We start from the raw sequence: 275,949 nt of genomic DNA on the forward strand, positions 1-275,949 counted from the left end.
AAAGGACACTCTTGGTTTGCAAAAACATTTGAAAGTAGACGGGCAAAATAAGGCGTATCGATTTATTTACAAGAAAGTGTTAAAATACCCTAGTGCCACCTACCCTGGCCTCGGACGGGCCCAAAGTTACTAGTTGCATTGGTAACTTTCACAAAATCCATTTTGTAGAGTTGTCATCGTTGTTTTTGTGCTGTCTAGTTGCAGACGAAGCAACTGTTGATCAGTATTTTGGTTTTACGTTTTGGAGATGGAATTTCCAGAGAACATTCCGGGATGCATATTAGACGAAATTGCTCTAGAAGGACTCGAAGGGCTGACTATTTCCAGTTTGTATTAATTCAAGATAGCCTATTTCGGAAATGACAATTTCTTTTAACAATTTCTTGCAGCACTTTGGGTCCGATTAATTAAGCGGAAGAACTTTCCCATTGCCTTAGATGATCAATCTAAACGCTTCATCTGGAAAATCATTTGTAAAAATGATGCTGTTGAAATGTTCAAATTGGTAGTGCCCAGGCCTTTATTGATAGACTACAATCGATATGACAATCTAGATCCAGAACTTGAAATCATTTGTGAACCTGTAAGAAAATTGGCTTAAAGTATGTAAAATTTTCCCTCATGTCTTATTTAATGATTGTAGGAAAGTCTTCCTGAAGACATTTATCCTGTTGCTGCTGTTGAGGATAAAATAAATGGAATACGAGGATCGTGTGCCACCTACAACACACGGGAAAATATCACTTCAGAAGCAAAAGCCCTTACTTTGGAAGAATCCATTTCAAGGTACAGTCAGCATTGAGTTCATGATTGACTCATTTTCACAATTTTTTCCTTTATAGATATGGTGAACAGCTTGTTTTAGTGGCTTGCCAAGCAGCCAGAAATGTTGCATTGGCTGGAGTTCAAACTGGTGTTTTGGAAACTCTTGCAATTAACTCCTACATCATGTTAGAAAGAATTGGTAGGTCAAGGGAACATGGGGATGTAACTCAGGGGAGATATGGTCTCAGCAGATTGAATATTCCACCAAAATCTGCCTTTTACTTCAGAAAAAGATTGTTAGCAGCTGGCTTACTTGTGAAACAGGTAGGTCAAAATGTTGTTTACCATTAAATTTTGTAATTTAAAATATCTTTCCTAGCCTATTTCAATGAGAGTTAGCAATCGAAATGTACTTGGAACACTTCTCCATTTATCACGATTCTACAGCCTAAGGCTGCCCAAATTACTTTATTTGATCAAGCGCCTTATACAGATTCTAAAGGTAATCGTTAAAAAAGTGCAATATGCGATTACAAAAGCTGATGACATGTGTATTGTATAGGATTCCCCCCACTATATGCTTGATTATCCAACGATAAGAGCCAAGCTGAATACTTCTCTTCAGCTTAAAAAAATTCTTGCGGCGAATGAAATGCGACAATATGCAGTAGTGGAATCGGTAAATTATCTTCTCTAGTTAGCGATGAATTCATTAACATCTTTATCGTTCATGTATTTCCAAGGTACGTTATCGAGATTATTTCCCAGACGCTACGATAAAGGGTATTAATTGTAATAGAATCAATAGCACACTGTAACACCAATATAATCACTCTTCAAAGATTGGAAAATGCGGAATTGTGACAATGAAAAACAAGTAAAAGTTGTACGGCTAAACGATCCAAACGTCGATCCTGAGGCTCTGTTTCAAGGTGATGAAGCTCCTCCAGATGACGGGTCTCTTTACAGCGAAGGTGAAGAAGAAAGTTCGTCTTCTGGGATTTTGTCGAATGCCGTCATCCAACGGCACCACCATTCGATTGTACAACAAGCCTATGGATTCGTTGAAGCAACCGGATCTGAAGGCTTGACACAAGGAGCTTTAGCTGAACAGCTAGGCCTAAGTCAACTTGATGCACGTTCAACTATCCGTGTACTCTCTCGTCTTTTGATGGTGCACTGTGTTGTAAAGGAAGTGAAGAAAAATCGTGTTTTTTTGTAAGATGTAGAAACCACCTGCCTTTTGTGGAGTTTCGTTTAATTTCTGTTTAATTTATAGGTATGTTTCGAAAAATCATTTTGGTGCCAATGCTATCAGAGCCCAGTTCGAACAAGAGCAGCAAAAAATTAAAGGATTAATGCAAGTCGGCAATGAATCAGTTACCGATTCCAATCAAACGACAACTTCCAACCTATCCTTAGCATTGTCTACAAATGTACAATTGGAGGTAAGACAAAATATTTTAAAAAGTAGAAGAATTCGAATGATTGCCGTAAATTTGTCATACGTAAGTCCTACTATATTTCGAAAATTTTTCTACTTTTTTATGCAGAAAGATGTGACTTTGCGGGAAGAAGAGGTCACGGAGGACGATGGATTATTTCGACCTAATGTCCCACGAGGAATTTTAGCTGAAGGCGAAACAATTTCCGATTTAACACATCGTAGCCTGAGAAGAGTTAATATTATTCTGGAAGCCATTCGCCAACATTTGGTGATTGAGGAGATTGGCGTTCTACTTAGAGTATGCAGTATTTTCAAAACTTTTTCATTGTTTTTAATAGAAATCTATATATTCGCTTACAGCTAGTTACAGCTGAAGAGGCTAAGGAAGGTGTTGATGCTCGAATGGATAGACGATCTCTAAAACGATTGTTAGCCCGCTTATCAAATGAAGGACAGCTAAAGAATATGCGAATAGTGCTTCGGTATAATCAGTTTTTTCCTTAGTTGTTATTCCATCATTTTTAAATTTTTTTTACATGAAGGTGTGGTGATCGTGAGCGCGCTCTCAATTTCATCTGTCAACCTGGTGTTGATCAGAACAACAGCGTTATTCGTTCAGCAATTGACCAAGCCAAGTTGAAACTTTTTTGTTTATCCAAACATAAATATAGTCGTTCGGCATCTGCGAAACCTGAAAAATCCCAACCGAAGGCTGAAAAGCTGGAATTTAACGATACGTCAGTTCAGTTGGATCCATCTCTGTGTGACAGTGTCAAACAGGTCAAAGAACAATTGCTTAAAGGCCAAGGCCAAGGAGCAAAAAGGTAGTAGATTGCAATGATCTCCCATATTCTTTTTATTTTTAATATGTTTTATTTTAGTTTTCCTTTCAAAGTCATTCATAGCACCAACAGTGGACGAGTATACGGAACTGAACCTAAGTGCATACGTCTGAAAGAAATACACACCCTGTTATATTACCTCGTCTATGGATATGATGGTGAATTGTTCACTGATCAAGCTCAGGCGAGGGAAGCACTCAGAAACGAAAACCCCACTCTTGAGGGCGTAGACGATGAAGCGTTTGAAAATCTTCCAGATATTTACAAGGTATCATGAAGCGGCATATACGTTATGTATTCCGGTGTTGCATCGTAACACAATTTTTTCGTTATCGTCTTTAAAGACTAAATTAGGTTGGCAGACGTTCATCGAACCACTGCCAGTGCACAGTGGATGGCCTTCCGGGTGGTCCTTTCTTTGCGACATACTTTTACGATTACCTCTTTCAATTTTCCTAAAAGTGGTTAACATCACGTATCAAATTGATGGGCTCGAAACCTATCTCAAACATCCGATTAAACAATACGTGCTACTTAAACACCTACCAATGGATATACGACAAGGTCTTATTTATGCACGGAAGTATATTTTTAGTGTTCACGAAATCATCACAAACATGGTTTATCTCGGACTTGCGCAGTTTGGTCCACATAGCCTTAAGGTAACGTATAAAGCGATCTATTTATTTAATTTATTCTAGATATCTTAGCGCTGATAGCATTTTTTTGTATTGGATAAAAAGGAAAAAGATCAAGTCTTCATTTACTTGAACCGGAAAACAACTTTAATGGATACAACTACCTCTAATCCTGGATATCATCACATATCACGTGACATGGAATATGAGAAAAAAACCTTTCTTTTTGAATCGATGGAAGACGTGGAAAAATACTGGTAATGCACTAAATTTAACTGCTAAAACTAAAAAATATAACTCTGTCGTAGCTCGTATTTCACTACCTAACCATCGTCCCTATTTTAATCTTCTAATGATCGGTACCACTTTGCCTCTATCGCACGACAGGTACGAAGTTTGGACCATTTGTTCTAACACTTTATTAGGCAGTGTTAGTACGGTAGCCGGACAAAGCATAACGCTGGAAATGTTGCGGAAGAAACCTGCTATGATTGAAGCAATGCGAATGCGTGAACCACACGAAGCGCCGCTTTTAGATACAGGAGAAGTCCCCGGCGATCATCTGGGTGCTGCAGGGTTTGATTCCGCCTTTTTCGCACACTTGAAAGTACAACAAATATTCTCATTCCTAAATAAAAAAGACTTCTCTTTGGTAAAACAATTTGTATTGCGTTCTTTTAGAGAAACTGGACATACAACAAGGCGACGACAATGATCAGCAGGTTAGAATTGCAAGTCAAGAAAACAGGAAATGGATGTAAATCAGATAAAGCACCGCAAACCAAAACTTCCAACCCAGCTACCGTCCCGGGGCGCCTTGCTAGTTTAAGGGACAACGCTATTCGATTTACTCAATGCGTCACACAAGATGGAACAAATTTAACGATTCCCGTAACAATGGTAGACAACGCAAATCCTACCAGAGGTCAAAAAAGAAAGCGACATGATAGTAAAAAATCTTCTCCGACTGTCGGCTGGTCAAAAGTCGGTCCCAAGAAGACAAGAGGTATTCGTTCCTTACTTGTGACATTCAGGAATTGTTCTTTATCCGTTAATTTCAATTTTCAGTATCCACCAAACCTGCGTCCAAAACAAGAGTAGTTAAACCTCGTAAGCAAAAGGGTCCACGACGGCCATATTACGACGAAAAAGACAGGCAAGCTTTGCTTCTGATGCGTCGATTACGAGTAACGTGGTCAGCCATGGAGGACAGCTTCCTTCTCATGTGTAAAGTATGTAAATAAAGACATATTAGCTGTTTTCACTGCTTTTAACAACGAACTCTCTGAGGGGCAGGCAATCAAACCGAAACAGATTGAATTGATTCTTTAAAACCTCCTTGTAGGTCGCTGGTACATACATCCACGGAAGTTTACGCCATAGTGTACCCTTCATTGTTGTGCGTGATTGTCTCCATGAAACCTACCCCGAATCTCGCAATAAAACCTCACGGGCTTGCCAACGTCGAGTAGCTTACATGATGCGAAACCCCACCACAGAGTACCAAGTCGTAAACGCCTATCAAGAACTTGAGCAGGATCCTGAAATTGAGGCGGTGTCGGGTGGAGGGCCAATAACAAAGGAAGATCGGAAACATGGGATTGAAAAGACGGAGGAACTGATTGTTACCAGGTACATAGTTACGTAGCGCACGAGTTTTAGATAACCATTTACATGTTCTATATTCAATTGTGATATAGATTTCGAAACCTGCTAGAATACTTGAAACCCCGCTATTCACAAGGAGGGAATTCTAGTGCTACACCTGGCCTACAAGTGCCTGATACTATTGAAGAATTCCACCAGCAGTATGAATTGACTTACTCTCTAGCAAATTTACGTCACCGTCGACCTATTTTGGAAGTAAACAACGTGGTGGACGTAAACTGCAATGTGGTCTACAATGTTATTCACAGTTCGATGTGCACTACGGAAGATAAAACGGCTTGGGGCTTTCACCTTTTCAACATTTATCAACAGTATCCTGACAATCTGGTCCGCTCAACTCTTGCCAAAATGAAAAACGATATGATGATCGCACAGCGAAAACGCTCTCTAGTCAGGTGAGAAAAAAAGAATCTCAATGTTACTAAGATTACAGGATAATAAACTCCGTAATTCTTAGGAATAAGAAGTTTTCTGAGATGCCGTTGAGTGCAGTTCCATACAAGTTATCAATTACATACATCCATCTTTTCCTCTCGCGATACCAGTACCCAGTGTTTCATCGTTCCTACCAGCGTCTACGTTCCGTTATAGCTGAAAAGGAAAAAATTCCTTCTGACAACCAAAGTAACGCTTTAAAAAAGAAATACGACATTCAATTATTAAATAATATTATGTAATGTTCGGCTTTGCTAGAAGACTGGGCCGGAGTTGAAGTCAGCCGCATTCATGAGGGAGGAAATGCAGCCATGGTAGTCTCACTTTTTTCAATTGGTATGGCTCGATTTCGCTTTATCATTCCAGAGCAAATCATTATTTTTGATCCCAAGCTAAAGGTAACTGATTTTCTCTTAATAACTCGAAATAAATCTAGTCAAAAAAATAAATTTTACCATAGGATCATCCTGAAGAATTCGATAATCTGATTAAACGTTACAACAACTGGGTCAAAGATGTCGATGCAGCGGCGCAAAACGCAAGTAAAGAAGATCGAGCACAAATACAACGACGTCGGTTAGGCATGACATCGGCCGCCGCAACCAATGCGGTTGCCGCAATTCCAAAACTAATGAGTACAACTTCTATTATGGACAATGAAGAGTCTGCTCAAGCTCCAGCTGGCACTAAAGGAAGCAACGAAAGCGTTTCTACCTTAAGTATGGACAGGACCCAAAACCAGCTAATAATGCGGACCGCGTCGCGAATTGGTCTTCACATGCTACGCGAAGATATGACGCAGGATTCTCAGTTGCCTGATAAATCAGCGCCGCACATTCAGCAAGAACATTTCGTCATTAACTCTTGCAAAGTATTCGTCGACGTGATTTTACCGGAATCTGCGTCTGAGGGTTGGCTGTTTTTAAGTCCTAAGAAGAAGCAAGAGATTATTGATTCCATTCCCACCACCGTTCCATTCGCCGATAGTGTTTCGGAGCAATCTTTCTTGGATCTGTATGATCAACAGAAACTCAGCCAATCCGCAAAAGAAGATGGTAGTAGAATATTGCAGTTGATTACGATTAAGAAAGAAATGGGCATCGTGGTTTCAGAACTGCCACATGTGGTAGGCAGCCTTAGCGATCCATCCTGCACGTTGGAGCAGCATGTCTCTTTTATGGTGGAAAGTCGGGTTATACAAAAAGTCGGCGTGGTAGCCCAGCGGTTTGTTGCTATTCAGCATATCGATCCATGGGTTATTAAATCATTTCGGTTGCTGAGAAGTGGAAAAGAAAAACTGGAGCCATTTAACAGCTCCCACATGGTAGCCAAGGAAAATGAAGATAAATCTGAACCAAATACTCAAACAGCAGAAACCAAAATGTCAGTGTCGGAAGAAATCAGTGTACAAGAAACGAGCTTGATGCCAGCTGAAACTAAAGAAAAAGTAGGAGAATCGCAACAGCAAAGCCAAATGGAAGAGGAAATGGAAACTTGCCAACCAGGAGAAAGTCGAAATGAAGAAACAGCATCGGTTATTCCTGCTGGCACCGTTTCAGAACCCGTGAACGAGGTTGTCCCTGGCCGTCGAAAGCGAACGCTTCCGACTCATCACCATTCTTCAAAAAAAACACGCACGGTTGACAGCTTAGGATCAAAGTAAGTCGCGGGTATTTTAGTTTTAATACTGGACCTGTTTTACAAGTTTATTGTTTTTTGTAAATACTTAAACGGATGTCCACTTTAACAGTGATCGCGTCGACCTTTTAGTAATGGTCAAACCGTGGGTCAAAATTGATGGAGGCCTCAATCGACGTGTTCTAGATCGCTTGCTTGGAGGTTTATTATTTTGTTCTATTTTTTTTGTACAGTTTCTGTTTATATCTAAATTGTCTGTTGTCCGTTTTTTAGGTCTACTTTCTCATGTGCTTTTAAAACCCGGATCCAACATGGGGCAGTTAGCGGAGCGTTTTCATCCAGCACTTCAACCGTTTCAGACTAGAGAACTGTTGGAGGTACATTACCACGTACAGCATTTGAAATGTTTTCATATTATTCAGAAATTCATTTTGCATTACTAGCTGTTGGAAAAAATTGGATGCGTGGAGTTCTATGGCATCAAGAAGACGGGCAAAGCTGGACTGTTCGCTCCACGTACCACACTCGAAATCGGTAAGTTATTGTTCGATTACATTTGTATGAGGCGTTTATCTCAAACATTATGAATTGCAACTTGGTGATTTCCGTTTCCAGTTCCTCTCGACACGTTTGCACGGGATCAAGACATCTATGTTGACCCGAAGAGTGAAGCCATTCTTCGACTGGGGGAGTTCATCGGCGACAAGAAATATGAGAAAGATTACATCCCAAAATGCAGCTGTCACAACAACGTGGACACCTAAAAGACATTCTAGTTTATCGAATCAACATTTGTTCAAATGGTTAGTTTGAGAGGCAAAAGAATCTCCGGATGCAAGAAGAATCCCATATAGGTATTCCATTCATTTGATTTATTTCCTCATCTGGAATTTCTTGTTGAAATAAACGCCAGTCATTCGTCCCCTCATCACCAAACAAAAATCCTTTTGTTACCCGTGTATTTTTTCGTCCTTGTTTTTGTCATTAAAAGAACAGATTAAGTAAATTGAAAGAAGAAGAAAGTGATTGAAGATGAAAAGTGAAAACCTCGTTGGTCATCCTGTACGTAATTACGTTCCATTCATTACGAAAATGTACATTGTACGCGAGATTGTCCTTGATCCCGCTACGCCGGGAAGATGAAATGGTTCGTGAAACTTTCTCGCAAACATCGTGCGTAGCTAATAACTTTGGGCCATCAGGTAAGCAAACGTTCTTCGCCTGACCGTGATCTTTTCGTCATGGTCAGCTTTGATCAGGTTACAGCCGTCAGCAAGACGCACGTAAAGGCTGACATTTAGTTATTCATGTCATCATCCTGTAAGAATTCCGGATAGAGATTGCAGCATCGGTTCGAGCCTGAAGATCCGTTTCTACTTTGGGTTTGGCAGTCCCTGCATCGATGTATGGCTACATTCTGATGGGCAAGCTATCTAGGACTAGAGCTTATGTTTGGCCCACGGAACAACCAGATAAACATAGTAACTGTAGCCTTCAGTAAAATGAGGAAAAAGAATCATGTAGTAGGCGGAGAACCGGATGGAAAGTTGAAACGTGGCGCCAGAAACCTCAGCTTCTTCGCACATTAGAGAATATGTGGGTCAATTCCATTAACCCGAATCGCGGAAAAGTAACACGTAAAAACGGCCGCTATCGTGACGTTCGTTCTGCGCCGTTGGAAACCAAAGGGAGAAAGTTTGTCCTTCAACTTTCACTTTGACCTATTCTGGCTAATTTATTGCAGGTTTACGTTTCGACGCAGTGCACTGTGAAGTGCCTTCGGCTCAATATTCCGCTACGGCGTTAAATTTTGAGACGAAGGGTTTGTAAGAGCCGAGCATAATTATTGTAAATAAAAACAAGAGGAATTTGAATTCCCCACATGCTACTGGCTCACCGCAAAACTAACGTTATATAAAATACTACTAAATGAACGGAAAACAAATGTTTTATTGGAAATCAGCGTTAATTTTGGTTCCAGATTGGCCAGATTTAATCCTGATTTCATGTACAAAAAAGTCGGGCTTATATATCGGACCATTCGATTTTCGCCAAAACCTAAATATAGCAAACTATGCATCAGTTTGTTCTAAATTCAACAGTGACCACGAAAATCAATTTCATTTTTACACTAACGTTGTGTTAAATATTCGCTCTGTTTCAAAAACGATTGGTTTGACGAAAAAACAAACCCCTTCATCGAAATCAGCGTTTAATTGGGCTTGTTCTGTGTGATTTTTGTCGCATTCTAAGAGTTTTGATTATTTGCGGATTTTGACAAAAGTGGGAAGGCTATAGCCTTCTCACTTTTTCAATTTCGGCTAAATTTTAGATTTCGCTTTAAATATATTGTTTCGATGCAGAATTGAACGGGCATCACGTATATGAGGGTTGCTTTCCCGTGGGTTTCATAGTTTTTGAATAAAACGTAAAAAACGATGAAGTTTGGTTAAAAAAATAAGCCCGACTTTATCTTTTGGGCTTAAAAATCTTTCCTATAAAAAAATAATATCATTAAATCTAGATAACTATATGTGTTTGTGATTCAAAATTAACCAAGAAAAACGAAAATGGAATTTGTTTTTACGTAGAGTTTATAGTTTGGAGTAATCTAAAATATAAAATTAGTGTGTGTGCGAATCGAAACCGATCTAGCGCGCCAGTACGCTATAGCGTTAGCCTGGCACAGTAATCTTCTTTGATTTTTCAAGAACCATAAACTCTACGTAAAAACAAATTTCATTTTCGTGTTCCTTGCTAAATTTTGAATTAGAATCGTGTACAGTTATCTAGATTTAATGATATTATTTTTTAATAGGAAAAAATTTTAAGCCCGACAAAATAAGCCCGACGAAATAAGCCCGACTTTTTGTTTTTTATGGTTAATTCAAAAAGTAGAAGCCTAATAGGAAAATATACCCCATTTTCGTGATCAGTGATCAATTTCGAATCGGAATTATGTATTTTTAATGAAATCTAGGATTTGAAGAAAATTGAAAAAGTAAGAAGGCTATAGCCTTCTCACTTTTTCAATTTTGACAAAATTTTAGATTTCGCTTTAAATACATGGTTTCGATGCACAATTGAACGGGCATCACGAATATGAGGGTTGTTTCCTCGTGCAACTCATAGTTTTTGAATAAAACGTAAAAAACGGTGAAGTTGGGTTTAAAAAATAAGCCCGAATATTTTGTCTTATGTTGGGCTTACGGTTCTTATGTTGTCTTGTGTACGGGCTTATGTTGACCGTTTTTTACGTTTTTTTTAAAGCTATGAGTGCCCGTGAAAATATTTTCTTTCTATAAATCTATTTTATAAACTTAAAGATAACTAAACTTGCTATGTGGCACAACATTTGCTGACTGCTGTTTTTCTCAGCCTTCCCCGCTTAATAAAGTCTTGTTGATTTTTTCATTTCAAGGTTTGTCTAACCCCAATTTACACCAATTCTGCTATTGACATGTTCGTCATCTGTACACTTTTATACACATCCCGCGTGTTAAACTAACGGTAGAAGAGGTTCGGGTTGTAAATGGGAAGACAGTCGCATTAATATGCACTAGCGAGGGTCGCAATCGTCAACATTCGGGTATATTCATTTGAACTCGATTGCGGCCATATTAATCATCTCCTTTTCCTTTTACATTGTCTAGCCATTTTCGTCCACAGGCCAAACGTGCTGATCCATAATTGATGATGTCTTTGCCCTTTAGGGCATTGGATGAGATCCCGTGACTTGTTTCTCTTCTGCGTGCAGAGCGAACGATTCAAAACAAGCTATTTTACTGAGTTACCATATCGACAAGTGACCGCGTAAGAGACGTGAGGAGTAAATATTGGGAAATGGTCAACTGATATGTCAAAATCTTTGACAGAAAACAATTCTAGAAAGCTATCCAAAAAATAGTTTTTTAACTAAAAAAAAAACGATTTCTTTAAAGAAGAAATACGTAGACCAACTGGTCTGGTACATAAGGTTGTTATAACAGTCCATATTCAAATTTTGTTCTTTGAAGTTAGACTACTATTCTGAGTTAAAGAGCCGCTAGGGCTGTCGTCATTTGAGGAATGTAACGGTACTCGTGTGTGGGACTTTTCTCTTCAAGAAAACGGAGGTCAGTGGGTCGTGTGGCATTCGAGACGTCCGGACAAACACACTCGAAATGGGAAAGGTGTGATGAACCAAGCTCCTTCACCAATAAGACTCTTCTGTTTTCTATTTAGGTTTTTATAGTGAACCTTTTTTTGTTTGTGTGCCAACTCGCTAGCCACCTGAATACCAACTTCAATTCTGGCACCAAACCAATGCGAAAGGGCTCTCTCTTTCTGTCGATTCGGTTGAGCCCAACACATTAGTAATTCGCTTCACGAACTATGCCAAAAGCAGCAAGAAGGTCTGCGTTTTGAAAACGGCTAGGAGAAAGTGATCGCAAAACGTTGATACTCGCCGTATTCTATTGTTGTTGTCCTTCGTTCTCGAAACTGTTGGACGTCCAAAGGAAAAGTGAACTCAAAATTTCGAGACGGACGCGATCCGACGAAGAGAGGTCTGACTCGCCAGACTTTGATGTACCCTACGGCGAGGACACATAGCGCATGTTAAACTGAAATGCATTATTCACAGTCTTTTGCGTCTACAGTCAACAACATGTCGGTCTTATTAGTGCCAATTATATATTAACTAAAGAACAGGTGCTGTATTGTAGTTTTTAAAAAATTATTGTATTGTAGGATGTTTTCTTACAGAAAAAAAAGAGAGAGAAAATCGAAACAGTCAGCGAGTCTACATGGATAGTAAAGATTATTGAATAATAATACAGCGAGTTGTCATATCAGCTATAGCAAAGGATATCTTTTAAAAAATAGTCCTTTTTTATGACCACGTCTCGATGAATTTGGTTTTGCACAAAGAGTCACACAGTCTTTGAAGAGAGATTGTGCAGATGGTTCCGGCTACACGAATGGTTTGTGAAAGTAAAAAATTAGAATCTGCTCAGCGTCCAGTTCTCTGGGTCCGTATTCAGTTTGCTAGACCTGCCGTTGCGGCAGTCTCCAAGATATAAAGTTATGTAACAATGGTATACTCTTTTGTCGAGATTTCTTTTGATGGGAAACACGTCAAATAGTATGAAAATCAAGTCTCAAAATGTTTCCCAAACAAAAACAGAAAAAAAAAACAAAAAGTACAAAAAAGAGGAAAAACATACGTGAAGAAAACAAAGAGGATGGCCACTAGGACTTGATGCCGCTCGTTAGATAAGGATTGATGCCTTGATTGCTTGTTTCCTTCTCCACTTCGCTTTGCAGATGGAGAAAAGTGATGTTATCGCTGGCCATATATCCGCCAGGAGTGTTGCTTCTCCAAGAAGACACTTGCTGCCACAGGTACGACAAGACTAAAAGGAAGACGGCCAGCAGTATCAGACGTAGCAGCATCTTTGCTGCGTAAAGCCTATTGCAATAAGAAAACGGTAAAATGAATGAATGAAATGGTTGAATGACGGACGAAACCCGTTTGGCTACTAGAACTGTTATTGATTTTTTTTCTTTCTAACGGATATGAAACAAACTTGAACTTGAAAAGCAACGTTACTTTTTGAGGTTTCTCCTTGCAGCTGGTAGTGTGCTAGGGTCGTCTTTCAAAATGTAACGGCGGGCACCGGCCACGTACGTTCCTATGTACGTATTCCAGTCGATTTGGCGGACGTCAAAATAAAAGGTGCGTCTATCAGCTTCGGATAGGAAGTCAAGGAGACGAATAGGATTTTCGCTGACAAACCGCCATTGGTGAGTCATAAAGAAATCCAAGCAGGAGATGGCGTGATGTGCACGATCGTATAAACGCACCTAAACCGTTAAAAGGTTCCAAGTAACAACAAATAAAAACGTCAGAGTCCCGCAAGGGCAATTTGGAACCCGCACACTGAAAGACTCTACGTAATGCAAATAAATTTAAGCAGGTCACGTACCCATTTGACACGTTTGCCGGTTAGACGGGCAACTAAATCTAAGGCGTAGGCGGGCAGGTAATGGGAAATGGCTTGGTCGATCTTGTGCACCGTTCGGCTCTTGGTGAAACTGCAGTTGGGATACCACATCATTTCCACAGTTGGATACTTGAGCCAATACTTGAAACCGATCTCTCGAAACTTCGCCCACGTAAGAGGATTCTTCTGTCCGGTTGAGCAATTGTACACCTCGATCTTCTTGGGAATTCCGCTGGTATTATTTAAACGCTTGCTACGTATGCGCAAAAGAAAAAAGAAAACAAGAAATAAGGTTTCAGACAGGAACTGAATTAGCAAAACAAAACATGTTGTATTCCAACTGGTTCTCACTTTTGAATGGCCGTGTGCCAACCAACAGCAATCATCAGATTGATGGGGTAGTCGACAGGAACGATATCCCCAACCAGTTGGGAGTTTATTTTGAAAGTGCGAATGAAACCTTTGCCGACTCCGGAGACGAATCCTGACGGAGAAATAGAAACGTTGGCTCATGAGAATTGCAAAATATGGATCGATAAAAGGGCTATAAAGAACTCCAAGCGAAAGTTATTTAAAATATTTGACGTAGAACTTGAAGGAAGAAAACAAAATTTAGAAGGAGAAAGTCAAAAATATACGCGGAACGAGTAAAATGTGCGTGTTCGGATTCAATTCCAATGAATGCTACTTCAAACAGTTAGCAAAAAGAAAAGGAAACATCTTCTGCAGTCTACGCAAAAGACGAGCAGCAGTTGAATGGAGAGTGTTTTGTTTCCTATGTAATTTCGACGGGCATTCAAGCGATGAGTACCAATTTACAGCGACGAGTGAAAGTTTGGCAACTTAAGACTTTATCCTTAATTTTTTTTCTCAACTCTCGGTTTCGAAATTCTTTTCCCAGTCGTTTGTCTCTCTTTATGTCGGTAACGGCTATCATCAATGTGTTGCTAGGGCCATAGCCGTCTCATCATGTAAATCATTTTTGAATAACTCGGGTTCAACACACGAAAACGGACAGCCGTACATGTGGCAAATTTCTCTTCTGTATCTGTACTTTATGCCTCCTCTTATTTTTAAAAAAAATGAAGCAAAAATTCATGCAAGGACGCACGCATGTAGTCCCTAAAAACAAATACGCACAACACGAGAACCCGCGCTACTCGTTAACTATTACTTAATTTAGCCATGCAGACTAGAAAGTTTCGGCAGCGAATCCCCCCCCCCTCCAAAAAAAAATGCGCACATTTATGCGTAAAAGTAAAAGAAGTTGGTTTGAAATTATGAACTAGCATAACATGGTAAAATAAAATTAAGGGAAAAAGGAGGACCCTTTAGGGTAAACGCGGCCTCTTTGCCTGATGGATGGAAAGCGAGATGGACGGCTTTCATACCGTTACCGATTTCAGCTCTCCGGCGGTCCGCTTCCGTGACGTTTACTGGTTGCGATGGGGCTCACGGCGAATTATTTTTTTTACATTTTATTTTCTTTTACAAGAAGCTAAATGGATCAAAAAGGAATCCAGCAATCCGTTAGCTGACGGACAGAACACTAAGAAAGGAAAAGCTGGCCTGTTGGTTGCCATAACCGCCCTTCGGAATTGATTGGCATCCCGGACCTGGGGCTTTTTTTGTGAGATTGTCTTCACCGATAAACCCTCCACTACCGGGTTTCCCTAACCTCTCGTGTAGTGAAACGGTGGTGTGGGAAAGAATGAAAACGAGGAGACAAAAGCATAGAAAAAAAAAAAGAAAAGCGGAAGGTATTTCGAAAAGAGAGATGGGATAAAGCTGCACAACATCAACAACGAAGGACTGGGGGGGATCAAGGGACAGTGAACTCCAACACTGGAAGAAAAACAAAACGAACCTTACCTGTTGGCCCGTTCAGATTGTCGACCCATCCCGGAAGAGGCTCCTGCTCGGCTGCTGTGACGATCGATGGGCGGACGATGGCTAGCGGAATGTCACCGCATTCTCTCTCAAGAAGCTGTTCGGCTAACGCTTTAGTGTACGTATATGTGTTGGGACACTGGCCGACCAACCTAAAACAGCAACGAATCAAACCGGTTATTTTTCTATTTTCTTATTTATTTATAACACCATCGCTTTCAAAAGCGACGCGTGCAATCGGTTTAATACGCTCTTTCGACCTCTATACGGTTTGTTGAGGCTTATATAAACATCTTGTGATTTTATGTAACGCAACATACTCTTTGGTTATGGCACGGACAAGTCCATCGTCAAGGCAGTCAATCAATTCAATCAATTTTATGGGGTCGATGGTGGCAGGATAAATCACTTCGTCCAGCTCTTCACGGTCCAAATTGTTGAACGCCGTTGAAACATGAACGACCGCCTGCGGATAGAGCCGAAAAAAAAATAACAGTTAGGCATGAATCATTGTTGCTCAAGAAGTGTCCAAAAGCTGATGCATCCAATAAAACAGTCAGAAGATGTTCATACCTGTAGTTTTTCCATTTTGCGGCAAATTGCCAATAATTCTCTTGGACCTTTGACGTTGAGCTGAACAGCCGTTTTGAGTTCTTCATCGAATTTAACAGTGGCGGCGGAATTAAAAACGATCGACACATTGTCGGTAATGAGCTGCATATCTTCAGGCGAGAGGCCGAATCCAGGAAATGTTACATCACCCGCCACGGCAGCAATTTTCTTTAATTGTTCCGGATGTTCGTTGCGCAGGTTTTCAAACACCTATACAATAGGGGAAAGGACAATGGAGTAGAGGAAAAGAAAAAGATTTAAGATCACACGAAGTGTAACAAAAGGTGTAGTGGATAAATACGAAATTCACGCACCAGCAGAGAGAGTAAAAAGTGAAAATTGCTTTCTACTATCTGTGTTAGTTAAACGTACCTGATTGTCAATGAATTCGCGCAGGCGAGTACTGACGTCCTTGCCCTTGGAAGGTCTCATCAACAAGTAGAGTTGCTCGACTCCGGGACACGAGCGGAGCAGCTTTTCTACCAACACCTTGCCCATGAAACCTGTCGCACCGGTGATAAACACCGTTCGACCTTTGTAAAACTCGGCGATACTTGATCCTTCCATGTTATATCGTTTTTTTTTTTTTTGCAGACCGCTGCCCGCGTTTCAAAATGAAGACGTAAAAAAAACGAGTGGTGAGATAAAGGAAGGTGAGTAACTTTACGTAACGAATAAACACTTGGACGCACAACGCTTGGCAGCCTTGAATTTCGCAATTGCACAGGTTTCTGTAGATATATCGGTTAGTTTACGAAAATCAAGCAAAACACTTCACATCACGACCAATATGCAATGATAGTGCCATCAGCTCACGGTGTAAAAACATAAAATCACAACTTTTCCACCGAAGAAACCAATGCCGAATGAATTGAATTGATACTAAATGTAGACCAATACGCAGAAGGTTAGGTTGTCTTCCTTCGGGAGAGTCTAAGGAGCGTGCATGCGACCTACAGAGAGTACCCGTCTTGTCTGGGATAGTAACCAGCGTGTCCCCACTTACTTATAACGTTGCCCTGGTACATCGCCTCTCTTTCGCCCATTCAAGACACACACACACACGCCCCAACCGAGTAGGCTGATCCTCTGGTGAGCACCACAAAACCGTAAAGGAACGAAAGAGAGAGAAAGAGAGAGAGAAAGAGAATTGCTACGAGGCAGCTCAGCAGCAGGGGGAGTGAAAAATGGAAAACCTGGGGGTCACTCGAAAACCCGAAAGAAAAAAAAAAAGATAACTTGGTATCTACGTATACATACATATGGTAGTATACAATGCACATATACACCTATGCGAGAAAATCGAAACAAGGGAAAGATCCCTTCGAAAGGCCGGAGCCGCCCCTCGGAATTGTTCAATCTCTTCTTCTTCCTCCTCTTCTCTTATGTATTCTTCTTTTTTTTTTGTTTCTTGTTCTTCTGGAATTTCACCGCAACGGGCCCTAAGGGAGGAAAGTATTAGTTTTCCCGTATAGCTTTTTCTTGTTGAGTCCTATCTCTTCTTTGAAAACAAGGGGAGCTTACCTTAGACGGCAGTAAGAAGGAAAGAGAAGGAAAGAAAAGGACAGTGAACAAAAAATTAGAAATAAAATTAAAAATTTAACCGAAAAACAACATAAAAGTTAAGGCATACACCTGGAGAAATTGGTGATTCTTTTGGGCCGCCCACCACCACCAAACCCTCATCAATACACCGCAGACGTTGGTTTTCTCGCGCATGCGTGTCTTTCTGGATAAGTTGAGCGAGCAAAGAGGAGGGATCACGACCAGGCTGGGTGAGGCGGGCTGTTTCCCGTTTACCAGCGCCCGCTATTGCCTCTGTGCAAGCCATAACACCAGCCGGATACGTCATTAATGCTCACTACACTAGAACATCCTCTCATTTCTCTATTTCCATTTGAATGACCATTGCGTTTGATGATGGAGTTCGTGCAAGATGGGAAAACTCATATAATAATATACAGGACAAATATAAACAAGCTGAACGCTATAGCACATCTGCCTTTCCGTAAAATGACATAACACGGATTTGGAACGCGGAGAAGTAATAAAAAAAAATGACATGAAACTTGAAAAAAAAAACAAGCTACAAAAAGACTGACGGAGATCGTAAATCAGGAAATCGTGCGGTACGGAACTACTCACTGTGGATGGATATTCGGAACAAGACGCGGAGAAACTAATCCGCTCCAGCTTTCACTTCATTTTCAGTGACCACATCAAGAAAGCTTTGGCTTACCGTCTGTTGTTGTTCTTACACGAGACGGATGTTGTTCAACATTGTGATGGACTATTTCAAATTCTACGCCATATCTCCCACGAAAAATTGTTTATGACTGCGAGTAAAAATGATTTTCTTTAAAATTCCAGAATCATTTTTTTGTTGTTCACGAACAATGGCGACGAGATGATGGATCAACTACCGGAATTTTATCCACTGACGATTGCAAATAAAGTGTTTTGGCAATACAAAACACTTTTAGGGCGTCTGGCCGTTCGGTGGGAGCGCGTTGCAAACAGGATCCTACCAAATGGCGCATCTGAAATGGCGAGAAATGATTTCGACATATCAGGATAGATAAGAAAAACAAAAGTGACGAGTGTGGTTACGTCATCGCTGTAGCGATCAGACGGCAATGGCGGGTATTCACAGCGTTCGATGTTTTGGCGAAGTGCGTTCCAGTTGGACTTGAAACAATTGAAAGGCGGCTGGAGCGCTGCCATCTAAGGGAATTGGAATGCTCAGTAATGACATTGACATACACAGTTTTTTATAGTTAAAGATGACGGTGCGCAACATTTTTTAAAAAATACAGTGAAAGCCTTGTACGAGCACGAGGACAGATAGCTGCAATAACCTCGGATGTTTTCAGTTTCAATGACTAGTAAGAACTAAACAATGGCAGAATTGATGCAACAGTATCCGTCTACAACTATTAATCTAGCACGCCATTTTCAATCAGCCCAATGCTATTTCTTTACTAGTAAGCATAGAAAATAAAACGCGTATTTTAATCACTTGAATATGCGGCAATTTTATCATAAAATTATACACAACCTCATAAAGGAGACAGCCAAGTGACCAAATATCCGATGAAAAATCATAGCCGCATTGATTGAGTCGCTCAGGGCTGATTCATGTGTAAAGCAAGCAAAGGAAAAAGAAAAAGATGTAGCCAAAAGAAAACCAAGAATGCTGCGTGTTAATAAAGAATGTTAAGCTTACCTCATGTAATATGGAGTCCCGACAAGCGAATGCGCTGCAAATGTTTTGCTGGGGAACGCAATGAATGTTGTTGTGGTACGGGGGAAAAGGGGAATACCAAAAAGAAAAAGAAAAATCATCTAATTGCCATTCTGCAGCATGGGCGGTGATGTTATTCTTATAGTAAAAAAGGGAAAAACCCACCGAATCTCCATATTTACACGATATGATCGTACCTGCTGAAGAAGCGCCCAAGACCCAAGTCTCCCAGTTTCACGGTCAAGTCCGAAGTTAAGAAGACATTGGCCGGCTTGATGTCTACAAGCCATCGTAACACAAAAGTTAAAACGTGCGCAGTGCGAAAATAAAAATGTGAGGCATTTCCCATAGAAGTGTAAATCATAAAAACGCGCGTATAGCGAACATTGCCCCTCTTTGCACAGGTAAACGTGTTAAGAACCACAACCGGTATGCACACGTTGTAACGGATGCATGTTCAATGCCCTGGCGTTGCGTGACGCTTAAAACAACGTGCATCATTTTAAAGCATAAAATGTAATGTACCGCTAAATAAATATCGTCATTTTTTACCTCTATGAACGATTCGTTTTTCGTGGATGTGTGAGAGGGCCGAAGCGATTTGAACAAAAAATCGCCAAATGGCTTGTTCTGTCATAAGTCTGGAATGACGTTGACAGCTGCTGATTACAAATTGCGATGGACGGGCAAGGAAACGCCAAAAGCGACATGTACGTAAAGAAAAAGAAGAAAAAACAAAACAAAACATGACGAAGCGAAAACAGCAACAACAAAAAAGGCATCGCGCAGCTATCGATGCCCTTGTTCCAATTTGAAACTCCCTTCACGCAAGAATCAGATCCCATAAAGAGAGATAAAAGATTAACATCGTTTAATAATAATAGGTATATCGTATCTCTAAACAAAACAAAAAAATAAGGTACATAGAAAGACGTCACGGACGAACCTGAAGAGAAATTTGGCCAAATCTCCCGCACCTGCTAGCTCAAGCACGATCAGCAGCTGGCCGGATTGCTTTTCTTCGAACGAACCCAAATAGCGCACCACATTCGGATGTTTCAGTTGCTATAACACACAAACCGAAAGTTGTTTTTTTTTTTCTTTTGGAATTTTGAAGTAGAGAAAGGTAGACTGGGAAGAGGAAAACATGAAGAAACAAAGTCTGGTTGTCATCCGAATCAGGGCGTGAAATGCAAAACACGCGGTACCACCCACATTTTCTACTAGAATTATCGGTCGTGCTTCTCCAACAATTGTCTCTTTCCCATTGGCTATTATTCTGCTTAATTACGTAAAACAAAAACATTTAAGTTGCGTCATCAACCACATTTTTTCACTGGGGCCTGTTGCTATGTCTTGTTGTCTGTTGGCGTTTTCGAACCGGATGCAGAATAAATTAGCAAAATACCAAGCGCGAATAAAAAAAAAATAATTTCAACTGTTTTGAAAAGCCATGAAAAGGTCACATGAGCCAAGAAAAAAAAAACCAGTCGGACCTTACGCAACATCCTTCCACAAAAAAAAAATATAAACATTATCTCAGCTAAGATCTTGGCCGCCGCTTAAGTCTTCAGACTTGCGACTGTGTGTCAATATCCCGTTAGGCCAAACATTGTAGCCAATTTGGGATGATACAAGGGTGTTCTCTGATTCCACGCAGGCATATACGACAAGAAGAAGCTTCAAAACTAAAAGTTTTTTCTTAACTTAAGCAGTTGAACTTCTTTGAGGCAGTCGGCCCGTGCTTTGGAGTCGACCATTTCGAGCAGCTCGACACGTTTGATTGCAACTTGGCGTTGAGGGCAGGGTCGGAATGTGGCTGAATACACCTTTTGAATAACATTCAAATTACGAATGCAACCAAGAACAATGTGAAACCAGAAAAGACTTAGTGATCAAGAAGTGATTAGAGTTCATCTCTTAATTTTAGCATTGCATTGTCATTCCATACACCATTTTTTTAATGCCTTGACGGACAAGTGGTGAATTGAATTACCTGACTAAATTGCCCTTTGCCGATTTCACGACTCACAGCAAATTGTGACAGAGACAGTGTCTCCTCGTCTGCCAGTAGACCGTCGTCATTGGCCAAAGTGACGTCACGTACCACATCGTTTGAACGTAACGGAAACTTAGCGTTCTTCTCCATGGCTCGGAACAAACGTAGAAACTTCCTTATACGTAATTTCACGATAACACAAAGTCTATTGGCTGACGATGACGTGGCAGAAAAAGCACACGTTTAGTGACCGATGTCACCCTCGTTAGGAATTTGACTGGCCAACATTTTCAGTTCATTAACCCTGATGACACCTTTTGCAGTTGTTTTTGTGACGTCACAAGCTGCCAACTCGACAGTGAAATTACGAACGCAATTGGTTCTATGGAAAGCCAATGAGTTTCATCGTGGACAACCCAACGACGTCACAGGTATTTCGTCACTACCATCGCATTGCCCATTTTATGTTGTTTTTTTATCTGTCGCCAGTGAGATTTCAGACTTTTTATTTTGTTAGTTGGTCGAGTGAACTCGAGTACGAAAGCGACTCACGCAATAAAAATCGAAACAACCGTTGATATGATGCAATAATCCAATGGTTCGTGACATTGGACCTACAGAGAAACATTACAACACAAAGATAACCGTAGATGTGCTGTGACAACTACATATCGATATAAATAGTTGCACGCAAACGTGAACTAAAGTATCACCTCTTTACTGCAGGTGTCTTTTCTATTCGTTTCCTGTCGCTCCAGTTTCAGCAAGCCAGTTACGTTTCTATATTTGTTTTCCTTTCTTTTGCGGAACGAGACGTGAAACGCTAGAGGAATGTCTCGGTTTCGCCTTTCCTCTGCTAACTCATCAGACCAGAATAAACGCCTTGTCTATACTGTTAAATTTATGGTAATTTTCGTATGCATGCTGCACCAGCGATGATGGGAAGGTGTGTCTTTGCCACCGGAGGTGAATCCGCACCATATTGCAAGTGGGTTAGCACGATAGTACGCCATGACCTCAATTCCACCGCTTCGCTTTTCCCTTTTCACCAATTCACTTTCCTTTGCTGCTGCTTCGCAATAAGAGAGTGATTAGAAAGAGAAAGGAATGGGCCTATTAGTTTTGGCGTTCAAGTCCAAAATAGGCTCACCTCCGTATGGGTAGATGTGTGTACTATAGCTATGCGGTTAGCTGGTACACATCGGAAAAATACACGTAAAGAGTAGAACATGCGAACTAACCAAAGCGAAAGTAAACCGTTTAAAAGGAAAAAAAAAAGAAAATGAAAAATGGAAACTCTTGTGATTATTCCCTCAGACTTTCGCCATATATTTATGAATATTGGAGTGTCTTAGTATTTTTTTAGCGTTTTCGTTAACATTAGTCTTTTGTTTCTTTCACCATTTTCAGCTTAAAGTTAAGGGAGAAGATATACGAAGTGCAATAATATAGCCAGCTGGTTGCGGTTTATCTCCGACACTACTTGCCCAGCGGAAAAATGTGGTGTACAACCAGCTACTACGAGTTACTAGTGAAAATTTCTTTCCTATTTCGTTAATTAGTATGCACACATTTCACCATTCATGACGTTCTTGCACATTTTTTTCTCTCCTTTGGCTCCTTTCCCTTTGCTCATGTCTCTAAGGATGACAGCCGAATTGTTGATGGGAAAATGGAATCATTGATCGCTCGTGATCGATGCGGCTTGAGCCAGTTATCGATCAGCGTGATCGTGTGGTTGAGTTTCAACAGGTGATCGCTTCACGCCACCCTAGGTACCGATTTTCCGCGGTCAAATCTCAGAAAAAATTTCGTGAATCATAGCTTACTTGGTAAGCCTTTTCTTCGGACTTCCCCGCATTATTTGAAGGCTCTTTTGAATTGTGCAAATTCAGGACGACCTTCTAAAATTTGCGTATTTTCCCAACTAAAAATGATTGCAACAGCCTCAAGAGAGACTCTGTTGCCGCCTTCATTCGTTACGTCTTCCTGTCGTGAAAGGAAAAAATGTTCGTTTCACGCGTACAAATTTCCACGACTTCTCTTTAGCGGTTTCTTGACTTGACCGTATACGATTTGGCGTTGGCGAGGTCGAAAAAAAGTTTCGAAGAAAAGATGAAGAAATGTTTGACGGTCACCTTCTTCAAGCAAGAAACCTTGGTAATGATGACTCTGGTTATTACTAGTATTTTTGCATCCATAATGGCTGTGAGTCCAAGGCTATTTTGCCACGTTTCGCCATGTCATCGCTTGTTATTAATAGATGGATGTGAGTTTATCACAGTGGGTAGCGCACCTGTTCCAAAAATCCTGAATAGCAGGACCATACTTAACGTTGGGGCCAAGGTCTTGCAATTAATAAAAAAATGAAGGTCTTCAATTGCCCTTTTTAGAGAACGTGTTATCAGCTTATCGGTTGCTCTCAATCTAATACTATGGCAAGCCTCAAAGTAAAAATCATCATCTTGGCTGATATCAAATTATTTGGCTGGCACCATCGCCATCTGTTGGATAGTCCAGCGTGAAAAATGTTGGCTTCCGCTTTGCTCTTATGCATGCCCTAAACGTAATAAAAAAACCGAAATGAAAATGCAACTAGGACAAGAGATTTGAGTACAGTACTAGACAACAATGTTGTCGTTTTATTGTGGAATGAGCAGATGTGATGTATATTTCTAAATAATATGGATATTGTAATGGTTTTTTTTTTTGCATGCAGCCACCAGCTTAAGAACACGGGCAACTGCAGGAGGAATAAACGTGGAGTGTGTAATCAAGGGGAAGTTGCGCATGGGTAACATGGGAGAATTAACCGCTTAGCAGTCAGACGACCATTGACATAAAAGAACCGCCCGAAATTCAAAAGAAAACAAAATCAAACAAAATATAGAACTCGTTCGGCTTTGACAATGTTTGTTTTTTTTTGTGTGTTGTTTATCTTGTTTTTCCCGTCCATATAAGGCAAAACTGAGGGAATTAAAAACAAAATCATTCATGAAAAAAAAGAAGCACATACATACAATGTCATCACATATCCATGCACGTATTGGTTTCCATTGCTCTGTAATTAAACTATTATTTGCATATAATGCAACTACTCATTCCTTTTAACACTATTTTTTTGTTGAGAATTTTCTGAAATTTTTTGTCTTCATCTTTCTGTACTTCATGGGTGTTGGAAGAGATACTACTTTTCTATACTGTGTGTAAAGAAGGTTATAATGACAAGAGAAAAAAAAAAACGTTGATATAAATGATAATTGGATGGTTATCCATCACGATTGTGGTGTCTGCAAAAACAAAACAAAAAAGCGATTAATGATATCAATGAGCGGCTACGTGGCCTGCAGTGCGCCGCCAAATATCCAAGTGAACAAGCGCAAGCCGACAAAGAACGCGACGAGCAAAAGGATCGCTTGAGTAGCCTTTTGTAGCCAATAAAACCTTTTTAATCGAATGTATAAATAAGAATCAATAAATAAACTGTGTAACCAAATGAACGCACAATGATTAAAAAAAAAAAAAACCTTTTGATGATGATTTTGGCTTCTTCTACCGGTGTGTTATCCTTCAAAATGTATTTTTTCGTACCCGCCACGTAGTTGGTAATGTACTGCCGCCAATTGATTTGACGCACGTCAAAGTAGAAAATCTCACGATCCTGAGCCGACATTTTGTCCAGCAGGCGGATAGCATTATCGCTGATGAATCGCCACTGTCGAATCGTGTAAAAATTAAGGCACGCCATAGCCCTATCGGCTTTGCTGTAGAATCGAACCTAAAGAACAAGGTGAAATCGAAATTTGTCACGAGCTTTTTCCCACAAATTTTAATTGCATTGTTTGTACCAATTTAGGCTGTTTGCCTAGCAATCGAGCGAGGAAATCGATTATGTAAGCCGGAATGTAGTGAAAGATGTAAGCGGCGATTGTGTAGTTCCACTCGCTGCTGATGAAACTGATGCTGGGGTACCACATGATATCTCCGCCAGGTTTTTCCATCCACGCATCGAACGCGATGGTGCGGAATTCACCCCAGCTAAGCGGATTTTGATCGCCAGTTGAGCAATTGTACACTTTTACTTCGTTAGATCTATAAAAAAACAATCACAATTATAAAATCCAAGCTGAATTTGGGACATAGGGACGTGTTCAACTCACTTGTGAGTAGCCGTATACCAAGCAACGGCTAGCATCAAATGGATGGGGAATTCCACCGGAATCATGTCGCCAACCAAGTCCGGTCGGGATCGTACCACTCGAAGGAAACCTTTGCCTACGCCCGCGATTATACCTAAGAACGTTTCCACTCAATTAAAGTGAAAATACAAATTGTAAGGAAAAAAAAAATATATCGAACCAGTTGGCCCGTTGATGTTATCAATCCAACCGGGCATGGGTTCCTTCAGGGCGGCCGTCACGGTTGACGGTCTAACGATGGCCAGCGGAATGTCACCGTGCTCCTCGCGCAGCAACTGTTCGGCGATGGCTTTGGTGTAGGCGTACGTATTGGGACATTTGCCTACAAGTCTACGCAGCAAATACAGACAAGAAACAACAAACTGTTAAGACTCCATAAGTATCATTTTAACTGTCAGCCATATGCGTGAATAAGCGACTTCCACGATCACAAGTGGATTTCACCAGCTGACGCTGGAGCATATGCGTGTCTTTGGCAGAGAGAAGAAAAGAAATTTAACAGACAAAACCACGTTTTGCTCTTTCTTTTGTGTCTTTCTCGGTCTCAAAACGCAACAATTAGGTCGCAACTGCTAGTACTTCTTTTCTACTAGTTAACTGTCTACTTAGTTAAATGGCGAAAGCACCAAACAGCTGCTGTACGTTTGTCCGCAAAAAAAGGAAAACCGAAACATTTGAGCAATTTGAGATTCGTTTGTCGTTGACGAAGATGTGATGGTATAAGCAACAATGGCGATCACAACCACCAAGAGAGCCTCGAGCCATTTCTCATGCGCATTATAACTGAGGCGTCTGTGAGTAGTCATAAATTTTTTTCTTACTTGCTGGTGATGCTCGTCAGCATGTCCTCGTCCAGACAATCGACGATTTCAAGCAGTTTTCGAGGCGTAATAGGCGTCGGGTAGATAACTTCCTCAATACTTTCCTTGTCCAGGTTATTATAAGCCGTTGAGACGTGAACGAGAGCCTGTTACATGATAATGAAGAGACAAACGTTGGTTTAAACGAGATTAACGATGAACAACCGTTTGTATATAGACATGTACCTCTAAGCGTTTCATTTGATGGCAAACATTCATGAGCCGCTGCGGTCCTTTGACATTGAGCTCGACGGCCGTCCGCAAATCTTCGTCAAAACGAACTGTTGCCGCCGAGTTGAAAACGACCGAGACATCGTCGCATAGAAGTTTCAAGTCTTCAGGCGAGATGCCTAAGCTGGGCATGGTCACGTCTCCGGCCACGGGGATTACTTTGTTCATGACTTGGGGCCGGTCACGCCGTAAATTCTCGAAAACCTGTCAATTCATTCAATTCATTTGATTTTTTTTCAAATTCGCTTTCTACTTCGTTTGTTAGTAGGCAACTACAAATCAAAGTTACAAATTTTACAAAATGTCATAACAATTTCTTAATGAACTTCTTTCCTGTCCCCCAAGTCCGTGAATTTTAACATGCACGTGATTTAGTAAGCATAATTTTCGACGAGTCATCGTGACTTTTAATTCTCAATGTTCTGGCCTTTTCTCCACCGCCCACCGATAACCTTCCTCTCACGGCTATAAGCTTCCTCTTGCATTCTCGCTGGTGCAGTGGGTCACTTCTATCTCTCCCTCTCTCGAGCGTAAGCTCGAGGCACGCAACGTATATAGCCACCGGGATCGACAACACCATAATTCCATCTTTGCGCTCGGCCATGACCGGACGCATTCGCAGCGCAACCCGGCATGAATGACGCCATTCGTTCGGAATGGGGGCTCCACGGTTGAGCAGTTGAAACTTGAGGCAATCTCGAATAAGCTCATGTCTTGCGCACGCATGTGTGTCTCCCCCCCCCCCCCCCCCTCCTCATATGTTTCGTCCAACGTTTCAAGCTCTCGCCATCGGGCAACGCGTCTCGACCGCTAAACTTCGATCCAAAGCAGCAACTGGCCAACATGGCGACGCTGCTGCTGGGCAAACGAATGTGTTGCACCCATGCGAGTACGGTTTCATCATCAGACAGAAAGAAAAGAAAAGCGTTTGTTGGGTGGGACGCAAACTCGATGGAACGGAACCAAATAGCAAATGGATGAGATCCATTGCTGCAACGTGACTGACTTGCTCAACACAAGCCAGTAGCGAGCAAAGAAAACGGGTACACGAGCACCTGAAACCCAGACAACCAGTTAATGTTGTGTGTTGCACCATCCCACGTCCGTCCTTTACTTTTTTTTTTTTAAACATACCCTTCAAACAAACTTTCTCTTTGAGCTTCCCATAGACGTTCTCGCCACCTTTATCGAAATTGCGTTGGCCCATAATTACTCGGCACCCACAGCAAAGCGGATATTGCATGATTAGATCCGTCTGTCTGCAAACAGAGTCTTGTTCCAATAGTTCCATCGGGATGTAGCAAACATCCGACGTAATCGTTTCCTTTTGACCAAAGGTTTCTCTTAAACAAAAAAAAATTAATTAATGAAATTATCTTACGATGTGTTGGTTGAATTCCTCAATCCGGGTGCGGACATCTTGGCCTCTTTTGGGTCGGATGAGCAAATAGACGGCCTTGAGGTCTGGGCAGGATCGCAGCAATTTCTCCACTAGCACTTTGCCGAGAAACCCCGTCCCACCTGTGACGAACACGCTCCGGCCGCGGTAAAACTCGACCATATTGGATAATTCCTTCGTCTCCATGATGGCGGCTGATGAAACTTCGAAATCGGAGGCTGACTGGATCGCTCGACACAGCCGACCTTTCTGTTTAGACCTTGACACAAACGATGTTCAACAACAAATAGAAAAAAAAAAAGAAAAAAACAAATTATTTGAAAACAAACAAAAAATTCAACAAGGGCAAGGTAAATAGATTGAACATGATCGTGTTGAATAAGCAATTTCCACTAATGCATCAAAGCCTTCCTGTGGAATTGACGGCTGTAAAAATAGGGAAATCACGATTCAAGTTCTTTACCATACAAGCCGTGTGTCTGGACGAGAAACTGAAAAATTATTCTATCTCCTGTCACGGACCAAGTGCAAAAAGAAGAAAAGGTCGGGAAAATCAGACAAGGACGACTGGGAGGGAAATGGCAGGGGGGGGGGGGGGAGACAAGCAAAAGAGAAAGACGAATCGGTGGGGAAAGGATAGAAACGAACCGAACAAACGCGGAATGCCAATGCGAAAAGGTAGGGTGCAGCATGTGATTTCAAATCCACACAGCTAAAGAGGAGGAAAGGAATGAATCTTAAAAGATGCAAATTGGGGGCAACCCGTAGAGGGTGTATTCTTTCAGATCGAAAATTGTCCCCCCTCCCCCCAAACTATTTCCGTCCCGCCACCAACCTTAACTTTTTTTTTTTTATGACTTATTTCTATAGTCAAAAAAAAAGAAAAAAAGAAAGAAGATACAAAAATATACACACAAGGACAGGAAGGATAGAACACACAAAAAAAGGTCCCTTTATGGGCGTTTTTCTTTTGTTCTACGCACTCGTCGGTGAATTCCAAGTTATTTTTTGCAAATGCAAATTGACTAAACATACCTTATAAAGGTTGAGGTTGTGTTTTTGGCGGCCAATCAAATGCTATCTCGTTTCTGTAAACCGCCGACCACCTACACGACGACCGTGAGCGATCGTGAGATCGTTTAACTATAGAAGAAAAAATGCGGTGTCTGGCACGGGGATTCACCAACCAGTTGAGGCACTCACGAAACTGTCACTGCACTTAATGTACACGCGGGAACGGACCACGGCGGACAGGAAAAGGCCAAAAAAAAAAAAATAATAATAAATAATAAAGAGAGGCACACCAACAACGACGTATTAGGAAATCGGCTGGACGACACTAAACGATGTTGCAGGCCCTTCTATTCTATCTTCTTTAACTGGTTGCGACCGGTCCTTCGTCGTAAAAAAACTCTGTTGTACTGGAATGTCGCGAAGGCGTGTTGAGTCTGTGAGTGCGTCTGGTCCACCACTGAGAGCTGCGTTTGCACCGCGAGTCTTTTCTGCAGAGAGAAATAAGCTTAGCTTTGGAAAGACGATTAATACCATCTGTGACGTCGAAGAAAGAAAGAGAAAGAATGAAAGAGAGAAAAGGAGACGCAGTTCACAGATAGGAGAGATGGGGAGGGATAGTAGTGGATACTGGGTACCTGGGCAGGTTATTTAGAAGCTTCGTTTTCTTTCATTTTTTTTTTATCCTTAGAGGAAGGCTGAAAAAAGGGAGAAAGAAGGAGAAACTATAAAGAATGATAGAACGAAAGAAAAAAACTACAAAATTGGTAGGTAGGTAGGTAGGTAAGTATAGGGGGGAGGTGCGATTCCAACCAGACCAAAACCCCAAAGTTTCCTCTGTTTCTTCTTCTTTCTTTCTTCGCTTTTTCAAACGGTTCCACAATTTTCGGTAGATACCTTTTTTTTTCTTTGAAATGGCAGTCTGTTTTCACTCGGATTCCTACGCCTTGTCTCGATTTTTCAATGTAGGAGAAAAGAGGGAAAGTTTCATCCTACGCCGCCGAGAGATCCATGGATTCAAGTGTAGTAGACGAATGGTGAATGAATGAATGCGGTAGCAGCGGGCGTGACTGTGGTAAGCTGTGCGCTCTAGTCGGTCAGCGGCGCTCGGTCGTCTGAACGCACGGCGCACGGGCTCTTGTCCCAGTTCCCTCTCTTTCCAATAGGGAGGAGTGGGCCGAAAGGTAGGAGGAAGAAAGCAGGGAGGGGCAGGCCTGTGTGGGTGGGTGGGTAGTTTCTTTTCAATTTTTTATTTTGTGTGTGTTTTTTTTTTTTTTAGGTTTTAGTTGTCTCGGTCAAAAGATGGAGAAGGTCTATTGGACGAAAGAGAATCGATCACGGTTCCTCGGCCTGAATGTTTTCGCTGACACTTTGGCCACATTAGGAACGGACGGCTTGTTTCATTTGTTTTCCAGTATCACCCGTGGTTTTGTTTTTGTTTTTCTTTCTGTTTTTCTTTTTTTTTCACACCTCCCGTTTAGCGTGCTGCCAATCGGCAATCGGTCCAACATGCAAATGAATGCAGACAATCAAGAAAAACCTGTTCTCTTGTGAAACACTCAATTTGCGTCCGCTCTTTTTACGTAATTGTCTGTTAAGACAAGGGATGATAAGAATCTTGATTGATGAACGAATTCACTTTGATTCTCGGTGGCATAACCTCAAACTTTTTTTTTTTCGCGCTCTTAATTTCGTTTTGTCCAATCGAGTTTTTCGTACAGCACAACAATCGACAATGAACCGTGACCGTCGACGGCCCGGGCTGGCTCTTAACTGCCTTAGTCTAGTGTTCAGACGACTCACGCCAACCCGTTGCTACGAAAAAAAGAAAGAAAAAGAATCGACTTAAAATTATATAAGAGAAGAACGAAAAAGAAAAAAAAAAAAGCTGGAAGAAGTAAGAAAGAGAAATAAGAAAACACAGTGAAGAAGAATTCAAAAAAAAAAAAAAAAAAAGGAGGACGTTGGATGGCCAATTTTAGCCAGAGGTAAAGAAGGGAGAACAAAAAAAAAAAGAAGAATTAAGAACTATAGTAAAGATAGCGAGTAGACAAGAAAACAAATGAAAGAAAGAAAGTTGGCACAGTCGTATCGTTCAAAGAACCCCAAACTATAAGCGCGCGCGCTTAATGCGCTCTTCGGATACCATGAAAGGAGGCCTGGTGCGGTCCCATCACCCCACACGCCCAATGTACCGTACGTTTCGCTGCAGGTCGTCGTGGCGCCTTGTGTGAGCGCTACACGTAGAACGAAATAAAAAAAGAGAGAAAAGCAAATACCTGTGACCGAAACAGACGGGAAGAGAGAGAGAGAAAGAAAAAAAAAGGGGGGCATATGAATTCTTTCCCTTCTTCCTATTTTTTTTTTTTTTTTCTTCTTCTTTTCCTTTTCGGCTTTTCTCTTCTTTTTCTTCATCAAAACATATTTTCTCTTCAGGTTGAATATCGGTTCGGTCTTCTCGTTTCTCTTTTTTTTTTTTTTTTTTTTTTTTACCTCCGCCTCTGGAGTAGGCAGATCGCCCTGAGGCTTCTCACCTTTCTCTCTTCTTGCTTCGTTCGACTTCCTTCTTTATTTTTCGACAGGTGTTTTTTTTTTATATTACCATTTTCTTATTCGCATTTGGCCGACCGACAAACGTAGACACAGACCACAAAGAAAAACGTATGCTAAGAGAAAAGAAGCAAAAAGGATCTCATCCGAAAAAAGAATTGACAATTCCACGATGACAGTCGGAATAAATCAGGCAGTGAAAATTATCGCCTGCCGATAGCTTTCTTGGCACCGCATCGCAAACTGGATGCCATCAACCAACATTTCTCCTTCTACTTTCTTTCTCTCCATGTTGCCCTCATTTGACGAACCACACATCGATAGCAAAGAACGAATTAGCGTTCATGTTTTGCTTCTTTTTTTTTCTAACAACGTTGTGGACAGCGATAAATGACGTCCTACATGATCAAGCACCAGGTGGAGTGAATGCATTTGACATAGGCAAATATTAAAAATGTCATTATACTGTTAGCTGGAGAAACATCTCGATTACAGACGTGAGTTGCATTTCTTTTCAAACAAACCGACAAGTACTTAGGCCGACTATTTATACAAAGCAAAACGAGTTTGAAGAGACTGAATTCTATGCAACAGCTTAAATGATGCAGGATCTTGATCCATCTCTTCTTTTATCATCTCAATGCTTCTTTTAGGCATTGAGTGAGGCCAAGCAATAGCTGCTGAAATCGGCAAGTGGCAGAGAGAAAGGACGAGCCAATATAAATACACTGTCTTGTTACACAACGTCTCGAAACTGCATCGTGCAGGAAGGCAATAAAAGAAAAAAGAGAGCTCGGACCTGTAGAGTTATATAGGTCCAATAAAACGACTAATAAATAAGTGAATTAATTCAATGACACCAGCTACTTAGGAACAACCACGCATGAGGAGAAAATATATATATAGTTATATCGTGCATCTATTCTAAACGCGCAACAGCCGGGCGGGAAACAACTGCTCACGATACAGTGTGTAGGAGTAACAGTTAGTTTCTGACTCGTTCATTCAAATTTAGTTTCCAAGCTTTTTCTGTTTCTTTCTTCATGATTGCTCAAGACGTCCACTCTTTCTTATTCCTTTTGATAAGTGAACGATGTTGGCCTTTTAGTTCATCAGCATTCAGCTGAACAACTACGAACACACGGTGGGTGGTGGCTTCAAGCCAGTGGGTTTCCACACTGGACAAACTTTGGGACACGCAAACGATTAGAATGAATGAGGTGCGTCTTACTTATCCGACAATGCCAAGTGAGATGAAGGGGAATCCCCTGCGGAAATTTCATACATAATTCAACAGCACTTGCCTGGAACTTTTAGCAATATCGCGAAGCATTACCTAATCGCAGATGGTGGGGTGAAATCAGGAACACATCAATAATGGATTTCAAGCGAATTTTAATATTGAAAAAAAAAAAAGAAAAGAAATGGATACTAGATTGTTAAATGTAATTTTATTTTAAAGAGCATTCTCTTCGCTATTGTTTAATGGTGAAAACACTGGCCCATTTCCTGCTCGATTGGATCCGATGATTGGCCATTTAACAACTTGCTAATGAATAAGGAAAGGACTGATCGAGCGTTATCAGGTACGCGCCACTTCCACATTACTATTAACTATTAGTTCATCCTTGGGTGGTTATTACGGCTCCGTAATCCGATTACGTCCATGGAGAAAAGAACCATCGTACCACGAACTGGGAGGTCTTGCAAGGCGATTGCTGTTTAGTATGAATAAGGCGACTGTAAAGTGCACCTGTTAATTACAGGATTAAACGTGGATCTCATCATCGTTTGCGAGGGTTACACAAAGCTTCCCATGGGACATGCGCCAACGAACTGCTTTGACCCGGAGTTGGAAGGTCTTCTCGTTCAAAACGTTTTTTCCATTGGCCTTGCTTAATTGATGAGGGATAGGTAGGTCTAGGATGCTTTTTGTATTTAAGACACAGCACCTGATCATGTGATGAATCATTCCAACTGACGATCTCTCACAGGCTCTATCAACATGTCACCACTCGGCAGTTCCCGTCTGGTAAGTTTTATTACTATTATTATTTTAACTTTTTAATTGTGGTCCGTCGTCCGACGTATGTTGATGATTTGTGTATTCCTTACCACGTTATGTACGCGCTTCTCGTCCCTATGGAAAGTGTGGTGACGTGAATGCCCTGTTTACGTTCTTTCTTTCGTGCCAGATGGTCAAATGTTGGCTAACATTAGCCGTGTGCGTCGCTGCATTCTGGTGCCATCCGGTGCCTGACAGTAGCAACACAGGTGCCTCGCATCCGTCCTTGAAAGTGGAACAACTGGGACAATCGAACGAGTTTGCCGACAGCGACTATCCCGATATGATGACCGATTTCCTCCGCTTGAGCACAGCAATGCCGACCGTGGCGGCATCTACCAAGAGTTTCTTAGTCAACACACCATCGACTTCGACTCTACCGCCATCGACGACAACCAAGACTACTACGAGGCCTTCCACCGCCAACCATGAACCCGCAACTGCTGGTGTGGCTACAGCCAAGTACATCCCGACCGTGACAACGACAACTACTGGCAAACCTACCACAGCTATTAACACGACTCCCGCAATAATCGTAGAGACAACAACGATCCTTCCTCGAGTCCAAAAAGAGCAAACGTCGGTTACTCCGCTGGTTTCTGCTGAAAAATTGCAAGCCGTAAAGAAACCGGCCGGGTTAAACGAGATTGAACCATTGCAAAAGACGGACACGCAAACAAAGCCTACGGCTGTTGTCGCTCAAACGACGGCCAATCCCAGCTCGTCTGCGGTGCAACAAAAACAGATTCCTAGCCCGGCCGCTACTCAAGCGCAACAGACCGCCACCACTCAATCCGCCATCACTACAGCCCCTTTTAATGAGCAGTGGCAGCCGAGCTTTACAGGATTAGGCCAGCAGCAAGCACCATCAGCTATCCCACCGGCCGCGGTATTTAATCAGCCACAACAGCAGCAGATGGCGGTTGGCGGTGCCACTGCAATCCAGCAACCAACTAATCAGGTGCAAACAGCCGCTAGCTATGGGCCACGCCAGCAAATCCAGGTACCGAATTTCACCCCAATGGCAGTGGCCAATATGCAACAACATCAACCCGTGATGCAAAATCCAATCATGGTCCAGCAAATGATGCGCAATCCTGCCTTCCAACAGCAACAGTTCCAGATGATGTATCAAAATCGGGTTCCGGTTACAACTCAGACTTCGACAAATGCCAAACAAAAAATTAAACCGGCGTCCACCATCTTAACTCCTCTTGCTAATCCGTTGATTGGCAACAATAGGCGGCCCGTGTATTTCGTTGGAGGTAATGGCGCTCCCGCTAATTTGCTCCCGCTTTCTGCTTGGCCACAGTTGGTGTCCAACGGCGTTCAAACATCTCCGTCAGTAGCGACCGCATCGGTCTAGTTCCAATACCGTCCTGCGTCGTGTAAAAAAAAAAAAAACTAAAAACGAACAAACTTTTTAAATCTCCAAATCTCATCTGTTTCATCTCCTCTATTTTTTATTTTCCCGTCGTGATTATGACAAAATACACCAAATAATGGCTGGCCTTTATTTATAAAAAAAAACAAAAACTTTTTTTTTTTATTCAATTGTATAAAAATTGTTTAGACCTTGGAACAATTGTGCGATTTCTACGTTTTTTTTGCTCAATTTGCCTCGCGGTTATCACAAGCGGCAATTGAATAAAAGCAAAAACAAAAAATTGTAGTAAAAAAAAACAAAAAAGAGAAATATGATTGCATGCTGATCAATCAAACTGAATAGCTGAATAGGAATGCTGGCAAACACGAATCAAATGAATTGTTCTGCAGCAAAACTGTGAAGGTCGATCCAATCCTTACGCAACCAGTCTCAAAGAAAGGCCCAGTAAACCGGTCAAGCGCTGTGGTTGCACGAAATAACGTGCCGCCTGTCTGATTCATAACGATATGCTAAACGATAGTACCTATCACAAGCAAACCGGGCACCTGCTGACGTACCACTAGTCGCATTTTGACTGGGTGGGGCTGTCTTTTTTTTTTTTTTTTTTTTTTTTTTTTGTTTGTGTGCCTTTTTCCCCTTTAAACTGTAGCGTAATTGTGTGACCTGTTTTCCCACGAAGCCCGTCATTCTAGTTGTTTTTCGAATAATCATCTCTTTCTCTCTTGTGTTTCTCTTGTACAAAACATTGAACTAGTAACTCTTCTTTCACCAATTATTCTACTTATTGCCGGTTTTTTTTTTGGGGTGTGTGTGGCTCTTCTTTCCGTTTCTCTTTGCTGGTCTAGACACACGCTCTTCTTCTGTACGTGTCTTCTGCCGAAACTAGTGTTCTGTTATAATGAGTAAATACGTGCGTGAGCAAGTCACGTAATAGAACTCGATTTCGGAGAGATTCCGTCTTCTCCTCCTACTTCTCCGCTATGTTTTCCTTTTCTTTTCTTTTTTTTTGTTTCACTTCGTTTTCTTCTTCTTGTTCTTCTTTTTTCTTTCTTACTTCTCTGTCCTTTTCCCCCGAGTTTCCCCCCTTCTTCGTCGAAGGTGGCCATGCCGGAGTTGCCTTTCACTTTGGCACCGTTCGGTTATTGGTTGGTTGGGATCTCTGCGGCGTTCGGATTCCCTCCCCTTCTCCATCCATCCACACCACCTTTTCTTCTTCTTCTTCTTCTTTGTCCTCTTCTTTAATACACCAAAGAAAGAGAGAAGGAAAAAAAAATAACAAACCTAGTAGCTTCAAACAGCACCGTCCGCCGGCCGTACTAGGGCCGCTCTCCATTCACCTCTCGCTACTTTAGAAGGAAAAGAAAACCTTAAAAAAAAACAAAAAACAAACAGGGACTCCCTTCTATTTTGTTTTGTTGTTGCTACTCGCCGGTGGTGTGGCGGTGACTGTCTTGTCCTATTGCATTATCTGACCTGCTGGCTGCTTGTTCTTGTCTGTCTGACAACAGTTGGGATAGCTGCAAGTCAGAGAGAAAGGGAATCAAGTAATTCTAGGATTTTTTGGGTTTTTTTTTTTTTTTTTCTATTCTGAATTTTTACTCACCTGATGCCCCAGTCACCAGTTGGCCACTTGATCCCGCGTTACTGACTGGACAGGCTCACAAGTCATCGGTCAGCCGTAGCGGCCGGCAGTCCAAAACAATACTACCCTCTACATTGTTTTATTTCTCCACCGGTTGGTTTTTGTTTTTGAAATGTTTTCTTTTAATGGCGACATCGAACTCATTTGTTTTCGTTGGTTGTTTTTTTTTTTTTTTCAATCAGATTGATTACTACACTCAGTTGGATTTGCTTCCGTCTTGTTGACTACATATACGATCGCTGTTGCAAGGTAAGTCTCTTTTTATTTTGTTCATTTGCAAGATAGTTTAGTTATGTTCCGATTTTGGAAGTGATTGCCATTGTTTGAATGAACAAATTCGTACGCACTTTCAACTATTACGTTCGAAATATTTGCAAGGATTTATTTGGCTAGCTACGGTAATGTGCGTCATTGTTTGGTTGTGTGGCCTTGTGACGCCTTCGCGAAAGTCAAATGCTGTCCATCAATGTCCAGATAACGTAGCGACTCTACAACCTTTCTATTCTCGTGACGCACGCTTTCGGGATAATGTTCCACTCTTTAAACGGGAAAACACTCGAGGTCATCTTCACTCCACCCGACCCCGCCCAATCCACCAGTCCACAGAGAATTGTGGTAAACTGCCGGAATTTCGTGCATTCAGACGCGCCTTATTAGACAAAAAAACCGTCCTTGTAAACTGCGTTACCTCCAACTCTTTCTTCCTCCTTTTAGTATATTCAACCCAATCAGATCTTTTGAAAAAAAAAAAATCAAGGTATTTCCTGCTTTTTTTTTTTCTCATTGAAAATTGGAAATCTAAATATCAAAAGATGAAACAGCATTTTCTTTTTTGTTTGTCCGGGGAAGACTCTCGAAGAAAGAGAGAGAGTGCGTGTATATATCTATTTTGCGTACCTACCGACAGTAGTATGGTTAGGGGAAGAGTAACACGGTTAGAACAGAAGTTGTATACCGACAGGATGATTGGATAGGATTTCTCTTCCATTTCACCGTTTGTTGTACCCACTCGTGAAGTTCTTATAACCATCACGGACGGTGCTGCACGCACGCGTGTACAGTCTGAGGCCGACCGGCGATGAATATCTTGGGTGTAACGCTTTCTTCAACTAAAAATACGTAAAATCTTGCAGACACACACACACACACACACGAGGAATGAATGAATGAATAAGATGATCGACCGTTTTAAAGATGAGGGTAGTCTGTCGGCGGGCCAGATGGGTATAGTCGATCATCAGACAGCAGAACCTAGTTTTTCGTCGACTTCTTTTGTATTTAGCCGAACCGACTTTGTGATGACCATCTTTCTAGAAAGAGAGAGACGTGGGAAAAGTATACAGCAATCATAAAAAGTGTGTCGATGCATTTCATTCCTGCTAGCTGTAGGCCAACGCAGCAGGGCGCGCACACAACCAAGTTCCAGCAGCCGTTGAGGGCTCTCCAACAGCTGAAAGGAAAATCGTTCAACATCTCATTTTTTCAATTTCTTCATACAAAAGGGCACGATGAGAAGCTGGGAATAAAAAAAAAAGGATACAAAAATCAATTTGTCTAACGGGGTACAAACGAATTAAAACAGTAATTTATGTATCTTTTTTTTTTTTGTAAGGAAAACAAAGAAATTCGAAGAAATCGATCGATCAAAGGCAAAGGTAAAAAAAAAAAAAAAAAGAAATTGTGAAAGAGAGAGAGAGAAACAACAGAGTATAGAGGACGAAAAAGGAAAATCAAAATGGGTAACCTTGTCGTTCGTTTCGCCCATAGCGAAGGTGTAGCCTTTTGTATTCCCCCCTTCTCAAGTGGGGCTCCAGTTTTTTTTTTCGAGGCCGGAATCTGTGAGAAGACGAACATAATGGTAGGAAAGATAAAAGAGATAGAAACGCAAACACACTCGCAGTCAGACCCGAAAAGAGCGACGAGAGAGAACCCGTTTCACTTTCTCTCGGACAATTTATGAGTGGAGGGCGAACGACTAGTCTAGTAAGTCCATCCGCGCCAACGAGTCCGCTTCTCTCGTCATTCCGTTGTGCCTTTTTCCATTTCTTTTTTTTTTTCTTAAGGATTGTTTACCTAGTTCTGTTGTGGCTCTCTAGTACCTTTGATTCATCCGTAAAAATTTGTCCGTTTAAAACCGTCAACGGGTTGCGTGTGTCCAACGTGTTTTCGTTCTCAAACCTCAAATAGTCCCGCTGACCCATCCGGGTTGGGGGTTTTTCTTTGGGCAATTTGCCAAAAGATAGACGACCATCCCAATTACGAAGGGCTGTCGATCGTACGCGTCGCCATCGTCGTGAAAAGTGGGTCATACCCAAACTCGTGAGACACAATCAAATCAATAGAAAGGTGCGAGGGTTGGCACTGGAGTTGTTTTAACTTTCAATCCATCTCTTTCTCTCTCTCTCTCTCTTTTTTCTTCGCCCTTCCGCAATCCCTCTACCAATACAGTAGTTGATTTAAGGCATTGCTGAGGTTTCTCATCGGCTTATTTGGTCCTAGCATTGTCCGTTGTCTGGTTCCAGTGGCTTGCCGTTTTTTTTTCTCGAGTTGCAGTGCATTCGTTTGAGTGAGGCGTACCTTACCGGGCAACCACTTTCCCCATTGTGTGTTTTTTGCTATTTATGATACCCAAGTGTTATATGTTTCTCTTTATTTCTTTTTTTTCTCCTCTCCTAACTGTGTGCGTGTGTGTCTACCATCTCTCTAACCAACAGGTCCTTGTTGGTGGTGCCCCGTATTTGTTGGATTGCTGCAGCCGTGCAGACGTGATCAACCCGATCCAATTGGGTCTCAGCCTGATCTTTTGCAGAGAAAGAACAATTGTGTGGCTGGTCATTGGCTGTCGCTAAATAGAAACAACAGGTGTGTCGTGGAGTCCGAGAACATATAAGGAAAAAAAAAATGGCGTTCACCTTCTCTTTCACGACGGCCATTATGATGGGTGAGTGCATTTAAAAATCATTAGCACTTTCTTTCACTTTTTATCTGTCGGGCTTTCCCTCGAAAATGAACAACACAAACAAACCACGACTTGAACATTACGGCCTTTTCCACCGATGAAGCGCAAATCCTCCCCCCCCCCCTAACTCTTCTATGAAATTAAAAGAAAATGAGACGACTTTCTCTCTCGAAAGCAGATTCCGTTCGAGCAGAAAGAAGAGAAAGAATTTTATTGGATTAATATTATGAATTCACCCGCTTCACGGTAAACACACACGCAGCTTTATTCCGTCTTTTTGGATACCCGAGCTGCATCCATAAAACCAGCCCTCTCTCTTCTTTAAAACTCAAACATTTTTTAAAAACTAAAACATTTTTTTGTTATGTTTGTTAAAGAAAGAAATCCCTTCTCTCGCTGTGTCTACCTGTGTGTTGGCTAAGAACGACGAGAGAAGCACAAACGTGAAATCGCTCGCGAGACCCGAAAAGACTCGTTTTTTTTTCTTCAGTCCCAGTCCACTAGTGAAAGTCACTGACATAGAAGCACGTAGTTTTATTTTTCTCAACAGACTTCGTTTGCTGTTGAAATTGGAAATCCCACTTACAGCCATGAAAAAGAATGACCTCGATTAGCTCGCCCTCTGCAATTCTTGTCACAATCGCCAAAAGTGTTGTCTTCTTTGTCTTTAGATCACAGTCCGGGGTAACTAAAAGTTAATTGTATCATCAAATATAGCTGTTTTGTTGGAGCTGAGCCATCACCGTAGTCTTCCTCGATCCGTTTTTGTTTTTTCCCGGCTGTTTTGTTTCTAATACATACCATTTTAGCACGAACCCATTGGCGCAGCTATTTGATCCAGGTATCGGCCTCGTGAGTCAGCAGTAGACCAACAGGTCAGAGAAGTAGAGGAAATATTTAAACGACTCTATATGCTGGTGGATGACTATACAGCTTTGTTCTCGGTCGCGAAACCATAGCAGGTTGTACACAAGAACCTAAGCAAAAGAACCCGAAAAACAACAACAACAAACATTCGTGATCCAAGAAGCGAGAAAGGGGATGAACGCAATGCGGGAGGGAAAGAAAAAGGCCACAAACACGGATTAGAAATGGCAATCACACTGACCTATATTTAGGTCTTACATGTTTTCGGGACTTGTTGCAAAAATAAAAATTCACCAGCACATGAAATTGACGTCAGGGATAGAAAATAGAAATGAAACGAAAAAGATCGGCTTTCCATCAGACACACATACATGGCGGGACGAGTATTATTATATAGCTGATGGGCCTGATTACGCCGGCTTTTAGTGGAACACTTTCGCAAAAGGCGAAACGAACCCAAACTGCGGCCAATCTCTGCCCACAGTCGCCGTCAAACAACAGCAAAAACAGAAACGTGTAACCTCATTTTTTCTTTTTCTTCCCCTCTCTGTTTTCCTTTAAAAAAAAAGTTTTAGGTCTGGCGTTGATGGTCTCGTGCCAAGAGGTGAAACTCGAAGAGGTGAAATCTGATGGAGCCGAAGATGTTCCGGCCAACGCAGTAGAAGGATCCACTCGGCCACCCTTAACAGGCATCCCGCAAATCGATTACATTTGGGATCCGAATCTTCCGCCTGCCCTAAACGGCTACAATCTCAGCAATTATCCGTTTTACTATAAAATGCCCGGTCGTGACGAGATGAATTTCGAATGCGACAATCGCCTCGATGGGTTCTACGCTAGTGTCCTCCACAAATGTCAAGTAATTCAAAAACAAACGGCCTTTTCATTTAAACAAAATTTAATTCTTTTTCATCGCATTATAAACCCACAGGTTTACCATCAATGTCTGTTTGGCCAACGCTACGACTTCATGTGCGCTAACTTCACGGCTTTTGATCAAAAGATTTTTAATTGCCAGTTCGCCAATGAAGTGGATTGCGACAATTCGCCTTTGTTCTACGACAGGTCTGTTATTTATTTGACACTTGCTCATATTTTATTCGGAACCTCAATTTCTCTTTTCGTTTTTTTGGTGTGACCTCCATCGTGAAGGAACGAAGCGCTTTACAAAGAAGCGTCTACAACTCCCGCACCGACGCCGGCGCCTCAGGTTGTCGTGGTACGAACGCGTTTCGTCGACGAGACAGGCCGTGAAGTACCGCCACCAGGCCGTCCTCAAGGTGGACGTTTCCGACGTCCACAAGGCAAACGCCGTCCTGTTTATTACGATGATTATTACGATTACGATTATCAAGAGTACTACGACGCCCCTGCCAATGAGGAAGAAGATCCGGCAGGAAACGGAACGGCGAAAGCCAAACCATCAAAAGCCCCAATTGAGGTGAGGAAAAAAGCAGATGGAATCGAACAAAGCAATTTGATACGGACAAGAAACATTCGTGAACGAAATCTAGCTTCTATTGTCATTGAATGGTTGACAGTTGAATAAGCAGGAGAAATAGGGTAACAGGAGATTCTATGATTGGTAAGTAGGTAGGCATAATTCGGTCAGTGTAACACTTGGTTTTTTTTCCCTACAGGATACGTGAAGAACTGGCTAAAGTCAAACCAGAAAAGGAAATTTCTTTTTATTTTATCTATTTATTGCAAAGTTTTATTTCAACGGGAAACTCATCATTCCGGTTTGAGAGATTTGAAAGCCTTATAGGACATAAAGAAAGAGACTCATCTTTAGCGGAAAAACTCTCAAAATGTAACGAATTCAATTGTTTTCTATACGTGAATTTTGTTTCCTGTTTTTAGGAAGAGGTCGCCGCACCAGTTAAACCGGCCAAAGCGGTTGGTGGAAGGCAACAGCAGCAACAACATAACAAGCCGAATTCAGGGCAAGGTAACAAGCTCAACATCTTCAACAACAACCGACCCCCACCGAGGATCCGTCCACCCGTTCCGAACAGCGAAGGCAAGAAACAACAACCGGTGAAAACGACAACTCCATCAACGACGACCGCCTTGCCTGCCGAAGATGAATACGAATACGTTGACTACGTCGATGGTGAAGTGGAAGTGGTCACCACAACAACAACAACGACTCAAAAACCGACGACCAAGAGACGTGTCAGACGTCCCAAGATGTCAACAACATCTACGACGACGACATCTGCGCCTTTGGTCGATGAGTTTGTCGATGACGAAGTATTCTTTGACGAGGAAGTCGTCGAACCGGTTACCACTCCTGCCCCACGTCCCCGAAGACCGGTTGGATCATTGAGAGGCAGTGGAACAAGACTGGCGCAATCCAGCACAACATCGACGACCGTAGCACCGACATCAACGACTCCACTAGCGCCAGCCGTCGAAGAAGAACCAATCCAACTGCCTTCGAAACCCAATCCTTCTTTATTCAATCGCAGGACGGCCGTTGTCAATATTTTGAAGCGGAGGAGTTCAACAACGGCCGCACCACCTCAGGAAATTTTTAACGAATACGATGAAATAGTGGACGAATTCGTTGATGAAGCGCCAGCAGTTACTCAAGTAAGTCAAACAAAACATCGATGACCGTCCACATGTTTTTAATGGCTTCTCTTTGTTCGATAGGCAACAACAGTGAAGACTACAACAACGACCACAACAACACCAGCACCAACTAGACGGACAACCAGAGCCAGGCCTTCGAGACCTTTGAACACGGCCCGTGCTCGTCTCACCACAGAAGCGCCTGTCGTTGTTGTTGAAGAAGAGGCTGTTGCGACTGAAGCGCCAGTCGTAGTCGAAGTTGCTTCTCCTGCACCCGAAGAAGCCTCTACGACACGGGCGGCAGTTCGGTCGAGGCTGCGTTCCAGACCGCAAGCCTCTCCGGTAGTGGAAGAGGAGGCAGTCGTTACAGCTGCACCAGCAGTACGGAGAGGCGCCCAAAGACGAGTATGAAATTTGAAAAAGAACCATTTGATGGTTGTATGCAGAATCATTTTACATTAGATTCTTTCTGTACAAAAGGGTCCGCAACCAGTGTCTGAAGTCGAATTGGATGCGCAGACAGATGTTATTGGGACGGAAGAGAATTCGCGGCAAGGAAGAGATTTGATTGCGCCTGAAACATCCCGCACCATGCTGGAAGAGTCAACAAACTTTGATGAAGACCACGGCGAGAGCCAGTGGTCTCTAATTCACTTATTTTCTCGTGTCTTCCCACAACGCGCTTGATTTTCACGAAATATTTGGCCCGTTCCCTTTAAAATTTGAGCCCAACATTCGCCACAAACGGAAAAAATTAACGTAAAGTAAAAATAAATAAATAAAAAAAAAAAAATGAGGATAATTTGGTTCAAAAATCGGGGAATCACGTGCCTCATTGCCCCTCACGTGAACGCCACATTGAAAAACACGCATAAAGACAAAAGCGCAAATGTTTAAATAAATGCACGAATACAATTAAATATAATTATAAATCATCCATTTCTTATATTATTACATCCTGCCATGTCGATAAAACCACAGGTTACGGGAACAGTGTCAACAAACGAACGACCTTCTATTGAACGTGTGATTCCTCAATCATCCAAAAGGAACGATGCCCTGATACTTATAATTCATGAATTGCGATATGTACAATGACAAACCCCTTGGTTAACTAATGTGTCCCCTCTTTTTCCAATTTCCATTTCTTTGTTAAAGTGTCTGCAATTTTAGGAAAATAAACTAGGAATAAAAAAGGACGTGATTGCATTCAAAACCCATTTCCATGTACCGTTGAGAAAAGCGAATTCCTCGAATTTCGGACGAATACTTTCATCGTTCGCCATTCGTAGATAAAATCTATTTTTATATTGCTATTGTGTGTGTTGAATAAATAGCCCAAGGATTGTTGATCTGCGCTGTAAACGACAAAGCTCGACTTCCTCAATCCCCGTAGCCCAATGACCGCTAAAATGTAGACTGTTGTCGAGTCAGCGTGAGTGAGATCATTTCGATAAAAGAAAAGGCCGAGAAAGCTTTAGCTTACAAGCAACCAACGATGATACGACACTCTTCAATTTTCAATCTACTTTATTATTTCCTTCGGCCAGAATATAACCAATCAACAAAACGAAAATGCACGCAACCTCCATCTCCCGACATGGTCGGTAAGTTTCTTACAACTCCACTTCACTCGACATCTTTCTGGAAGCTCCTCCCTGTTTTAATGAATTCACGCACACACACACACACACGGTAGTACCTCCACAGCAAACTTTCACCCTCCTTTTCTTTGTGTTTCTCCACCTCATCCGATTGGAGATTAGCCAATAGAGGCAAACAGTTCCCATCGTTAAAGGGATATTATGTGTTTTCACGATTTGCGCAGAAATGGTGACGATCGTCTCTTACTAATTGTAGCAATTGAAGTATTAAACAACCATTGGAGAGAGCTCTTTTCGTTTTTACCCGTACTTCCCCGACTGAAAGTTGAGCCGACAAAATGAGAGATCGCGGACCACCAAAAATATTCTTTCTTTTTTCAATTATTAATTTCATCGCTTATTCTGGTGACAGGCAGCAGCCACGTAAAAGTTGGAAGATCAATGGTTGTTAATTAGAGGTTGCCTTCGAGGGATAAAAAAAAAACGTAACTGGATCCCAGCCAAAAAAACATGCCAGTCTACCGAACAAGAAGAAAAGTTTATGCATTTTTCCAATCACGGATTCCATCGTAATTTTTTTGTTTGTGTGTCAATGATATGAAAGAAATAAAAACACGGATACATACATCGCGATAATATCAAGATTCAACGGATGTTTTGGTGTTTGTCACCGTTTTGCTTTAATGTAAAAAAAAAAAAAAAAATGTTTGTTTTTCCTTTGAACTTCCTTCTTCCTTCTGGTTTTCGATTTTTTTTCCTTTTGTTTTCAAAGGTAGAAGTAAAAGTGAAAACGGAGGGCGACGTGATGGCGTTGTGTAGTTCGAGAAAGTTTGTTGGGCACCACCTCCCCGTTGTACGCCCTTGTCCGTTGCTGGACGATGAGGCGCCATACTGGATTGATCCGGACGTTCGTATAATGTACGTGAGTGCCAAATTGATCGTCACGATTCTTTCCCCTCAATTGTCTCATTATTATCTTTCGTCTCTTTCTTCTTTTCAAGGCAGACGTTCGTTATTTTTTTTTTTTTATATATTCACGCCGTCGTTAGCATCCGACTTGTTTCTCTTGCCTCACGAGTTTCATTGCCATTTTTGTTTCTTCGTTTTTGTTCCGCTGATATAAACGTTTCAACATTTTCAATTTCTACATCAATTGATTAACCGTTATCGAAAAAAAATCATTGGCACTGCATTTTTATATTTAATTATCCGTATTTCATTGGTCATGTGTTAATCCACGGAATTTAGTTCATCCGGAATGGAATTTTAAGCAAAAACCGAGTCGCAAACAGACGGAACCGTTTATCAGAGTCAAAAGCATCCAGACGTCTATATGCGCACAGCAGTGGGCCCGTCATTATCGGAGAAAGTTTATACCTTTTTTTTTTCTATCTTTTTCAATATTGAACCAAACACGACATGTACATGCGTTTCGTTATGCGATACGTGCAGGATTTAATTATTCAGATACTAAATCAAGCGTGAATGAAACATTTTTGTTCCGCGTTTTTGTGCCGCTTGTGTTTTTCCCGACGAACCAGGTGATGATATTTCGAATATGCAAAGAACAACTTAACATGTTTGTCTTCAACATCGATTCATCATTCACGCCTACTTTGATTCCAGTTTCCGGGATCAAACAGAAAATAAATTATTGATAACTTTTATTCTTTGTTTCTTCCAGCACATGTCATCGATGACTCTATGTATGCAAAATAATTATTCTGATTTCTGTTATCTCTTGTTTTTTTGTGTGTGTGTGTGGAACATTTCGTATTCTATTGTAAAACCTCGGTCTGGATCTTAACACGAACGACACGAGATTATTCCTTTTTTTTTAAATAAATAAAATAAGGGATTGCGAGTGGCAGTATCAGTATCATGATGTATAAACATGAGTAACAGCACCGAATCGAAGATAAAGAGAGAGAGAGAGAGACAAAGAAATTCCACGACATCACGGACACCTGACTGGAAGACATCTCTTGTTGGGTTACATAAATGATATTTTATTTATGCAGTCCCGCGGCACTGACACACAACACGCACCTATTTGGATATGCATTTCAAGGAAATGTAATAATCGAATAGGAAAAGGGCAAAGTGTTACGCCAAAGAAACAGCGAAAGAGATCGGGCTGGGAATATAATGCAAAAAAAAAAAAAAAAAATAACATTATTATTATTATAATTAATACTACGAAGTAAAGGGGAAAGAAAAGATTCCAATCATCAAGAGATTAACTGATGAAACTGTCACTTTCTCTCCTATCTCTCGCTCGTGCGTAGCCAAACCGGCGTCGCTAGCTGCTGGGAACAATGGCGTATAACGCTCACAAAACGGGCCAAATCAAGGGGAGAATTCAGTTTCGCCCTCCTCTTTTCACTGAAATTTTGGCTTCTTTTTTTTTCTTCTTATAATCGAGACACGCACGTTGATCTGCTTCTTGGACATGGTGTCGAAAATCGGATCTACATGATGAGCCGCGAGCAATGGAAAACTAATCACAGTGTCTGTGAATCGAAAAGGGGGGAAAAAAAATGAATATTAGCCATCCATAATTTAAGACAGAAAATTGAGAAAAACAACAATCGCTTAACACTTCACGCAATTGTGTGATTCAGGTAAAAATGAACTGGAGAAATGCATCCCTATTATTATAGATTTCGCCGAAGCCCGGCGGGGACATTTGCAGTTGCACGGTCGGTATTTTTACACGTTGCTAAAACATTTAAAGAATTTTAGAGACTACGGGACGCCGAAAACTTGTTTCTCCATCACCGCAACAGCTTAGCTCTTTGCGCAAATATTTAACTTTTTCCAACATCAATCGCTCCCTTTTTAGAAAGAGAGAGAAGAACACGTGACGAATTTTCACTCTTTCTGAAAAGAAAAGTCAACCTCTCTGTTTGTTTCATCATATTGTTGTTTGTTTTTATTATTTTTTGTTGTCTTGTGAAAGGTTACCCAAACAGACAGATCTCTCTCTCTCTAGGCTAAAATCTGACGTTCCTGAGTCCTCATCTTGTAACTCGACTGCGGACTCTATCGGTTGCTGCTGCTTTCCATTTACATCAACGCTAAAGCCATCAGTTGAGATCTCACGTGTTGAGCGAAATCCTTTTCGTTGGATGACGTCCAGTCAAGTTCTTTTTCTTTTTTGTCCTATTCTTCGTTTTTTTTTTTTTTTTTTTTTTTTTACTTTTAATATACAACATCAATACGTTTCAGGCTATATATCAAAGACGTTAGAGAGCGAAAGTAAAAGTTAGTCTTTTGAACTGGGGGGAGTAGAGAGAGAGAGAGAAAGAGAGAGAGAGAAAAATGAAGAAGGAAAGATTTCTTTTCCTCTTATATATTTTTTTCCTGTTGTGTGCGTATCGCTCTTTTTTGGCTTTTCATGTCCCTCTCTCTTCGTTGGGTGGACACACACACCAATGAAAATAGAAGAATTTGAATCTGAAAGCCCCGAAACCAGTCACAAACGAGGCCGGAGGTGGTAAATTGTCGTTTGGTTGCGTGAGCTCGAGTTAGTGGAAATCCCCCTTTAAAAAAAAAATTCCTCTACTACATTTTTGAAATGCATTATTTATTGCCGTGCGATGTCGGCACGATTCGTTAATGGCCGACTCTAAACAGCCAAATGCATAGAAAGACGGCCTTGTTCATCGTCCCGCACGAAATGGCTTCTTCTTTCTTCTATTGTACCAATGTATGGCATTTGGTCTGGTCATTGCTGTGTATACCTCAACACAAAACTTACCCCCCCCCCCTCCAAAAACGTCAAAAGGACCTTAACAAAAAACACGACTTTTCTTTGATTTTTGTCAACACCTGATCGTCACGTCAAAGAAAAGTTTCTTTTTGTTTGAATGCCACGTATCGGCAAAGTGTGCACGAAAGCCAAGAGAGAAAGACGAAAGAGTTAGCGATGCTTGTGTGTGTGTGTTGCCACCTGCTATATATCTGATGATGAGGAAACACTATGAGCTTTATAATCTGTACAAGTTAACAGCAGCGACGACTCCATCACGAGGATCTTGTGAAAAAACTTTCACTTCACGGCCGTCGTCGCGTCTACCCCCTAGCCGTGTCTTCTTTTTTCTTTCTTTCCCCTATATCTACACTTCTCCTCTTAATACTTTTATTGCAGAGACTCCGAACGGACGGCGCCCGTCTTTTCTGGCTGATGACTCCCAACGTCAAATAGCCTAAACGAAGCCTTGGGCGCAAAAGCCGCGTCATATAAAACGCCCTACGTACAACACGACCCGAGAGATCCATCCAACTCAATGTTGCACACTTTTTTTTTTTTTTTATGTCATTTCTTTTTATTTCTTTGTTTTCCGTCCCACGCATTGTGTCTCTGTCCCTGCGACATGTTTTTAACCGTCTCTGTTTGGAGGTCCTGCCACTACAAGATGCGCGTGCGCAATTCGCTCTTTATGGACGATGACAATTCGGAATGACGAACACAAAACGAGAGAAACTCACGAGATGCCATCATCGGTCAGGTGATAATAAAATCCTAAAAAAAAAAAAGAAACCAGAAGAAGAAGTGCATAACGACACACTTTTGCATTGATTTCGGATACAGGCAAATAAGGCAAGGGCTTCATTTCGAACCCAGAGCCGCCACCGTTGTACAACAATTGTGTACCATTGGTAAATACGGTCTCTCTCTTTTTGCATGTCACCGTATAACTTGTTGGCTATGTATTACCTGTCGCTCGTGAGGGTCACGTGGAAAACTTTCCGACCTTATGCCATTTCTTTCGGCCACCATCAACCGACCTTGACTTCCAACAGCCAATGATGCTGCTATTTCTGATATAAGGTTGAAAAACAATATCCGTTCACCAGGATTTGAAAGTGAATCTAAGTTGGGGTGCTGTCAAAAGAAACGAAAGATTCGAAAAAAAAAAAAAAACGAAGAGATAAAATTAAGACAAATTATTAATCAAGACAACCAAAATGTATCGCTATAAAAGAAGAAAAGCGTCAAACAATGCAATGAGCAAATGGCAAAAATGAAAAAAGTGTTTCTCTTTTTTTTTGCTGCTTTTGCTACATGTTCTCATCGCGTTATCACATTGTCAAACGTAGTTGGCCCGATGTGGTGGAGCGTGAGGGATTTTTAGCATAGTAAAAAAAAAAAACGGAGTATGCCGTCAGTGCTTTGGGCCGATCCGTTGGTTCCACGAAAATGGCGGTCTGCCGAACATACCCTCTCGTTTCGTCACAGCTCTCTCTCCTTCTCTCTCCATGCCAGATTTTCTCCGAATATTTTGCACGCACGAGCGGGACATTTGAGAGCGAGGACATAGCGAGCGATTCTTTTCAATAAGCAACATCTTATATGCAAATAAACTATGTATTTATGTTTCTTAAATGGCGAACAATAACCAACAGTCTGATAAAATATAGACGCCATAATTGACGTTTTTGTTTCGTTTGTCAAATATATTAAAGTCCCGTTTTTATTCGTTTTTCGCTTTGTTCTTAACATCACGCCGGGCTTGACATCATCACGCAGTCAAAACTGGCAAATGCGTACGCACTTAATCGTATTTTATATACACACTCCACCCAAAGAGAGAAGAAAGTGTCTTTCCATTTTCTTTTTACTATTATGCACATATAACGAAACGATCCGATAGAAATCACGATGGGCCATCACGATAGAGTCATCATCATCATCAACGGTTGGGACCCATAGTATGGCGTTCATTGGCGGCATCGGTGGTCGTAGTTCTTTTGTTTTTATTCTATTTGGTATTGCAACGATGAACGTCAGTCGTGTACGTCACGAGCTCAGCATGCGGTGTATTTGTATTCAATATATTTTGCCGCTCTGCGTTGTATATACCATGCCCTGTGCAGGGTACGATCCCCATTTAAAACCATCACCAAAATTCACGTGCGGTGGGGCGAGTTGTAAAACGGAAACGTACCAAAATCGATGAAATTGTTTTCCATTTTTTCCTGTGGCAATGATGGCGGTTGGATTTGCAAGTCAGCTCTTTTTTGTTTATCGACATGTACGAAATCTGATTGATTGATGAACCAGCTTCTTATTTTTTTTTTTTTTTTTGTTCCTTCTAACTTTTGCACAACTTTCCCGCAACGGCTTGTTGTTGGGGCAACTTCGGACATGCGTCAACATGTCCTACGTATAAGGGACCCGTTCTTTTATTCTGATGTCATACCAGTCGGTCCAGTTGCGGTTGAATACAAAACAGGAAGGACAAGACGAAAGTAAAAAGGGTAGAAAATAACCCACAAACGAGACGTGAGAATATAAAAGGGAATGTCTAAAGGAAAAGAAATTAAAATTTAAAAAAAAAAAAAAAAAAAAGAAGGTGAAAAGAAGGAGAAACTGACGAGAGAAAGAGACACCAGGGCAAGAGTAGGAGAGAGGTGGTGACCGGGACGAGTTGATATAGCGTGGCCTCATGTGATTGAAGTGAAAGTGAAATTCCATGTCAGCAATTTCATTTAAAGTATTTATTTTTTTTTGTTATACTATTTCCCTTGGGGTTAGGACATTCGATAACGTCGACCGTGGTAGTAACAACGTCCAACAAATGTTATTCAAATTGACCATTCCGAATGTTCTGGTGGGAATTTTATTAAAAACCTTAATTTCAAACATTCGATGTTTTGTTTTTTTAGAGAAAACTTTGAGCTATTCTTACTCGCGCCGACAGTAATAATAAAATACATCTACGCAGAGAAGCATCAGATTGTAAAAATAGCTTGAGGAATCTATCAAAGAAGGTGAGGAATGGCTGTTTGCGGATAGTGGGTGGAAAGGTAAAATGGCAAGTCGTTTCCTTTTCGGGACAATGTCGTGCAAAGTTTGAAAGCTGCTTATATTGCGCAAGGGTTTTCTAATCGTTTTTGTCGTCACTGGTGAAAATCGCGCTGGATTGATTTCCGAGACTTTATCATTGTGTCGCCGTCAAAAATTTTCTCTTATTTCTTCACCTGTCTACTTTCATAAGATCAAAAAAAAAAAAAAAAATAAAACACACACACAAAAAAAATACATAAATGATCTCTCATCCTTATAGGCCAATCGTTTTTCGGGATGTCGGTAGCCGAGCACATATCTGGGCGCCCTGTTTCTTTCGGGAATGAACAAGCATATCACGAGCATTATTCACGCGCAGCAGCACGTAGCTAAAAAAAAAAAAAAATGAACAAGAAATTATACAATAAAAAAAAAAACTGCACCCCCTGGTTTTTCTTCTTTTCTCTATAGCCCAGCAACAACAAGGTCCTTATCACGTTCATATCACCCGTCAGATCTCATCATTGTTTTCACTTGTAGCTGTTTTTTTTTTCGTTTGCACACACACAAACACACGAATTCAAAATTAACAGGCAAAAAAAAAAAATAAAAATAAAAAATAAAATGTCGGACTCATTTTTCATCGTATGCAGCAAAAGGATAACATCATCAGCAATGGAAGCGGCTGAACCGTTACAAGTTGGCCCGTTTTGGTCCTTAGAACAATCACACATTTTCACAGTGCTGTGGAGTTCAGTAGATATCTAGGCTGATTTTCCGACAACCAACTGGCCTCTAGGCACAATATAATCAAGCCAACGAGCAATGCTCTATAAGGGTAATGAGCTAATGGGGAAGACGATGAACAAGAGAGAAAAATTGGGAGCAAAACCTCCCAGGTGAACCTGTTAAAAAAAAAAAAAAAATCTTTAAGAAAAACGGCTGCTGTTAAGACGAAGCAAAACTGTGCGTGCGCCACTTGCGTTCTCGTACACATCACCTGAATTTTGCTGCTAGATCATAAACGAAAGTGAGACTTTCAAAAAATGGCGTTCTACATTCATTTTTTTTTTTCCTTCTTCTTTGGCTTCTTCTTTATCTTCTTTTCTTTTTTTGGCTGGCAAACAAAGCTGTTGGAGAGTGGGGCTGCTTTCAGTTGGCTGTGATTGTTCGTTTCTTTGCTGTTCTTACTAGCAGAGTCTGAGTGGAAAAGTAGGAAGAAGACGGCCGGGCTCGGAAGAGGACTAAACGAGAGAAAAGATGAAGCGAGAGAGAAACGAGAGAAAGAGAAAATAGGACAGGTCCTTGTCCAAGGCCGTCCCAGCTTCAGCCTGCTCACGATATTCACTAAATTTCCAGCACAAACGTTTCGAGTCTCGTATAGACGCGCTGCCAGTTGTATTTATTAGATATGCATACACAACCAGGACAAGCGGATGTGCGCTGACTTTTGCTGTTTATGTCGCAGCCACAGCGTGAACCCACAAACAAGAACTGCCACCCAACAGCAACAACGTTCAGCTATTCGACCGCGTGCGAATCGATGGTGAGACGTGCGCCAGCAGCTTCTGCAACTCGTTGCCCTTTTGATTTATCAAAGCTGAACTAAAACAACTGCTGTTTTTGCCCATGTTTTGTTGTCTGTGCGTAACCATAAACTTTGTGCTGGCTCATCGTTGCAACATTTATCTATTTTTTTGTTTCTCTTCTTCTTGGCTATCCCAAGGAGGAAAAATTCATCGACAAGTACCGATCACCGTTTAAATGCATTTCTTCACCGTCTATAAAAGAAACTAGATCACACAGGTGAAACGGTGAACATAGCCAACGTTACCACTCCCTGTTTTGTTTTGTTTTTTCGCTTCAATTCCTTTACTTTTACCGTTTCTTTTTACGCATTTTATCTATAGACGTCCTCGCATCAAACTTGATTTGGATTTCTTCCGTAAGTTGTGGTTTAAACAATTTCCTCTGTCTATGTAGCAGCTCCACTGACACACAAAAACGAAAGGCTGCGCTGTTCTGCCCATCCAAAAGATATCAAGTATTTTCTTTCACAGGACAAAAAAACTGCGTGTAAAAAATGTATTCAAAGTATGCCATATCTATTGTCGCGTGGACATGTATGGCGTCTACATACATGTGAGCACTAAAGCGTAAATCATGTACTCGATCTAACCCGCCCGGTAGCTCGCTTGACGTTATGCGCACAGTTATATGATACATTATGTATAATGCATAGGACTATGCGCAACATTATTATCGTGCAATCCTTCATTGTCATCCGTTAAGGTGACTTACGTCACGACATGGAATGCCAACGAAGGGAACGTGGCTAATATTGTGAAAACTGGCCGGAAATTCTTCTAAATAGTTTGAAATTAAATACCTCTATTAACAAACAAGTATTTTTTTTTTTCTTTTCTTTTCTTTTTTTTTTTTTTAACGAAGCGTTACAATCTCGTGTGATTTATAACATACGTACAGACTGTATCAAACGGTTGGATCTGCTGCGCAACAGCAAAAAAAAAAAAAAAAAAGAAAAATCACTTTCACTCGCCAACTTTTCCCAAACGAGTTGTTTTTATTTTGTGTATAGCCGAAAGCTGTGGAATCGTGTTAGTGATAACGACAAATCGGAAATAAGCCCAATTTCGATGGCCCTTTTTTTTTTTTTTTTTTTTTTTTTTTTACTTTTCTTTAAATACGAAAGCCGGCAAAAATGTTGATCGATATCGCCGATAGAGAGAACTTGGTGCCTTTGACGGCATCAACTCCCTATAACACGTCGTCGTCGGCATTCTTTCCTTCCTCTATCAACAGCGCAGCAGTTTTGTAACACACGAAGTAGGAAAAAAAAAAAAAAAAAATATTGTATTATAATAGCCGAAGTATACATATAGGATAGGCCAATCGATTATCGCGCCGAGTGAGGACAACATAACACATTCACGCGCGCCAGCAACAAAACGGAAAATCCCAACTTCTTTTTTTTTTTTTTTTTTTTTTTTTTCTTTTTTGTTCGTTTGTGCAACTGGCTGGGGCGACGGAATGCGCCTCGGAGAAGAAACTTTCACATCTCTATAGCTATAGAGAAAAAAAAAGACTGCGGGGAAAAACAAAAAAAAAAACGGAAAACAATCACAATAAACAGATAATCTAACCACTTCCACTGTGTGGTGCTTGCGCATCGTCTAATAACGTGAGTAATGCAATTAATGCTCTTTTTTTTTTTTTCTCCTTCTTCTAGGGAATCGACAGCAGCGGGGAAAACAACAGCCCTCGTGATCTTTTTTGCTGACCTGTCAAATAGAAATCGCGTCGTTCACGGTCGCGGCTCGGAATCAGCTATTACGGCTGTATAAACAAACATCTCCCCGCCAACAAGAGGAGAAGAAAAACAACAAAAAAAAAAGGTGGGTTATTATTACCAGCGTAGACGTTTACATCAGAGGAAAAGGAGAGGGGCGTGTCGGGCTTGTCAAGTCGACATGTCGGTCCGATAAAGATGAATCGGCCAAACAATAGGCAACGGTTCATTTCTATTTTGGCATCAGTTCCAAAACGAAATGTTGTTCTTTTTTTTTTCTTCGACTGCTTAAGCAATAAGAATAGAGCCGTGAGGAAAGAGAAAGAAAGATATGAAGGAAGAAGAGACGAAAGAGACTTTTTCTTTCCGATGAGAAGGGTATCGCTAATGGAGAGGAATGCTGCCGACCTCATCCGACCTGCCACCGACGACCTCTCTCTCTCTCTCTCTCTCTCTGCTTCAACTCGGGGTTCTTATCTTTTCTATTCCCCTCCAATAAGTCTTACCCGCGTTCGCATCGGTTTCCTACATGTTGGAGAAAGTTTCCTTCTTTTTTTTTTCCGGTTAGGTTCCCTGCTGTACGGCGTTCGCCTGCAGCGCCACCTCCACCTCTTGTCATGTCTGCAGCAGCCTTTCCTTTTATTCATCATTTTGATGTATTCCCGCGCCCTAAGAGAATTCCATCCTCACAGTCATTTCGTGAGTCTTCCCTTTAAATATATTTTTTTTTTAACCCTAACCTCTCTCTCTCTCAATTTCTTTGGTGTCACCATCTTCCATGTGTGCCCAAAATGTCCACGTCTCTCTCTCTCTCTCTCTCCTATTATTCTATATTTCTATTCGTCGTTTTGTTATGGTTATTACTCTTTTGGGAGGATTGCTGAAGTTTCCTCGACTGCTGTCGTCCTGCCAACAGAAACAAAACTGGTGGTGTGTTGACTGTCGTGTCGGGATCGCCGCTTTTCATTTGTGTAAACAAGAAGAAACAAAACAACCAAATTTCATGGATATCTTCGTTGATAAATGGCGAAATCGAGATGACAGTTCACGAATCACCTGGGCTCACGTCGGTAGCTGCATACCCTGCATCTCATTATATTCACCTGTTGCATATACGATCTGATTCGCCGTTACATTACCATATTTTTTAAGCACCGATTTGATCCCCCCCCCCTTAATCTTTAGCCAATGTCTGCTTTGCTGGATCGACTCTCAGTTGGCTCCATCGTCCCGCTAGTGCGCACACGCAAATATGCGATTATTAGCTTTGATTAGGAGCTACAGCGAGATCATCAATAGTGAAACTTCATCGTCCAAGTATGGCTGACGATGCAGTGGATAAAACATGTGCGTCTACTACCCCCCCCCCCCAAAAAAAAAATAAATAAAATAAAATAAAATAAAATTCAAACGAGATACGTTCTCGCCTTTTCTTTTTTTTATCTTTTTTATTTCCCTCTTTCATTTTGTTTTGGGTCGGAGGGGGATGTTTGTATTGCCCGTTTACTTTGTAACTCTCCGAAAATCATCGGCTATCGATTCGCAATAGAGGCGCGTGTACAATGTAGAGAAACTACGCATTGATACGCTGTGTATAAACGTATCCCAAGCAGCACTCATTTGAATACGATTGCGGATGTGCTTTGAAAAGGAAGGGGGACCCCTCCTATATATATACATATCCCGCTGCCGACCGATAAATATCAGATTATTTAAATGAAGAAGTGGGAAGCGCACTACGTGCAGAGCGACGAGGAGAAAGCCTCGTCATCGTACAACAGCGACGACCAGCAGCAGCACCATCATCATCAGCAGCTGAATGTGAAGCCCATGTTGCAGTCATAGAGAAAGAAAAAAAAATGTACCTTTTTTTTTCTTCTTCTCTCCCACACCCACAATACCCCGTTCGAGACGCAGGTATACGATTGTGTAATCATTTGAATTTGGGTCCAATGGAGACCGTTTTTTTTTTTTTCGATTCCGGTGCCAACAAACAAACATTCCTGCCCATCATTCCCGCAAGGTGTTTTCGTCTTATTCTGTGGTTGGAAATGCTTGTTTCTCCTCATCAGGAAAAGGGACTTTTGCCTCTCGACGTACACATAAAAAAAAAACAGGTCCAGCATCACATGTGCGGTAGATACGAAATAATAACTTGAGGAATCCCGGCTGTTTTTCGGAGCTAAATGGTGCCATATCCTGGTGAGTATTAAGTCAGTCATGCGAGTGTGGATAAAATGGTAGATAGATTATTAGGGCATCGTGACTAATATGTTATCAGGAAAAAAAAAACAGGTAAATTGGTCGTTCGTTTTACGCTAATTATTCTATGAATTTCTTATGATTGGCTTCAATTCGCACACTGGAGAGAAAAAGACGCGCGTGCGTAGTACCTACAAAGACACGCACGCAATATGCACCCCTGTCTTGACACACTGACTGCTGTAAGCAGCAGCCAGGGCCAGGAACCCAGGAGAAAGCTGCATCATATCAGAACCTGCTGGTATATTATATACATTTTTTTTTCTCTCCCCGTTTTTTTTTTTTTTCGTATCTTTCTTTCTCGTTTTTTTTTTTCTTGGCCGCAGCTATTCCTTTTTGTGAGCAACTTCATTTTCGAAAGGTTTTGACCCCTCCCTGACTTTTTTTTTTTATTTTACGTCTCTCCTCCTCTCTTCGATATACGAGTCTGTCGTTCCTTATACGTGTGTCTCTCTCTCTGTAGCATCTACCATTTCCTGCCCAATCAAAAAAGAAAAAAAAAAAAAAAATCTCTTCTTTTAATTCCTCGAGGGCCTCGATGTCTGGTCGTCAGGAGCCCCTCCGCTCTGCTGGGTTCTTCTGTTCTGATGATTATTTATATTTATGATTTCTTTACGATGGTGAAATCAACAACATTTTCCCTTTTGCTTTCATTCATCTGGTTCTACAGGTACCGAGTGCCCACTCCTCTAGCAACTAGAGAACTTGGTCATGGTCCTTCCTCCTATCTCTGCCCCCTTCCCTTTTTCAACCCTTTCGGGGGAAATTTTTCATTTGATTTCCACCTTTTTCACGACAAAATCCCGAAGGCAAGGTTGTAATTTAATTGTGTACCACTCTGTTGTTTGTTCTTCGTTTTCCTTTCTCTTGTCGCCCCACTCTGTGAGCAAACGCAGCAAAAGAAAAATACCTAACAAATGTGTTTGTAACGAGTATAGCTTTTTCACGTATCGTGTCGATTAAACGCATGGTTGATTAGCACCTCCATCTTTGCTCGCCTGTTTAAAGAACAGGCGGAACTCGACGGGAGGCTACGGAAAATTATGTGGATCTACATTTGTTGGACGAACATTTCTAATGAACACGCGATTATCTTTGATTAGGCGTAACGACCCAGAACAAGAAAGTGCGTGGAGACAAAAGAAGAACAGGATTAACAAAAAAAAAAAAAAAAAATCCCGCCTTCGCTTAGCACGATTTAAAAAAGGGCGACGAAGCAAGAGATGTGCAGAACGTTATTAGAGAGTTAGCGTATGATGAGTCAGGTAAGAAGGATGTGCATAATTGTACACCAACACGCATCTTTTCTCGATTCACTTGTCTACGAAAAGGTTGCGGGACGGTCGTCTGTCAACAACGTTTCACATTGTTGTCTTCCTGACTGAAAATTAGAGAGAGAAACAACAGAAACAACTGGGCGAAAATCAAGGCAAAAAAAAACAAAACAAAGGGGGGATCCGCACATCCGGGAAACCGTTTACTCCTTTTGTTCTTAACCGTAACGAGATGATGAGCTTTCTAATCTCGTTTTTGTTGTTCTTCCTCTCTGCTCGCAACACGTTTCACAACTATATTTGCAGTGTACATATAAAAAGAAGTTAAAAGAACCAATCACCATACCCGTGTGTGTTCTGTATGTACTGAACTCATTTAAATGGGCAAGAGAGAGGAAGGAGAGAGAGAGAGAGAGAGAAAAAAAAATACAGTGGGGGCACCATTTGATATATGCCGGCCATATCACGTTTAACGACAATGCCCACCGTTGCTCAATGTTCGTCAACAAGAACACGGAAAACCGGTGGCAATGACAATACAGGTTTCTCTCTCTTTCTCCATCCTCCCCGTCTCCTGGTGGATGGCGAGAGTAAAAACAAAAGAAAACGAAAAACGTTCCGATCTGCGTTTGAATCGAAATCAGTGCTATAATAAAATAAAAACGAAATAAAAATGGAAAATTTCTCCTGAATTTCGAATAAGCTGCCCGTGCGATTGCCGTTATGAAAACGACCGGGTTGACCAGTTTTGCATAGCAAGGAATTTCAGATTCTCGGTGAACTAAAGTGAGAGCCAAAATATCAAAGTAGGTTCAGCCATTGTTAGTTTGCCACACACACACACACACATACACATAAGTGAAGCGAAACATAAACTCCTTTCGTCCTTCAACAGCATCGAATCAAAACCATCCGCCCAGACCGTTGTGGTACCAAGAAAGCCATCAGCCCCAGCAACTATATATGCGATGCGTTAAATAGCCTTAAACTTTCTCGTCGTTATTTAATCTTTTTTTTTTTCTTCTTCTTCTTCTTCCTTTCTTTCTTTCCTTTTTTTTTTTCTTACCTGGCCAACTCGTGGCAAAAAGTCAGAGAAAACATCGTCGAATGTCACTTGGCAAAAGCCGAAATCTTTTTATTATAAAATAATCTTTTGAAACGAAACTTGGCAACTCTTTTTTTTTTTCTGGCTATTTGATTTGAAGACGAAAAGAAATGAAAAGAAAAAAAAAAAAAAGAAACGCATATACGCAATAATATATATGTGTGAATCGTGTGACGCTAGAATCGAGTCCCATTCCGAAACCGCTTTCGCGGAATTGACAACCGAATTGACAACCATAGTCACCTTCCTGTCCTTTATGCATCCACGAATCTGACGAATGGACGATCGGCGCTTTTTCTCTTGACGGCCATCTTCTGAAATAAAGAAGGGATTGCAAAAAAAAAAAAAAAGGTGAATCATTGACAGCGGGAATCGAACGCAATAGGTCACCGAAAAAAAGGGCGAGCAGGTCGACCGGGATGAGGGACTCACGGAGATAGGTGGAATGCTCTAAAAGAAATGCCAGAGGAAAAAATAAATAGGAATTGAAAAATTCAATGATTGACAATATGCGCTAGAAGTGGGACACTACAAGAAGACGGAGGAGATGTATACAAACACACACACACACACACACAAAAAAGGGCGAATGGGTTTTGTAAAAATTCGAAAAGAATTTAGAATTGGAAATCCGTGATGGATGCGAGGAATTCGGATGATGCATTCGCGGTTTTTGTTGCGACCTCCTGCATCAAACACCTGTGAATGACGAGCAATAAGATCGGTATCGATGACGCCCGGGTAGAGATCAGCATAAGAAAAAAGAGATGGATCGATCTGACAGATCAAACGTACAGTCGGGACGGTTTCAGTCACACACGGGGAGGAAAATAACGGAGATGAACGCTGGAGCGCGTGAGCTAAATATCAACACCTAAATGGGAAGACTCTGGAATTCTGCAGATCGCAATTGCCAACAATGTCAGCAGAGGACAAGGGGGTAGGTGGAGGGAAAATATGGTTGGCATGGGTTAGGAATTTTTCCGTTTTTTTTTTCTTTTTCCTTCATACGATCGATGAGCCCATGTGTCGTGATTTAGAGTTGAAGATGCGGTTTCGGATAAGTGATCACGTGACCCCCGTCACGGCACCAAATATTGTAGTAGCGTCTGCAGCAGCTAGATCTACTGGGCCAAAGAATATATATATATATATATATATATATATATATAAAAAGGAGTGAAGCAAGTCGAAGTTGCTGGCTTGTTTCCATTCCGGGTGGGAGGTGACCGGTAGAAAATAAAATAACCCTCCTCGTGAAATTCAAAAATCAAAGAGAAACAAAAAATTTAAGGTGATGAGGTGGAAAAAGAGAGAGGAGGGTAAGAGGCAGGCAAAGAACATACATGCAGAGGAAGGAGCAACAAAACAACCGAACACTGGAGCGCAACCCAGATGAGCTATTGTGCCTCCTTCTACTGACTCAACTGTGGCCTGGGAATAGGAGAAGAAGAAGAAGAAGAAAAAAAAGCCCGGCGCGAGCGTTCGCGCATGCGGCCAAAAATCTCACCTCCTTCCTTCTTCTTCTCCTCTTTTCCAAACTCCACCTCTTTCTTCCTCTTTTGCAGCAGCACCCTCTCTTTCTTACTCTCTCCTGCGCCCTCTCTCTCCCGCTCCATGGCTATCCATTGGCTTCTGCTGCGGCTGCCTTGCGTGAAGGGATCCTATAAAAGCCGCTGACTCTGGCGTTCAACTTGAACTTTCACATCGCATCTTTCACGCCGACAACACCCTCCCGAAAATACTGAGCTCCAGCTTCACATCGTCTTCATCAAGACTTACCTATTCGCTCATTCAAGTCCTTTGCTGCGTTGGATACCCGACTCTACCGTCTACCCTCCCCCGTCCGTCCATCCGTTGCCCTTTAGCCGCACTCACGAATCTCCCTGAACAAGCAAAATCTTTGTCACGTTCATTTTGACATCTGTCATTGAAGTAAGTCGTCTTTTTCTTAAACTCGTCGTTGTTTTACGATTTCATTTCTATTTAATCACACCGCTTGATTACCCAGTCCATTACGATTAAGACGGTCCGCAAGGTAACCTGTATAATGCCGAACTTTTTTTACATTTTTTTTTTTTTTTAATCATCACGACGATTCGATTTGGGAACACACACAAAAAGAATCGAATGGCTATTGGACTAGATTTCTCTAAAACAACTTCCGCAATCTCAAAGCGCGAATCGTGTTTGTCATTGACCCTACGAAAACAAACACCACTCCTTGTAGGAACGAAAAAAGAAAATCAAAAGGAAACCCCATTTTGCCATTTTCGAATCAAACTCTTAGCGCGACAAAATAGAGAACAATTGCTAGGTAAGAATAAATCAAAAAGGGAAGACCCGCTAGCGGCTCTGTCTGTCCTGTCTGTCTGCGTTTGCAAGTTTTTCGTATTTTTAACAACTAGCGCGCCACCGTGGAACAAAAGAAATTGATGAAGAAAAAAAAGAGTTTTGCTTAGCATTTTAAAAAAAAGAGGAGAACAAAAAATCTATCCTATTGCAGATAGAGAAGGAGGGAGGAGAGTTTGCAAAGGAAAGAGAGAGAGAGAGAGAGAGAGAGAGAGAGAGGAGAGAGTGAGCTGGGCCCCTTCTCGCTCCCGGGTGAGAGCGGTTGACCCGTTTGGCAAGGAGCACCGAAAGTGAGAGAGCGTGCACGGAAGAGAAAGAGAAAGAGATTCACCTATTCATATGCTTCCTCCTTTTCTTCTTTTTTTTTTTTTATCTATGTATTTATTTATTTATTTTTTAAGGACGGGGGGGGGGGGGGCTGTTGTTATTGGCTTCCAGGTGTGTTATGCTCTTGTATTTCGATTCGGCTGTTTATCCTGTGTGTTTTAGCATGTAACATTCAGCAAACAGTTACCTCAGACGCATTACTAGGGCAAGGAGATTTCAATTCAGTTGTGGTGTCACAGGGAAAAAAAAAGATTTCACGTTTGCTGATTGGGCCGGATAGGATCGAGGCACAGATTGTTCAGAGATTTTTTGGGTTTTGCAACATTGGGCGACGATGCAACCCACTTTCATCGCACCTCCGGGGTCCGCGCATTAACAAGGTTCACAAAAGGCATCAGCTCTCTACCGAAATTGAAGTAGCGCACGGAAGAGAGAAACGGATACAACGAGATGTGTATAGCCTCTCCTCCGTTCTATGCAACTGAATTTGTTTTACTCTTAGAACGCTAGCTCAGGAATAGCTGATCTAAATATTTCTGACAACTACAACACGCGCACGTTTTGTTTTTTTTTAATACTGGAAAACGTCCCGCAGTGTGATGTAAAAAAAAAAAAAAAAAATACTAACGGTGAAATTCCTTTGAACCTTTGCCAATTATTTCAACAGTTTGGAGCAAAAAATTCAAAAGTCAACATCCATTAGAAAATGATGCGTCAAGTAGCAATCCTTCTCTGCGTCGTATTCGGTAAGTTATTCCGACCGATCTAGAAATCAATCAGTCCTTACGTCTAGATCAATAACCGATTGTGTTTTTCGTTTTTTCGTTTTTTCGTTCGCAACTTGTTCAATGGCCTAACTGTAAATCGCCCTGTGCCATTCCACAGCCATTACTTTGGTTTACTCGCTGCCGGCCTTGCACCGAGTAAGTGCTTAGTTCTTTCATTATTTTCTTGACTCTTCACACCTTAATTTGTTAATGTTCTAAACGGAGAACAAAGCAAATCGTGAAATGAAACCGGTAGTGATCATCGTGTAACTTGTTTAACAGGCTAAACGCTGGGAGGAGTTCCCTAATGTGACTCTTACCTTCGACTGCACTGACCGTCCACTTGGATTTTATGCCGACCAAGAATTTGAGTGCATGTTGTTCCATATGTGCGACGAGGACGGTCGACGTATTCCTTACATGTGCGGATCCGGAACTGCTTTCAACCAGCAATACCGCATCTGCGATTGGATTCACAACTTTGACTGCAAAGAAGCCAACAAGTGGTAAGTGTTACGCAATGCCGTGGTCGCACCTGCTGTTATTTATCGCCATGTTATTCAATATTCGTCGTGCTATTAAATTTTAGGTTCTACTTGAACGAGCTGACCTACGTCACGGATCCACCCAAAAGCGTCTCAGCTTAGAAAACTGTTTGCCGATTGGATGAAAAGAAACTGGGCTAATCTTTTTGATTTCCTTCCATGTTTCGCCATTTTTTTTTTACATACTTTTCTACGTCTTTTCACTTCTGAGTTTCCTTTTCATGTCCTTTTTTTTTCTCTCCCTTTTTTTGCGTTGCGTGTGAGCCAGTCCCTCCCCCTTATTATTCATCATTTAAAAAAGAATGCGCTTTTGTACATATCCGTCACACAGAGGGAGAGGGAATTGCAATCTGCTGATGGCGACTGTAATGGCACATGTGTCTCTCTTTTGTCCCACTTCTTCTTCTTGGAGCTGTTGTTCGATAGGAGGGAGAAACAGAAGACAATCGACATGTTTGTGTCATCCGGCGTCTTTGATAAGGCAGCCGATGCATAGCCCCTCCAATCAAAGCAGAAGAAGAGAATAATCTGAACATTCAACCATGGGGTCTGTGGATGCCATATTCCTCTAATCCGCAATCCGCAGTATCCTGCAACTACTATCATCTTACACGTCTCTCCAATCCTTCACTTTTTTTTCATTCCTCCTCGTCTTCCTTCATATCAAATTCGTGTATTGTTGCCTTGCGCAGGCGCAACTAACCTCTAGCAAGTCTTAAACGACAATACAAAAACAATAAAACAAAATATGAAACCATTTAAGAAAATACCGAGGCAGCCAATAAAAACAAGAATTTAAATGTAGCCACCTCATTACCCAATTTTTTCAAATACATACAAACATTTAAAATTGAAAATCTGGCTTCTTATTTTTTCTGTTTTCTTTTCGCAAAAAAAGAACAAAGAATAAACATCACAAAAAATCTACCAAAATAAATTCAAGATGCACATTCCTGCGTTCAAGATCTTCGTTCTCCCGGCTTCTTGTTTGATCGATGGTGTACTGTCACGACCGGTCAAAGTAATACAAGCATTTATACACACGCAGAATATTATTGTACATAGCTAGCAATGCGCAAGCTGTGTTGGAAGTACGTAGGAGTGGGTGTGTGTATAATGCCGAGTAGAGCTGACGGGACGACACAAAATGCGGTGAATGATGTACAGAATTTAAGGGAGAAAGAGAGAGAAACTCTCGACACAGGAGATATCATCATCTCACCTCGGGGAATAAATAAATAAAAATACATTAAAGTGGGTCACGATATAGATTTGAATGCGGTCCGTTTATTATTATTACGCGACATCCATTGAGAAAACACTGTGCAACGTCAAGCACGCAAAGAATATTAAGATAAGAAAAAAAAAATGTTCGCATTTCTTATTGTGGTTTTTCTTTAGTTCCTTCCTTCTTGTGGCTTAATTTTTTACCATTTCCATAACATTAGTTGGTAAAAAGGGAAAAGAAGTTGAGTCAACACGACTGATGTAACGGATGCGTTTTGTCAGAGACGTTAAGAATGCAGGAAAAAGGAGAAGAGATAACATCTCTAAACCTACACCCACCCATACACAGACATATGCGTACACATTGAACATCCAGACGATAATAAAAAACCCTTTCGCTACGTTTCGATGGGAAATCGGATGCACGACGAAACGGACGTATGCTATACATCAAAGGCTGCCTCTAAATTGTTTTTTTTTTTTTTTTTCTTTTTTTGTTCTTTTGTAATTGATAGGAAACACCATGGAATACACGAAAATGCTTTAAAGATGCCAATAAGAAAACGAACAACGCTCTAAAACTTCAATAGCCAAAGAGCAGTTGCAATCAAATAGAACAGTTCAACGTTAACGGAATGTGGCGATCATCTTTGATTTGCTTTTAGACAAAAGCGAAGAAGACCGCTTGTTCCGCAAGTTCGGAATGTTATTGTATGGAACAAACATTGCTCAGGTAATTTCGCCTTTTAAACAAGAACTAAACGCGGTAATGTCGAGTGCGCAAAAAAAAAAAATAATTAACAAGAATCCCATTCCAATTAAGAAGGACCACATTTTTACAGGACTCGAGGACTACGACATTCAGAATAGGGAAAGAGCTTTCGTTGTGTACAAAAGAAACACATTTGAAAACTTTTGAATACAAGAGTTACTAAATAACACGCTCTCTAACGACAAATTGATTAACTACGTAATGCAAGTGTTGATCTCGCAGCGAAACAAGATAAACGCGACCGGTTTAGCATTTCCCGTATAATCAAATGCGAATAAAATACTGATTGGATTCTTGATTCTGGCATGATAATTGATCGAATATTCTTGATTTCTTTCGGGTATACCGCCAAGGTCCGTTTCCCTTTGGAACCCTGTGCGTCCTATTCATAGCTTTGAGATTCCTCACGAACAAATTTCAATTTCTTCGAGTTCACTACGGTCTTTGGTCCGGGTGGAGGCGGACGAGGAGCTGGACCGGTCATGCCCATGTGCTTTTTTATGTAACGCGCAACGATCGCCTGCGGTCGATTTTGCCATTCGTTTAGAACTTCTTTGCTTGAGGCCACCTGATCCAATAAATAATTATAAGGACTCTTCAGAAAAGAGCGTCGTTAACGCGTCATCTTACCTGGTCACCATTAAGGCGGTTGAGCAGTGTGACACAGATGACTGCAGCACGGATGCCAGCATGGTGGGTGAGGGCAGCAAAGGCCAAGGACTCCATTTCCATATTAAGGACATTATTGCCATGGACCTTGTGCAAAAATTCCAATTTCTCCTTTTCTGTGTAATCACAAAATGCTCCGTCTAAACGTCCCTGTCCTGCAAAGTAGATTTGATGTTTAATGACCGCTCGATTTAACGTTGCGATTTCAACTGTTAATTTGAACGGAGAGCCGTTTACAAAGTTTGTGTCACTGTTACCTTCGTAGAAATCGTAAGTGCACATAGTTCGGCCGACGTGCGTCTCAAACGGATCATCTTGAGTCGACAGAGATTGCAATTCTTCGGCCAGCTCCACGTCAAGCTTGGATGGTCTTTGAACCAATTTGCCCAAAACTGGCTGCAGTTAGGCATAGATAAATGAGTTTTCAGCTCCAGTTTGAGTAAACAGTGACTGTAATTTACCAATTCAAGGTAGGGTCTCATCATGCCGTCGACGGCTTCATCCGTGATGACCAAATGCCCACCATCTAAGCCAATGCCACCACATGTTCCCAAACGGAAAAAGACGGGGTCCCTGACACGAGCGTGATACATCAGCTTAATTACTTCATGAAGCAGAATTCCCACTGATGGAATACCCATTCCATGCTATTGGATGTAAAGAGGAACAAAGAATAATTAATCTAGGAAAACGAATTGCCCGAAATTGATTAGATTGTCTTACGCTAATTGAAAGGACAGGCCCGACTTTGTACATCGAATATCGATATGAATACTGTGAGATGTCCAACAAAGTCGTTCCAGCTGGTAGTTTGTAGCCAATCTCTTCCATAATAAAGTTGGCAAACTGTTCCATCCGCTTCGGAGTGCCTCCCATGCAAACAAACTGCAAACAAACGTTGAAAAAAAACACGCAAAAAATGAGAAAAAGATTAAAACCTCGGTAGGGATTCTTCCCCGGAATTCTCGAACTTTCTAGGGCATCTTTGCCCTGATAACAACATTGCTACAGGATTAAAGTGTATAAGATAAAGAAGACTTGAAAAAAGAGGACTTACCTTAACGTCGCCAAACATTTGGTGAAGGTCATGCTGCAATGGTCAACAATAAGAATTAAGTATGGAATGTCTTCGCTTTAATCTGTTACTAAATACTTACACTTCCGCTTCCCAGCGCCAAGTGGTAAAGAATATCCTGGTCCATCAGTTCAATGTTGGGATTGCGAAGGCGAACCGCCCCATCCGGGTACCTTAATGAAAATCATACAAATAAAGTTTAACTCGATGTTTGCTAAATCAGAAAATCCAATTTCAATTGGAACAAAATAGAACTAAACTTGGACATGAAATTAAAAATTAACCTAACGTAGCAGCAACTTTTCACTTCGATCGCGACCTTTTCGTTGTCCAGCACTTCGCCTCCTGGTCTTTCGTCTTGACAACGATCGCACGGTACAGGAAAATCTTCCGAATTGCACGGCATTTCGATTGCCAAATAATTACTTTTTGATTGCAGATCGATCGGTGACTGCTGTCTCGAACAGACTGAGAGGTGGAGCGCGAGCTGTATTCAATTAAAAAGAGTTCGCTGTCTGAAACGCTACCACGCGATAGAATTCTAGAATTCGATCGCGGAATGCGAAATGATCTGTCCGTCCGGTGCAGGGGCGAGGCGTAAAGTGACGACCCGGTTGGTTACCAATTGTCGACTATGGCTCGGTTCTCAAGGCGAATTAAAAGAAATTTCAAGGAGAATCAAGGTCCTTCGATTGTCATTCGAAAAATGTACCGCTAACGTAGAGCATTCTGCGTTGTGTGTTTTGTTTATTTTTTTGCGGTTTTCAACTGGTTCTGTTATCGCGGCCATTCACGAATGACGTCAGCCGGAGGTAGGGCCAATTCTCATTGGCGCAGAAAGGGGGCTCGATTGTCTATGAAGTTTCCTTTTATTCCGACCTCAACAGCGAAGGGGCTGGTCATTTTTAACGCCGCAATCGTTGCCTAATCTGTCATCATCCATTATTTTGGCGAAAACGGGCCAGCGCTTTCGATGCTTGGCAAAAAGAAAAAAAAAAGAAATGCCGCAATTATGGTTTCACTGCTTCGTTTATTAATTATTCAAAGAATCTAATTCTTATCTTAGCCTGTGGAAGTTGTAAGACGAGTACAACGCCTTTCCCTCAGGAGGTTGACACGTGTTCCGTTTTCGGTCCCGAGTTCTATTGAATGCCAAAACCCCGTGATCAAGGAAAACAAAAAGATAAACACGAGTTTTTTGTCGAAGGTCTTTCTGATTAAAAAAAAGAAAATTGGGCTACCTTGCGGAAAAAATGTGATTTTTCATTACTACACTAAACAGAAAATGTATAATAAAATTTTTCCAACGTTTTTGCATTTCACTGCGAAGGTGAAATAGAATTGTTTGTTTTTTAACGGAAAAAGTCAGAGCCCGTCGAAAGGGTTTTCCCTGCGTGATTGCACGAGTGGCTTTACTTTGAACGCAACCCAAGATGTGGTGTAGACAAAAGAGTATTTACCCGTTACGAAACTCAGGATTTGTAATGTTTTTACTACCATGATTATAACTCCGAACTTTCTAAGAGTTAAAAAAAAGGTAATATAATTGCCAAACCAAATGGTATTGAGGCAATGCGTACGATGTGTAAACTTCACAGGTGCCATAAACGGATTGTGACCACAGGGACGGGACAATCTACGACACCCGAAATTTCGCACTAAAAACACGGAAGGATTTCCGCATTCAACTAGTTCAAATCTCAAATAAGCCGACAAAAAAGTGTGATTACAATCATGAACCTGCCTCGCGTCTTTGTCTGTATAAGACAATGTGTCCAAGCTGTGGAAATTCGCAAGAAAAAACCTTGGTTGTTTTTGGATGACCCACTCAAAGTACAAGGACCTACTTTAGGCAGATGAGAAGTAATTGATAAGTGTAGCGGAAATTCTTTCTTCTCTTTCTTGCAAAGACTGGAGAAGTATATCGATCGCCCTTTCCATTGGTATCTGTTACGAAAAATACTATAATTCTTTTTATCGCACCAGGATATCCAGTCACGCATAAGAAACAGTTTTCCTCTTTTAAACATTGGCAATCTTTGCGGGATGCTTATCGTCCCAATTGAAACTTAACGGACTGTAATACATCGGCAGTTGTAATTATCATTTTGCGCAATAGCAGCAAGAATGTATCCCACACTAAGATAAAACTATTTTTTATCTTGACTAGTCCTCGAACTGGACTATCGACGGTGTACTGACAGTCGCGTACTATAAACTGTCGGATTTGAGAACTTTGCTATTCGAGAACTCATCCCCATTTCAGAGAGATAAAAGGTATCTTTTGAAAAAATGGCAAAAGTTGGTCTATTCGTCAATGTACGTTGAAACAAGAGTAAATGAGATATGCCTTCTTGTGAAGCTTATAAATGGCTTTTCAGTTCTGTTTACTTCTTTCTTTTAAGTTTTTATCGAACACCATTATCAAGTTTCCATAACGTTCGTTGCGTCGGATTGCTCCAATGCCATCTCCCGGGAAGAACCATTAACCGGAACGTCCTATTGATCGTTGGAATAAGAACTACAACGAGAATAAATGAAAAAGTGAAAACGGAACACTCTCGACATGACGGGTGGGCAGATTAGCCATCACCGTCAGACCGCGTCGACTTTCCCGTGACACAGTTCCTCAGTTTGATGATGCATAGATGCGGATAAAAGCATGCCTGAATGGTGCTCTGTTTAAAGACCTAATAGTCCATGGTTGACGAAGACCACCACCGAAAAACCTTCATTTGGTTTCTTGCGCCACGAATAAGGAAAAAGCGATCGGGATGCCGTATAACATACAAGACGTAAGTTTGATAAACTGTAAAGCGAATTTTCATCTCGTATGGATCTGAAGAACTCATCGAAAAGTGACAAGTGCGGAAAGAACACGGATAAAAACGGCTATCCTGCACCATATGTACAGTGTACGGCAACGCCGGATTCCTATTGGAAATCAATATTGCTCTAAGTCCTCACAGGCAAGCCAGCAGCACGTGAACCCGAAACCCCAACTGAAATTGAAACATGCAACTACTGAGGCAATGATGAAAAAACGACAAAAAATCTAAAAGAAAAATGCCAAAACAAAGGAAAAACCCTATTTCTTCTGGCACAGTTCCAGTATCGAACATTGTTTCGTACAGAAACCCGAGCGAACTTTCCCATCGCTTCGACGGACGAAGAACTTGAGCTAACGGTAAAGGGTATTGTTCAAACCTAAATTGATTTTAAAAAATAAAGATTGGTAACAACTTACTCGTCCGATTCATCGTGATAAGACATGGTGCGGAAACGATGATCACTTGAGAAAAATGGTGAAGGAATACGTTCTCCGAAGTTGTAAACGTGCGGCTGACGGCGGCTCCTTTCCAGACTAAACTCAAAAGAAAAAGTTTATCCTCGTCTTCTAGATATGCCGGTGGAGAACGGCTGAGCAGCGCAAGCGTGAACGTGATCTAGCTACAATAATACCTGAAAATCGAGATTAAGATAGCATTAGAAAAAGGAACGATTTCGTAAGAAGTGGAAGTACGTTACACGAATAAAATAAGGTCGTCGTTTACACATCAGACATCATCAATTGCATAACCAGATCGAAACTCCGATTGATAAAAAATATGCAAAGCGAACGAAATGCTTACAGAGGCAGTTACCTAATCCATTTAAAAACATTTTGGGACAGGGTCTAGATTCTGGCGATAGTAGGGCTGACTGTGTCTGATCCAAAGTACGACATGAGGCGATCAGACTTGCGTTCTATATCAGCTTATTCTTCTACCTGTTTGCACTGGCAATTTGCTCTACATTGTAACAGTGACTGTCTACTTTCTTACTCGTAATGAAAGAGAAATCGCCAGACAATGCGGCTTTCTTCAGAAAGAAACTATTGCTTTTTTGCTTGCATTGAATTCTTGATTTTCAAAAACTGAAACGGAAACGAAGGTTTTATTGTTGCCCGCTATGAAAAAAGCACGTATACATGTTGAAAATGAATACGGAAACAGTTGTGCAACAACGGCATTGACTGGCAATTTGAATAAAAAGATCGAAAGTGAAGAATCAGCGTATGGGGAGCATTACATCATATAAATAGCGGACTGATAAGCCTATAACTTGAGAGTCACTAGGTATCCCAACGGGCACGAAGATGCACCAAAGGAGAGCGTTTACTTGCTTCGTTTACGTTATTGGTAGCTGAGTAACTTTTGAACGCAATAAAACATTTTAAATTGCTAACAGATTACTGTTTTTCCGCTAAACAGTTCTTTCCTGCTTAGCCTTGATAGTTTGCGATGCTGAGGACGATTCGCAACAGGATTTCTCAAGACCACGTCATCGACCTCCACAGATGACTACGACACAAGCGCCTATTCCATCTCAGGGGTCTTTACAAGTTCTTGGAATCCCGATTGGGCCAGCCCTGCACCTAGCTGGCGGAATCGTTGCGAACGTTTTGGCTCCCTACAACCAACCAGAGGAGCCACTATGGAAGCCTCCATTCTCCTGCGTCGGTAGAGTGCCCGGATACTACGCCGACGTCTTCACCAATTGCCGGGTAAATTTAAAAACAAAAAACGGCTAAACGTCAAAAGTTTTGGCAAAGAAAATTGCAATAATATCTAACACATGTAATTTTTTCTTTCTCCAGAACTACTATACTTGGTAGAGTATTTTCAATTTACAGTCTAGTGTTCGTTTGGATGTAACAAAAATATATACATACATAATCTAACAATTAAAGCACACCACGCGGACGCCAATACTACTACCACTGCGGGGAACATACGATCTTTAACCAGTTGCATTTGACGTGCGATCATAGGTATACACAGTTGGTCTCGTTTTTGCTATTTACAGCCACAATTGCTTTTAATGACAACAGGAGTTAAAAACTAATGTATATATTTTTCAATAAGGCGCAATTACGATTGTCGACGGGCTCCACAGGACTACAGCGTGAATGAACAATATCGCCCCTTTCGTCAACGCAATTAAAGTATGCATACTAATATGACGAATAGAGATTCGATCGGGTAACCAGACTGTAACTTATTGATTCTTTACTCTTGTACATAAATTTAAACAGATTAATATAATAGGGACAACTTTTCACCTTTTTTGCTGTTGAGATTTAAGTAATGCTTCTACCGGGTGCTTAAACCGTGCAATTCCTTGAAATCCTTTTTGACCAATTTTGCTACCGGCAACCTGGCAAGCGAACTCGAGCCCCCTCTTCCAATCCCACAGGTTGACTTGGCTATAGATGAAAGCCGCGTTAAATGTGTCGCCAGCTCCGAGTGTGTCAACAATCTCAACCGGTGGACACGCACTTTGGCATACCACCGAACCATTCTGTCCAGCAGCCGCTCCCTTTGATCCCCAAGCACAAACGACAATCGTTCTACAAAATTAAATGAATTTACGCAGCTGAGAATTCAGATTCTACGAAATGATTTAGGGCGGGTGAGGTGCAAAACAAAATTTACCCTGGTTTGGTTACATCCAGAAATCCTTTGACTGCTTCTTCCATTGTCCGGAAGCCAGAAAAGTAGGCATATTCCTTAGATACGAAAACCACGTCTGCCAATGGGAGGAGCTCATCAAGGGCAGGGCGTGCTTTTTCAATTTCGACAGATACTTTTATACATTCTAAACGTTCTCGCACGGTTCTTATCATTTGTTTGATGTTGGCAATATTGGCACTCCTTCCCTGTTAGAATAGAAAAAAAAAAGACAAAATAAGTAATTTTAATAATAAATAAATATATTTTTAGGCAATGAAACTCAGTAATGATTTGCTTCACCTCAAAGTGAACCCATGAATAGTTAGTAAGATCAAGATTGCTGAAATGTTGGATATCCAATTCTGGTAAATTCTTTGGATGATGTAAAATGGTCCGTGTACCATTAATGGTATTAATAATTACAACAGATGTTGGGAATTCACAATCAGGAAAAATAGGGCAATGTTCAATTGTAACAGAGTGCTTAGAAAAATCTTCACGGATGAAACCAAGTTGCATTGAATTGGTAAGTGTCCCCAAAAACTCTGATTGCATCCCCAACTGAGCCAAAACAGTACTTGAGTTGGAGGCATTTCCACCTCTTCTGTATGAGAGGTCTGGAATCCTTTTAAAAATAAGCTGAAGTAATTGGTCAACAGGTTAGGTCAAACTTATGGATTATTTTTTATCTACCTTTGATCACTGTCTTCAACTGGAAACCCTTCAGTTTCAGCAACAACGTCAACACAGACTAGCCCCACACAGAGGATTAGTTTTTTCATTATTTTTGACTTCTTTGCCTTATGGTGTGAAAAAATATGTGCAGGGAAGAATTAAGGTAACACAGCTGTTTCAAGTGAATGGTAATTTCAAGATTTTCAAGTGTCAAATCGAACCAAATTTTGAAAATATCGTCTGTTTCAACGTGCCGTAAGAACCTATGATGCCCACAAGATGGCAGCTAAGGAAATCGGTCCGTGGATAGTATTGTACCACCATAGTGTGTCTTACGTCTTTCAAAATTATTTGTGGTTGATGTGTCTGTTGAACGGCAGCTGTGAACAAACAAACGTTTAACAGGTAAAGAAACGCTTCTTTATTTATTTGGTAATGATGCTTTATAATGAGCAAATTTAGTGTGATGAGCTTACCATTTACCTTTTAAAACTGATCTTGGATTGATCAGCCACTCCCTGTTCTCATGCCTATATTGAGATTCTATAAATAAACTACTACCTCACCTTACAAAAGGCGCCTAAGATGTACAATTAAACGTTGTTTTCTTTTCTGCATTGTTAGATATGGCCATTCTGAGAAGGTGCTGTTGCTGTTTCACTCTACGAAGGGGGACAGTTACACTTGGTGTCATGGGATTTGTTAGTTCATATACTTTTTTAAATGAATGATTCATCCAATGTAACACACCTTCTTTTGATGTTTTCCAGACTGGGGCCATCACAGCCATCATTTTTCTGATTTTAGCATTGATCTTTGTTGATGAAATAGCAACTTTTGTCATAAAGTTTATGGAAAAGATCATTGATTTTCCCAGGGCTACCGGAACCAGACATCTCCCTAAAGAAGATCAAGATAAAAAAAAAGAAGAACTTCATGAATTCTTAGTCCATGGTATGATTCACCATTATTATATTAAATTAAATGATTGTATAAAATTTCATTAATGAGGTTTCATTAAAAGCATATAGCACCTATGTGTTTGTACTTGCCATCCTGGGAGAAATTCTTGGTGGAATATTGGCCGGACTGTTAGTTTGGGGAGCCGTGAAAAAACGCCGCAACTTTCTCCTACCGTGGCTTATTTTTGCTGTAATGGTCATGGTAGGCACTGTCGTCTGTATTATCACCTGTGTCGTCATTCTTCCAGTGTCCTATGGCATTACCTTTTTAATCATCGGCGTGCTTGAACTACGTGAGTTTTCTTTGCATTACAATTTCATTTTTGCCAAAACTTGGATAAAGAAATAATAATGCAAGTTAATTTTTCTCCGTCGCTTTCAGTGGTTATGATCTACTTCTGGTTAGTTGTGTTCAGCTTTTTCCAAGAATTGCGAGAAAGAGATCAGATGAACATTAATTCTCCCGCTGAAATGAAACGTCTCACTTCGCATATGTAATCCGCCCTCATACGCAAATCGCCTTCCAAACGCCTGAATCATGATTTTTCCCACTTAAGTGGCAATCCTAATTTAATAATAATGCCAAGTAAAGCATAAAATGTTATACAAACCCGGTTATGTATAGCAATACGCCATATAGCTCTCCTTGTTAAACAGTGCCTTAATCTGCGTAGTCTAGTCTTGAATCTCCGTAACTCTTGGTGGAGGTAAATATTTTATAGGATATTTAATATTGCAAATCAAATAACGTTTCTTAAATTAAGTATTCTCTATTAAATCTCAATTGTGCAGCTTAACACTGATGGCGCTTTTTGAATTTCATAATGATCTGGATAATACATTTTTCACATACTACATCTGGAGTGACCGTTTGTCTTTATTCATTTTCCGGGTAAATAGAAATACCTTTTTTAAATAAACCTGCTATATTAAGTTTTTAGATGTTAATTAGGATATCAAATCACTGTTCTGTTCAGCATTTGTAGAAAATTGTGCTGTTCGGTGAGCTTTTGCTCGTCCCCCTTGACGTGAAGTTTCCAAAGGGCCAGTCCGAAATCTTCCATTTGAATGTCGGAACTCTTGAAGCTCTGCTTGCTCACGTCTTTCTGGAATCAGCCAAACCAAAGTTACTGAACGTTATTAAGGTTTGCAAATTTATTACTTTCGCACTTTATTTACTTCACTAAGTTTTTCTGGCCTCTCTCGGAGTGAAGTCCATAATTTTTCGATTTTTTTTACTCGCGCATCAACAGCCAAACACTGTGATTGCAAACGACAGAAAGTCTTCGATAGTTCCTTAAAATTTTAAACAAATATTGAAAATCGCTACTGTAATGAACAATTATAAATTTTCCTACCGCTGAAAATTCATCTAAGATTCGCTGCTTTTCTTGAATTTTCTTCTGGAAAACCCGCAGTTCCTTCCTATCGCTGTTTAGCTTCTTCTTTTGCCGCTCGAGCCACTTACACTCTGCTTTCAGCAGATGAAGCGTTTCTTCCTGTTGATGTCCCGTAGCGATGGAACTCTTGACTAGTTTGCTTTCAAAATTCAACAGTTTCTCCTGCATTTGTTGCAATAGTTCTCGGCTGCTACTTTCCTCCCCTGCATAATGCTTGCACTGAGACGAATGGGTCGAGATTCTTTTATCGAGATTATCTACTGTCTCTCTCATCCACTTGAGATGACTTTCAACAACAGTCTCTGTATCAAGCTTTATTCTCGAGGATTCATTGCGATTTTCACGCAGCTGGTTTTCAACAAAGTCAAGTCGCACAAGAAGATTTTTATTTTCTTGGCTGGTCAGTTCGATTCTATTCTCTAACGTCAACATTCTTCTTTCAAGTTCCTCGAATGCCCGGTCAGGAGCCTTACTTGCATAACTCGACCAGTTATGTGTTGCTGTATTAATGGATTTGTGCAGTTCAACAAGACAATTCGTAATATCGCTAAAGTTATCATTTTTCCCGATGAAAGTTTCTAATCTTTTACAGAAGTTGTTAGAGAAGTTGTCGAGTACATCTTTAATTATTGCTAAATTTTTGTCATCTAATATTTCTTTTGAAACTGGTTTGTTCTTCGGTAATGGGAAAGTAAAGGGAATGGCATCAGTTATTACTTGATGCTGCTCATTTGGGATCTGCTGAGCCATGTTTGTTCCTTTGGAAATTGGTTTAGGAAATAATGTTGGTGGGATAGTTGGATTCGGAAGCTCACTGTGGGATTTTGAACTGCTTTCTGCACCATTTTTTGATTCTGGAACTAGCACAGGAAATTTTAACTGTAATGTGGAGGTGACTGGTTCTTTTTCCAGGGGAGGAATGCTTAAGGATTCTTTCAGCAATCCACCAGCAGGCACAAATTGATCTACGGTTACAGACTTTTGTGGTAGGCTAAAATTTGATGGTTGGAAGAAATCTGTTTGTTTTTGCTTAGAAGGGGAATCAGAAGTGGTTGGTCTGCTCGTGGATCCAGTAAGCTTTGCCACACCACTTGGAACATAGCTGCCAAAGCTGAATTCTTCATTTTGCTTTCCTTGAACTGTTGAATTTGCCAGGAAACTGTTGACTGGCGTGGATTTCTCTGCGTCTTTTTCATGATCCTCCAAACTAGATTCTATTGCACCAAAACTGGTAGAACTTGGACCGAAAAGTTCAGCTAATAACGCAGATTTTTTTTCCTTCCTCGATGACTGGATATTCGGAGTGGAAAACAATTCATCAGCGACGACATTGACGACAGGCTTCTTAAATTTATTAGCTGACGAGTCTCGTAACAGATCGTCTAACGAGTCATCATCAAAGTCCATGTTTATACCCTTTTTTCAGTTTGTATTTAGTTTTTGTTGTTTTTAGACTTGACGCATCTGCCGCTTGGCAACCGGCAAAGTTGAGTCTTGTATTGAAAATTTGCTCGCAAGATGACTCTGATGTTTCCCCCTTATAAAAAAAAAGACTAGTCTCAGCCGTCGCGACGGTGCCTGACGTACGTCTTTTTTGGCTTTTTCTCAACGTAAAAGCATAGGGTTGAATAGGGGTAATATTGCAAATAATTTTATTGAAATCAACCTTTAATTTTGAGTATAACGTGTAATTTATTACAAAATTCCAAGTGGTATATTTTTTTGTAAAATTGTTGGGCTCGAAATAAGCCCGACAAAATAAGCCCGATTTTTTCTCCAATTTTGCACTTTCCCATAATCCTCCATTTAGCAGTGATCAAATGTGCTGTAAATTTGAAAACAATGAGAATTACGATAATATTCTTCTTATTTTTCATGAGATTAAATATTTATGAAATATATAGGAAAACGGTAGCAAAAGGCTGGCCCGCTAGTACGGTATAGCGCAGTCGTATTGCAGCGGAATATTCGATATCTTTAAGAAATTATTGCTTTGACAAGAAAAAGAATAAATTAACTTAAATTAGAGTTTAATTTTATGCATAAAGGTGTAATTTATCATATACTTCCAAGTGCTACATTTTTTTCGTTAAATTGTAAGTATTAAAAATAAGCCCGACAAAAAAATAAGCCCGACTTTTCCATAAATTTTGCATTTTTCCAAAGTCTTCAATATAGCAATGAATAGATGTGCTTTACATTATAAATCAACGAAAATCACGACATTTGACTTCATATATTACACGAGATTAGATATTTTCTGAAATTAAGGGGAGACGGTATCAAAGGCTGGCGCGCTAGTACGGTACACCGCAATCGTGTTACAACACAATATTCAATATCTTTAAGAAATCGTTAATTTGACGAGAAAAAGAATATTTCTACTCAAATCAGCGTTTAATTTTGAGCATAAAGGTGTAATTTATCATAGAATTCCAAGTGGTACATTTTTTCGTCAAATTGTTGGTCTTAAAAATAAGCCCGACTTTTCCACGAATTTTGTATTTTTCCAAAGTCTTCAATTTAGCACCAAAAAGGTGTGCTTTACATTCGAAATTAACGAAAATCACGGAAATAGACCTCATATATTTCATGAGGTAAACGCTTTACTAAAATATTGTACCACTGATCAGTTTTTTTGAATCATCTCACTAGACAATATCCCTTGCGGAAAATAACAAAGGAGAGGACACGACAACCCATTCTGTTTGTTTTCGTTGTTTCAAAAAGAAATAAAAAGTAAATAAATAGTCCGGCTCACGAAGCAAGAGTTAAAGGGGACATTACATGAGTTGATCGAGAACTTCACACATAGCACCTTATAAGTTGGTACAAAAAATTAAAGTAAATATATATATACTAATATACATGTTTGCAAAGCACGGTAATGTATGGCTGTTGTGCTTATATTATGAACATACTATACCAAGATATGACATAGCCATATCTATGTATATTTTTTCTCCCTTTTTTTTTTTTTTTGTTAGTTAATAGGAAAAAAGGGCGACGAGGGTCCGGATAAAAAAACAAATATTTGCTTAAGGTTTTCTCGAGTAGATGTTGAACCGCTGGAACGAGAGATGTGAGCAGTGAACATATACCAGTCAGACGGGCTGAGAAAAACACATTTTCATTTTGGAGATTGTTTGGGGTCATCGGATCCGCTGATGGGGAACATCACAACAGAAACAGAGTCGTCTCATTCCTGTTGGCCGTGCCAGTGCTGGCACACGTGTCAACACACACAAGAAATAACATAGTTGAACACAGGGTCCCCCGTGATCGCTATTGTGTACTATACAAGTCTATTGCCTTGCATAATGATGTCTTTAGATTCCTCGAACATTCATTTCGATTTTGATGGGAGACCAGCCTAGCAATAGTTATTCAAATCCTCCATCCTCAGCTTTACATACACCTAACACAGCGAAAGAAAAATATCAAACCCGCTCATCACGAAGTAGCTGTCAATCATTACCTCAGCTATTTGATAGTCAAACAGCCCAACCAAGAGAAAAAAAAAAAGAGAAAATCTTCAAAGGAATCTTGCTAGGGGTAATATAGTGATGGTAAAAGGAAAAAAAAAAGAGATTTCATTATCTTCTCATGAATCGTCGATCGCGTGATTGAAGCACGAGCAGCTCTAAGAGGGGAAAACGTATAGGGGCCAGGCCAACTTTTCTGGCGGCTCCGGCTCTCTTGTTGTTGGTTACCGGCCTCGGAGGTTACAGTGTATGTACATATACCCATATTTTTTATTTTTTTTTTTGTTCCCTATTTTTCTTCTTCTCCTTTTTTAAATTGTTGACACTGGATCTGTACGCTGGAACTCCTACTACTACCGTCGAAGAAAAAAAAATGGTGATTTTCTTTCTTATTCTCAAGCTATGTAGTCCCTGCTGGCCTTCGCATAGGCTATATAACCTTCCCCTCGTACACTTGACTGACTTCGCTTACCATGTTTGAAATCTGACAAGCCCTTTCCAGATTTTTTTGAGAGAGGGGGGTTATTTTTTTTTTTAAGGTTTTTTTAGCTGAAGGGGGGGGGGGAGACTCGATCTCTCATCTATATCCCTCAACGTCTGGAACAGCAGCAGCAGCAGCCAAAAGGTTCCCTCATCTTTTTACACATATATATTTTTTTCTTCTTCAACACAAGAACGAGAGAAAAAAAAAATAAAAAAGAAGAGACAAACGTGGCGGTGTTCCATAACACAACGACGCCAGACGACAAGCGCTTCGAGGACTCTATCTCTCGGCGATGCACAGGACAATGGGAAGACATCCATCGCGCGCGTTCAGTCTGTTGATGGATTTTTATTAGCCCGGTTTGAATTTTGATAAGACGGTTGGTTTTTTTTTTTTTAGAGCATCGTCTCTAATAAGATAACCAGGTTTTTCTTCGAGATGAGAATTATAAAATGACATTTTCTTGGACGAAACACTCTCTTCCATGGTCCGACAAAGGGTGGGTAAATCTATTTATCATAACCAGACATCTGAATTTTATATCGCCCCAATATAGGACTGATTAGAATAAATTATTCTTTATTTTTATATGGACATTTCACATTGACCTGTTTTTTTTTCCATTTCTTTTTTTTTCAATTGTAAACAAAATAAGGTCAGCCTTTCGCCACGCATCAGCGCTTACCTTCCATTTTGCACGAATCATTCGCACTATTTCCATTATCGCAGTCGATTTGGTCGACATAATAAAAAGAAAACGCCAGCGCATTATAATGTGCATTGAGGCTCTTTAAAAAAAAAAAGCAGTCCACAATCGTGGACAAGGAAGAATGAGGGTGTGCTGTGAACAACTCTCAGCATATTTCCTACATTATAGTGGTGGTGTTGTGTTGAATATTTCAAGGGGGGACTTTGGCATTTGTGTTATCTTTTGAAGCATTTTTATCAAGACAAGGGACGAGAGAGACAGCAGCAACAGAAAGTCAAGTTGTATAGCGCTGGAGCGTGTCGATAGCTTTCACACTCTGTCTTCACTGGGTCTACAATATTCACAGTCGTCCTCCCAAGTTCGACACACCTTATCAGCAGCCAAGTGTCCGCACACACAGACAAAACACATGGACCATGACTCTTCGCCCTGTCTGTCGAAATCACAATCTGTTTTCAATCCCGCGTCCACTTGAAGCGAACAAGTCACAAACAAAACTGTTTCTTTTCTTTTATGGATCGCCCTTTTCAAAAAAGAAATTATAAGCACACAAATCAAACAAGATTTGTTTTGGAAAGGATAAAAAAAAAAAACAGAACGAGGGCGACCGGGAAGAAAAAAAAACACATCCAAAATACGAGGCAAAATTAGAGGCAACAGTCGTCAATCAATATGAACTTTCGAAAGGAATTCGAAAACATGAGAAAAATAGAATGGGGCGGGTCAGAAACCAACGAGCTATCTAACAATTTCAAATATTACTCACGTCCGTTGAAGCCAAAAGAATTCAAAGAATGAACTGGAAAACGATGATGATGACTAGAACACGGATGGCCGTAAGCTGTGATGTTTTTGCCTCGATCGTGAATAACATAGCGATAAAAAAAATAGAAAGAGATCAGCAAGTGATCGTGTGGGTTTTTATATCTGTGGTTATTTTCTCGTGCTGGCCCCATCGTCCAGTCCCGACTGATTTGCCGCAATTGGATTTAAATTGCTACCGTGTGCGTAGGTTGGAACGCCGAGGATGAGATGATGACCGCTCCCGTCATCATTTTTCCTGCCTCTTTTGCCTTCTCGGGCTCGCCTTTTATTGCCTACGTTTGTAGATATTCCAGCTACAACTGCAATACTATTCTTTAACAGAGAGGTGAATTGTTCAGGAGTTGCCTATGTTACAAGAAATGCTGTTTATAAATCGAAACCCGCCAGCAGAAAATCAGAGCAAGTGCACAATTCTTCATAGAAAGGTGCTCTTCTTCCTATTATACGCCATCATGTGGGTTGTAAGCGAAAAAAGAACACAACGAAAGGCAATTATATTTCGAAATACAAGATGTACGAAAGAAAGAGAAAACTTGGAACTATTTTTTTTTTCTTATCGTTCCTACCGTCAAGGTATTGTGTGTCTATAAGCTTGGAGGGCACGAGCAAAGCTCCAATTACTCGGCCCCAACTATAGTGCGTGTGTGTGTTAGTCTTTTGTTATGATATGATGGCGGAGCCTAGTAAAAAAAAAAAAAAAAAAAAAAAGTAAAAGCAAAAAGAAATGTGAAGGCTTATTAGAATACGTGTACACCCGCATGGTAATTGGACTCTGCCCTCAGTTGCATAAGCACAAGGCCTATAGCTATACAGCTTGCATACAATAATTAGACCAACAAATATCTAGAGTTAACCTGCTCCCGCCGTAGTAGGAACTAGTAACATTCTTTCGTCTCTTTTGATAAAAAACAAAAAAAAATTCTTGAAATAGGAAAAGTAGATAGAACAAAAAAAGAAGAAAATGTGCATCTATTTCAGAAATCTAGCCTTGCGTTCATTGCCACTTTTTTGTTTCTGCAATCTGTAGCACTGACGCCATTTCCGCCGATTCGCGTTGCGGAAATGAACTTTGCTGCCGCATCCTACACGAATCAGCGGACTTTGCGCCGACGATGCCCAAAGGATCGGATGCAATTCGCAGGTCAATCGAGGGGGAGGAATAACGCGGATCTTATTACACACACACACACACACACACACACACACACACACACACACACACACACTCAAAAATATCTTTTGTAATAGCGTTGCGCTGCACGACTCGGTAATATTTTTTGCTTACCGTTCACGGATTTTTTTTTTTTTTTTCTTCACGTATTTGATCTGGGCACGCAGTGTGTGGGTAGTACGATGATCGTTCCTGCTGCTTTGTTATAAAAGCCTCGTTCGTGTCTCCCTCTCTTCTGTGTGTAATGATGAGAGAGGAAGAAGGAGGAGGCGTTTGCCCGCAAGGTCAAACACACACATGCATATTAAACGCGGCCGCGACTTGCAGCAGCGGAATATTTAAAATATCAGGTGCGCCCTCGCGCATAATCAGAGAGGCACACGGCGCAAAAGACTCTTCTGGTCTGTGTGTATGTGTGTGTGTGTGTGTAGCACGCGTCTAACCTATCTTTTATTTACCTCGTCTTCGTAAGAAGCTCCTCGTCTTTTTTTCTTTCTTTTGACGTTTCTTGCGTTAGCGCATAGTCTCCCGCTCGTATATATTTGAATAATAATTCAAAGGAAAACTTGTATCATACGCTATATTGCTAAGACAACTACCGAAAGAACGGGGAACACAAAAAAAAAAAAAAAAAAAAAAGAAAAGCCTACGCAGCCAGGTAAGAAAACAAACAACTGACGAAAAATAAATAGGAGGTCACACACGATAACGATTCAAAAAGAAACAACACAACAACAAAAAAAATCTTTTCTTGAAAACTGATGATGATAGCAAAGGCTCCACTGACGTCGAAAAGAAAAGAAAAACCAAAAACTCGTAGAGGTAGGAAAAAAAAAAATAAATAAATAAAGAACCGGATGGCTTTTGCTGTTAAGAGCTCCGTTCGAAGCTTTCCCTTCATAACTTTTCGAAATGAAAAAAATGATTTCAATCAAAGATGGCTCGTGCACGGACCCTGGAGGCCAATCTGATGGCGGCGGCAAAATGTTGTCTGCCGGGGTCTGCGCGGTAACAACACAGTGCCCTTTTGTGTATCTATTCCCTTTTATGTCGTTCTTTTTTAAACTAAGGGGGAGGAAAAAAAAAATAAAGGAAAAAGAGAATGAAGAAAATAGAAATTAAAAACAAAAATTGGCCGCAGGTGACGACACACGTGTGCCAACAATATCCAGCGGAGAAGAAAAACGAAAGGTCAAAATCTCGACGGCTAAATATATATACTTTTCATTTTCTTACCTTTTTTTTTTTTGCCCCTGCGGATGAAAGCATAAAACACCACAGGCAAAACAGCAAAAAAAGGTATGGCGACTTTGAAACTCAATCGAAAATCTTTGCGTTCAAAGGAATAATAGAAGAGTTTTTTTTTTTTTTGTAATAAAATGAGTGTCTCCCACGCACGGACAATAAGACGAGAAAAAGAAATAGACAAACGAGCAACTGTTTTCTGCGTCGGTTGTATAAAAATCAAAGTGGCCAACGTTTTTGATTTCATGGGAAAGAGAAACAGACGTGGAAGACACGGCAGTCGGACATCCCATCGGTCGCGGATATGCTTGTTGACGAAGACGACGTGATCTAGTCAATGTGTGTGTCCCCAACATCACAAGCAAAGAAAAACGAATTGAAGAAGCCGTTTCGAATCCAGTTCAATAAATACGAGACGGACCCGAGCCCGTTGTCTAAAATTTCACAGGGTTGTTCGCATAGCCCTGGACTACTCTTATATTATAGCGTGTAGTGTATTTCTTCTTCTTCTTTTTCTTTTTTACAACTTAATTGGACCCTCTCGTTTTCCCCTCTCGCCGATCCCCTTGGCGACTCTTCACAGTCTAACAGGGCCGTGTTATGATAGGAGGGAAAAAAAAAAGAACTTTGTGGACGCAGTTGTACACACAATATGCGTGTAGACATTCAAGTGTGTCCGAGTGGAAAAAAAAGGCCCCCGCGACGGCTGTATAAAAAGGGATCTATTTGTGTGTACATGTGTGTGTGTGTGTATCGAATGGTTTGCAAGAAATATCCAGTGGGCAACAACATCACACCCGAAATGCCGCCACCGAAAAAAATCGCGGCTTCTTTTAATTGTCCTAAACCCATCCCTTGAAACGCGTTTCTTATATACCAAAGTTCGGTGACGGTGGATTTCAGAAACAAAAAAAAAGATGTTTGTCGGCTTTTTCGGTTGTTATTTTCCCCTGTGTCCCGAGTTACCTTTTCTTTTTTTTTGCATGGCTTTCGGCAATTTACAATGCAGACACGGTTTATGCAAAATCGGATTCATAATCAAATCTGCTACTGTCTTTTTTTGGCAATTCATTTTTTATGTATAATATTGAAATGGGAATTACCTTTCTATCAACGTCCAATGTGTCTCGAAGTTTGCTAATGTGAATCAAAGCTTAGTCCAAAGGGAAACGTAATTTACAAATCAAATCCAAAAACTTGATCAAAGTGTTTGATATTTTCGTATCGCATTCTCGTTTTTTTTTTTTCACATTTTTTACACCACTGATTTTTATGAGACTGCGTTCACACAAGGGTCTTTGATAACAATCGTTTTCGACTACTGTCCAACGTTGTCGACTTTCATTTATGACGTTTCCCTTCTAAAACGATTATCGTCCTCAAGCAAAGAAATGTATTATTTTCTTTGAATTCAATCGTGTGTAACAAAATGGTATATATTTTTGAATATCCGGTATCGATTAAGAAGAGGTAACAAAACAAAATAGTTTCATACAAAATTTTGTTTTCATGTATTTCTTTGATGCACGTAGTAACTCGTATCACAGTTGACTGCCAAAAACACAGACGAAAAAAAAAAAAAGGTAAAACTGTGCTTGCATGGAAAACACACAGCACAGGCACAAACGTTAAGGTCAACGCGCAAAACGGTCTGTACAAATTGATATCGACAGGTGTGCGTCAAGGCTTCATCATACACACAATCAGAGAAAGGCACATAATCAGTAAATTTTTTGTTGTTCCGTGTTACAAAATTTCCTCTTTTTTTTTTTAATTCCGAATTGGCGTCCGCCTTTCGCAGACTCGATATTTGAAAACAAAAAAACTGAGACGCTCTGTTTTATAAAAAATGTACACATAATCTGTTTTCTTCATTTACATATGATAAAATTGACGTAGAATCGAGGGGGGTCTGCACGCCGACCTGCCAATCAAAGCGGTTTGATTGGCAGGCGACGGTTCGACAAATAAAAGGCACACGATGATAAAATTCAAATGAAGAAATGGCACATCACGTCAGACGGGTGAAATCAAATGTCACAGCGGAAAAAGGGGGGAAATGAGATAACCATTTTCACGCCTCCAAGCGGCACTGGGCAGATCCGTCCGTCTGAGCCTGATGGACCCACTGTTGCCATTCTTCCAGTCGTGGGGCGCACCAAAGAACCGCGTCACCCAATCGTTTGCGGCCCATAAAAATGAACTCACCGCTGCCGTGTTTCACCTGACACGTCAACGGCACGTGCAGCGTTCCGGTGTGCTCATCGTCCAGCAAACTGTTGTCGATGTCACCGTCCGTTAAATCCTCTTCGACGCCGTCCATTCCCTTCCATTTGGATGGAATTGGAATGAGGCGTTTAGGCGTCAACGGACTCCGCCTTCTCCGCTTTGGCAATGACGCAGATTTACGATTAACGGGTTGAAAGACGGACGAGGCCTGCCGGATGACCCGCGTAGCCCGCACCTTGAGCAGCGTCCTCTCTAATTGGGCGTCGTTGTAAACGGACGAGATGAAGCCTCTAGCAACAAAATCGCTGCTGCAAAACATTTCCAACGACTCTTTGATGCTGCAAGGTCGACATTCTGCAAATGAAACAAGACGAAAAAATGCATTTGTTAATTAAGGTGAATACGATAACGTGTGAGATTAAAAAATGGGGACAATCACGTGACCATGTCGTGACAACCGAAATGCGTTTCAAAGTCATTGATCGTCACTGTCGTTGGTACTGAATTATGATTAAAAAAAAAAAAAAAAAAGAAGACTACTGTACCTTGCCAAGGATCGTGTGACTGGTCGTTTTCCTCTTCGACCAGTTGGAGATCGTAATCGAACGCGGCCGTTTCCCGTCGCAGAGGATCAGACCCACCGACTGGTGACTCGGATTCGAGAAACAGGGCCACCTGACCCGAGTGACTGTCGAAACAGTGGCGTTTGCCATCCGGCCGCAGCATGGCCGACGACGATCCGCTGTGCAGCAGTTTCAGCGTCCGGTGCTGTTCGACGTAAATGTTGGCGCCGGCAAAGTCTGCGGATAATTTCAGACACGCCTGAATTCAAGAGAAAAAGAAAAAATTTATCAATAAAAATTAAATAAAATATTTAAAATAAACAAAACGTGTACACAAGAACTCGAGTGAGGAAGAAATCGTATGCCCTTTTAAAGGTAAGAAGGACACATCTTATCTTAGCTCTCGACGAGTCTAACTGTTAGATCGAAATCAAGATTGATTGAAAAACGGCGCCATTACAAGAACTAAAAAGAAAGAAAGAAAAAAAAAAACAAAAACAAGACACATATGTAGGGTAGAAGAAGAAATTAGAAAAATGTCTTGTCTGCCATGTAGTTTGGCATGTTCCCGACGACGACAGAAGAAAAAAGTTTAAAGTTGTTTTTGCCTTTCTTTAGTTTAAAACCAAAACATGTTGTTTTCTTTTTGGGGGGGATTGGTGACTAGAAAACAGCAAGGAATTTAATTTTTTTCTTTTTTTTTTTTCTTCTGAAATATATTCAAAATTCCTGTAATGAGAACGTAAAGGAAGAAACAAAAAAAAAGGGTCTATCGCTTTGCCCGCTGGTCGTTTCTTTTTCTTGTGTGGCGAGAACCAACTGGCGTGTATGTGTGTGTGTGTGTGTATAAAAACTATAAGATGCTACGTGTGCGTAAAAGAGGAGAGAGATTTTTCTTATGTACCTGGAATTCCTTGCCAGCTGTTCCGTAGCGGAGCACCACCCGCAAGGCACCGCGGGGATAGAGCCAGGAGACGGAGCCTTGGCTGCATCGCAGGTACACTGGTTTGACTCCACGATGTGATTGAGGCTGTTGTTGTGTCTGATCTTCGCTCGATGGACTCTCCAAACCGCTGTAACAAAAATAAAAAGAGATTTTTTTTTTAGATCTAAAGAAATCATTGCAGCAATACATTTTTCACATTGCATTTTTTTTTCGTATAGTACGCAATCGTTCACATGTCAATTATGCAATCATTTCTCTCCCCCATTCTCCCCACACACGCCCTTTTTTAGGGGGTTTGGTATGCTATCGGAAAAAAAAAAAATGAAAACCGGACGTGACTAGACGAGAAAAATATGCTCTTATCGAGAAAGAAAAAAGATGAGTTTGTGTGAAAAAATATGATTTCAAAAATTGGAAAAATAGGGGGGAAACACGTGCCTTCCTCCAAGTCTACGAATTCTCAACTTAAGCCCACACTAACATTTACACAAAGCGAAAAAAGGTGAAGACATCATCTTTTTTTTTTGTTTGTGAACAATCTAGGTACAAAAAATGCTAACCCTCGCATGTTGCCCTCTTCTTTTGGGGGAGAGGAAAAAAAGGGAGGATGACCCGTGCACACTCGAACAAACATAAACGATGAGCGTGAGGTGAAAGAATAGAAGAAGAAAATAAGTCACAAAATCCTTTGGGGTTAAAAGATGACAAACAAGGCAACTCCCTTCACCAACACGTGTGTGTCTGCCTTAAAATCATCTTCCATAAGAGTTTTTCTGTGTGTGTGTGTGTGTGTTGAGACCTGATTCGTCATCATCATAAGAATTTTTTTTAAAACTGATATTGTGCCCACCCTTAATGTATCCGTACGAGCCGGAAACGATCGGACGTTCCGTCTTCAAAAAAGTAGGAGACAAAAGAGCTAATCAACATTCTGTTTAAAGCCGGAAGAAGATGACGGACACGACGGATCGAATTATTCTGTTAATAAATCACTATCCGGTTAGAAGAAGCCCTTGCTTCAATTTTAAAGAGAAAAATAACAAAAATCTAGGGGGGGGGAAGGTTGAAACTCTTAAAAACAGGTGAGTTAGTTATTGCTTCTATGCATTTTCAATGAAGGGGGCAGAAGAGGGGGAAAGTTGAAGAGGGGAGGCAACCCAAGAAGAAGAAAAAAAAACGAGCTGGAAATTCCACCTACCCAGTGAAATATGATCGAGTTATTCATCAACCCAAAAGAGCCCCCAACCCTCTACTTTATTTTTTTTTTTCAAAAATTGTTATAAGGAGAGGTGAAAAGGGGGGCCGTTAAAAAAACCGAGGCGGAGTCTAATCCGCACGGAAGAGAAAAAACACGAAAAGAATATCATCCACCCCTCGACCATCAGACAATAGAAAAAGGCGAGGTGTATGTTATTATTTCAAAAAAAAAAAAAAATTTCTTTTGGCGCCCGTGTATCAATTTGGAAATCAGGTGCCATTGTAATTGGCGTGTGTGTATGTGTGTATTGCGGATAAAAAAAAAATCGAAATGGCCGCTATAGATGTCTACTACTCCACCCACTGGCCATTGTGCGCAATCAAGTTTTGAAATACGAGGGGATCAAAACAGATCCATCGATCAAGTTACTCTTCTATCTCGCAACTGGGAATCAAACAAAAAAGATTGTCTGTTTTTGTTTGCGTTTTTTTTTGGGGGGACACGTCTTTAAAAAAAATGGAAGACATTTTCAACCTACTTTTTTGGGGGATAAAATGAAAGGGGCTCTAGGTTTTTTTAAAAGAAAAGAAGAAATTTGACTCTCAGGCTTAGATGTGACCTCTGCGAACACGCCCAAAAACAGAAAAAAATGCCATTAAAAGAAACGAAGAAAGCAAAAAAAAAAAGGTCCTTTTTTAAGAGGAGGATTAATGACTGGAGAACAGAGTTGGACACGTGTTTGAGACATTTACATATTGTCGAAGCTTGCAACATTTCTAATTACATGCGCACAAAAAGGGAGAGGAACGAAAAAAGAAAAACCGGTTGACAACAACAAAGGAAAAGTGAAATATTTTAATCGAGGGACGATTGCGAAAGAACGCAAATTAAATGAGATAAACACAACCAACCTGCCAGTCCAGTCACATCCATCGGCTGCAGCTTGCGAGGGGCACATAAATAAGGGAAGGATGAAACAGGCAATCAGGGGCACCCAAAAAACGCGTAAACTTTTGACGCTAATCCGTCGCGAGAAACGAGGTGATGACCTTTTCTCACGCTGCTCATCGTCGGCATTTGTTTGCCGCCTGTCCAACAATGTCACAGGGTTCGACATTTCTCCTTGTGTGTGTTTTTTTTTTTGCTTTTCAACGTCGTAAGGATTATTGTTTTCCTTTGTTTGTTTGTTTTTTTCTTCACTTTAATTTTCCCAGAAGAAAATCACAGACACACGGCCTTCAAATAGCCGGAAGGATCCGATCTCACAGTCACTAGTGCGCGCATAGTTGTGTAATAATCCAATGTGGCGGTTCCTTTTTTGTGTGTTTGTTTCAGCAGGAGGGGGGGGGGGGAAGGTCTAGCAGATGATGATGAGATGCACCACGTCCACAAAAAAAGATGTTGAACAAACACCGGAGCGTTGTGAACCATCCGGCAGGGAGAGAGTCAACTGCCCAACTGACCGCTGCACCGAGTCCTTCTCTTGCCCAGGCAGGCTTGAGCATGTGAAGATGGCGCCAGCATCAAAAAAAAAAAAAAAGATGGCTGGTCATGGCCAGAGGGCGTTTGGAAGGGAGGCGGGTCCCCAATCAGAGATAGGGCGCGCGAGGTTTGTATGTTGAAAGCCTGGAGCTTTTCTAAAGCTTTTGGTGCTGGTGCAAGCAGAGCTCGAAAGATAAGAAGAAGAAACATTTCCATGTAGAGGATGCAGAGAAGAGGCAAACGGTCAAAAAAAAAAGGGGGAGGGGATAGAGAGAGAAAGAGAGAGAAAATAACACGGGCCACGTTTTTAAAGACAAGAACTGAAAAAAAAAAAAATATACATATATAAAAAAGGAAAAATATATGTTTAAAAAAAAGGAGATACACACACAAGGATGTAGAGGAGACATGATGAATGCAAGTAGCCATAGGGAAGGAAGGGAATAATATATTCCTCGACTTCTTTTTTTTTTTTTTTTTTCTTAACTATATAACGTCCTTCCCTTTTCTTTTTTACGATGATCAAAAATGTTATTTTTTCTCTTCTTTTCTACCCTCCAATCTCCATACGAAGAAGAAGAAAAAAAAAAAGTCGATGTCATGATGGCGCCTGATGTTGAAGAAACAACAACACATCCCTTTTGGCTTTGGTCGTCGCTGACGGGCGAATTGGAAAGAATTACTTTCTGATTGGAATTTTATTTTATTTTTTTCTTCGTTGTTGGATTTCTTCAAAAAGGGCATCCAGCGCTATAAAAAAAAAAAAAGTAGATGTGGTGATTAAGGTTTCTCTCCTCGTCCAACACATTTTCAGATATCGAATCACGGATCTTATTCATCTGCTTCAACTTTTTGCGCTACAGGGCGATTAGAATCCAGGTAAAAAAAAAAAAAAAAAAGAAGAGATGCCATCGCACATCAAAGAAAAAGGGGCAGCAACGATTGTCAGATTCCGTCGACTTGTTGACGATGAGCGCGCGTGTGCTGTTGCACCAGTTTTTTTTTTTATTATAAGAAAAAAATAAAAATGAAGGGAATTCCTTATTATTATAAAACATGATGATGGTATGGTATGTAAATCACTCTCCCATTCCCCCCCCCCCTTTTTTTTATTCGATCAGAAGCCAAAAAAGAAAAAAAAAACATTCTTGGAACATTCCAAGGTCCTCATCTTCGACAGATTTTGATTATTTAAAAAAATATATATATTTTTGGGGTATTCGGGGCATGTAAAATGTTACCACCTTATTCTTACATGAACACTCGAAAAAAAAAAAATGAAACGTTGTTGAACGCACCTAAAGAAAATAGGAAACACCAAAGGGATATCGAGTGGAGTTTCAGGTTCAAAAGGAATTCGTTGTTGGGAAAAGAAGAATTTTCCTCAAATTAATTTCATTATTTAACAGTTGTAAAACGTCGGGTAAAATTGTTTAAAAAGAATAAAAGAGACTCGGTTGTACACACAAATTTATTCGACAGATAAGAGGAACACGTTGCGCATTTTGCGACACGCACTGCTGAACGTCTTCGTTGATAAAAAAAAAACAGAAAAATATTCCGGATTTCTTGTTTCATTTTTATTTAAATTCTATTCCGTATGTACGTTTTTTTTTCCCTATTTCGCTAAAGGGCATTTTTATAAGCATGGACTGTCACAATATTAACTAGCGCAAGAGCTATGCACGTACAGCGCGATGCAGCAACTCGTCTATAAGACAACAATTTTTAAAAATTTGAAGTCGCTCGGTTTTGACTCGTCTATCTGCAGCGATAACATCTTGTCATATGTCATGAAATGCCGAAAGCTTTTATTCCTTTTTTACTTGTAAATTTATTTGCTTTTTACTTTTATTGAAAGAGACAGGGGAAAAAAAAAGAGCGGTTCGTTAATTTTCTTTGAATTCCAAGAAAAGCTCTTTTTTTTTTTTTTAATTCCCATAACATTCTAATTAGAGTGTTCTTATTAGCCGGATTACGTCACGGTTCTTCCGTCCATACCAACCTCGTTTCTAACGACGACCATATAGGCCGCTACCGCTTGATTCCGGTTCCTTAAGTTACACTTTTCTAGTCAAGGTAGAAAACGATGTTCTCTACGTCGTATTAGCCCTATACTAAAGGAACTATTTAAACCGGATTTGATGCATACAGCAAAGGGACTTACAACGGACGGAATCATTCGTCATGTCAATCAGGAAAAACATCTGCTACTACGGGATGTACACGCCATATCCACTCAAGGCAGTTTCATTACTGAAACGAGTTCCCTAAAAACAAAACAAAAATCTCTTCTGCCCAATTTCCAGAAATCAAAAAAAAAAAAAATGAGGATGATCAAGAATTTTTAAAAAAATGTCTAGGCTCCTGCAGATTTATTGGCTAATTCATTTTTCTTCGAAATTTGAGCTGATCATTCTGTTGGCATGGATTATCAAAAGCCTTTTCTGGACGTCAAATCCCTTGGAAAAAAGGTTCTGAGGAGGATTGATGTACATGGCATTTAACTTGCTAAATATTTTGTGTATACTGGGTTTGTGTGTGTGTGTGTGTGTATGCAGGAGGCTATACGGATGTGCCATGATGATGTGCATACACAGGTGGCTGCTGATTCCATCATCATGATGGATCCAACCTTGAATTGCTAATGGTTTTTCTTTTCTTACTTGTCCACATATCCCCTTCAGCAGCCATCACCTTTTTTTTTTTTTTAGCTTTTATTCTTCGACTGTATCGCAGGTGCGATGGTCAAACGTGTCCCGTAAAATAAAGAAGAAGAAAAAAAAAAAACCATCCTACAAGGGCGGGGTTATGATCCGGGATTTCTTAATGGCCTCATGGATTTGAAAAAGAGAAAACCCAGGGGAGAAGACAAAGTCCTCAGCTGTTTACCCTGCAGGTGTGCTCATTGAGTTTAAACTCTTGATTTTTTTTTTTTTTCTTTTCCCCAACGAAATTTTTCTCCGCCATTGTGTCACAGTGTCTATTACGTAAAAATTACGTCTTGCCCAAAATTTTGGAACTGCTTTTGTGTTTTACCATACCATTTCAACGTTTCATTTCCAAATTTCTAAAGATGGAGCGGCATCGATCACTTTGGCCTTTTGCTTCGCTTGCGGTCAAATACATTAATACATTAGTCGGGACAGACTAAAGTCGTGTCGATCGATCGCTTCGAAAAAGGGAATAACAAAAGAAAATACACAAGTATTGGGGCCACAAGAAGAAGAAGAAGAAAAAAAAAGCTCAAACAAGACTCGAACAAATTCTAAAAGCAAGAAGCAACCCGATTTCCCCTTGAGCTTTTCGAAAATTTGGAGAGGATTGCATTTGACTTGCAAATGAGTTTCGGGAACCTTTCCCTCTCCCTTCGTTCGTTTTCTGGGTATGAAGCAAGGCAAGACACTCACACACACACAAAAAAAAATGCGTGAATAATATCGAAAGATTTGTCAGTGTTACCATGGCAACGTCCTTCCATATAAGGACCGCCCGCTGCTTTTGCCTCTTTTTTTTTATTTATTTTATTTTTTTTTTTTTACCTTGTTGTGGGGCACGTTCCCTAACGGAGAAATAAAAGGAGAGGGGATGATAATTCTAGACGCTAGAAAGAAGGCGGAGGCAAGAAACAAAAGGTGAAGAATGAGAAAAAAAATGAATAAAGAAAGAGAGAATGAGAGAAAATAAAAAGAAAAAGGTTTTTCTTTTTAAGAAATATATATATAAAGAAAAGAGACACGAGAAAACGCCTCTTGCCAACAGGTGGGCTGCCAGGTAAGGGGGAAAAGGGACAGAAAAGAAAAATAAAAGGTCATCTCAGCTTGATCTTTTTATATATATTTTTATAAACTGTGTGTACTGTATATAACCTCTATGTACTATATTGTTTCTCCCTTTTTTTTTTTCCAAATGATTTGGTGGAGGGGGGGGGGGTTGCCTTTTTGGTGTGGTGGAAATTGAATGATGGTCCAAAACCACCTTTGTGGTTTACTTGTTTCTATTTGACCCGTCTCATCTCTGACTAGGATCTTGACAGGTTGAAGGGCGTCGTCTTTCCTCCTGACAAACGTCCATCAGGATTTTTCAATTTGGTTTTCATTATCTTTGTTTTTTTTTAAAGGGAATATTTTTCGCGCAGTAAATTGGCAATTTTCGCAAAACGTTAATGTCACACAACGTCTACAGCAAACTCGTTTAGTTTTCCAACTCGATTTTCTAAATGCGTATCGCACGGTGTAATAAAAATACACGCCAAATTTTACACAAAAGAAAAAAAAAAAAAGGTTTTTGTTCTTTGCTGTTCATTGTCTTTTATCTTCCATTTTGGATCTTTCCAATTTCACGGAGAGTTAACACACACACACACACACACAAAGCGGAATGGATAGAAGAAGAAAAAAGAAGTTGGCCAGCAATATCTTTGAGTCACGAAATGAAATGGGTTGTGTTCCATGCTAGAGCCATAAGGGACCGAGATTATTACACGGCCGATGAAGAGAAACGAGAAACAACTGCTTAGAACGAAAGGGGTGCTGGTCTTATATATCTCTCGCTGCAATCCGAGACTTGTATCAACAATTTACGATGGCCCCTTTTTTTTCTTGTCTTAACGGCGAAGGGGCTTTGAAATTATTTCTCTTCGCACAAGAATTTATACAGAGTTTTGTTCTACAGGTAGACTGTCGACAGCCATGCCATCTACATTTACAAGTCGATCTGTTTGGGGAACTTTGAAAAACTAAAATAAAAAGGGAAGATAAGCAAAACCCAAAGAGTCTCGTACTCTTGTACTGTGAACTTGGGGTTTGACACCTGGGGTCGGGCCACCCATCAACAACTACGTTTCGTTTTCTCTCTCTGTGTACGAGGACTTGTGAGAGCCTCTCTTCTTAACACGAGCCGACGGTTGTAAACAGCGCGGTCTCTTTTCATGCAAAGCCCTCCCCCACATCCTTACACACACACACACACTTGTGTTGCATTCTTTCTTAGCTGTACGTTTTGATTTGATTCATCTCACCGATTAACTTACCTTCCTATACCATCGCCCCCCCTTATGAATTAATAAAACATATCTTTTTTTTTTCCTCCGCTTTTTGCAGCGTTTCCATGTGCCGCCCCATGTCGTTGATGTTCTTTCAATTTAGCCGTCAGTCTTCCACCTGGATGAATTTTGATGTAATGCTTGGTATCCCTCCCCTCTTAGTGTGTCCTTGTCGTGCTGTCATCCCGCCTCTCCTCTTCTTGTATCATAAACACACAAGACTCCCCCGCACTATAGTCGAAATAGACGGTCGAGAGAATTCAAACAAGCTCATGGAAAATGGGAGCTTTGTGTAACCGTACTTATATCTCAATAGAAACCGAACCGGAAGCTCTCCCAAAACGAGATGTTATCAAGTCGGGATAAGCGATGATACGTTTAAAAAAAAAAAAAAAGAAGCCGACAAAATAAACCAGATGCGAATTAGCCGTTGCGGCGGAAAAATAACGTCAAAGATTTCACGAAATTTCAAGACGTTCAACCTTTTTTTTTTTTTCTACGATGTTCTTTGTTATTTTCAAAATGGGCGCCGCTTTTTTTTTTTTTTTTTTTGGTAGGGAAAGCGCATGCCATGGAATATGTATACACGTTAGAGATATAAAGCCAATGAAAAAAAAAAAAAAAAAAAAAAATTTCGAGACAGACGTCGTATATCCTTGGTGGAAAAGAAAGGGGAGAGGGGAAGAAAAAACATGGAAACCATTTGGTTTCTGCCTTGCGTTGGTGAATAAATTCCGCCCCTATCTCACATCCCCCTTTTTTTATTTTTTTTATTTTAACTAGTTAACTTTTATGTAATATTCTCAGATAACCGGCCACTTTGTGGGCTGCATGTTTGTCTTTGTTTTCCTACACGCGCTCGTATCACGATAGCCGTAGTATTCTTTTAATGTCGCTATATAGCACATATCAAGAGGGACCTTCAGCTAATTCAAGCCTATATTCTAATGCAAATGCGATTTTTATTGCGTTGAACAATTAAAAAGGACTTGTCTGAAAGGATATCGAGTGATAGCGCCTTGAATTTCCATTATCATCGCAAAAGGTTGATCGTTTTCTGAACTAAAGTTTAATTTGATTTTCAATTTTTTCTCATTTCTTAATGTAAAAATGTTTCATTTTTATGGCTATTGTAAAACTACTCACTAGTCGAAACAAAACAAAAAGATGGAGGGGGGGGGGGGGCCCTGGCATATTTCTGTTGTGAAAAAATTATCATCATCTCTCCAAAAATATATATACACAGCAAAAGAAAATAGGGAACAAGCAGAGCATTTTCTTTTTTCATTTCCCCTTTCTCCTGTTTCTTAAAAATATATTCGGCTTCTCTTTAAAAAGAAAAAAGGGAAAAAGAAAAAATCCTACCTCGCGAGCTGCTCTGCGGGAGACCGATAGAGATAATTACAAGGCCGGAGACCACAGGTACTATAGAGTACGTGCGTTCAAGTATATACACACACACACACACACACACAGAGCCACCACAATCCAACAGGTACAAGCCGTTGGTGCACAGAGAGCCGACGGACGTTTGGTTAGTTAGTAAATTTAAGAAGAAAAAAAAAAAAAGGTAAAATTCTATATAACGCATTTGAGGGGTGGAGTTTCTCCCCCTTACCCTCCTATGAAACATTTTCAAACGAAAATAATAATAAAAAAAAAAGATCAGCGATATGCTCATTTCACGTTAGCTGTGTGTATATTTATTGTAAATATACCTGTGCCCGCCAAAAGGTGGGGTGTCGGGGAACAGAGGGTGAAAACAAAAGAATTTTTACGAGTGCCTGATTGTCGGCTTTATTCTTCGTCTTTGTTCCAGTGAAAAAAAAAAAGGAATACGTTTTCCACGCGGCTATGTACTGCAAAGTTGATTCCTATCCGTTAGGGTTTTTTTTTAGCCCCGTAATGAAAGGTTCTTCCACATCGTCAATGCCTTAGAACCAATCAGGAGTACCTTGATTTCTCTACAGACTGACCGCCGCCACAACTGATAAGGTATAAAGGAAAAGAAAAATGATATAAACCAATCAATCAATAACAAGTTGTTTTTTTTTGTTTATAAAATTTTCTAGGAACAAGTGTGTGCTCTGCGTGAACCTAGAACTCCTCAAAATGATTACGCATTTATGAGTCATCGCATTTAGATTTGCTTATTTTTTTTTTTTGTTTGAAATGCACAAGCTACGGTTGTTTTAATGCTGTATCGATTATTCGCCATGACAAAGCCCTTTCTTCTTTATTAGAAATTTCCCTTGATTGTGCGCGTAGCCGATTGAATGCTCTATTATTTTTGTGTGTTGTAAATGCAGATTTTTCTGCCCTCACGGCAAAGAGAAAAGAACAGAATCACGACCGTCATCTCTTTCGATTCCCTTACGCCTTTTTTTTTTAAGTTGAGTTTTGGGTTTCCCCCTTTATTGTTGTTAGCTATCGTTAGATCTTTTAAAGTTAAAAAAAGAAAAGAAAAAGAAGTTCTTTTTATGGTTAATACGTAACAGTTTGCTGAGTTGCAGTTGTAATAAAACAAAAAGTTCTAGGACCCCAACTGGCAATCCTAAATTGGATCTCTTTTATTATTACGATCTCCTCTTTTTTTTTTTTTTTTTCGCTTGGGCCAACATTTTTGTTTTAAACATACCATTAAAAATTTGTTAAATTTTTTCATTCGTATTGTTATTACAATTCCTGGAAAGACATAAAAACGAAAACAGTTATCTTTGACGATCTTTCGCTGCCATTTCTGTTGTGTGGCCTAATTTTGGACCACAAATCGTAACGACCCTCAGCGCTAACCCTAACAGAAGAACCCTAGTCCCTACTTTTTTTTTTTTTTTAACACTCTATAGCAATCAGAATGGACCATCGACACCAAATGCTACGGGTCCACCACATTTTTTTTTTCTTCCATTTTAATTCACGACAATAAGAACTGAGAATTGTAATTATTATCAGGTAAGAAGTTGAAATTCAGGTATATATGTACAAAAAAAGAGAAAGGCTTCGTCACAGATGAATGAAAAGAAAAACCCATCGAAATCATATCTGCATTTTTTTTTTTTTTTTTTTTTTGTTTTCTCCCTCCTCGTTTTGGTCTTGTCTCTCTCGTGATGAGGCAATTTAACCCTCACCTGTTTCCCGCATCGGTCATATATCGGATATTCTCTCCGCACTCGGTGTGATTATTATTGTTATTACCACGGTGTATAACGCATATATATATACGTATATGCGCTGACTATTCCCCCTAACACGTAAATGTATGTGGTAGCCATTGTTCGTGATGGACGATGATGGAGCATAAAATGTCACGCGTGCGTTCTCACACCTGTCGGGACGGGAATAAGCCAAAGCATTTTGCCACTGGCCAGATTTTGACTCTTTTCTCTCCACGAATTTTTCTTTTAACCGCGTGAGTGTCCAATATAAAAAGAACGACGTTTGAATATACGACCCCTCCGGTTGCGTCTGGCATTCACACAATCCACACTGCAGTATAGCAGCAAAAAGAAGTTGATGTTAGACTGATAAAACGAAGAAATCCCTCTAGAGCCAACAGCAGCTGGCGCCATTTTCTTTATTTTTCTTTTACCTGTCTCCCTTTTTGCTTCGTTTGATGTCCAACACGCCAATTTTTTTTTTTTTTAATATGAAACGAAACAGCACATTTCACCTAAAGGCGACAGCGCCAGCCAACTGCTTCTGGAATTCATTGAACCACGTCACCGAAACTCCAGCTGATCAAAGCATTTCTAAAACTGACGCCATTCGGATATAGAGTCATTAACCTATATTTCAACAACGAACTCGGCTAATATATTTCTATTATCATACCATTTAATATATAGGCTACGTATTTTTTTTTTTTTGCACGATCATCAGACAAGCCGCTTTTGAAATGGCAGTAAAAAAAAGCAAAACAAGGGAGCCGCAAGACATCCTCGCATCTGGGTGATATGACGATGAGAAGCCAACCTCCCCCCCAAAAAAAGGAGAGTTTGAATACGAGGCGGCATAATAATAAACCAAAAAAAAAAAAAAAAAATGTTGTTATCTTTCAGTGTCTCGTTTGAGATGACGGGCGAGAAAAAAAAAAAAAGCAAACAGCTCTCTGGAGAAAGGATGTTGATGCCCGGTGTGTGTGTGTGTGTGTCTCCGATTGCTTTTTAATGGTGAGACACACACCGGTTGACGCGTACGTCTGTATACCCACATCTTCGTTTTGGAAATGTTTTTTTTTTTTTTGTCGAGACGGACTCTTGTGTACACTGAAAAAAAAAAAAAATTAAATTAAATAAATATAATGAGAAAGAAATGGATTTTTTTTTCCGACTTATCCCCAATTGGCTAGGGCAAGAAAGTCGTCCGGCCTTCAATTGATTTCACCGCGCCCAGTCAAAAGCGAAATATTTTCAAAACATTAGGGACCTGTTATTGCAAAAATGTCCGTTTTTTAAAATTATTTTTTTTCCTTGTTTCCAATTTCACTAATGGCTTAGCGAAAAGTGGGTAAAGTCACGTCATCGATGTAACGGGGCCATCCGCCTCACCTCCCACTAAAACCATTTTTCCAAATCTCGTTTTCTTTCGGAGGGGTTCTTAATGATAGACAACCAAAATGTCGATGGCCTACATACATGTTTAACTGTAACGTACGAGTCCAACCAGGAAAGAAAAAAGAAAAAGAAAAAAAAAAAACAAACGGACCGGAAAATGACAATTTACTAAATGGGCTGGACTTAAACGCGATCGAGCTTTTCTGTTTAACCTTATCCTTTTGTTGATTTAAAAGAAAGAAAAAAAAAAAACGTTTTTAATCTTTTCGTTTGCCAAGTTTTTTTTTGCGTTGTCTTCTCCGTTTTCCCACGTAAGAAATGTAAATATGTTATTCGAAAAGGGGTCGTATACATCTATACGCAAAAGGCAAAACACAACACATCTTAACGTGCATAATACCCAGCTGTATAGCGGGAATGCAAACGAGTAGTAGTGGTAGCTTGAGATGGCACGGCAAAACTACTATATTTCCTTTTTTCTTCTCCTACCTTTGATGGCTTTGCCTTGATTTTCTCAGATACTGAACACAAGAAATAGACAAGGCAATAGGTTTTAACTGTTTGAGCCAGCACAACTCTCCAAGTCCGTTGCCCTTTTTTGAGTGCGTTTTATGGCGTCCATGCTGATGCGCTGGCCTGACAGAGAGTAGTTGTTCGCGCTGACCATTTCTCTCTGATCTACAACGTCGATAGCCTTCCGAACACGGACGAGAACCAAAAGCTATACACCGTTTTCTTGTAATACCACAGTTGTTTTCTTTTTTCTTCTTTTCCTCCAAAAAATTCAAAATAAATTATGTAAATTTTAACTCTAAAAAAAGATGAAAAATTCAACCCCTTCTCGTTGGAGTCTACATTTTAAGCTGATGTTAAAGTATATATATATATATACTGTATATACAGATATATATATTTTTTTTTTACCTATAGTAATACACTCTTTTACCTAGAGGTAGACGCCCAGAGGGGTTGTTAGGAAAAAGGGAAGATTTCGAGGAGAAAAATGAAAGAGGCGGAGATTTTTTTTTTTTTTTTTCTTCTGGGGCTTTTGCTACATGGCCCACCAAATATTGTGGTCGACCAAGAAGAAGAAGATGGTACATAACAAGGGGGGACCAATTGGTTCTCCTCCCCCACTCTCAAAGAAGAAGATCAACACACAAAAAGTTCTTCTTCTTTCCATATGAAATAGATGGGGGGGTTATAGTGCTCGGTTGAGCTGATAACAAAGAAAATGTCTGAAAAAGAAAAAAAACAGGGGGGGGGGGGGGGGGTTCGGAGTGGTTGGGGTTCAACAAGAAAAGTGCCCGATGAAATGATAAAAAAAAAAAAAAAAAAAAAAAAAACGTACGATGGCTTTGCGAGGTTTTATTTTCTTTGGCCGTGTTCGTGTTGAGGGAAATGGACATACAACGAGCACCACAAAAACCACTGGGCATCTCACCTCTGTCTATATGGGTGAAGTATCAGTGAAAAACCCCTACATCTACGCACCTTTTTTTTTTTTTCTTTCTTAAGAAGGTCAATAAATCGGACTGGAAACAAAAAAAAAAAAAACTGGAAATAAAAAGTTTTATCTCCGAAAATAGTTGAGGTAAAACTCTGCAATGAACCCCCTTTTTTTTTCAATTCGGGTTTTTTTTTTTTTAAGTCGAAAAAAAAAAATGAGAATTAATGAAGTCTGCTTTGTTTTTATTATCATCGCATTTTATTTCGGTTGTGGGCTTGATATACATACGAATTTTTAAATTAAAAAACCTTTTTTTTTTTTTTTTTGTACCGGTAGGATGAGTTTTTCGTCGAAGACACGGTAGTCGGTCCTATCGTCAACGGGAGTCGTCGCCGTCATCACTCGTTCGGAACTTGCTTTTGTCCTATTCCCGGAAATTCATAACAAGATCCCGTCTTTTTTTTCTTTTTTTTTTTTAACTTGAAAAACGACTCGTGTGTAGTGGCATTTTTGATTGACTCTACCATGAATTCATCATTCCGTCTTACATACATATTATTTTTTTTTTTTTCGATTAAAGTTTTTGACCGGTTGATTAGCTTTTCATGATTTCCTGATCTCCGCGCCAAATTACTGCAAAGGTCATTAATCTTGTGTTTTTTTTTTCTTTGAACAGAATTTATTGTTAAATGAACAATGAAAAATTCAGTAGAAAATTGGGACGAGAAATTCGAGTTTTTGCCACGTACTCCTCGAGTCCTCGTCGTTGCCGTCACGAAATTAATGATTAGGAAAAACAAAAAAAAAATAAGAAAATAAAGAACAAGACAAAAGAACACGAGAATAAATAAGACACACGATCGAATTACAAAAATGAAATGTCCAAGCCCCTAACGGAATAAATTATAACACATGCTGGCTCCGGCCAACCGGTCGGATATATTCGAGATTGGATAAGAAAAAGAAGAACTAAAAACACGAATAAAATAAATTTTAATTAAAAACTAAGGGAAGAAAAGGGATTCAAAAAACAAAAAGAAAAACGCTGAGATCTTTGGCGTGCGACGATTGGATGGTGCATCCGACGCGCGTCCAACATTTTCGGTTGCATCCGGATATGCATGTCATCGCAGGCTGGCCAGCGTTCGATAAAGCTTCGCCTCTCAATTGCCAATTAACGTTATGGAATGATGTAATAATAAGGGGAACTAATAAGGAAAAAGAAAATAACTCGCAGCGTGAATAAGAAGAGAAGCACACCAAATCATAATTATGTACACGTAGCCCTAGGCCACTAACTGACTTGTTCTATTAATGTGCACCTCATTTGAGAGACGAATCACGCGCAACATCCAACCTACTGCCACGCGTTCCCGAATAACCAAACAAACATTTTTCTGTTTGACCATTTCAGATAAAAAGGAAAGTCGGCATATGTCAGCTTTACGACTAATGCGTAAAGTGAGAACGAATTTTTTATTTAATAAATAAAGTGGGGACGGGGGGGGGGGAATCTACTTTGGAGAAGAAAAATCTTGGCCAATCTAAAAAAAAATCATCGACAGAAGGTTTTCGTTATTCTTTTGGCTGCATGTTGGAAATAAAAGATGACGGCACACGGCGACTTGCAGCTGTTACGGCAAAACAAAAAAATGTGCGATGAAGGTTGGATATAAAAACAAGAATGCATTATAGCCATGTACTACACAGCACATTCTTGATATGTTAAAATGTATCCGGCTACGTGATGAGGGGAGAAAAAGACACAGAGAGAGAGAGAGAGAGAGAGAGAGAGAGGCCTATGGGTAAAGAAAATGAATATTAAAAAGGCCCAGGCACACAGAACAATTCGTGTATTCAAATGTGTATAGGAAACTAAAAGGGGACGAAAAGGATCGATGGCTAGACGATACGATGATGCATCGATTTGAATGGCTAATGAAACTGTGAAAAATCATTCTGTTGCATATTCAGAGATTTCTTTTTAGTTGTGGTTTAAACATTTTTCTCCCCCCCCCCCCCACCCCTCCCTTTCGTTGTGGAATGTTTCCGGTTTCGCAGAAGAAGAAGAAAAAAGACAAACATTCCTCCGTTACACCAGCCAGTGGATGAAGAGAAGGAATCTCAATTGAATCATATAACTATCAAAATCTACGTCAGACGGGTTCTCGAATGACCAAATACTAAGAACAACTCACGAACACCCAGAAGCACAGCTCATAAATAATGAAAAAAAAAAAAAACTAATACATTTTATTTTGAAATCGATGGCGTCGTTGGTGAACTGAACCGATCTAGCTCAGCATTAACATCGTGTGTTGGACGTCGACCTGGCCACCCGTGAAACACCATGCTCGATTGCCTCCCCCCCCCATCCATTGAGAGTATACTCTTTCTCTCTGAATGCATTACATGCCATCACAATTCACAAAGAAATTCCATTGCAATTGTCCAGTTTCTAATTCGGAGTTAACAGGCCGTACATAGTTCCTAATAAAACAAACCTAATTATTAGGTTGTCAAATAAAACTTAAAAATAAAATCAAAGCGAATTTCTATACGTTAAAAATAATAATAAAACGAACCGTATCCCCTCCCAATTAAAATCTATTTTTAAAAATCTTAAAGTTGGACCTACACGTTTCGTGCCGTGTCAAGGCACCACGATAAGAATATTGAAAACAGATATCATCTTTTATTTTGTGTCTCTTTTCTACCATAACATATCGCCCTGCATCTATGGTGATTTTCTTTTTTAAACCTGTTGGTTCACTACCGGAATCGACGTTGTGTAATATAACGTATACGTACACGTCAATGTCTATACCCATCGGGCGGTCTATGAGGATGGATGGAGCCCGATCATCTCGGTGGCTCCACACGAAAAGTAACAACAACAACAAAAAAAAACAGTAGTTTCAAATAGCCAAGAAAAATACGTGAGAGGCACGCCGACCGGTTGGGTTTGTCTGGATATATATATTTTTTATACATACAGCAGCTTGGGTAATAAAAAAAAAAAAAAAGAAAATCAAATCCGGTAGCTGTATTACGGCTGCAAAAGCAGCTTCCTGTAAAGAAAGGAAAACCTTTTGTGGTGCTGGAAGGTATTCCATGATTTATTTTCTTCTTGTTTTTATTTTATAGCTCTAGACAAGGCAAAATGTCAAAGAGCGAAAAAGAGATTGAAATGCGCATATATTATGCGCTTTTTTTTTTGTTTTGTTTTGTATTTACAATAATAATAATTCTTGACCCGAGCTTCAATGAATAGCAATCAGGTGATCATCAGTCACGTCCAAACGCTTGTTCAAGCATATGCCGTGTTTTTGTTTTCTTTTGCATTTCAGGGCGTGTTTGATGTGAGCACAAACAACAGCAAAAAAAAAAAAAAAAAAAAAAAAGACGAAAACCTTCAATCTGCGCTAACCAGCAGGAAAATTTAAGATACATAAAACGAAAAATAAATAAAGCAAAAATAAATAGAAAATTGGACAAAAAAAAAATGTCTAACCTTTTAAGAAACGAAACAAAACCTATTTTTCGAAGAGAAAAAAAAAATAGATATAAAATAACGGATATACACGAGATGCAGTCAAAGGACTTCCCGCCTCATTACGTATGCATCAGGTTTTTCTTCTTCTTCTTCTCCTTGTTTCCACCCTGCGTTGTTGCTATTCGGCAATCACCTCGTCCGTCGCTCTCTCCATTCGTCCATTCTTTCTTCTTTTAAATGCCTTCCACTCGCTATACGTAGAATAATAAAATGCGCAACTCACTTATTGCCCCGGCATCCAAGAAAGCCCGGCTATATCCTCCACTATATCTCTCCTCTTTCTCTCTTCTCTCAACGAGTGTATAATAAATTCATTTCTTTTCTTTTTTTTTTTTTTTTTCGTTTGGTTCCTTTCTTTTCTTCGACCCGCTTTTCATTCGCTTTCTTATAATATATAATATATTTTTTTTTTCGTTATTTCGGCTGCTGCCCTCACCGCTGTCCCGCCACTCGTCGACTCGGGGTCCGCGGATGAAAAAAAAAGAACACGCAGCCCGCGCTCAGCTTCTAACCACATGACGCATCAATTCTGCATCACCGCTGTTGTATAGCGCGGCTGCTTGCCATTGCCTAAGAAGTGGATAGAGGAGGGGGAGGCTTTTGTTTTCTATTTTTGTTTTTGAAATGAACAGAAAAAAATTCCAACGTCATTCCTCGTTGCATCGAGCCAATGAAACACATGTATAAGCGGCTACTTTTAAAATCTTACGGGTATGTATGTAAACCCCCCCCCCCCCAAAAAAAAAAAAAAAAAAATATAATATTTATATAATATAGAAAAATAAAGACTGGGCATATATACGTTGCGCACCTGTTGCCGATCGAGTTTCACTTTAGGACTTTTGGTTTTCCATTTCAAAACTGTCACTCCTCTTATTGCTTTCTGACTGCATGCGCATAATAGAGTCTGCTATCCTTCTCTTTTTCTTTTTATTTTTGAGAGCTGTTACCTTGGTCATACCTGACCAGAGTATACAATTTCTCCCGCAAAGGAATCCTATTGGGGTAAACAAAAAAGTATGGCTTGTATAGAATCATCATTGGCGGGCGACGGGCAAGGCTGTATCATTATGATTCATCATGCCAACGCTAAAAACAAAAAGAGGATCGACTTTTATGATACGATGCGTCTTACAAGTAATAAATAACCAGGCCAACAGATGAGAGGCTACATCGCTGCTGGCCCCCCCCCCCCCCTCCTCCCACACACGGAGATGGGAGACAGCAAACAAACATCTTTTTTTTTTTTTTTTTTTTTCTTTAAGAGAAGAAAAAATTCTTTGGCGAGTTATTGTGAAGAAAATTATATTTTAAAAAAGAAATAAAGAAACTTAAAAGAAAGAGCCGCACACGGCGTGCGATGCGGTAATAATGGATTATTCCGAATCGTGCACCATCGCTGTAAGAGAACAAGATGGAGAGCGACCATCAAGAAAAGATTTTTTTTTTTCTTTCTTAACATATTCATACGTTGAATATCCAGATGGGCGAAGGAACTATTTTTGAATCGTAAATTGTCTTATGTTCCCTTTTCTTTTTACGATGGTTGGGCATATGGTAGAGGTCGCAGGTCAACTGATGGCCAGTTACCCAACAAATAAAACTTGCGTGGCTTGCCAATTTGGCGAAAAAATGGAGAAACAAAACCAAAAAAAAAAATTTTTTTTAAATGAGAGCCTGCCCAATCATGTACAACCCACCGGAGAAGGTTAAAAGATATGTACGGGTGGGGTGAGCCCCCTGTCGTAACCGACGCCACACGCACAGTCTCGAAACCTCACAACGTGCCAGTAAGACGATGCCTCGTAACAACATCATTTTTCTCCCTCCTTGTTGCTCTGCTCGGCTGCTACGTTTGAATGAACGCGACTGCGTGTTATGCCAACTTGAAATTCCCTCCACTCATAGGTCGGGTTAGGCCGTGGTTTGCGGGGGTGACACGACGATGGCGGCCGGGACCTACAGCGAAAAATTCATAACAAAGAATTGTTGCCTTATGTGTGTTTCTGTCTGTGGCTCTGCGAGCTCGTTAAGAAGCCATCCGCCATTTGAGGAGTAAAGACGAGAAGATGACGGGTATACGCATACAATTTTACAACAAGTTTAAGAGAGAGTCATCTTTCTTCATCAACTGTTGAAACTACATGGATGCATAGTAGTTCGCAGAACGGCAAACTGTGGTGTCGCCTAACAAGGACAACAACAACACGTAGGAGGAAATACTTAGAAAGAGACGGGAATTGTAATATTAAAACAAAAATGCGAATAGAATCAACAAAAATACAGTTGGGAGAAAGAAAAAAAAAATGGTTGGGAATTGTTTTTGTTTTTTATTCCGGTTGTAAAACACGAGGACGAGTCACGTCTAAAAACAAAATCTGAACAGATTAGCCGGACAAATTCTTTTACTAGCAAATATAAGTGTAATCATATTGCACTTGCTATTACAAGTTTATCGTGATTTCTCTTTTTTTTTTTTCGTATTATTTACAGTACCGCAATGCATCAAATCGTCGTTCACGTTTATCTTTCATTCGCAACATCACGGCAAGTTCAGAATAGAGTTTACCTACGATTTCAATTTCACGCTTTTTTTTTTTTTTTACAAAAGAGGGGAATTTTTTTTTTGAGCCTGTTGTGTTATTATTTGCAGGAGAGGAGGGGGAGGTGATCCGTGTGATGGATGAACGACCGGTTTTTTTCTAATGTAAAAAAAAAAAATATATCTTCCTTTGGTTCCGGAGATTCTCTGAAGTGTATGTGTGTGTGTTTTAATTTTTTTGTTTTGTTTTTTGAAAGACAGACACGACGGGAAGCTTTTGTCTTATCGCAAAGCCCAGCCAAAAAATTGTTATGGAAGGACGCCCAGTGGTGGACCGAAAGTGCTGCTGCTCTGCTCTGACTGTGTGTGTGTGTGTGTGTGTGTGTGTGTGTGTGTGTGTGTGTGATGCGCGCACATTTTGAAACACAGCGTGGGAAGTATCCGTTGGCCGCAATCCCAAAAAACCAAGAAAGTCATCTTCAAAAAGGGAAAGTTTTAGATGCACCATCAACAATCCCGTACAGCAAATATCACACAACAACCATAAACCAACACCCAACCAAAAAAAAAAAAAAAAAAAAAAGGCATTTACCACCCTGCCCCTAAGACACAAATTTTATTTCGATTTCGTTCACTCATCAGGCTCAGATGAAGATTGTTGACAAAAAGGAGACATAGTTTTCGTCATATACTCGTTGTTGGTGATGGCATTTTCGGGTGTGAACACGACATTTTACGACGTGTGTGTGTAAATAGTTTTCACGCTAGAGGACAAGGATTAGTATTTTTTTTTTCAAAAATGGGACCACTAGTTGAAGCTTTGCCATATAATGAGACACGACCGTGTTTGTAGCCGAAACGTATGCCCTCAAAACCAACAAACAAAACAGACGCAACGAAAAAAAAAAAAAAAGAAGTAAACGCGACTGATGTGTGGCATCGAATAGAAAAAACGGCAGGGAACCATTTTGTATAGATAACACGACGCGCGAGATTTTCATCAATCCATCATTCTTTCTCACGCGTTGTTGACTTGCCTCCTCGCCGAGAAGTCTTGAGGAACGCTTCGTTCTGGGTTCTTAACGCAGAACGGGTTTATTATTGTTGTTGGTGTGTCTTATCATGTACGTACCATCTCTGTGTGTGTGTACCGTCTGTGGGTTTTTCGTGTACAGACACACAGACAAAAGAGAAATGCCGTGAAATACAAAATCAAATATATCCCGCATGAGATGTTTTCGCTATTCGTTCTAAATAAACGAATAAAATGAAGGAACAAAACGGACGCACATATTGCACGCTGCAGTAGCCCGGGATAGGATATGGACATGAAATACAATACGTAGACCTGTCGAGAAATTCGATTGCGCACGTAAAGCTTCTAGAATAGAAGAGGAATGCAGTCAGAGTGTGTATAATGTATGCGTGAGCTGGGCTGGGCCAGCCTGTTGCTACTGATGCGATGATGATGATGATGACCTGCACGACGCATGCAAGCGCACTTTGAATGTGTAATTCAATATCGACGATATATAGACGATCAACTCTCGTTGGAAGAGGAGAAATATAATGACGATTGGGCAAGAAGAGGAGGGCCATAAGTATCAGACAAAGAAACCCAGAAGGCGAATATAGAAAAAGATACCCATGTAATTATTATTACCATTAGATTTCATATGCACGTCAGTGTATATATATATATATATATGTCCTGACTGGCTATTGGAGGAATCGTGTTTCCAACAGCAGTCAATAGCCAAGCCAGACCTTTTTTTTTCCTTCTTATTGTTGAAACATTCGACAAACATTTGAATTTTTGGCCATTTAAAAGGGGAAAAAAAAGCTAATTTCCAGGTGGAGTTCACGAATCATGATAACGATGATTAGATTCCACGTAGACGTTATTATTTTTATTTTTTGCCGCTCGACTCCCGCAAGGTCGTGACTGTGGGGTTGCTGCTGATGTTAAAAAGGCACGCTGCGCTATGATCGGCACAGGTATATATTTTGGTCCGTGCGCGCGGCTGACACACGCCGCGGCGCAATAAATTTCAAAAAAAAAAAGAAAAAAAAAAAGGGAATAGCGCGCGGTCGATCGGCCAACACAATACAAAATTTTTGTTTTCTGTACGAAAATTTATATTTTTTATTTCTCACACGTAGGATGTGTTTTGTGTGCATCATCTGGTGAGTCTGGGGGGGTGGGGAGGAAATAAGAGGAGAAGAAAATGAAGGTTCCAGGGGAATTTTCTCGCTGATGGATGTGACTTGAAAGGATGACATCAGAGACATGAATGGATGGGCTTTCGATCTTTGGTTCTTCCTTCGCATCTCTTTTTTTTTTTTCATTTTGCATAACAGTAAACATACCCTCGTCGTGAGAATTCGACAACAAAAAAGCGAACAAGACGAAGAAGAAAACGAACTTGTTGTCCCTTCTTAGCGGGGCCGACAAATGGCGACCTGTATCTTACCGTCGTTTGTCATTTGCGCTGCAACGTGCCCGCCAGGTTTACTTCCTTACGGTCTTTGCTACCTCCACTCCCTAATCCTCTTTTTCTAATCAGGCATTTCTGACGGGCTAGTCATAAATCACGGTGAACACAGTCACGGATGCGATTTCTGTTTGGATTACATTTTTCTTTTCTAACGTTCGGGAGTGGCAAACGCCATCTATGGAATACGCAATCATTCGTTATTTTTACGAAAAGAAAACGTCAATTTGCATTTTACGTTTTATTCTTTGTGGGATTGCAGGTTCCTTCTTTTTTTTTACGTGACGTGGGTTATGGGAGAGAGGACGACAGGTAGAAGGACCCATTACATTCTGATGCCATTATCACAGGCTTTTAATAATAATAATAATAATAATAATATAAGAAAGATGTAGTTGATGTTTGGATTGCGCCGGGGTCAAGGCGAAAATGACGAGAAACCCAAAAGATATCTACTGCAACGTTGCGATGGCGAAAATCATTGGCAACAACAACATAAAAAATGGCGAGGCGGAAACGACCGAAGGGAATGACGAGATTAAAGTCGACAATAGAGGCGGTGGAGAGATTGACGTTCGCTTACTTTTAAAGAAAGGAAAAGAAAAAAAAAAAAAAAAAAAAGGCGACTTGCGAACTTAGTCAAATGTTATGTTCTGGTAACTAGAATTGGCCGGAGGAGTTTGGCCCTTCAGACCAGACCAGTACTGAAGTACGGAAGATCGAAGACGTTCAGAAAAAGACATTTCCGGTGCTTCTTCCTCTTCGAAATCAAAATCGGCCACTTCTATTCTTAAGCTACAAATAGTTATGAAATGAATTAAATGTTGTCGAATTAAATGAAGAATAATGCAAGATAAGGTAAATTATTGGACGTACTTGCGGCGGGTGTAAAAGTAAAGTCCAATACCAAACGCAATGCTGACGATGGCGACACAGGCCGATGCGATTGGAACAACCACGAGTGAGAGTTGCGCTTTACGGTCAGCTAAAAACGGATTTCCGTCAACATTGTATCGGACTCCTCTTTGTCAACTATTTTTAAGTCGATAGGGAAATACCTTCATAAATGTTGACTTTGAGGGGAATCACTTGGTAAAATACTTGATTATACAAAACGACGGGCAGAATATACTGGCCAGGGCTACTGAAATAGTGCAGCAGCTGGAGTTCGCAGTTATTTGTTTTGATGGGCAGTTCGCAGCTTGCATTAGCTAGAGAAAATACAGTTCTATTATACAATTTCTTTAAGATAACATCCCGTCCTTTTTCATTACTTGTTTCGTTCATAAACCCGTCAAACGCCCAGCAGTAGTAGAACGGGGCTGATCCATTGCACGATATGTTCATGTTCATTATGTCGCCGTGCTTGAGCCAATTATTTCCGTGAATAGACACATTACTAACGGGGTCTGCGATTTCGGGAGATGGAACTGTCAACCTTATGGCTTTACAACAAATGTAAAATGACCTACCTCGAGCTTGCAGTTCCAAAGTAAACAGAGCAACCTTGTAGCCGATGAAACGCTGATAATGAATATAGCCGGATCTACGTTTGCTCAGAGCGAGAGAAACGTTTCTTGACGGAGTTATCAACGACGAGGTTTCGGGTGTCACCGTAGGCAACACAGTTGGAACCGTTGTCGACGTTGTTGTTGATGGTGGAGTCGTCGTCGTCGTCGTAGTTGTTGTGGTTGTTGTCGTCGTCGTCGTGGTAGTAGTTGTTGTTGTACCTAATGGAATAAATATGCTTTACATTCACTAATTCTTTAAAAAGTGATAAATAAACTAAAATAAATGCAGACATACTAGTTGTTGTTGGTACAGCAAATGTTGCATACACATCAACCATAACAGTATGATTTTTAACTTCTGTGAAGTTGAACTTTAAAACTGGTGTTTTCGTAGTACCATAATTGACATCATTCACAAACCAATAAAATACTAGATCTTGGGCTTGACTAAGAAAGTCTTCAGGGTCATGAAATTTAACCACAAGTTGTGTTTCTTCCCCTGTTGAAACAAAGTGGGGTGACACATGCTGAGAAGAATTTTTCTGGATGGCAGCTATATGTCCATTCAATGTTTCTGCAGAATAAATTACTATTTATTAAGGGTGTCTGAAATCATACTAAATACCAATACCGGTAAGCTCAAATTTGGTAGTAGCTGATCCTTGAGGCATGGGGAATATATATTCTTGCTTATAAACTGTAACATCCATCCTGTAATTGCCTTTTTTGTAATGAGAACTTGGATAGCTGACTGTATAGTTGAATATTACAGCATTCAAGGTTTCTGTCTGCATTTAGATCAATGATTAGTATACCGATCCATTTTAGTGTTATTCTTACAAATTAGCTTACTGTAAATGACAGTCCAAGTTCATCATAAAATATACAGTAGAAAGGACCAGACGGAATAACCCCGGAAGGATTGGACAACTTTACTGTGAAGGTTATATTAGCATCCAGAACAGCTGGACCATTATTTATCAAATCTACTCTTAATCTGTAACCTGTAAATAACAAACATATTAGAAAAGTTTTTAATAGTGTTTAGTGACATTGTTTTACCATAGGCATCTGAGACCAGGGGGGATGAAAAGAAGTAAAACAAAATAAAATAATATGAACAAATATTCATTTTTTTATTCGACGGGGAAGTAAGAGAATCTTGCATATTGAATTTTATCCGTCACTGATTTCGCCTCCTTGTTGCGACAGTGTTTTTTTCTTTCCTCTATTTTTTAACGAAATTCGATCATTCAGTGCCATCTGGGGGTCATTTACTTCTCACTTTTAAAATGCAAAAATATTTTGATCTATTACAAAAGAATAAGAAGAAAAAAATAAAAAAAAAAGTGGAAATATTCTTTTTTATTCGAAGACGTGCTCAAAGGTACGTGGTTCTCAATTTCAAAACTTTTGTTGTGACCTAATGTTTTATCAACTACGCTAACTACATTCAAAGATGCATTGATTTTTTCGTCTGCCACCTCCTTGGCTGTAAAACGTGACACTCGCCGAAGTAATTAACAAAAATGATCTCCACAAAAATGTTTTATTTGCGATCTATTGCAAGGTATGCAGTGCGTTTTCTGTCTATAATCTGGTACAATAAAATAATAATTTAAAAAATAGATCAAAGGCCTTAGTGTCCAGCAGCATTCGGTTCCGGACGTTAACTCAAGCAGCATCAGCCGAAAAAATACAAAGGATCGTTAGTGATATTTCGCAGTTAACTCTCATCGAAGTTGCAGAACTAAATCAAGTCTTAAAAACAACCCTTAAAATCCCAGATGCCCCAGTTATGGCATATGGTGCAGGTCCTGCTGCTGCCCCAGCTCAACCAAAAGACGTAGCATTTTTCAGATGAGTCATAGGCTAAACTCATAATATATGTATACATATATTTTTTTTTGCAGGAGGAAGAAGAAGCACCTAAGGCCAAAGCTCAGACAATTTTTACAGTCAAACTTACAAAGTATGATGAAGCTAAGAAAATTGCCTTGATTAAGGAAATTAAAAATATTGTGGAAGGAATGAACCTCGTACAAGTAAAGTATTAGATTTTATTTTCATTATACTAGTTAGGTAACAATTCCCCTTGAATAGGCCAAGAAGTTTGTTGAAACACTCCCTGCAGTTGTTCGAGCTGATATTCCTAAAGAAGAGGCAGAGAAGCTTAAGGATGCCATTGCAGCTGCTGGAGGTATTTGTGAAATTGTTTAATTTGAGTATGTTTTGTAGTCAAAGCCAATAAAAAAAATTTGAAAAACAATACATTTGAACAATTTAATAAACATCACTTAGCCATTTATATATTTCTAAATAGTGATTTAACAAATGAAGTGAAAATGATTTATATTATCTTGTAACTCAGTTCAAACCCAGGTTGATTAATGACATGATCTGATTGAAATATCAAAATAAGTTGGTTGGATGGAGAAATCAACGTTTCCGGCAAACTAAAACCGGAATGAATCAACAAAGGTAAATCTGTCAGCGGATCCATTATCTGAAAAAAAAAAAAAGGATATTAAGTATTTGTTTATCAGTCAAGTTTGATCTAGCCCAACCGTTAAGAAATCTCTTCCAGGTTCCGTCTGAAAAGACTCGAAGGTAATTTCAATTCGTTTGTCAATTTCAGCTGTAATAACCCATCGACATTTGGCTGATGATGGATAGTGTGCCGGGAAATCTGGAGTCTCAATAGTACCATCTGTGTACAGCACGCCTCCACACGCTGGAATAGGATCCATAGAATAGTAAAGCGCAAACCCAGGAAAGTTTAAGCTATTGTCAGTAGTGAAGCGAACAGTTGCTGTATTGGAGGTAGTCGTGAAAATCTGGCTCAAACTAGCATTCCCAGAAAGTTCGACAATCAACCGAGCTGAATTAGAGATTCCATCATAAATCTAAAGATATTTCAACACTTAGGCCGATGGCATTCAATTATGAAAACTTTAAAAATCTCTTCATACAGAAACACGGTCATATCCATGCTCAGTACTGAACAACTTGTAGAATTGGAAAAGAATCCTATGGGAAGGTTGGACAAGAAAATGCCATTTGCAATTAAGCATATCATCGTAGTTAGACGGATACTTCGGAGACGTGATGTTACCGAATGAATGGGTGACAAAACCACCGCAAACTATTGCAGTATTAAAACAGTTATAAAACAGAGTATTGTGAGAACAAAATCCTTGAATGCTTACAGCTTGTCGTTTCCGTAACATTCAAACTCGTTTCAGATATGCTGGCCTTGTCCGCGGTTGACGCCTCACCATGCCATAATAGCAAAACTACTAGGATTCGAACGGCAATGCCAATTGCGCGCATTCTTGAACACTCGCCGTGAAACACCGGAATGGTCCCAAAAGGTTCACATGCTTGGCCATTACGATAATAAAGAACTTTCTTTGTTTAACGATAACAAGTTTGACTAGGCGATAAAATTAATCCGCAGACGCGCAGATAGAGAAAAACATGAACATAAAAAGAAACATAGGGCAATACCGACGGTAAATCGATCTTTCCGTTCGACCATTGTGGCTCTGATAAGAGCCGTTGTCAAGTCAGAAAATGAAAAAGTTACAATAAGGTTGAGCAGAAAATATCGACGAGATGATTAGCCGCCGAATCCGTAAAGGGTGCGGCCCTGACGTTTAAGAGCGTAGACGACGTCCATGGCAGTTACGGTTTTGCGTTTAGCGTGCTCAGTGTAGGTAACAGCATCTCGGATGACATTTTCAAGAAAAACCTTTAGGACACCACGAGTTTCTTCGTAGATCAAACCAGAGATACGCTTAACGCCACCACGACGGGCAAGACGACGAATGGCCGGCTTGGTGATACCTTGAATGTTGTCGCGCAGAACTTTGCGATGCCGCTTGGCGCCTCCTTTTCCCAATCCTTTACCTCCTTTGCCGCGGCCAGTCATCTTGAAATGTGATGTTATCTAGAGCAAAGGTGAAAAATGAATATCGAAAATGAAGGGAAATTGTCAGCTTATATACGCCGCAAGCCTAGCGGCATAGCTTCGCAATTCTCTGCTAATTGCTTTCTAGGCCTTTCTACTGCCCCTAAAAAATCACCTAGGGCAGGTAGAAGCAAGGAGGTTAAGTAAGCAACATACTTAATTTCAAGGCGACTCATTTTCAAGGCAACAGTCATAATCCCTACCCTTTACTTCCTAAATCTTTACTCTGCCTCCATCACAGGCCGACTGTTGCAAAAAGCAATAAACTAGGCAAATGTGGTTCAGATTACGAGACTCCTTTATGCGATAACGTTAAAAAAAATTGAAAGTGCCCCAAATTCTTCCAAAGTCGGATGCAAATTTCGTTTTCCTTTTCTGAAACAAACGTGTGAGATCAAGGGGGTTGCTCACTGCAGAAGGTCTCGCGCTATGTTTATGGTGTAATTTAGCCTTTAACAATGGCACTGTTTTAGATAATGCCAGTCTCACAGTTCTTTTGTCAAGGACCATCCCGCCTAGGGTAGTTAGGCGATATTGCATATTGCTTAACTGGAATCTCATAAATTCTGGCGAATGTAATTTGAATGCCGGAAACACTGCCACGTGAAGGGTGTGGTCTTGCTACAACTGCCAGTATCCCAGACTTGAAATGATTTCATTTTTACTATCGACCAAAACGTTCTTCTTCCTTTAAGCGCCACGAGGAAGATACCATGCTGGTGCAAGATAACTTGTTCAGTCTCAAGGCCGGCAAGTTGCTGGAGCCAAACAACACAAAGGCTCTCGTACATTGCGCCATTTGCGCCGAATTGAGATAACTCGCAGGAAGAAACACGTTTCGCTAATTGTTTTCACATGTAAATTCGATTTTATCAAACGGAATTTTCCCCATCTCATCTCTCGGCGAGAAACTTGAATCTTACAATCTCATCCTTCTCATCGGAAAGGGGAAATGTATCCAGAAAGTCGAACGAATGGAGCACAACTTTCGATTAAAACGTTTTCCCGTTCACATTCTTCCATTCCAATAGATTGCGATTCAACCCGAAACGCTCTTACGTTGTTAGTTTGTTTTGAGACGTGAATCCCAGGCATAAACCTTGCCTTGATGTATGCACACATCTTGTTATTATCGTAAAAGGAGAAGCTTTTTATCACTTTTCCATCGTCTTAAAAAGGAAAGGATGGTGACATTAGAATTCCAGTCGCAAAACATAGTATAAACAGTTCTAGAACAGTAGACGATTGATTTTGATCGGCATAACCTTGAAAGTGTCATCTACATACTTACCTGCATTTATAGTTCGCGGCATGAGCCGATGAGTGAACGGATCTAGCGGGCTTGTATCTGGGTGGAGTCGTTCATTGCCTTTTCGATGGCGTCCTCAAAAACTAAAAGGAAGATTCCCTAGTCGAGTTTCGGAAAGTCCGTCAAACGACCTTCGCGTCTTCTTTTGTTTTTCTTTCTTCTCGGCGTTTCGTTTTGGCTCAGTGCAAGATTACCGTCTTGAAAGTGATTGTTATGGATGGATAATTAATCTTGCTAGCCAATTCCCCACAAGCGGATTTGATAAATAACAACGTATATAGATACTTGGATATGCACAGTGGCTCGTTTCGTAGTTATATTATAGCTAGCAGATATTTATTTCGAAATAAAAATAAATCTTAAATAATGTAGAATAATGGCAAATGAAAGTTAGACGCTGGATGCGGGAGGGTGTGTCCATTTTGGGCCATCCGAGTTGCAGGCTTCTCGCCCGGAGCAAGGGAGCAGCTAGTCAGGATGCGAATGGGCCGCCTTAACACGCGCATCGCGGGTAAGAAACCTTGCCAAGGTTGTTTCCCCATTCTTTTTGGCCATGTTCAAACTTTGGCCGTGAAATCTGCTAGTCCGGGAAATTGGAAGACGAAACAAGACCGCCAATGCTACAATCACGGCGTGTGCCCAGAGATGGCTAGTATAAAAAGGCAGACGTGCGATTCTAGTCGACACTAGTTCTTCAGCTCCTGTTCAATTACTAGTAGCAAACATGAAACTTTTGGTAAGCTATTTCTCTTATTCATTTTTAAAACGAGAAACAATAATCATTCTGATATCTCTTCAGATTGTCGCCCTGTTCTTGGCTTGCGCCTCTGCCCAGTATTTGCCGTATGGCTATTACGGCGTTCCCATTCCAACTGCAAGCCAATTTCACGCTCAGGATGCGCTAGGTCAAGCTTCATTTGGTTATGCTTACCCAGGACAGGCCGCTACTAACTACCGCGACCCTTTCGGTAACCAAGTTGGCTCTTACGCTTACGTCAACCCCAACGGAAAGGAAATCCGCGTCAGCTACGTCGCTGATAGCCAGGGCTTCCGCGTCCTGTCCAACGATCTGCCTCAATCTCCAATCGATGAAGGCAAAGCGCCCGTTTTTGAAGGCAAGGCTCCCGTTTTTGACGGTAAGGCACCCGAGCCCGTACAGGACACACCTGAAGTAGTTGCCGCTAAGGCCGAGTTCTTCAAGCTGTTCAAAGAAGCTGAAACTGCCGCAGCATCCGCCCCAGCCGTCGAAGCCGCTCCCGTTGCTGACGCTCCAGTTGCCCCAGTTGCCGAAGTCGCCCCCGTTGTTGAAGCCCCTGTTGCCCCAGTTGCACCAGTGGAAGATGCCCCAGTCGTTGTCGAAGCGAAAGTAGCTGCTGCACCCGCTGCCGAAGTTGAATGGAAAGCTCCCGAGCCCGTTCAGGACACCCCTGAAGTCGTTGCGGCCAAGACTGAATTCTCCAAACTCTACAAGGAGGCCGCCGCTGCCGCTGACGCCGTTGATGAGGAAGGAAAACCTACTGCCGTTGCAACCCCCGTCGTGGTTGAGAGCGTACGCAGGAAGCGTCAAATTCCATTCTTCCCCGCAGCTTTTCCCTACGCCTCGGCTGTTTACCCTGCCGCTCTTCCCGCTGTTAGGTACGTTGCTCCCGCTCCCTTGGTAGGCAAGACCACCTTCAAGACCGTCACCGCCGAAGCTGACCTCACCGCGAAGACCCCAGCTGACACCAACAAATTTGACTTGAAGGAAAAGAGCTTCGACGTTGTTACCCCCCTTGCCTATCACCTGCCCTACACTTACAACTATCACTTCGCTCCTGCTGATGCCCCAGTTGCTGCTGATGCCCCAGTCGCCGTTGAGAGCGCCCGCAAGAAGCGCCAGGTCGTCGCTGTTTTGCCCAACAAGCAGTTCATCGATGATCTCCACTACAGGAGCGTTGACTTGAACCAGGACGGCCAACCCGACAAGGCTGTTCTCCCCGTTTACCCAACTTTCCACTACGCTGCTGCTTTTCCTACACTCAAGTACGTCCCATCCGCAGTTGCTCCCGTTCCGTTCGTGGCTAAGACCACCGTGAAGGCCGTCACTGCTGAGGCTGATCCGTCCGCCAAGACCCCTGCTGCCACCACCAAGTTTGATTTGAAAGAAAAGAGCTATGATGTTGTTACTCCTCTGGTTTACCCCTTCCCCCACGCTTATCCCTTTGTCGCTGCTGCACCCGCACCTGCTGCGGCCGCTCCCGTCGCCGTTGAGAGCTCACGCAAGAAGCGCCAAGTCACTGTCGTTCCCACCAGCCAGTTCTTCAGGGATTTTGCTTACAACAGCGTTGATTTGAACAAGGATGGTCAACCCGACAAAGCCGTTTATACTGCTCCCCTTGCTTACTCAGCATTCTACCCTTATCCCTATCCTTACGTTAACGGATTCTATGGTTGAATTGTTTTGTAACACAGCACTTGATCTGGACAATTAGAACGTACAAAACCTATAGCCGAATATGATTATCAACCCAACATTTGACGTGTGCCGATCACCTTGCAGTTCTACCATTTAGTGTACATTCTTTCAATTTTGTTTTTTGTTTTTGTTTTGTTTTTTTCCAAGGAAGAAAAGTTGGTGGTAGCTTGTTGAACTGTCTTTGAACATGTCAACAAGACGGAATATCCATACAATTGTTAACATTACACAAAATCAAAGACATTGCATCTTGAATTTTATGGCAGATGAGAGGCGATAAGTAATCGCGTTGGTCAGAGAATATTAGACGAGTGGCACCGTTACCAGTTCCACGTAAAAAGATCAACGTACTCATAAATAACAGTGAACGGGCAGTTGCCATGAAATCAACCGGTTTTAGTCATTACTAATTTTTTTAAAGAATAAGAGCCATGGGCATTGTTATACAAACCAGTTAAGACTCCCGTGATTCTTCGAACTGTACTGCAAAGGTCATTGTTTCTACAAAAGAACATGGCAAATAAACATGGACAGAAATTAATTTTTAAAAATTGCACACTATTTAGTGACGGTCTCAATAAATAGCCGGAAGCATTCCGTCTTTTTCAAACGCGATAGATTCCAACGGTAGTCACTTTGGTTTGATAAATGCGAGTCCTTGTTTACGTCACCCTCTTTAGATAACTGCCATTCGCAATGAAATCTACACGAAAGAAAGCTTTCAGAATTCAGTTTTGAACTAATCAATCAGTCAATACACTGAAGACAGTGTCACTCGAAATGATAAAATCAGTGCCAACAAGACAGGGCGTTTCCTCCGCTCGAGCTATTGGCTCTATCCAGGTAGTCCACTTGAAGGTACACGTCAAAGACGTTCACTAAGAACGCTCACTTGACCGTCAATACCTCCAGATGGCATTCTCAGAGATAGCCTTAAGGAAAGGATATTTGCAAATCGCCACAAGAAACATCATGTCATGATTTCACAACTCTGACACACGCATCGTCTACAATTAATGCAAAGGCTATCCTCCAACGGCGTGTAATACACCACGTTTATCTCATTTATATTATAGTTTACATTAAATTGACCTAACAGTCGGCTGAATGACAATCAATAAAACATTTAAACGTCATAAAACCAAAATGATTTTTGAGGTCCTTGTTTGAGAAGCTCTTTGCAATTGGGGATTTATTAATACCATAACGGAACATTTGAAAACAATTTCAGAAACAAAATGTTTCAAAAAATGATGGCACACGCAAAACGTGTCACACGCTGATACGGGTGTGGCTCATGAAAAAAATAAAAGCGGGGAATTGCTAAAGCAAAAAAAAAAAAAGCGCGATAACTACACATACTCCGGTTTTTCAAGGTTAATGCGGATCCACCCAAGAACGTTAGTTTGACCATGAAATCAACAAAACAAAAAACGAAGTTCATCTTCGTCAAACAAAACCAAGTGTACCACGCCTAGTCCTTGTTAGAAAAATCCAGAATAACGCTACATACTTTTCATATAAAAAGACGATTGAGAATCAAACTCGGCACTTGATTTGCAGCTTCTGTTCTATTCAAGCAGTCAAAATGAAAGTCTTGGTAAGCCATATTGTCTTTGTTTATTACATGTAGCATAAAAAAAAAAAAACATTAGATAGACATCAACTTAAACTTATTATAAAATTTGTCCTTACAGATCCTTAGCGTTTTCTTGGCTTGTGCCTCTGCCCAGTACTACCCAATTGGCTACTACCCCGGTTTCACCAACCAATACCACGCCCAGGATGTTCTCGGACAGGCCTCGTATGGTTTCTCTCACCCCGGACAGTCTGCTGCCCATTACCGTGACGCTGCCGGAAACCAAGTAGGATCTTACGCTTACATCAACCCGGAAGGCAAGCACGTCAGCGTTTCATACACAGCTGATCACAGAGGTTTCCGCGTTTTGTCCAATGACTTGCCTGTTGCTCCCGTGGCTCCCGTTGTCGAGCTCAAGTCTCCCCAACCCGTTCAGGAGACCCCTGAAGTAGCTGCTGCTAAAGTTCAGCTCTTCAAGCTCCAAAGGAAGCAGCATCCGCAAGCCGTACTAAGCGCCAGGTTCCTGTCTACCCGGCTGCTCTGCCATACACCGCTCCTTACTATCCCTTCTACCACACCGCATTGCCCGCTGTTGCCGCTCCTTTGGTAGCTAAGACCACCGTGAAGGCCGTCACTGCTGAAGCTGATTTGACTGCCAAGACTCCAGCTGACACCAACAAATTCGATCTGAAGGAAAAGAGCTATGATGTTGTTACTCCATTGGCGTACCACACTCCATATTTCTACTCTTATCCTTTCTACCCCGCTGCTGCTGCCGCCCCCGTCGCTACCGAGAGCTCCCGCAAGAAGCGACAGGTTCCCTTTTTGCCTTACAGCACGGGTTTCTACCACCCCGGTGCCCAGTTCGTTGCTCCAGCTCCATTGGTCGCCAAGACTACATTGAAAACCGTCACTGCTGAGGCTGATTTGGCTGCCAAGACTCCAGCCAGTACTAACAAGTTCGACTTGAAGGAGAAGAGCTTCGATGTTGTCACTCCTTTGGCGTATCACAATCCTGTCGCTTACCCATATCCTCATACCTACCCTTTTGTCAACGGATTCTATGGTTAAAATGCCACTAGACGGACTTGATGTGCTGGACAACGTCAATATAGATCCCCTACTGATTCCTGTCACAATTTGATCTTTTGAATAGCTATCGTTTTGATGTTTTGTTGATGAGACAAGCACTAAAACAAATTTTCACTTTAGTAATCAAATAAAATTGGTTTTTGCAACGAACAAAAAAACGCGCTGAATGCATTCAACACAGCTTGTTTCAATTGATATATACAGCTTTAATTGGGGAAAAGCAGTCCTTCAATAACTGATCGACAAAACATATGATCGGTAATCATAAACCTGTATTTGCAGCATACAAATTGAATTCTATGTACTTAAATTTTGAAACGAACAAGTTTTTTCCTAGTTGTAAATGTAGAAAAGCATAGCGACAACATTTCAATGTCGTCTCGTACACCTCCTGACGTATTTGTATACGATAGCCTTACAAGCGTAGCATTTCACTTGGATACCCGATAATCGTCGCAAAACATTTAAGCATGCTTCCTCTATTCGTTAATTTTGGGCTATTGTTACGAATTGATGGTAGAGTAAACAAATGAAATAAAGATAACGGATTGAATCTTATTTCTAGCCCATGTCATACGAATGACTCTTTGGAGTTCCAATTTGTTAGGATGGAGAGAGTTAGCGATAAAGCATCCTCAAGCAGTATTAGGGTAGAGTCTTTTATTGCAATGAGATATTGGCTTGTGAAGTAAATATCATTCTATTAACTTTACGGCTTAAAAAAAATATCATTTTTATTTTGTCCTTTTTTGGCAATCGAACTCCGTGAGCACGATCACGTGAAACTAAAGCGTGTCAAGATTGAATCAGTAAAGAAGCCAGTGTATGTAAGTAATCAATATACACAAGGCATTTGGGTGTGGTCACCGCGAAAACCAGAAACCGGAACATAGTGTTTACGCAGAGATGACTCCAACCCATCGACACAACTTTCAAGGTTATTTCAATTCGTTCACACAAGTGAATGCTGACCGTGAAAGAAACAAATAAGGATACATAAAAGACTTGTTCAGATTAAAGGGAGTAGTCTATCGCCCGTGGTCAAATTTCGCAAGAAATTCGAGTATAAAAAGATGGACACCAATTGCATTCGGCACTTGGTCTTCTGTTCTGTCCTCTACGAGCAACAACATGAACGTCTTGGTAAATCACTATTATCCTAATCAACTTAAATTCTAATTAAAAAAACAAAACAATTATTTTAACACACGGTCGTGTACGTTTACAGATCCTTAGCGTCTTCTTGGCTTGTGCCTCTGCCCAGTATTACCCTCTTGGCTACAGTGGCTACGTCTATCCCGGTTTCACTAACCAATATCACTCCCAGGATGCTTTTGGCCAGGCCGCTTACGGTTATGCTTACCCCGGACAGACTGCATCCAACTACCGCGACGCTTACGGAAACCAAGCCGGCTCTTACGCTTACCTCGGACCACAAGGAAAGGAAGTTCGCGTAAACTACGTTGCCGATGCTCTCGGCTTCCGCGTTTTGTCCAACAACCTGCCTGTGGCTCCCGAAGATACTCCCGAAGTCGCTGCTGCTAAGGCTGAACACACTAAGTTGGTAAAAGAGGCCCTGGCCAAGAAGGCCAACGAGCCCGCCAGCCGCACTAAGCGCCAGGTCCCTTTCTACCCGGCTGCTCTGCCCTACACCGCACCTTACTATCCTTTCTATCAAACTGCATTGCCCGCTGTTGCCGCTCCTTTGGTAGCTAAGACCACATTAAAAACCGTCACCGCTGAAGCTGACCTCACCGCCAAGACCCCAGCTGATACCAACAAATTTGAGTTGAAAGAGAAGAGCATTGATGTTGTTACCCCATTGGCGTACCACACTCCATATTTCTACTCTTATCCTTTCTACCCCACTGTTGCTGCTGCTCCCGTTGCCACCGAGAGCTCCCGCAAGAAGCGTCAGGTTGTCGCTGTTCCCGCACCCACTCAGCAGTTCCTTGATGACCTCAAGTACAAGAGCGTTGATTTGAACCAGGACGGCCTGCCCGATAACGCTGTTGTTCCAGTTGCTCCAGTTCTCCCAGCTTTCCCTTTCGTGCCTTATTCAGCCTATGCTTACTCTAGCTACTATCCAACGGCCTACCCTTTCGTCAGCAAATTCTATTAGAAAATGCAAACGGACTGACACAGCGATTATTGAACACCCATCGAGTAATAACTTGACTGTTGCACATGTGCAGGGATGATGGCGGAAAATTTGAATTGGGAATGATTACACTTTTGTTTGTTTTTTCTGAAAAGGAATTGTATTTTCATTTGATTTTCAAAGAGGTTATAAGGTAAGGGAGTGGGTGATATTCGATCCGATTCACAATGGAAGTGCTGTCCTGGTGACAGTTGACAAATGGAATGGAATTCAGCCTGAAGTTGGATGAATTGTCATTTCTAGTTTTAACATTTTCGCATTTACATATACCTGTAGCGTGAGGTAAACAAAAAGACGACAAACTGAGATTCTTATTCGTGGCGTTCTCAGATAACTGCTGCTGTCTACCAAGGAAAACATATTTGAAATAATGTCCGACGTTCAGTTTGCAAATTTATACGTGATTTTTTTGTTTGACAATTTGTGTACCCATCCTGCGAGAAAAATGATCACCCATCCCACTATATGAGCCACTGCTTCGCTGCGTCCTTGCATATTACCTACAGCCATGCAAGTTTCCAGGAGTCAGGGAAAGGAAAATTGGAAAAGAAAAAATAATTATTCAGAACAAATTCGTTTTCCGTCCCCCTCCCCTTCTTATTTCCTTGTCCCAGAATCAGTGTGGGTCATTTTCAGTTACGCCTCCATTGCAGCTGGCGTTTCAGTTGCGTAAGGCAAGGTACTATAGTTTACTCCGCCATGGCTACGACCATGGTATAGAACTGTATGTGAACCGTGCACTATTCATGTGCCGTACACTATTCGCATGCACTGTGTGTGCAAAAAGACTCCACCTTGTTAGAATCGGAAGCCATGGGAGGGATGTGTATGGAGTGCACGGAGATCGGGAGGTGGCGGAAATTGTACACGAGACAACGAATTACAAGGCGAGAGCGATAACAACTGTGCCAGGGTCACACATCAAAATCGAAGCTGCCTTTCATCGACACCTGTTCAACGTAAAGGGGTAGGGTGAGATATTGTATCTTTTATGTGTAATGTATTCTAGTGCAGAAGGGTACTACAATGCGATCAAAACTGAAATTTCCATTAGCAAATTCGCAAACGGAGAAGGATTGCCATATAGATATGGGGATTGTCATAGGCGTGAGTCGTTCAATGCCGATGGCCTTTTTACGTAGATGGCGGTACGAGGTAAATTGAAAGTTCTTTAGATAGTTGGTTACCTTTTCACAGGATGGCGTGCAGGATGGTGTCTATGAAAAATAAAAGAACGACTAACAATCGCCTGCGTGAAATAAACGTGGATAGAAACGAGAGAATTTGGCGTTTATTTCTTAGCCAAAAGCTGCAGGACTTGTGTCGGTGGGACGAGACAAACCGAGTGAAATAGATCGATTCATACCCCTCAAGTCAATTAAAAATATTTTCGCTCTTTTGCTGTCCCGCTTCCATTTCGACACAATTATCACGACAACAAATTCATTTGCATGAGATGATCGATGGAAAGAAATCAGCTCATTTAACTAACCCTCATCGTCCGCCAGCTATTTGCCTAGTCTCCGTCCTTTGAGCAGATTAAATTTCGAAGCAATAATACAAATTTTGCGTGTCTCTTTAGGGCAGAAAATCTTAGATCGTCTTCATCATCAGTGGACGCTGCCAAACGAAGCGCCCGTGTAAACGAACACCGCCAGTTCGTCGCTTTGCAATCGTTTTCGTTTTGTTTTGGGTTGATTGCCTGTAAGCGTTTACGCCAAATAAACGTACCAGTTACATTACAGCGCGCAACTCGTCGGCTACTCAAAGTATTTAAAAAACAAAACAATAAAAACAAAATAGGAGAGAACAAAAAAAACAAAAACATCCCTGATGGGCTATATAAATACATGTTTTGTTGCGTCTGTCCAAATAATATGTGGAGCTGGTTACAGACTCGACTCGTTGTCCTCTTTTGTTGCTATTTTGTTTGTGTTGTTTGCGTATTTAGACAAGCGAACCGCGTCGCTGTTGTGTTGTTGTTGCTGCTGCGCGCGGGGCTTATCTAATTTTCCCGTGGCGTTGAGTAGGCGTGTCGCCGTGTCTCATCCATCTCCAAAGTATTTAAAAGAGAAACACGAGAGAGTGAGTGAGATTGAAGGGAAACGGGAATAAGGAATCCAGCGCGCGCACACACGTATATATATGTAGCTCACTCGGCTGTGGTAGTATCCGTTCAAGACGTTCCAAATCCCATGTATATATATGAACATCTAAATACATTACGAGCGTGTATAAAGATGTGGCGTGAAGCAACTCAATTAAATCTCTCTCTCTCTCTCTCTCTCTCTCTCTCTCTCTCGCCCCGTCGCTATTCCTCTCTTATAGGTATAGACGATGGAACTAAAGAGCGATGTGCGCACGATGCCGCCTCGCTTTATATATCCATGTCATTGCCCTTTTCAACCCAAACTAGTCAAAATAATCATTTCAAAAAGGGAAGAGGCCTGGATGTAAAAATAATTTTTTCTTTAAAAAAAAATTATTAAAAAGCCAAAAAAATAAAAAATAAACATAAATAAACCTGTATGGCAACGATTGAATCATCCATTGGTCTTTCTTCTCTTACCTAACTTGAAACACCCCCTTAAACCTGAAAAAAAAGAAATTAAAAAAAAAAAAAAAAGGAATGAAATAATCATAATAACAGTTCAACACTTATTTCGACAGGAATGCTAATTGAGTTGTTGGCCGTTTCGAACCCAGGTGTGTCTAAGGGCTTCAAAGGGGGGAATGGAACGGAAAATGTGAAAGTTTTTAAAGGTGAGAATCAGTTTGAAATTGTTTTTTCCTTTTTACCAAGAAGAGAGGAGGAGCGCACAGCGGAGGATCCCGGTGTGTAACACAGACCAACTGTATATGTAACATCGAGTGAGAGAGAAAGAGAGCCAGGAGGGGTCATCTCTTTTGGTTATTCTTTCTTGTTACCTTGTAGTTAAGACAAGTCTTTTGACGCGGGCGGCAACAGCTTTTGTGTCTGCTGTTACGACCCCCGTATACGCGCACAAAAAGAGCTTGCCTGATTGAAAAGAACACAAGGTTTTCCCTTTTTTTTTTCTTTTGTTGTGTGGGCCCCCCGACTACTCGACTTGAAAGAGTCTCCCAACATTTTCTTAGTAAATCTTTTCGCCTCTGCCTTTTTCTGTTACTTTCTGACCAGTCTTTGATTGAATTGTTGTAAAAACATTTTTTTTTGTCTTCCCTCTTCAATCTCCTCGTTTTTAAAATATTCTTTTATTGGCCCCCTTGTTTTGTTCTTCTTGGCCAACAACAGCACCGCCTCAAATCAATTGGAGTCGCTGCAGTTGGTTGCCTGCCGCCGCCGCTATACAGTCATCTCGACCGATGATGGATCATCTTTTCTTTTTTAACGTACAGAGAGACAAGAGACGCGAGCCCCAAATCCGTTTCGGTCGCTATTATTACATACAATATGTAGACAGTACGAGGCGTTTAAACTGCGTGACGAGTTTGCCGCCTACAATAAACGCCGACGTCGCCGCCGCCGCCGCCAGCCACCAACATTTCAATGTTCCAACAATATAATGTGCGTTACATTCCGCCTAACTTTTCTCTCACGTCGGTCTACATTTCTACTTATAGCGCCTTCGAATCAAAGCAAAAGCAGGGCAGCAGTCCCGGTTAACCGATGAACGATAGACGTATGAGGTACGCCATGGAATTCTACGGGTCGCCAATCACGCTCGCCCTTTTCTTTTGTTCTTGTGGGTTCGATTCTTTTGATACGCTCTTTTTTTCTACTTCCCACTGCTCTACACGACGGTGTATATTACTCGGTCGGTAGCGGAGAGGAATGTACAAGATGTCATTTCAGGGTTCTCTAGAAACTGAGCTCACTGTTGGTCTTGAAAATAGATAAGAAAAAAAAAAGGATCCACGGGGTAGAATGAAACGGTTCTATTATAATTAATGGCGGCGTCGAAAAAAGAAATTCTTTTTTTTTGCTTCTCTTTTGGATTTCTTTTGATTCGAAATAAAAACGGACGAGTCAAAGAGAGAAGAATGAAAGAGAAACATCCAGTGTGCCTGCATAGTCTTTTTTATCCGTCTAAATGTCCCTGAATATAATTTCAATTCACTGGCAATTTTCTCGTAATGGACAGCATTGGCTATATAATGTTTGATGAATAGCTATTCCACTATGTATATATGTATGTCTGTAGGACAGGCTCGTGAATGAGTTAATAACGTTTGAGTTGTAGCCCATCTCGTCCTCTCTTGTGAGTCTTTAATATTTCACGGTAACGTGTATAACTACGCGTGCACTGTCCTATCCTTTATGCATACAAGTTTGTACATTTGAGCCTGAAACGATTTATGAATACCTTGTTTTCCCAAAATGGAATACGTCGAAATTATTTTGTTATTATTATTACTCTAGATGTAGATGGCCCTTACTGTATTCTTCATTCTTTCCCTTCAAAGACATACATTCCTTTTTCTCTTCCTGTTATTCTATTAACAATTTGAATGATTATTCTTTCGAAAAAGAAGGAATTGAGAAATGTTTTTGTACTCGCAATCTCTCGGTTGAAATGCTGGTTATTCATTCTCTGTAGAACTAAATATCGCGATGTATTTTTCTATAGAACTTCATTTTCTCTGGTCATTCCATTCTCATTTTCTAGTTGTGTAACGAATTTGTAGACGCTAAATATATTTATTTAAAAAATTGCAGTGTGCGATGAGCTTTCACCGATGGTGTTCATATGCGAGTTGGACGCCAAGGAGAATAGAACACGCAATATGTAATGCAAGGCCCGTGTGTGTCTAGCGTATTTAATAATAATAGCAGTTCATACTGCAGCGTTCCACGAACAAGAGGAAAAGGATGATGAAGTCATCTGCAGTGTGGTGCCCGCTCGGATATCTCATTAAAGGAATTAATGAAGTTGTTAGAAATGGTTTCGCATGAAAACCGCTGATTAAAAAAAATTAAAAGAGAAAAACGAAAAAGAAAAGGAGACGAAAAACGCCGGAGAATGGGAAAAGAAAAAAAAAACATTTTGATGATCATAAAACAGTTGAGGCGAGTGCGCCAGCTGCGTATAGTTTCATGGAGGCTCAACATTGTAATTATAGCCCATGTTTCTCTTCTCTTTTCTTCTTGTTCTTTTTTGTTTTGTAATTAATTCCGTAAACCGGTAAATTAATTCATTCTTTCATTTTTCCTTCAAGGAGAGAGAGAGAGAAAAGAGATAAGGTGGTACTCGTAATAAATAGGACTACCATACACTTTTTACGTGGGACAAAAAGAAAAGATCAAGTCGGCGCCGTCTTTATCGTAAATCGACTGCTCCGCTTGCTGGATGGCTGAAGGCTTGCGAGTCGCCATCAACGGTCGTCCGCCGCTATGTAGTTCGAATCCCTTTTGCTTTGTCCCCTCCTCCTCGTGTCGGCGTGAATGGCCACACAATGGCGGACTGCGGCCCGCCGTGCCACGCAGCAACATAAGGCAGTTTTTCACTTGTTTTTTTTTTGTTCCCCCTTTTTTTTCTTGTTTCAACGACGACAATCAATCAATGGACTGCTTCGTTCAGTGGCGAATAAAATGAAGCCATCAAAGCTGGTGGCTTTTTTTTTTTTCCTTTCTCCAGTCTTTAGTTTTGGCTTTGAATTCGGCTCTTATACGCCATCAAAACATAATAATAAAAAAACACCAACAATAACAAGCGTGATAACAACGGCGACAAGAATGACTTATATACAGACGAGAATAACATTCACGCACTATAAAAAGATGATCTGCGGTGATTATCTCAGCCTGCAGTCCATTATGTATCGCCATTACGAGCCAGTTTTTTTTCTTGTTGTTTTCATTTCATTGCCGCACTGAAATGAAATCATTACGAGCACTCGAGAATGATGCATAGCAATCCAATGTAACGGATCTATTATGCAGAGTATTGTTTAGTATCGCGTACTTGGTGCCTTCCCCCCCACTGTGAATGTATTTCTCTTAAAGAAATATGAACGAAATCACCAGCGCCTAAAGCATCATATTGTTACATTCACTCAATGACAATAGTTTTTGTTTGATTCCAGCATCGTATGTTATTCAACAACATTGTCCCCTTTTTTTTCCCTCTCAATTCATCGTATTAGAGAAACAAAAAAGCGCTTCTGATGAAGAAAAAGATGTCGAATTCCATACAATAATAATAGACGTAAGACAGTGTGCGATGTCTACGCTTCAGACTGTGTGCGCTGGCTGCCGGTTTGCTTGCTGGATGCGCATTTAAGATGGATTGATTGTGTGAGTGGCCGTGTTGTGTGCGCCGTGTTACGAAGGAAAACAAAAACTGCTGGGGAAAGTTGATAGGAAAGGACTGTAAAGAAAAGGAGAAGAAAAGAGCAGCCAGCGCTGTGATTATGTGAATCAGCAAGCCAAACGATTAATAATGGGTTGTGTGAGTTTGGACGTCATCTCGACAACGAGCCGGTGACGGATGGCTGCCCTTACGATGCTCATATATCCGGACAGGTATGTGTATACCCGTGTAACACATATACACATACGTGCTTCATACGGTTACACAGAGTACCTGTACACACATCCAGGTAGGCAACGGCAGCAGCAATTATTCAATAATCAGCTGACCCTTTTTTCTTTTCTCCATTTCTTATTTCCGTTATCTAAACTTTTCCTTCATTTTTGTTGTTGTTCTTGTCGAGAAAGTTATTCTCCACCGGGCTTTTTTTTTCGTCTATAATTATACACACTCGAGCTATATAGTCGTCTCAATATATAAACACAAGCAGCCAACACATCAACTCTGTACACACACACACACACACACACACACACTGGTACACGGTCTGCTTAACGCTAAGGAAAAATCCAAGTCAATCATCAACAGCAACGAACGCACAAGTTTGGGAAGTGACGTGTGAAATCTTGTCTGGCTGCCGTCGTTTCCCGCAGCACGGAATTTAAGCTCAGTTTGGCTTCATTTTCAATGTGATGCATGGGCTTCATAATGGCAGGAAACGGACAATTGCTGTTTGTTTGTTGTTTTTTTTTCGGGCCGGTAAATGTATCACTTCTTTTTATTTTTCGACAGTGTGAACAGCAGCAAAACAGAGCTCTTGTTCCGTGTTTGTATGTTTGAGTCTTAAAAAAAAAAAAAGTTTCTGTTGTTTTCATTACTGGCCACAGGACGAAACGCTCCACTGAATTTTTGATCCCCACGGCCCTGATGAATTGATTTATAATTCAACGAATTTAAATTTGCATATTCAAACTGGTCCGGGCAGCACGCGAGTGTATTGTTTGGTTGTTTTTTTTTTGTATGATGATATTTCAAAAAAAAAAAATTTTAAACGGAGATGGATAGAAAAGGGGGGCTAACGGACGAGATGTGGAGGGGGGATGGACCTGAAAGTATAGGGTGGAAAGGGAAGGAATTATTTGTGAGGTGTAGACAAACATTTAAAAATTTTGGGTTTTTTAAATATACAACTTATTGCACCATATATGTATGAGACATTGATATATAATTTATTTCATGTTGGAATGCAATTTGACGAGTTGAAAGGGAGAAACAATGAACATGAACAAAATAAAAAAATGGAGAAGAAACAATCAACGGAGAGAACGATGCGCCGTAAAAATGCATACACACACACACACACACACACACACACACAAAATTTAGCGACAATTAGAAGACAAGAGACTCTCGATACTGAAGGAATGATTGCTGCTGGGTTTGGCTGATGCTTGCGGGGACGAGGACGCTGCGGCGTTAACGACAGGTGGGTTAAGCAACTCGACTGGGAAATGCCTGATGACCCTGTCATCCGACGATGAAGAAGACATGGACTGTTTTATATGTTGCTGCTGTTGAAAAATGTTCAATTTGAGAAGCGATTGGTTGAAATGCTGCGCGTTATCCTCGTTGGCGATATCGACGTCTCCGACGACGTCCACATCGACGTTGTTAGCGCTGTCGCAGCTCATGGACGAATCATCACCGGACGAATTACTGGCGTCCATTCCAGCCATTAAATTGCAGCTGGAAGCGTCGTGAGTTGCGCTGCCCGAACCACCACCACCCCCCAAATAGAACTTGCTTCCGTGTTTGCTTCCGCCGGAAGATTGGCCCGACAGTTTGTTACGGTGCTGCGTCTCCCACTCGGCGCGAAGACTGGCCATGTCAACGTGGATGCCTTTAAGAGCCAGCTTCTTCTGTTGCTTCTCCAGCGACTTGAGCAGTTTCTTCTCTTTGCGGTCGCGCTCTTTCCGCTCCAGCTCTTCCGCCGGAATCGGCTCGCCGGAACAAGTTTGTGGGTGGGCATTGTGAGCCGGTCGGCCTGGGCCTTTCTTTGTATGCTCCTTCTTGCGCCATTTGGCTCGTCGGTTTTGGAACCATACCTGTTTCATTTCGAAAGACAATAATCGTTAGTCAGAGTTCGACATGTTGAACAGTTTAGTATGAAGTGCCAGGCCTTTTATGTTCCACAGACATATCTGGACACGCGAAATCTTTTGACATCGTGAACAGACAAGTTTAGGCCTGAATTGAGTAAAATATGAATGAGCTTACAGCAACTCGAGATTCCTTGAGATCCAATCTCATGGCAAGGGCCTCTCTCATGAAGACGTCGGGGTAGTGACTGGCCTGAAACGCTCTTTCCAACTCCTCCAACTGCCAAGTGCTGAAGTTGGTCCGTGAGCGACGACGTTTGCCCGTCGGATCATCCAGATCGGGATCTGTAATCAAATCAAATCAATGTTATTATTCAAATTCACGATTTCACGTTTTCGTGGAAAGCAGAATGAAAGACGTTCATTTCAGTCTCTTTGTTGGGTTCAATAATTTCTTATTGCTATTTGAGTTTTTAGAAAGGTCATTTAATGCCGATAGGATAAAGGAGTTCACGTTTTAAAGACTTTTGACTCGGATCGTTCACAAATTGATTAACTTTGTTCCAGGTCGTTTATTCCTAAAACGAATTTTCCTCTTGTCAGCCATAAATTGAAAGTCGTGAACAATCCTGATGCAATCACGAACCAACTCATTTCCCAAAGCCAATAACGGTCGTACATATTTCCTCGTCAAGTCTACCCAAACGAATAATGAATTCTTTTTACTTCGAATTCTATTTACTCCAAACCCCTCCCGATTTCCATTTCGCCGTTTAAAATAAATAACTCCAATGACGACGATGACTGTGGAACTTCGTGATTATTATCCGACTGGAAGCATCGTGACGGAGCTATATAGATTCCTACACAGAGGGATCGTCTAAAATTCAATAATTCATGCATATAACTCCATCCCTTATTGAATGCAACTGGCAGCACGACGGAATAATTGAACTCCCAACGAACAGGCCGGCTACGAACGTTTCATAAACAACTTAAAAGCCACGAGCCAAAAGGCCTATACACGTAACACCTTCACTGCTACACTGACCTGTTTTGTTGAGGTCGGTATTTTCATCGAGGCTCGGTGAAGTGGGTGGAGTGTGCGGGAGTAGGCCGTTACTTCCTCGTTCACCACTGCGTTCCGTGACACCACTGCCGGCGCTTCCGCATGCCGGCGATGGCAGTTGTTGCTGATGATGTTGCTGTTGTTTCTGCAACACCATCGGCTGCTGTTGCTGCTGATGTTGTTGCTGTTGTTGCTGCTGGAACTGAGGCGGACTGGCGTAAGGGAAAACATTGTACGCCGACGGCCTAGAGTTGACTGCACCCGTTCCCGACGGATGATGAATTCCGAACGGCAATAATGAGCTCAAATTAGGCCGACCGATGCCCAGCATTCCTGCCTGGAAGGACATCGATGACTGATTGGCCAACATTCGTAATCCGCCTAATCCGCTGAGGCCGTTTAAAGTTCCAAACGGCCCGAAAGGAAACGCTCCGGCCATGGATAAGGCGGCAGCGGCTGCTGCGGCCGCTGCCGATGGTCGGTAAAGTAGCCCATTTGATGTCGTTAAACACGGGTTCTGTTGATGATCAGGAGCCGGTACGGCAACCGGAGGTGATGCTGCAACTCGACTGTTTCCATTGTTGTTGTTGTTGTTATTAGCTGATTGTTCCCTCATCATCTTGTCCGATTGAACAATCATTTCTTCGAAAAGAAATGTTTTGAACAGCTGGCAACTATCGAATAACCGCTGATTGTTTTTCTCTATTGGCTTCACTACAACTTGTATAGGACACTGTTAATGCTTCAACTCGGATGAAAATCACTTGACGAAACACTTCACTCTTTCCTTTGTGACTGGAGCTGATGTTGTCGAATCGATGCTTGCAATGTTTGTAACACACTTTGATGTTGCACTGCACAAATTCACGTTTGGATCAAGAACAGCACAAACACAGTTAGAGTGAAGTGAAAAAAAAGTCTGTTGTAAAAGCCTTGTGAGTTGGAAGATGGTTGGTGTTATGTTTTGTACTGGTGAGCATGGGGGGGATCAGACGTGCACCCGGCTGGACGTGGCACGCATGAGTGCAGAGGCGTCGGCTGACTCGGCTCTCTCCATCATCGTTTTCTCTACCTCCCTTTTTTGTGTGCCTTAACACAACTATGGTGGCTGGTGGTCGTGTAGTTAACAGGCAGCAGAGAGAGAGAGAGAGGGGGGGAGGCGGCTGGATAGCGGAGGAACTCCACCTATCCAGCCAAGAGGCTCCTCCTTTTTCAATTTACATCCGACCAATCGGCGACCAGACGGCCCGATTGGCGCGGCTCTAGCCAGATTGAATCATTCGACAGCTACAAATAACAACAACAACAAGGACGGTAACGAGAAAAGTAAAAAAATATATACGAAAAATACTAACGCAAGTTATCCTTTTCTCTATGTATGTATCTGTAGCGATCGTCCATCAGTTTCAGCTTCCCCCTTCATATCTCATTTGATCATTTTCCATTTCGTTTATATGCGAGCGCTTTGTTGTTCCATGTGTGGCTCTTGAGTAAAAATTCTTTTTTTCGCTACATCATCCGACCATTAGATTTATTCAATCATTACGTAGAATAATCATTATAGGAGACTACGTAGTGCCATATTTTTACATCTTAAATCAAAGCAGGAAAAAAATAAGACGTCACGGAACTCTTCTGCGTAGTTGCAGCCTTTAGATATACAGTGCCAATACCAGACCCCCTGGTGGTGCCTAAGACCAATCCCATGTCAAAGCCAAGGAACAAGGCCATTACAGCTCCATACAGTCCGGAAGCATAGAGACATCATTTTCCTTTTTACCAGAAGGGAAAGTGCAATGTACCTGGACGTGCACAGGTGTACGAAGCGCTTGAGAATGTAAACATGACGTCACCTGTCACAGCTGCGCCCATCTAGGCCCTTACGTCCAAGAGAATCAAACACATTAAAGAGGATTCCGTATTGTTTTAAATGAAGAAAAACATTGAAATTAAAGCTGGAAGTATTGATGTAGCTTCTGGAAAAGAATATTAATGCAGTTAACGTTATTTGGAGGTTGTGATAGGCGACTGAATGTCGATGGGAAGTCGTCCATTTTCCTGGATACGATAAAAAAAAAATAGCTCACGAACACAAACTTAAAATTGGGACTGTCTTCGATGGGTCGTCTTACTTTGTTATGACCGGATGATTGTTCGGACCCATTGATCAAATTTTTGGAGGCCTCGAAACGTCTAGACTTTTATAGTACAATAAGCCAACCGTATACAAGTTCCCATAGTTTGTGTTAATAAATAACTCGATAGGACGTGTGTGACCTATGATTTTGGTTAAATGTAAACATGGACGGACGATTGGCCCAGCCGCAAACAGCATAGTCCTAAAGTACATAGTAGACGGCGTTATCTTCCCCTCTGTTATCGGCAATTTTATGCTATTAAGGCCGTTATAATGGAATGGGAATTTTATTTGCTCATCCTTTATTTTTCTCTCTCTCTTCAATAGACGATGGGAAAGGAGGAGGACCAAAAAGAATGGAAGAGGGTTGGGAGGGATTTATAGAAAAAAAAATATCCCATGGAGTTTGAGGTATTTCTTAAGTAAGATGTACGTTGTTGCACGACAAAGTCAGGTATACGTACAGTATATGAACGGTTCGTTTTGAGTTATTTGTCCCCCGTATACAAACCCCAACCTATAATACAATATTGTGTGTAATGTCGTGTGCACTATAACATAACGGACGATGATTTTACGCGCACGTCTGGGAGAAAAGTCAATTGCCGTGCAATCATTTGTGTGGGACTTACAAATTGGTTTGTTCTACAGCCGTTCCGTGCAAATATTTTGACAGCAAATACGTTTCCAGCACGAAATTCGACGTTTCACAGTCGTTTTGTGCGTCTTTTTCTTTTCCCATCCATTCGTCAAAATGGAATCGGAGATGAATATATGTTAAATACATTTTTCTCCATGAGTTACGCAAAATTAACTAACCGTAACCGCGGATGCCTTGCAGGCAATGTGGCATCAGTAAAAGCAAATTTCGTTTGCCGAGCACAGCCATAACAGCCGGGACCTAGAAACAAAAATATATAAAAACGATTTTCTAGGCCTAGATCTTTATCATATTCATACGCACTTTAAGACGTAAGAGGCTGTACGTTCCCGAATTGTCAAAAACGCGAAGACGCTGTTCTCTCTGAACAAGATTTCTGTTTTGCCAACACACACTTTCAGCATGAGGGAGCAGAGGAAAGCGCATTAGATTAGGGCGCGTAACATAAACATAAGCAGGTCATCTATTTGTTGATGGGGGTATTATTTCAATAGGTCACGTGCCATCGCCCTCTTTTTCTTTCTATGTAAGTATTATCTCCTATTCTTCTTCCTTTTGTCCTCTATTTATTATAACCACCCTTCTCGTCGCTCTTCCGCAAATACAAAGAACAAAAAAAAAAAAAAAAATGGAAGGCGTTTGTTGTTGTATATCGGCACGTGTCACGCGCACCGAGACGTCTGCTCCCGACCGGCGTCAACCTCGCCCCCTGCCCGGCCACCCTGACAAAAAAAAGAGGGGAAATCATGTCACGGATAAAAGGATTTACCTATACACACCGCAGGATGACGGCAAGATGGATCCTCTTTATTCCCACACACAACCTCACCCCTCTTTACTCTCACTTATAAAAACAGCTATAGTGTCTCGGTTGTTGTTGTTGTATAGCTCAAATGTCATGGGATAATTCGCTGCAAAAGATGGCCAACCCTCTTTATGTACACCACCCACTGTCCGTGTGTGTGTCCCTTCCACCCTGTGGATTAGCCAACTCTGCGCACGTCTACACACAGAGGTAAGGATCAGTAGCGTGTCAGATGAAGCACAACTAATTAACCAGCCCCATATAACACGGCTCTGTAGGGGGGCGAGTGCCATATATAGCATGAAAAGTTCCAGGCATATTAGACAAGAGGCTCTATGATTCGGATGTGACAACGAACAGAGCGTAAAAATAAAACTCCCCCTTTTTTTTTGCCATAGATCGGACTTCGATTCCGTCCCGTTCTCATGCAATAACGTCTGCGGCGCGTGTGTGCGCTCAGATTGCGCCTTGTATTACAAGTCGGCGTGATCATCAATCAACTCATTTGCATTATCAGGACCCCAGGCGTGGATTAACTGGATAATTGGATGCTCTTTTCTTGTTTTACTTCCCATTGCCGTTTGTTTAATACTTTCTTTTTATTTGCAACTGTTTTTATTTATATATTAGATTCTTATAGCCATTTGGTACAAAAGGATCCGTGTCATTAACATCCTCATCCTCACAGCTTCCACCCATTACATAAATACAGCTTTTACATGTATAGATATCCAATTATTATATTACATTGATATTTTTCTTTATTGCCCAGGCATTCCTCGCATTCCATTCTACAAGCGTTACATCGCCGTTCGTTCAGCGTATTTAAATTCTCGCCTTTGCGATGATTGTCATGTCTTTTTCGATAAGAAATGATTGTGAAAATGATGAGGACTAGGACGGGCAGAAGTGCAGGAATGGGAAAAGAATTCCCAGGGTAAACAGTTGTCTGGAAAAAGGGAACCGTGTGACCAATACGTTTTTGTTTCTTTCCAAATAGCGAAGCTGCTTATTTTCTTATTAAAATATTATGATGCATTTATTTTTGATTATTTATATGATTATGTATAATATATAAACATAGGAAGTACGTATATAAATAGAAGAGAGGGGATAATATACATTATCACGCGGGCAGAGCTCCGCACTGCCTCTTCTCTTCGTTCCGGCACGTCCTTTGATGTATCAGCGGCGGCGTCGGAACCGATCGACGGCGGCGATGTTGGCGCGATAGTTGACTCATTTAAATGTAAATAGGCACCAGAAAAGCCCCTCCATGTTAGTAAAGAGGAGGAGGATATAACACGAAGAAAAATCGAGAGGGGGGAGTGCGTATCAACCCAAAAAGGAAAGACCAAAAAAAAAAACACGGAGAATTGGAAGAGAGCTAACACACACACACACACACGAAGGATATAGAAAATGTCTAGTGTTATTATTGATACGCTACGCAAGAAGAAAGAGAGAGGAAAAAAACACAGCAGCAAAAAGAAAAAAGATATTCAAAAAGTCCATTGGTGAGACGATTGTTGCCGGCTGTTAAACATCCGGTTTGATATGACTGTAGTGATCCGATATACATGTATAAATAGTGTGTGTGTGTGTGTGTGTGTTCTCATGTCTTTTCGATCCGGTTATAATATGACACCAAAATATACAAACGTCTCTTTTGATAAAAAGAACAAACGCCAGGAAAATAATGTATGCTGTATGCATATATGTATTTCAGAACCAATATGGGCATAAAAAAATATTGGGACGATAGCAAATCAAAAACGATGTAAAATAAAAGGAGATGGGAGAAAAAAAAAAAGAATAGACAGCCATTACGCAACGAGTTAAATTTTCTATTGCAACAGCTTCTGTGATTCGATCGAGTAGAAATGCATTTTTAGGATTGAACAAAAAACAATAAGCGAAATTTGGGGGCACCCGATCTCGGCCGATTGTTCCACCTTTTTTACATTTTCGATTAGAAAAATATTTCGCTCCAACTATGTAATAACAAGAAACCGTCTTTTCCCACAAATCGATTCGATCGCGAGCACACGCACGCATTCCTGCTGGAAAGCTTGCGCGACATAATACAAAAAAAAAGAAAAATTACATTTATTTCTTCGCGTGTTTCATTGTCGTCTTTCGCATATTCAACTTCTTTTGTTTTTCATCATTCACTCTAATTGTGAAAGTTCCTCCATTCGCCCTCTTATTAAACAGCGGATGATGAAGGCGAAAAGAAAAGAAAAAGAAAAAGAAAACCAGACGCAGGTCGCAGACTTTGCTGTGGCCTCTGCATATCATCGCAATCATCGCGTTTCGCTGAAACCCGTCCTACTTAATCACATAGACGTTGCCGTGTATATGTTTTGTACATTGCACTCGTGTTAGTCGCCATTGCAGGCCAGAGATGGATGTAACGCTTTGCGTGACTGACTGATGAAAATAATCACCTGGCACTCAGAAGCGCCATTTTGTTCTCGGGGTATTATTATTATTATTATACTAAACCAACTTCCTTTTTACTGTTTGCGCAGAAATCTGATTCTCGGCTTTCCTTTTCCATACGTTCCAACGGTAAAATAACCTAGACGTGTGCAGCAATCACCTGATTCCCTGCATGGCACATTTTTCACACTTCGAGTTCAGAACAGTAACGCGATAAAATTGATGATCGTTGACGAAGTAGCAAGAAGATTGCGGGACATGTAACGGCCATATCAAACGCAGTTTTATAACACCGAAGTGACTCGAGAAATAAAAGGTGAGACTCAAATTAAGGTGAAAACGTATAAAATGATGTGTCACTCATTAACTCAAATGAATTCGTGACCGCACTTTACAAGCCCTTCGTTCATTTGCTTCAGATTCGCCGGAGCAAAGGTGGGGCCTCGTTGGCACATTTATTTCCTTCGTCGGGAATGTAACCTACAATCAAGTTGAAAACGAAACACGACTACAACATTATTCATCGTTCAGGTGAGGCTCCCAGGGATTGGGTATAGACTATATCACCTGGCCTATCTGGGAGTGGGGAGGGGGGGGGGAAGAAAAGGAAAAAGAAAACACCGAATAAAGAGAGAAAAGAATCTCCATTGGATTAACATAATTGTATGCTGCATTAACTCTATATGCGTCTAGGATAAAAATCGTGTTATAATAGACGCTATAGTTCGCTACGTATTTATTATACACGGAGAAAGAAAGCTGAGAAAAAGACTGAACATTTGAAAGGCATGCGTGTTGTCTTTATTGTGTTGTGTGTGTTTGTTGGCTTGTGATTTATTTGCTACCACAAGTTGTGACATTTCTACATATAAGATATACCGTCGCAGGATTTATACAGACCAAAAAAAAAGATAAAGAAAAGAAAAAAAACATTCCTCCAACTAAAAGAGACACACACAAAAATCGCCCTCAGGAAAAAAAAGGTTGTAATTTCTTTTTTCTCCCCTCACGGAACTATTACACGAGCGCGAGAAAAAAAAAAAATAGGAAGAGGAGAACTTGGGCGCAGTTGGCGTTAGACAGGGGTAAAATAGTTTAAATGAAAATAATCAAGAATCAGAATTGGGGAGAGTGGTTGCTGCTGCTGTATACACGCTGATTTATGGCGCACCTGTGTCCGTACTAAACAGCGGCAGCAAAACAACATTCGTTCTCCTTCTCCGAACGTTGGATGGTTTAAATATATACTGGCGATCCATCAATTGGGGACGGACAAGAAGGACAAGATCGAGATTGGCCCGTTTTGATGCTTTTCAATGCGCGATCTGGCGCTGTGAATTTGTTTGTTTGCGCGGACATTTCGATTCGGTTCTTAAATTTTTTTTTTTTTGGGGGGGGGGGATTTAATAGCAAAAAATGGTGGACAACTTTGCTGGGAAAATGCATTTTAAAAGACAAGAATGTTGAGAACAAATTCAGAGAATTATATTTTTGGTGTGAAAAGAAACAAAAAATATTATATTAGCCGGTTTAAGTGCAGATTGCTTCTCCAATTTTTTTGAAAGACATTTTGTCTGAATACGTAACTTGCACATCTAGTTATTTTTCCAATGCTTTTTGCCTCCTCAAAAAATGATTTACTGCAATAATCACGAGGTTGCCGAACCTATGGGCGTCAAAAGAAAAATGTTCCATTTGAGGTTGAGAATCTCTCACAGCCTCGTCGTTGTCGTTCGACCGCAAAAACCACTAGGACCAACAAACAGCAGCCAATCATCACCGATTAAAAAACATTACTCGATTTGCTGCGGGGAAAACCTTTCGGCATATGAAAATGTGTTGTTCCTCTTTTTTTTTTCTCTGCATTTTTTATTATTTATGTTGATGTTGCGGTATAGTGGTGTCCGAAATCGTGAGAGAAATCGGACCGTGTCAGCTGGTCATCGTTCAGCAGTCACAATCGCTTGCCCGCAAAATTATATTAACAAGTTGCGTGTAGGCGCAGATGATAGAAAAGCGGGAAAATAAATTCTTTTCTTTTTTTCAGGAAGATAAAATGTATATCTAAATACCAAGCGCGCTGATGGCGAGACAAGACACAACAAAAGAGAGAAAATAAATCAATCACGGCAAACCTTTTGCTTTGCCTTTTTTTTTTTTTGCTGGCTGTTGATATTCAAACTGCTGCCGGTAACTTTCCCGTTTGGTATATCAATCAGACATTATTCAAATTTCTTTAATGTCTATCATCATCACGGCGAATATATATAGGAAAAGAGAGAAACAACAAAATAACGAGGGAAGAATAAATATATCCCCCCCCCCCTCCCTGTGTTTACGTACATGTTCTATCCCGCAAGCCGCACTGGAATTTTTTGAATATAATCAACTACAATTTTCAATATAGAAAAGTGTGTTGTTGCCCACGGTGATACAGTGTAGACGCAAACACACTGTGAGGTGCAACTGTACATTATTCCGTTGTATGTTTCAGTTGCCTTTGAGTGTGCTTTATAACATCCAAGTCTCGTATATCGAGAGAAACGCAATTGCCCCTCTGTTTCAATAGCCTGCGCTATGTTAATTCAATCACGCCGTTCTCCCGTTTATATGTTGGTTTGCTCCTTTCAGCTGATTTTCTTCCAGCTTGGCATCTGTGTTATTAAATTTTCAAAAAAAAAAAGGGAAGAAAAAAAACATTGTTTCATCATCGAGTGGTGGAAAGAAGCCAAATAAAAATAGGGGGAAAGAGAAGAAGAAAAAACCGGTCGGCAATTTGAGAGGAAAATTCATTAAACAACAATCCAACTAAACAAAAACGTGAAAAAAAAAAGAATATTAAATAAGGAGTACGTATATCTCGTGTCCGAGCGCAGGTAGTCGATCTGACGATATAATCACAGAGTACCGGCACACTAGACGTCAGTACACACACACACACACAGGTGTGTCCTGTATTATTATTATATACTGAAAGGGAATAGAAAAAAAAGGGCAACAACAATAGTTTTTCTTTTTTATATTGCTGTCTTGTCTGTATTATTTATTTGATTTCAATCATCACGAATGATTTTTTTTCTTCCCTTCACCGCTGGGCGCAAAAAAAATGTTCTTATAGAACGTATCTATCCAAACAAGAAAAATGGCCAGTGGATTTTTATCTTCGTCCTCGTTTCGTGGTATCCTTTCTGATTTTCAAATTCCCTTTTCACGTGTGTGCATCTACATTTTTACAAATATATTGAAGTGATTGATTTACCACAGGCCGGGATCCAGCGCGAGATTCAAAATTGTCTGTGGGTTTGTGAAAACACGAAAAAGAGGAGAAAGAAAAGAATAACTGGGTGTAAATGTATTGGATCTAACCTATTTATACGTGTGCTAGGTACATAAATAAATATGACCACATAAATCTTGTTACTAGTCACGATCATCTCGACCGACTCACGAATGATTCCAATCTCGGCTGCCATTCGCTTACGGTTGGACTGGTGTGCGCTATCTATAGAATTTAAAAAAAAAAAACGTAAGGGAAAGAAACGAAAAACTTTCCTTTCTCATTTCCTTATTCTTCTACTTGAATTATGACGGAACGACAACGACAACTTGCGCCATAGCGACGTGTACGCTTTGAATATATTCTTATGCGCCCCCCTTCGCATGCTGGTGTTCAACTCTTCGGCTGGCAGTTGCAAGTGTTAATGAAGTAAAGAGAATTTCCCAGGGACGATTTTCAAAACTGCGCTCAGTTGGGCTCGCGCGTAAATCTCACATAGGAAAAGTGGTGAACGGCGCTGCAAGGTGGCGGTTGACAAACTCCCGCGGCCAGCACGCATTACATGATTTACTGTTCACATACACACTGAAAAAAAAGGAAGCATTCTTGCCGAAGAGGGAAAATGTCCATGGTCGTCTATGGTGGCAGCAGCAAAGTTGACAATGTCTAAGAGGGAGAGGGGGGAGGCTATTACACAACCAAATAGTACGCGTCTCCATGTTGCAGTCATCCAAGTACTTCATCATAGCGGCAATAAAAAAATAATAAAGAAAAATACGTTTTTCTAGTGGGTGGAATGAAGACCTTTTTTTTCATTTATTTATAAATTGTTGCTATTCACAGACGTAGCATTTCAGTCCATATATTTTCTTCCGTATCTATTTCTATCAAGCGTAAAGAGCTTCTTTTTGAATTCAAGGAAGCCGTGGGGCAGTCAATCGGCAGACGCGTAGGAATTTTTCTTCTCTTTCCTATCGCGTCGTTGTAACGATGATGATGTCGGCTTGTGCGCTATCTGCTGCTGTGATTCATCGTAAACGGAGAAGCCCGAAGGTGTTTCATTTGGCCGCTGGCGTTTGTTTTAAGATCACGGCAACTAAAACGAAAAAAAAAAACACGCAAACATGCGATGCAATGCTGATGTGGCTGTTACCCTCGAGAGAAAGAGCCGCGCATAATAACAATCACCATGCATCTTGCTCCATCAAAATCAGTACGGGCCTAGGTGTAAATTTCTCATGGCACCTTTCAACTAGTTAAAGCGCGGCTAGGATAGAAAAAGACTTCCACCCCAACCGAAACTCACCGAACAGAAATGGCGGTTTTTTTCCCCCTTCAAACTGATGGGGCTCCAGTCAAGTTTACACACGTTAGAAAAAAAAAGAATGCATCATCATCTTTTCGGAGTATTCTGGATAAGGGAGAGATAAAAGAAATGATATCCACAGTGAAGAAAACATCACCGCCGTCAAGAGTTGGAGCCGCGAGGGTCTAGTGTCAATGATTCATCATCCGAAGTTGATGAGACAATTATCCATTAAATCAACGCGCGCGATTTGAATGAACGACATGCACACACACACACACACACCTTTGAGCTATACGTCGACACGGATGGACCCGTAAAGGGAAAAAAAAATGTTTTGCGTATTGATGAGTTTCGAGAGCGCGGCATTGTAGGAAGGACACACACGCAAAACAAGGGAAAGAGAGAGAAAAATAAAGAAGATATGAGAGGAGGTGCGATGAAGACGTGCCGGGAATGACAGGTCGTTCGTTATATGATGGGCCTCGTCCGCTCTTTTTTTTTTGTCAGGCCTTAGGCTTTATAGATGAATATGGCCGGTACTCGACTGCGGTCCCTTTAACTTTAACCTTTTTTTTTTTTTTTTCCTAGACAGGCAGGAAGCCCTCCTCTTCCATCTGTATAAGGACGGACCAAACCCACACAACACGAGAGATATTTGATTATTTAAAGTGTGCTGTATAACAACCTTTTTTGGTGTTGCAGCCTGTGTATAATGGATTCCACCGGTCTATCTCTCTCTCTCTCTCTCTTTTCAGAGAGGGCCGTGTGTGCTGTGAGAAGAAACACATAAGGGGTAGGATCTTCATGGGAAGGTAGAGAAACATGGCAGGTTGGCGTTTGGTTATTGGTTGATATTATTTATGTGTATTATGCATACACAGACAACAACTCTCTCTGGTTTTTAGGCACTGCAGGCTATTCGACAGGGAGGAAACCTCGGTGTGTTTGTAAGCAATGTTGTAAATCTATATTTTCCATTTACTTCTTCGCAACGCCTACGCTAGTCTCCCAATTGATTGCGCCTTCTTTTTAACATCTTTCTCTCGTTCGTTTCGTGATCTAGTCGTATAATATTTTCAGACCATTGGTGTTCTCGCAGCCCCACGAGAAATGTATCGATTTCTTTTCCTATTCGAATTGAATGTCTTTATTTTCCCACTTTTCATAATGTTCTACGGAATCAGTTTAATTTTAGAAAAAATATATTTTTCTTATAAGGGAACAAAGGAATTTCGACAGAGGAATTCAATTCTTTTAATCACATTCAGCATCCATGTCTTGAAGATGTAACTGAAATTTATTTTAAAAAACGTATTGTAGTAAAAAAAAAATTATAAAGCCCTTGAATATTTCATTGGCAGCCCTCAACGAAAGTCTGTAAAAGAAATTTCTATCATATGAAAAGAAGATATCAAAACCGTTGCTGAGTTATAAACAACCAACGGTGCCATTACCAATAAAACAAAAATTCAATGCCTGAAAAAAAAAGGCATATTTTTCAATCCGAATGAAACGAGCGCTCGAGGATCGAGAGAAAAGATTTCATCAGAGCCTGAAAAGATTGATTTAACTGCCGCTCTTAAATTTTTGAAAATATACGACGAAATAATAAGAAAGACGCAAAATCATGCGCGATAACAGAATTCCCTGATTGGCTAGCTATTGCTATGCGTATAACATAAACTATATATTCAAAATAAATTGCTTTGAAAATAAAATTCTTTTTACTAAATCAAAGAAGAAAAAAAAGGGCCAGTGATATTATTCAAACGGCGTCTGGATTGTACTCTAACAGGCCGGGTCTATTGGAAACGAATCGCTGCCGTCCAATCAGACGTCTATATACAAAAAAAAAACGAAATCAGCCGAACTACACCACAAGGTAGTGAATATCTATTCAAATGGGAATCCCCACATAGCGAGTAATAGTTATCCTAGTTAAGGAATCAAGTTATAAATAAAATAGTTTGCTGCTAGTCATAAGGCTGCCCTCTTGCCTGTTCTATGATAACATGTACTAGCAACATAGAGAGACAGACAAAAGGACGCGCTTGATGTGGTTTGTTCATTGTTACACTCGACGGGTGGTTTGTCGGTGCACATACAAGTCGGAAAGGGCATATTGGGCTCTGCAATTTTTTCTGCATTTTTCTATACCAGCAGAGGAGGTCGATAGACTAACAAAAAGAGGGTGGTTTGATGAGGGAGAGAGGGGGAATCTTTTGGCGGTCCAGGAAGCAGATGGTGGCCGATCATGTTTCGCCACCCTCGTTACACACGGCAATACGTTTTTGATAAATGTTTATAGCTGACTGTGTGCAACGTCTTTCCTCACTTATTCGAGTCAATGAGTTTTTATTATTATTGACACATTTACACTCGTTTGGCCGCCACTCTCCCCCCCCCCCCTTTACGAATAATCAGCGTGTCCTTTTTAACTGCTGTTATACTCGAGCGATTACACACACAATCTGTCAGTTGATTACTCCTTTAGATATTCCACCCTTTGCTCTTGAACTTACCTCACATTTTAAAAAGCCCTAACGGGACTGAGGTTTTTCAACTCGAACGTGTACAAACGGCCAACCCTCTCACGGACTGAGCCAACTGCGTGTGTCATTCAAAACAGAAGTCGGACCGATTGGATTCGGCTTGTTAGGGCCTCCGCTATGAAATCAAGTAACCGTGACTGACCACATATTGTCCCAACATTATTTGTGTTGATGGGAGTAATACGTAATCACTGATTTTCTAGTTCCAACTGTTTTTATTACCAAACGGATTTTCTAAGCCATTTGTTTTGTGTTTTCTGTGAGTGTACGTGAGAGAGAGAGAGAGAGAGAGAAAGATGGGAAATTCAACTGTGTCAGGTGATAAATCATAGAAGTAACTCATCTTCTTCAACTGATATATTTTGGCGCCCAGCAAAGCAAAACTCTGACTGTATAATTTTCCCAGGGATTCTTGTTTTTCTTGGTTTTATTTCTTTTTTTTTTCTCGTCGGTGTGTTATAAACTACAGATTGATAACCAATCCAATGTGTGGTAATATAGGGTGTAGACTGAGACATTCCGCAGCCGAGGTGTGATGTAAAAATGAACGAGATTTATTCCTACCCCTACGCCCGATCGAAAACAACGCAGCACCTTCGCATTCCCCTCCCCCCCTCCCGTCCCCTACACCAATACAACAACTCCACCAAGCGATCCGCACCGTGCCGTATGCGAGTTGTTGGACCCCCTCGATCATTCATTCAACAATCGGTCGTTAAGTGACCAATAGCGAAGGGAAAAGAATGCTGTGCGTGCCTGGATAACTTCAAAATTTACGACGTCTAGCCCTTTTCATTTTCATTCTAAAAAGAAAAAGAAAAAAACAACAGAACATTTGGTTAGGGGATTCTTGAAATCTCCTCACCAAAAAAACAGATTTTGGATTATGTATGATGCCCCTCAAATAAAGATAGATGCATTAAAATTTATAAATCAGGAATTCAATCCTGACTTTGTGCTTTAAAAATGGATGTCTAGATTGCAGAAAACAATGTATTCGTGACCTATAACTTAGCACACGTCCTGCAGTCGTTTCATTTTCACTGCAATCATCCACAAAGGTACAACTTATTCACTTTTCTTCATATTCAATGCCTTGGTTGGTTTTTCATGCGTTTCGTTGGACTTGACGATGAAATTAAATCAAGAGTTTTGGATAGAGGGGGCAAGATGGAAATTGTTGGACAAGTGATGCGCTTTCGCTGCTGCAGCTCCATGAAAAAAAAAAAACTTAAAAAAAGGAAAACATACGAATAGAAAGGAATGGTGAAGAAGAGAAGAGAATCATCATGAAATATGCATGATGATGATGTTCTCTCTCTCACACTAGGTCCTCCCCTCCCGTGGCGAGCTTTAGCACCTTGAGCTCGTTAAAAGACGGGACTTACAGGTGCGAAAATGCTCTCACACAGACACAGTGTGTCTGTGTGAGTGAGCGAGAGGAAGAGAAAAGGAACAAGGACAGAAGAAAAACATCGTCTCAAAAAGGTTCACACAAAAGAAAAGAAGAAAACTGTTAGGAGGGGGGGGGGGATGAAGATGTTAAGAAGATACGCCGGGAGATGACACGAATTCTTGGAACCCCTACGAGAGCGCCAGCCCTAGATGTGTGCGCTCGCTCCAAGAGAGAGAAAGAGAAAAGAAATATAACGCGTGTTTATATTCTAATTACACGCCTTGTTGTATATATTTCACGTCAATTATTCGTTTCTTTTTCTTTCGATTTCGTCTGAAAGGGAAATGGAAATCCAAGTTGAAGATAAAAAAGAGAATCGATAACGTGCCCTAGTGTCGGAATGGAAGTTGAGCGCAGGCGCATCGGAATTTCTTCCACTTGAAATGTGCGAGTTGATCCAATCGTATGCCGTCCAAGGAAGGACCCAATAATATTAAAACGTTAGTTCTCCTTTTTTTTCTAATGCCTTTATTCTGTTCAAGAAATAGCATCTCTTATTCATTTAGGAACACTGCGTATTCATTCCTTCGTAAAAAAACAAAAAACAAATGCGGTGATGATCCGCATATTGCAATTGTTATCTTCACCATCATTTCTTGGGACAGCCATCCGTTATGCGCAATAATAAGGAGATAAAGAGCAACGCATCCGCTATACATTTATTAATAATCATCAAAAACAATAATCGTAAACAAGCGGCCAGCGCAAGCGGCTACAACAAGATTGTTGTTGTGTTATTTTCATTTTTGTCCACGTTATAACACAAGAGAGCGAGGAATGTGTGTACATGAAAGATGAAGAGATCACCTGCTGCTGCTGCGCTACATTTTACTACCCCCGGCCACTACACAGGCATCGAAAGAGAGGAGGGCACCAGGTATATACTATAACATTTCTATTTGGCACGTCTAACCATTTTTATTTTATATACACCCACAAGAAAAAAAACTTCTGGCAGAGTAAAAAAAAAAAAATAATAATAATAAATAAATAAAGACGGAACTCGGCAGGATGGACTCATCACAGCAGGTGAGCTGACGCCTTTTCCCCCTCCATTTTCATTTTTTTTTTCTTGTTGTTTTCTAACGTCAGGTTAGAAACCGAACGAGAAAGAGAGGAATTTTTTTTTCTCCATCTCTTACAAACACTGAGGAGAAGGGTCCCCCTTAGGGGGTGGTGGGTTTGGTGTTGGGTCGTGTGATTTAATGCGGCGTACATAAAATATAAGACGTGGATGAGGAGCCTCGTTACACGCCGGATCGCGCCTCCTCTTTCCCTTTTTTTTTTTTTGGAAAAAAATCCTATCGGTCGAGTCGGGCTCTATCAACTCAGCTGGAGTTTACAACACACACACACACCGACACCCCCGCTAGCAGACGACGCCGCCCGCCTCCTCTCTTTTTTTACAACACATTCAAATCAAGTCATGATCTTCCTCCTTTCCTACCTTTCCCTCCTCCTCTTCTTTTCCTTTATAACTAAATATAAACTCTCTCTCCTCTGTATTTACCTCTTTTAGATACATCTTTTACACACACACACACACACACACACACAAGCCGAAAAAAAAGAGATAAACCTGTTGGTAAAAGAAGACATCAATTGACGTCATCCAACGAAAAGAGAAGCCTTCGCTTTAACCACACGACACACACACAAGACACACCGTGCGTGCTACACACAGCATAGCTTCAGGCTTTTTTTCTTACTTCTTTTTCAGAGCTGCAAAAGACGAATGGATATTATCTTGTTTTTCAATACAAGATCTCTATCATATGATTACCTGCGATTTTTCTTCGTTGATTTTTTTTTTTTTTTTTTTTTTTTACTCTGTCGTGTTTTAGAAGAAGCACTGCCACTGGCCATCCTGCTGCTGTTGCCACGGCAGCTTAAGAAAAGTGGGTTTTCCCTTCTATATATACTAAATAGCAACAGCTTTTCAAACGCACCTAGAGACATCGAAATTCTACTCGTGTCTTTTCACGGGGACGCATATGTCTATATATATATAAACTCGATGGTGAGGTGAACTAAAAATAAAAGTAAGGGCAGGACGTATAGTTGAAGGAATAGGTCAAAGAAGAACGCATCGGACCAAAAGGTATCCAAGCGCTCTAGTTGGTCGTCTGTTTCAGGGATAGTTCCATTTTCAAACAGTTTCATCAGACTAATGAAATGTCAGGGCACATCGGGGAGAAAAAAAAAAAAGCCGGAAATAAATGTACAGCTTTTACACGCAGTTAAGCAGGGATGGAATTATTGAGGCCTGCAATCATCCGTCATCCATTGGAATATCGAGTAAATTGCAGGGCCGATGTGTATAAACTACACTGACACACGTTGCCCAGCAGGGAGTATATACGCACATTGTCAGCACTTCTTCTTTTTTCGCTGCATGACGGGCGGGCCGCAATGATTTTTCCACGTGTTTAGAATAATAACAGCGTTCCAGGTCTTTTGCCTTTTTGTATCCATTAATCTTTTTTTTATTTTTTACTTGTTTCTTTTTGCCATTGAAAATGTGAAAAATGGGAGAAAGAAAAAAAAAGAATTTTTAAGTTTCTGAAGTGAAGACTGAATTTAACGCTTCAACCGCTTGTTTTGGAACGTGCCCTGTTGATGCGGATGCCTTTAGCAATAACAAGCCAGCAAGGAAAAAATAGACACACATACTCCGCCTCTCTCTTCTTGAATTGCCCGTCCGCGACAAGGGTCTGAGAGGGCGTGAAATCAATTGTTACACACCGTCTATCTACACGCAGTTCTTCCCTGTACAATAAAGGGCACCTTTCGCTAAAGAGAAAAGCGCAATAAATGGACATGATCAACTGAAATGTTTTGCCTCTCCGCTGGAACCTTCTTGCTTAATAACGAGGGTCTTATTTACTATGATAAAGAAATAGAAAATAACCTGATTTTCATTTCGTTCCATTGTTTTCTTTATTCTCTTAAACAATCCCCGTTTTTTGTTTTTTTTCAACAGTCAATGTCTTTAAAAATGCCTTATTAAAATGTCTTGCCTTATTATTATTAATGTGAGGTTGTTGCTGTTGTTGTCGGAATTGAAGATGGGTTTTAGGTGATGGTCCAGCCTCATCATTGGTGTCGGTCGGGAACAAAAAAAAGATATAACAATAAAAAAACGAAGCCACAACATTAAAAAAATAGCCGAGCGGCCCGGGACGACCTGTAATATATTTTCAGATAATTAAAGAGGGTCGTGACTTTCATGAACAAAAAAAAACAAAACAAAATAACTATTTCCTTAGAAAAAGTATGTCGAGTTGTTAAAAGCTTTCAGTTTGGCCAGCGCGCCAGGCGTAGAATTCTGAACGAAGACAAAGTCTAATTTAATGGAAACCTATTGCAGATTAGGGCGTGATTGTGTCGAGTATATATATAAAAGATACTCGGAGAGCAACATGATGTAAACAAGGCACGTTCCAGAACAACCTCCCCAAACATTTAAGCAGCGCAGGATTATTCTTTCTATTTTACAAGGAAATCTTTAAAAAATTCGACTTAAACGCTGAAGTTATAAAAATTTGCGTCACTCACACACTGATAACAAATGATAATAAATAAAAATTTAATTGGTAGCAAAGATTTGCATGTCATCCCTGTTTGCTCCCGAGAGTACATCACGTTTGGCATTTGAATCGAATCGATGGCGATAAAAAAAGAATTTACCAACAACAGACAATCGAGGGCACCACAACATTTCGTCGATGCGCTCCTGCTGTGATGCCCAGATGCAAGCGATTCGAATCGATTTGAATCTTCCCCGATTTGCCCTCCCTCTCCAAACATCAGGTCCTTTCCATTTGCCCTGCCATACAGTTTTAACTCCATGCGGCCCATATGATACAACGCATTTCTCTCCTATTGGTTCATCTGTTCACAATTTTTAAACATCTTTTCTATTATTCATTCATATTTTTTTTTGTGTCGATTTTAGAAAAAAAAAATTCTAACCCTCTCCCCATTTTTGGTTAGCCCGTTTTATTATTCATCTGAGTCTAGTGTGTTTATATGTATTTTATACATATAGAGAGAAAGACAGTTACGACACGAGGAGCAGCAGGAGACGTTTTTCTTTTTTGTGGCTCGAACTATACACACATATGTATAGAAATCCGGGATGCGCGCATAATTGTCACGGACGCGCGCTCTACAAAAAAAAAAAGGCTGAAAAAAAAGGTTTCTCGTAGAGTTTCATGAATAAAAGTATGGCACTGACTACATTGTTAAACCAACAGCGCAAGTATGTTGGGCATTTGTATATACGTCAATTCGATAGACAAGTCCGTTGTTATTGTGTATTGCCAAAAGGGGAAAAAAACGATCAACACCCCCGCAAAAAGCCATTTGTTGCATAGTCCTCCCCCCCTCAAAGAAAAAAAAATCAGTCTATAAAAAAATGGAAACTGTATATGTAAACTCAGTCCCTCTATACACTCCTCTCTTATATGCATACATTTCTTTTTTTTTTATTGTAAATGCTGATGTCGAAGGGGACGATTGTCTCCTCGGGTTTGTGAATAATATTTCTTTTATTTATCTATTTTTTTTTGGTAAAAAAAAAATTGATCAATGAGAATCGCAAAACATATCGTGGAGGGAGTCCCTCCAGAAAAGGGCATCGAGGGGTGTCATACAAAAAAAAAGGACAAAGTCAAAAGCGCAGCAGTTGAGGACGACATATCCTGGTTCTGTCGTATAAGAGAAGCTCTTTTTTTTAAGGAATATGGGTGTGCATTACGTATGTATGAACCGTATGTGACTTCTACATCGCAGTGTGTAGTCAAATAAACCACCGCCCAACAAAAAAACCTTCACTCTGTTGTGTGTTATTTCTTGTCTCGAGAGATCGATAACGATCGTCATGATGACGACACGTCTACATAATATTTAAAAAAAGTAGGGCCTCAGTTGCATATAAATGTAGTAGGTTTTATTGGTCGTGTTTTTATATTGACTCAATCACCATCACTTTGAGCGGATGAGACTTTGGTTGCTATTCTCGTGAGAGAAGAATTCGAATAGCAGGTTGTGTATAAGAACCGATATTTGTTTGGATGGCTTTTTATTCTCATAAGGGAAGAAGAAAACAAAAGATATTCGGGGAATTTGATAAGGATGGATAACGTTTGTAATGATCGATTGAATATTGGTGTGAATGAAAAGAGTTGCGGCTAACCTTTTAAGTCGTCTCCTTAAATGGTTACATCAATCCACCTATAGTTTTTTTGGGTTGGTAATAAAAAAAAAAAGGCCGGCCGAATCAGCAATCCCTACTCATCATTTGTCTTGATTGATTCGATTGACCTCACTGTTAGCCTCACTACAATCCATCCAAGAAGGTCTTTTTATGATTTATAGGAACGGAACGGCGTATCGGCAAAGTTGCGACGCAAGGGACGAGGCCAATTATCACTTGGTGTTCTATTGATATAATCACGCACTCAACTTTTGTGCAACCTTCATCTATTCCTGTTTTCCTTATACTTTGAGGAAAAAAACGAGCATTTAATTCTCTGAAAATAATTGTATTATCTATAAGGAAAAGAACGTAGAAGTGAATTATGGAAGAAGAAAGACAAAGTGTCTAACGGAAGGCATCTAGTTATTTCGGCCATCTGGTGCGCAGCCGCAAGTTTTCCGAACGATATTATTACGTTCGCTATGCACTAACTCATAGTCTCCTCCCACTGTTCATTCACTTTAGCAGCCATCTTTAGTTTATAGCACAAGCCAGCAAACTAGAGTAAACTAGCGACAGATTGCCGACAATTAAAGCCAACAACTTCATTAGCATAGAGCCATTTACAGCCAAACTTTTGTTATTATTACGTTGCTCGTATACAAGGTCGCCGGACCAACGGCTCTTTATTAATGGGGTCCGCTTGACCATCTATCAGCCATAAATCGGCCCTTCTCTCTCCCCCCCCCCCAAACGTGTCCAAAGGACAATAAAAATGTGCTACAAAAACTATTTGTTTGTGTTGTACATGTGCTTGTGAGTGGTGTAATGATTATTAAGGTGTCTGTCTCTTGATAAGTTATGCTATAACGATAAATGACATTTCTATTTATGTATGAATGTGAATAGTATTAGTTCTATTTCTCTTCTTGGTGACGTGGACGGAAGGGGGCGAGATAAGGGGGACGTTTCACCGCCCTATACGCGCTACCTACATAAAAATGAACGTGTCAACTGTGATGAATGTTCTTTTTCTTTTCGGGCTCCCAACAAAAAGCTGGCAGACACAATCGTCAAATTTTTTTTTTCCAATACGACGAATCTTTGTGTAGATAGTCGGATTGCTATTGATTGTACGTTCCCTCCTTAAAAAAGAAATCCAGCAGATCATTTTTGATAATTTCATTTTGATTTGTTTATTGTATAAACTCGGCCGCAGGAAATGATGAATAAGTTTTGGCTTTAGAGGGACACGCGAGAGCAAACCTGTACATCTAAGGGCTACATACTGTTAACACTTACCACACCTGTTTTTTGTTTTTAATGATTACACTTTTCCTTGGGTTCTAGGGGCGAGAGGAGTGCCAACTGAAAGTCTAATTTCAAGCTCCGTTGAACGGAGCCCGTCGCCCCGGCAAAATGCGCATTTCAATCCACGTTCCAAGTGTTGAGGGTTTTTAGCCTTAAGGATAGGTTTTTTTTTTAAAGGCTATATGACATTCGACTGCTTTGATGAAGAGATTGTTTGATTAAATTTTTGTGAATAACGGGATATTTTCTTATGCAACAAGGTGGACTTTTACATTGTTGGGAATAGCAAAAACGGTAAAGGTAGACTTTTACATTAAAACTGAAATTAGGGAATAGCTGAAAAGCTGTCACATGAAGATAAAAATAATTTTCGATGATATATGTGTTGGCTTTACGGTAAGGAGCGCAATTCTGCTTGTTTGCCTGAAATTTCTCACGTCACTAGGGCAATTCATGAGCCGACCTATGATGTCAAACATCCTTAAAATTCCATTTATTTTTTTTATCTCTAAATTTATTCTAATAATCTAAGCTTTCCCATTATTTAGCCTATATATTATCTTTAAGTAGCTTATTAAATATCATGTACATGGAAACCCCTTTACGCACATAACAAAAACGAAAGAAGAGGGGACCCTTTTGTATGAAGGTGTGAAAGTGGCTTGTTATGATGTCGGTAACTTAATGGACGACGTGTCTACTTTTTGAGAGTCTCTTTCTCTCTCTCTCGGGATGCGTGTGCAAGCACAACAATATTCGCTAGATCCAAATATATATATATATATACCACAGGAAAAAAAAATAAATAATAAAAGGGCGGAGGGGGTGTTATATACGCAAGACAGATGGGAGGGAAGGGATCGTTGTTTTTGCCCTGCCACCGGGGTTATAATGTACAAGTCCATCTGTCTGCGTGACAATAACATTAGGAGCTACTGAAATTCATCGATCGTTTCATCATCGCAATATTTTGGCTGGAACATAGACGTGGTAAGATGATGTTCATTTATCGTAATCTATTTAATCATTGAAATGTCTTCCTTTTTACCATACAGGCTAACAAAAAAAAAATAAATAACACGGACGAGTGAGTTTTTTCATTTGCCGGACCGCCAATTTCAATGACTCTTGCTGAACATGAAGGAGATAGAAAAAAAAGGAATCGGTCGTGTGTTCTTGGCACTTCAACCCTCCTCGATTTGACGTCCGGTCTCTGCCGTTGTCGCCTTATTAGGACGCAGCCAACTGTAACGTCCTTTCACTGTTTGCATCCTGTGGACTCCAGTTCGTTTAGCTAGAATGAAAATAAAATAAACAACAAAATGACGATAATGGTTTATTATAATTAAACATAGAGAGGTTGAAAGAGTCAATAAGCATATTGACCTATATGAAAATAGTTTGGCCTGGTTGTAGCGGATTACGTGATCCGTGTCCCGTATTCGATTTGTAAAATACGATCCATTTTTCCTTTTGATTCTTTCAAAATTGGTTTTTCTCCTTTCGTTTTCGTTTGGAAAGGCCCCAAATTGGACCGTGCGAAAACAAAAGGCAGAAAACAATCAAAATTCAAAAGGCCAAATGAAAAAAGGGAACAGAATAATGTGAAAGAAAACTTTCCATTTGACGCGCCATATTGAGTTAAAAATGAACGAAAAGGTGAAAAACAGACTGGAAAATGTATCAGTGGTTCGCTCTAATATACGTAAATCGGGGAGTTAATTAGATACACGGACGATCGAACCCGTACGTTCTACATATGTAATATTGATGACTAATTATGGTAGACGCTCGCGTGCGCCATTTGTTTCATAAAGCCTTTTGATATTAAAAAAAATAATAATATTGTACAACCAAAAGAGAAAGAATTTTCCGCTTGCCAAAGTCTGACCTCTGGCAGCAGTTATGTATGCAAACTATAATAAAATTAGAAAAAAACAGAATTTCAGCTAGCGGAAAGGAAAAATTCATTTAATAAATATAACCTTCCACGCGAGTTTACGTGTCATCATTCCATTTGGTTCACTAATTCCGTGACACTCTTGGAACCCTCCCTTTTCCCTCTTCAAAAGGAAAAAAAAGGGAACAAAATTAGTTCTAGCGAAAATATTAAAGCTAATCCCGACCGAAAATTGGGAGGTGCAATCCAATTTATCTGGAACAAGAAACCATTAAAACGCATTTCTATATTTTTGAACGGACCGTTTCTTTTAAAAACATTTTCCGTTTTCCTTCAAAAATGGGATCTTATTATACAATATAGAAAAGGGAAAATTTAATAATTGCAACCAAATCGCATCCAATTCTCTTTTCCGCCTTGTAAATGTAGACGTCCAAAAATGGCATCCAGAATGCCCTTCCAGCGCCATCGTAGGAAAAAACAAAAAAACAAATTTACGTCCGCTCCTCCCGGCACGCACAGCACGGACGGGCACGCACAATTTCAGCACGATTCAATCATGACGTACGCTTACACGCACAGTACAGTATATCTTTTTTTTTTTGGCGTTCCATGATGGCTTTATCTGCGCTGCCGACAGCGTTTGGGTGTCTCCCCTTGGCAACGGAGTAATTTCATGCGAAAATTCTAAATGATAACCGAGAAAATTGGTATAATACAAAAAAACAAAAGCGGTTAGGACAAGTTCGAATTCGATAACGAACCAATGATTAACTCAAGAGGTGGGGAAAAATTTAAATAAGGCGGTTAAGAAAGTTTTCGTTTGCAGGGTAGGTTTAAAAGAAAAGAAGGAGGAGGAATTGGGATTTAATCAAATTCTTTAAATTTAATGAAATGCCGGGAAATGTGAACGGACTTTGTTTCACAAAAAAAAATAAGAGAAAATACCTCCCCGAAGGTGAAAAGAAAAAGCCCAATTCCTTTGGTGTGAAGGATATGCGTGTAGTTTACACAGAGAGTGGCACATATCAGCGCATCGTTGATGGAAATGAGTTATTATGAATACACACATACCTCTATCCCCCTCCCCCTTTCTTTATTTCCTGGACAAAGGATATCCAAACAAGTCCGGATGTAAGTCGAAAGTTGAAGACGAGTGAGGAAGACATTCACGTACAATGGACTTGGTTACCCTGTCCCCTAAGGTCATAAAATCATTAGCGATAAAGGATTTTGACTGATCGTGTGAGATTGAAATTATATAAATTGCCAAGCTCTCGAGTTTCTATCTGGCGGTTGAAGGACTCTGGAAAAAAGGAAAACCTTTTTTAGTTTGATTTGTTTTTATTTCAACGAAGAGGAAATGGAGCGGAGTCGTTGACGAGCCGAACAGCAGGACATCACCTGATTATTATTCTGTTTTTCTCATCACAACGTGAGCGAACAAACTCGGACGACAAAGCTAAAGAAACTTACAAACAAATGAAGGCCAACAAACTCTCGCGTGGGAGGAACGACGTGCATTGCAACTGTTCGTTGTGTGGTATATAATTATCTACACAGCGCGTACAAATACCACGATACGCGTACAGTACAAATACCTGGAAGGCCTGACTTCCGCTAAAATCTTTCTCCCACCAAACGCATTTTTGTTTTTCTGTTTTTCGAATCTTCCGGACTGATTTTTCATGTCTTTAACTAGACTGTGTATATGGCTCTATATACGAATAATAATCAACATTTTTTTTTTTTTTTTATCCTGCGCTGAATGGACGATCTCGTCTATCAGGGAAAGAGACAGCAGGAGAAGATATGGGCAGTCCTTATTAGAAAATGGCGGTTGCTGCTGCTGCTCCGCATAAGTTTTAAAAAATATGGGGATATGGTATTTTTACACGCAGAAGATTCGAAATGATTGAATCGCTGGACGGCCAAAATTTATTGCACGTATCCCCATTGTTTTGTTTTTTCCCTTTTGATTACGTTGCCGAGAGGCAGAACAATAAGGCCAGCCCTCTATTCCCGTTTAGTATATGACTGTGCGGGAAAGCTCCTCCCAAACCTGATGAGATGCTTTCGGGAATTTCGATTTTTGTTTCAGATTGGAATAGAAAAAAATAACTAGGTTTTTTTGGGTTGATAATTTATTTTTTCTTCAAGTCTAGACAAATAACATTTTCATTGAATTTCACTGTCATGCAAGCCGAAATTTCAAAACTGGAAAGTTGTAATTAACTGTGTACTACTTGCATTACATACATTAGTAAAAGATAACTTTATCTTGTTTTTCAAGTTGCGATCCATTTGCAATTAAAGAATATTCCAACGGAAATCAGTGGTTCTAATCAAATCAATTGCAAGTAATACCCTGAAAAAGAATACAGAAAGGCTAACCATAAAAGTCTATCGATGACATAAAAAGAAAAAAACCGCCCTCTTAACCGAGAAGACGTTTGCCCTTTCACGATCGTTTCTTTTTTTTTTTCCCGCAGCCTTTTATACAATATACACTTGTATTATATTTGTGGCTAGCGACGTACACAATCCCACATAATAATAATAAACAGCACTGATAAAAATGGCCACCCTCTTCTCTATGTGTAATGTTCGCTTGCGTTTTTTTTTGTGTTGATAGTGCTGGTAGTTTTTGGTGGCGTGTTGATTGGATGGGATTGGCTCGAGTGGGCACCCGGGGAACAATTGAGATGGCTCGTGCTCGCTGCAATCGTTTGCTCGCCTTCCTTTTTTGCTTCCACTCTATTTTATACCACTTTCAAATAGAAGAAGAGACAGATATAGAAGACTACAATAAGAGCACGGAATCAAATATACAATCCCTTTTCCATCATTCCCTAGCGCGTCGCCAAAATCCCTTTTGATTGTATAACATAAGAAACGCGTAGCACACGTAACAGAGAGAGAATATCAGTGGCAAAAGTCGACTGTGCTAGGACGTCTCATAACTTTTTTTTGTGGCCGAGCAGCGTGATCGAGCGCCATTGTCAACCCTCTTTGATATTTCTCTTTTTGTTCGTAACATTATACATCATGAAAAGGGACTGGAAGGAGGTGACAATAGCTGAAAGCAGAAAAACAGTGTGGATACAACGATGGAGTGTAGGAGGAGTGGAGTCACCAGAGGGAGGAGTCAGCTTTTCACGATGTGTGTATGTGTGTGACAGTGTGATCAATACAACACGCAGAGCAACGTCTGCAACGTCGACATCGTACAGTCGTGAGTTTTGTGAGTACATCTTTCATCGTCTTCTGCCATATTTGTGTAATGACGTGAACAATGCTTTATGATTGTTAGGTTTATTAGATTTCAAAGTGCAATAAACTGTAATAGATGAACGAAGAACTTGACCTCTGATCGTAAAGCTTTCGCCAAAAAGTTGTACTTTATAGGGTGTCATATTGCACGCGAAACTGATGATGAACGATGACTACACACTGTTCGATACGACCACTACGCATAACTTACAATCTAGCAAACCTTACCTATTGATTACGTGCTATTTATCTGATTTAGAAAGCTCACAAAGTTTGAAGAAGTCAACTTTATTGTATGAATCATCATTAACGAGATATTGGCAGAGCCTCTATAGCAGTTAACACGATCATTGTTTGCGTGACAACATCCCGAAAAGAAAATATATATATGTATACATTCGCTATAGTTTGTATTGCGATCACCCTCTTCCAGACATAGATGCTCTTATCTTTAAAAAAAAAAAACATAGATAGAACGTTTCGAGGTGATTTATACGAGACGTGACGCTCTCAGAAGAAAATTCATTCAATCTTCGATGGGATCATCAGATTTCCATCCGCTTCACAGTCTCAACACCCCTCGCCCCATTTTTATTATATAACAAGCCTTCCCAACTGCATGTAACGAGTGTTATAACGCACGTATACAAGTGTTAAAGATTTAGCCTGATTTTAGAAGAAGATTTAAAGTTACGTGTTTACAAAAGAAAGGATGATGAACGATGAATTTTTTTTCCTCAGACTCTGTTGAGGGATTCTTTCAAAAAAGCATCTCAGCTGTTATGTGACAGGCCAGAGAACAAATACAGTCTTGTGATCTTCTTTTTGTCCTTCCCCAACAAAAACAAGAAGATGGTCAAGAGAGCATTTCGATCGACCACAGCAACTCCCTAGTGATGTTGCAAGGGTAATATATCTACGTAATATAAATCCTTGTTTCCCTTTTTTTTTTTTGCTTCCCCTCTTTATATAAAACATCCTCTTCTTTTCCATTTTTTTTTTTTCGACTATTTGTCACCGAGGATTTTCCGCACCCGTAACGACACCCACCGCACCGCGCACGTACAACCACGTTTTCATGGAGAAGATAGAAAAAAAGGCACTTTTATTATTGATCCTCCATCTCTTCTTGTTGTTTCACCCTATGACCAGCAGATAAAAGAATAAAAAATCGTTGTTTTGTCCTAGATTTTTTTCTTTTTTTTTTGCTTTCCATACTAGTTTTGCGTTCTCCATAAGTGAGCTGTGTGTAGTGCGTCCTTTTCGTTATTGCTTGTATATATAGTGTTGAGCCGTACGATCGCTATAAAAGCTTATGGCTTACAGAGAATAACATCAGCCTTTTTGAGTTCCACGCGGATTACAAGTCCCTCATCATTCCCCATATAAATCCCCTTCAGTTGTTGATGACCCTCTTTGCCACTGATTGTCTCTCTTCGCTCTTTTGGTTGTTTGTTGTTGTGTGCGTGTGTGTGTGTATATTGTATACATATAGATTAAGAGATGTCAACGTAACCGAAGCCACCATTTTTCTATCATCCGAAAACACCATGGCCACTAATTCTGCGCACATAACTTGTTTTTGGCGTAATGCCCCACCCAGAAAAAAGGGCACTTCATTTTTCTCTTTTTCTATTTTATCGGTGGGAAAAGGTTCGCTGTAAATCGATCGATTTTATTTTTTCATACTCATTTTCCATGGCGGCTATTAATATTAATCTTAATTCCTGGCAAGTTGTACGTGTTCCACGAATATCGTAAGGCTGTCTATTTAATAGAGCAGTTAATGACTTCATGGCAAACATATAAATGTCTCGGCGAATAAGACGTAAATGAGGACTATGTGTGCTTGCACGTCCGGTCATCCCCCTAAAGACGTGAGTGTTTCTGATGAGATTTCTCTTTCGTGTCGGATGACATATTAAATGACGTACCCTTTTCCACCCCTTTTTTTCCCCTCCTCTGTGTGTCTAGCGTGTTTATTCGGGTTGACAATCTCATTGGACATCGAGAAGAAAAGGGTATAAACTCAGCCTCAAAGATTATTCAGAGCCTTGTCGTTCAGACAGCGGCCACGTGACTCTGTTCTGCCTATAAACATCAAAGAAGACAAAGAACTAAAAAGGAATCTTTAAATTTTTTTTTTTCTGGAACGTGTAGATCGATTATTCCATCAGCTTCGATTTTTACGTGAGTAGGGATTTTCTTCAATTACGTCTCATGGCTTTTGTTTTTGTATAGCATGATGACTTTTCTTGTAGTTGCGACAGGCAAGCTTAATTTACCTAAAGAAGTTGACGTGATCACATACACGTTAATATTAGCTATCCTTCACGTTTGTTTTCTGTGCACGTTAGACTCGTGACTAAGAAGGTTGTTCCAAAAAGATATAAGGTTTTTAAAAGAAACAACAAAATTCTACTAGATTCAAGTTATCAGCGCCAAAGGGATAGAATCTTATCTACCGCTCTGATCTTTCTCTTGTTTAATAGACTGCTACGTGTTATGTGGAGTCCATTTAACGTGTTGTTATCCTTTAGGTACTGTATACGCATCTAACAGTCTCCCCTCTATACAGAATTCATTTCCCCCCATAGTTTTAATTTCTTTTTTTCTTCAAAACTTTGTTTTTTAAAAGAATGAGACGTAGGGGATATCTTGATCTATCACGGCCCAGGAGGGGGGGCAGCTTTAGCCCAGTCATCCCAAAGACCAGAAGGTTTCGATTTAAATAAGATAATCTATTTTCCCGCCTTCTATATTTCTCTTCAGCTCCTCCTCCTCTTATAATTCCTCCTGTTCTTCCCTTCTCATTTCTTAAAGACGAATTGTAATATACAACTGTCCAATTGCTTTCAAAGCAGCGGAAAATAAAGTGTTGCTTCCCTTTTTCTTTTTTTTTTCTTTTTGGTGGCTTCCAGCCGACTTTTAACTGAACCAGCAACACAATAAACCAATCGACTAAAAACATTTTCTCGTTGGCCTTTTTTTTTTTTATTTTTTACTTGAGGGAATTCCTTCATCATCGTCATTACACACAACGGGATAAAAAAAAAAAAAAAGAAGTCGAATCAATCAACATTCTTTGTGTTTAGAAAAGCCGCAAAAGTTGGATGATGACGTACGCGACTTTCATTTGAAACACGAAACAAACAGCAGGGCACACGCGTGTCCCGAGCCGTTTTAGATACAACGCGCATTGATACAAGTCGACTCTCTTGTTCTAATGACCATCAAAGAATGTTCAGATTATTTTTCTTTTCGTTTCGATCGCTAGTGAGACACAATTGAGTTTTATCGCACAATAGAGGATTTTTTGAAAAAAAAAAATAAAAAGGTGAGCGATGTGGGGCGGAGGCCAATGGAAGGTGAATAGGTACCAAACAGAGTCATCGTCCTGACGTTAAGGGAACAAAGCGACACACGCAGAAACCGTTAATCACAACAAATGAGAAAACGGTCGGGACGGCAGGTGAAGCATTTTGAAAAAAAGGAATCATTTCGTAATAAGAAAGAGGGAAAAGAAAAAAAAAAATATGCATTTAAATTCATGGGGAACGTTTCAATTGAGTTTCACAAATTTTCAAGGCCCTTTTCAAATGAGGAGGTAGGGCCAGGTAAATAGACGCTATTATTTTTGCTTACCTCTTTGGAAGAAGCGGATAGTTTTGACAGAAATGATGAAACTGTGACCTTGAAAATTGGATCGACAAAAAGAACGGAGGACAGTCATGTGGAATTTACCTTTTGCTTAATGCAGATGAACGGTGGCCCTAATTGTCACCTGGGGTGTTGTCTCACCCTCAAAAAGAAAAAAAGGCAAAATTGCGCAGTAGATGAGAAAAAAATATATATAGAAAGGAAGACAAAGCGCAACAGCAGCTAAACACGACGAGGAAAATGAAAATAACCAAAATGTGCACAGGTGTGGAATCATCGTAGGTGATGGGTAGAGAAAAAAAATAGGAAAAATGTTATGACTCTATTATCATAAATCAAGTAGATGCAATTGAAACGAAGTGGGATGACACGATAGGTTATATACTATTATCAAAACTTGTATATAGAAGGCCATTGCAATGATGAGAGGTAAAAAGAAAAGCTTCGAATAATAATATTTTTAAAAACTATGAAAGGGGGGGGGGGGGGAACAAGACAAAACAAAAGAAGAGAATTCAAAGTCATAACGGCTAGGTCGTGATGGCTCCAAACTTCTTTTTTTCCCTCTATTCTTATAGAGAGAAACCCCCCCCCCAAAAAAAAAAAAAAAAAAAAGGGCTATATATCTATGATGATGATGATGTGAGAGGCCAATCTGTTTTGTTTCCCTCAATTGTCCCGGATCCATTAATCACACGCTCGACACGCGGCCACAAAAAAAAAAGGGGGCAACGAAACGGGTAAAAAAAAAAGTACGTAGAGGTTAGATTTTTTTTTTTTATTAAAAAGGTAACAAAAATATGAAATTAAAAGTAAATAGGGTGGCAGACAAGGATAAGCGTGTACACGGAGAAGCGGATTAAACATTCAAAATATAAGGAATTTAGGTACTTACACTAAATTGGTTAACAAACTTAACTGTTACGTGTGAAAAAATGGTTGAAAAAAGGAAACAGATCGATACATTATTTGATTTATTTCTTTCATTTCGTGTAGATAAAAAAAAAAAAAATACGACGTCTAACGTGATTATTCGTGCAACGTTTTTTTTTAACGACTTCCGGCATGCCAAAGGTTTTTCTTTCTCACATGTCGGTAGAAATGCACAACACTTTCCACTCGACTTGGTTTGACTCACCTGACATCCTCTTCATTAAAGCAAGGGGTCTATGCCACTCATTTCCCGATCGAATCCAATTTTTTACACGAAATAATTCCAGTTCATCGAATGACCCACTAGTTCTTTCTGCTTGTTTACTGGAAGCGAGGAGACATTATTGAATTGGACCTTGGCCACCGTTTTTCCAAATCCAAGTGGGTTCCAAACCCCACGACAACATGAAAACTAATAATAAAGCAAAAGAAAAAAGAAGGTGAAATTGGAGATGTCTTAAAAAAAAAAAAAGAAAACGTCTATAAAGGCGAAGGGAAATGAAATCTCGTATAATTTCTTTATAGCATGAAAAACGTCATTTTTAAAATTGTGTGTCTATATTTTCTTATTACCTCCTAATGGTTTTTGTCTTTCTTCTTCGTACACCTCACAAATGCTGACAAAAGTTACGACATAGTCTCTTATAAAGACCCTATTGTTCGAGCACCAAGTGTTGATGCTTTTGGCACACAAACACACTAATGCCCCATTTATGTGATAACAGCTGATTGTGCATTCTTCCACGGACTGCTCGTACAATCAACGGAGAAACAGCTCTCAGCTATAGAAGAAACCAGGTCCATCTTAATAGACACATATTTGTTCGCTGGCATTTGCGTATGGGGTTAGATTCTATACATGCCCCCTACATATGATGCGCTCGAATTATTCATATACACTAACACACCCCTTACATTATATGGAGGATGACTGGCGGAGCCGGAATGATGGAAGACTTTTTGGGTGTTTGGTGTTACTTGTCAGCAACTCGGGTGTGAATACCAGTGGCACATATTTATACGTAAATAAGTTCCACGTCTTTTCTTTTTCAGATTAAAGAGCTTGTGTATGGTTTACGTACACGACTTTCCCTACATCATACGCAGAAGGGCTGTTGATATGATCGGTGGATGGTGAGATGATTGTGTGTCCTTGCCGTGTAATTAAGTAGCAAATCAGAGCACGGAATGTTCCACTCCATCAGGCCGGATAATCAGCTTCACACCACGTCCCACCTGCTGGCCTTATATTTTCTCCTCACTATGTATCCCCAAACGGCTGCGACTAGTTAAAGATTTATATATATTCACCTGCTGTCGTTACTACATAAGCCCTTAAAGAAAACTTCTAGCAATTGGATCATCAAATTTCATCCAACCGTATAATAATAACTCAATAAACAGCAGCCAGCGCGAGTCAGCTGACGTGTTCCGCCCATTTGCACCCGTTTGCTTCTATCCGCTCCCATCGTTTCTCCGCACTTCTAGATGAAGTTATAATCCAATTTTTATATCTATACTCATTACGCAGATACACACTATGTGTGTGTGTGTACGGTCATGAAAAAAAAAAGTTAGTTCACATCTATACCTGAGAATGAAGTGAGTTTACCGGTCATAATGTTTTCCACGCAACAGTTTTGTCCGCGGTGGCCGCAGCAGGTAACCAAAAAAAACATTTATTTATTTACTATTATTATTATTTCTTCCCCCTTCTTTCTGTTCTATCCGCATGACGACTCTATTATTCTCTCAATTTTTTTTTTTTTCGTGGTATACAAATGAGAGCGCGGGGTACCGCAACATGTCGGTTCTTCCAATTTCTCGTTTCACCCCACCACCACTTTCCGACCGCAAGGCCTGTACACGCCCTTCGCTCAGCAACCAGGTGCGATAATTAATAGAGTTATGCAGTCTAGTAGCTCAAGAAGCAAAACATCTTTTTTTTTCTTTTTTTTCTGGTTGACCTCAAACGAGTCGGTGCCGTATTTCTCATCAATTGGAATTCCCGCGCTGCTTGGACGGCCCACCATTTTTCACGGTTTTCATTTATTACACACACAGCGGCAGGTACATATACAAGCTTACCTACATATATGGGGTAAATACATAGACACACACTAATAGAAGGCTTTTTACAATTTTCTGTTCTTGTTTTTGTTGTTGAATGTCAAGACGAGCGGCGGCAAAGTGAAGAAGGAGGAAATGGAAACATTAAGAAATAATCATCTTTCTATACTGCGTTTTGCTGCAAGTGCGGGAAACGCAAAAAAAAGGGAGAAATATAGAACAACGTAGTTTTTTTTTTCACTTGTATGATGGTCGGTAGCTGTGCAGGGTGGCGGCATCGGATAAGAGCCCCGCTCCCCCCTTGTTCTAACATAATCTGACTGACGTTTAGTACATCCAGTCGGCATACAACATCCGGTGCTATCTTCTTTTTCATTAAAAATATTTTGAAAAAAACTAGTGAAAATGAAGAGGTTACCTATGGTAGCTGTTACTGCATATAGCACATGTTGTCACGGCAACAGCTAATTAAGTTATACAGCGGAGATAGAGAGACCGACAAGACACAGCGGAAGAAATTTGGGGGGGAAGAGGAATTAAAAATGAGATAATTCAATGCTGGTCCGCAACTTTGGAGAAAGAGGTGATTACTGGCGAGTTACAGACGGCAGCTTATTTATAAGTAAAAACTAATTAACTCGGTTGTGACCTGGTTAGATGTTGTTAAGACACCACCACTTAATCAGCAAATACGCGGACGGAGGCGTGTTTTAGCAATGGCCTCTTTTGGCCATTTAATTCAAAATTTTCAACGAAAAAAAAAAAAAGGGAAAATTCGATGAGCTTTCTCTCTCTGCTTTTAAAGCGCGCAGACGTCTAATCGTCACAAAAGCTAATGAGATTGCAGCTGGTAGTTCATTTGCATTAATAACGGGCGCTAGTTTTCCAATCAAAGGAACTAGACAAAAGAAAAATGGAGAGAGTGGCAGAGATAGACGGCAGGGCGTATAGACGGTTGCCACGGTAACAGCATAGACACATATTCCTTGATCCCGAAAGGGCTGGGCGAAAACTGCTGTTCAGATTGCCGACATGCAAAACCCGTCAATTTATCGCATCTAAACTGGCGGGGAAATTATTGATACTAATCATAGCCTGCCTGCCAAAACAATATTATTACACATATTCTTTTTTTTTTTTTTTTGTTTACCTCCTCGTTCCTTCTTAAGACACGCTCACCTCTTATATTCATAAATTAGCCGGGAGGTGCACGAATCCCTTTTTTTTTTTCCTTCAGTTCAACATCGGCTTACTCTCTCTCTCTCTCTCTCTCTCTCTCATTTTCTTTCTCTTTCGCACAATTTTTCGTTTCTTTTGGGCTTAAGCTTTCAAGCTAGAGGCGCTTCTCAACAACAACAAAAAAATTCATTTCTTCTTTCCAACTGAAACTGTTGTTGTTATAACACGCCCGCCGATAATATTATCTTCATTTTTTTTTTCTACCCCCCCCCCCCCTCCCACAAACAAAAAAAAAAACATGCGCTTTCGCTTCTGCCGCTATGTTATATTGCTCGGACAACATACAGCACCACCCGGCCACCGGTTATAGCTCCTCCTGTGGTTGTGTTTGACCGAAGAGAAAGAACAAACAATGAAAAAGTATTTAAGAGTTTAAAAAATATATATATATGTGTATTTTACTTTCGAGACCGCCTTCACTGTGAAACATCAACAGACTCCTTTTTCTTAAATTGTCTGGCGAAAAAAAAAAAAAGAGAAAAAAAAACCTTTTGTGTATAACCGATGGCGGTGAGCTTAGTAATTACCGGTCGTAGATATGTGTTACTATGTGTGTTGTCGGTCGGAGTTTTTCTTTTTTCCCTTCTTTTGCGCTCTTTTTTTTTTTTTCTATCCGTTCCTCCTTTTTTAAACTACCTCCCTTTTCACAAACGATGACTTCATTATAGATATCCCCTTGAACTTTGTTAATGGAAAAAAAGGAAGAATAAAGGCCGGACTTTCTTTTGACACAAAATCTACAGGGCAGACAATTTTTCTTAGTTGAGTTGTAATTTTTTTTTTCTCTCTCCCCTTTTTCAAAAAGTTAAACATGTTTTCTGTGCGGGTCTTTACTCGCTGATTGTAATTGAAAATTCGAACCATTTGTAGGATAAGTTTTGAAAAGAAGAGGTCGTTGAGCGCAGGATGCACACACACAAGATGTTACTCCTCTGACTTGATGTCTAATGACTTGCTGCGCTTCTCCCCCCCTCAGTGTTTGAGAAACAACATTTGAAAACTCAATTAAATCAAGTTGAAAAATGATGGGCATGAAAAAAAAAAAAAAGGATGAGCGATTCTATTGTTCATTGTTTCTAGTTTTAGAGAAGGGGAAGACTCTTTCTTAGTTGTTTTCTCCAGACCTTTTTCGGGTTTTATTGTTTCTTTTTCACCAACGATTCAGATCGGATCCTGAGCTCCATCTCTTGTTTTTATCACTAAGCTACAAACACAGAAAGCTAAGGTAATGCGCAGGTGGAGAGATGAACGACCGTGAAAACAAGACCGACAATAAATACTGGCATCATTTTTTCGATTCGTCAGAGGGCGTATTTCATTTAACCGACCAATTTGGAAAGCCCCAGAAAAAAAAAAATTTCATGGCTAAACTTCATTGAATACTTACAAAGAAAAAAATAAAAAAGAATAGAGAAAAAAATAAAAAAGAAAAACGTTTGAATTAGGTAACCAAGGTTTAAATCAAACGAATCGCGCACTTTAGAAATCAGCCGACACTGATTGGTTTAGGGAGGTCGCTTACACACCGAGCGCAGGGACTTGCGTGACAGCTGTATAACTGCGTGAATACTTGATTCTGGTTCCACCTTAGTTGGAATAGTCACTAAAAAGTACACGTAAAAAAAAAGCGACGGGAGGTTCTTTGCTGGGAGCCGACGGACACAAAAGAAAAGTACACCATTCAAAATTCCGGTCCGGATAGATTCGAATGGATGAATTTAACGAATGCAGCCCTCCCGACTTTATTTGGATGTGTTCAAATGTGCATTCAAACTTCTTTTTATTATCATGTCATGAAAACTTGCCTAGCGGTTGTTTTTTTTTAACGATTGGAAATATCCGCATTGAATTATGCGATGGACGCTGTTTACCAACTCACGGAAAAAAAAAAAATAAAATAAAAGACACTCGGATTATTATATGAAGGTTGCGGCTGTTGTCCTTAGCCTTGTCATCCCTGTCAAACCGTGAATAAAAAGTATTTAGAAGGAAAGTAGTTAACATTTAACGACCGTTTCCAGAGAAACGGGCCAGATCAAAGTCACATCCCATGGCATTCAGCACAACCAATAGCTAACCAGCAGAGGCGGAGTCAGGCGGAATTCTTCCATTTTATTTCCCCAACAGAAAAAACGTGATGGCGCCCAACTGACTCGACTCGATAATTTTAATATTACCATCAGCCGATGGCCAAGTCCTTGTAGGGAAATTCAATAAGGAAACACCAACCAGACGCACCGATGTGGTTATTTTTTTTTCTCACGCAAACAACCACCACAAAACGAGCCTCGTCCAATCGGAAGGCAATCTAGGGAAACAACAGAACGTTACAAACCGTAACAAAGTTGAAAGTAAAATGAAAATTTTTTTTTTATTTTTCCGACTTGATCATTTTGCATGAATCACGAACTATATTTGACGAGAAAATGTTGATGCATGCACTAAATCTTATTTCCATATTTGTAAGCAGCATTTTTGGAGGAGTAGAAATTTTTGAAGCGTAACTGAATCCTAGACAGAAAGCAAGATCAGTTGCACATGTATGGCACACTTTGGTGAGTTAGAAAGGAGATAAAAGGACTGAGTTTAGTTTTCGATCGACTCTTCGGACGAAGCTGATTCAATCTTCAAGGTTTCCTCGATCACGGTCGTATTCCCAACGTCCAGCGCTCCGTTCCAGCTGTTCATAGTTTTATTAAAGGCCTCCATCTCGAGAGAGAAAAATCAAACAAATGAGTTTAAATAAAGAATGAATAGAAGATATCCCAGAATGGAAAATTTATGTACTTCAAATTTGAGAGCTTCGATCTGATAGAGTGCAGTTTGTAATTTCATATCTTGGATCTGGTCTCTTGTTTCATCCTTGCACTTTTGCAGTGTTTGATTCATGGCTCTGTTTTGCAGACTTAAAATCGTGATTCGATCCTTCTCCGTTTCGCTTTCGATCATGGCGACACTCTCCGCTATGCGGGACAATTTATCTTCAGTGATTTCCTGTCAAAATCATTTGCGTTACAAGAGATGTAAAGAAACAATAGTTCACCATTCAAAAAAGATGTACCGTGCGCTGAAGTACTCGATCGTATTGGACTTGGATTTCAGTCAAGTTGTAACGAAGTTGATCGACTGTTAATTGCATTTCCCTGGCTTGGAAATCGTCTTGCTCTCCATACACTTCCAGCTGTTCGTGCATTCGGTAATGACGAGCTTCTAACGAGTCGAGGACAGCCTCGTTCGCTTCGACTTTCGACTCCAGTCGGTTGTATTGCTGGACAAATCCTTCCAGCCGTTGCTCAATCGGTTCCATTCGTGACGACTCGGCTGTTTTGCTCTCCATTTTTCGCTCGAGATTCTGTTGAGCATCACGAACGGATTGCAGCGCATTCTTCAGTTCATTGACTTTGTGGTTCCAGTGACTGTAACGTCCACCAGATCGGCTGTGATGGCTGTCAAACGCGCTTGCTCCTGCCAACTCGATCGAAGCGTTCCATTCTTCTTTCAGCGATTGAACCTGTCAAGATCAATTTAGTTCATCAAAGTTTTCGTTTAGACTTTCTTTTTCTTTCCAATTTTAGAGAAAGAATATAATCCATTACCTCTGAGCTGACGCGAGCGACATCCTTCAGGCAACGCTTTTGATTTTCAGTTATTTCACTTAAATCGTTGCGCAATTGGATCATATCAGCGGCCATTCGCTGCCGTTCGACGCTTTCCTCCGTCCATTGATGACGCAGCTGATGCACCTCATCCTGGAATTGCACGAATTTGATCATGGAATTTTACTATTGAAATATAAGGTTAATGTTAATACTTGAACAAAACGAATTTGCTTCTGGACTTCGTCAGCGAGCTGAATAGATTTTGAAACATTCAAATTCTGATTGATCTGATTCACGTCCGCTTTTAGATTGCTGACAGATTTCAGAAGCCATTGCAATGTTTTGACGGCGTTTTCGGAGGATGTATCTCGGACAGTCCGCACTGAACCTTCTGATGTTCCAATCAGGGATTCGACTTTGCTTCTAAAGTTTTCAAATTCAATTACCAATCAAGCAAGTCGAAATAAACTGTCAATCAACTACTCACTTGAGAAGGTCCAATTCGTGACGGAACGATTCAATCGTCTGCGCTTGATGGTTCTTATGAAGACTCAGCTGTTCGAGGGAAGTTTGGAGACCCCTCATTTGTGCGTCAAATTGAGACAGAGCTCGACTTTCAACTTCCAGTGCATTTAGAGTTTCTTTAGCCAATTTGACTTCTTCCTGAGATGCGCGACTCGTTTCGCTCGTCCGCTCTTGACGGCATCGAACCTCTTTGAGATCTCTCACTTCACGGGTCAATTTGCCAACCGTTTCCTCTAATTTGTTGATGCGCTTCCATTCCATTCGGCCGGAAGAAACGTGGCTGCATCCCAAAACTAAAACCAACACGAACACGAAACAGAACTCCATCTTCTAACGTTCTCTGTGACGGTATGACTGAATGCGACGGAATTGTTTGCTGTTTAAATGTCCCCCCCCCCCCTACTCCTCTGTACTTCTGTATCCCCGCTACTACTACACCAGGTGGCCTTTTATTTAGGTCCTTTTAGAATCCCCCCCCCCCCCTCCTTCCTTTTTTTGCTCTCTCCACACCACATCTGCCATCGATATGTTTTAGTACATGCCTGGCTATCGTTCCCTATAATTTTTGAAAGCAAATTTCTCGAGAAAAAAAAAAAGCGGAAGAAAGAATCGCAAACGTTTAGTTTAAATGCTGGGCGGCTTTGTTTTGCTCTGAAAAGGGGTCCAAACCGATAAGAATCGAAACATCACTACCGACTTAATTTGATGCTAATGAATGGCACTTGGTCACTAACGAGAAGCAGATTGGCGGAGGGCGGAGGCGACGGGTAGATAATCTCTCTAGCGACGTGGGGACCTTTTTCTTTCTTGAAAATTGTGGGTCAACGGATGTGTGGGAAAAACCAAAGGAATAAAAATATCGATGGTATGCATTAAATTAGAATAACAACGCCGGTAAAGCATATGTGATAACATACGCAATGCCTAAAAAAGAACGAAAAAGCGCGATAAGGGAGGTATTTTTCATCATTCCCTGCCACCAGGTGTATGTGTTTAGAGAAGGGGAATGAAAAACCGTTGGCGATGTGCTACGTACTACCTTTATTGTATCCGATAAGATTCAAAACAAACCCACCTCCTTCCCCTCTACACAACAAATAAAAACCTTTCAAAAGCTTATTTTTGTGTATGACAGAATAGATCCGCGCGCGTGCTAGGTCCCTTTAAACGTAACGAAAATGGTAACGGTTGTACTCCCTTCTGTCATGTGTTATCGAAGATTTTTTAAAAGAATTACATACATGCTGCACACACACACACACACATAAAGTACTGAATTTCTTTGTTAATACAACAAAATTTCAATCAGCAACATACACTATCCCTCAAAACGTGATCCATAGGATGTACATCATTTTTGGCAATGCTTCCATATCACACGATCCTTCTTTTTGTTCCCCGCCAATTAGCGGAGAGGTCTAAGTGGGTTAATGGCTTTTCCCAAGAAGAAGTACAAAACAAAAACAAAACAGATTAGCTTTTTTTTTTCTTCTTGGTTTTCACTAGAATACTGTGGAAAACTCTCAGGGTTGACAGGGCTATCTTTCAATCTAGTGAACCGAAGAAAATCCGTAGGGACAGAGGAAAGTGGGTTAGGTCTTTGGTAGATTGGCGTGCTATTTGGGTGTGTTGCCAGGCGTTGTCTCCTCGTCCAAGAGTCATCTCAACGCTCAACACACAATATGTTGAGCCGCTCAAATCGATTTCATAGTCAACACAACCTATTGCGCAGTGAATTTCATTTTTGTAGCATAGTTGAGAAACCAAAAGAGGGAACATAAGTGTCACTTACCATTTTCCAGTAATTGGTAATGATCCGAACAGCTAATTTTCCAACAGATTTCTCCATCTTCGTAAGTTGTTCCAGGGCAAGATACTGTCGCTTGAAGAATCATTAAATTGGTTGAAGATAAATCGAATTTCCACGATAGACAAGCTTTCGAGCTTCCCTCTGTAGATTTCAATGTGTTTAAATATTTAGTTGCATAAAGAATTCACCGGAAATCGTAAATTTTACCAACACGAGCTAAATACGCCATTTTCCAATCACTTTCAGTTTTACGAAACACGGACTCCGCTTGATAAGCTCCATTTGACCATTTATCCGTTACGCTGTCTCCGTCTGAGCGGCGCACATACTTATCTAGACTGGCACTGCATTCAGATGATTGGTTTACTACATAACACAAATATGCATGGGTTGCACAACAATTCTTTTGAACCTGTATTCTAAGCAGAATTCCCCGTTACTCATTTCTGCTTCTGTTGGAGTCCAAACGACCGGCTCGTGTTCTTGTTGAAACGTTCCCATTTCGCCACGAGTTTGTCTCCAACTAATAGCGCCACTTATTCGACCTTGCTCCTCACCCTCTTTGACTTCTCGAGGTAAGAGAAATTCAGCTAGCTCTCCAACAAGTCGTAAAGTCAGTAGTTCTCTTTGAGAATCACTAACTGATGACTGAAGCTGTCTAGAGAGTCTATTGGTTTGTTGAAGAAGCCACTCTTCTGAAACCAAATTCCTTCGTTTAATAACCTTAACGACAATAACAGAAAAATTTAGTTCCATTCGACGAGTGCTAATATACCAAATGAGGAAACCTACTTCTGCATGATTTCGGGTATAGCGCCACGTCACATCTTGTACCTCATCTTTTGAAAATGCAATAACATAATTCAACTTTTTTCCCCAACCGACATCATAAAGTAGGGGCTTATCCCAAGCTGCTTCACAGGAATCACAGTGTAGCCTACAAGAAACATCATGCTCATATAAAAGATTTTAATACATCAAAGATTGTATACCATCTATTAAGTCTTTCAGAATATATTTCTGTCCACACATGGTCTGTCCAATCTAGGACATATCTGGCATCATACTTCAAGGCCCTGCAAATGAGAGTGAAGCAGTTTGCCCATTCGCCACACCTTCCTCTTCTGGTTTGTAGGAGTTTTTCTATTGAATTAAAACATTGTTATGATAGATTTTATGCTAGATTTCACTAGTAATTACCAGGGTCATTGTATCTTGGGAATCTGTCTGTAGCACTACAGAGATTGCACTTGAAATTTTCAACCCGGTGTGCACCATAACGGAGATCATCTGCACTAGGAACTCCTGTTCCAACACTTTGCATAGGCTTGTTGCAGGTACTGCAATGAGCAGCATCAAACCAGGTAAAGAAACTCTCTTTGAACCAGGTTAACAACTCTATCAGGAGAGCGTCTCGAAGAACTTTGGAATCTGATTTCGAGTTGTTTGGACAGTTTTGTTGAGCCCGAGCTAACAAATCGGAAAGGGGGACACATGCTTTAGCTTTCGATTGCAATTCAGCATTTTCATACTTGAGGACATGTCGACTATTAATAGTAAGACGTTCAAGGAACTCAATTTGCAGGTGGGAGCGAGACATTTTTAGATGATGTATGTTATTAAGTGCAGACGTTTTGTTCCAACGGTTTGTTGTCATTTTCATTCATTATAACAATAATTAATCTGGCCGCTAGGTGGCTTGTATCGAGGCGCGACCATTTTGATTCGAATTTTCTTTTGTGTTAGATTCTGAAGGGGGCACAGTAGGATGCTGATGAGTTGCCACGATTTACTTTTGATTTTATTAAGTCATGTATGCTTCTATAAATAGAATTTTCCCGCCGCCTGCTTGATGGTTGAATGGTTCATTCGCGGTCGCGCATTCGAGGCGTGAGCACGCGAACAGACGTCACCGTTTGAGCTGAATCGTGCCTTTTTCACATTTGCATCGTTCTTCATCCTCATGGAAAGTTTTAGTGTCGAATTAGAGCAGCCCCAAGGAGTCTTTCTTCCTGGCCAAAACGTCAATGGCTTTATCCGGTTTAAGACTACTGCAGCCGAGAGTTTCAAAGGTATTTTCCATCTTCTGAAGAAGAAATAAAAAAATCAAGCAATTCATCAACAAAAAATACATCGTTTCCTTTTTTAAAAATTTTATTTGCTAGGTCTTACAGTCGAGTGTGTTGGCAAAAGTCAAGTGCAGTGGTCCGAGACTGAAACATCAGGCCGCGAAACGGAGACTGTCCACTACCAAGCCAGTGAAAACTATTTTTACCACAAAATCCTTCTATTCGCAGGTAATTATGAGATGAGGTCGAAAGTTTATTTGTTTTGTAAATTTAGAATCAACACCATAGCGCATATATGTTGCCTTTCTTAAAAATAGCAACTTGTCGCCCGCACTGCGGTCTTTGCAATATCATCCGTGATGGAAGATATCGCTGAGATATTTATAGCTATTTGAAATCCATCCAAGCTTTGGCGCATATTCGGGTGTGACACAATTTATCAAACTCATGCCTAGTATTGACGTCGGTTCGTTCTGAAATGAACTCAATCATCAAAATTTAATTCACGAACAAGTACAATCATTATTCACACCGTTAACGCAGGAAGTGACACAGAGTTCCAGCCGAACGATTATCGCTACGCCTTCTCGTTCACACTCCCACATCAACTGCCGCCGTCCTTTGAAGGAGCTCACGGATCCCTACGTTATTACATTAAAGCGGTTTTAGGCCGGCGCTGGATGCTTGACGCCGTGTTTAAGCGCGGATTCTCCGTCAACACCATAGTCGACCTGAACCAAAACTTCCAGGCTTCGGTGAGGCTTCAGAGGAATCGCATGAGACAATTTTATGGTTGGCGAGTCGGACAACTCTTTCACGAAACCCCAATACTATGAATAGAACACTAGTTTCCTGCTGGCTGGAAGGGTAAAACATAACGACGTTGCCGTTATCAAAATGCCGTGGGAAAACACATCCAGAGGCGCTCACTCTCATTTTATGCTCTTATTTTTTTTGTAGTTGTCTTCATGACTTTTTTTTGTGTGTGCACTATAACGTGTGGGGCCTCCCAACTTCTGTAAACTATTTCATCTATTTCTTTGTGTGTGTGGTGCGTGCTACGTTGCAGATTCCGGTGAAGAACGAAGAGATCAAGACTATTTGTTGTTTGTGCTGTCAGTCGGGGCCCATCACGGCCGTCGGTTGGCTCCCAAAATCTGGATACGTTCCAGGCGAAACAATTTTGTTCTCCGGACGAGTTGACAACAAAAGTCGATCGAGGTTGCTCCAAACATCAGTCCGGCTGGTCGAGGTATCAATGCCACTACCAACTCCCACGTACATCTATATTTGTTAGAAAGAGATTAACGTAATCGAATAGTCGTGAGAAAACAACGTTGTTTTGTTAGCGTGCCTTACGTCAATTTATCCAACCCGATTGAAGTTCTTGTTGGATGCGAAAGTTGGCAAGGATAACTAGAGTCATATATATTCCTTTGGTATTCTTTTTGTAATAGTAAAACGCCTTCTTTTTTTCTCTTTTTTCTTTCCAGAGGACAATATTTAAAGCTCAAGGTAAACAGAAGGAAGATGAACGAGTCATTCGAGAAATCACGCGAAGCCAGCAATCGGCCGACAGGGAGGATCTAGAACTTTGGAATGATATTCCGATTACTGTGCCACCTTTAGCGCCATCCGATCTGCATCATTGTTCAATTATTGACCTTCAATATTTTCTCGAGGTTATCGGTCATTTTTCGTACAAGCTTTTTAGATTTCATAATTGTGAAGTTTAATTTTTAGTTTGTCATCGATCCGGGAATCCTGTCCTTCAATTTCAAGGTCCCCATTGAAATTACAATTGGTACAATTCCGTTTAAGGAAAGTTTCCCTACATTCCAACCGCAAGCTAGTGCCCCGCCCATAATGGATGGAAACAGTACGCATAGCATGGCAAACCCAATTGGATTTTTGCCTCCGTTCATGCTGAATCAGTATCCAAATCTCCGTAAGCTTATATACGTAGCGCCCTACACTAACGAGGTAAAACTAATTTTTTTGAACCGTATTTGACAGCTCCTTCCACGTACGAATCTGGGATGTTTGGCGGCAACTTGAGAGAAGAAGGAGACACAGAGCATCTCAACATTGGTTTCGACACATTATTTAAACCTATCTATATTAGCTATCCCAGTGTCGACAATCAAAACCCGTCGGCTTAAATATGACGTTACAAATGTTCTTATTCAACTGATAATATATGATTGCAAAGTACAGCCCGTATAGGATACACATTTCGAGAATTGCAATAGGTTCGTGCCTATAAATCAAGAGTTTTGGTTCATCGTGCCTCCCGTAAAGCCAGATGGAAACTAGCTTCCATTGTTCATACTTAAGGCAAAGCCGATCAATGCGAGAGTAACTATCAACTAACCAATATGGCAAGTGCGAAGCTACACACAGTGTACAGAAAAATTATTCGTTAAACACAAATAAGGATGTTTGAAGGATGTTAACATTCGTCGCACGTCAACCTGCACTCTGAGTCACTTATACAGTTTAGCATTCTTAAAGTTGCGCATGACGGGATGATTAGTTCACGAAAATGTCAACAGACAAAGTCGACTACGCTCAATGAATTTTCAGCTTATCTTGGGCCTATGTCTAGGCACTCGTCGGGGGGAGATGCTTACGTTCAACGTCTTATTTTTCTGATACAATCAATAGCTGCTTATAGCTTGAGAGAACAGGATTGGAATTTCGAAAACTAGTTTTTATGTAAATCAAGTATTAGCTTGAAAAAAATATTTTTTTTTATTTGACCTAGAAGAATCCTACTTAAGGCATCATGAATTTTTATACAAGTTCAGCCTGTATACAATGATTCTGCCAAACATGTCTGTGCTTTCAGGTAATAAAAATTTTAAATTGTCTGTCATTAAAGGTGAGTCAGGTAGAAGAAAAGTTTGGATCGCATTAATGTCGTCTGGATAGTAGGTCTTGATTGTTTCTACCTTTGCAACTCCAGCATCTACGCTCGTTCTTTGTAGGCAAATGTTTTTTGCAGCAAAACCTCCTTGAAATTGAATTTCAAAGTGAGTCACTGCAGTGTCTTTACCAAACTGCACTGCAATCCATTGAGGGGTTCCCTATCAAGTTTGAATGTTTTCATGCACATAATTTTAATAATGTTGTATAAATAAAATACCTGATCCGAATTCCAGCAGGTTTCATTGCAGCCATCAAACAAGAACTGTTTGCCGTATGATTTTACTTCACGCCCCAAAACGGAGCTTACCCTTATAAATATAGAAAAATTATATTTTATGGTCATAAAGAGAGTCTTTTAACATACTTTGCCGTAAAATTTGAAGTAGGTATAAGAGACATGGATTATATTGGCAATAACACAGTTCGTAATGTTTAATACTTTGACTATAATTTTAAAACAAGGTAGGGTCGTCTGCTTTTGGGTCAGTCAAATGAAACAGTTGAGTATCGGGAGTCGCATTTCATGAGATTCTGATTAAAAGTGAAAGCGTTCATCGTATTACACATCGAAATCCGGATTTCCAAACGAATATGTTGGTTGGTTAACCACATGCTTTTATCCGAAGCTATTTACGTTACTGTGATGGCTGGGGAAAAAACTGTCGAGTCAACATGAAAACAAATCTGAGTCATTTCCTCGTGAGCTTCCAAGCCCGATTTTACGCCACAATTGCCCTGACCGACCAATTGTCCCCCAAGGTATGGATTAGATTACAGCCATGATAAGGAGAAAGAGTAAGCAACAAATAAAAAAAAAAATGTATCCGTTGGAGGTCGATGGTGGCCTGTGGCAAAGAATTACGTGTATAGTTTCTTTATGTTTCTACTGCCAAAGACCAGTGGTGACCAGGAAGTGGCGGAACTTGTGTTACATGGCCATGCTGAGATTTTCCAAAAATATGAAACCAAATGTGTGTGTGTCGAACTAGAAATCCCACACTTCCTTGAATGTGTCAGGAAGTTGGTGGGTTACTAGTTAAATTGCGCCCCATTTGCTGGGTCGTGTCGGTGACTCAATAAAGTTATATTTCCCGTCTTTTTTATGCTTTAAGTTAAAATTGAAAAAAGGCGTGTCCAGGTTCCATCGTACGTATCATCGTTCTTACCCCTTAATCATTTGAGTTCAATGACACTGATGTACGTGTTAACTCACCCGTGGATATACGGCTCAAAGAAAGTAGTCAGAAAACCTGAAGCGTGAAAACGCTTCTACTGTGTTAGCCCATAAGTTGGGAAGTCAATTTGAATGGCCACTAGATGGCAGGAAAGAGCCCCGGTGGCACAGAAAGTCACATTAAAATCTCCCCTCCTACCAAGCTTGGTCTGCTGGCGAGATAGTGAGCTTCAGTCAGTGTTGTGTTGGCGTGATGGCTGATGGGCTGAACTTATTATTCTGCTTACGGCTGCCTATCGGCTTTCGCTAAAGAAACCGAAGGTTTTCTGAAACTAAAACTAAAGTTCGTCGTGTGTGCGTCGGTGTGTTTGTGGGCGTCCGCCAATCTAACCAAAGTTCCATTGCCAACAAAAGATACACTGGAAGTAAACGAAAAATCATTTCAACTGCAAGGTGAGTGAAAAAAGTAAAAGAGAGAGAGAGATGCATCAACGTTATTTGGCCGAGAGACATGTTGAGGGTCTCTTGTTGTTTCTTTTGTTCCGGCTGCAGCACTTGCCTCGAGGTTCAGTGTGAGAAAAAGAAGAGGGGGGTGGTTTTTTCTTCTTGCCTTGTCTGAAATTACAACCGGGGGCTTTTGCCTCCCCCCCCCCTTCCAATTTACCACACAGACCAACTGTTATCTGTATTATTTTTTCTTGTGTATTTTAGTTTGAATAAAGATAACTTAAGAAAAGGGAATGGCCGGTTGATGTGAAACGATTTCTTGACCTTGAACCGCAATCGTCTGTGGTTACGGGCGGAAATTGACTTAAGGATATCGACCTTTTATCCAAAGTATCTTGGCATCAAGATGAATAAATCCGGTCGTCGCTCAAGTGCTCCGTTTCCCTTCATTTAAAAGTCGAAACTGTCAACCATTTCCTGGACGGCCATAAAAGCTGCAACAACTTGAGCGTATGTCTGCTAACAGACAAATCAAAACTTGAATCGATTTTGCTTCGTAAAAAAAAAGGAAATCTTGCAAGTTCAACAAAGTTCATCGTATACAGCAAAACTTGAATAAGAGCCACCATCCTCACATTTTTTTTTTTTTTTTTTTATGGGAAAGACACACAGTGTAAGATTGCGTGACTGTTGGTCGGGCGGTCGGTAGACGGTCTGGTTATTGATTACATCTCTCTCGCAGCGGCTGGGATCAATGTTTTTATTTGTAACAAAGAAGGATTTGTCAGTAGGAATCAGTCTGATTGCCATAAGAGAGGAAAGACAGGCAGAGAGAAGCAAAAACTAAAAAAAATCTAAAAAAGAAAAGAAAAAAGAGGAAACCCTAATAAGCTAGATGAGTCTTGGAGAAAAAGATGCGAGAGGCGGTCCGGGATTGATTGGATTTCCTGCGATGTCAACTCGGACACTGCACGTCTAGCGGGAGGGAATGTGATGAAATCCGATCGATCAAAACACGCCTCCCTTTACTTTCTCTTCTCTGCTTTTACACAATTTTGTTGGTTTGTTTTCTATTGATTTTAGAAATACTGATGAAGAAGATGCCACGGCCGCTGTTGGTTAGTTTGCTAGTGCTCTGTTTAATGAGCGGCGGCTCTGTCATCGGCCAGACGGACCCGTCGAGCCGGACGGATGCGGCGGCGGCTGATGGTTCATGGTGGCGAACAACGCCGTTCGCCTCGTTGCCCGGGATGACTACGCAGCAGGTGCTACGCAAGATCCTTCCCCCCGAACTCATCCCGTACACGCCCGTCTCTAGTCCAGAAGAGACGGCTGGATACGTCAGAGATTACGTCTCCACTTTCAAGATGCAAAGTCGGGGCATGGAGCATCTTCACACTTACACCAACATGTTTATGGCCTTTGTCATGCCAAAGCATCTAGTCCCTCCCGGTAATTTCCCTTAAGATTCCCTCCGGGAACTTTTCTTCTTCTAACTTTAATAACTTTACTTTATTGAAGTTGAATGCTAAGCAAACATCTGTCGTGTTTGGAATGGCGTCTATTATTATTCCCTTTTTTTGGAATTTTTTTTTTTTTAACGTATGAAACCATCTGGGACGTCGTCGTCGTGGGGTTGCTTGTCCGCGTGGGGTACGGCTGTTCTACTATTAGTTACTGAAATGCTGAGCTTAGAAATCATGACGCAGATTGTTTATGTGTAATTTGATGTATATCGTTACACCTGGGCTGTTTGAAAGCTTTCGTTACGCTGGAACGTTATTAACAAAAAAGTCAATTCGTTCGACGCCATGATGACGAAAAGGAAATCGGCGTCGTTGGTTTTGGGTTAAAGAAAATGGGAATTGGGTTAATGGTTTGTAGTGAGACAGCGTATCGTTGTCCATTCTTATCACGGTGGTTGTGGAACGACGTTGCTCTCATTTATCTTGACGTTGACGATTGTGGCACTCGGACCATTCAATCCGCACAGGTTCTATCGCCGTAGCGGGGCGGGAAAGTTAATGCGATTTAACGGGAATTCTTTCTATGTTTGGGTTTTGTAAATCCCGTTTGGACGACCCCTTGACCTTCTTTCGTTTTGTTTGATTTCACCATGCCGAAGTGGCTGCTACCGGTAACTTGCACCTTTATTGGAGATAAGATAAGAAATGTTGCGTTATCAACATCCGGTAGTGACGTTACGGGCAAGATCAAGGACATTTTAATGATTCTCTTTTCTTTTTCGTTCACGCACCAATCATCATTCCGTTTATTTAACCTTCATCGTGGTAGCCTACGGGCGGGTTGTTGAACTCCTCTCGTGGGCTCTCTTCTGAGCGTGAGTCGTCGTCATGGTGATGAATGCACCTGTGTGCAAAGCTGCTAAAGAAATGGGCGAATCAATACTTTTGTTTCGTCATGCATACGATTTAAGTAAAATAGCGAAAAAAAAAGAGCCCTGGGAGAAACTCTGTGTAGCGTGAATACGGACGAAAATGGTCGGCTTCGTGACGTGATTTTTAACGATTTGGAAAAAAATGACTAATGTTGTGGATTGTCAACACGGCGGAATATTTAAAAGTGAAAACTTTTCCCCCTTTTTTTCCCCCAATTGATGAACCAGATTGACACGAACGACTGTCGCGTGATCAGGAAGTTTTTTGTCATAGACTTCGAAAGTCATTGATACCATTTTTATTTAACGCCCTTGAACATTTCTTTGTCCTTTTTCGCCATTCATCTGTTTTTTTTCCCCCGACTACTTTGATACTTCTTGCTTTGAATGGAAATCGAGAAATTGGCCTTGACGTATTTGTTATCTGGCAGGGATCTGCACACTTTCATTCAGCGTGATATGTCCGCAATCACGCTCAACACAAGAAACTGAATGAATGCTCCTTTTTTTTTCTCCTTCCACTGTTAAGGTATCCAACTGAGCACGGAACCAGAAGTGATGCTGGATCAAGTGCAAACCAAATGGCAAGTCATTGTAAAACATTACGCGGGAGTCATCGCCGTAGCCGCAGTTGGACTTTTGCTGGCCGCCATCATCCCCATCGCCGGTGTCTTCATCTGCTGCTGCCGTTGTGCTGGTACGTTATTATATCTCTTTCAGTCGATCTTGCTGTAGAGCTACCGACCTAACTACTACGACTACTACACCTCGTGAGATACTAGAGAGAAGCTATCGATCCATTCCGGAACCAATTTCACGGAAAGATGGAAACTTGCGCAGTCGATGTTCCTTTTCAAAATTAAGTTGATCGCCGTGATAGGTTTCCTTATCTTCAATGGCGTGCAACGAAGAACGATCGTTTTCGATCGATAAAGACAAATGTTGCCCGCAATTTTTGTGAATAAAAATAGCATGGCATACAAGAGACGTGGTAAGAGAAGTAGTAGAAGGAAAAGAGGTCGTTATCAGCCACTAACGATCAGATCAAGTGTGCTCTCCTTTACGCGCGTATGTCGTTGCCGGAATGCTGATCCGGCCACACATACACACTCCAAGTGCATCCCCGGAGACTTGACATCCATCTTCCTCCTCCGGAGTCTCCCTTAGGCTTATGGGGTTTAATCCAATGGCTGACGAAGCTGCTGTGTATAGTAACAGTATTGTACACACAAGACTGGAGCTGGCCTTACTACCTACTACTTTGTATGAGACTTTAACAAGCATTGATCCCCCGCCCACCGCACAGTGCTTCTGAATAGAAGAAAATCCTCCTGAGATTATGGTGTTGGACTCGTGTACTATATTTGTGTTTTTGTTTGCAAATAATAGGTCGTTGCGGTGCTAAAGAAGAGCCTTTCGAGAAACGAGGTGACAAGTGCCAACGAGTCATTTTGGGACTGCTCCTTGGTGTTTTACTTCTACTTGTCGCGTAAGTTTGTTCCTTGCCAGTCTGATGGACGTGTTTAATAGGAACACGGCAAGTTTTGTATGCGTGTGTTGAGTACAAGACTACAGCGATCGATGACATTTATTTGTATATATTTTTTTCTATTTGTTGTTTTTTTTGTTGTTGGGTGCCGACACAGTTTCGGCGTTATCTGCGCCTTCGTTTCCAATGCCAACACACAGGACGGCGTTAACGCCCTGCCGACTGCCCTTCGTCACACGACTGAAGATACAGCCACTTACTTTAATCACACTCGAAAAGTACAGTTTCTTATCATCATCTCGAATTAATTTGGCATGTCTACAACTTCTACTTTTTTCGTCTTCCTTTTTTTTTTCTTTTACATTTGTTATAGGAATACGTGACATTGTTGACGACCAACTATCGCGAATTGGAAGCCGCCATTGCTAAAGCACTCGACGGTAAGATATATACAGTAAAAGGGTAAAATAAATAAATAAAAAAAGAAGGGAAAAGCTCCAACAGATCATTTCACGCACGCGATGACATGGATTTATCTCAGTGTTATTGTTGTACGTGTACAAGTGCGGAGTTGTGTGTAAATGCGCTTGCCGCTTTTTCTTCTTCTTTATGAGACAAACTTGTCGTTTTATTTGATCGTCAAGTTCGTTTATTTTCCTTTCGCTTGATCTATTGGTTCAGAGCAGCAGCATAAACCAAAGCAAACACACATATCGCCATGGATTTTCGGCCTGTATACTTATATGTCCCCTTTATCTCTTGTTTCACGTAACAGACAGTGGACGACTGGTGACTAACGAACTGAAACACGTGTCACGAGCCATCGCAGTCGACAACTTGACGGCCATCGTCTCCAATTTGGCCGAGATCCGACAGAATCTGGCATACATTGAACAAGATACAGGCGTACTCCAAGACAGAGCTAATCAACTTCAGGTATCGACTCGATCCGCGTTCTTTTATTATGTGTGTATGTGACAAAGAAAAAGAAACCAGCACAATTGCCATGTATCTAATCTAATTGTCTGTGTGTGCGTGTGTGTACTTTATTTGTAGGACGGTTTGTTGGAGGTGAAAAGACAATTGAAGCAGCTATTGGATCGATGCGCTAACCAGCCCATTTGTGCTAATTTCCGGCAACAGTACGATCTCGATTCCCTCTCCGTCGATCTTCAATTCCAAGAGGTATGTACGTTTTTTCTATCTTCTTTTTTTTTTTTTTAACATTAACTTTAATGCCGATCCTTTAACTAACACGGCGATTAGTAATGTTTATTGTACCACATCTAACGTCTCAATAATAATGATGAATCGTTTTCTTAACTTTCTACGTCGTCGTGACTCGAAAATTAAAAAGTTTGTCGAGAGTTATTTGCCCAAGGTAAGACACCGTTGTTTTGGTTGGCAGTCGGCACGTCTTTATTTTTCTTAATACCACCGACACTCACGAAACTTTGTGTGTGTGTGCGCGCGCTAGTGTTCCTGGCTCACTCTTCCGGCATGTTAGTTTTTTTTTTTCCTGCTCACCCTATTTTCCTTTTTTTTTTTTTTTATTGTGTTTCATGACTTTAAACTGCAGTGCATTTCTTTAAATGTAGAAAAGAAAAAAAAATGGCAAAGAAGCATTTTATTTTATTTTTATCAAATGTTTGATAGTTGCCGGATGTGCAGAGAATCGCGCGCAACATTTCCAACTTGATCGCTACTGGGGTGGAGAGTGAAGTCAAGCGGGGTCGCTCCGCCCTAGAGAGGGTCTCAAACGATGTCCAAAGGGCCGTCGGAAGTACACTACCGACCTTCAAGCAACACTTGAGATCAGCCGGTAATTTTTCGTTATCACGAAAATCTGAACATCATTTTCTACGAGCGAACAAAAAAAAAAAAAAAATGGAGAAAGTTTTCTCTTTTTTTCTTTTTGAAATATTTTTATAAAGAACATGTTGATAGTGGCTTGTAATCATTAGACCGTGAAGACGCAAGTGCTGTGCACAGGCGATAATGACGACCACATCTTTTTTTTATACCGCAAAACTAACGATGCGTATCATGCTCCATATCTGCACTTGCAGGACAAAGTTTGGAGCGCAATTCCGAGGACATTTCCATCCTAATGGGTCGTGGTGTCGAGATGGCCCGCAGCGAGTCCGTCCAGGACTCTATCAACACCCTACAGGGTTACATCGACCACTATGGTCAATATCGGTATGGTAAAAAGAAATGTATAGGGCCATAGGCTAGACACATTGTGTGTCTGCATGTTTAACCATAAAAAACAAACACTGTGTGTATTAAAAACGAACTTTTACAGTTTGTGTGTGTATGTAACTCTTTTTGGTTTCTCCTTTTTTTTTGTATTGATTTATTTCTTACAGGTTCTACATTGATATTGGTATGGCCAGTCTAGTGCTTCTGATCACGCTCTGCTTCGCTTTTGGATTGCTGTGCGGCTGCTGCGGCAAACGGCCTGCCGACCGCTACGACGACGATTTCGGGACTCGAGCCACTGGCGCGTCCTGCCTCATGGCGTAAGAAAACCTTTTATGACACGCATGTCCTTTACCGAAATCATTTGTCTTTACAAGAAGAAGGAAGACATCGATTTAACAACTTGCTCTTTTTTGTTTATTCAACAGGGGTGTCGGACTGGTGTTTATGACTTCGCTGGTGCTACTGGTGTTGGCCGTCGTTCACTTCCTGGTTGGCGTTTTCGGCCAAAATCTCTCGTGCGAGGTACTGACCCGTCTAGGGACGGGAGAAGAGCCCCAACAGCGCGAGCTCTATGATTTTATCGACCGCAACTTGCCTCTGACGGCTCTCAACCCGCACGGCGTCGTCAAGGACGACCTGGTCACCGTCTCTAATATTGTCAAGTATGTGTAACCACCACAACGATTGCATGCCGGTTTTTACGCACTTTCGCCATTCGTCGGGAAGTTCTTCGAATGATTAACCTAAATCAACCCTTATTTTTTGTTTTTCCTCATTAGGGAATGCCATCAGAACAGGACCCTATACCAAATGTTAAAGCTGGAGCGAGTCCTGAATGTTTCTACGCTCGGTGATCACGCCCGTCGCTTGAACATAGAATCTGAAGTCCGTCGCCTGACGAGTAATATTCGTTTTACCGGCGTCAATCTGTTGACCAGCGAAGCCAAGCAGCAACTACGAGATTTCGCTGCATCCGACCTAATGCGCGTCAACTTTACGGCCTACTCTATTCTGGTATGATTGTTGTTTGAAAAAAAATGACATTGAATGATGGGACGGTGAATGAATCTTAATGTCGCCTGCGGTTTACAGCTGGAACAGAATATAACATCGGTCAACCTCCAGGAAATGGCAGCCATTCTGAATAGCACTGCCGTTCAAGTGCAGCAATTCGAACCGAATGTAAGTCACAGTCAAGTAAAAAAAACCGTTCCCCAAAGCGACGACACGTAACTTATTACTTTATTAGGCCGCCAATACGCTATGGGACAATGCCATCTTCTTGTCGCGGCTACAAAAGTCTGAATTGATTCCAATGAAAGAAGCGGCCCAGCGACTGCGCAAGGCCGCCGCCAATTTGGAGGAACGCGTCCGTTTCAATCAATCTAGCCTGTCGGATGCCATTGAAATGCTAATTGGCCAGGCTGAATCCGCTCAACTTTTCCTGGAAAATAAGGGACCCGAGCAATTGTCCAAGGTAATAAAAAGAAAAAAAAAAATGATAAAAAAGAATCTTGTGAGTGTGTGTGTGAACGGCAGAGTTCATGGATCCGAGATAAATTGATGTATCGATCCGGTGCATCCTTTTTCATTTTTGAAATTTTTTTGTTGGTAACTCGAGAAATATTGATTGATTTATTTTTCACAGTTGGCTGTTGAATTTGCCAAGGAGTGTGAGCGGCTCATCGACAAGTATGTCCAACGCGTTACCGACCACGTCCTCTTTAAAGTCGGTAAATGCTGGCCCCTCTCTCAAGCCTATAATACGACATCAGCCGTGGTCTGCCAACATATCTTCTGGCCTTTTGTAAGTTCACTGCTTTACCCGCCTCTTTTAAGATTTTAACTTTGCTTTTTTTTTTTTTTTTTTTTTTACTTTAAAACAAAAAGTGAGTGCTTTGTTCATTCTTTTGCTTTCTTATAATCCTATTGATTTTTTTTTCCACTTACTGATTTGGTTTCAAAAATCGGTAGTGTGCTTTTATTCCGCTCTCTTTCGAGAGTGATGAATGGGATGGGGAATAGACGGCCCCTCTTGAAAACTGCTGGACTTGTATTTTATTGTGTTTTTTCTTTACATTTTTTTTTTTCTCTATTGTTTTTTATTATTATTATTCCAAAAGCAAAGTTGTGTTTGTGTTTGTTTTTTTCTAGTCTAGTGAATCATTGCTGATCGATTGTTGTTTGACTTTTAGAATGGATTCTGGGCCAGCGTTGGATGGTGCACCCTTTTGTTTCTACCATGCGTCGTTTTGGCTATGGTGCTGGCCTCTCTCTACCGGAAGACGGATCCCTATCCGGGCTCGATCGTCGAGAGGTAAGAGCGTGTTAATGGGAAAAAAATGCTTCTATGGTAAAGGCCTCTCACTCTCTCCGTCCTCCTCCCTCCCCCCAAAAAAAGAAGAAAGGAGATTCTTCCTCTTCTTTTATGATTTTACGATTATTTAAGACCATTTCCTGCTGGATATCTTTTATTGGACGATGCATATCAAAGATAAAAGAAACATCCCTGTTGAAGAAAATACTTTCGTCATTCGGTTGAATTGGTGCCAAAGAACTGCTCTATATATTGTAGCACGAAATTTTTTATCTCTCTCTCTCTCTCTCTCTCTCTTTTTTATTATTGGATTTTCTTTCGTCGGGTATATTCTCGTTAGTAGTTTTCTTTGGGATTCATTCGTTCTTCGCCCCTATTTTAAAAATATGGTGATGGCAAGCAATAATTTCGATTATTTTATTATCTTCTTTTCAATGGTGGTGGTCTGGCTATTTTGCTTGTCTCTCTTTTGAAGTGAAAAAAGAAACATTGAACGATGGTTTCTTTTTTTTTTTTTTTTTTTTTTTATAAATCTTTTCTGGTTTTTTTTTTTTTTTTTTCTCGCTACGTTTTTTTTATATATATACATATACCATTCCGGAAATCAACCAAAAACACTTTTCCTTCCTTCAGAGAGTACTTGTATGATGCTTATGCCGACCGGGACAACATTCCATTGGCCTTAAACAAGTAAGACTTGATGGCTGTCTTCTTCTCTTTTGTTTTATTTCTCTTCTTTGTTTTGATTAAATTAACTTTACTGCATGTTGAAGGCTGAATAGTAGAACATTTCTGCACGTACTGTGTAAGTGTGTGTATGTCTGAATATATGTCTTTCTTTCCTTCTTGTTTCTTTTCCCTCCTATCAGATAAAAGTCTCGTCTCTCCTCTTTTTTTTTTTATGTTCCCCCTTCTCAATCTAATTCCAAACACTCTATTTAATAATACGGATTCAGTTTAAATTTTTATTTCAAAAAATTCCATTTCATTTAACAGTCGCGATCGTAGGGGAATGCCGTCGTCGGGTAACAACCGGTCGGGCCACGCTTACGGCCACGTCTACGGAGGAGCGTACGAAGATGATTACAGCATCTCGCAGCATCAGGCACGAACGGGTAGTAGCAATCGAAGTGGCTTGATTGCTACTTCAGTTTCGACGAGCGGAGGAGTGGCGGCCGGTGCTTCGACGGCCGTTGTGGCTCCGTCGGAGCGGAATGGAAAAGCACCGGGACGATTCCAAGATCCAGCTCCAAGAGCTTGGGGTGATGGAAGTGGCCCACGTTATGTAGCTTCTCCGACGCATGCAGCTGCAGCTGCTGCAACATCACCGTCCGCAGGAACTCCGAGTGTAGGCGGTACACCGTCCGCTCCATCCGCCGACTACGAGAGACCTCCACCATATTACTATCCAGGACCTGCGTAAGTATTGTCAAGAACTGCTGTTACTCGCCTTCCGAGTTGATGGATTCTGAATGATTCTCGTCTTTTGATTTCAGCGATAAGTGAAGCTCTGATGATCTCGTCCTCGATTCCATCAACGTCCCGAATGACGTCTCCGTTTCTCCACTTCCATTTCGAGTTGTTGTGTTTTTCTTTTTTTTGCTTCGTCGCCGGATTGATGACAAAGGAGAAACGGAAGTACTGATTGTTTTCTTCTTGGTTTTTTTTTTATTATTTTGGCGTTCGTTGTGGCGCTGCATCCAGTGCGCGCGCACCGGGTGTCTAAGTATGTGTGTATACAATCCTCGGAGGAACGATCGCGTGTGTGAGTGAGTGTAAGAAAGAACGTGTTGTACATTATTCATGAGTTTTAGAGTTTCATCTCTCATCTCATCTCTTCGACAAAAAAAAAGTCGCAACTTACACATGGATGCACTCCTCACCCTCAAAACTTCCTCCCCCCATCCCTCGTTTTATGTGATTTTGCTTGGCAATTTGTCTCTTTAAACGTGTGATGACATGTGCATTTGCTCCTACTTTATATATAACAGGATATAAAGGCGTGTTTGAGCATTCGAAACACGTATTTCTCTCCCTTCTCCCTTTTTTCTGGTTAAACTTTTTTTTTTTCGGTTTTCAGCCATTGTTTCCACTTCTTTCTTCATCGTGAGACCAAAGCCAAGACTTTCCTCTAGTTCTTTCGCTCTCTCGTGGTTCGGTACTTTGATGGACACTGAGGAGTCTTCGTTGTTGTTGTTGTTGATGAAATCTCCACCTCCTTTATATATATATGATTCAATCAATACTTTTTCTCCTTTCAAACAAAACAAAGAAAGAAAAGAACAGGAGTTAAATCATCTTTTTTATGCTCGAAGTAAGCGAATCGCATGTTTTATTTTATTTTTTTCTCCCCTCACAAAATAAATTTTGAAAAAGCCATTCATTATTGAGGGGAAAGAAGACTAAATTTTTGATCGTTTGTTACATACATGTCCTGTTCCATTTTCTTCGTCTATGCCGTCATTCACTTACATTTTGTATTATGTATAACAACAAACAACTGCTGGCACTCTTTGGAGAATTTTCCATCTCTTGTCACAGATGGATGGAGATTGCGAATTCTCGGGATTAATTTTTTAAAAAGTAGCGTACTGTTTCACCCATGATTTTTTCTTTTCTCTTTTTATTTTGAATCCTTTGTAATGTAACATGACCCACGCCGGAATCTCGTTCGTTTGGGAAGAGAACAATTTCGCTCTTTGATGTCTTTATACCCCGCTGCTCACCTTGAATGGTGTCGTCTACTTAGTTGAAAAACAAAGAAATACATCCATTTCAAAGTCTTTTTTCATACCTCGACAGCGTGTATTTAATTTTTTTTAAAAGGCTGCTAAAGTGGTCAGTTGGTCAGGCCGACTTAATGACGAATCATAGCCCAGACTTTGGAAGTCTTTGAATGTCGTGTGGAATTCGACAGTGACGTAACCTAACGTTTCCATTCGGAGAACTAGAAATACAAAAAGAAAGCATCTATAAATAACTTGAATAAAAAATAAACATCTCGGGAAGAGCTGACCATCACGGCCTTCATTGAGAGCTATGGTTTTGGGATCAATCAATTCTGGTCGACGTCCGGTAAACCAGCTGGTCCATTTGTGCAGAAGAGACTGTGACTGTGGGCGATAGATAGGCAACGTTCTCGTGAAATGTCCAGCACAGATGGGTAAAATCGTTGAACCGTAGCCGTATGCGACGTCGGCGTTGCCCAGCTCGTCCGGACCATAAACACTGAGTACCAGTCTAGGCCATCCGTAGGGATTCGTGCTCTTCCACGATGATTGTAAAGGAAAATTCCACACCAATTCTCGGCTTCCGGATGGCTTCTGAGTGGCTAGCTGACTTAACCCCTCCTCAATACCCTACACGTCGTAAGTTGGAGTCATTCCGTTATAAATTCCAAAAGTTGCTATAGGGTATATACTTACATGGCAGAAGATCCAGTCGGCTCCGTGATGATAACAAGTTTTGACGTACAGTTGGGGATTGAGCGGGAATTCGCCATGTCGGATTTGACCCTGGACGGTATAGAAAAAGCTGGTGGCTATCAGTGGAGTAGATGCGACAGGTCCATTTGAAGTCGCAGTTGACGTCATTTTTTACACCGAAGTATGCTTGAAATAGAAGAATATACGCCACAGTATGATGGTTTGCTTTTTGTTTTGACTTGGCATAAGTCAGTTACCATGGTTACATACGGAAAGCGCGCCACCCATATGGCTCATGAAGTAAATCCATGGGGGTTATTATTCAAAATAAAATTTCGGAAATTTTGTAGGTTTGCATGAAATGATTTTACGATTGAAGAAACGCGAAAATGAAAGCAGTGCATACATATGTCGGCGCTAGTCAAAGAAGATTACCAAATCCGTTATCAGTAACCTCGGGAAAAAAACAATGCAAAACATTGTTCTTTTCATATGGTTTCTAGAGTCAAAATATCATTCTTCACTGATAAAATATGGCTTCAATCAATGAAGAGCCTTTGAATAAACTTAACAATGTAGGCCTATAACCGTTTTTTTTTCGATAATGAAGAAGCTTAGTTACCTGCTTGTTCAACTGAACAAAGTGCAAAGAAATGCACAGGCTACCCAAAAATAACTTTAAATATTTTTAATGTGTTAAATTTTATTTCAATTTCATACCTTTATTCAGTTTCTTGCAACACATACGAACAAGCACAAGGCGTAATGTAGGCCAGAATGGTATTCGGATTAATAGAAGTAAAAGTAAAACCATTCTAGCCTTGCCAGAAGGAAACAACTTGCATCCAAAACTTTTCACTCGTACTCGGCGATCAAAACCATCATGTAGACACCAGCAAGCAAGGCAGCGATTTCCATTATAGTCTGAGAGAACTTGCTGTTTTCTAAAAGTTCAGGAATGACTGAAACGGTTGCGATGTAAATGAATCCACCGGCTGTGAACGGAAGGATCCAGGCGGTTGCGGCAGCTCCAATTCCCTCTGCAAACAGCGAAACAGCACATCCCGTAAGCGCTCCCACCGCTGTGATGAGCTGCAAAAAGATGGCCTGTTGAATAAGAGAAAGAGAGCCATTAGCTTCATGTAACAAAATGCAATTTTGTATAAGAATTACCTTTTTACGATCACAGCCTGACTGAATCAGGATGGCGAAATCCCCGATTTCGTGAGGGACTTCGTGCAACAAAACAGTGACCGTTGTAACGATTCCTGTCGTACGTCCAGCCAAAAATGAAGCTCCAATAGCTAAGCCATCGGTGAAATTATGAGTAAAATCGGCAGCCAAATTCAGATATCCAGCTACCTTGATATCTCCTTAAAACAGAAAATTGGAGATGAAATTCACACAACATAAAAACAGGTGAAAACTTTTACCAGAAGGTTTCGCAGATTCCTTAGCAGCCTTCTCCTTTTTCTCTTTGGTTTTTCCTTCTTTTGGGCTTGTCTCAGCTTTAGGCTTTGTATCTTTCTTAGGTTCACTATGACTGTGACTGTGACTATGACCATGACCACCTTTAACGATTCTAACAAATTTCTCAACAGCTAGGAAAGCAATGATACCACTCAAGACCCAGAGGCCAACAGTCATATCATGTCCATGAGAATGACCATCTCCATGAGAATGCCCATGTGAGTGGGAATGATGTTCAGCATCCCCAGAATGAGCCATCAAAGCGTGTGGAATTAAATGTAAGAATGCATCACCGAGAAGTCCACCAGAGGCAAAGCTAAGCAAAACTTTGAGCAGAGGTTGGCGTTCAGGGCTGCTGTCAATAGGGATTAAAAAAAGCACAATAAATGGTGCTATGCTGATGAGAAGAGTTGAACCAATAGCTTCTGTCCACAAGACCATTGTTGTTCTTTTTGGAACTTCAGCACGCTGTGTCTCTTCATGAGTGTGTTCATGATCATGACTGTGTCCATGATGATCATGTGAATGTCCATGGTGATGAAGATTTTCCTTTTCGTCTAGTTTTTTCGCTGGTGGAGGAGGCGGTTTTGGAATATTGGCTTCTTTAGAATATTTGAATGATGGCCGCTCTTCGATATGATCGTGCGAATGTCCGTGATGACCATGTGCGTGTCCATGATGATCGTGTGAATGTCCATGGTCATTGTGAGAGTGAGTATGGCAAAACTGTGGAAGGGATAAAAAGATTCCTACTAACAGAACAGCACTGAATAATCGAATGACAAACCGGCGGGTAAGCATTTTGAGTTTTGACAGCTCGAATGCAACGCACACCCGAGTCTGACGTGTAAAAACAGCTGTGAACTGAATCTCAACTTTCAGTGATGCCAAACTTTTCAACAAAAATTTAAAGAATTATCGTTGAAGACGAATTATAAAAAAACTGGCTGTTTTACGAAAATTTAATATTATTTAGTATTCAAAATTTTATTTTAAGCAATCACAGGATAAATTTTAATTTAAAGCTCTAAAAAATAATTTCACCAGCGTTGCTGATCTGAACAAAAACCCGCTTTTATTTTTTGGAAATTTTTCAATGATTTACTTGAATAAAAACTTGTTTCCGACTGATTTTCATGCCTCAATTATCTTTAATAATACAAAATTACCAATCATGACATAATATTAGAGAAAATATATACATAAATCATGAATTTTTCAGTTGTGCACTCCAGCAGACGATAGGCGGAATCACTGTTTCATGAACACCGCGAAATTTTCGCCGTTGTGTTTAGAAAAGTAGTGTAGGCTTGGAAAACATCAAGCATTGTAGTGAGTTTCATAATTTTATCCAGTTGGTTTTTACCCACCGTAAATAAAAAAATAAAAAAGAATTAGTTTTAAAAAAAACGGATTTCAGTTTAAAATCATCCAAGTTCGATGAATTTTTAATAAGTTATCATTTTGTGTCAAACTACGAGCTCGAGTTGTGCGGTCGTGATTGATTATTACCCTACATACCCAAAATAAAACTAGCGTATTTCTTCCTGGGTCTAGTGACGAAAAACCTAGTAACTTTCTATTCTGTAACCAAAGTGTAACAGGAGAAAAACCTTTAGGTTTGTTCGTATGCCATCGTACAGTGAACCCAATGTACCAAGGACGAAAACGTTTTTCGACTCCATGGCGACTATCAATCATAAAAATGCGTTGTGAAAGTTCGTCGTATAAATTTATATGCGGAATCATCAACGATTTGTTGATTAATTCTCAAAATATTCATTTTTACAAAGTGTATTAACAGTAAAATCATTTTGGACTAATATGGATTGTCAAGTCTTCTAATCTCTATGAAAATAGGCATTATTTACACTTAGAGGATGCACATCGTGTTAACTAGGCATCGTTTTTCGTTCCTAATAAGGACAAAAGGAAAAAGAAAACGAAAATGTATGGGTAGAACAGAAGCTATAACATTAAAGCACTGGTGCTTCCCGACAGACTAATCCAAATTGTTCCTCGGTTGCGGGGTTGTGAAGAGAAAGTAGAACACCATGAGAACCGGCATGAAATCGTGAATTGAGCGGAACACATCGTCTGTGAGGGGAAAAAAGAAAGGCTATGAAATTCGATGTCCTATTTCTTCTTCCTCTGTGCTCTTCAACATTCACACTGCAACGTGCCAGCGAGGAATTAACAGGTCTTTCGTTCGACGTCCACCAGTTTCTATTCACTGTAATTCTCTGCAAAATCCGTAAGCCAATTTTTTTAATGAATTGTTTATTCACAGCCAACTAGACTACCATAGACTATTTTTTTTTAAATAGCTCTGGCATTTTCCTAAAACTAAAATTTTTCGTAAATCAAATTAAATGAACGCACAACAAGAAGAAAATATTTGAGCAAAACTCCGATTTCTAGGATTCTAGTACGCGCCCTAAATTCGTACAAAACCGATTTATACTGAACTAGTAGAAAGAGAAAAAAATACTTTTACGATCAAATCGTAGAATTATCTGTTTCATATCCAAATTTAAAAATAGAACATACTATTCCAAATCTGATCAAGATTATTTATATGCGAACTTTTATTGTATTGAACTTGAAGGCTCTCACTCCCTCTATGTCGTCTGAAGTTATGAGCACTTGTTGGCGTTGTTATTATCTGTGTCGATAAATAGTCATTAAACACTATACTTGCGATAGGAATTTGCACCCTGGCTCGTAGAGTTGATGAGAAGTGTTTCTTTGGAAGAGAAAGCCAGCGTTGTAGGCGAAACTGTAAATGACCAGAGAGCACTAGAAATATTGGGCTTTCGACCGTTTCCTATGTGTGTCAATGAACTCAAATTTTTTTTGTTTTATTAGGGTAATACGAAGTACGTAGAAAGTGGCTTAGCTACCTGACTGAATTCTGTGTTTTATAACGAACAAAATAATCATAATTTCAAATTATTTTAGGGTTTGGCAATGAAGGCTATACGAGTGCATACATTTGGAGGACCAGAGGTCTTGAAAGTTGAAACTGATGTTCCAATTCCTGTTCATACTGAGAGCCAGGTTGAATATACACTGAGCAAATCTGTAATATACATACAATTTTAAATAATGCTAAAATATGTATTTAGGTACTCATTCGGGTTGGCTCAGCTGGTGTAAATCCAGTTGACACCTACATTAGGATGGGATTATTTGCTCAGTTGCCAACCTTGCCTTACATTCCAGGCCGTGATGGTGCCGGGACTATAGAAAAAATTGGTTCTGAAGTTGACAACCTCAAGGTTGGTAACCATGATGATTGTTCCGTCAGACAGTGCCTTGCCAAGGGAATAGAATTTTGCAAAAACCAGAGGCTACAGAAGAAAATTAAGCCAACCACTGCTTAATTTGTGGTTATCTCTGACTGTTCTTATGCATTATTTTTTAAATAACATTTTTTTTCTAATTTTTGTTTTATTCCCTATTTTACATTTTTTTTATTCTCTTGGTTTTTGGTTGAATAGGTAGGAGATCGCATTTTCTTTTCCGGAGCCAGCGGCTCTTACGCTGAATACGTTGCTTGTGAATCGCATTCAGTGTTCCGACTGGCTGATCGCCTCTCCTTCGCCCAAGGGGCCGCTCTAGGTGTCCCTTACTTCACCGCGTATCGCGCTATATTTATCAAGTATAAAAGCCTGTCTACTTTCACTTTTTCTTTCATATTTTCATGGAAAATAGTGGTTAAATTCTTCTTTTTTTCTACTCCTTGTTTTGTTTTCCGTTGCAGAGGAAAGGCCAAGGCCGGTGATCGAGTGCTAGTACATGGAGCTAGCGGAGCTGTTGGTTTGGCCGCCTGTCAAATAGCTAAAGCGCACGGTAATGAGCGACAATAAAGTATCTTGTCTTAGCTCGGAAAAGACCACCTACCATTACCCAAGAAAAGCTTTTCTAAACAAAGTGGCGTCATTTTCACTAATGCATTCTTCGTGGAAAATGACTTGCGTTAACAGTTTTAAAACTTTTACGTTTTGTAACGTTTACTCTTTTTTTGTCCCATATTGTCAGGTATGACAGTTGTTGGAACGGCCGGCACACCCCAGGGGATGGAACTGGTAAAAAACAATGGAGCTCATCTGGTGTACAATCACAGGTATGGACACCACTTAACATTTTCCTCCCTTTCTCGACACTCGAATCAACTCATCTCCTGTCGGAACATACCTATTCACTCCCCAATTTCCGGAATGTGCGCCTCTCCTCTCTGTCGCTCACCCTTCTTCTCTTTTGTGAGCCAGCTTCTAATTCATCATCATCTTTTGTTTATTCACAGAGAAAAGGGGTATTTGGAACAAGCTGCCGAAGCGGTGGGCGGTGACGGCTTCGACGTTATTATCGAAAATGCATCAGACATCAATCTAGGTTCGGATTTGACCGTCATCGGTCCAGGTGCCCGTGTTGTGGTACGTTATCTAGGTCGGAAATCTGTTTACACATTTTATCTGACATCTCGTTTTGGTATTTCTTCATTTTTTTTTTTGGGGGGGGGGGGTTGGGTGATGGGGGGATATATAGATTGTGGGCAATCGAGGCAACGTCGAAATCAGCCCTCGCTTCCTGATGACAGAAGAGGCTTCTATCGTCGGATGCGCCCTTTTCAGATCGACTCCGGTATGGATAAAGCGAATGAATGATGGGGCTTTCAAAAATATGAAAAAAATGTAAAGAAAAAAGAAATTTTTTGTAAATATCTGAATCGTGTGCAGGAGGAGTGGCGTCAAACGGCCGCAGCTGTAGTGGCCGGCGTGGAAATGGGTTTCCTAACTCCGTTCATCGACAAAGAATACCCGATGGAGTCCGTTCAAGAGGCTCATGCCAACGTGCTCAGTCACGAAGGAGGATCTCGTGGCAAACTGGTCTTGACAATGACGTAGATGTCCTTTGCGAATGAAGAAGTAGAAAATTTTGTTTTCCTAAGCATGTTTACGTTTTTTGTTTCCTTTTTTCCTAAAAATTTTTCCGTCTTGAATGAACGCAGCCTTCAGATACATTGCCACTGTTTCTCGTCTCTTTTTACCTTTTTCTCAAATACTAGGTGTAATGGATCCGTCCCTTTTTTCTTTCAAAATTTTTACTTCTCTCTGTCTCTCTGAAAATGTATGATTCAGTCATGTGTGTGTACGTCTGAAGGCTTTGCTAAAGGAATGTTGCAACCAAAGGAATTCACTACCGTGAATCGTGCAAGTCTTTTTTCTGTCTCCCCCCCCGCCTCATCCCATATAAAGGATAGAAATATATTTCCCTCCCTATATAGAGTTTAACGAATCGATTTATAAAGTAGTCAGATGAAGTTTGTTGACGTTACTTTCGATCCAAGTCCATTGTCCACAAAAAGAGATTTTTCCTCCGAGTGTCGACTTAGACATTTGAATGAGACTTTAGCGTCTTGCGGTTTCATGCACCGATGGAGATGATAATGTCACGTGACATAAAAAGAAAAAAAGAATGCACTCACGAATGTTATACGCAACAAAAAAAAAAGGAAAATTTGCCAGGTGTTCACACGGACGTTTTTATACTTATGGCGTGAGCTCGCTGTGAAAACATCGTGAAAAACGGCTTTTTTCTTTCCTTTTCTTCTTCAGTAGAGACGAATACATTAGTACAATTGTTACGCAATATCGGAGGAAGACTGGAAAAATGGCACGAAGTAGTCATTTATGTGTGGGAAAGGAGAAAAAAAAAATAAAGAGTTTCAAATCCAATCGGGGGAGGAGCCCCCCATCCAAGATGTTGGTGGCCCGCGGGTAGGAACTTGGAACATAGAAATACGTGAGCAGCACAGCAGCGGTTTGTGACTCGACTGAGGGGGGAGGCAGCGCAGTCGACTCGAAGGGACAACGTTAAGCGGATCGCTCGTCGCCCCTTCCAAGTCTTCTACTGGGCCGACTAGAGGGCGGTTCAGTTGCTCTCCGACTCTCCGCTCCGACAGGTCCAGAGACGAGAAAGAAAAAGATCGGCTTTTGACCAAGCACCGGCTTTCGTTGGGTTCTGTGTTTTGGTTTTGGTTTTGCATCGTGAGGGGTTCAGTAGTGCGCGAATTATTTTTTCGCGAGGAAGATCATTCCTCTAGTCTGGTTCTCCTCTCTCCGCGCACATCGATCGTGTCGGAGTAAGGATGTGTGTCGTTCTGTTGCTGGCCTCGTTACTTCTCCTCGTGACCAGCCCGGCTGTGACCGGTCAGGCTCAGCTGATCGGTAGCGATGACGGCACCAATCAACAATCTGGTAATCGGTGCATCGACGAGGAACAGAATCCTCAGGTAAAAAAAAAACAAAATCCTACAATTTGTCAACTGTTATTCGCACCAATGACTTTGAAGATGTTTGTCAAGAACCATTTTTCGGTGTTGGGCAGGAGGGGGTGGGTCAGTAAAAAGGAGGGTCTTCATTAGTCGAGTGGCACTTGCACTATCGCACGCCTTGGGTATATACGGATGGTTTCTTTTCAATTTTTAAATGACAAACGTTTTTCTTTTTCTAGTATTTCTCTTATAGGGTTATCTTATTTCTTGTTCCCTTCCTTTTCTTTTCTCGCCCTCTTGGTGTGTCGAGGGCAGCTCCGTTTCCCTGAAGAAGTCCGCCAAATGCGAAATTGCCTCCCACAGCAAGTCCACCCTCTGTGGGAAACACATGGCACCATTTAAAAAAGCTCTCGTTTTTCGGCATTTTTGTCTTCTATCTCCTTCGACATGTTGGGGTGAAGCAGCCCATGAGAGACGCTATATTTATAAGAAGTCCCCGTCTCTTTCCCCGCATTTGAAAACGAAAAAACTCAAGTTCAAAGGTCGGAAGTTGTATGTGTGTCCCTCAGTTACTACTCCGAAATGAATTTTTTCCTCCCCCGTCGCTATATACCAGAGCAACACGCAAACACAAACCAACCCTCCACCGCTGCTGCTGTCGTCTCTTGCACTGAAAAAGCCTATGGTCGTGTGTTAGTGCTATATACAATCTGTGATGAGTTATTTACACAGATGTCTTCAATTGCGCCGGGGGACCCTATTTTTATGTCTATTCCTCTTCTTCGTCGCTCTTCTTGCGCCCTCGCTGTTTTTGTTGTTGTTATAAAAATCTTGTCGACAGTTCCTTTTTTTCTTTCCCCGTTCTTGGCTCATCTTCCCAGTCCTCACCGAGGGTGTCGGAACGTCGTTGTCGTTGCCGGTAAATTCTAATCGATTTCCCACATAAATAACCCGAAGAAAAGCCGTTCTTCCGCCACTATTAAAGACGAAGAAAAAAGAAAAAAAAATGTAAAATAATAAAAAATAGGGACGGGGGAAGGGTAAAGCCATACAATTCTTATAGCCGTTATTTTATAGTCATTCTTGACATGAACCACGAACATCTTCTGCTTTGTGTGATCAAGGGAAAGAGAGGAGAAAAAAAAAACGAATTCTTCTAAGGTTCATTTTTTCTCTTTTCCAACATAGAGAAGAACATTTAGGATATCTTGAGAATTGACCTGTGAACTCTTTGGCTGGGTTTTTCGTGTTGATGCATCGGCAATCTCTAAATAACACGCGAAGAAATTCAAGTGTCACTTTGAGTTAAGCAGACGAAAGGCGCATGTCTGGTTTTGATGAGATCCAGTTACCCGCAGACCCTCGCCATCCGAACGGAAGAGGGTAAATTATACTATGTATAGCCAAAAGAGTATTATCCGTTTTCCTTTTCTAGTTTTTTTTTTTCTTCTTAAACTCCTTTTTTCAGCTGTTCATCTTGGGTGGTTCACTCGCAACACTTTTTTTTTCCCACAGCTATTTCATATTTTCTGTTACATTTCCTCTTTTTCTTTTCTTAGTTTTTTTTTTTTTTTTTGTAATACTCCGTTTTTTTTCCTCTCTTTCTTTTGCTTCTGGCAAATGATAAACGAAACCTACCAGCATTAACGAGGCTCAATTAAAAAAATGCCAAGCAAAAAGCAACAAAAATGCAGTCACTGAAAAATTCGAATCAACTTTTCCCAAATGGATTCGATCGGAATCCGAACCAAACAAAAAATAAAATTACCGGTCTTACGAGATTTTCTCTCTTTGACTATTTTATGCGTGAGCGATCACGAAAGTGGTTCCCGATAAATCAAAATAAATAAAGAGAGAAAACAATTCGGGAAAACTAGTTTTTTCAGATATCTATGTATTTCACGCGTATAAGAGCAAACAAATGTAACGAAACGCGCTATGTGTAATGCATTCCAAAAAGAAAGAGATTGTTCACAAAATTATTTCCCCATCCCCCTTCCACGTTTTTTTTTCTTGATCGTGCGCAAGATTTTCCATGTCACGTTCGCCAGCAACTTTTCAGTCACGCATTCAGAAACAAACTTGAAGTCTTGAATCCTTATCAAAAACAGTCTGGCATACCGCTAGCGTATACAAATAATCGCCTCAATGAGGCCCTCATCGCGACTTCACGTTTGATTCGATCCTTTTTATTCTTAGCGAAATGAGTCGCTTATGCAAAACTGAGGTTTTCTTGCTCGCGCATTTTTTTTCCTTCTTCGTCTGATAAAACGACAATCAAAAATAGCAAATTGGAGGTGTCCGGTGAAATGGGTCTTATTGGCCATACGTCGTTTTTTAGTTTGATGGATTTACGCAAGACGGACCATTTCATAGTTTTATGGAGAACTCGGCGAACAATAACTAGCGATGTATGCAAATGAAGCGGGCCATCAAACCAGACGGGGCCTCTGACGTTAAGCTGCGGCGGCATCCCGCGCGCCTGCTTGCTTACCTTTCTGGGAAAGAACAAAATATCTTGGCCAAATTCAAATTTGTTCTTTTTAATCGGACAATGTTTGGTGGCCATTGACTTCAGTTAGCCACGGGGTGATTGCATGTCCATCCTTGGACATCACTGCAGTTCAGACTTGCAAACGATGATGATGAGTTCCACCCAACCAGTATCCGATATCCTTTTTCTTTTTTCGTTTTTGATGTTTCTACGTCAATAGGTGAAATTCTTTCAACTCATTTATGTCTTGATTTTTGTAGCGATGCATTCCGGACTTCGTGAACGCGGCTTTCAACGGACGAGTGGAAGCCACCAACACTTGCGGCTTGTACGGACCAAGCGAGTTCTGCACGCAGACGGGCGCCAAAGGACCTGAGAAGTCGTGCGACATTTGCGACGCGCGCGTTGACTACCTGGCCCATCCCGCCGACTGGTTGACCGACTTTAACAATAACGACAACATCACCTGGTGGCAATCTGACACGATGCTCGAGGGCATCCAGTATCCGACCCAAGTCAATCTGACGCTCAATCTACGTAAGTCATTTCAGTTGATCTCAGTAGATTTCTTTTTAGAGTCATAATTGATTCGCCAAGACCCCCTACCTTACAAACAAGTGACTGTGCTGGTCTGAGCTAATGCGTAATGAGTCGCCGTCACTCTCTCTCGTTACGCCGATGGTGCGTGTTGTTGCTTGTTTCGTCGGCTAATGACTTTTTGGCGCCTCCTGGTAAGGAACCAGAGAGAAAAGACCGCCGGCTTCTACGTAGCACTATAAACAAAATGAGAAAATCAACATGAAAAAAAAAGAATTACTGGCGACCTCCAAGAGAGTCCGACACGCCGAATCAAATTTGCATGCATATGAAAAGCAAACTCTATGGTTAAACCGAACAAGACAGCTTACATGTATCTCGGCTATCAGCGATGCTCTATTTTACCCTTCCCTGAGTCCTTCCGGCTTTATCTGGCAGTCATCGAGTCTTGAAATGAGAACGGGCACAAAATTCGATCTTTTTTTTCTTTAACATTCTCAAAGAGGAGAATTCTGTCAAATGAAAAACAGTTGAACATTTTTAACGACCCTCTAGCATTGATCCTGTGAGCAAAATAGAGGGCTCCGTTGATATGCAGCAGGTCAGAAGTAATTCGAGATGAAACACATGTGGCTCCACTCAAGACTAGTTTCGCTATAGACTCTGATCTTCCTCACTTGTCTTCCCCCCTACATAATTTTAAACATAAAATGTTGAAAGTTTTCTTCAAGAAGAAATTTTATTTAAATATTCCGCGTCATACACAGTAGCAATTTTCATGGCACTGTGGGTGGGGATGATGGCTATCCTTCTTCACAATTGTATAGCACAGAACGAAGTTGAATACTGTATTCTGGGCGTCCAGAGTTCACGAATCTGCGAGAAAGTCTGGGGACAATTGAAGATACAGGACACAACAAAAATTTATGCCAACCCACACTTTGTATGCGCGACGCTTCGTGCCGAGACGGCGGCGACTCCCGCGGTCGTCGTCTTGTCAACTGACACGAGGAATTTTCGTCCTTTGTAGCTCGGAGGAGAGAAACAGAAACAAGGAGAGAGAGAGCAATAATTTCTAGCTGCCATCATGTCCGCTTTTTATTCTTTAAAGAACATTTAAAAAAAAACAAAATTCACCTTTCTATTCTTTTTTCCAGCGAACAGCAGAAGTGACAAAGGCTTATAGGAAAATATGGGGAAAAAAAAAGAAAAAAACTATTAATTATATACTCGTAACTCTTGGGGGTTGCTGTTTGAGCTGCCGTTGCCGCTCTGAGCTTGATTAGTGTCGAATCACGACCGTGCACGTTAAAGAATGCGCAGGTACTCGTTTACATGGCTTCGCGTGTGTCCCTTTCTTCTTTGTTTAGCCCCCATATACATTACCTTTAACCTTTGAGATATTCTTTCATCCTCGTCCTCCCTAACCCTTAAAAAAAGAAGAAAGAAGATAACCATTATGATTCCAGTCGACCAGGTGTCTGTCCGTGTGTTCAACACAACCTGATCGTATAACACAGAAATTCTTTTTCTTTTCCAACTTTAACAAATCCGTTTTTTTTTTCAGAATAGAAATAACTATACAGCCCATAAAATTGCAAAAAGGAGGTCGCACCGTATAATAATCTCTTTTGTTCTTATGGGTGGTCAGCCGAATGTCTTTCGCTTGTTCATCTTTTTTCCTCTTTTTGTTTTATTTTTCTTTATGGCTATTTCCATAAAATAACTGGGAAATAAAAACTGCTAGACGCATGAATTAAATGTCAGCTCTTAACATTTTTTTTTGAGACAGGAAACCTGCACCGAGTGATGTGATTAGAACGAAAAGGCATCAAACGATATTCTTTAGCCGCAAGTGAAAAGCTTTTCTGTTTGAGTAGACGGGTTTATTTTGCAATATGTTTAGACATGACTAAATGTTTGTAAAGAGTTGTGTGCACGCGAAAAAGTAACAAAACAAGACGCTTTAAAGAAATGCAGAGCCTGCGGGAAAAGCAGACGCTTAGAGCCGCCTTAGCACCAGCCCTCTATATGGGTAGATTTGTTTATTAGTTTAGTCTACGGCCTTCGTCGTATTCTTCTATTAGAAAAATGTTTAGCTTCAAACTTTTCTTCCTTCCTTGTCTTATCTACTCGTTGCGTCTATCGATGGTCAAGCTCCTTCGGCTTGTTATAGACGGGCCAGGCACCAGCAAGTCGGTCGAGTGCGAGAAACTTTTGACAGCAGTCGATCTGTTTTGTTGGGAAAAAAAATATAAATTGAAAAGGAGGATCAGAGACAAACGAAAGAAAAAAGAAACTACGTTGGTTTCTACGGAGTATATAATCGACTGTTTGTTTGAGATAATGAGACATAGAGAGCAAAGGGAAACGACAAAAATTTATTTTAGATGGGCGGTAATAGCTGGGAGTGATTAGTCTTCCCGACAATCATTCACTGATAAAGAGTAGAACTTCCGGTGTCATCTTGTTTCGCCTTAAGCTCTTGCGCATTTCGTTTTTAAACTTTGGCTACAATTTTAAGCAAATTAAATTACATTTTCACGTTCTTTTTTCGTTTAACAGGAAAAGCTTTCGATATTACGTACATCCGTGTCAAGTTTCAATCTCCGCGCCCAGAGAGTTTCGCCCTCTACAAGCGGACATCAGAAGATGGTCCTTGGCTACCCTATCAGTTTTACAGGTCGGTCGCTAGATGGCTGTTGACCCTAAGTGACTCCATTTTTAAAACTCTTCTCATGTTTACAGTGCGACTTGCCGTGATACATACGGTCTGCCCGACAGCAACTTCGTTCGAAGAGATGATGAAAAACGTGCCCTTTGCACGTCTGAATTCTCTGATATTTCGCCTCTTACTGGAGGAAATGTTGCCTTTTCGACATTGGAGGGAAGGCCGTCTGCCTATAACTTTGACGAAAGCAAAGAACTTCAGGTATTGGAGACAAGAAACATAAACAAAAATTGATTTTAAAACGTATTGAACGTATGACAGGAATTTGTTACTGCTACTGATATCAGGATTACTCTGGACCGTTTAAACACCTTTGGTGATGAAGTCTTTGGTGACCCCAAAGTACTCAAATCTTACTTTTACGCCATCTCTGATTTTGCTGTTGGTGGCAGGTAAGCTGTACTAATATTCATTCTTTTCCTATTCATACTACTTGAGTTGAATAACTGCTGACAGTTGAAATGACTGTGATTTCTCATCGTTATCAAAAGTGCTTTATTTTCATGTCTGGAAAAAAAGGTGTAATTTTGTGTTCAAAGTTTGAAAAACAAGCATGTGATAACAGTTTATGCACAAAGAAAAGCAGTTGAAAGGCTAGTAATGAGTATTCTTCATCTTTCTAATGTTTTCTTATTATGCCGACAGGTGCAAGTGCAACGGTCACGCCTCCGAGTGCGTGCCAAGTGCGTCGCAAGATGGCAGCTACTTGGTTTGCCGCTGCGAGCACAACACGGCCGGTCGCGACTGCCAAGAATGCCTCCCTTTCTATAATGACCGTCCATGGGCCCGCGCCACCGCCGACGATGCCAATGAATGCCTTCGTAAGTCAAACGTGTTCATTTATCTCTCTCCACATTATGCGTCGTCGAAACAGTCTCTGCGTTTAGCATACTGCTCTACCCCTCGTCTTTAGAAACAGAGCTTCTCATTATACATTCAATAAGGTAAAAAGGGGAATGTGGAGGGGGTAGGGTTGGCCTGACAAAGCCTGTGATCAACAGACTGATGATACGTCTTCGTCACCTTTCGATGGAACTGATTCCAAGGGACACAACTCCATGCCCGGAATTGGAAAGACGAACCAAGCCTCTCGATAAGAGCCTTCGTTTTATTTATTTTTTAAATTGTTCTCAATAATTTTCGTCGGGAAAAAACTTAAGTTTCACATCATTAATCCATAAGGCGTTGTCTTGTATAGGGCGTCTTCATCACAGTCGGTGAAGAAAAAGGGGAAAAACGAGAAAAAGAGGCAAGAAGTTGAAAGATTACCTCAGCGGCTGCCAACGCCCTGACGGTTTCATACGATTCCTTTTTTTTCTTTTTTGGATGTTATAATCTTAAACTTTTTGTTTTTTGGCTTACCCGTTTCCTTGATATTTGTAGACATCCCCAACTGTGCACACTGCGCAGCACTGACTTTATCAGGAAAGCTCCCGAAAATTTTCCAGGTAGCCACTGCCGCTGGTTTTATTTGACCCCCCAAAAAGGGTCAACGTTTTATTGAAACTATGGATTCTTCTTCGGCCTAATTCTTTGTATCCCAAAGGTAGACCGACTCTATAAATCCTTCTTAGCGGCCTCATTAAATTTACTACATGTGATGCTACAGAACAACTGTGGTTTGTTTTCGTCGCAGGATCCGTTACTACTTCGGCGGCATTTAGAAATTATATTTGGGGTATTGCCTTCAAATCCGACGACGTAATCCAGCCAAATCCGGGTTTCGTTTGTCCCTCCAGTGCTGATTTTATCGTATAGGTGTTAGAAGTCCGGGATCTCTCCGCCGATGCCAAATGTTGGTGTATTGATTGGGTAATGTTTTCCTTCAGGTGAATTGGCGGTAATGCTAAAGCAAACTGCGGTTCCGCCTTTTTTCGTCGAAGTTTCTTGAAGAAGCCATCAACAATTCACCGAGATCTCTTGTTCACTGAATTTGAGGAAGGTTTCTTTTAATGCTAGGTCATCCGTTGTTGACTAACCCTGGGCGGTTGCGTTTGTTTTGTCGTGCGCAGTCCAATAATCAAGACGCCAACACAACCCGCCGAGTCACGAGACCATCCAGCGGTTAGACTAAGAAATCTAGTTTTTTTTTTCTTTTGTAGTTTAAAAATTCCTTTTAAAGAAGGTAGCTGTCAAATGAATTGAAATTTCTGCCTTTGACGGAGCGAGAATCTTCCAGTGGGGGTCAAGTCTTCTTACCTGACGTTGAAGAAAAGCTATTACGTAGCAATTTCCCGGTGCTTTCACTTGGGCGGACGTTGTCCACACCCCGTCCTTTCGGCTGAGAAGACGAAGGTGGAAGAAAAAGGGGGGTTTTGAAGTCGGGGATTGTTTCTGTTTTTGAATATTTTACACGACTGTTTAATGGCTATCCCCTTACCTTGACGTACGGAGTATCGAGGAATGAAAAGGGTCGAAAGATAAGGTTACATTTAAACATCTTCGCGGAGAAGCATTCCTCGTCTTGTTTTTCTTCTTCTGATTTTGATTGATTCGGACCAATTATCTCAACAACTGGATCGACGGTAGTATCTTTCGGTCTCTTATCCATCTCTCTTTGGAACTCATCAGGACGCTGATGGAATGCTTTCGAGATTTCAAACTTTGAATGACTTAGACCACCTGGGGAAAGTGATGAATGGTATCCGGCCCTCCTCTCTCTCCCCCCTCTAAAAAAGAAAGGAAAAAAGAACTCCTCGTCAACAACAACCCCCCCTCTCTCGTTCTCTAACCTTTTCTCTTTTTTTTCCATTTCTTTTTCTCAAAGCGAAACAAAACGCTTTTAATGAACCGACTCGAATGACGCCATTGCAATCTGAACGCGCAATCGCGCAATTCCTTTTCCGTATTTATTTATTTATTTTTTTGTATTCTCTCACTCTGCCCGAACTCGTGTCGACATTTCGGGCCTTTGTTCAAAATACTCGACAAAACCATGTGTGCACAAGAGCTTTATTCACCTGGTATCCAATGGTTATAAGTGGAAGCGGCCGGTAAGGTTGTAGCTTCAGTCGCGGACGAGACACCGTACAGAACGCACTTGTGACCTTTCCTCCAAAAGACATTCAAATTGCTTGTTTTTGTTCCTTCGGCCGTGAACGTAACTTCGAATGGATCCGTGAACCATTTCTAACGTGAAAATAATTGGCGGCTCATGTTAGCAAACAATAGGAATAAAACTACAAGATTAAAATGGGTCGGCACTTTTGCTTAATGACCGTAATCTTCTTGTTCGTGAGTTTAGTATTGCAAACAGTTTTAGCGACATCGTGGGATGGCAAAACGCCATGGTTCACTGGTTCCTGTAAGCTATTACACTGTCGTTCATTTTTAAAAACGCTATAGCTGTCTAGCTACTTTTTTTTGTTAGTTTTTTGTAGTTAAGCTCTCATCCAACGATTTTTTGTTTCAAAACGGGAGGCTGTGTTCTAGGAAAAGGCTCGAAATAAGTTGGCTCGACATGTGAATGGAGTAGTTTGTTTTCGTTTTTTTTTTTTTAACAAAAAAGAAAAGAGGCTTCCCTTTCTGTGAAGATTTGAAGCGCATCTTTTTCAACTGTTTGCAACGAAAAAAAAACCAATCGCAGTATAGTAAAGGGCAGCCGTAAAAGCTCGTGTTTTACAGCCGCTTGTACGCTGTGCACTCTGAAGGGAGGACAGGCCCAAGGGCAACTTCAATAACTTTTGAGTTCCAAAACGACAATCTTCCCTTTAAAGAATTTCTAATGGAATTTACCAAAAAAAGAAAAAAAAAACAACCCCGAAATATGGGCAAAGACAAAGAGGGACCAACTGCATTTTTGTTTAGTTTTTTTTTTTTTTCGTTTTAGTCAAACTTTCTTCTATGGGAACAAACAAAAGAGTCTCTAAGTTGTTTTTCCGTTTTAAAAAGAGATGAAAAGTATGCCTTTATTTGATTATACCAACATTCTCGTCGATGGAACAACAGGACATATTCTTCTTTAGAATCGTGCAAGGCGGAGGCAAGCAACACCCTACTCTCATTACCGATTCCGAATGGTGTATTGTCTCCATAGCGCTCACGCTGGAGGATGTTTCCAACATTTGAATTTTATACGGTTAGGGTGTGCGTTGAAACGGGCGGGACCCGCCTTAGCACGCCATTTCTGATGGGAATGGTGCGTGTGTTTCTACTAATTACTGTGTACTATACTTCACTCCGTAGCCGTTTTCTTTTGTTTTTGTTCCCTAGCTCGTACATTTTGTAAGGTTGGTTTAGCCGATGACACCATCCAGGTGTCGACCTTTTGTCCGCCGCTTTTAGAGGAAGCAACGCAGCGATGATTAACCTTTACTCATTCTTACTCTCCATTTTTTTACGTCTGTTACGCAGCTTGCAATTGTAATGGATTCTCCAGCCGATGTTACTTTGATCAAGCACTCTTCGACAGCACCGGTCATGGCGGCCATTGTCTTGACTGTACGGCGAATCGCGACGGACCAAATTGTGAACGTTGTCGGGAACAGTTTTACCAACGGGAAGATAATTATTGCGTCCCCTGCAATTGCGATGAGACAGGTAATCAATCATCCACACCTAAGTTCATTAGCACACTGTAATCCAATTAAAAAGATGACCGGCCTCATCACATCAAGAAACCAACTATAGATAAGAACATGAGATTAATTGCCTTTTTCGTTTCTTGTTTCGTTCATAATTAAGGTTCACGAAGCCTGCAGTGTAATCGCGAAGGCAAATGTTCGTGCAAACCGGGCGTGACTGGCGACAAGTGCGACCGATGTGAGGAAAACTTTTTCGATTTCGGCCCGCAAGGTTGCCGGCCTTGTGGTTGCAGCGTGGCCGGCAGCTTGAATGGCCAGCCCCGATGCGATTCCGAAACGGGCAGTTGTTCGTGCAAAGATAACGTGGAAGGCCAACGCTGTGACCGTGCCAAACCTGGCTACTTCAATTTGGACGCTGAAAATCTTTTCGGTGCCACTCCGTGTTTCTGTTATGGCCATTCATCTGTTTGCAGATCGGCTACCGGCTATGCCCGCGGGTTGACTGAGAGTGTTTTTGCCCGTTCTGATGAAAAATGGACGGCCTTAGAACAACCTGGAAATCGGCCAATCACATTAGCTTACAATTCGTTGCTGGGCAACATCGGAGTCAGCGCACCCGGCCGTGATGCCGTCGTCTTTTCGGCTCCTGAGCGTTACCTGCATGACCAACGGACGAGTTATAATCAACAACTTCACTTCACCTTGCGAACCAACGAAGCTGGAGCCCGTGCTACTATCGACGACGTCCTCCTGGAAGGATCGGGACTGACCATTTCTCAACCCATTTTTGGTCAAGGCAATCAATTACCATCCACCCAAAATCAAGTCTACTCCTTTAGACTACACGAACATCCGGATTACGGCTGGAACCCACGCCTTTCGTCTCGCGATTTTATCAGCGTCTTGGCCAACTTGACTGCCATTAGAATTCGTGGTACTTACACTCCCCGTGGCTCGGGCTACTTGGATGACGTCAAACTGGAAACGGCTCGTCGTGGAGGTAGCGGTGCACCTGCCAACTGGATCGAACGCTGCAATTGCCCAGAAGGTTACGTCGGACAGTTCTGCGAGTCTTGCGCTCCAGGTTTCCGACACGAACCGGCGAATGGCGGTCCATTTGCTCGCTGTGTTCCCTGCAATTGTAACGGACATGCCGACATTTGTGACGCGGAAAGCGGGCGCTGCATTTGCCAGCATAACACAGCCGGCGATAATTGCGAGCGTTGCGCCCGCGGTTTCTATGGTAACGCGCTACAAGGATCTCCCAATGATTGCCAAGCCTGTCCGTGCCCTAACGGAGGAGCTTGTATTGAATTGGCTGACGAGACTGTCGTCTGTCTGGAATGTCCAGTCGGTTATGCTGGGCCGAGATGCGAATTATGTAGCGATGGTTATTTTGGCGATCCAGAGGGCCGCTTCGGCCAGCGTCGACCTTGCCAGCCTTGCGACTGTAACGGAAATGTCGATCCTAACGCCGTGGGCAACTGTAACCGAACGTCGGGTGAATGTCTCAAGTGTATTTACAACACGGCCGGTTATCGATGCGACTCTTGCTTGCCCGGCTTCTTTGGCGATGCTTTAGCTCTCAACAAAGGCGATTGCCGGACTTGCCAATGTCTCCGTCGTGGTACTTTGCAGCTGCCATCCGGCACGAATCAGTGTGACCAAGTCAGCGGCCAGTGCGATTGTAAGCCAAACGTTGTGGGCAACAACTGCGACCGTTGCCAGGACGGTTTCTTCGACTTGGAGAGTGGAAACGGATGTCAGACATGTAACTGCGATCCAGTTGGTTCTCTTAACCGCACCTGTAATGTCCGAAGCGGCCAGTGCTTCTGTCGGCCCGGAGTAGTAGGATTACGATGCGATTCTTGCGCTCCAAACCAATATGGATTCTCTTACCAAGGATGCAAAGCATGTGAATGCGACACTATCGGATCCCTGTCACTTCAGTGTGACGATCCGGATGGACAATGTCGTTGCAGGGATAACGTCGAAGGCCGTCGCTGCGACCGTTGCAAGGAGAACAAGCACGATCGTGAAGCTGGCTGCAAGGACTGCCCACCTTGCTATAATTTGGTCCAAGAGGCTGTCGATCAACACCGAGCTAAATTGACAGATCTGGCGTCTCTATTGGAACGCATCATCTCCAATCCCACCGTCATCGCAGATCTTGATTTCGATCGAAAATTGGCCGAGGTCCAAGATAGAGTCGACCAACTTTGGGTCGACGCCAAGATGCAAAGTGGCGGCGACAAAAGCATTAGCCTCCAACTGGAAGAGTTGAAGAACAGATTAAAGGTAAATTACATTTGAAAAAAAAATATTACGTTTTGTGATTTTTCTCACTTGGATTTGTTTTTATGATTTTGCAGCAAGTTCAGATAATGATCGGTGAAATCGAAATGAGGACACAGAGTTCACGACGTGCCACTGCGGCTGGAATTGGTAATTTAACTGTGGCCGAAGCCGCAGTCGAACGAGCTCGAGAATCTCTGAAAGCCGCTCAACGCTATTTGGAGACAGAAGGATCTGATGCTCTTCAACGGGCAATCCAGCGTTCAGAAAAATTTGGCCAGCAAAGTGAGCGCATGTCACAGATCGCCCGTGATGCACGTCAAGCAGCCGACCAGCTTGACGAGGCTGCAGTGTTGATAGAGTCAACAGCTCAGGAGGCCCTCAACACTTCCAGTAATGCTTATCAGTTGGCTCGAGAAGCCGTCGACCAGCAAAAGAATACGACCGAAGAAATTGGTGGACTTCGTAGGGAGCTGACAATTACTGAACAGACACTCGCCAGAACCCAGGCTATGGCTAAAGAGGCTCTCACGAATGCCCAATCGGCTTACACTGAAGCGCTTAGTCTACTGGGCGACGCCTACAATTTGGTTGTTCCTAATGTTGAATGGCAATTCATGAAGCGACAAGCTGCTCAACATTCAGACGAAGCGCGCCGTATCAAAGCGGAAGCCGATCAGCTTACGGCTGAGAATTCCAACATGTTGGATGAAGTCAGCGACCAAATTATTGGAGCTGGTGACGTGCTGGCCAAAGGAGTTGCACAGCAACAAATTGCTGATGAACTACTGGCAGATGCCGATGTTGCCTTAGGAAGGTCCCAGGAAGCCGTCTCGTTGGGTGACAAAACTCTTCAAGAGGCTCAAAAAACATTGGAAACCCTAGAAGGTATCTTTATTGGTTGACACGTTAGGAAACTAGGAGACATTAACGATATTGTGTGGTCGATTTCAATAGGTTTTGATTCGCTGGTTCAGGAGAGCAAAGAAAAAGCTCGCGATGCGCTGGGTCAAGTTGGCGAAATTAAGAATCTGATTGAACAGGCAGAAGAGAGGACCCGAGAAGCACAAAATGCACTGGCTGGCGCAGAGTCCGATGCTAGAGTGGCCCGTGATTCAGCAAACCAGGCACAAGAACATGCAGAACAAGCGTCAAAGGTATATCTATTGATTTTAGACTATTTTCCGCAGTTCTCAGAAATTTTGGAGGTGATTTTTTTTTTACAGGACGCTGTATTGATTCGTCAAGGAGCATCAGAAACACGTGATAAAGCCGGTCAACTCAAAGATACAGCCGAAAGTCTTACATCTAGTGTGGCAGATACGGCTAACCGAATGAGAACTTTGGAAGCCGAGGCTGCCGAAGATCAAGGTCTCGCCAAAGAGGTAATGTGGCATGAGCAATATCGTTTTCGAAACGTTTCACGTAATTGTGTTGCTACAGGCTTTGGAGAAGGCTAATCAAGCAAAGAGCATTTCTGCCGATTCGACTGTTAAAGTTCGTGAAGCTATTAGCGCAGTCAATGAAATACTTATTTCGCTTTACAATATGGGAAACATAGGTAATTGTTAATCCTTCATTTATTTAGTCCGTGGGTAATTGCAATCTTGGATCTTTTAGATACTGCGGCTTTGGATGAGTTGGAGCGCAAGTTGATCTCTGCTGAACGTGATTTTACCGAATCTGATATCGAACGGCGCATTGAAGAGATGCGAACAGCCCGAGTCACCCAGGTGAGAATCCGTTGAAACTTAAGCAAAGCTATCTGGAAATAATTTTTGTCATATCTAGAATCAATGGGTACGAGACTACGAAGAAGAGTTAGCACGCCTTCGACTAGAGGTTGATAACGTAGAGGCCATCAAGGAGGCTCTACCTGAAGGCTGTTGGAAGAGACTGAAATTGGAACCCTAAACGACAGATGATTCCATTTGTTGTCAGAATCACAACAAACAATTTTTCCCCGATTTTAAACTAATTTTTTAAACCATAAATTTGGCAGAAATCACAACAATTTTTATCCAGGGAAAGATTTACATGGGGACAAAACTATCGCCTAGCTCGTTACGTATATAAAATCGACTGGGCACTTAGTCAAACACCATAAAAACCACTATGTTCATGAGTTCAGACATTAGGGAGCTTAAAATGAAAAGTTCACTTTACATTATTTTAGAATTTGTTTAGTTTTTCCGATCCCATATCTTTTCACAGTTTCTAATTTGGCGGGACGTTCCCATTTTTTTTCCCTTTCATTTTTTGTTTTTGTTTTTCACAGCATTACCGTGCTTCCCTCTCCAGAATGCCGTTAATGTCGCAAGTGCCTGTTTGATACAACTATTCGTCATGTGCCAAATGATTCCTCTTCCTTTTATCTTGCTGCATGATCGACCACAGAAAAGAAAAGTGTGTGTAGCCATTGCCTAGGATTTTCAATCGAAATTCTTGTCTGAGAATTTTTTAACGAATGTAGTTTAAAATTGCACCGAGGGATTCTCTTTGATGAATGCCAAAGACGGACGTGCTTGTTTCCCACTCGTCATTTTTCTTACAAACATGCCGTTTATTTGTCGACGTTGAAATGTCTAATGGCCAGCGAAAACGTTGTAATGGACAATGGATCGATAACTCGAAATTTCTTGGAGAAAAAAGAAAAATATTATGTCTTTATTCCAATTTTTTTTTCAGGCTCCCTCCCCATTTATGTGTTTCCGTCTCGTACAGAGACAAAACTCCCTTTCTGTAAAATACCTTTTCTGAAAAGCCATGTTTGCACTCACTGCCGCTGTTTTTTGACTCAATACATGACCATTTAAGTGATCACTTTCGTTTTAACATTATCGTCCCATTTCACATGAGTTCACCAAAGAAAAAATTGGATAATAGCAAAACTAAATGTTCTAATTTTTTGCGATCAAGTGAATCAACAGAAAAATAATTATTTCTGGAATATTATTTGGATGGAATGGAAAAAAAATGCAACCCTGGGTTTACTCCAAAATTTTCGTCTGCGAATCATGGAATTTGTAAACAATGTTTGACACGTGGGAAAAAGTGGAGATACCTACTGTTTGCAGGTAGACACAATCGTAGCTCGTCATTTGGCACAGGACGCCGCAGCTGGCCAGGTAACCCAATTCCTGCTAAACGCTTTAAAAATATTCCTTTAGAAATTAACTTTTAAAAAACTGTTGCAGTAGAAATAACAAGTAAAGAAGTACGTCAGTTGTGCTTGCCTAATGACGTATTTCCTTTAGTACTATCTAGCTGACAGTGTGCAATTGGTCATGCACAGGATCTTGGCCTTTGCTGCTTATCAATAAACGATGTATCGTAACGATACAACGCCTGTCAACTGAACTATATTTTGCTCAAACTGATGTGAGTTGTCCTAGGGTCAAGTACTATACTAGCCTGTAGTTGTTGCCATGAGTAACTTTGTTTTTCATGTAGTGCCTGAATGGCTGATATTGCCCAACAGTGTTATAGGATCTACATTAATGGTTGTTTTGCTGAGTCTTGTTGTTATTGTTTTGGTAAGGAGGATAAAATTTATTATACAAGTCAACAGAATACCGGGAATGCCTGGAGGGATAACTGTTATTGGCAATGTTTTCACCTTTCTAGTACCACCTGAAGGTAAAAAGTAGTTTTTTTATTTTCACTTTCAATCCTCATAATTTTCGTTAATCTTTACTGCAAAATATAGAATTTCTCAACCGCTTAACTGGTTATGTAGCAGGCATGCAATCGTCTGGTCCAATTCTTCGCACTTGGACCGGGCCGTTTGCGTTCTTTTTCTTGTTTACTGCAGAATCATTTGAGGTTAAGTTTGACCTTCGCCCATACTAATAAACGATTTTTTTTATCTATATCCAAATATTTGTTCGCAACCTTATAGCGATTGTATTCTTTGCCTGAAATACGAATTTGATATTTACTGTACATTCTTGTTTGTTATTAGGTGATATTAAGCAGCACTAAGTTAATTGACAAAAGCCGTGATTACAAAAATCTCCTGCCATGGCTAAATACAGGATTGCTCACAAGCACCGGTATCAAGTCAATCAAATAAGAAATAGTAATTAACACTGCAGATTAATTTTCATCTTCATTTATCATCTACAAATACAGGCAGCAAATGGTTTGCCCGACGAAAAATGCTTACAGCAGCGTTCCATTTTAAAATCTTGGAAGATTTCATTCAAGTATTTAACGAGCAGAGCCAAATTTTGATTCAAAAACTTAGCGCAGCTCTGGAAGTCAGGAATGACTTCGATATTTATCCTTTTATCACACTATGCACTCTTGACATTATATGTGGTAAGCTTATCGTTTAAATTTGATACTCCTGTTTCATCATTCATTTTCCGAAAATTTGAATTATAGACACAGCAATGGGATGTAACATCCAGGCACAATCTCAAAGCAACAGTGAATATGTTAAAGCAGTTCAATCGTAACATATTTTAATTTCATTACTTTTTTTAGTTGGTACCTTGTTCAGTATAATATATTGTTTGAATAAAGGATGCGGGAAATTGTGGCAGCAAGGCTGATTCGACCATGGATCCAGCCAGATTTCTTGTTTCGATTTTCCAACTATAGCGTAAACCAAAAGGAAGCTCTTAAGATTTTGCACGGTTTTACGGACGGTGTAAGTACATTTCCCCTGAGTGAATTTTTCTCTAGTCGTGTATGGTAGATGGCATAAAGCTTGACATCATGGGTTTAGGTAATTCGGAAAAGAAAATTAGAACGAGCAAGGTACAGCCTTGATAAAGATACGGCACTAACAAACCAACACCAGGAGGACGAGTTTTCTCCAAGTAAGTTAAAGAAGAAATTTTTGTTTGTGTCAACGCCGTTAGCTCCGAATGAATTCCTTTGTAAAAAAAAAAATTACTTCAGAACATTTAATCTTATTACGTCAGGATGGTTGGCATAAATGCGTCTGTTATATTTATAGAAAAAAAACGCCTAGCCCTTTTGGATCTCCTTATTGATGCTTCAAAAGACGGGGAAGTGCTTAGTGATACAGACATTCGTGAAGAAGTAGATACTTTCATGTTCGAAGTAAGCAAGCATCTTTTCGATTGTCGAAAACCAATCTCTAGAATTCAAAATTTTAAGGGTCATGACACAACAACTGCGTCTATCAGTTGGTCGCTGTTTCTCATAGGCAGTCATCCACACGTGCAGGTTGGTCATTGCCTAGGTTACGTTTCAGTTTAGTAACCTTTTGCCGATGCAGGGGCGAATTGATGAAGAGCTAGACCGCGTTTTCGGTACTGAAGATCGTCCGGCTACGGCAGTAGATTTAAATGAACTCAAATATCTTGAGTGTTGCATCAAAGAAGCACTGCGCCTGTATCCCATCGGTCCTATCATTGCCCGCAAACTCAGCGAGGACACCGTTATCCGTAAAAAAAGATTAATACTAGACGAAATTTTAAATTTAGCAATTCAATTTTGAATTTTTGACATAGATGGTTACACTATACCAGCCCATACAACCGTGGCTCTTATGACGTATATCCTGCACAGGAATCCTGAACACTTTCCCGATCCCGAACTTTATCAGCCCGAGCGTTTCTTTGAAGAAAACAGTCAGCGGCGTCATCCTTACGCCTATGTTCCCTTTAGCGCAGGCCCACGTAATTGCATTGGTGGGTTGCCTTTGAATTTTTTCACAGCTTGTTTAATTTGCTAATACTTTCTGAAAAAGGTCAGAAATTCGCCTTAATGGAAGAGAAGGTGATTTTGAGCAGCATATTGCGAAAGTTTCACATCCAAGCACTGGACAGAAGAGAAGAATTGATCCTATTGAATGAGCTCATCCTGCGTCCTCGCGACGGAATCCGGCTTCGTTTAACGCCCAAACAAAAAATTTGTTAACTAAATTTGACTTGGTAACTAGTAAATATAAAACGGATAGAAACTTGGAGTTTTAGATGCTATTCCCTATTACACGTAAACAATTTTGGTGTTCGTCAAATGTCCGATAACCAAAAGGTTTTTTGGTAATAACTTAATAGTATTGTGAACGTCGAGAGGATACTTAAAGGCGATGTAATGGACTTTAGGCTTTGGTCATTTTGCTGTAATAGAGAAGTTGGACAGCGTTCACGTAAAACGGTAACAGGCTGAAATTGGTAAACCACCTAAAACTTATCAAACGATTTTCAGCTCTCCACTACAAGTAACATTGAAAAGCAGAATATTATTTTTCTGGGCGAAAAATAATCCTGCTTTCTGCAAGAGATTCTACGATGTAATTTCCCGACGATTTTGATTCTCTCTGCATGACTGATATGAGCATCACAGACACCGTTTTTCAGCGATATTCCTCAATAGATGGGGTTTGCTGTAATAGGGATTCGACACAGGTTTCGAGGGGTTTCAGAAATGTTTCGTCGATTGTCCTTCGGTGTATTTCCAAAATAGTTCATTTAATGAAAAAAAAATAAAAATTTTATTGGAATCAGCAATCACTTTTGAGTATATCCTGTGACACTCAACTTATTCCGCGGAGTGCCGGTTTTTGCAGAAAAAAATTTAAACCCGACTTTTCTTATATTCGATATCATTCAAAAATGGCTAACTTGACAAGAAAACGAGGGGCATTTTCTGAATCAGCGTTAAATTTTGATTATACTGAGTGATTTTCATCGAATTCCAAGTGATGTCATTTTTGGCCGATTTTTGACAAAAGTGGTAAGGCTATAGCCTTTGCACTTTTTCATTTTTGGCCAAATTTTAAATTTCGCTTAAAATGCATGATTCTGATTCAGAATTCAATGCTTATTACGGAAATCAAATTTATTTTTCAATTGCTCTAATAGTTTTTTTAATTAAACGTAAAAAAATAAAAAAATAAGAAAAGTCGGGCTTATTATTTAGTTGGGCTTATTGTTTAGTCGGGCTTATTATTTAGTCGGGCTTAAAAATTATTTCTGCAAAAACTGACACTCACCGGAATTGGTTCAATATCACAGGATTTACTCAAAATTGAATGCTGATTCTGGGAAAGTTGCAATTTTTTTCATTAAGCCAATCGTTTTAGAGATATACAGAATATTTGACACAATGCTAGCGCGCCAGTACGCACCAGCGCAAGCGCGATGCAGCACAAATATTCAATGTATTTCAAAAACGGTTAGAACAATGAAAAAATTAACGATATATTTGTGATTCTCATTTAATTTCGAATCAAATTCATATATTTTTATAGCTATAATAAGATGTTTTAAAAAATGAAAATCAAAATTAAGCCCAACAAAATAAGTCGGGCTTAATTTTGAGTATGCTGAAATTCAGCTTTGTAATTTTTTACATTAGGTTGATTTGAGTTAATCTAAAATAAAACACAGATTTCAGGGGAAATATTTATTTTCTCGTCAAACCAGCCGTTTTTGTAATAAATGGAATCAACGCGCTGCTGGCGCGCAAACATTTATCACCCGTTTTTTCCATTTATTAATGAAGATACAGCCTCAAAGTAAAAACAAACTTCATTTTTGTGATTCTCGTTCAATAATGAATCGGAGTCATGTATTTCTAATCCAATTTATATTTTGGCCAAAAATTAAAAAGTGAGAAGGCTATAGCCTTCCTACTTTTGTCAAAATCGGCAAAAAATAAAAACTCTTAGAATCTGATAAAAATCACACGGAACAAGCGAAATTAAACGTTGATTTCGAAAAAGTGGCTTATTTTTTAGTCAAATCAATCGATTTTGAATTATACCGAATATTAAACGGAATGCTAGAGCGGCCGTACGACCAGCGCTAGCGAGATGCAGCCAAATATTCGGTGTATTTGCAAAACGGTTGTTCCAATGAAAAAATGAACAACATATGTGTGATTATCGTTTAATTTCCAATCAAAGCCATGTATTTTTATAGCTATATCTATAAAAAAAGTCTTATCTAAAAATAAGCCCGAAAAAGTCGGGCTTAATTTTCGGTATGGCAGAAATTCAGTTTGTAATTTTAACATTAAACTTGATGTAAATTAATCTAAAATAAAACGCTGATGCCAGAAAAAATATTTGTTTTTTCGTTAAACCGGCCGTTTTTGTAATACATGGAGTTAACACGCTGCTGGACCGCCAGCACTTATCACCCGTTTTTTCCGTTTATTCAAAAAGCTATAAGGCCAACGTAAAAATAGACTTCATTTTTGTGATTCTCGTTCAATTTTGAATCGGAATCATGTATTTAAAATGAAATCTAAGTTTGGGCCAAAAATGAAAAAGTGAGAAGGCTATAGCCTTCCCACTTTTGTCAAAATCCGCAAAACATAAAAACTCTTAGAATCCCGATAAAAATCACAAGTCACAAGCAAAATTAAACGCTGATTTCGACAAAGTGGTTTGTTTTAGTGTAAAATCAATGGTTTTTGAAATACATCGAATATTTAACACAATCACTACCGCGCCAGTACGCACCAGCGCTAGCGCGATGCAGCTCAAATATTCGGTGTATTTCAAAAGCGGTTGACCTAATGGAAAGAAGAACGAGATATTTGTGATTTTCGTTTAATTTCGAATCAAAGTCATGTATTTGTATGGCTATATCTAGATGTTAAAAAAAAAAAAAATGAAAAGTCGGGCTTATTTTTCTTGTCGGGCTTAATTTTTCTCCCGTTTTTTTAAAAAGCCAAAACCCAACATAAAAACAAACTTCATTTTTTACATGGTTCATGGTGTACTATATCAGTAATCTAGACAGAATTCTTATCGGGATATTTTTTACCTGATTTAAATCTCATTTTAATTTTTGAGGAATTTAATCATACGCGAATTATGCGAACACATTTTTTTGGAAACTTATATTGTGTGAAATTAAAACATTTGTTCTTTTGAGTACTTCTTCACACGTAACATGCGCTTTTCAACCCGACTGCCTTGTTGACTAACAAGCTATCGAATAAAGCCATTCTCCCCCCCACCCACAAAGCCTTTCAGGTAAAATTTCGACAGTTGAATGGATCTTAGATCCTGGAGTGATTTTTCTTTGTAATTTTATCCGAGAAGGAAGATCACTTCCTTCATTCTTGGAAAATTAATGTGTTGTCATGGTACCATCGTCCCTAACATAAATAAGAACAGATGCATATATAATACTGCATTAACAAAGTGAATGGTGCTATGGTCCTTAACTCTATCCCTTCCTTTTGGAAAGCAAAGATTTATGTTTACTAAATACTTCAGAATTTACAACATTATAAGTTATAAAGAAACATAAGCTTTACACACCGAAAAGTTTTTCTACAGCTCCTTTTACTACAGTCTATACAACTTCAATGCGTGTTGGAAAATGAAAATTAGCACATTAAAAAGGAGATTTCGTTACCCTGGTCATTGATTATTTCATTTCCTGCAGCAGTGCTTTATGAAATAAATTCATCGTGTGAAGATACAATAAATGTAAAGGAAATCTGTTAGCATCCACAAAATATTAATTGGTGATACATTCATGTTGGCTATTTACCAGTCCATTGAAGCAAATGATACGTCATGAACAGCTTCCTTGACAACAAAAAAGAAAAAAAGGTAAACAGTAAGAAAATGCTAAACAGAAGGCGGTATTTGGAAACTGATGAATAGTTTCTATAGTTGGAATAAAACACATAAACATATTTGATGATTTATCTATATCCCTGTTTAGAAAAAGTTTCATGGGGTTCGACGCGTCCAACGAGTTTGAAACTGGTCATCATTTCAAGTCGGCGATGATGGCTAAGCGGACCTCCTGCATTCTTTACTAGATATTAAGATTCAATGCATGTAGGTATATTCTTTATCGAGAAGCGCCAATATTGCGGATATAATTGGTAGATATCTCGCAGGCGTCCAGCGTCATTCCAACCATTTTGCCAATCTTCTCATAAATCCCGTCAGCCAATAGTTTTCTTCTTTTTTTTTCAAGCAAATAAATTCAAGGAAGGCATTGGTTCAGTTTTTTGGCAAGTTCCTATAAGGATGTTCTCAACGCTGTAAGTAGGATAGACCAACAATTTTGGTCTCTACGTTTTTTTAGTTTTTACGCCATCGGTGATAGCGCAACTGATTTGGGCTGTGGGATCCTCAATCTCTTCATTGCATGTTGGGAGTTATGACTTTTCCGTCAACCTGGTCGAAAGCTGTCGGTGCGTTCGAGGTTCGTGTCATTGGCTTTGCGATTTCTCTAACACTGGTCGCCGTTGCCGCATACATGGAAATCCATCGAGACCAAGTCACGAATCTTTAAATCGTTTGTCCAATTTCGGAAAGTGATTAAACTATTCGTCTCTGCCTTAAAAGATGACAGCTCCGCTGAACGAATATAGCAGTTTTAATACACAACATTCAAAGGTCTTACATGAAATGTGTGCTGTGGCTTCATCAGCACGAACTCTTACAAATAATAGTTCCGAACAGCGACATGGTTACACGCAGAGATTCAACAAGAAGATGAAAGTGGGCGTTTGAAGCGGAGAAAGAGGAGTGCAAGCATGATGACGATTTGTAGAGCGGTAACCGCACCAAGACGTGCACTTTCCCGCTCCGACAATCCAGCACGGAAATAGTATACTTAGAAACGGTTCAAATCTTTCTCTTTTTCTTTCTTCTTCAGGTGCATAGAATGGAGGACGAATATGGACAGGATCCAACTTTGTGATTTTTTGCCTTAAACTATTGGGAAAAAACCTAAAACTTTCCAGTGCCAATCAAGAGATGGAAACCGTGCAGTTCTGTACCCCATCATGCAACGTGACTATATGGTCTGCCGAGCAGGAAAATCTTCGAGCACGTGAAACTGTTTCCACGCTACGGCAAACTGACGTAATCACAGAATTCCGCTACCACACAGTAGGTCACCCACGATTGACTGGTATGATTAAGCGTAGTCCTAGCATGTAGATCGTACATCATCACTGCTGTTTACATTTAACTTCGTGCAAAAAAAAAAATGAAGAACGAAAAAAAAAAATCTAAGAAAATAATAGGAAACAACGATCGCTTGGTTTTTCTACCGGATTGGAATGATGGAGTGTGATATGAACAACAACAACAAAATACCTGCATAAATATGTTTAAAAAAAAAAAAACTTTCGCGGATGTAATAATACCAAAGGGTGTTTGCTCGAGCGCTGCATATATGATATACATGGAGTTCACGCAGCAATACACGGACGTCAGCGTTAAAGACCAGGTCTGTATGTCAGCTGTAAAACAGGAGAAAGCTGTGACAGCCCATATGGGGCGAGTTCCCGATAACCTTGCCTATAGCTCTCCTTTGCTACCAACAGCAGGTTGCAGTATTTTACCGTCCGATGGTTGTCGAATGACGTCAGGAGAAAATCACATTTCGTGTCTCCACCTTTCTTAGCTCCATAACGTTACAAAGGAATTTTTGCAGCATACAGTATTCATGGGCGTTACAATGAAATGGGAGCGTTCAGTTAGTACTAAACGTCACCAGTCCAAGGCCATTAACAGGGGCGAGTTACATTTTACAAAAGGTTCTCAACCGTTAATGCGTGCAGCTCACGTAACGATGGGCAGCGCAAAAGCAAGCAACGAGTGTTTCAAATCTCAAGTTGGGAAGAGTGCCTGTGGCAGGAATGTTTTCCTTTCACCGTCGATACTAGGGGGAAGGAAAACCGGAGTTTTCCTTGAATTGTTTTTAATAATCTAACCAGTTCTAATTCTTGAAGCTCAATTTCAGCATGTAATCACTGGTCGATAAACGATTGCAGGCACCATGTTTCTTCTCACCTACCAAAAAAAAAAAAATAGTAAACGCAGCTCCTCGAGCTTACCTGTTATCTATCCAGAGGCCGCAGTTTGCTGCCTTTGTGATGGATAAATACGCAAATAGCACGCAGCGATATAATGAAAAGAAAAAAGAATCTAAATCCATTATCCGGATAGAAAAACCCAACCTAACCGAACGATGATGATAAAGAGGGGAAAAAAAAGAAGAAGAAGAGATAAGATAAAAATCGAGACAGGTGCGGGCTGCACGATTAGAAAGTTAATAACCCAGGAAAATCATCTTTTCCATTTCTCATCATTTTTATACCGATTTTCTTCCATCATCTTGTGTGTGCGGAAGACAAAGAGAAGAATATAGGGGAAAAGCTACAACTTTTAGAGAGGAGATGATAAAATGCTTGCAAAATGCAATAATTCCCATCGCAGTAGGTCTGTGTGTCTAATAAGCATACGTACACGCCATCGGAGCGCACGTAACACGGCACCAAAAAGACAAACGCCCGGAACGGATGACGTCAATCTGAACGATCAATATTTTAGGCAACTTTATTTCATTTTGGGATAGATAAGTAAATACTTGGCTGTGTCTACGTCTTGCGGATGTATATGGGGTTCATAACCCAATCGTTAACGACTGGACAATCTGTCGATGGGTTAAAAGATGAAGGAAGAAGAAAGAAAAAAAAACACACGCAAACGATTGTGGGGCTTTGACTTTTTTACACGCCGGTACCGCCGACAACGCACGCCGCGGCCATATAAATGTTGTGAGGAATAAACAGTCTGGCAGGCAGTTTTTCAAGAATGGACTAGGAAAAAAAAAATTTATTTGCATATCAAAGTGGACACGCTGCCATGTCAATATATGCAAGAGACGACGAAGCGATGTCAACGTTTGTCGGAAGAAGAGAAAGAAGACTTTCACCTGTTTTCTATGTCAGCACAGATTTCGGAGGGGAAGACGAAAAAAAAAAGAACGAATAAGCAAACGTGAATAGCATGCCCTTTTTAAAAATTACATTCATTTTCTTTTCTAAATATATAAGCAGCGGTCGAATTCGAAAACCGAAGAGTCACGACATGATGACTACGAATGCCAAAAGACCTCCCCAAAATTTTGACACGACCAACAGGTGGAGACAGAATAAGGGTTTGACTTTTTCACAATTAGTCATCCTCTTTTTTTCCTACATTTTCAATGAATATGCAAATAAATCAAAAAAGAAAAAAATAATATTTAAAGAATTTCAATTGCAATGCTGGTGGTGGAGTTAAAACGTGAAAGAAGTTTTTATTTATTTTTTTTTTATTTTTTTACCATATCCACGATATTCGACACACACGGACTGCTTTCTCCACGACCAGCAAATATTCAAGTCACTTACATTAAACACGCAAAATCGTGAACAACTTGAACGCTCCCCGCTAGCAATCCCACCCTACTTCTCGTTTTTGGCAAACAAGATTCGACACCAACCGCACGTTAAAGTCAACAATCCAATCTGAGATATAGATAATATGGCATGGCAAAACAATAAGTGAAACACTATAGAGAGAGAGCTCAATAATTGAACTGGCATTTAGAAATCGATTAAGTCGTAACCGCGGTTGGTTTTGTTCTCCCATGTCGGATATGGGAATCAAAATGACAATACGTCGAACCCTTTCATACACATACTTTGTGGTCCAGTGATCGTTTTCTTCTCTTTGATTGCCAGCAAACAGGCAGATAGAAACCGTGATATCATTGGGCGTGTTGTGGGAAATACCAAAGCATAAAATTATATTTGGAAAATTCAGTAAAAAAAAACTTACCTTCTTTCTCGGTTTGCATGGGGCGTATAATAGAGCTTCATTGATAGAAAGCAAGCTGAAATCGACTAGAAGACCGTAATCAGACAACACGTCACCTTTAGACTTTTTTCTGACGTCGTCTGACTATGTCAACGAGGACAATAACATTGGCCATCTATTGAGTCATGCAAACATCTACCGCTGTAAACTTAAATGCACTTCAGTTGTCGTCATGTGTTTAATGTGGTACGCTAAGATACATATATATATATAACAAAAATTGCATAATGCAGAATATTTAAAAAAAATCAAAAGTAACCGGTTATATCCTGGATCAAGAAGTCGAGGAAGAATTTGTTATCGCCTGTTACGAGTAGCTTTCTGATCGATTCTCTCTTTTCCCGTGGCGTGTGCACACAAGTGCGAAAGTGCTGTCGCTCCCAAAGAGGTGAAAGCACCGTTCGAACATGGCCAATGTCTTGACTGTCAGACTTGAAAATCGTAAAAATCACAAAGCGAAGAGGACCGGGACGAGCGGCAATCGTATACAGAGAGAGAGTGCAAGCAGTGCTACGTATACGGTACTGGGATGGCAGAAAATGAAAGGGACACTTCAGTATTTGTAGTTTCTTATTTTTTATTTTATGTGCTAGTAAGAGGATAAATATATGCATGCGGAGTATGAGTTGAGAAGAGCCTTTCTTTCACGCTCCTTTGTCATTCCTTTATATTTGGCCTGATAGCTTTACTTGACATTTAGCAGCCTGTATTAGAAAGCGGACTCATTTACGACAGCACGTAATAGACGTAGAACGCCGAACCGCTTTCGATGAACGCGCATGTATATTTTGGTTTTACTAAAGTTGTTTTATTTATTTTTTATTTTTTGTAAAAGAAAAATTTCAAGAAGGAGGAACAAAACGAATGGAATGCGTGCCAAACACAAGTGAAGCTTTCCGCGGCCGTGCGCTTGACGAAATGAGTTACCTGACTGCACATTGTACAATATTTTGCTGGGCGTATACATACGATATTAGCTGATTGAATTACACGTAATGAACACACACACCGCTCAAGGGCGGTACGCACATTTGCATAATAATCGACGCCAATAAATAGTTTCTTTTTTCTCCCTTTTTTCCCAGCTAACTTTTACGATCGACAAAGTCAAACCAGATTTTGTGTTAACTTTTTCTTTTATGAGGAAAGAGGTATTTGATGCCCAGAGGCGAAAGCACACGTATTATTTTTTCAATGTTCTTTTACCGATCGACGGTCACCCCAAGGAAAGAAGTTTAGAAGTAAAAGTTTATCCTCAGCGACCGAGCGTTACCTTCAGCTGCCGATGGACGCCATTGGAGGGAATCGAGGGAAGTGTAACACACACTAAACAAGTAAAAGTTTATGCTGGGCTTATCTAAACGTACACTTGTACCCTGATGTTTATGAGTGTATGTTGCTGGAGCCCGTGGTCAATTATATCCCAAACGTACTAGACCAATCGAAGAGTTCTCAGATCGCAGCCTTCCCCGTTGCCATGGTTGAACGAAAAGGATTTTAGCTCACGTTGCGTGATGATATAGCCCCTATAGCATTATAATGGCAACCGGCCAAAGAGAATCTATGATTTTCTGTTTTTTAAAAAAATCTTCAAGGGCGTCTCGTATGAATAAAATCAATACAAATAAAACGGAAAATCAAGGTGTGTTTCAAGATTTCCCCAAAGTCTATAAACTCAGCGGAAAACTGCAATTGGCCTCAATTGTGTTTTCTTTTTCGTGTTTTGGGCTAGAGATTTCCGTGTCACATGCTATTCTTAAATGGCCTCCTCGCAATTCGCCACACAAACATACACACACACAGAGAAATATAACTGATGCGTTGCAACGCGTTCGCCAAAGTCGTTTATTTTTTTGTTGCTCCTGCCGCGCTCCCGCGTTTGCTCGACTTTTTTCGGGAATGTGGGTTAAAACCCCACATAAAGTACGCCGAAGTCGTGCGTGTGTGTTGTTGTTGCCGCTGTTATGGCCAATGAAACAGAACGAAACAATCGAGATCACCGCCCATATAACCAACTCCTTTTAGGTAATTGTCACGCGAGTGCATAACCTCCCCTCTTTCTCTCTCTTCGTGAAATGTGAGCCTTACTTAATTAATGTCTCACCGGTTAAGCTACAGGCATATGAGCTTTTAAAAGAATGAAATATGCATTTGGTTGGCATAGGACAAAATACTTGTGAGAAACCCTGTTTTTTTTTTTACCCTTTCAATCCTTCTCTTAATGAGGAAAGAGGAGAAATTCGACCGTGACAAAATCGTGAATTTACAGGAGATCTGTTTAAAAAAAAACAGAAAAAGAGGCGGTAAATTGCAGCTGATGTAGGCAATATGTAACCAAATAACGCAAAAAATTTATTTAAATGTAGGAAGACAACAATCGACAGGCAAAAGGACGACGATGGTGAGCTAACTCCGATGCAGCACAACCACCTGTCCTGGAATCTTAAACGCTCTCTCGGACATTAGCGAAAATGAGTGGGCTACGATGTAGTGTGCTGATGCGCTTTCTCCTCGGAGAAGAAGAAAATTCTTCGTGATCAATGGATAATTGTTCACGCTTGATAATCGAATTGGCAGCGCAGTACCGCCGCCATCATTCTCCCAGGAGAAGCGTTCGTTTTAAAATGGCGATAGGGAAAGAAAAAAAAGCCGATGTGTTCTACGACATAAGGTGAAAGAGCAAGTTAATGGTACGAATTGCGTGCCTAGTCATAATCTACACGATAAGAAAGCGGATATAATTGGGTTTTAGCATTTTGCATTACCGTAGTGTTGCAGTAGAATGGGCCGCATCTTCTTTTCTTAGCATTTTTCCTGCGGAACCGACATCCACCAAAAAGAATAATGCCTTTCCGCATCTTTTATGTTACCATTAGCGTCATACCCTTAACGCTAGGCGGTATTAACCAAAAGTTAGCTCTGCGCAGTCCATTTGCTTTGCTGTTTTCTTCCCGTTGCATTCTGACTTTGTCACAAACACAACACGAGGCTGTTATTTGTAGCGCGGGATGAATAGGCAGGGGCCCTGTATTTACAGTCTGTTGACTCGTGAATTTGTGTGTGTGTTTTTGTTCGAACAATGACAGGCCAACAAGCAAAGATCACGGCAAGGATAGATTGTCAGTTTTTCGGTGATGCGCAGCATTAAAAAATATATATGCGGCAGCCATAAGAAACAGTAAATGCATTCATAAGCGAATGGAAACGCGCAACAGCCCTTCGATTGTCTGTTTTAAACCGATGCGATGGAAAAAAAAAGGTTCCGCATTATTTTTTATTCAGTTTCGGAGTTGCCTACTTTGTTAGCGCTCGTTTGTCACGTCGTGTGTATTGTTGACCTCCTTTTACCGCAAAAAAAATAACATACACAAAATCCCCCTTCTGTGTGACCTCACTCTCTCTTAATATTCTTCCCAAACGTTAGCTTTTTTCCTATTTCTAATAAATAAATTTTCGCGTTCCTCCGAGCTATGTGCTAAAGCTGTAACCCGTTCAGTAGAAGGCAAAAAAATGTGGAGAAAATCGGAACGACGGACTGGCCAGGTGCTGGGCACGGAAAAAGAAAGATGATGACAAATTGGGCACACGTTGAATGAACTGCGAAAACAAATGAAAAATGATGACTAGGCGGCAGAACATGGATCTAATCTACGGGAAACAGAGAAATATCTAATGGGCAATTGATCGTGAGCAACGATCAAAAGTTACACGGTCGATTGCTACGCGAAAGGAAGAGAGAGATAATAACGACTTCATCATTTTCCAGTTCATGGGATGAGTAAAAAACCCCCTGAAGATGATTCGGTACTGAAATAACAGCTGCACATCTTCTCCGGCCCGTCAGTCGATTGAATGGATCAATCGTCGATTAGATTCCGTGAGTGGAGAAAGCGCGTCGTATTCACAACAAAACGTCTCTCGTACTGCGTGTACCGTGTTTTTTCCTTTTTTTTTTCTTTTCAATTTTAATTTTTATATTTGAAGCCGGTCTCCTGTTCCCTTTTTTTTTTGGTTCCTCTTTTCTCTTTTTTTGTTTCTTTCTCTGCTTTGCGCATGTTCAAAGTATTCGTGATTCGCGTGATTACCACTCAGACGGTGGTCCAAACATTTAAAGAAAAAGTGCATGAAGGAAGGCGGTATAGAGTCAAGATTTGAGTTAGTAAAACAGCACTATTTAGCTCCCTCCCCTCTTAAAGGAAAACAGAAAAAAAAATCATAATAATAAAAAAGAGCAAACAACTTAACAAAATTCTTGGAAATATATGCATTACTAGTTCTGTATTGTATAGGTATATATAGTCTGTAATCACCGCAATGCGTGCACTGGAACCATTTCCGGACATCAAAAAAGAAAAAAGAAAATAAAATGGACTGCCCTTCTTCGTCCAGGTAGTACTGCAGTACCTAGGATCTTGTACACTCATTTTTACTTTCAGTTCGCGGAGCAAGGAAGCGGCAAAACTCATCAGTGTAACTTTGTGCGTTACGACGTAAAATCGAAACCACCTGTTACGTCTTTGAGCTCACAACAACGGCGAGGAGAACTCACCTACAGATGCCCAAAAGAAGAAGGGCGTGACGCATGAAGGCACTTTGGAAAAAGGAAAAAAAAAAGATGAAACCAAATGAACGAACAAAACGACAAACGAGAAGAAGAAACAATTGCCTTTTTTTGTGTGTGTGTGTGTGTTCTTTTGTGAAAACTTTTCCAAGTCGAGTGATTTTGGTGGTTGTTTTTTTTTTTTTTGCTTATAGCTGCGCTCTCGATTACTTAAGACATCTTTTCGATGTTTCTATTCTTCTCAACTTTTTACGGGTTCCTAAGACGAAAGGTAAAAAAGAGAAAATGAAATAAGGAAGAAGCGGAATACAAGGAAAGATTGTGCGACCTTTCCACTCTCTGTTGCTCTACGCCGCGTCCGTAATGATTTGGGAACCCGCTCTGAAACTTCATAAAGCGCCGCAACCTTTTTTTTTTTGCTTTTTATTTTCTCCCCAAAAAAGATAGAAAAAATAAAAAAGGAGGGGGAAGAAGAAAACAGATAGATGTCGGTGCAACGAGCGAAGAGAACTTATTTACTCGGTCGTAAAACAAATGGGAATGAAGACGAAGACTCGCTTTTCTTTTCCTCATTTTTCCTTTTTTTTTTCAGTCCGGCGTCCTATGAGCCAGTTGATATGGCCCGAAAAAAACAAAAGATATAGATATACATATATAATATACAGTAGATTTCTACACTTACTAGGCCCTATACAGGTTCATCCATCATGAACGTTTCTCTCTTTCCATCACGGCTTTTGATCTTTTTTCTTTTTTCCCTTAAAAAGAAAAGCCACACGTTGCTGCAGGTAGCGAAAAGCGCCAGCAGCGAGAGATGTTTTTTGAAAAAACCCCCGAACCGCCATGGCATCAGCAACAGCAGGAAGAAGATGATGAAAAATGGTAAAGGACCAGTCCAAACAGACACGAAGCGACCAAAAGGCAATCGCATTGGAAGCGGCGGTGCGCCCGTTTGCTTCGTAACTTTCACCTGCGGTCAGTTGCGCCAGCCACAGTCGCCGAACAGAGAAACGATTACACCACACAATTCGACTTCTTCTTCTTGTATACATATATATTTTTTTTTTCTTTTTACAATTTGTTTCCCCTCTTGAAGTCTGCATAAATAATGGACCCAACAGGGAGAAGTAAGAGGGAAAAAAAGTGTCTAGTCGGGACTCAGGTGTCCATTATAAAGGGGGTGCGAGAGATTATTTGCTGCTCTTTCATATTTTTTTTTTTTGTTACGTTCTTCTTCTTGTATTTCCCCTTTTGGCGGGAACATACCCGTATATGTAGTAGAATCTTTTCCACATGACAAGAGCCCTTGACTGCGATCATTTCTTTTTTCTTCTTCCTAAGTTCTTTTCTTTAAAGATGCCTGCTGTGCCCTTTGATCACGATGAGTAAGGCGTCCTTGTCTACCTGTTCTTCCTCAATCAGTTGATATTTCTCATGATCTTAAACTTACTAACCAACGAGGAAAACGAAAAATAGCATTTAGAATGAACGTCGTCGTTTAAAGCGATGGGGCTTGTACGTTTAGTCACGTTTTGATCTCATCACATTGGCATTCGTTCTCCCGTTTTCTCTCCAAGTCACCGGCCATAAATTCAGTTGGAGAAAGTCGAGTTTATTTTTGCGGAGTCTTTACTCGTTCCATAAGTACGGACACTACATCTTCCGTTCTTTTAAGCTTTGGCCAAGTTAAAAAGATACAAGAAATGTCCAGCACGTCGTGTTCCTCCATCCTGTTGTCCCTCGCCAAGATTGTTTAACAAAATTTGGCACTTGGCGGGTGTGTTGCCCTTTCTGTAAGAGACCCCCTAGTGCTGCTGGGGGATCTTTGTTGTTATTTTCCGTTTGCTTTCCATTTGTTGGGCCAACACGTCTGGCCAAGTCCTCTTTCGACAGCCATAATCCCCACAGCATGTACAAAAGAGCTGTTTTATCTTGCTGTGTCTGCCGGATTGTGTATATCCTCGAGAGAGACTAACCAATCAAGCCAATGCCTAATAAGGTCTGCACTTTATAGAACTAATTCCATGTGAAAGAGAAAAGGAGAAACAGCAGCCAACCCGTCATCTTTGACAATAAAAACTATATCAGTCAGAGAAATCAAAACAAAGAAAAAAAAAATGCCACGTATTTCTCCCTAGCAATTTGCTGGGTCAGCGCTCCTATTTTGGCACATATTATTAAAGGCAAAAAAAAAAAAAAAGGAAAAGAAGCTTTGGAGAACAAGCTTTTTTTTTTTTTAATCCTAGCTGAACTACTATATACAGCCGCACAGCAAAAAAACCCAGCGTACGTTACACACTGGGGAATCACGCGGTGAAAGTGGCGTTTGAACGTTAGCAGCCTATGTGTCTGGGCCGTCCCCATGTGTCTAGTTCTTCAGTATTCCTTTATTCTTCACTGTAATTTTTTTGTGTGTGCGTACCCCTCTTCCTTCTCATTCGTTTCTATGTATTTTTAGTGAGCCAAGCACGCTCGACTGCCTTGCGCGTTTCAGCGTTATCAAAGCGCATTCCGTCTACAAGTAGCAGATGGACATGAGCAACTGATATAATGACCGTGATGCTCGACAACTGTATCCTACGTTTCTGTCTCTGCCTATAGGCCTAGTTGGCGTTATTAACTAGCGGCTAGTACATGTTTTTTCTCTTCACTATCTCATATATCTCTCCAGGATACTTCGTATACCGTCCACTCGGCTGCGCAAAGGCCTGACGATGAGGGACGAGGAGGAAAAAAACACTTTTTTCTTTCGTTTTTTTTTTTTTTTTTTTGAAAAATAAGAATCCATTAATGTGAAAGTATATTTGACGGCGGAACGGGAGGGGCGGGAGCTGTTGATGATGATGAGCTATGGCCAAACTCGCCCGTCGGGGCTTTCCGTCGTCGTTGAGTAATCACACACCGACCTTCCGTACACAATATTATCGTATCGTTGCTTCATAACTTTCATTGAAAGTAGAATTCTTTTACCTTCCAGTCAAATTCTTTCTTTAAAAAAACTTTCGATGTTTCTTTCCGTTCTTGTGGGGTAGTAGAAATTTGTAGATATATAATAAGGACTACAAGTTATTTAGTTCTCAATTGACTTCTGTAGTGGGTGTACGATGATGGACCGTTTCCCTCATGTACCTTAAGCCCCCTCCCGCCTTATGTAGCCTCCATATGATAGAAGGTAAGGCCAACTAGTCACCTGCCATCAGATGTAATCAACTGCACGCGTGTGGTCAAGCGCAACGTTCCATGACAGGCTATTAGGAGATTCAAAGGCAATGAAATAATGGATCGCCCTTGACTAGGTGGATGAGGTTTTCAATGTTTCAATCCACGTTCCGAAAAAGGACAACCTTGCCCCCCCCCCCCCCTCCTCCATAAATTTTGGGAGAATCATGTATCGAGGAGCAATTAAGGGCGAATGACGTATACAGCTATACACGCAGTTTGGGCCGGCTCGGAGAAATTGAATCAGGACATCCAGAGTATGGGAATATCGGTTAAGCCTTCTTCAACCACCGCCTCAATCCGCTTCGAATAAGCACCTGCAGCAATCGATGACGTCATTCTGATTGTAATTATCGCACACGCAATGAGAGATAGAAGCCAATAACTCTGCCCAGCAACAGGAGCGACTTCAAACTTTCAGATCCAATGGTTAGATGTTTCCCCGCATGTTTTTCACGGAAGAATTTCACACTTTCAGGCACATTTAAACAAACCAGAAAAATGTCGGTGGGTCACTTTCTAGCGTATCACAGTCGTAAAACGCCTGATATTCTATGAATATTAAAATTTAATACTCAGGTAGTCGTCGTTTTTTTAAATTGAACGAAGATTTAAGGACAACATCTGGACTTGAGAAGGTTATAGAGTTTAAATGTGTTCTGTTATTAACATTTAACTCTCTACATGATACAAGGGTGCATTGCCATAAAAACTAAACCACCAAAAAAAGAAGAACACTAATTCCAGATGTTTAAATGTTAACGATCGTTTGATTAAACGGGCTCATTTTTGGTTTTAGATGGGGAAAAAAAAAAAGATGAACTTGAGTAGTTGAAAAATGGACAAAAAAATACGACTGCTATCGCCTGTCACGTATAACACATAATAGACATTTGATTCGCTGTTGGAAGATGAGCGACGAAAATTGGTGAAAGACGAGCCAAGCTGAGGGAGAGCAACTTGTGACACCTAATAGGTCCTTAAGACAGCCATTTTCTATTCAAGTAAACGTTAACTGACGTGTTGTGAATATGAGGGACTTTGGCTTTCTATTCGTCCGGCACCAGAAATGAAAAAGAAAAAGGCAACAGGTGAAAGAAAAAAAAACAGCCATTTACTTTTTGATATTTGAAAAAGAAATTCTTCGCCTTTTATTTTTCCTCGTTCCTATACATGTTCCATGATGATTATTATCCTATATATGTATATATACTAGATACGTTGCCACCAACTACAACAGCTAAACTACTATACTTTAGTTTTATTTCATTTCGAGACCGCGGGGAATTGCGTTGGCATCTGGTGTGATGCGCGCTGTTGAATTCACGCGCCGACCGGAAAACAATCGGTACTGTTGGCAGCCTGGAAGTGGCGACGACGCAACCGTGGAAAATTCAGACTAACAGACAGCCGACTGTTTGGCCAGTGGGCCAACGTTGACCAGTCAGAAAGCAGAATAAGACAGATAGAGAAAGAAAAGAAAATGAAATTAGTATGGCCGCATCTGTACGTGTGTGCGCGCTCCCTGCGTGAGTTCAAATAACCAGTCTTGGCCGAATGATGGAAGACGAAAGAAATTTGTTTTTCACTTCTTTTTCTTTTTAGAAAAGAAAAAGAAAAAGTAATATGTATGTGTGTTTAATAACATAAGGAAGGAGATATGAGAAGACGAAGTGAAAAGCAAAAGAGTCTCTGCTGGAAGCGTAAAAATAAAATACGTAAGAAGAAATTCGTTGACGTTCTGAGCTGGATTTACTACGCCATCTTTTCTTGGTGCGGAGAGCAAGTTTATGAAAATAAAGAAGGAATGCCCGAGATGTTCCGCATTCTCACATTTTTTTCGAGCACAAAGTCAAAACAACGACGGTAAACCAAAAGGTCTAAGAGCATGACAATCTTTCCGACTTTACTCTCAATCATATTCAAAAGGTTTACAAATAGCCTTTTTTGAAAAAGAAAAAAGAAAAGAGAACGGACAAAAACAATAGGGCAGTCTCAACATTTTTTGCTGACCGAGATCAAATCTTCGTATTTTATAAGGAAAAGAGAGTCCATTTTTACGGAATGTCATGGGCTTGTCCGATCGAAACACGCCGGAATCGAGTTCAGGCATCACGAAGATGATGACGAACGTATCCAATCCATATCCAAGTGGTTACGCTTCGCATTCTTTCTTCTTCTGTACCGGTTCCGAGAAGGAACAAACCGCTCTAGAAAAAAAAAGAACTAAACAAAAGCAAAAAAAAAAAAAAAAAGGCTGACTATAAAAAAAACAAGAGTCAACAATCGCTAGGAAAAGAATAATTAGTTTGGAACGGAACGATTTGTTACTGGTCTTATTCCGCTTTTTTTTTTTCTTCGTGGAAGGAACAAAAAAAAACGTCGATGGGTATAAAACAACAATGTATAACAAGCTAGACCTTTTAGATCCACCGTTCCGGACGGGCAACAGCCACAGAAAATTGCTGAAAAAAACGAAAACTAAGTGGTCCAAGAACTATCGCCATATTTTGTGCTTTTGATCCATTTTTTTTATTGTTTCATCCTCGACTAGTTAGACCTTACGATGCGTTGGGAAAACTTTCATGTAAATCAGACCAATAAATAATATACTGCTGCATGTGTATCTTTAGTTGAATGAAAAAGATCAGGAATGTTGTCACGGCTATCAATTCTTGTTCCTCGACATTTTCACTGCAAGAACTTGACACAATTTCTTTAACTTGTTTCATTTGTTTTTTTTTTCTTTCCGCTTTACAGTCCTCCTTACTGTCATCGGATGCCGCGTGATTGTTACCGAGAGGGGAAGGCCACGGCGAATGAATGAACATGACGCGACTTGAATTCGAGCAAAATCGTAAAACTCCAAACCAAAAATAATAACAGACATAAAAAGAAAATGCGTTTCTTTTTAATTCAAACTTTTTTTTCTTGCATTGTTTCAGAACTTCTCTTCGAAAAGGAGAAAACTTAGAAAAACAGCATACACTTGTTTTATAACGCAAAGCGTTGGTTGTTGTCAAATTCATGCCAATTAACGTCCGGTTAATGACACATTGGTGAAAACTTTGATTGTGCATCGAGATCGCTTGTCTCTCTCATTGTGTCGGTTCAGACCCAAATGCGTCGGCAAAATTCCTTTTCATTTTTGTTTTCTCGAAAAAGACACGGAAAATAAGGCCCTTGTGCGTGCAGCTGCGATTTAAAACAAGAAAAAAGAAACAAAAGCACAAGAAAAAGGAGAGCGCTGCGCTCTTATCTTATCTGATCTACTTCTTTTTTTTTTCCACCCTTCCTCAATGCGCTGCTGCTGTGGTCTCGTCGCTTTGACGGCATTTCTAGGTGACGAAGATGACGAGACGAAAAGCCGGAAAAAATTAAAGATGGGTCGTGGCGGACGAAAATTCGGCGGCAATGCATCGCAATCACAATTGGAAGCGGCGAGACAGTGACTTTCTAGAAATCTTTTTTAATCTTATATTTTTAGCTGACGTATTAAACATATCTTCTGTCGCCAGCATTGGGTGAATGAAACATAAATGGTATAATAGCCTCAGAGAAATAGTACCGGTAAAGTACAATCATTCCTTTTTGCATTGGTGCAATTACACGTACGGCCGCATATGTACGCAATCATTGTCTTTTCTTAACCAGTTGAGTTGCGTCACAAAGCAAAATAAGTGGAAGCGTCCATGCCAACATGTTTCCTTGCCTAGCATTTAACTTTTGGGGCGGGGCGACAATAATTTTGTTCCTTTTTTTTTTCTCTCTCTTTCTCTCTCTCTTTTAAAATAAGCGCTGTCAAATTCGTTGATGCGTTCTATCTAACCAAGTAACCATAACGGATAAAAATTGCCTTTTCTCTTTCTTATTATCATTTTTTTTTTCTAATTTTGCTGTCTTTCACTGAACGACGATGATAGCAGAAAAAAGCGTTGTTGCGAATCGTCGTCGCGTTGCCCCAAATAGAAATGAGTTCCATTATGTAAACGATGGCCCCCCTCTCTTTCCAATCAGACGAATCGATACGATAGCAATGAAACCCGTTTGAATAGACAACTACGTTGCCTGCGACCTGTTACTGCCTTCCATTCAGAGAAACCTAGAAAAAAAAAGAGACGAATTATTATTCAAAACGCAGCACGCGGAAAGAAATCACACAACAAAAATTGGAGGGAATAAGAAGGGGAAAGAAATGCTATTGAATTTCGTGAGAGCTCCACTTCGTTTGTTTCCGTGTTTCTTTGGCTCAAACATTCTTGCATATGTAGAAATGCTCTTTCCATCAGCTTCTTCCATGTTACTGCGTGCACACACGAGCAATGCGTATGTATATTCGTTATTCCTCGTGTGTATTTTAGACTGCCCCATTGTTCCCACCACGTAACGCCCCTGCAAATGAGGACTGCGTCGAAAGCTTTCCCCCGCCAGCGACTGCTTGGTAATCACAAGCAAAAAAAAAAAAAAAAAAAGAAAAAGACAAAATGCAATGACATGGAAAAAAAGCGAAACAAAACCGCACGATTGTGATTTGAATTCAACGGCATTTCTCATCAACGGGGCTATGGATATATTCTATCTGCAAGCGCAAAAACCCTGAATGGATAAAAGAGACAATAAAAGAAAGCAAATGGAACACGTCGTAATAGACTCTGTTTATACGAAATGCTGTTGCTACAAAAGAAAGGAGAAAACAAAAATAGTTTCCAAGGAATTCGATTTTGCCAATCGAGATATCCAACTTTGAAAGATATCAAATACAATTAAAGACACTATAAAAATCAGAAACAATACGGTATGTAAGCCAACATCAGCTGCGAGTGTCTCTACCGTCAAAGATGCTTGCACCAGTCCCCCCCCAAAAAAAAACTGGGTCTTCGTCTCTTGCGGTAAAATACGCTAGCCCAACGTAACTATAAATCGAAATTTTTTCTCATAGACCACGAGCTCGTATTGCGTTTTTACAATAGGCTATAATTTTATTAGATCTCTATTTTACGGATGAAGACTAATTAACCGGGAGGCTGTGTTTCTTTCTTGGACGCTGTCGTCACTCGAATGTAGGTAATTCAGCGATCGTATATAGTAACATCGCTACATAAAACGGCACACATAACCATCTCCGACACGCAGAATACGTGACGCTGCTCCGTTATAGACAATTGAAGAGAAAGCGGATCAAATAGATAGCCAACTCGAGGAGAAGATGCGCCAAAAAGAAAAAAAAAAGCGCAGGGGGATGTATATATGTGTGTGCAAAGTGCTTGACGAGATTGAGTTGCTGTTTTACTCCTCTAACTTTGTTTTCTCTTCCTTTTTCTATGAAGAGGACTGGCAAAAAGACACGAACGTAAAAGAAAAAAAAAAAATAGGAAAATGGGAAAAAACAAAAGAAACACATTGGAAGAGAAAATATACGTGTAAGACGGATTTAGTTTTTTGGACGGCACGCTGAGTTTGGACACTATAAACAATTCATTCTAGTGGCAGGCCGCGGGAATGGCGCAAGAACGGGTTCGGCCCCCCCATGCATTCGCACATATAGTACAGCAATGCACTCTATTAGTGCACATCCTTCTTTGGACTATAAGAAGCCTTCAAGCGATAGAGGAGAGACAGAGAAAATGAAAAATAAAAATCTTACAATCTTTTATTTACGATGGCAAATGAAAAGTGAGAAAAGGAAGGTCCGCCACATATAAACGGTAGGAAGAAAATCTTCGAATGGCCCACTAAGAGAAAAACATTTGTGGCAGTTAGTTGTTGACGTCAACTTTCGCCAAAAGGAAGAGTAATGGACTATCTTTTCTCTTCGTTTCTTACTTCTTCTTTCTACATCTACAAAGCGCTGCTGTTGGGCTATTTTATGCTTTTTTGTTTTCTTCTCTTCTCCTACATCGATCCCAAAAAAGGAGTGTCGTCCTCGTCTATCTCTTATCTAGTCAACCTCTTGAACCCAATTTCCCTTTCGCCCTAACCTCTTATCATGTCCGGATTCCAATATAAGAAAATGGTTGATGATGGACGCCAATCACGTTATTATAAAACGAAAAAGAAAAAGAAAAAAGAAAAAATGGGTGGAACGTGTACGCAAACCGACAGGCTTATCATAAGGCTCTGCATGGGGTTCACGGCACGACTCAATCAAGCGTTTCAGTAGAAAAACGACGACAATAACAACAATGTAAAATATTTGTAGTGTTTGTGTACATCTACTAAAACATAAATTTTCAAAAAGCTTCCCTCTTTTTTTTATCTTCCTCCGCGTAAATCGTGCCGCGTTGTTTTTTTTTTTAGCAATGTTCAGTATGTGAATGTCGAAGCGGCCCAGTCACGATCCCCATGCGCCTTCAATCAATCTGTTCTTGGCGTAGGTGCGATCTGAGGCCTTCGTGCAAGCCGATGTTCTTGCAGCTTGTCATTTTTGTTTTTCATTTCCTATTTTGTTTTTGACGACTAGAATACAATGTTTCAAAACACCACTCAAAACAACAGCCTCATCGATCGGATGTTCCGCGTTCCGCTGAACATCTCCTACACTCCTGTTTGTTGGCCATTGAGTACACATAAAAAAAAAGGTGGATGTGCATTACTATGTGGCCGTTTTTATAAATGAAAGAGAGAGGTGTAAAGAAAAGATTTCTTTGTACACCCAACTGCAGCTTTAAAAAAAAAAAAAAAGGAAAGACGAAGAAAATAAAAAGTGTGTCAAAGTAACAGGTCATCCTCATTCCGTTTGAAAAATGCCTTGGCGGAAATGCCATTTGACTAAAGAAGTGGACAAACGAAAACAAAAACCTAATCGATAGGGCATTATTGTGTCCATCGTTCTATATTTGAGCGAAGACGATAAGGAAAGAGAGAAAGTGTTCCAGTGACAGATACAGGTTTTGAGGGCACACAGCAATGAAGATGCTGCCCGGCTGAACTAGCCACCAGTAGTTAGGGCATTGGAATCGTTCTTCTTTCACAGCATCTCATGCCACTAACAGAACCACCCTTTTATTTGAATTCTCCCTCGTGTGTTGTCCGCTGGCATTTTAAATATCATAAAATGAGATCAGGGAGGACGAAAGGGAAAAGAGAAGGTTCTTCCTCATTTCTTTCTCCACTGCCTTCTCCATCACCATCATTCGAAAAATCACGTACGTGCTGGTCTTCAACTACTATTTTTATTCTCTTCTTCATTTCACCCCCATTCCCGAAATTCTTTTGCCCAAAACCAAACCGGATGCGTGTAAAAATTTCGATTGCAGATTTGTTTGTGAATTCATTTTACATGATTAGACAGCAATCTAATCTACTACACTCACACACGTACGTATAGAAAATGCAATGGGGAGCCCAGAATCCGATGCCATTTGTATGGACGTGCAGTTGTAGTCTGCTGTGTTCGGAGAAAAAGAGAAGTCTAGGTGTTGAGGCGGGCAGAAAAAAAAGGTAGGAAGGTAGGCGGCCCCAAGCCCGACTGACCTACATTTTCCCGTTTCCCTTCTTTAAAAAAAAAAAGCCACCATCACTGGCTTAGCTATGCTTGCAAGCTTATAGTGTAAAAAAAAAAAAGCTTCTCTCTTTCTCTCTCAACAAGAATGGGGAGGTGGGCGGCAAAGGGGATGGCCAGCCAGTGTGTAAGCATAGCCACGTACCGATCGAAGGTGAAAGGGACTCCCCTTATATATTTAGGCAGGAGGATTCCTTCAACCTGTTCGTACACGCTCTTGAGATATCGAGCAAGGACGGTGGTGCTCCCAGTGTGCTCCTTCATTCACCGCATCGAGTGCCTTACATCTTCTGTTTTCCGTCTACTGTACAAGTATACACAGTTCCTCTTACTCTAGACCTATAGAGCCGGAGAAAAAGCCGCAAGTGTCCCGCAATTTGTAAGATTCACGCCAGCTATATCGACAGGTGAGCTGCGCTAATAATTTCGACCTGGTTCTTAACGTTATTACGAGCCAAAGAAAAACGTTACACGTAGTTTTTGTTTTTCCTCCCTAAATTTTTTTTTTTTGTTTGAAACAGATATCAGCTGTTTAAGTCCCCATTCCCGTTTTGCACGAGGAGAAAATAACTGAAGCGCACGCGCTCACGCCGGTTCAACGCAAGAAAGTCGAGAGAAAATGATGGCAGCCAGAGGCTCATCTATCGTCGTCCTGTTGATTGTCTTAATGGCATCGTCAACCTTCTCCCAAGAATCGTGGAGCCAAACACGAGTGAAACGAGATAAAGGTGGCCATCATCATCAGGTAGGGTGACCCTTCTCAATATCTTTCTTTTTCTCCCGAGATTACCCCCTAAAAAAAGAGGGGGGAAAACCCGAAATTTCACATCCGCAAGTGAAAAGAAAATCGACAACAGTGCGACGATTGTCAAACTAACTAACTCCACACAAAAATCTTAACTCAAAAATAATTCTTGTGCTAAAGTTGTGCATATTTTCTCCTGGATTCCGGATTGAAAATTTGAATGAATTAATAGGGGAACCATCAGTACACGTCAATAGAAAAATGGAAGGTTTGGGGGCCGAATTTGAAAACGGACATTCCCGGTTGGTTTTGATTTGAACGTAGTCCCGAGAATTCAATTTTTGGCTTTCGTTTTGGGTGGGTGGTTTTTAAATCTTGGAACTAGGGCAATACCGTACCAAAAGGGATAATCATCAAGGCAATGGGAAAAGGAAGCCATTCCGCACACACTTTGTTAGTTCGCACTGATTATCGTGACTATTTCGTATTTCTAAACGGCCCGAAGGTGAATGCCGACTACGTCGTTCACAAATTATTCGACGTGAGTAAACAAACGGAGACTCGTATTTTCCGTCTAGCTTTTTTTTTCTTTTTCATTCATTCAAAGAACAATCTTTCAGTGAAATTGATGGATAGTGGCGCAAAAGACAGGCGGATAGAAAAAACCAACAAAACGATAAGATAAACGAACACACGCGGGTCTGACTTTCTCCTAACCAATTAAACAATATTCGTGTGTATAATTCCATTTTTTGTTCGTTATCTCTCTCCACGGCCGTCAGCCCCCCCGTAATTGGCAGTTTTTTTTTTTTTTTTGCTTCTCGTATTTATCATCTGTATTCGAATGGCACCGTGAATGACCGGAGAAAACAACGCCATCTTATCAATCGAGTACGTGGGGGCAAGAGTCCAAGCGAATTCATGCGTGCGTGTCGTGCGCGTGTGTGGTATTTTATTTTAACGTTAAAATTCAAGAGTCATGCAGAAAGAAAAGAGAAAAAAACAAAAAAACAGAACAGGTTGTTTTCTTTGGGCGTGTATGATAATTGCATAACACGAACTAACTTTCGTTGGGGGGGTCCCATCGTCTTTGATGTTGTACACATACAGGAAGTAGGGCGACAGCGTCATACAGCCACTACCGGTGATCACCGGTACAGCTCTCACGTTGTCGCTCCCGTCGTCCGGCCAACGGCGGTGATTGAAACTGAATCTGTGCGGCCCATCGCCAATAACAATCATCGCCAACAGCTCAACGGACAACCGAGCCAACGGCTTCATTACCAACACTCCCGTCATCCGACAAGAAGACCCGATCACCAACACAAGCGCATGGTTCTGCCCGCTCCACGACGGCCCTACAACGCTAACCAGTTATCTGTATTAGCCCAACTTAAGCGCTAGATTTTTCACTCAATTTTTAAGTTCTTCATCTTTCTTCCCCACTCCTCAATTGCAAAAGAGAACAGATTCTCGTCACGGGTAAACCTGTAGGAAGCACCAATCACAGTCATCTTGCCCTTCAATTATCTTATTCTTATTATTTTATTTTTCATTGATTACCCATTTTTCTTTTTTTGGGGGGGAGGGGGGTCCTTTTTCATGCCACTGTTATTTCCTCCACTTCTTCTTGTCCCTTGTCTTCGTTTCTCCGGAGCCAAAATGATTGCCTCTTTAATGGCGAGTTCATGAGAACACCTTCGACCCCGATTTCTCCTGTTCGCTCTCTTCCTTCTTTTTTTTTCTACTCTTTTCTTTTTTTTTTTCGGTCGTGTGCGTTGCTTGCCAGCGCCCCAATCTCCATGGCTTCCCCTGAAAAGTTTACGTGTTTTCACATGTCTATATATGTCGCTCTATACGATATAGTATATATTCATATTCTAATTTATTTTATTTTTTTTTTGGTTGACATTCCAGGCCGGGACCTTTGATCTTGTTCTACCTTCTCATCTTTTATTTTGTTTTTTTATTTTTGCCAAAAATTCTCTCATTCTCGTAACCTGTTTAAGCCTTAATGAAGGGGTTGGCACATCTGTGGGGTGTTATTGTAGTAGTTTGAAGTTCCTCATTTTCCTGTATGTTTTATAATAATGTCGACTGAAACTAACCTCAATCAGACGTGACACCATTTTTTTTTTCACCATTAATGCACAAAATGTGATCAAATGTAATTCGCTGTGTAAGGATAGTCATCTAACTGTTCTTTGTTCTTTTCATTTTATCTTCTGATTGAAACAGCACGGACCGATTGGACCAACGCAACACTACGCTCCGCAACCAGCACCTCAGAGTCCAAGACCTGCTTACCTGCCGGCTATTTTACCGATTTATCTTCGGCCATCTTCCATAATTCTTCCATCGCCTCCGACCCAGTCTTATCAGCAACCGAGCGGTTACGCTTCGGCTCCCGTTCCGCAGAGCCAGCCGTCGTATAGTCAGGCACCTCCACCGGCTCCTTACCAGCCTCCCCCACCACCTCCTCCTCCCCAACAACCTCAATACCAACAACCTCAGTACCAGCCTCCTCCACCTCCGCCACCCGCGCCTTACCAGCCTCCTCAACCTCAGTACCAACCTCCTCCTCCACCAGCGCAACCGGCTGCTCCTCCAGCATCTTATCAATCTGCTCCCCCAGCTGTGTATAACGAAGCTCCTTTACCTGTGCCTTTGTACGCTCGTCAACCTCAACAGAATGCTGCCCCAGAATCTTACAATCAGCCACCGCAACAGGAAAGCACTACGGCCGCTTCGTACGAAGCCATTCAACAACAGGAGCCCGAACAGTCTGTCCAATCGGGCAGTTACGCAAATTCGGAACCGGTCACCGTCCCGCCTATTGTTGAGGAATCAGCTAGCTACAGCACACATGCCCCAGTAGCCGACCAGGACATCCAGACGAATTCCATCGGCGCATTGCCAGTTCCTCCACCACCTGGCGGAGTTGCTACTACCGCTGTCGCTGCTGTTGATGATGGCAAAAAGGAGGAAGCATCTCAATGGTCTGAAGGCTCCATCCCATGGCAATTGGAGAAACTCGGACTCAATACGTTGAACGATCTTCTCGTCCTATCCGGTTTGGATGAGATGTTTGACAAAGAAGGTGAGAACTCGTGAACGTCGCGCCAACGGTCCTTTTATTGTTTAGGCAGAAAATCACAAGCCGGATTCGTGTATTGTATTTATGCAAATTCGAATGCCCTGTTTGTTTCCTACTTCAGCTATCAGACAGGTTTTTTTGGTTTTGTTTTACTGGGTAAGGGCAGAGCAAACGTCTGGCCAAGAAATCAAATGAAAAGGGAAAATGTGACCCGCTTTTCCTTTTTTAGGCTCTCTCTGTTTCTCCCTTTCTTTTTTTTATCGCTGTTCAGCAATAATCAAAACAACAAATATGGACAAAAGAGATCGAAGAGACGTAGACAATTAGATATCTCATCAATTATTATTTTTTTGTTCCTTTTTGCTGCGCAGGACCTTTTACCGTCTTCGTACCAGTCGACCAGGCCTTCGAAATCCTCATCCAGAAATTCGGCGGCATGGAAAAGGCCAGTGAAGAGTTCAACAAAAACCCCGACGTCCTTAATTCGGTAAGTTTATTTTCAAGAAATTTCATAGACTGTGGCTGTGTCGATGTCATCCGATACTCGACTAACAAAAAACGAAGAAGCAAATGAAGTTAGAGCCTGTCAGAAGGCAGATGGTAGTTGCCCCTAATCCGACAAGTAGATCGCTAATGTGTTATTCGACATGATTACAGTCTCGTCAGAAACCACGGGAAAAACAACAACAAACAAACCCAAAAAATAAAGAGCCCGTGACGGCTGGCCCAGTCACGGCTTCACACTGAAGGGCCATATATTTTTCACTGAAAAAAAAAAAAAATTGTGTTTTGGCAATTGTCCAATAGAGAAAGTCTTTGATTTAGCAGAAAAGAAAAGCCAAGCAGACAGACGTGTACTAATGGAAGACCAACACACATAGCTATTTTTGGGAAAAATCCAAAAATGTTAAGGGCCGCGGTGGCGGTTTCAACCAAATGTGTTCCCTTTTTTTTTTTTGTTCCTCTTCCTCTTCGTTTTCTACTGTGTACAGGTATGCGACTGGGCGCGGGCTCAGCAGCTCCAAGGCATCGCTGCTTCGTAGCCCTTACCAACTATATCTCTACACTCTGCTTCTCTTGTTTGTTATTTTTTTTTCTTCTTTTTCCTTCTCTCTTCAACGGAGAGAAAACGAATTCTTCCTTTTCTCTTATTGAACCGGTCGTCTTGAATGATGGCCGGCCCTGTTCTTCAGACTTACACACACACACACACACACACGCACAGGTGAAACGGGGCCCCCTTTCCAAGCCCACTGGGCAAATGCAGCAACTTTCACCGGGCGTCTTACACGCACGAGAGCCTCGCGCGCCACTCTTTTTTTTTTCTTTCTTTTTTTGGCTGTTGAAAATGTAGACGACAGCAACTGTGTACCTGTTTCATGTCGGCCAGGAATGCTGCTATAAAGCTTCTTACCGCAGAATGGGAAAAAAGGACTTTTAAAAATTGGCACGCAAGACGTTACTAGACAACACACTTCTTTTGCGGTTTTCTATTGCCCTTCTTTCTCCTTTCTATGTTCCTGTCAGTTTCAATCCCATCAGTGTGTTGCCTTCTCTTCCAAAAAACTAAAATTTGTTTTTTGGTGTTTTTGCTTTTGATTTCTGACAGCTGTTGAAGCACCACGTTGTGGCCGGCTCCGTCTCTTCTTCCTCTCTGCAAAACAACGGCGTCATGCAAAGCCTTCTCACCACTCCGCTCCGAGTCAAATTCTACGAATCAGAAGACAACGAATGGAGACCATTAAAGGTAAATACTGAGGTACACCATATTGTTTTGCTTGGATTTTTTTTTCTTCTCAAAGTCCACGTTCCTTAATTTGCGGTCTCGTTCGTTCAACTCTACCAGTTTTTATTCATTCCCACCGCATTGACTAAAAGACATCAACGAAAAAAAACAAAAAACTTTCACCTTTTTATTCATGGAAGACGGTTATAGAGGCCCTCATTGCCAAATAAAAAAATTATTATTAAAAACAACATCTAAAATAATCAAGAAAATTAAACAGAAGGCAGCAGGTGGTCATTCCCATTGCTGTAGTGACCCGTTGGCTTTTTATTTAATAAAACAGTCTCCGTGTCGGTTCTCTCTCTCTCTCTCTCTCTCTCTCTCTCTCTCGCTGTTGCTGTCCTATCTATTCCTTTTGTATATGTTACAAACATGTCGAAAGGAGACCGTAGTGGGCTGCATCGACTGTGTGAAAGTTACTTAATTCCTTGTCTTTCTTTTTTTCTTTCTTTCTCTCATTCTCTGCAAGCCTTTGATGGAATTGCCTAACAATTCTATCCTTCCCACCCGTAATGTGTTATGAAAGAACGTGGGCAGGGGATTAAGAGGGCGCATACAGATTGGCCGTTCAAGAGAGAAAGTCAGATGACACGGCTCTTTTTTTTTTCCTAATTTTCTCTTTGTTCATTTCTTTATTTTTTTAAATGTGGTAATCCGACAGGTGATCACGGTGAACGGTGCTCGTGTTGTCAAACCCGATATTCAAGCCACCAACGGCGTTATTCATATCGTCGATCGAGTCCTCTTCCCCGTGCCGCAGGCGGACATCTACAACACCCTCAAGAACGATCCCGCTCAGCGATACACTACGTTGATTTCCGCGATCGATAAAGCGGGACTAACGACTGTTCTGGCTAATCCCACGGGTAAGTTCTCTGTCCAATTTTTCAAACATATTTTCCCACAAAACGAAGTGTTAATGAAAATCAAAGTACCGCAACGAGGAAAGTGAATTTACTAAACATGAACATTTTTTAAAAAAATCATTTCACCACACACAGGTGGACCTTACACGGTGTTCGCGCCAACCAATAAGGCTTTCTCGTTGATATCTCGTTCCGAGCTGAACGCAATCCTGAACGATCCGGCTAAATTGACCAAGCTGCTGCAACGTCACGTCGTCCAAGATTTGATCTACACATCCGGTCTGCAAGGCTTTCAGAAAGCCTACGCCCTGGATTTCGAAATCCTTTACATCTACCACGCCAAGGGTAAGTTAAACAAGATTCACCTTTCTTAATAAGACAAGATTTTTTTTTTTCACTTTCACTTGTACCAATAGCATTAAGAAATGTTTGCTTCATGTTGATCATTGTGACACCTTTTGATATTCCAGGTATGACTAAGGTCAACGGAGCTAACGTCATCGATCAGGACAACACAACATTGAACGGTGTCATCCATACCATCGATTCAGTTTTGGGTCTTTATTGATTTTGAGGGTCCGGCTGAGCCGCCTCTAGTCACAGCCCACAACTTCATCGACTACTTAGGAAACAAAAGACGAAACGCAACACATAGTAGCTCTATAGAGATACCCTTTTTTTTCAGTCTCAGCCTTTATCTAAAAATTAAATATATTTCTTCGGCTTTCTTCCTTCTTTCATTCCTCTCTTTTCTTTTCACTTCTTCGTTCTTACGATGAAGAAGTTTCCTATGGTCATGTAAAACCATTCGACCCGCAAAACATTCGCCAGTAAAATGAGTGAATGAAAGTTCTCCAAAAGACTGCGGACTTGCTTCGTCCAGTCTTTGAAACATTTGTCCATATTGTTATTCGTCCAGGTGGATCACATGTTAATTTCTTCTTTTTTTTTCTCATTTGTTTTGTGTGTGTTTTCTTCTCTGATCCACCTAAGCCATTTTTATATATCTCCCAATCGTCATTTGCTACGTACCCCCGAAAGAATGTTACTAATTGCCAAGCGATTGGCGAGATATTACGTCCCTCTCTCCTTAAAATAACCATAATACTATTATGCATGTATTCATTTCTCATAAAACACACAGTGAGTATTATGAATGAAAAAAAAAAATTTAATAAAAAAAGAAAATAAATTGACGTGCTCAATGGCCAGTCTGTTGGCAGTGTGCACCATTCGCGAGACATGTCGACCGTTTATGTGCGCACGCAGCTGAGGGACAATAAACGTGGTTTAACTTTTGATAAACGTGTACATTTATCTCAATGAAAGGCACTTTGATTCTCAATGTTTTCTTCGTGATAAATCAACTAGCCTTGCAAAAAAAAAGCAAATGAAAATATGAAATAAGTAAAGCATTCATACTTGTTTTACCTGATTGTCAGGGAAAGGCATTGCGCATTAGTAAATTCATTTTAAATTGGCTTGTCCAGTAACAAAAACAAACATACCGGTTGCAAAAGAAAAGCAAAACACGCAAATTTAGAGAGAAAGTATCGAGCAATACCAAAGCGTATAAGTGCAGAAAGACTTGATGTTACATGAAAGTTTCGTCGGCCCTGTTGGTGCAATAATTTTAACCGGTACCCATTTTCGGAGTCGAACACAGACTAACCCACTTTTAGCCAGAATGTTTGGTACACTAACGTTTGTACCAACAAGGACGTTACAATAACGGTATGGTACATCGTTAAAATAATTTGGTACTTTAAAGCGGACTATGTGTAACAATTGAAATGGTTTCCTTATCGATGTACACTCGGACATTAGTGAACCTATAATAATCTAACAGGGAGCGACTAAGTATACTCCGGAACTCAAGCGAAACTTTCGTGAGCAGTTTATTAACTTTTTGGACACGGAATATGATATAAATAGGAACACTGTATTATGTCGACCACCCACATGTAGAACCTCCCCACAATATATGGCATCTATAACACAATAGTATTAACACAAAATTGGCCAAAGAAAACAAGAGGCAATTTTCACAAAATGATTGCGATTTCACGTATTATGGATTTTGAGATCAGGCTCGTCACTTTCCTTCCCCTTGATAGGAGAAAGATAATTTGATCACTCAGAGCCCTAAAAAGAAACCAAACAAATCCGCAACACAATCGAAATCATTCCACATGTGGGGGTAGAGACCAACTAGTGATTGGTATCGTTTAACTGGGTTCGCGACTTTCAGATAAGACGTTTAAAACTTGCTCGAATTTCGCGTAGCGTTGATGGCTATCAGCTACCACGCCCCGACTGCCCCACAGGAATTTCAGTTGAAACTCGGTGCGGAAGACATCTGTCAAGATCTCGTCGATAGTGGCGCTCTCCAAAACTTTTCTGCTGTTGCGCAGGTAGAGTGGCAGGTTGCGTGACCAAGATTGAATCAATTCCATGTGACTTGCCAACAGATCCAATCCGAAATCAGGACCTGTCGAAGGCAGATGGACATTGAGCAGAGGCAACGTCGCTCCATCGTCAAGCGTGAAAGACTCCATCGTAGCCGTCCACAGCAAAATGGCAGAATGTAAATCGGGAATGGTGGTATTGGGTGCATGAGCAACGACCTCAGTTCGATGAGGGGGCCTCAAACGGGTTTCGAACGTGCAAGCCGCCGACGTATGCCGCTGCCTCAATAAATTCCACGTCGCTGTCAAACGTTGAACCTGCAAAATTTAGGTCAGAAGTTAAACAAACCGGCCTTCAACGTTAATTCCGAATGAAAAATATATAACTTACCTGAGGCATGCAAAGGCCGAACATTAAGCCAGTGAAACCGTACATGTTTCCCAGTGCTGTTTTGGTCTCGATGGCGACTTCAATCCATAAATTTAACATTGCCGTGCGGTCCTCGACTGTTGGGCACGTGAGAATCGTCACAGCCACGAATAATCTCAAGCAATGTGACCTGCAATAATGTACACACAATTTAAAGTTGTTGAATCTTTTGGCTTTTTACGCGTATTACCTTTCTAAGAGATCGAGACGTAACTGTTGGCCGTTGGGTAACACGCAGAGTTCGATGCCGGATGTGATACCACGATCAACGTAGTGACTCTGATAGTGAAACAGCGTATGATCTAAAAGCGGCTCGGGCAAACCTCCCAGGACATCAAGATCGCCTGCGTGAAATCCAATCGTAATAAAGTCAAGAAATTTAGTTACTTAAATTTGTTATTTGTTTCTACCGTGTAACAGATGTAAAGCGATCGATTTGGAAGAGTGCGAGTCTAACACCGCGGATAGTCCCTCTAAGGAACTCACTTCTAGCGGCTTGTTCTCCATAGTCGGTAACAAGAGTGTCTGCAAGGTGAATGGAAAGTTCGTTGTTATTTTTTTTTATCTAATCAGAAATAATAACATCAAAAACTGTTATCAATCAAGAATATTACTTGAAAGTTCACAACGTCGAATAACGATGGGAATTGGCGATGCAGTGATGATGGATGCCCTTCATTGACGATTGATTGATTGTCTTCGTTGCTCGTCAGGTGCGGTTGGTTGAACGTGGCTTCGGCATCCAAATCGCAACTCCGTCGATCCAGGAAAGAATTTCGGGTGACGGATATGGGCCGGTTTGGGAATTTACCGGGTCGTCTCAAACGCGGTAACGTAGCCGGAAGCTGTGGCAGTACGTCCTCTGCTTCATTATTTTCGTCAACATCCAGCGCAATGCTTTCTTTAATCTGGTTGAGAGAAACAGGCTCGTCTGGAACAACTTGTTCTTGTTGGTAGATTTGTGACGGCACTCGACGGGGTTTTGGAGGACATCCAAGTGACGCCCCTTCTGCCGACAGTGAAGGATCGCTTGGTCTCCGCCTCATCATCACTCGATTGGAAGCAGACGGTGTAGATCGAGGCAATGATTGCGTCGAGTACTCCCGGGCCGTCGGGTGCACCATCCGCACTCTGCCTGTCACCGCCGGTAGAGAGTTCCTACCCGAATACAAGCCAGCGCCACCGGATAGACTCGCGCTGGTCGATGATGGATGATACGATCGCGAGGCAACACCGTACTGACTAGAGTACAACGAAAGTGGTTTCGTTCGGTTAATGGGTGTTGTTATTTTGGCGCCCGTGGCCGCCGTGACGGCCTTGCCGCTGCTGACGTAACACGTCACCAAATCTGAAATCGTTTCGAACGGCTCGTCTTCCAATCTGTACTGGATCGATTCGTAAACCGTATTGGGTTGAATGGTCACCTGTTGATAGAACGAATGGATATCAGTAAGCAGAGATGGACAATAAGTTCCAATGGCATTTTTCGAACGAAGGCTACTGCTTCTGCTCCATTCTTTTCATGACAGTTGGCTTACCTTGGAAATGATAAAATGGCGATGCGATCCTCTACAGACGGTGGAGAGGACAAGGTCGCCCGGTTGACCTGTCGAAGAATCTCGAATGAGGAATTCGCCATCGTTTTTTAACAACGTTTCTGCGTGGCTGCGAGGAATCGATCCGTGGTACCTAAATGGCAACAATGGCAGGGGAGAAGAGGGGAAGGAAAAGTTGAAATGGATCGAGATCCGTCGGATCGATCAATGACAGTTGTACGCTGTTGTTGTATGTTTATACCAAGCGTGTGAGTCGAGATAGCGCCCATCCAGACTGAGTTCCCATTCCAGCTGACGACGAAGGCTTTCAGCTTCCGTCAAATCTGTTCCGACGATGTTGTCGTAATCTTGCTGTCGATTGGATTGCAATAAAAAACGCGATGAGTGAACGAAAACTGAAGCAGACAGAGGCAAGTGTTGGCTGTTGTTTCAAGCAAAGAATAAAAAACTTACCATCCGTGAGATGTTGAGAACGCTGGCGCTGTGCTGTTGCTGCAGACCCTTGTTGTGCGCCGACTGCGCAAATTCCGAACGCGACCTGCGCGGACATCAAAAAATATTTCAAGCGAGGGTGGAAAAATCAGCTGAGTCGCTTGGATTCAGAAAGGCGATCGTTCTCCGACTGACGCGCTGGACAGCTCGGAATTCAATGACTAATTCACCGGGTCACCGACGCATTCAGAGAAAGAAAAAAAAAACGGCTCAAACAAACCCAAACAAAAGCTACGAGGAAAAAAGACCCAAGGCTATTTTGAAATAACGCTATTGATATCCTCCCTCGTCGGAGCTCAAACGATTGGCCTGTCTGGTGATTTTCAAAGATACTGGGATACTGTATCAGGGATTTTGGAAAACTATACGTTGCTCTGACATCCTTCTCGCTTCTCCATTGATACCATCAACGGTTGGAGGGGGAGGGTGAGGGCCGAATAAGCCCGATATTGATTTTCATCTCCCTCCGCCGCCAACTCTTGTATCCTATTCCTCACTTCTCAGGATATTTAATATTCATTTGGACACTTTCACGACATCTAGTGGTGATCCCGCGTACTTCTATTAATCTTTTCCTCTAAATAATAACTACTGAAAGACTTGCTTTTTTTTGTGTGTCAGACATTTGTTGATTGGACAACATCCGGGATCTTGCTCATTTCCGGTACCCACCTGTATTTTGCCAATGCGTCATCGCCGAAGGTCGTTGAAAAGCTTGCCGGATTCTCGGGATGATTCAGCTCCTTCTGCTCCTTTTGCTGCTTTCCTGGACAGACAAAGTAAAGTGGATGCAGGAATCCGTTCAAAATATGTTGGACAACAAATAATTCTAAAAATGCGCAGACGAAATATCGTCAAGTGGATTTTCGTTTTAAATCGAAAAGAAAACGACTTAAGTGCATTGCATCAGAGCGGTATGTTGTATAAATACAAACACGTAATCAGTCCAGCCTTCCTGTAGCTGCAATCCATAACTGGTTGAAAAATGGATCGATTTTTCGTAAGATAAGAATTTTAGGGAATGCACCTGGCCGACTCGATACGTGTTTAGGTGACTTGTCAAGGTGAGTAGATCACGCTTGCCGTTGCGTTAATGTGCAAGCAGGAGTCTGGCATAAGGGGTGAGAGGCAATCATGAGAAAACTCACGCGATCTAAAACCAGCCTCTTCCGGAGCTAAGCAGTTAAAATAATCCTCTCATATTATTCCCCCCCCCCCCCTTTTACTTTCCTTAGTATGACTACTGAAATCGGTAGTGTTTTTTTTTTTAAGAAATTAAAGCCCAGGAAACACTTACGATGGTTGAGTTCGAATCTGAGGGCAACAAGACTGGATACTACTCTAGCCCGATGGGCACCGTTTTTTATTCCAATTTGATTCATGATGGCCGTTTCATCCAGATAAAGAATATCCTAATGAAAGTCATTACTTAAATGGTGAGTAACTTTGTTATTTGAAGAAATACCTGAACGCCATTGTAATTCGCAAAAAGGTGTTCGTATTGCAGTAGGTTTAAACTATTTAGCCAATACTTGATGCCTATATGCATATTGCTTTTTTTTTTTTGCTTGAACTTTGTAAACACTCACTGCTCGCTTGACGATGAGACGTGCTGACTGAAAGACCCAACCACTAGTCTCGCTCGGTGAACACACAATGCACTCACCTGAACCGTATATAATCAACAAGTACGAGGCGGCTCTAATCTGAGGCGCCGGGCAAGAGTCAGATTCCGTTCCTGAACCCATGGCTTTTGAACGAATGTTTTAGATTTCAATAAACATTTTTTTTTTGCTTTTTTTCCTTAAAGCACTCCCATATGGACGGTGATAAAAACCGCAGCTGTAGTCCAAGCTTTGATTTACAATCCTTATCAGCTTCAGAGAATCTAGTGTGGCAACTTCTAGGTGGGTAATATGCATCGTCAGGTACAACCTACCGTGTCTCTTGCGCATAGTCGTGCAAGTCAAAAATCCATCGGAAACCAGTTCAGTCATGCATCATTATCAAGGTTTTGACGTGTGTACATTGCCATACATTTCTCGAAAATGGTTTGAGCAAGCCGGTCGCTTCGTGCAGATAAATCAATACGTTTTCCACTTAACTCAGTAGCCTGGCAGTAATTGTGTTCTGGGAGATTAGACTTGATGTTGCATCATGTGTGTATACTAGTAATAGATGTCATGCTACTTCATTTCAAGGCGGTAATATTATTCAAAGTTTTTGAAGTTCAAGTGGCTTGGACGTGACATTCCCGAGATATAAAACATGTGAGTGGGGGTAGTTCGTGATTCCTGCGCTCTCGTTGAAACCACTTCTATTCACGATTCATAGATGGAGAGAGCGGCCGGCAGTCCCGTTGTCCGTGAGTTAATCGAATTCTAAGCGACTACGCCGACTTTTATTCCGTTTTATTTTAAAATCTACGTGCTTTAAAGGAAAACTAATATTTGATTCAGAATCAGCGCTCAAATTAGGTTGTACAGCAAGTTAGGTTTCATTTATTCCGCTCAAAATTTTAAGCCCGATTTAAAAAAAAAAAAAAAAATAAGCCCGACTTTTTTTTATTTATTTTTTCAGAAAACCTAAGTTTTGCAAGGAAAATACATCATTGGGGCTTATCACATTTAAGTGGAGAAATTATGTTCGGATTTTTGCGAGGAGTGCCTTAATAGCTTACCGTTTCGTACAGGTAATTACGGGAACGTAGATTGCCAGTAGATGACAGTTGCGGAGATGTGTATAAAATTACCGAAATAAATAGAAATCCAGAGAACATAGGTTGTCAATAAAAGAAAAATGGGCAAATGACCTTCAGTGTACATAACGGAGGCTATTCCATACATCTATGAAACCGATAAATTGCAGTTAGTCGCCATTAATGAAAAGCACATTAAGAAATACGGGTTGAAGAATGGAACTTTTGGATTCATTTAACGCCCGATTTTTTACGACTCTTTGCACGCGGTCCGTTCAACAGTGCAAACTTCCTTTGGGTAAAACCGTTTCTTTATACTCACTAATTCTGCTTTTTTCTTCGTCTTCAATTGTTCTCGGGCAGCAATCGCCACGTTGAAATAACTGATCCATCCGAGTGGAAACTATCATAAAGCATCCACTATAATATTATAGCGGCCGAGTGGAAATGCATCAACATATTTTATGTCGGTAGGAAGGAACGTACGGTTGTAATAGTAAGACAAATAGGAGAACTTGACCGCAGCGACGCTGCTGCAATTCTCTTTTGCTTATTTATTTATATTAGGAACAGGGCGAGAGACCACAGATGTTATGCAGCTATTGATGAGCCGTTCAACTCGCGAACGAGACCTGAAGAATGTCAACGACCACTCGTCCATTATTGCAGTCCCAAAACGCCCGTGAAATCGGCGGCTAAATTAGCGCGTCGCGCATATTCCGGCTGGGACCATCCAGCTTATCCGGCTATAGTTCCCCCTTGTGTGCGTGAGTGGTCTCAGGCAGAAAGCGATAGGAAAAATAAGCAGACCAGGAATGAAAAAAAAAAAAAAAAAATCAACCAACAGGAAAAGGCTGGACGAGCCGATTAAATGTGATGAACGATCCTCGGGATTGACGGCGGCCGAAATGAGTGTACGTGATAACTGTTTATTTGCATTGCAGTGGGATGGGAAAGAAATGTAAAAAGGAAGGGAACAATGCTGGGGAGAAAGAGGGTAAAGCCACCTGACGCTGGTTGTGATGGCCATGGGTTCCGTATGGCTGGACCGGCCACCAATTTGAGTTCATCCACCACCACTCAAAAATATAAAACGAAATTGAAATAGGTTTTTTTTTTTCAATGGAAGGGCGTAAGACCCTTTCAGACGACAAGGGATTTTTGAACCTGTTTTTTTTTCATTCCTTTTTTGCGGTAAACATACTTAACTGGGTAGAAAGGTTTAACTAGAACAGCTGTTGTCGCGCAGGTTCCAGCAGGAAAAGTAGGATCATTTACTTACAATATCCTCAACATTAGTTATTTTAGTTTTACCATTCATTTCAATTACAAAGCTCAATGGGCGGCCACAATGTTCCAACTGATTGTTCTCAGAAACATTTTGCTTGTACAAGCCCTTCTTTCGTCTTTCTCTTGCCCATAATTGAACACGCACTCGGCTGACAAGTTCCTAATGGACGCCTGTTTGATTTAATTCAAGAAACCCCTTGAAGCATAACATCACAGCATTTCGTTTTCGGTCATCAATTCCGGTAATGATTAACGGTTTTCTTGCTTATGTATTTAGTGTTAATTTTCGAATTCTTTTTGAGAATAAAGTAAATGAATAAGCCAAACATCTTGCGTCACGAAATGTACTCTAAACTCGACGTTATCTATTGAAAACAAGGGAAAACCAAATCACTTTACATTGTCGTCATCTAAACGACGCTATAGTTTAAATCTATAAATCCCCTCGGATTACATTGTGTTATCGAAGGCTACAAATGTTGACCTCAATCAAACAGCATGAATATCTAATAGAACAGAAGAAAATCCAAATAGATTTTGTTTCAATTTTCAGTATTATTTTCTTTTTTATTCCTTGTCGATCTGAAACATTGTAACCACAAACGGAATAATCGCCGCATTTCGATTCGATATTCTCGTTTTTCTTTTCGGTGTATAGGTGCATATTGAAACGTTATTTCCTGTTGTTTTTCTGACGGAATTGTGGTTTTTTTGCCATGGTGTTATACCAATTGAACGTCTAGCAAAGCCAATGACTTTTTTGACATGGCTTTTCTCGCCTCTATATCTTTATCCCGTTGATTTTCTCCTGTTATTATATAATTAGATTTTTCGACTGGCTTTGTATCTATGGGCACGGTTTTCCTTCTTCCGGGGTAAGAGGCATCGGTGACCACCGTTCAGCACATACGATCGCGATTACGATTACCAAATCATCAAGTGCTGCATCAGTTGATGCAATAACCGTCTCGATACCGTGGTTCATTCTGTACTGAAACCATCATAGATAAACCACTCGCCTAACGCATACGTAATTCTCTATCAATATCATCTCTCATTTGCTTTTCTCTTTCACCGCACACGTGATCGTTATCGCACTCTCCATCGATTGCATATGGCGCATCTTTCACCGCAATAAAATATACCAGTAGCCGTGTCATACTGAATTGATCATCATCTTTACGCAGCTTCTGTAAATTTAAACAGTGTAGAGAGGGACAACATTTCAATAGACGATTTTTCGTATATTGATATAGATTAAAACAGAAACCGAGCATCAGCGTTTCAATTGTGGACTTTCCATTGGTGTAGCTGATCGTTCACTCCTTAAAGTCGTAATTTCTATTTATTTTTCTTTCCTTCTTTTTCTTTAATTTACGTATGGTGGCCAATTACGTTGCTACGGTGTGCGTAGCCATTGCCTCTGAATCTCTCTTTTGAAAAAAAAAATTGGTAATAGAAACGATAGGGGTTCAACAGAGTGAAGGAAAGAAGCTGGTGAGGCGTGGCGTTCAACTTCATCAGCGTTATGACACGTGGAAAACGATGGGGTGCGCGTGCCGTTAAAAATTTTACGACCGACCCAATTGGTGATTTATTCAGAAGGCATTGAACATACTGCGCCAAGGAAGCAGAAGAACGCGCTTGATTCGGTCTGAATAAATTTACAAGGAAGGCGATGCTGGTTCAGTCCTGTAAAAAAAAAAAACGCAGACGTAACTCGCTTTAATAAAACAATAAAAACAGTAAAACGAAATGAAAAAGAAAAATAAAATGTGAAAGATGTAATAACGACGGGAATTATGCATCCCTTGGTGGGAGTGTGACCGAAATTTAATCGACCTTGTTAGATGAAAATGGTGCCGACTATCTCTTGGAGTTCAATAAGAAAGATGTATAGGCACGCTATAATCTAGCCATGGAAAAAGACATTTTTGTTGGAGCTGACGAAAAAAAAAGAAATTCAGTGATAAAACGGGTTTTCTCGTTGAGATCTAAGAATTCTTCGGGGAAACATTTAACATTCAATAAGTCAACAAGGGAGGAGGGAGCTGCACGACCTTTTTTTTTTATTCAAACGTTTAGCCTAAGCGTTTATACAACAGCTGCTTTAGGGAAATCAACTTACCGACACGCCAGAGTTTCGGAGTCGACCTGGAAAAAGAGAGGAGAGATCATGTCATAACACTTTTAGGAACTGTGGGGCTCACGTCATTGAGTAAACCAGGCACGCGCTTGTTCTTCAGACTGTACTATCCTTTCGCGTCGTTTTCCGGTCGTTTTCATCTGTGCCTCATTTGAATTTCAACGAGCTTCAATGAATAAACGGTATATATATAGACACTGAACTGTATATGCTACGTTTTGAAGCAGTATCTAATAGACCAGTGCAAGCGATGATAACGGGTTGACTGAAAGGGGAGAGTTGGGGAAGAGGAAATAGCTGATGACATTAGTCGTCGACAATTGCTACCTTGTCGCAACAACTCGACTCGGACTGATGTATGTGATTATAGATATATATAGCTTGCTGACATACAACGGGCAATCATGACCCTCCTCCCTCCCCAATCACGTTAGACACATCACGTTGAACTCCTCCGGTTCCCTCCTCTCTTAATCTTCCGTGTCTGTGCGTCTTTAACAGGCACACACATTCTCCGTCTGTCCCTCCCACCATTTACGAATCCGACAGCGAATGCTCGAAAACTCAGTTGTTCTTCTTGTCCCATGTCAAAATGTTCAATCTAACGGACTCCACGGTCCCGAGACGACAATTATTTCACAGTTAGTTTCATCGCAATTCAGTTTGACTGAAGATGACGGACGATTGGCAGAAGGGGCGTATACAAAAAATAAAAGAAGCCTCAAGTATGATTATTTTAGTTACGGTACGCACAATAATAAGCCATCCTCGTATCTATTACCTAAAAAAAAAATATTCCCCTTCTCTTCGCTGATTGGGCCTTACTGTCTCAGACACAGCAACGACGCGTCATACAACTAGCTATTAGTCCGTACCGTTTCAACATATTAAACACGTAGCACGCGACGTCGCTTGATAGGATTCGCCATCATCAGCAAGCAGTGTAAACCTATATCCTTCTGAATCCTTTGCTTTCTATTAGCTGCAGTAAATATGTTTTGTTTCGGTATTAATGCTCACGTAAGGCTTCTAGCGTTCAGTGACTTTCGACTCATCCGCAACTCCCTGCTGTTGTTCAACTAGCCATGTAAGAACGAAATACGCAATTGGTTTTACAATCGGCATGCTACGTTATCAAGAAAATTTTTTGTATTGCCGGACAATTATCGAAAGCAACGAATCGTTTACTAAGGACGTCTGAACGAACATAACGAAGAAAAAAGAACACCTAATGCAACCCAATCCAGTTTTTTGTAATCTACTATCACAAACCATTTCAATGAAAGACATCTATATCTGCCAACCAATGTTGCAATAAACGATCATGTTCATTATACGATAAAAAATCAACATGATGTACAAATAAATACGCAAAAAAAGGAGTTGGAGAAACAATAACATAACAGGCAATAATGTAGCGAAGCGAAAGCGCAGCAAAGAATCTTTTCTGTATAATTTAAGAATAGTAGAATGATGACAGAGATGTCCATTTTCTACCGCATACTCATTTTGACGGTGTACTTTGGCAGTGTGTGTACATCATGTACAATGTGCGTCCATACAATATTTACGTGGGCCTCTACGTGCAAAAGCAGTACATGGTAAATGTAGAAGAATATTACTCCAACCTCTGTGTATATTGCTGCACCTTTTTCTTTTTAAAGGGTGAAAGTAATAGACAAGCAACAGACGTCGAGATGAGGCGTCGTCTCATTCAGCCGTTGTGTGGGAAGAACAACACATGTCTATGTGCTGCTTTGATAGAGCGCGGTAATACACCTCTTTTCTATATCCGCTTCCTTCCTTTAGTTTTTCGTGTTTTTGTTTCCTATACAGTGAGTATATTTTTTTTTATTCACCCTCTTCTCCTATTACGCCTCTCGGTCTCGATACCACCTTTCCAACCGAAAACATTCGCCTGACTTGATGGATGACTCGGCAGAAGCTCGGAAAAGATATTTATAAGGGAACCTCATATATAGTTACCTCCCTCAGACGAGCGGCATCATCACCCTAAAGCCTTCAACGAACCATAGAACACATTCTCGTAATTAATATTGATATTTTCAAAATCGATTCAGCTATTCAAACCGATATGAATATTAACACAGTAAAGGGGGGTGCGCACATCACCTTTGTATTGTCACAGACTGGTGGGGGATAGTTAAACATCATAATGAAAACTAGCAAAGAATTTCCTGCTTTTTTCAAACGGACTCTTCGATTCTAAATGCTGCAGTAGAGGGCGATAGATAGCCAGCAGGATTCAACAATAGCCGCTTATTACCAGCACATACCACAGACGCCATGTTTAAGCGGACAGACCTGACGGTCCATCAACATGCCGATCCTTTGTAGAAAGCAAGACGGCCTTTTTACTGTAGGGATACAGCACGGGAATTTATCCGGTGATGCCTCGCTGCGCGGATTTCTAATCTGTGGTTCATTTATTATCCAGTAAGACCGGAATGAGAGCCGAGAGCGTGTCGTCGTCTACAATTGACGAGTGTCGTGCCTTTCCCAGCATCGACTGACACAGGGAAAAAGGGGAATAAAACGATCCTGCCGAATAGGGTGACTACATGAGAGTCCCCTCTTTTTTTCTGCTTTAGTTTGGGATCATTTATTATCTTTTGCTTGGATTGTAATAACCTCAACCCCACTGGATTCCGCTCCGGGTGGAAGTCTTCCTATACACTCTCATCCTTTCATGTCGTTCAATCACATCGTAATAGACCTTACACTGCAGCTAGATAAAACTGGCATAGTTCATATGTCTTCAAGTGAAAAAGATCCATATTGCTGCTGTCATTTGGTACGCACGTGTTAGCGATACGCGTTAAATAGACTGTCGTAAAAAAATCACGAACATGTACAGAAAGACATTGGGCAAAAATGTAATGATCGCGTAGGCCGATACAACCAGAACACACATAGCTTAAAAAATTTTATATGTGTAAAGAAAATGTAAAGTCTATAAATGTAATGCACATCCCCTAAGTTTAGCTTGTGCAAACAATTTGTTATCTCGGCGAATATAGATACACAATTTCTGGTGTTGATGACGCACGACTGATGACGCACGGACGTCACAATAACACCTCCATGTCCGTGAATATCTGTTTATTGAGGCTTAAGATCAAAATTGGGACGGATTAAAGTTCTGAAATCGTAGCTAGAAGCGATACATCCATCCCAGCTAGAGAAATTAAAAGCTTCCCTTTTATTAGCTTTCGACATTTTTCCCCGCTAAGCTTTCTACTCAAAAACGTATTGTGACGCACAGTCATCATCGAACAATCATGGCCATTAAATAACATGATAAGAGAGGGCCTATAGTACAACACCCACGGATTAAGTGTATAATAACTTACTGGCAGTTGCAACCGCCGCCGCACCATTCTGCTTGAAAAATCCCACCTAGACACGTAGCACGTATAAACATACCCAGAGGCTTTTGCTTTTAGCCTCGGCTATCACGTATTTAGCGAAAAACTAAACGGACTTGGAAGACCTATTAAGACCGTCCACTATTTCCAGCTTTTTCTTGTCAGCAGATTGGATTGCACAAAGTTACGTTTGGCATTAACTTTTGTTTTCTTTTTTTCCTTTCCCGGGATTCAAGGAACGAGAATTCACAAGTATACAGGTCTAACTAGGTTTTCGGTAGAGATATTCATCCCTTCTGGCATTTATACGTATATAGATTACAAAGCAATCATCATCTCTTTTGTGTGCTTGCTCGTTCCTACTCGGACTCATCTTGTTCTATTACTCTTAGATCCCACTGGGAAGGCATGCTGTAAGGCCTATAATACAGACCCGGTCAGTTGCTTTCTCCTCATTCTCTTATTACACAATGGAAGAAAACGACTGGACGAGAGGGGGCCGTGAAAAGTCAGTGTCAGGTGTCGACCGTGGATAGAGCAGAGCACTTGCGGCTAATTCAATTAACTCAATCCTAAAAAAAAAGAACGTCGATGTTTATTAGATGGATCATAAGAGACAGAGAGACCTTTTATGCGAGCACAAGAGAAGTCTGGCGGCAATAACGACAGGCACGCGTGTAATTCCCTGTTCATCCGTCTCACCCCAGTGGTCAACGCCTTCATCGTTTTCTCGTAATGATTATCGAACTAGACACGCTGCCATGGAATATCACAAAGCGTGAATCGTGTGGTACTCGCCAACCACGGTGTCATATTCGTCTGGTATATTCAATTCCCTTCTTCGAAAAGAAAACGGATTTTATAATAGGATTGTCAGAGCTACATGAAAAGTTCGGGATTGCTCGTCGTATAGGCACAGATATAGAACAGCACTCTTTGCTTGACTTGCTTTTTGTCCGCAAAATGGATTTGACACACCCGCTAGTGCTAGAGTACACACACTTATAGACTACCCCTCCGTGTTTCCCATCTCCTGTTGCCCACTTGCATCTCGATATTGGATAAAAGTGACGGTAGACAAGAACTGCCTCTGCGGTGGTAACCCGACTCTTTTTCGCCAGTGCGTCGCTTGTTGTATTAGTATAGCTACTTGAGTCTATACGTGGCAAACGATAACTGGATTGATGGGAAAGGCCCGCAAACCCGCTATGGCTGCTCTTATTTCTTCTTACTCCACTCCACAGATTATAGCGAACCTATAAAAATATAGAAGGCATTCAGACAAATAGATGGACTACTATATAGAGCGAAAAGAATCAGACTGCGGGGTGTATCTATACGAACGAGGCGTTTGCCGGCCCGGTTCCAGAGCACCGGAAAAAAAAGGCCCAAGTGAGTGTGCTAATGCGATTGTGGGGAGGACCAGTCAAGTAGACACACACTCGACTGCGTATGTAGTTTAGACATGAACGGAAAAAAAAGAAAAGAGACGTGAGTTTCGGCCTTGCAGGTTATGTGATTTGCTCCTCTGCTTCTCTACTCCGTTTTCTTTCGGCTACTCTTTTTTTTTATATATAAAGCAAAAACAAGACATTCTCTCGCGGGGATGTTCTCAGAGAGGAACTGACTCTTTCTTTTCCGATAGATTTTCACCGATTCAGAGCTAAGGCCGACTGTTGGGAGCGTCTGCTGACGTTCAACATTGGGCTCGACAGCTGCCAGCCAAAAGCCCCACTTCTTGTTTGACAGCCGCATTCCTTTTTCTTCCCCTGTTCTATACGCAGTCCGCATTGAACGCCATCACCTCTGTGTTTTACAACAACGCAATATGATGAGTGAGGGTGGGGTTTCTCTTTAGCTATTACAACAAAAAGTCCTTGGTAGTTCTGTCTCATACTGCATGTCATTCGCCCATCGAACATTTTCTTTTTCCTTTTAATCTTCAAACGTCTTTACGCGATTCTTTGTCAACACATAAGGAATCCTACTATTAGACAAAAGTCTTTTATAATCGTAAACTATCGTCGCCAGCTGCAGGATGGGCTTCAAAATCAACAAAACCGGAAAACGGGATTTTTAAGAAGAGAAAATGGTGAAAGTCAGTGCTGAAGGATGTTGTCAGTCTGTCTCGTCAGTCAATGAGACAACCGTCATGGATATTAACTGTAAATTGTTGAGGAGATTGAGAGTCTCTGGTCCGTCTCGGAGGTCGTTAAGTTCACCGTATAGGCCGTATAAGAGATCACGCTGAACAAGTTTCGAACGGACGGCTACAGAGTGACGTAAGCGACATATCCATATCAACGCTATAGTATGGTAGCAATAGCTCTTGTCCAGCCACCCCCTATAGTTTGGCGTTGTCCCATGCGATGCCATCTGTAGCATCGGTTTTTTATATATATTTATATATATATATATATATATAAACACAATCTCGATATCGTTGACATTAGCGCAGACTCTGATTCCCCATGAGGGATTCTTCTATCCCCCTTTTTTTTTATTTCTATTTTGCCCTTTTTTTCGCAGCAGGAGAACTAGGCAGTCCGTTTTTCTTTGCCTTGCGCTTCTATATGATATTATTCCTCCTTTTTTGTTTGCTGTCCGGGACGCATCAATTATGCATGGCACAGTATCGTAAGTGTCGCTAGAAGGAGTGCTTGTGTTAGGGAACATAACAGAATTGTTAATAGCAGACAATCAGTCTTTGTCATGACTCTCATGTGTCGTCGCCTTTGCTCCGGCTGTTAACGACTCGCTGCTAATAGCCCCAGTTTTATTCCCCGTGCTGTCTAGATTGGAGAGAATCGCTAGTGTAATATCCTTGTACGCGGACCTAACTAGCATCCACATGTTGCAGTGATTCTTCATAATTATCCCACTCCTGAATGAATAAACGGTTTTTAACATTCAAAAGAGTAGCGTGTATTTTCATAGAAGTTATTATTTTTGTTTTGCTTCCGTAATAAGGAGGGAGACGGTTGGCTTGTCATCAGAAACGCACACATAACATCAAGTGTCCTTACATAATTTAGACTGTTTGTCGCGAATTTAGCTACACAGCAGGTTTTGAGAGAAACAAATAAACCATAAATTTAATGGCAACAACGTCTTTGTCTATCCACGAGAGAAATGGGATATGAAGAAAGACACGAATGAAAAGAACAAACCAAAAAAAATAATAATTGGAACTTCGTTAAAGAATTAACATTGTTTGTGGATTATTTACACAAATATGCATGTTCAAATGGACACCAATAAAGGTAATTAAAACAAATGAAAAATTTTAACAACGAAACCACAAATATTAAATTTTTTTTTAGCGCTAGACAATCACTGCTGGCTAACGTTTGGTGCAATCAAAGTATGCTACGTGACATTATGCGAATTATGCGAGAGATGGAAAAGAGTGCATAGGAGACGAGAAAAATATTCACACCCTTGAAAAGCTACGAAATTATATTACACGCTAACAAATATCGGACTTAACACATCATTAAAAACTGACGTCATTTCATCTTTTCATCTGGCAATTAAAAAAACGTAACGCAGACGTAATTTAAACGAAAAGAAAAAAAGAGTCAATACCACAAAACTGGAGTGCGACTTGCGATCCCAATAAAAGATATTGGAATTCAAGCCGATTGATTCACTTGCAGCAAATGATGCTTAGCCATGAAATCCTGTTGTTGGCCAATAAACGCAGAATGATTGGCGAGGAAGTTCGGCAGTCCGGCGGCTGCTGCGGCCGCAGCCGCCATTTTGACTTCACTGCTGTTTATCAACGCTCTCAAGTGATCTTTATTCGAGGACGAATGGAAGCTGTTGAAATGGGCCAAGGCAGCGGCCACGACAGAGGCCGATGGCGTCGACGCTGCCACAGTAGAATGACCACGATGATGATGTCGATCAGACTGTTGATGATTTTGATGGAGCGCAGCAGAAGCGCTCGACGTAGTGGTTGTAACCACAGCCGTGGCAGTAGTTACGACCGACGATGTCGATGAGTTATTGGACGAGGCGGTCGTATGCTGGTGGGAAGATGTGGCTACAACCGTCGTCGCTGGATAGAGCTCGGCGTGCTGGCTCTCGCGGTGCCGCCGCAGGTCAACTTTGCGCTGGAAAGCTCGTCCGCAGTGGTCGCAGGCGAAAGGTTTGTAGCCGGTGTGCTTCCGGGAGTGGGTAATCAAGTTGGACGATTGGCTAAAGGCTTTCCCGCAGACCGCGCACTTGTGCGGCTTTTCACCTGCATCCAATGAAATTGTTTACAATTAGAGATATGCGACTCAATCTTTTGCTTTGTTTTACTTCAAGACATTAGCTGTGAATAGTAGCGTTTACATTGTCAAACACATTCTGTGTAAATATACACAGTACTGGCAGCCGCTATTCGACCGCGCTCTCATTGGTCTGATTGGAAAGATCCTGTGTCTGTGTTAATAGCATCAACCCACGTAAAAGAAAAAGACAGAGAGAAAAAAGTGGAATGAAAATCGTGGCGTATATTTTTAGATTGGTGTGTAGAACCCGGTTTTTTGTTTTTTTTCAATTCGGTTTGCTTAATGTAACGGTGGTCGTGTCCCTTTCCTGCTCTGCTGCTATCCTATGTATTAATATCTAAAGGGAAACTACATCGCTGTTGTGAGTGCGTGCAAAACAAAGGGGAAAACAAAGGAATGAGTATAAACGATTGGATCAACCGCAATCATTGGCAACAATATGGCCTATTCCTTCCTATACAGCTGTACTGTCGTAAAAATCAATTGACAGACTCCCCTCAACGCGTCCGTTTTGCTCCCCGTCTTTTCCCTCCTCCCTCTCTCTCTCTCTCTCTCTCTCTCTCTCTCTCTCTCTCTCTCTCTCTCTTTCTCTCGCTCTTATTAACAAAGTTTTTACGTAACGCAAACATAAGCAATAGACACTATGGCCTCTACTACTAGATCGTAGTCGCTATGTACAGAGGAAAGACCATAACGCAATTACGTCCGCCAGCCAATAAGGAAAAGATCAAAGCCAATCAATGTGGGGTGGGTGGGCTAGGAAAACGAAAGACAAGGGCCGTGCCAACCTAATAACTGCGTGTTTACACACGAACTTTTTAGGTTGCCACGCCATTGCCCAAATGTTTCTTGCCTTCCTTCCTATAGACGCTGGATATGGCTCTTGACTAGCCGTGTGTTGTGATTCCATTTACAGGGACATCAGTTTGGGAAGCGTATAGAAAAGGTACCAGCAGGGAAATCAGTTAGAATAACCACGAACGCTGATGGGTTAGAGGACCTCTATAGCTCTCGGAGATCTTTATAATTGGGTTAACTTTTCTTTTTTGGAAGCTGTGGGGCTCGGCTTGCGTGCACCCAGTGCGTGTCAAGCCTCAGCGGAACTAATATTTACGCTGCTAGACGAGGGTTGGATGGAACGAACATCTACTGGGTGAAAGCCAGTCAATGTCGAGTGTTTTGTCAGCTCTTCAGATTGTGTCCGTTGTCTCTACCCCACGATAGACTTTCAGCTAGATCAGATACTTTACTTTCTTCCGCTTTAAACCAAGTGAATCACATATCAAACTGATTTGCATGACATAAAACGTATTTCAGATTTTACGTCGGCTGTCCTTAAACGATTGTAATATTAAAAAAAAAAAGAAACGTTCACATACCCGTGTGGATGTAGGTGTGCTTTTTCATGTCGGATTTCTGGTGGAATCTTTTACCGCAATACTGACAAGGATACGGCCGCGTGTCCGAGTGGATGAGCAGGTGAGTCGACAGCGTCGACGACCGCTTGAACGTCTTGCCGCACTGTCGGCACTCGAAGACTTTTTCCGTATTGTGCAGCGACCTATTTTACGGTGTGAAAAATAACAAAATGACCGTTTCTTTTTATTTTTTATGCCATCTGAATTGCTCGACCGAAAATACTACTATTAACAATGCTCTTATCACGTAAAAACATTTAAGGTCTATAATTCTAAGACTCGTCATGCGCAGCGTGTTCGTGAAATCTTTCCGGCCATAAGTTCGTTCAAATTTTAGACATCATGCATCAATCAAAACTAAACCAATGTGCCCCAGCAAAAAAAATGGTTTAGATTTGAATGTAAGTAAGGTAAAAATTCTACTGTTTTTGGTTAACTGCTGTACTTAAATAAAAAGGCTGCGTTTGCACAACGGGCAAGAAATAAGATGCGAATTTTTGTGAGCTGACTGACCGGTTACAAAATACGGACCGATGCTGATTGAGGCTGATCTCGTGGCCGAAAGTCTTGTTGCAGACGTCGCAGGCGAACGGCCTCTTGCCGTTGTGCGACCGCCGGGCGTGAACTTCCAATCCGTGCGGAGTCGAAAACATTTTCTCGCACTTGATGCACGAGAAATCGGTGGATCCGTTCAATCCGTTAACAACGCTTCCGCTATTAGCGCCCGCTGATCCTCCCGATACGGATCCTCCCCGCTGATGGAAACATTCCAAAGGGTATGGATGTTGCTGCTGTTGGCTGTTGTTGTGCGGAAGCCGACGGAGGTTAAAGAGCGAATCAGACGTTTGCTGCGATGTTTGCTGGGAAGCTGACGACGGAAGTCCAATCCCAAACGGAAGAAAATTTGTCCCAGTAGGTGAAATGGGACTGAATGGATTTTTATTAGCCAGTTCCGGCGGAAGAAAAGAACCGTAGCTAAGCAATGAGAGTCTTCGCGATAAAGCATCGTTCATCCGGCGATTGAGAGCCGTAATGTCGTTGATGTTGCCCAAATTCTTGTAATTTCCAGATGTCTCTCCGATGATGACCACATCTCCCTTGGCCTGTCGATAACTGGCAGATTCGCTCAACAACGAGCGGACGCTGAAATTTCGTGTCGTCGACACCTTGTCGTTGGAAGGAATGGAAAGCGGAGGGCTTGTTGGCTGAGGTGGTGGGGACTCTGCTGCATCCAGAGCGATGGGTCTCCACAATGTAGTCGTCTTAACGATCGTCGTTTGTGGTGCTGATGGCGTCTCTTTCTCATTGCTCAAAAGTCGATCCATCCCGAATTGATGATGCGGAGTAATTATGTCTGAATTGCATACATGAAACAAATTTGATAGCCTGAAATCAGTTTATTGAATATGAAAAGCGATTGAAAGTAAAAGATGTTTCCACCCACCTCGAGTAGCTGACTGTTGTGCGTCTGAACAGAGTGGCCGTTCGTCAGTCATTGTTGCAGTCGAGGAGGACCGAGAGCTCGAAAGTGTCTGAACGTTGGGGCGAACAATCATGTCAGTTTGTACCCAATCAAAAGCCTGGTGACCCTGGTGCTATCAGATAAAAAAAAACCACAGATTATAAACAAAGAAAAAAAAGCACAATAAAATTATAAATGAAATGAAAGATATCAGACGATTGGACTTTGCAATCTTTAAGACCCCCCCCCAATGATTTAAAGTGAGGCGACAGTCATTCAGTGACAGCGGCCCTGCTCGTATCATATTCGACGTCGTCGTTGAGTGAGTCCATAGTTCAGCAGAACTTGTGACATCTTTACTCACCCCGACTAATTCTAGCTGTGGACTTGATTAAGCTTCTAAGCGTCAAGATTTACCCCAAACACCTTCTAAATCGTGCCTCATGACCACGTACATCACGCTACTGATAAGAATTCACGCGATGGCTTTTATTTTCAGTGCGGTGGAGGAAAAGTGAACGTGACAGGATCAGTTAAATGGGATTCTCGCAGTACGAACAAAAGTTTCCACGATTGAGCGCTGTAAATCAATGTTTGTTGCCTCTGTATAAAACATAAAACAACGCTAAGTTGTGTTCGTTGCTCTAATCACGATCGCGGCAAACACAAATCTGACGGCCATCAGAATGTACTTTACGCTCGGCTTTTCCTCGGAGGCGGACACACACAAAAATCTATGATTTGGCTGTAGGAGTTCTTATCATCATGTCAACACACGTGTAAAGGTCTTTCTTAAACTGGTCTCATTCCAACACGACGTCAGTTCGTCGGGTGTGAATTTTGTTGCACTACGAATATATATCGAAACATCAACACGAAAGGGATTCATTCTACGATTAAAGTCAGGCGTTCTCTATGACGTTTTCGCCCCATGTTCGTGCAGTCCACCTGTCAAATCTGTACCCATACAAATCCGAGAGCGACATCGATCGAATTAGAGCCACCTTAAAAATGGCGTAATACATCGATCCAAATGGCCTATTTTTATTTGTGTTTCTTACCTCTACGAGACGGTAGACACGTAAGTATCAAACTAGGATGTTTTTATCTCGCAAAAGCTGTCTGGTGAATCTTGGAGCGCAGATTGTTATTCAAGGTGGACGTCAATCCGACTCAAAAGTCGATAAACGAGGTGGCACAAAAAAAAACAAAAAAAACAAAGAGATCACGAGCTGATGGGGGGTGCAAACCTTCTGAGGGCCAGATTTTGCTCACTGGTGATAGAAAGATCAGAAACGGACGGGAAGTAGGCGGTGATTGACGGCTGGAGTCTTATGAACAGGGAGTCACTGTGTTGGGTGGCTCGTGAATGTGCGTGAACGTCTAATCAAGTCACAGTCGAGTAGCTCAAGCTTTTGACTTGTCGGATGGATGGTTCACTTTACTATACAGATGCAAGACAAACGCTTCCCTCCTACAGTGCGGAAGCGCTGGCGCAGTGCATCACTTTTCAAATGGATGCTGGAACACCGTCTGTGAGGAAAACTAGCTAAAAATCGAGGGTCGGAGTAAATAAAGGGAGGGGTGAGGAGGGTAAAGATTCACGTCGGTTTTAACTACAACCCCGCCATCATCCGTTCGCATTTTTCTGTCTGTCGTCCGAGAGAAACCCGGGAGCCGGGCTGCGATTGGATGAGCCGGAGGAAGGCGAGCGGATCTGGTTGGTGGGCTGCCCGTGATTGTTCCCCACCCTTTCTTCCTCCTCCACCCTACGTTATAGGGCCGGCATCCGCCCTTTCTATCTTCTCTCCCACGTCCAAATTGCTTCCCGTTGCGTGCGTGCGCACTCTTCTCATCCGCGGCTCCCGCCATGCCCTCCACGCAAACATCGTGCTGGGCATCTCTTTTTTTTTTTTTCTCTTTGAGTTTCTACATCTTTTACAGGATCGAGACGGAGACTGGGCGCCTACGTCACAAGTGTAGGAGGTATCGTTTATTTCGATTACGTGAGCGCAAAAAGGACTGTAAACCTTAATGACGGGTTTTTTTGTTTTTTTTACGTCTTGGCCGAATGAAAAACTGGAACCGACCGGTTTTTTCTTTTTTAACTTAGCTGATATCTCACCTTGTGTACTTGGCTGGGTCGTCTCTCTCTCTTTTTTTTTTTTTTTTTTTGACGTTTTTTATTCAGATTTTATTGCTTGTTTGTTGACACTGTATTTTGACTTGTTTTTTTTTTTTTCGATACAAGATCGAGATAGGACGAACCAAATCACTCGGCACTGAAAAAGGACGTACTTGATCCCTCCGCCAACACAAAACGTACGTCATTCGAAATCGTTTCTACGTTACAATCTTCACGTGTGCCACAAAAAAATAAATGCGGGTGATGACACCATCATTACTGTATGCAAGTTTTTAAAAGTTACGACGAAGAGATAAAGCAGAGCGCTTTTGCATTTTTAGAATGCGATACCGTTATGATTTGGTTCTAGAATTATGCGAGCATGTTTTTTTCTCTCTCTTATACCGTCCGATGTTTCAAATCATTGGCCATTACCATATCCGTGCTCATGAATATTTAAATATTCAGAACGGAATTAATTCTTTCACGTTTTCTCTACGAATTGGTAATAAATCAAATTTTATTTCCAAACGTAGAATAACGATAGTTTCTGTGTTCTGATTGAAAAATCGATAGCCGAGAACTCTCAACTTACAAGCGTTTAACAACATCATCAACTATGTCATTTTTTTTTCCTTTTTATTCTAATACCTTTTTTTGTTTCCTTTTATTTTGTAAAACATAGTCTTATTTTCTTCCTATTTTTTTTTAAAGGACACTTTGGAAGAGCGATGGACGATCAAGCGAGTCATTTCCTGCTCCGTTGGAGGACACCCGGTCGGGCTAAATGACCCGGACCGACGACGGACGAGCTCGTTACCTGCACAATCTGCGACCCGTTTCTTTTTCCCCCTCTTTTTCCTTTTATTTCTTCTGACCAAAAACTCGTTATTCCAGCGTACAAGTTCAATGTGCAGAAGAAGAATAGGACACTGTTGCGTTGCTGGCTCCTATACGTTTCTGTTGCAGTCGGTTTCGCTCCGTTGGCACAACCAGCCACGAAAGCAATAAGGTAAACAGGGCCTAAACTCGGGTTCAAATTTCATTCACTTAATGTATTTATTTATTTTGTGTATGTGTACGTATTTTTTTCCGTGCGACTTTGCCAGCGTTTGAAGCCAATTAGCAGCAATTTTAAGCCGAACATTTCCAGTTCGTTAATGTATTGAAGCAAATTAAGGTTTTTTTTGTTGATTTTTTTTTTTTTTTTTTTTTTTTTTTTTTTTTGTTAATTCTTTTATCGTTCTTTTGAACCTTAGTTAAGAATTTAATAAGCAAAACTTGAACGCTTGCTTAGATTCAAACGGTGTATAACTGGTGCGTAACGCACGGTCGTTGAGTCGTTCAGACGTTGTGTTCTGTATGAGCATATTTAGTACATCACAAATGTGTGATAATTATAGAGGCAAATGATGACATTGTTTGGCTGAGTTGATTCCAGGCACGCGGACATTGATCCTCCATACGTGTTTGCCTTGTTTCTTCCCTTTTTTTTTCTTATAGCTCCGCATAGACAACAGCAATTACACGAATGTCGTCAAGTGCAACGCACACGTTGTTTACGACTGGCGTGCTGATGGTGCTGATGGCCTCTTGGTGCGTTCCGCTCGGCCGGGCCAAAACTTACGACAGATGCCAGCTCGCCCGCGATTTACTCCACAAGTACAAACTGCCGGCCAATCAAATCTCCCAGTGTACGTTGTCCTGATTTTGTGATTTTCTTTTTCGCCTTTCTATCACGGAACAATGAAAGTAGCTCTACAAAGCGTGATGTTCTCATTGATTTTTATGGACGAGGAAATCGGGACGCTATTTGCAGTGCTCAAATCTATGCAACGATGGAACTAATGATTTGCTCCTTCTTCCTTCGTTTCTTTTTTTCTTGTTTCTTTTTCGTGCTGATAGTTATTTGATTTCTCTTTGATGATGACCGTTACTTCAATGCACGCAGGGATTTGCCTTGTGCGCTGGGAAAGCAATTTCAACACGTCTGCCATCGGCTCTCTCAACGCGGATGGCTCTCTTGATCATGGATTGTTCCAGATTTCAGACCTATACTGGTGCGATCACGCAGAGGGCATGGATAGCGCCTGTGGTATCACTTGCGAAAGTATATTCATCATTTAAATCGATTTCCTCTCACAAATTAATCCGCTATTCTTTTATTTACGTAACAGACCTAAGGAACGAGGATATTAAAGACGACGTCATTTGCGCCAAGCGAATCTTCCGGCAACATCAGCACTTGACGGGAAATGGCTTCAACGCGTGGTACGTATTTAAAAGCTGTTTCATATTTTTTTCTTTCGTTTCTTATTAATTCTTTTCCTTTTCTTTTATTATTATCTTTTTTAAGATAACGAGCTACGAAAAAGTATTTAATGACCGGTTTTAGTAATTATACGAAATACTTTTTCGACTCGAATTGATACTAGAAAACTCTTACGCGTTAAAACAAATTTATTGGAGGCTAACTATAAGACTTTCTGTGTGGCCCTTGTTGCCTCTGAGTTTTATTCTTCTTATTTTTCCTTGTACAGCTTTTTTTTTCTCGTGCAGAAATTTTTTTCCTTTAATTTTCCCATTAAAAAGAAAAAGAAAAATTAAGTAAGAAATTAAGCGAACTATAGACCATAGCTATAACATAAAGAAAAGAGCATTAGAGCGCAATTCTTTGTTCTTTTTAATGTTCAGTGTAGCACTCCTGACGCAATAGTCGGGAAGTCAACAAAGAAGTGTTTGGTTGGCTTCTCTTTCAGCTAGTTTGGAAATTGACCAATAAGGCACCAAAACACACATTGACGATCACAGTGTAAATCGATAAACGCCTCCCCTCCTCTCCATCCTTAGATACTAATTATTCAATTCTTCTTGAAAATATGTACGCAATTCCAGTTTTATCGTTATACAGCCCTTGTTCTAGTTATCACTTTAGATTTTCGTAAGACTTGCGTGATATCCGTTGAACGTAGCTTAACATATCAAGGAAACACTGCCTTAAGCAGTTCTCCACGAACCATCCGAAAAAAAAAAATGTCGTACATGATTTTCAACTGGAGGATGACGGAATCAGCGTGTCAAAGACCGCGAAAGTGAGACATTACAAGTGTTGTATTGGCTGCTTGACAACAATTGAAGGACAACCGTGTTTATTACATCACGCATTCCTTTTTATTATACGGCCTTCTGGATAGTGAATAATGGTTACAGGAATTCCATTCTGATCTGTTTTTTTTTTTTTTTCATTTGTTCTTTTTGTTTTCTTGGTTTTTTTCTAATGCGTGTATGCAGGGTGGCGTGGAAGCTTCACTGCCAGGGAAATACGGATTCTTACACTGCCGATTGTAGCACTTCTAAAGGTAGCCCATCACTGACCAACGATTCGAACGCCGATCGGGAGCGGAAACCGCAATTGGCCGCTCGACCAGAAAACCCGCAAACGCAGCAACCCAACTGGCTATGGTCCCCGTTCAGTCAACCAATTCCGACCGGTTGGCTATTCTTTTGAGCACAAAAAACCTAGGGAAAAAAAAAAAACTGAAATAAAACGATGCTTGTAGAAAGAGAGTATCTGTACACGTCTGAAAGAAAACAAAAATTTTAACATTTTTCACGAGGTTTGCAGTACACGTATAGTTATTTGCCATAACATACTTTTATTCTTTTTTTTTTTTTTTGTGAAGAGAAAGAAATAAAATGCGCTTGCGCGCTGATTACTAGAAGCGGAATGCGGAACATGCGCCTCTTCAACTGTCACACATACATCATCGAATAAAAGCTTCACTCCATTCCGCCGCCGCTTTTCGAACCTCATCTTCCACTGATGTGCAACAGCAAACGGGGTGATGGAGTTGATGGTATCTAGGAAGCGCATTTTTTCTTCAATCAGCGTGAGAGGGAAGCAGGTGAAATTTTATCCTGCGACATTGGGGGAAAAAAATGGGTGGAATCCACCAAAATCCAGCACACAATTTAAAGGTTGAAATAGTAGAGAAGAAATCCCTGCTGTACATTTGAAGAGCCATAAGACATAACTCTTGTCTTGTCTACCGAATCGAATGACAAGAACATATTTTTTGAGGGGCATAGGGTCTACATAATCCCGTTTATTTTCCTTCCCCGTTCGCATCATAATTCATTTGCCCTTGATCCACAAATCCAGATGGTTAATCAATCAAGAAAGAAGGTCTGATGTGGCTGAAGGATGACATGATTGGCGGTCGGCCACGACGTTCTTTCCCGTTCTTGGTCCAGCAAGATTCTTGTTGTTTCGACGAAGCTTTGCTTCTAGGTCCAACGTAGATGTCCACGTGTAGGCTATAAAAAAGTAGTCCCTCGAAGTAAAATCACGATGCAAATCAGCACCGCAAATGGGGCATACACGGAAAAAGAAACGTTGCATTTCCATTTGGTTCGTATCGGTTCGTTGCTGCCCGTTTTTTTTTTCTCTCGCTATGTTTAGTGATTGAAAGAATGGGCGACGAACGATCCGGAACGTCGAAAGAGATAATCACGTGCCTCCTCAACTTATATATATATTTTTTTTTCTGTGGGGGAGAAAAGAATAGATTGGGCTAGAGTTTACATTATACGAGTGGATTGTTATATGCACCCACCTATGTAGCTTATGTTGCACGTAAAATTACGAAGGCAAAGACGGCCGATTGTTGCTGAACTTGGCCGAGTACATATCCTATACGAAATAGAATTTTTAGAGGCACTTATGGCACTGGCTATCGTGCCCGGAACATCAGCAGAAATGTATAATTATAGGAAAAAGGAATCGATTATCCACACAGGGTTAGCCTTGTGTGAAGACGCAAATGCCTTCCAAAACTGTAAAGAAAAATCGAAAA

The 275,949-nt window shown here is 40.9% G+C and overlaps 33 protein-coding genes across 55 annotated transcripts; 16 read left to right on the forward strand and 17 right to left on the reverse strand.

The window, feature by feature from the left end:
* Positions 1-204: 204 nt before the first annotated feature.
* On the forward strand, positions 205-8,361 carry LOC130692042 (general transcription factor 3C polypeptide 1-like). Of its 2 annotated transcripts, none has more exons than XM_057515104.2 (27): positions 205-326; positions 390-583; positions 644-786; positions 843-1,089; positions 1,145-1,267; positions 1,328-1,444; positions 1,509-1,548; positions 1,608-1,983; positions 2,045-2,213; positions 2,319-2,510; positions 2,573-2,694; positions 2,755-3,036; positions 3,094-3,322; positions 3,399-3,716; positions 3,798-3,949; positions 4,080-4,299; positions 4,374-4,698; positions 4,761-4,924; positions 5,038-5,324; positions 5,393-5,755; positions 5,818-5,984; positions 6,054-6,193; positions 6,256-7,454; positions 7,546-7,634; positions 7,707-7,810; positions 7,877-7,967; positions 8,049-8,361. In XM_057515104.2, exons 1-27 carry the CDS (start codon positions 248-250, stop codon positions 8,195-8,197), a joined length of 6,081 nt encoding a protein of 2,026 aa, XP_057371087.1. In that variant the 5' UTR covers positions 205-247; the 3' UTR covers positions 8,198-8,361. The 2 variants fall into 2 exon arrangements, with proteins under 2 accessions (XP_057371087.1, XP_057371088.1); XM_057515105.2 differs by having other exon boundaries at positions 6,057-6,193.
* A 3,772-nt stretch (positions 8,362-12,133) lies between these two features.
* Positions 12,134-16,626, reverse strand: LOC130692048 (putative fatty acyl-CoA reductase CG5065). The gene is made up of 8 exons (XM_057515116.2): positions 16,295-16,626; positions 15,884-16,132; positions 15,631-15,776; positions 15,293-15,462; positions 13,772-13,904; positions 13,403-13,673; positions 13,027-13,280; positions 12,134-12,885 (listed from the first exon to the last, which is right to left on the reverse strand). Exons 1-8 carry the CDS (start codon positions 16,487-16,489, stop codon positions 12,666-12,668), a joined length of 1,638 nt encoding a protein of 545 aa, XP_057371099.1. The 5' UTR covers positions 16,490-16,626; the 3' UTR covers positions 12,134-12,665.
* A 144-nt stretch (positions 16,627-16,770) lies between these two features.
* Positions 16,771-21,454, reverse strand: LOC130692054 (serine/threonine-protein kinase Nek7-like). Its single transcript, XM_057515125.2, has 9 exons — positions 21,163-21,454; positions 20,873-20,995; positions 20,113-20,231; positions 19,719-19,825; positions 19,364-19,445; positions 19,149-19,196; positions 18,981-19,053; positions 18,533-18,646; positions 16,771-18,462 (listed from the first exon to the last, which is right to left on the reverse strand). Exons 1-9 carry the CDS (start codon positions 21,313-21,315, stop codon positions 18,310-18,312), a joined length of 972 nt encoding a protein of 323 aa, XP_057371108.1. The 5' UTR covers positions 21,316-21,454; the 3' UTR covers positions 16,771-18,309.
* A 2,319-nt stretch (positions 21,455-23,773) lies between these two features.
* On the reverse strand, positions 23,774-30,606 carry LOC130692061 (putative fatty acyl-CoA reductase CG5065). The gene is made up of 10 exons (XM_057515132.2): positions 29,763-30,606; positions 28,890-29,356; positions 27,837-28,113; positions 26,411-26,659; positions 26,186-26,331; positions 25,525-25,694; positions 25,326-25,458; positions 25,014-25,257; positions 24,693-24,943; positions 23,774-24,609 (listed from the first exon to the last, which is right to left on the reverse strand). Exons 3-10 carry the CDS (start codon positions 28,038-28,040, stop codon positions 24,501-24,503), a joined length of 1,506 nt encoding a protein of 501 aa, XP_057371115.1. The 5' UTR covers positions 28,041-28,113; positions 28,890-29,356; positions 29,763-30,606; the 3' UTR covers positions 23,774-24,500.
* A 2,777-nt stretch (positions 30,607-33,383) lies between these two features.
* On the forward strand, positions 33,384-34,907 carry LOC130692052 (mucin-2-like). The gene is made up of 2 exons (XM_057515123.2): positions 33,384-33,447; positions 33,611-34,907. The coding sequence occupies exons 1-2, from the start codon at positions 33,421-33,423 to the stop codon at positions 34,844-34,846; spliced, it is 1,263 nt and encodes a 420-aa protein (XP_057371106.1). The 5' UTR covers positions 33,384-33,420; the 3' UTR covers positions 34,847-34,907.
* A 1,349-nt stretch (positions 34,908-36,256) lies between these two features.
* On the forward strand, positions 36,257-43,852 carry LOC130692045 (mucin-5AC-like). Of its 4 annotated transcripts, XM_057515109.2 has the most exons (9): positions 36,257-36,602; positions 36,692-36,758; positions 39,224-39,450; positions 40,905-41,194; positions 41,267-41,400; positions 41,488-41,776; positions 42,199-42,933; positions 42,997-43,320; positions 43,378-43,852. In XM_057515109.2, the coding sequence occupies exons 3-9, from the start codon at positions 39,411-39,413 to the stop codon at positions 43,600-43,602; spliced, it is 2,037 nt and encodes a 678-aa protein (XP_057371092.1). In that variant the 5' UTR covers positions 36,257-36,602; positions 36,692-36,758; positions 39,224-39,410; the 3' UTR covers positions 43,603-43,852. The 4 variants fall into 4 exon arrangements, with proteins under 4 accessions (XP_057371092.1, XP_057371091.1, XP_057371094.1 ...); XM_057515108.1 differs by lacking the exons at positions 36,257-36,602; positions 36,692-36,758 and adding an exon at positions 38,358-38,492; XM_057515111.1 differs by lacking the exons at positions 36,257-36,602; positions 36,692-36,758 and adding an exon at positions 38,358-38,492 and having other exon boundaries at positions 43,396-43,852.
* A 17,097-nt stretch (positions 43,853-60,949) lies between these two features.
* On the forward strand, positions 60,950-64,016 carry LOC130692060 (U-scoloptoxin(01)-Er1a-like). The gene is made up of 5 exons (XM_057515131.2): positions 60,950-61,201; positions 62,613-62,691; positions 62,831-62,868; positions 62,995-63,218; positions 63,302-64,016. The coding sequence occupies exons 2-5, from the start codon at positions 62,652-62,654 to the stop codon at positions 63,357-63,359; spliced, it is 360 nt and encodes a 119-aa protein (XP_057371114.1). The 5' UTR covers positions 60,950-61,201; positions 62,613-62,651; the 3' UTR covers positions 63,360-64,016.
* Positions 63,499-73,339, reverse strand: LOC130692187 (uncharacterized). The gene is made up of 12 exons (XM_057515263.2): positions 73,189-73,339; positions 72,796-73,120; positions 72,478-72,701; positions 72,105-72,392; positions 70,248-70,364; positions 67,083-67,173; positions 66,983-67,015; positions 66,649-66,810; positions 66,387-66,572; positions 66,183-66,321; positions 65,887-66,080; positions 63,499-65,824 (listed from the first exon to the last, which is right to left on the reverse strand). Exons 1-12 carry the CDS (start codon positions 73,275-73,277, stop codon positions 65,639-65,641), a joined length of 2,034 nt encoding a protein of 677 aa, XP_057371246.1. The 5' UTR covers positions 73,278-73,339; the 3' UTR covers positions 63,499-65,638.
* On the forward strand, positions 71,011-72,704 carry LOC130692058 (uncharacterized). 2 transcript variants are annotated; one of them, XM_057515129.2, is made up of 5 exons: positions 71,011-71,181; positions 71,254-71,546; positions 71,640-71,653; positions 71,733-71,813; positions 71,908-72,704. In XM_057515129.2, the coding sequence occupies exons 1-5, from the start codon at positions 71,139-71,141 to the stop codon at positions 71,984-71,986; spliced, it is 510 nt and encodes a 169-aa protein (XP_057371112.1). In that variant the 5' UTR covers positions 71,011-71,138; the 3' UTR covers positions 71,987-72,704. The 2 variants fall into 2 exon arrangements, with proteins under 2 accessions (XP_057371112.1, XP_057371113.1); XM_057515130.2 differs by having other exon boundaries at positions 71,013-71,181; positions 71,269-71,546.
* Positions 73,340-73,460: 121 nt separating the features above from the next.
* LOC130692055 (uncharacterized) lies at positions 73,461-74,987 on the forward strand. The gene is made up of 5 exons (XM_057515126.1): positions 73,461-73,575; positions 73,795-73,871; positions 73,941-74,124; positions 74,195-74,425; positions 74,515-74,987. The coding sequence occupies exons 2-5, from the start codon at positions 73,797-73,799 to the stop codon at positions 74,628-74,630; spliced, it is 606 nt and encodes a 201-aa protein (XP_057371109.1). The 5' UTR covers positions 73,461-73,575; positions 73,795-73,796; the 3' UTR covers positions 74,631-74,987.
* On the reverse strand, positions 74,970-77,019 carry LOC130692047 (uncharacterized). 3 transcript variants are annotated; one of them, XM_057515114.2, is made up of 3 exons: positions 75,491-77,019; positions 75,312-75,428; positions 74,970-75,238 (listed from the first exon to the last, which is right to left on the reverse strand). In XM_057515114.2, exons 1-3 carry the CDS (start codon positions 76,937-76,939, stop codon positions 75,089-75,091), a joined length of 1,716 nt encoding a protein of 571 aa, XP_057371097.1. In that variant the 5' UTR covers positions 76,940-77,019; the 3' UTR covers positions 74,970-75,088. The 3 variants fall into 3 exon arrangements, with proteins under 3 accessions (XP_057371097.1, XP_057371095.1, XP_057371098.1); XM_057515112.2 differs by having other exon boundaries at positions 75,303-75,428; XM_057515115.2 differs by having other exon boundaries at positions 75,101-75,234.
* A 7,916-nt stretch (positions 77,020-84,935) lies between these two features.
* On the reverse strand, positions 84,936-89,794 carry LOC130692053 (meteorin-like protein). The gene is made up of 4 exons (XM_057515124.2): positions 89,299-89,794; positions 87,148-87,316; positions 86,226-86,502; positions 84,936-86,034 (listed from the first exon to the last, which is right to left on the reverse strand). The coding sequence occupies exons 1-4, from the start codon at positions 89,502-89,504 to the stop codon at positions 85,526-85,528; spliced, it is 1,161 nt and encodes a 386-aa protein (XP_057371107.1). The 5' UTR covers positions 89,505-89,794; the 3' UTR covers positions 84,936-85,525.
* A 19,941-nt stretch (positions 89,795-109,735) lies between these two features.
* Positions 109,736-112,258, reverse strand: LOC130692554 (transmembrane glycoprotein NMB-like). Its single transcript, XM_057515701.2, has 9 exons — positions 112,083-112,258; positions 111,873-112,024; positions 111,652-111,808; positions 111,316-111,594; positions 110,982-111,239; positions 110,784-110,918; positions 110,568-110,720; positions 110,386-110,494; positions 109,736-110,304 (listed from the first exon to the last, which is right to left on the reverse strand). The coding sequence occupies exons 1-9, from the start codon at positions 112,186-112,188 to the stop codon at positions 110,145-110,147; spliced, it is 1,509 nt and encodes a 502-aa protein (XP_057371684.1). The 5' UTR covers positions 112,189-112,258; the 3' UTR covers positions 109,736-110,144.
* A 173-nt stretch (positions 112,259-112,431) lies between these two features.
* LOC130692547 (large ribosomal subunit protein bL12m-like) lies at positions 112,432-113,286 on the forward strand. Its single transcript, XM_057515685.2, has 4 exons — positions 112,432-112,590; positions 112,650-112,866; positions 112,934-113,065; positions 113,124-113,286. Exons 1-4 carry the CDS (start codon positions 112,550-112,552, stop codon positions 113,238-113,240), a joined length of 507 nt encoding a protein of 168 aa, XP_057371668.1. The 5' UTR covers positions 112,432-112,549; the 3' UTR covers positions 113,241-113,286.
* Positions 113,287-113,357: 71 nt separating this feature from the next.
* On the reverse strand, positions 113,358-114,548 carry LOC130692543 (deleted in malignant brain tumors 1 protein-like). Its single transcript, XM_057515677.2, has 4 exons — positions 114,230-114,548; positions 113,993-114,165; positions 113,588-113,926; positions 113,358-113,526 (listed from the first exon to the last, which is right to left on the reverse strand). Exons 1-4 carry the CDS (start codon positions 114,351-114,353, stop codon positions 113,371-113,373), a joined length of 792 nt encoding a protein of 263 aa, XP_057371660.1. The 5' UTR covers positions 114,354-114,548; the 3' UTR covers positions 113,358-113,370.
* Positions 114,549-114,560: 12 nt separating this feature from the next.
* On the reverse strand, positions 114,561-115,005 carry LOC130692553 (histone H4). Its single transcript, XM_057515700.2, has one exon. It carries the CDS (start codon positions 114,952-114,954, stop codon positions 114,643-114,645), a length of 312 nt encoding a protein of 103 aa, XP_057371683.1. The 5' UTR covers positions 114,955-115,005; the 3' UTR covers positions 114,561-114,642.
* A 1,880-nt stretch (positions 115,006-116,885) lies between these two features.
* Positions 116,886-118,884, forward strand: LOC130692529 (fibrous sheath CABYR-binding protein-like). Of its 2 annotated transcripts, XM_057515658.2 has the most exons (3): positions 116,886-117,038; positions 117,102-117,973; positions 118,373-118,884. In XM_057515658.2, exons 1-3 carry the CDS (start codon positions 117,027-117,029, stop codon positions 118,734-118,736), a joined length of 1,248 nt encoding a protein of 415 aa, XP_057371641.1. In that variant the 5' UTR covers positions 116,886-117,026; the 3' UTR covers positions 118,737-118,884. The 2 variants fall into 2 exon arrangements, with proteins under 2 accessions (XP_057371641.1, XP_057371640.1); XM_057515657.1 differs by having other exon boundaries at positions 116,887-117,038; positions 117,102-118,884.
* LOC130692189 (prominin-like protein) lies at positions 118,753-191,032 on the forward strand. Of its 3 annotated transcripts, XM_059497549.1 has the most exons (21): positions 118,753-118,891; positions 181,204-181,288; positions 182,764-182,931; positions 183,624-183,723; positions 183,881-184,001; positions 184,097-184,163; positions 184,499-184,659; positions 184,780-184,908; positions 185,081-185,104; positions 185,380-185,545; positions 185,793-185,925; positions 186,096-186,248; positions 186,357-186,593; positions 186,711-186,945; positions 187,024-187,113; positions 187,181-187,408; positions 187,580-187,738; positions 188,127-188,248; positions 188,882-188,938; positions 189,245-189,676; positions 189,752-191,032. In XM_059497549.1, exons 2-20 carry the CDS (start codon positions 181,204-181,206, stop codon positions 189,669-189,671), a joined length of 2,862 nt encoding a protein of 953 aa, XP_059353532.1. In that variant the 5' UTR covers positions 118,753-118,891; the 3' UTR covers positions 189,672-189,676; positions 189,752-191,032. The 3 variants fall into 3 exon arrangements, with proteins under 3 accessions (XP_059353532.1, XP_059353534.1, XP_059353533.1); XM_059497551.1 differs by lacking the exon at positions 188,882-188,938; XM_059497550.1 differs by lacking the exon at positions 185,081-185,104.
* On the forward strand, positions 120,237-123,683 carry LOC130692188 (uncharacterized). Its single transcript, XM_057515265.2, is given in 5 exon segments — positions 120,237-120,357; positions 120,455-120,815; positions 120,818-121,402; positions 122,420-122,571; positions 122,657-123,683. Coding segments are annotated over 5 exon segments (2,004 nt in total). The 5' UTR covers positions 120,237-120,345; the 3' UTR covers positions 123,551-123,683.
* Positions 130,841-134,083, reverse strand: LOC130692533 (homeobox protein abdominal-A-like). The gene is made up of 3 exons (XM_057515663.2): positions 133,033-134,083; positions 132,160-132,326; positions 130,841-131,987 (listed from the first exon to the last, which is right to left on the reverse strand). The coding sequence occupies exons 1-3, from the start codon at positions 133,688-133,690 to the stop codon at positions 131,265-131,267; spliced, it is 1,548 nt and encodes a 515-aa protein (XP_057371646.1). The 5' UTR covers positions 133,691-134,083; the 3' UTR covers positions 130,841-131,264.
* LOC130692535 (uncharacterized) lies at positions 169,679-171,835 on the reverse strand. The gene is made up of 6 exons (XM_057515666.2): positions 171,368-171,835; positions 171,093-171,303; positions 170,878-171,030; positions 170,343-170,792; positions 170,069-170,275; positions 169,679-169,990 (listed from the first exon to the last, which is right to left on the reverse strand). The coding sequence occupies exons 1-6, from the start codon at positions 171,730-171,732 to the stop codon at positions 169,868-169,870; spliced, it is 1,509 nt and encodes a 502-aa protein (XP_057371649.1). The 5' UTR covers positions 171,733-171,835; the 3' UTR covers positions 169,679-169,867.
* LOC130692534 (peptide-N(4)-(N-acetyl-beta-glucosaminyl)asparagine amidase-like) lies at positions 172,671-174,877 on the reverse strand. Its single transcript, XM_057515665.2, has 7 exons — positions 174,416-174,877; positions 174,208-174,358; positions 174,008-174,152; positions 173,628-173,938; positions 173,423-173,559; positions 173,198-173,356; positions 172,671-173,126 (listed from the first exon to the last, which is right to left on the reverse strand). Exons 1-7 carry the CDS (start codon positions 174,870-174,872, stop codon positions 172,951-172,953), a joined length of 1,536 nt encoding a protein of 511 aa, XP_057371648.1. The 5' UTR covers positions 174,873-174,877; the 3' UTR covers positions 172,671-172,950.
* LOC130692539 (arrestin domain-containing protein 3-like) lies at positions 175,040-177,500 on the forward strand. Its single transcript, XM_057515670.2, has 7 exons — positions 175,040-175,287; positions 175,381-175,512; positions 175,828-176,039; positions 176,354-176,536; positions 176,778-176,966; positions 177,028-177,232; positions 177,301-177,500. The coding sequence occupies exons 1-7, from the start codon at positions 175,179-175,181 to the stop codon at positions 177,444-177,446; spliced, it is 1,176 nt and encodes a 391-aa protein (XP_057371653.1). The 5' UTR covers positions 175,040-175,178; the 3' UTR covers positions 177,447-177,500.
* Positions 178,025-178,714, reverse strand: LOC130692551 (nuclear receptor 2C2-associated protein-like). The gene is made up of 3 exons (XM_057515697.1): positions 178,580-178,714; positions 178,433-178,523; positions 178,025-178,373 (listed from the first exon to the last, which is right to left on the reverse strand). Exons 1-3 carry the CDS (start codon positions 178,612-178,614, stop codon positions 178,071-178,073), a joined length of 429 nt encoding a protein of 142 aa, XP_057371680.1. The 5' UTR covers positions 178,615-178,714; the 3' UTR covers positions 178,025-178,070.
* Positions 190,909-191,882, reverse strand: LOC130692545 (B9 domain-containing protein 1-like). The gene is made up of 3 exons (XM_057515679.2): positions 191,674-191,882; positions 191,265-191,607; positions 190,909-191,195 (listed from the first exon to the last, which is right to left on the reverse strand). Exons 1-3 carry the CDS (start codon positions 191,839-191,841, stop codon positions 191,068-191,070), a joined length of 639 nt encoding a protein of 212 aa, XP_057371662.1. The 5' UTR covers positions 191,842-191,882; the 3' UTR covers positions 190,909-191,067.
* A 476-nt stretch (positions 191,883-192,358) lies between these two features.
* On the reverse strand, positions 192,359-194,010 carry LOC130692538 (zinc transporter Slc39a7-like). The gene is made up of 3 exons (XM_057515669.2): positions 193,107-194,010; positions 192,847-193,046; positions 192,359-192,780 (listed from the first exon to the last, which is right to left on the reverse strand). The coding sequence occupies exons 1-3, from the start codon at positions 193,942-193,944 to the stop codon at positions 192,529-192,531; spliced, it is 1,290 nt and encodes a 429-aa protein (XP_057371652.1). The 5' UTR covers positions 193,945-194,010; the 3' UTR covers positions 192,359-192,528.
* Positions 194,011-195,178: 1,168 nt separating this feature from the next.
* LOC130692542 (quinone oxidoreductase-like) lies at positions 195,179-198,425 on the forward strand. 4 transcript variants are annotated; one of them, XM_057515674.2, is made up of 9 exons: positions 195,179-195,397; positions 196,105-196,203; positions 196,272-196,424; positions 196,647-196,807; positions 196,910-196,998; positions 197,188-197,272; positions 197,453-197,582; positions 197,695-197,790; positions 197,886-198,425. In XM_057515674.2, the coding sequence occupies exons 2-9, from the start codon at positions 196,114-196,116 to the stop codon at positions 198,051-198,053; spliced, it is 972 nt and encodes a 323-aa protein (XP_057371657.1). In that variant the 5' UTR covers positions 195,179-195,397; positions 196,105-196,113; the 3' UTR covers positions 198,054-198,425. The 4 variants fall into 4 exon arrangements, with proteins under 4 accessions (XP_057371657.1, XP_057371656.1, XP_057371655.1 ...); XM_057515673.2 differs by lacking the exon at positions 195,179-195,397 and adding an exon at positions 195,790-196,012 and having other exon boundaries at positions 196,272-196,428; positions 196,651-196,807; XM_057515672.2 differs by lacking the exon at positions 195,179-195,397 and adding an exon at positions 195,791-196,012.
* Positions 198,426-199,024: 599 nt separating this feature from the next.
* Positions 199,025-272,443, forward strand: LOC130692514 (laminin subunit gamma-1-like). 2 transcript variants are annotated; one of them, XR_009422058.1, is made up of 15 exons: positions 199,025-199,441; positions 202,178-202,454; positions 205,020-205,137; positions 205,203-205,386; positions 205,447-205,577; positions 205,831-206,006; positions 209,539-209,724; positions 209,869-212,006; positions 212,081-212,891; positions 212,961-213,160; positions 213,230-213,388; positions 213,447-213,564; positions 213,624-213,736; positions 213,795-214,120; positions 272,434-272,443. XR_009422058.1 is itself a non-coding variant. In XM_057515625.2 (14 exons), the coding sequence occupies exons 1-14, from the start codon at positions 199,298-199,300 to the stop codon at positions 213,915-213,917; spliced, it is 4,878 nt and encodes a 1,625-aa protein (XP_057371608.1). In that variant the 5' UTR covers positions 199,025-199,297; the 3' UTR covers positions 213,918-214,823. The 2 variants fall into 2 exon arrangements, 1 of the variants encoding a protein (XP_057371608.1); XM_057515625.2 differs by lacking the exon at positions 272,434-272,443 and having other exon boundaries at positions 213,795-214,823.
* LOC130692531 (cytochrome P450 4c3-like) lies at positions 215,051-217,929 on the forward strand. Of its 4 annotated transcripts, none has more exons than XM_057515661.1 (14): positions 215,051-215,131; positions 215,261-215,384; positions 215,457-215,642; positions 215,713-215,828; positions 215,968-216,058; positions 216,138-216,326; positions 216,393-216,462; positions 216,534-216,660; positions 216,739-216,832; positions 216,973-217,079; positions 217,137-217,205; positions 217,258-217,426; positions 217,493-217,672; positions 217,732-217,929. In XM_057515661.1, exons 3-14 carry the CDS (start codon positions 215,504-215,506, stop codon positions 217,899-217,901), a joined length of 1,521 nt encoding a protein of 506 aa, XP_057371644.1. In that variant the 5' UTR covers positions 215,051-215,131; positions 215,261-215,384; positions 215,457-215,503; the 3' UTR covers positions 217,902-217,929. The 4 variants fall into 4 exon arrangements, with proteins under 4 accessions (XP_057371644.1, XP_059350198.1, XP_057371643.1 ...); XM_059494215.1 differs by having other exon boundaries at positions 215,103-215,384; positions 215,457-215,506; positions 215,575-215,642; XM_057515660.1 differs by lacking the exons at positions 215,051-215,131; positions 215,261-215,384 and having other exon boundaries at positions 215,395-215,642.
* LOC130692519 (uncharacterized) lies at positions 241,094-248,704 on the forward strand. Of its 3 annotated transcripts, none has more exons than XM_057515642.2 (9): positions 241,094-241,312; positions 241,427-241,650; positions 242,761-243,030; positions 243,889-244,750; positions 245,119-245,234; positions 246,357-246,506; positions 247,195-247,399; positions 247,535-247,744; positions 247,870-248,704. In XM_057515642.2, the coding sequence occupies exons 2-9, from the start codon at positions 241,525-241,527 to the stop codon at positions 247,965-247,967; spliced, it is 2,037 nt and encodes a 678-aa protein (XP_057371625.1). In that variant the 5' UTR covers positions 241,094-241,312; positions 241,427-241,524; the 3' UTR covers positions 247,968-248,704. The 3 variants fall into 3 exon arrangements, with proteins under 3 accessions (XP_057371625.1, XP_057371626.1, XP_057371627.1); XM_057515643.2 differs by having other exon boundaries at positions 241,096-241,312; positions 246,357-246,494; XM_057515644.2 differs by lacking the exon at positions 242,761-243,030 and having other exon boundaries at positions 241,097-241,312.
* On the reverse strand, positions 249,263-253,907 carry LOC130692518 (breast cancer anti-estrogen resistance protein 3 homolog). Its single transcript, XM_057515640.2, has 11 exons — positions 253,751-253,907; positions 253,583-253,697; positions 252,958-253,051; positions 252,247-252,331; positions 252,035-252,144; positions 251,776-251,926; positions 250,852-251,661; positions 250,648-250,762; positions 250,428-250,581; positions 250,199-250,367; positions 249,263-250,125 (listed from the first exon to the last, which is right to left on the reverse strand). The coding sequence occupies exons 1-11, from the start codon at positions 253,832-253,834 to the stop codon at positions 249,628-249,630; spliced, it is 2,385 nt and encodes a 794-aa protein (XP_057371623.1). The 5' UTR covers positions 253,835-253,907; the 3' UTR covers positions 249,263-249,627.
* LOC130692525 (fez family zinc finger protein 1-like) lies at positions 265,083-270,537 on the reverse strand. 2 transcript variants are annotated; one of them, XM_057515650.2, is made up of 5 exons: positions 270,030-270,537; positions 268,951-269,101; positions 268,038-268,860; positions 267,468-267,649; positions 265,083-266,054 (listed from the first exon to the last, which is right to left on the reverse strand). In XM_057515650.2, the coding sequence occupies exons 2-5, from the start codon at positions 269,060-269,062 to the stop codon at positions 265,444-265,446; spliced, it is 1,728 nt and encodes a 575-aa protein (XP_057371633.1). In that variant the 5' UTR covers positions 269,063-269,101; positions 270,030-270,537; the 3' UTR covers positions 265,083-265,443. The 2 variants fall into 2 exon arrangements, with proteins under 2 accessions (XP_057371633.1, XP_057371632.1); XM_057515649.2 differs by having other exon boundaries at positions 265,084-266,054; positions 268,020-268,860.
* On the forward strand, positions 271,947-274,660 carry LOC130692546 (lysozyme c-1-like). 3 transcript variants are annotated; one of them, XM_057515682.2, is made up of 6 exons: positions 271,955-272,105; positions 272,203-272,255; positions 272,597-272,787; positions 273,045-273,203; positions 273,271-273,364; positions 274,385-274,660. In XM_057515682.2, exons 3-6 carry the CDS (start codon positions 272,625-272,627, stop codon positions 274,599-274,601), a joined length of 633 nt encoding a protein of 210 aa, XP_057371665.1. In that variant the 5' UTR covers positions 271,955-272,105; positions 272,203-272,255; positions 272,597-272,624; the 3' UTR covers positions 274,602-274,660. The 3 variants fall into 3 exon arrangements, with proteins under 3 accessions (XP_057371664.1, XP_057371665.1, XP_057371667.1); XM_057515681.2 differs by lacking the exon at positions 272,203-272,255 and having other exon boundaries at positions 271,947-272,105; XM_057515684.2 differs by lacking the exon at positions 272,203-272,255 and having other exon boundaries at positions 272,008-272,105; positions 272,535-272,787.
* The last annotated feature ends 1,289 nt before the right edge of the window (positions 274,661-275,949 follow it).

This window comes from Daphnia carinata, chromosome 1 (genome assembly GCF_022539665.2).
Source record: "Daphnia carinata strain CSIRO-1 chromosome 1, CSIRO_AGI_Dcar_HiC_V3, whole genome shotgun sequence".
Lineage (NCBI taxonomy): Eukaryota > Metazoa > Arthropoda > Branchiopoda > Diplostraca > Daphniidae > Daphnia > Daphnia carinata.

Coding starts and splice junctions, on each gene's coding strand:
- LOC130692042 (XM_057515104.2), top strand. CDS start 248: ATGGAATTTCCAGAGAACATTCCGGGATGCATATTAGACGAAATTGCT. Junction 1,984..2,044: donor AAGAAAAATCGTGTTTTTTT/GTAAGATGTAGA, acceptor TTTAATTTATAG/GTATGTTTCGAAAAATCATT. Junction 7,968..8,048: donor ACGTACCACACTCGAAATCG/GTAAGTTATTGT, acceptor TTCCGTTTCCAG/TTCCTCTCGACACGTTTGCA.
- LOC130692048 (XM_057515116.2), bottom strand. CDS start 16,489: ATGGAAGGATCAAGTATCGCCGAGTTTTACAAAGGTCGAACGGTGTTT. Junction 15,463..15,630: donor GTCCGTGCCATAACCAAAGA/GTATGTTGCGTT, acceptor TTGCTGTTTTAG/GTTGGTCGGCCAGTGTCCCA. Junction 13,674..13,771: donor TGGCACACGGCCATTCAAAA/GTGAGAACCAGT, acceptor GCGCATACGTAG/CAAGCGTTTAAATAATACCA.
- LOC130692054 (XM_057515125.2), bottom strand. CDS start 21,315: ATGGAGAAGAACGCTAAGTTTCCGTTACGTTCAAACGATGTGGTACGT. Junction 20,996..21,162: donor GCAAAGGGCAATTTAGTCAG/GTAATTCAATTC, acceptor GTTATTCAAAAG/GTGTATTCAGCCACATTCCG. Junction 20,232..20,872: donor AAGAAGTTCAACTGCTTAAG/TTAAGAAAAAAC, acceptor TGTGTGTTATAG/CAACTGAAACATCCGAATGT.
- LOC130692061 (XM_057515132.2), bottom strand. CDS start 28,040: ATGGAGACGAAGGAATTATCCAATATGGTCGAGTTTTACCGCGGCCGG. Junction 26,660..27,836: donor AGGAATTCAACCAACACATC/GTAAGATAATTT, acceptor ATGAATTGACAG/GTTTTCGAGAATTTACGGCG. Junction 25,459..25,524: donor TAACATCAACGGGCCAACTG/GTTCGATATATT, acceptor AAACGTTCTTAG/GTATAATCGCGGGCGTAGGC.
- LOC130692052 (XM_057515123.2), top strand. CDS start 33,421: ATGTCACCACTCGGCAGTTCCCGTCTG. Junction 33,448..33,610: donor CACTCGGCAGTTCCCGTCTG/GTAAGTTTTATT, acceptor CTTTCGTGCCAG/ATGGTCAAATGTTGGCTAAC.
- LOC130692045 (XM_057515109.2), top strand. CDS start 39,411: ATGGCGTTCACCTTCTCTTTCACGACGGCCATTATGATGG. Junction 39,451..40,904: donor CACGACGGCCATTATGATGG/GTGAGTGCATTT, acceptor TTAAAAAAAAAG/TTTTAGGTCTGGCGTTGATG. Junction 43,321..43,377: donor GGAGAGGCGCCCAAAGACGA/GTATGAAATTTG, acceptor ATTTTACATTAG/ATTCTTTCTGTACAAAAGGG.
- LOC130692060 (XM_057515131.2), top strand. CDS start 62,652: ATGATGCGTCAAGTAGCAATCCTTCTCTGCGTCGTATTCG. Junction 62,869..62,994: donor CGCTGCCGGCCTTGCACCGA/GTAAGTGCTTAG, acceptor CTTGTTTAACAG/GCTAAACGCTGGGAGGAGTT. Junction 63,219..63,301: donor TGCAAAGAAGCCAACAAGTG/GTAAGTGTTACG, acceptor ATTAAATTTTAG/GTTCTACTTGAACGAGCTGA.
- LOC130692058 (XM_057515129.2), top strand. CDS start 71,139: ATGCACCAAAGGAGAGCGTTTACTTGCTTCGTTTACGTTATTG. Junction 71,182..71,253: donor TTGCTTCGTTTACGTTATTG/GTAGCTGAGTAA, acceptor TCCGCTAAACAG/TTCTTTCCTGCTTAGCCTTG. Junction 71,814..71,907: donor CATTTGACGTGCGATCATAG/GTATACACAGTT, acceptor TTTTTCAATAAG/GCGCAATTACGATTGTCGAC.
- LOC130692187 (XM_057515263.2), bottom strand. CDS start 73,277: ATGAAAAAACTAATCCTCTGTGTGGGGCTAGTCTGTGTTGACGTTGTT. Junction 72,393..72,477: donor CTGGATGTAACCAAACCAGG/GTAAATTTTGTT, acceptor TTAATTTTGTAG/AACGATTGTCGTTTGTGCTT. Junction 65,825..65,886: donor ACCGCCTTAATGGTGACCAG/GTAAGATGACGC, acceptor TTATTGGATCAG/GTGGCCTCAAGCAAAGAAGT.
- LOC130692055 (XM_057515126.1), top strand. CDS start 73,797: ATGGCCATTCTGAGAAGGTGCTGTTGCTGTTTCACTCTACGAAGGGGG. Junction 73,872..73,940: donor CACTTGGTGTCATGGGATTT/GTTAGTTCATAT, acceptor GATGTTTTCCAG/ACTGGGGCCATCACAGCCAT. Junction 74,125..74,194: donor TCATGAATTCTTAGTCCATG/GTATGATTCACC, acceptor TTTCATTAAAAG/CATATAGCACCTATGTGTTT.
- LOC130692047 (XM_057515112.2), bottom strand. CDS start 76,939: ATGGACTTTGATGATGACTCGTTAGACGATCTGTTACGAGACTCGTCA. Junction 75,429..75,490: donor TCTTAGATGAATTTTCAGCG/GTAGGAAAATTT, acceptor TAAAATTTTAAG/GAACTATCGAAGACTTTCTG. Junction 75,239..75,302: donor AACTTAGTGAAGTAAATAAA/GTGCGAAAGTAA, acceptor GGCTGATTCCAG/AAAGACGTGAGCAAGCAGAG.
- LOC130692053 (XM_057515124.2), bottom strand. CDS start 89,504: ATGTCGAACCCTGTGACATTGTTGGACAGGCGGCAAACAAATGCCGAC. Junction 87,317..89,298: donor GGATGTGACTGGACTGGCAG/GTTGGTTGTGTT, acceptor TTTTTGTTACAG/CGGTTTGGAGAGTCCATCGA. Junction 86,035..86,225: donor GTCACACGATCCTTGGCAAG/GTACAGTAGTCT, acceptor TTTCATTTGCAG/AATGTCGACCTTGCAGCATC.
- LOC130692554 (XM_057515701.2), bottom strand. CDS start 112,188: ATGCAAGATTCTCTTACTTCCCCGTCGAATAAAAAAATGAATATTTGT. Junction 110,495..110,567: donor CAAAGTCAACATTTATGAAG/GTATTTCCCTAT, acceptor ATCCGTTTTTAG/CTGACCGTAAAGCGCAACTC. Junction 110,305..110,385: donor TACTTTTACACCCGCCGCAA/GTACGTCCAATA, acceptor AACTATTTGTAG/CTTAAGAATAGAAGTGGCCG.
- LOC130692547 (XM_057515685.2), top strand. CDS start 112,550: ATGATCTCCACAAAAATGTTTTATTTGCGATCTATTGCAAG. Junction 112,591..112,649: donor TATTTGCGATCTATTGCAAG/GTATGCAGTGCG, acceptor TTTAAAAAATAG/ATCAAAGGCCTTAGTGTCCA. Junction 112,867..112,933: donor CCCCAGCTCAACCAAAAGAC/GTAGCATTTTTC, acceptor TTTTTTTTGCAG/GAGGAAGAAGAAGCACCTAA.
- LOC130692543 (XM_057515677.2), bottom strand. CDS start 114,353: ATGCGCGCAATTGGCATTGCCGTTCGAATCCTAGTAGTTTTGCTATTA. Junction 114,166..114,229: donor TGTTACGGAAACGACAAGCT/GTAAGCATTCAA, acceptor ATACTGCAATAG/TTTGCGGTGGTTTTGTCACC. Junction 113,927..113,992: donor ATGGATATGACCGTGTTTCT/GTATGAAGAGAT, acceptor AAATATCTTTAG/ATTTATGATGGAATCTCTAA.
- LOC130692553 (XM_057515700.2), bottom strand. CDS start 114,954: ATGACTGGCCGCGGCAAAGGAGGTAAAGGATTGGGAAAAGGAGGCGCC.
- LOC130692533 (XM_057515663.2), bottom strand. CDS start 133,690: ATGATTGTTCAATCGGACAAGATGATGAGGGAACAATCAGCTAATAAC. Junction 132,327..133,032: donor TACCGACCTCAACAAAACAG/GTCAGTGTAGCA, acceptor ATTTGATTACAG/ATCCCGATCTGGATGATCCG. Junction 131,988..132,159: donor TCAAGGAATCTCGAGTTGCT/GTAAGCTCATTC, acceptor GAAATGAAACAG/GTATGGTTCCAAAACCGACG.
- LOC130692535 (XM_057515666.2), bottom strand. CDS start 171,732: ATGGAGTTCTGTTTCGTGTTCGTGTTGGTTTTAGTTTTGGGATGCAGC. Junction 171,031..171,092: donor AGCAAATTCGTTTTGTTCAA/GTATTAACATTA, acceptor GTGCAATTCCAG/GATGAGGTGCATCAGCTGCG. Junction 169,991..170,068: donor TCGAAGCTCTCAAATTTGAA/GTACATAAATTT, acceptor TTCTCTCTCGAG/ATGGAGGCCTTTAATAAAAC.
- LOC130692534 (XM_057515665.2), bottom strand. CDS start 174,872: ATGACAACAAACCGTTGGAACAAAACGTCTGCACTTAATAACATACAT. Junction 174,153..174,207: donor TCTGAAAGACTTAATAGATG/GTATACAATCTT, acceptor TGTTTCTTGTAG/GCTACACTGTGATTCCTGTG. Junction 173,127..173,197: donor TTACCAATTACTGGAAAATG/GTAAGTGACACT, acceptor ACTGCGCAATAG/GTTGTGTTGACTATGAAATC.
- LOC130692539 (XM_057515670.2), top strand. CDS start 175,179: ATGGAAAGTTTTAGTGTCGAATTAGAGCAGCCCCAAGGAGTCTTTCTT. Junction 175,288..175,380: donor TGCAGCCGAGAGTTTCAAAG/GTATTTTCCATC, acceptor TTTATTTGCTAG/GTCTTACAGTCGAGTGTGTT. Junction 177,233..177,300: donor GAATCAGTATCCAAATCTCC/GTAAGCTTATAT, acceptor CGTATTTGACAG/CTCCTTCCACGTACGAATCT.
- LOC130692551 (XM_057515697.1), bottom strand. CDS start 178,614: ATGTCTCTTATACCTACTTCAAATTTTACGGCAAA. Junction 178,524..178,579: donor ACTTCAAATTTTACGGCAAA/GTATGTTAAAAG, acceptor TATATTTATAAG/GGTAAGCTCCGTTTTGGGGC. Junction 178,374..178,432: donor CCTGCTGGAATTCGGATCAG/GTATTTTATTTA, acceptor CAAACTTGATAG/GGAACCCCTCAATGGATTGC.
- LOC130692189 (XM_059497549.1), top strand. CDS start 181,204: ATGCAAAGTCGGGGCATGGAGCATCTTCACACTTACACCAACATGTTT. Junction 184,909..185,080: donor TCGATCTTCAATTCCAAGAG/GTATGTACGTTT, acceptor AAAATTAAAAAG/TTTGTCGAGAGTTATTTGCC. Junction 186,946..187,023: donor TTACGGCCTACTCTATTCTG/GTATGATTGTTG, acceptor TGCGGTTTACAG/CTGGAACAGAATATAACATC.
- LOC130692545 (XM_057515679.2), bottom strand. CDS start 191,841: ATGACGTCAACTGCGACTTCAAATGGACCTGTCGCATCTACTCCACTG. Junction 191,608..191,673: donor CCGACTGGATCTTCTGCCAT/GTAAGTATATAC, acceptor TACGACGTGTAG/GGTATTGAGGAGGGGTTAAG. Junction 191,196..191,264: donor TCTCAATGAAGGCCGTGATG/GTCAGCTCTTCC, acceptor TTGTATTTCTAG/TTCTCCGAATGGAAACGTTA.
- LOC130692538 (XM_057515669.2), bottom strand. CDS start 193,944: ATGCTTACCCGCCGGTTTGTCATTCGATTATTCAGTGCTGTTCTGTTA. Junction 193,047..193,106: donor GGAATCTGCGAAACCTTCTG/GTAAAAGTTTTC, acceptor TTCTGTTTTAAG/GAGATATCAAGGTAGCTGGA. Junction 192,781..192,846: donor CAGGCTGTGATCGTAAAAAG/GTAATTCTTATA, acceptor CTTATTCAACAG/GCCATCTTTTTGCAGCTCAT.
- LOC130692542 (XM_057515673.2), top strand. CDS start 195,983: ATGAACTCAAATTTTTTTTGTTTTATTAGG. Junction 196,013..196,104: donor ATTTTTTTTGTTTTATTAGG/GTAATACGAAGT, acceptor AAATTATTTTAG/GGTTTGGCAATGAAGGCTAT. Junction 196,429..196,650: donor AGTTGACAACCTCAAGGTTG/GTAACCATGATG, acceptor TTGAATAGGTAG/GAGATCGCATTTTCTTTTCC.
- LOC130692514 (XM_057515625.2), top strand. CDS start 199,298: ATGTGTGTCGTTCTGTTGCTGGCCTCGTTACTTCTCCTCGTGACCAGC. Junction 206,007..209,538: donor CGATGCCAATGAATGCCTTC/GTAAGTCAAACG, acceptor TCTGTTACGCAG/CTTGCAATTGTAATGGATTC. Junction 212,892..212,960: donor AACATTGGAAACCCTAGAAG/GTATCTTTATTG, acceptor CGATTTCAATAG/GTTTTGATTCGCTGGTTCAG.
- LOC130692531 (XM_057515660.1), top strand. CDS start 215,432: ATGAGTAACTTTGTTTTTCATGTAGTGCCTGAATGGCTGATATTGCCC. Junction 216,833..216,972: donor GGAGGACGAGTTTTCTCCAA/GTAAGTTAAAGA, acceptor TTATATTTATAG/AAAAAAAACGCCTAGCCCTT. Junction 217,673..217,731: donor AGGCCCACGTAATTGCATTG/GTGGGTTGCCTT, acceptor TTTCTGAAAAAG/GTCAGAAATTCGCCTTAATG.
- LOC130692519 (XM_057515642.2), top strand. CDS start 241,525: ATGATGGCAGCCAGAGGCTCATCTATCGTCGTCCTGTTGATTGTCTTA. Junction 241,651..242,760: donor AAGGTGGCCATCATCATCAG/GTAGGGTGACCC, acceptor GTACACATACAG/GAAGTAGGGCGACAGCGTCA. Junction 245,235..246,356: donor ACCCCGACGTCCTTAATTCG/GTAAGTTTATTT, acceptor GATTTCTGACAG/CTGTTGAAGCACCACGTTGT.
- LOC130692518 (XM_057515640.2), bottom strand. CDS start 253,834: ATGCATATAGGCATCAAGTATTGGCTAAATAGTTTAAACCTACTGCAA. Junction 253,052..253,582: donor CAGATTCGAACTCAACCATC/GTAAGTGTTTCC, acceptor TTGTCTGTCCAG/GAAAGCAGCAAAAGGAGCAG. Junction 251,927..252,034: donor TATCTCGACTCACACGCTTG/GTATAAACATAC, acceptor GTTGCCATTTAG/GTACCACGGATCGATTCCTC.
- LOC130692525 (XM_057515649.2), bottom strand. CDS start 269,062: ATGATTGTTCGCCCCAACGTTCAGACACTTTCGAGCTCTCGGTCCTCC. Junction 268,861..268,950: donor ACAACAGTCAGCTACTCGAG/GTGGGTGGAAAC, acceptor TATGCAATTCAG/ACATAATTACTCCGCATCAT. Junction 266,055..267,467: donor GCACACCTACATCCACACGG/GTATGTGAACGT, acceptor CATTGGATGCAG/GTGAAAAGCCGCACAAGTGC.
- LOC130692546 (XM_057515681.2), top strand. CDS start 272,625: ATGTCGTCAAGTGCAACGCACACGTTGTTTACGACTGGCGTGCTGATG. Junction 272,788..273,044: donor GGCCAATCAAATCTCCCAGT/GTACGTTGTCCT, acceptor CAATGCACGCAG/GGATTTGCCTTGTGCGCTGG. Junction 273,365..274,384: donor GGAAATGGCTTCAACGCGTG/GTACGTATTTAA, acceptor GCGTGTATGCAG/GGTGGCGTGGAAGCTTCACT.